A 272,457-nucleotide genomic window follows, 5' to 3' on the forward strand; every position below is an offset into this window, starting at 1 on the left:
AACCAGGACATGAACTGGCACCTACATGGGATGCTGGTGTTACAGGCACTGGCTGTAGCCACTATGCCACAGTGCCAGCTCCAGAATCTCCTTTTTAAAGGCTGAATAATATTCCCTTGTATATATTCTGTATATGCATCTTTATCAGATATGTTTTCTGTTTAGCTTTTTTTTTTTTTTTTGACAGGCAGAGTGGACAGTGAGAGAGACAGAGAAAAAGGTCTTCCTTTGCCATTGTTTCACCCTCCAATGGCCGCCGTGGCTGGATCACTGCGGCCGGCGCACCGCAGCCGGCGCACCGTGCTGATCCGATGGCAGGAGCCAGGTACTTATCCTGGTCTCCCATGGGGTGCAGGGCCCAAGCACTTGGGCCATCCTCCACTGCACTCTCTGGCCACAGCAGAGAGCTGGCCTGGAAGAGGGGCAACCAGGACAGAATTCGGCGCCCTGACCGGGACTAGAACCTGGTGTGCCGGCGCCACAAGGTGGAGGATTAGCCTAGTGAGCTGCGGCGCCGGCCTCTGTTTAGCTTTTTAAAGATTTATTTATTTGAAAGGTAGAGTTATATATAGAGAGAAGAGACAGAGAAGTTGTATCAACCGGTTCACTCCCCCAAATGGCCACAGCAGCCAGGGCTGGGCCAGACCAAAGCCAGGAACCCGGCATTTCATCCAGGTCCCCCATGTGGGTGCAGGGGCACTTGGACTGTCTTCCACTGCTTTTCTAGGCACGTTATCCAGGAGCTGGACTGAAGTGGAGCAGCTGGGTCTCAAACCGGTACCCATATAGGATGCTGATGCTTCAGGCCAGGGCGTTAACCCACTGCACCACAGTGCAGGCCCCTACAGTTGGAATCTTTAACTTCTGCAGCTGTTCTTCAAGTAACTATTTGGTGCTGAGTAAAAGAAACTTAACAGCTGGCAATCTCCGCCCTTTGGCCCCTTCGTGACCTTTGTTGACCTTGGTTTTATTTTCGCTTGCGTCATAAACCCTGCAGGAATTTGCTACTGTTTTTCCTTATTTTAAAGATTTAGTTATATATTTGAAAGCACCAGAGAGAGATGGACACGCACATGAACATGCGCACACACATACACATCTTCCATCCTCTGGTTCACTCTACATGTGACCGCATTAGCCAAGTCTGGGCCAGACTAGAATTAGAAGCCAGGGTCTCCATCCAGGTCTCCTACATGGGTGCAGGAGCCCAAGCCCTTGGGCCATCTTTCGCTGCTTTCCCAGGCGCTTTAATAGGAAGCTGGATCAGAAGCGGGGAGCCTGGACTTGAATTGTTGCTTATAGGGGAAGCCGGGGTCACAGGTAGTGGCTTAGCCTGCTGTGCCACAGTGACAGCCCTTGATTTTTCCTTTCAGCGGTCGCTGCTCTTTCAGGGAGATTTTATAAAAAGTATTGAAGAGGCTTAGGTTTTCCTTTGAGGCTCTCTTTGTTCTTTCGCGTGAGTCCAGTTTTGCGGGTGGTGTTGCCTCCGTGTGAAGGGAGCCCTTGCACACGTCTCACGTAGGGTCCAAGGCGCTCTCTCCTCCTCTGCTTTGGGAAGCACCTCTGCCGGGTGTGCAGCTCCAGGAGGACGGTTCCTTTGCTCCTGCATGACTCTGGCTGCTACCGCTGTAGTCCTTCTTAGGTTTCTTTGGCTGCAGGAGTAGGAAGCATGCATATGCGCTTTTATTGTTTTTATCAGATTCGGAAAATTCATGGCCATTATTTATTCAGATATATTATCTTTTACTCCTACCCCATTCCTGTCTTTTTTTCGGATCCCAGTTACACATATGTGAGCCTGTTTGGCGTCTCCTACCCATAGTTTGCTGAAGTTCTGCTTGTTTTTTTCTTGTCCATATTTCATTTTAGATTGTTTCTACTGCTAGGTCTTTACGTTCATGAATCTCTTGTTCTGCGGCGTCTGTTCTGCTCCGAATCCCATCTGATTTATTTTTACATTGCAGACATTGTATTTTTCATCCTCGAGTTTGATTTATAACTTTTTCCATCTTCGGTGTCTTAACATGCTATGTTTTCCATTTACTTTCTAGAGCGCACATAGTTATAATGCCACTGTGGTGTTTTTCTATATTAGTGCTGTCACCTATGATGTTTCTAGCACTGTTCCATTTGATTGATTTTTCTTTTTGTGATGGAGCATATTTTCCTACTTCCTTGCATCCCTGGTAACTTGTTTTTTTTTTTTTTTTTTTTTTAAAGATTTATTTTATTTGTAAGTGGAGATACAGAGCAGCAGAAATCTTGCACCCACTGGTTCACTCTCCAAATGGCTACAACAAGATTTATGTTTGAAAGGATGAGTGATAGGTAAAGCCACTGCCTGCAGTGCTGGCGTCCCATATGGGTGCCAGTTTTAGTCTAGGTTGCTCCACTTCCAATTCAGCTCTCTGCTATGGTCTGGGAAAGCAGTGGAAGATGGCCCAAGTCCTTGGGCCCCTGCACCCATGTGGGAGACCTGGAGGAAGCTCCAGGCTCCTGGCTTCAGATCAGTGAGCTCTGGCCATTGCAGCCAATTGGGGAGTGAACCAGCGGATGGAAGACCTCTTTCTCTGCCTCTTCTTCTCTCTCTGTGTAACTCTGACTTTCAAATAAATAAATAAATCTTTATAAAAAAAAAAAAAAAAGGATGAGTGAAAGAGAAAGAGTTCTTCTACATGCTGGTTTATTCTGCAAACGGCCCTGACAGCTAAGGCTGGGCCTGGTCGAAGCCAGGGGCCCAGAACTCCATCAAGGTCTCCTGCATGGGTGCAGGGGCCCAAGTGCTTGGTCCATCTTCCACTGCCTTCCCAGGTGCATTAGCAGGGAGCTGGATTGGAGGCGGAGTAGCCAGGACTTGAACTGGCGCTCTGATGTGGGATGCAGGCTTCACAAGCTGCGGGTTAATCCACTGCACCACCGCGCTGGCGCCCTCATCCCTGGTGACTTGAGACTGGGTGTCAAAGGTTGTGACTTCTAGGGCTGGCGCCGTGGCTCAATAGGCTAATCCTCCGCCTTGCAGCGCCGGCACACGGGGTTCTAGTCCTGGTCGGGGCGCCGGATTCTGTCCTGGTTGCCCCTCTTCCAGACCAGCTCTCTGCTATGGCCCGGGAGGGCAGTGGAGGATGGCCCAAGTGCTTGGGCCCTGCACCCCATGGGAGACCAGGAGAAGCACCTGGCTCCTGCCTTTGGATCAGCGCGGTGCGCTGGCCGCAGCAGCCATTGGAGGGTGAACCAACGGCAAAAGGAAGACCTTTCTCTCTGTCTCTCTCTCTCACTGTCCACTCTGCCTGTCAAAAAAAAAAAAAAAAAAAAAAAAAAAGGTTGTGACTTCTGTGTTATTTAGTGTTGGAGTTTTTGTGTTCTTGTGAGCATTATTGGACTTTGTTCTGGGGCACAATTATGGTCCTTGGATTTTCTCCATTTCCATGCACAGCTGGGGAGCCAGGCCCCCTTTCTTAGCAGCATAGGTTCTCCCTGTACCCCGGCTTTACCCTGGTTTACCCCTGGTTCTTGTCTAGAGGGACTCTGTGCAACCCTCTCCATCTGTGTGGGCCCCCTCCCATCATGGAGAAGCCACAGGTGTGCAGGTAGGCATGGCAAGGGAAAGTCCTCGGTGCCCAGCACCCATGCCCTGGCCTGTGTCACGAGGGTGAGCTTTCTGCTCAGTGTGGTTAGAGTGCAGCCTGACCCTTAGCCTGCGATCGGAGGCAGCAGTAGACATGCTGTGACCCACGGTTCTGCTGCCTGGATTGGGAAATCAAGCTGTGCTGGAGGCAGCCCGGCCTAGTGGGATGTGGATTGTCTGTGGCTGCTTTTGCCTTCTTTGGAAGAATCGTGTAGTCCCAGCAGTGGCTGAATGAGCCCACGCCTGAGCTAGTCGCCTGTTCTTCAGGAAGCCTGCCAGTGTCTGGCCATAGCTGATGTGGGCTCAGCCCCTAAGGAGTGCTGTTCTGCGCGAGGCAGGTGATCTTCTACTTGCTTGGCTGCAGGCTGACTGCTCTCGGTCCTGCGTGAGCTCTGGGGGTTGTTCCAGCCCCTAGCCCTTCCTGCACTGTGGCTCACCGGGTTTGTTTCAGCCCCGCTGTCTTGTGCTATGTCTGAAAACTGTTGTTTCATAAAATGGGCTGTTCTTCTCGGGTGAGGTAGGAGAGTAACCCAGTCTCCGTTACTCCCTGGGTGCTGTGAACTGGCGTTCCTTGGGTTTTCCTGTTAACTCACGTGTCGTCTTCTGCTTCGTGAGGTAGTGTGTGTTCCTGACCTACCGGCTCCTCTGCAGCCCGGGACCCAGTTGTCTACCTTTGTCTCTTGGCAATTCCTCCGTCTCCCCAATCCATTTCTCCTCCATCTGAGATTTCTGTTTCTTGTTTTCCTCCATGTTGGCTGTGCCTGTCTTGCCTGCCTGAAATACTGGGATGTCCGGTAGCAGTAATCCTGATACGGCTCTTTCCTCCAGTCCCCTGCAGCTTTACCCACCACACAGATGGGGAAGCGAGAAGAATTTATGGATTGAAAGCAAAGCTTGGGGATGGGCATTCGGAGCAGGGGTTGGGATGCTGCATGCCATATTGCAGTGCCTGGGGCTGGGTTCCAGCTCTGCTTGTGATTCCTGCTTCCCTTCAGTGCACATCCTGAGAGGCCACAGATGATGGGTCAGGTACCTGGTCTATGGCATCCACGTGGGAGACCTGGGCTGGGTTCTGGGCTTCTGGCTGTTCCAGGTCATTGAGGAGTGAACCAATGGATGGAAATCTTCTATCTTTGTCTCTTTCTGTCTTTCACATAAAAATGAAAATATAAATACGTGAAAATTATTGAAGCATAGCTTGGAGTTATTAAGTTCTCGATTGAAATCTCTTTGATAGCATTTATTATGATACGGGCATACACAGGTTTTCTGGGAGTTAATCTGTGTGATTCCTGACACATTTTGTGTTCCTAATTGATATTTGCCAACGTGCTTTGTACCTACCGCTGCTCTTCTACAGTAACCCCATGAGGGAGTCACTTTCGCTGTACCCATTTTATAAACCGAGAAACCAAGATTCACTCTCCACAGGTGGATAGGCTGGGATGCAGACCCAGCTGGGGCTGGTCTTGTTTTCCTGTGGTTTCCCAGGTTAGCCCTGCAGGTCCAGCCTCCTGGGAAACACCTGTCTGCCGGCCAGCCGGCCAGGCCAGCTGGACAGACGGGGCCACCTTCGTACGGTTTTCTCTCCCCGATCTCTTCTCCACACCCGCTTCCCGCTTTCTGTGTAATTTCATCCCAGCCAGTGCGAGTGCAGCATTTTGTGTGGTGCCTGATGTGTAGTAAGCGCTCACAAGTGGGGCTGTTACTGCTGGTCTGTCCCTAACCCTGCGGCACCAGACCTGCGCTGTGCTCTTTGGCGGCTGAACATCTGAGCGGCTCTGGAGAATCTCCCTTCTCGCGGGACAGAACCTACTCCCCACCCCGGAGACCCGCCCTCCCCGGCTGGAGCACAGGCACATGGCCTCTGACCAGGTGAGGGTGGCAGTGCGGGCCACATCCGGGCTCTGGGGCGGCAGCAGCAGCAGAGGCCCCAGCCAGGGCTGTGGATGGCAGAACCTAGGTCCAGAGGTGTGGGCAAGGGGCTCTTGGCTGGGGTGCGGCCTGAATGTATCGGGTGCTGGCTGCATGGGTGCTGTCCTTGGTTCCCTGACCATTCTGGAAATCTCATCGGTCCCCACATACCTTTTAGGGATGTCCTGGTCTGCTCGCAGTAGTCAGAGCTGCTTTCTTCTCTCTGTGAACACGGTGTGGGCCTTGTGAGTGCTTCCCAAATGGAACCCTCATCTTCCCGCAGAGACGCCACCTCTCGTGTCCTCATTTGGAACCCAGGGCCGGGGTGTTTGCTGGTTTTTATGAGATCAGTACCCTTCGTCCCCTTTTCCCCGAGCCCACATGCCCTTGGGCCTACACCACGGGAGAATCCGGCCCTCCTGGCTCTCCTCCCCATCTTCCCCGCCCCTGCCTTCTGCTGGGCCCTGCGACCTCTTGCCTAGGTCGTGGCCACAGGCTCCATGCTGGTCATTGGGCTGGCGTCCTCCTATGGAGAAACCGAGTGAGCAGCAGACGAGGCCCAGCTGGGCTTGCCAGGGACAAAGATGAGGACAGAGGGAAGTGGGTGAGGGTGCACTAAGACAGGAAAACCCCGACAGGGCTGGCTGAGACAGGAGAGAGGGTGGAAAGCAGCGCCTGGCCCCATTATTCCTAGAGGCCGTGTTTGTGTGTTCACGCCCACGCAGCGTTCTTTGTGATCCCCCGGCTCAGTGCCCCTGGTGCCCATGTGGTCACTTTTGCTTGGAGTAGCAAAAGTTGTGAGTGACACTGAGACGGAGCGAGGTTCGCTCTGCTCTCTCAGCTCTCACCCCGCCCGCCAGTGTCCTCGCAGCAGGGCCTGGCACCACATGGTTCAGGTTTGTGTGCATTTTCTTGGTGATTTTGCTGTTTGCAGTGGGCCCCAAGCATCGTGCTGTGTGCTGTACCAAAGCCAAGGAGGGCTCACGTGCCTCACCCAGAAAATGTGCATTGGATGCGCTCCATTCAGACGTGAGTCACACGCCGCTGGCCGTGAGTTCCATGCTAATGAGGCAGCGATATATGGTGAGGGAGGTGTGTCTGGACAGAAGCGCAGGCAAAGCCGAGTTGACGTGTTCCTCAGCTGGCACAAATGCTTTGAGCGGAGGCGCACGGCAGCCTAGTCTGGTATTTCCCCTAGAAGCGGTGGTTCAGCGTCTCCACTGGCATCTTGGAGCATCACTATAATGAGAATTGCGGGGACTCTGGTGCTCACAGCCCCAGACCTATATAACAGGCTTGATAAGGACAAGAGCTAGGGGCTTCATTATACACTCAGGTTAGCATTCATGGAAAATGATTCAACCAGAGAAGCACATGCAGCAGGAGAGAGAGATTTTTCAGAAATGTATCATAGTGGCTGGCATTGTGGGTTCAGCAGGTTCAGCGGCAGCCTGCAATGCTGGCCTTCTGTTTGAGCGCCAGTTCGAGTCCTAGCTGTTCCACTTCCAACCTGCCTCCCTGCTAATGTGCCTGGGAAAGCAGTTGGGAGATGGCCCCAAGTGCTTGGGTCCCTGCCACCTGTGTGGGAGACCCAGATGGAGTTCCAGGCTCCTGGCTTCCGCCTGGCACAGCCCCAGCTGTTGCAGCCATTTGAGGAGTGAACTAGTGGATGGAAGATCTTTGTCTCTGTCTCTCTGTAACTTTGCCTTTCAGATAAGTCAGGAAATCTTTTTACTGAATTGACTAATTAGGGCCTTTAATTAGATCTGTAAAACCTCTGCCCGACAGCACCTAGGTGAGTGAGTGAGTGACCTCGAAGAGGGGTGGGCGTGTCTGCTGAGCCAGGCCTGCTGCTGTGCTCCGCCTTCATCGGAAGCCAGCTGAACCTATCTAGAGGTGATCTCAGTGACCAGCAGATGTGGGCTGCGATGCAAGGTGTTCTGCCTCCAGGAGCTGGAATCCCGAGTTCTGTGTGCGTACCCTCTGGTTCACGTGGCTGTCTTCCCCTCCCCTGAGGTTCACTGGCCTCTCACCTCTTTCCTCGGACCAGGCACCCTCCTGAGTGCCTTCCGTGGAGTGCGCTTGGACCATGCTCACAGCACTGGGGAAAACGGAGCTCCAGCAAGGTCGGCACACTCTGTTCGGTGATGGAGCCGGGGTGGGAACCCCAGGCAGTTTCAGAGCCCGTGCTCTTCACAGTGTGCTGTGCTGAGGCTCGGCATTGACCTTGAAACCAGACGTTTCCGTCCCAGATGTTTCAGGAGGGCAGGCTGTCTATGAGGGCCACGCAGGAACTTGTGACGCTTGCTTATCTGGTAGCAGTGGGGCATATGGTCTTGTTGGGGGTCTCAGTGTCGCTTGTAAGGGCTGGGTTTCCAGAGTTCTGTTCCCCATGACCTTCGTCCTGGATCGTGTGCCACCCAGGGTCCCTTCTAAACCTCAGAGCCAGCCAGATCCTGCACGTGCCGCACCCAAGGGTGCCTTCCACAGTCATCTGGTCTTGGGTTCTGGGGTGTCAAGTGCATCTCCTGGCAAGGCCAGACCTTCCCAGCAAACTTTGCTGTTGAGCTCTGTCTGCTACCCCACAGTGATTCCTGCATTCGTGCATCCAAGCAACAAATGTTTGTGCATTTACTATGCTGTGTGACAGGTGCCGTGCCAGGTACTGGGGATGCAGCTGTTAACAGACAAGCTCTCAGCACCTGCCAAGTGCTTACATTTCCACATCCCACAGAAAAGCTGTGGTGTAGGATTGCCTGTCAACAGGAAGCGCAGCGCACTCTGCCCTGCACGCTGCCTTCCCCCTCGTTGAGCAGGTATTTCCAAGGGTCTGAGCTTTCTCTTTTAGGCGTGAATGCGTGAGAACAGTCATACTGCAGTAGAAGTCCCTCCCTACCAACCTCCTGGCCAATGCTCTCCCCTCCCCCCTCCCCTTTCTTCTGCAAGGGTGACCCTCATTATCCATTTAGTGTGTATCTTTCCAGATCGTTCTACCCTGAATTTGCAAGTGACTATGAATAATTGTGTTTGTATAGCATTCATAATTACCCGGAGCAGTTATTGTATCAGTATGTATTGGCAGACGGAGCTTGGTTTTCATGTGCGTTGCTGCCTACTTTCCTTGCTGGTAATTCTTGTGATCACGTGGACTGGGCGTGAGCGTAGAGCTTGCTGTGCTAGCTCGGGCTGCCGTCGCACAGTGGTGCAGCTTGGGTGAAAGACAGGAGCTAGGAGCTGAGTTGTCATAGTTCTAAACTCCGAGAATACGAGACGTGGTTGTGTTCCGGCGAGGATTCCCCTCCTGGCTCACAGACGGCCTCCTTCCCCCTCGTCCCTATGTGCTGGAGTGAGGGAAGCCGTTCCTTCCTCTCATAACTCCTGTTGACTTAGGGCCTTACCTCTGGTCTCATTTTGCCTCCGTTACCTCTTGAAGTCTCTAGCAGCAGATAGAGAGGGTCATGTTGAAGATTAAGGGTCAACCAGTGGTTTCTGGGGGAACGTATTGAGTCCATGGCATTGTCCATGGTGACTGGACATGCCAAAGGCCACCGCAGATGGAGCTGGGCTGCTCTGGTGCCACCGGTTCCGGGCTCCACCCCCAGGGGTGCTCCCTAGGTTGTTCCTTGCAGCATGTACTTGGAGTGGAGCTCCTCCTTGCCCTGCATCCTGGGGGAAGCCAAGGGCCTCTCAGTGGCCTCCATCCCTAGCATTCCATTTGAATTAGTGGAAATTTCAGCCACCACTTTGTGAATGGTTCCAGATGTGCAGGCTCGGAGAGAGCAAGATAGCTGGAAAGCTAAGCTTAAAATTAAAAGTGAAGTTCAGCTTGGGCTGAGGGACAGTCCCTGTCACCTAAGAATCTACGGCGGGGGGGACAGACAAGGTCTGTTCTTGATGCAAGAAGCGGCGTGCTAAAACCGATTCAGTGACCTGGCTAGCAAGGACAAAGACAGAAGCAAATCGGGCCCACACAGAGTTACTGAGGAGAGAGGGCTGAAAACCGGGCTGGTGGGAGGGTTTTCAGAGAAGCTTCATGGGCTGCCATGGAGATTGTGTTGTGGGGACTGAGATTCCTGGGGGAGATTCTGGGACCCGTGTCCGCAGTGGTTCAGATGCAGGACGAAACAGCACGAAGCAGCGCTTCAGGGTGTGCAGTTGCTGAGGTCTGTGGAGGAATTCCTGGGGGAGAGCTCGAGGCTCAGTGCGGCTGGAGTGCTGGTCAGGCCAGCCAAGCTCGAAGAGTCCATACGTTACCTGGAAACACGGGGCCTGCTGACATGGCGGATGGGAGGACTGCGTGGAGGTGGATGCCCTGGGCCCTGCTCGTGTGGGAGTTCACTGGACACCTTGTCACGGTCAACAGAGTGAGGCTGGTGGTGCGGTCAGAGTGCAAGTCAGTGATGGGGAGGTCACAGACCCAGCACCCAGGCCTGATTGGTCCAGCTGAAGGCCCATCTGTGTCTCTGACAGTGTTGAGTGCCTACATCTTGTACTGCACTGTTCTTGGTGCTCTCAGGACTTCGCGGCCTGAGCGCCCGTGTTAGTTCCCACTGTTGAAGGTGCGAGGGGAAGCCCCGTAGGAGGCCTTGCCGATACTGCGGGTGAAAGGACGTGAGCCCAAACAGTGGGATTGGAAAAGAGAGGGCAGATGTGGAAGCCAGAGGGAGTGCCTTGGTCAGCAGCAGCAGGACCCAGCACAAGTGAAAAGGACGGAGCGCCACATTGCTAGCCTGGGTGACCAGAAAGCCCTGCCAGTGAAGCTGGGAGCCCTGAAGCGCACTGCAGCTGGGAGATGGATGGGAAGTGGAGCAGCTGGGACTCGAACTGGCAGCTGTATGGGATGCTGGCATCACAGGCAGCAGCTCCACCCACTGTGCCACAGCGCTAGCCTCCAACAATGGACGTCTTAGCTCTGGTCCCCCGGAGAGCAGGGCGTGAGGCAAGGGCAAGGGGCTGATGCTTTTTTTTGGAAGGTGCAGTTCCAGGATGAGGATGAGCATGGCACAGGAAGATGTTATAGGGTGCCTCGGTCCTGCACGTCGGACGCATTTCCAAGGAAATCGCTTAGCGCATGGGGCTGCTTCGGACAACAAGCAGTGGGGATCGTACCTGGCATGGCTGGAAGGAGAAGGAGCCAGGACGATTTGGCGTTCTCCCTGCACTGCTCTGGCTCCTGTTGCCCACTGGTCGAATCCACCCACTGGGAGCTCACTTCCCTGGGGCACCTGCGCTCCTGGTGGCCTTTCGGGAGGCTGAAGCTGAGGCCCCAGGCAGTAGAGGGGCAACCTCTACTGGAGGCTGGCCTGGCGGGACGGAGCAGGGAGAGCAGGTGGCGGCACGGGGTTCACCCCGTAGAGTGAAGGGGTCAGTCTGGGAAAGGGAGATGTTCAGTTTCATGATGAAATCTACTTTAGAAGTTTGGTTTTAAAATCTATTTATTTTATTTATTTCAAAGGTAGAGAGACAGAGACACAGGCATGTGGGAGGGATCAGTCTCCCATATACTGGTTATTCCGTACATGCCTGCAAAAGGCAGGGCTGGGCCAGGCTGAAGCCAGGAGCCCAGAACCGAGTGTGGGTCTTTTTTTTTATTTTTTGACAGAGTTAGACAGTGAGGGAGACACACACAGAGTTATAGACACTGAGAGAGAGACAGAGAGAAATGCCTTCCTTCCGCTGGTTCACTCCCCTACGGCCAGCGCTGCGCTGATCCAAAGGCAGGAGCCGGGTGCTTCCTCCTGGTCTCCCATGTGAGTGCAGGGACCCAAGCACTTGGGCCATCCTCCACTGTCCTCCCCGGCCACAGCAGAGAGCTGGACTGGAAGAGGAGCAACTGGGACTAGAATCGGGTGCCAGTGCCGCAGGCGGAGGATTAGCCAAGTGAGCCACGGCGCCAGCCCTAGTGTGGGTCTTTAATGTGGTGGCAGGGTCTTAAGTACTTGAGCTGTCACCGTCTGTCTATCAGGGTCTGCATCAGTAGGATACTGGGAGGCGAATGGAGCCAGAACTCAAGCCCAGACATTCTAGTATAGGTGACTCAGCTGGCAGCTTAACTAATACGCTGAATGCCTATCTCTGGATCTTTTATTTATTTATTGTGGGAAGATTTATTATTCAAAAGGCATAGTGACAGAGAGGGAGAGACAGAGAAATCCATCTCCCACCTTCTTTGAGAAGCAGAAGAAGATGCACATGCATGCACATGTGCACACACGCGCGTGCACACACGTGCATGCACACAGGGAGAGAGTGAGAGAGAGAGCACCCCCATTCACTGTTAGGTTTTCCAAATGCTCACAAGTGCTGGGGCTGGGTCCAGGGCTTGACTAAAGAGCTGAGAACTGAATCCAGTTCTCCCATGTTGGAGGCATGAACCCAAGTATGTGAGCCGTCATGTGCTGTCTCCCAGGGTCTCCATTAGCAGGAAACTAGAATCAGGAGCTGGAGCTGGGATTTGAACCCAGGTACTCAAGTATGGGACACAGGTGTCTTAACCAGCATCTTAATTCCTAGGTCAAATGCCCACCCCCTGAAGCTGGATATTAGGAAGAAAAACCTTGAGGCACATTTCTGATTAAAGTTATGTTAATAATGGTAATAAGAAAGGCAATCTGGCAAGTGTCTTTAATTTTTTTCTTTCCTTTGTTTTTGTTTCTCCAGAACAACTCTTTGTTTTTTTTTTTGTTTTTTTTTTTTTTTTGTTTTTTGTTTTGTTTTGTTTTGACAGGCAGAGTGGACAGTGAGAGAGAGACAGAGAGAGAAAGGTCTTCCTTTGCCATTGGATCACCCTCCAATGGCCGCCGCTGCAGCCGGCGCACCGCGCTGATCCGATGGCAGGAGCCAGGAGCCAGGTGCTTCTCCTGGTCTCCCATGGGGTGCAGGGCCCAAGCACCTGGGCCATCCTCCACTGCCTTCCCAGGCCACAGCAGAGAGCTGGACTGGAAGAGGGGCAGCCAGGACAGAATCCGGCGCCCCGACCGGGACTAGAACCCGGTGTGCCGGCGCCGCAAGGTGGAGGATTAGCCTAGTGAGCCACGGTGCCGGCTCAGAACAACTCTTTGCAAAAGAAGACACTGGTTATGAGATGGTACCTGTGCTCAGGTGCAGGATCAGGGCGGCTGCGTCCACTCGAGGTATCACTTGTTCATTTTACATCCTGTGTTAACTTTTGCCTTCTCAGTCCAAAGTTCCTGGACGAGAGAGTCTGGAGTCATGAAAACCCTGCAGCTTTTTCTCCAGGGACCTGGAAGCTCCCAAGATACTCTGAAAGGGGTGTAAAAACAATACCTGTGGTCCTCAGGGCTGCCAGCTGCACTCTAGGTCCTGGAGAGCAATAATCCTGCTTGACAATACCACAGAGCTTTCCATCCGGCTGTTAGCAGGTCCTGGCCAACATCAGAGCCTGCCAGTGGCATCAGTCTGTCACAGAAATAGGGCATGTAGTCACAGGAAGCTTAAATAACTGATCATGTCATCAAAGGGAGCAGCAAGAAATAGACACTTGGACTTATTTTCCACTGCCTTCCTGAACCATTGAAAACTATTTCAGCTGGCTGTGAGATCTGCTAGGGAGAAATGCCCCTGGACTGTCATGAAGATGCTGATAACTCCAAGTGAGAAGTTCATGTAGTTGTATGTGCGAGCACCCGTGTGCGCGTGTGTACGTGTACCGCTTGGGCAGTGTGCGGTCCAGCTCCTTGTGAGAACAGGGAAAGGATGTGTAGGGACAGGGAGTCGACTGATGGCTTGAGGTAGAACAGGGTGGAACTGCAAGCGTGTGTAGGTTCTTAAGTTCTTTCCGCAGGCGGCTTGCAGTCCAGTTCAGAAGTCAGGGGAAGGTTTTGAGTGACTGAAAGGGCAGCATGGGGCAGAGGGAGAAATGCGAGGCTGGACTCCAGCAGGGAACCAGGAAAGGAAGGACCGGCCATTGTGAGAGGCGAAGGGCATCCCCTCAGGAGCTTGCTGGGAGCGAGACCTTCCACATGGAAAGAGGACATTGTTGTGGTAACTGTGTGGTTGAGAGACATTGGCTATGGGTGACTAAGTCTGTAAGGTTCAGTCGCAAGCACATCGAGATGCTGGGTTGACAGTGGGAAGGAGTGGGGCTCTCACTCGTGGCACCACGTTTTTCCTCCCTGGGCCCTTACCTGTCTGGAAAACAGAGTCAGCCAGGGTGATTGGACAGGAGCCTTTGTCCTCAGGGTCTCTCCAGCCCAGAACTCTGTGGTTCTGGGCCAGGCTCTCCAGGGCTCCACAGAGGAAGGGTGTTCTTTGTGGATTGGATCCCTCTAGGGTTGAATGGTGGTTTTAACTTCCTGCCTTCCAATCTTACTTCTATCAAGCAGGATGGTTTTAATTGCATATGGACAGGAACAGACCTGAAGCCAGCTTATGCATCAAAGAAATTCATTGTTTTATACTACTGCAAGATCTGCATGGGTTCATTCAGGTGTGGCTTGATCCAGGACTCCAAAGACCAGTGTCTTGGTTTCTCTTTCTCAGTCTCTGTTCTGACTCTCCCAGCTTGTCTCCATTTTCAGATCTTCTCTTCCCTGTAGCAATGAGGTGAGGGCCTTGGAGTCCGCTCTGAGCAGGGCAGAGGACTTCACCCCGAGTGTGAGCCCTCTACACACATCCTGGGAATCCTGCTGATTGTACCTGGTTTGGGTCACACACCCATCCTTAAACCAAACACTGTGGCTGGAGGGATTAAGTGGTGTCAGTTGGTCAGGGCTGGGCCCTGTGTTCCTCCTGGAGACCCTGAGGCATGGCCCTGCCCAACAAGCCTTGTGTGCTGGCGCCTGCGATGACATAACTAGGACATGGGGATGCATTCAGGCCAACCAGAATGCATGCAGGGCTGCTGCAGGCTCCGTGAGATCCAGGAACACTCAGGAGGCTCTGATACGAAAGAGCAAGAGGAACAGGCCCCCGGGAGCCATGAGAAAATCCAGTGACGACCCCAGGGTTGGGCGGTGTGGCTGGAGGAGCAGCAGGTCTGGGCGCTCAGGATGCGCTTTGTTCTGCCCACTTGGTCAGGGATTTTGGATGACCCTGGTGCCTGATGGCTTCCTGGGGACGATGGTGGTGGCGGGGTGGGGGTGGAGGGATGCTCCACTTCCTGTTTGGGATTACACTCTTCCTTTCCCCTCCCACACAGCCCACATGTTCATCCTAAGCCTCAGCATCCAGCCAGAAAAGCCCTTTGTGTGTTCTTGGCAAAACTAGGGCCCGGTAATTAAAGTCCATATGCAAAGCCGCTCCCTCCAGGCCACCCTGAGGTCTTGAAATTAGCACGGGGGTTGGTCAGAGAGGCACTCCCAGGCCAGCCATGCTGCTGGACTTGACAAGTCCCAGACTGGAGAGGGATCATAAATGCCTTAAGTCCCATCTGCTGGAATGATTTGTTTAGGGTATAAATTTCGATTCCGTTGCTATTTTTAACATTTCTGCTTATAACATTTCTTCAAACACGTAACAACTCCCAGAGTGTTCCCTGGAGACAAGGAGGAAAGGACCCGGAAGAAGGCTCCACAAATCCACAGTTTTCCCTTCAAAGAAATCCGTGTGGTGCAGTGGGGGTGGGGCGGGGAGGGCGTGCGTGGGCAGTGGCTTTGAGTGATGGGTCAGGAGCCTGGGGTTACATCCGTGGTGCGGTCACCATCAGAGCACGCAGGCTGCTGGTGGTGGGGGTTTTGCAGTGAACAGCACCTGGGTGTCCTTTAGCCTCGCCCAAAGGCTCTGTGTGTGAGGATGGACTCGGAATTCCCCAGGGTGGGCCAGGCCCAGCTGCTGGGGAGGAGCCAGGGGAGATGCAGCAAGTAGCCTCTGCCCGCCCCAGTGCAGGCTGGGAGCCTGGCAGGCAGCTTGGTCTTGCTAGACCAACTTAGCGTGGCAGGAGGCCCAAGGTTGGGCCCCGTTCTGGTTCTTTTTGTTCATTTTGGCCTTTTAACTTAAAACTGAAGGCTTAGAGAGAGAATTCAAGTGCAGAGAAGTAGAGAGTAGCAAGGTGGCTGTTAAGGGCCAGGGTGATGTTGGTCAAAGGGCGTAAACTTTCAGTTCTAAGAGGAGTCAGTGTTTAGTTAAAATCTTTTAAAATTATTTATTTTACCTATATGAAAGGCAGAGAGACGGAGAGATTCACTCTCCAAATGCATGCAGTAGCTGAGGCTGGGCCAGGCCGGGCTGGAGCCAGGGGCCTGGAGCTCCTTCCGGGTCTCCCATGTGGGTGGACGGACCCAAGTGCTTGAGCCGTTGTCTGCTGCCTCCCAGGGTGCCCATTACCAGGAAGCTGGAATCGGAAGAAGAGCTGGGACTCCATCGCAGGTGCTCTGATATGGGATGTGCATGTACCAAGCAGTGTCTTCACTGTGGCACTACCCTAAGAGGAATCAATTCTGAGTAATGTATCGTTAATAATACTATGCATTTTTTAAAAATATATTTATTTATTTGAAAGGCAGAGGTACAGAGAGGCAGAGGCAGAGAGAGAGGGAGAGAGAGGGAGAGAGAGAGAGAGAGTTCTTCCATCTGCTGGTTCACTCCCCAAATGGCTGCAATGGCCCAAAGTTGGGCTGATCTGAAGCCAGGGGCCAGGAACTTCTTCCAGGTCTCCCACATGGGTGCAGGGGACCAAGGACTTGGGCCATCTTCTACTGCTTTCCCAGGCCATAGCAGAGAGCTGGATCAGAAGTGGAGCAGCCAGGACTCGAACTGGTGCTTATACGGGATACTGGCACTGCAGGGAGGCAGCTGTTCCATCTACACCAGTGCACCGGCCCCAGTAATACTGTATTCTAAATAGGAAATTGCTCAGAGAGTAGACCTGAAGCAAGCAATGACACATGAGGTGATGAACGTGGTCATTGACTTGGTTGTCTTCATCGTTGCACAGTGTGTGTATGTGCAATCAGGTCATCGTGGTGTAATGTTAAATGTATACATTTTGCCAAGTGTATCCCCATAAAATGGGAAAGTGAAAAATAAACAGGGGTGGGTGTTGTGGTGGAGCAGGTGAAGCCACAGCTCAGGACACCCCCTCCCATGCCAGAGTGCCAGTTCGAGTTGCAGCTTCTCTACCCTTGATCCAGCTTCCCGCTAATGTGCCTGGGAGGCAGCGGATGATGGCCCACGTTCTTGGGTGGCTCCTGTAACCCTCGTGGGAGACCCGGATGGAGTTCGTGACTCCTAGCGTAAGCCTGTCCTAGCGCAGGCATTTGGGGAGTGACCCAACAGTGGGTGCTCTTTATCTCTGTCTCCCTCTATCTCTGTCACTCTGCCTTTCAGATACATAAATAAATCTTTAGGCAGAACAAAAAAGAAAAGAGAAACCAAGAAACCTTGAGGCTTAGAAATACAAGTCAGCTCCCTGCAGGTGCAGCAGCACGGGCAGGTGTGACTGCAGCTCCAGGAGGGGGACTGCATGTGCAGGTGTGCAGGGGCTGGGGGCGGGGCCGATGCCGGAGGGCCACACGGCGCAGATGGCCTTTCTCACGGTCCCTCCTGCAGCCAGGACCCCAAGGATCACGGCACTGTTCCCTCGGGTCCTTCTCTCTTTCCTACTCTCCTCTCTGCACTTCCAACTGGTGAGAGGCCACGCCCACTGTGTTCCTTCCTAGCCTGCACTCCTTCCCAGGAGGCTGGGCAGTCCCTGGGCCTGAGGTCTGTGCCCCCTGCGAAGGCTTGACTGAGGCTCCTTCCTTCAACTTCTTGTTCTTTTATCTCCCTGTTCCTGCCTCTCTCCCTCCCTCATTCTGTCCAGCATAGCCACTTGCTCTCCCCTGGCTGGGAAGGGTCAGGGAAGGTGGCCTTGGTTCATTGCAGCCTGGGCCTCCCGAGCCTCGCCCCATTTTTCTTGCTGGCTCATGTCCTGATGGTGGCTGGCTCTCCCTGGAGGCTCAGCTTTGCGCCTGGGAGTGGACATTCCAGGGGGCCCTGTGGGGCACTGCTGCTTCAGCTCATCCAGAAGCCGCCAGCCCGGCCACCTGGGGTTCTGCTTAGAGCCCAAGGCCAGCCCAGCAGAGCAGACCACGTGGCTTTGCCTTGCTTTGCTCTCTGCGTGTCCCTGGCCGAGAGGTGCAGCTGATTTGTGGCGACACTTGGGTTTTCCCATGTGCTGGGCCATCTCTTTACAGTGCCCTGTCACTGTCACTCTGTGAGGGTCTGTGGGCAATGGGCACACCTTGTTAGGTGGGTGGGCCTAGCCGGGCAGGGGTGGGAAGAGTGTGTGCTAGGTCAGCAGGGAAGAGTGACAGAGCCTGCTGCATCTGGTGGAGCCGCCTGGAAACCAGCAAAGGGAGGGGAGACGTGGGAATGGAATCCCCGAGAAAGGGAAGTCGGAAGGTCCGGCTTGTTGTGGAGTGCTGTTTGAAGAGAAAATGAAGGGTGGTTTGGAATACAGTGTTTGAAATTCTAACGGGATTAGGCTAGAATCTAAAGTGTCTGACACTTAAGTCCTGTCTTCTAAAATGCTGTCTTCTTACAAAATAGCAGTAGTCCAGCTCTCGGTTTAACACTTTTTCATGAGTAATAGTATCTTTCCTTTATGCAAAATTTAAAACAAAGATTTTTTTTTTTAAAGTCAGCATTCCTGATGATAGTGAGGGCCCTGCCGGCTGCTTCAGTGCCTGCTGTTCGGTTCATAATCTAAGGATGTTTCCGGTATGCCAGGATTCACTGTGGGGCTCTCTGGCTAACCTGCACCTGCCGGAGAGCTCATGCATCTGTTAGAGTTGCAGGGCAACTATTAGCCACCAACGGACAGCAAGATTATTGTTCAGCTCTGAATTGGTTTCAGCGGTGTCATGTGTCCACCGGGGCAGAGAGCAAGGTGGGGGCCTGTGTGTGGCAGATGGTAGGAAGTCGGTGCAGCCTGGCGAGGAATGTCTGCTTGTTCCCTGTGGTCACAGAGAGAGGCGAGGTTGGGAACGCCTTCCGTCTGAACTCAGGGAGACCTAAGTTCTGAGTCCTGAGTGTTGATAAGCCTCCATTTGTTGTCTTGAACTCAAGGATGATAATGCTTGATTTACAAAATGGAATTCAGTGAGTTTGAATTTGCACGATTTTTGCTGGCCCAGGTACAAACAGATTACACCGAGCTCCACTGGTAGAAAAGTAGCAGCAGCAGCAACGGAAGGAGAATGCTGTAGGAGTAGCCAGCCTGCTGAATGGGATGATTGATAGATGGGTCAAACACACAGCTCAGCCATCACACAGACTTGGATTCCAGTCCTGGCTCTGATCCCTGCATATGCCCAAGCTCTGTGCCATTGGCTACCTGCCTGAGCCACAGCGTCCCCACTGGGACAGTGGGCACAATGCCCACGCCTGCCCCAAGGACTAGATGACACCACAAAGCAGTGCTGGGCTCCTAGGCTTGGGAAGCGTTCCCGGATGTCACTCACCTTCTCTGTGTGGTCACCATGCTTCAGTAAGTGACTTTCCACTCCTGTGTCACCACTGCTTGCTCTAAACTGGAATAACTTTCTCTTCCTACAAGTAGCCTCAGCTGCTTCCCACAGGTGCATCCCAGAGTTTAACAGTTACAGGCTACCCACCCAGTTTCTGCCACCTCTATTATTTAATAATTTTTCAAGTCAACTGCTTAAATATTTTAATATATTTAAGGAAAACTTCAGAGGCAAGGGTTTGGTCTAGAGGTTAAGGTGCTGATTAAGACACATGCATCTTGGGTCTGGTGCTGTGGTGTAACAGGTAAAGCTACTGCCTGCAGTGCCAGCATGCCCCATGAGTGCCAGTTTCAGTCCTGGCTGCTCCACTTCTGATCCATCTCCCTACTGATGTGCCTGGGAAAGCAATAAAAGATGGTCCAAATGCTTGGGCCCCTGTACCCACAAGGGAGACCTGGAAGAAGCTCCTGGCTCCTGGCTTTGGATCAGCTCAGCTCCTGTCATTGCAGCCAACTGGGGAGTGAACCAGCAGATGGAAGACCTCTCTCTCTCTCTTTTTCTCCCTGTCACCCTGTCTTCCGAATGAATAAATCTTAAAAGAAAAAATAAAGACACATGCATCTCATATCAGAGTTCTAGGTGCCGTACCTGTGGCAGCTCCTTGCTTATGTGGACCCTAGGAGACAGCAGGTGATGGCTCAAGTGTTTCAGTTCCTGCCATCCACGCAGGAGGCCTGCACTGAGTCCCCAGCTCTTGGCTTTGACCTGGCCCTGCCCATGCTGTTGTAAACATGGGGAGTGAACTAGCAGGTGGGAGTTCTGTCTGTCTGTGTATCTGTATGTCTGTCTCTCTTCTCCTGAACAAAAGGGAGAGAAGCAGGGAGGCCCGTATCACTATTATTTTGAAATCTGTCTGGGCCTTAGAATGGAATCCTTAGGAATCAGCTGAGATCCGCTGTCAGCAGTAGACACATCGTACTGGGGGAGATACTGCTATGGTCGTTGGTCCTGCAGCATCAGCCTCCCAAGGGCTTGTTCCATGCACAATCCCAGCCCCACCCCGGGTTCCCCGAGGCAGCACCTGACCAGGGCCCCAGTGGTTGATGTACTTTTGGGGGATTTATTATTTTTTTGTTGAGGTGATTTTCATATGTACAAGTTTAAGAACTCACAATTGCCAGGGTTTTGTTTTAAATTTTGTTTTATTTATTTGAAAGCCAGAGTTAGAGATATCTTCGATCTGCTCGTTTACTTCCCAAATAGCCACAACAAACAGGGCTGCACCAGGATGAAGCTAGGACCCTGGAACCGCATCCGGGTTTCCCATGTGGGTGCAGGGGCCAAAGCACGTGGGCCATCTTCCACTGCTTTCCCAGGCGCATCAGCAGGGAGCTGGATTGGAAGTAGAGCAGCTGGGACTCAAACCAGTGCCCATTGGGATGCTGGCGCTGCAGGCAGTGGCTTAACCGGGTGTGCCACAGCGCCGGCTGCCACGTGTACATTTTAAGGGTTGAGAAACAGCAATTTAGGGGGTCTTTAAAATTCCTTCCAACTCTGACAGCACATGCCAGAGTCGGATATTTCTGTCTCTTGTTTGAGATCCAAGTCTATTTCCAGCCTGAACGTTGCGCTCACAGCCAAAGCCCTGCCTTTTCTCAGTGTCCTCCTCTTAGGCTCCGCCCCTCAGGGGCACCTGTCTCTGACTCCTTTTTCCGCTTCCTTGAGAGCAGCTTCTCCGAGGACCCCCGGCCCTGCCTCTGCCGCCCCTTCCTCTCCGTTCCCGTCGTTCCTGCTGCACACGCGACCCCCAGCTCCCAGTGTCCGGGCTGCTGTTCACTTCCTTCGTCACGTTTCCTCCGACTGAGCCTTGCCAGGCCCCTGTTCGGAAGGCACAGTGGGATCCTCTCCTCCTGCCACCCCATTGCATCCCCGACTCCCTGTCGCCTGCCAGCCTAGCCAGAGTCCCCACGCTCTCCACTAAGTGGTTGACTGTGAACTCCCACCTACATACAAGGATACTTCAAAAAGTTTGTGACCAAGTGGAGCTAAAAGTGTGTTTGTATGTAAAACTGTTTGGAAATCCATGCATAGTTTTTATAATGCATTTTCATGAATGTTCTGAACACCCCTTGTATACCTTGAGCTGTAGACAGATCAAAGCTTTCTTGCCTCTTATATTTTTTTTAAAGATTTATTTATTTATTTTAAATGCAGAGACATAGCAGAGAAAGATTGATCTTCCGTATGCTGGTTCACTGCCCAAATGGCTACAACAGCCAGGGCTGGGCCAGCTAAAAGCCAGGAGCCAGGAGCTCCCTCTGGGTCTCCCATATGAATAGGGAGGCCCAAATGCTTGGGCCATCCTGGGCTGCTTTCCCAGGCCCGTTAGCAGGGAGCTGGACTGGAAGTGGGGTAGCTGCGATTCGAACCAGCGCTGTGATTAGGGACACCGGCATTGCAGGTGGACTAACCCACCGCACCACTGAGCCAGCCCCTTGCCTCTGCCCTCTGCTCTCTCTGCTTTCTACTTCTGTAATGCGCTTTTCTCCACCCTCACTGCTTCCTGCCTGCATCTCTCAAAACTCTTTCCTACCCAAGACCCCTGGCCACATTTCAGCTCCTTTTTGAAGCTTTCTGTCTGATTCTGTTTCCTGCTGTTGTAACACAATACCACAGACTGGGTCATTTATCATTACGTAAACAGTTTTAATTGACTAGTTTTATTTGAGAGGCAAACACACACACACACACAAAGAGACAGACAGAGAGAGACAGAGAGAGAAAGCATCCACTGGTTCACTCACTAAATGCCTGCAACAGCTGGAAGTAGGTGAGGCCGCAGATAGAAGCTAGAAACCCAATCCAGGTCTCTTAAATGGGCAGCAGGAGCCTGACCACTTGTGCCATCATCTGCTGCCTCTCAGAGTGCATATTAGCAGGAAGCTGGTCTTGGGAGTGAAGCTGGGATTCAAACCCAGGCACTCTGATAAGGGCTGCAGATGTCCCAACTGCCTGGCCTCAGGCTGAGCAATCTGTAAAAAACTTTCCTGCAGGGCTGGGTGCCTTGCTGTGCAGGTGTGGGCGCCTGCTGAGGACCTTCCCTTTGCCTGTGACCCAGAGGGAGGCATCACATGGGAGAGCACAAGGGTTATGGTAGCTTAGGTCCAAGAAAACTGCTGCTGCCACCTGGGGTCCCGCCCCGCCCCGCCCCCTGCAGGACCGCATCTGACCCTAGCTGCTTCCCAAGCTCCGCCTCCACCTAGCATCAACACGGGGATCTGTCTACAGCTCAGAAGCTTCTGCGGCTCCCCGGTGGTCCTTGGCTGCCGTCTGGCACCGTTCCGATGGTGTTAGCCTGCGCTCCTCAGATCCGCAGGCCCCACCCTCTGTGCCACAAAGGCATCGCAGTTCTCTTCAGCTCGGTTTCTCCACTGAGCTCCTCACCTGCTTGCGGACATCCCATTCTCCCCCCACCCCGTCCCCTTCCTGCAGGGCAGCGCTGAATTCTGGACGACTGAGCTCAAGGCCCCTGTGGGCTGTGTGCCCAGTCCTGAGGTGTTTGCTGCCCACCTGGCTTTTGCTGGAATGTGCAGCCCTGTCCAGCGCTCTGTCACCAGGCCACTTGACGTCCTGCCGGTCACTGCTCCTTACTGCCTGGCTGCCTGCACGCAGCCCACAGGACCCGCCTTCTGTGCAGGCAAGGGCCTCTGCCCACTGCCTCCGTGCAGCCCCCCAAGGCTGAGGTCTTGCCGCTGCCCAGGGGGCGTGGGGAGGCCCTGCTCTCAGAGCTGGCAGACCTGTGTGGCGCTTGGGCTGCTTCCTCCACTCTTGGAGTGGGAGACTTGCAGCTCCTGTGGGGTCAGGAAGCCTGGCTCCATTCTGTCAGAATTTCCCCACATCCGTTCCACCTCCAAAGGGACTCTGAAGCTCACCAGAGATTTTTCTCCGTGCTTTGTGACCTTTCCCTGAGGTGAGGGACAGACCAGCCCTGGTGACTGGATATGCAGGGACCGTGGTACAGGAAACCTGGAGAGAGAAAGACACGGTCCATGGCACGGAACACTCTGCGGCCATGTGACGCGTAGCTGTCTGAGGACAGGGAGCTCCGTTTCTTTCATTCTGACGGCTTGCTCAGGAGGTGACCTGAGCCTGGCTGGGCAGGCACTGCACATGTGCTCGTCAGGTGGAAGGAGAGAGGAGGGAATGCTTTTCTGGATTCACTTCTTTATGTTTTACTTTGTCGTTTGAAAGATTTACTTATTTGCAAGGCAGAGTTATACAAGGAGAAGGAGAGACAGAGAGAGGTCTTGCATCTGCTGGGTCACTCCCCAGATGGCCGCAACAGCTGAGGCTGGGCCAGGCTGAAGTCAGGAGCCTGGAGTTTCTTCCGGGTCTCCCACATGGGTGCAGGGACCCAAGGACTTGGGCCATCCTCCGCTGTCCTCCCAGGCGCATTAGCAGGGAGCTGGATCAGAAGTGGAGCAGTCCGGACTTGAACCAGTGCCTGTATGGGATGCTGGTGCTGCAGGTGGTATCCTAACCCACTGTGCCACAGCACTGGCCCCCTCATCGTGGTTTTTCTTGTCACAGATATTAGCTGATACCCGTTTCCCTTTAGGTGATACTAAAATATGAATACATGAAAGGCAGCCTAGTGGTTGTGCCAACTAATTGAGAATGCTGACTTCTGACTTAGTTTGTTCAGTCTGTCTGTTGGTGACCTTTTGAGGGCCACTCACTGCTGCAGGGGCCATCGGGAGGCAGCTGGACGTTCAAGGCTCGGCAAGGCTGCAGGGGGATAATGGACACATGTGCCAAGAAGGACAACAGACCTGTGCTGTCTAGAAAACCCCATGTGCAATTGAAGAGCCACCTGGAAGCAAAACCACACAGTGCCCGGGGAGTATCCCAAGAGACCTGGGAGGGCTGCCTGTGCTGATGTCTAAGAGACGAATGGGGAGAACTGGGCGGAGAAGCTGTGAGAGCCAGGACAGGAGGCCCAGAGCCTCTGAGGCCGGGGAAACAGCAGGAGTGACGGCCCCATGGCAGGAAGCACAACGTGGCCCCCTGGAGCTCACAGCGTTAGGAGAGGCAGTGCTCTTCATGGCGCTGTGGCCAGCCCTGGCTGCTTGGATCCTGCCTGCCGTCTCTTTAGGAGCCCTTATCTTGCTTGGTGTCATTTATTCCTTGTTAGAAAATGACAGCAAGTCCTTGGCACATTGCTGCTTTATGGCACGAAGCACCGCTGGTGGGAATATCCTTGTCAGTGAGATAAATATGCAAGTAAGACGGGCAGGGCCAACATGGTTGTATTACGTGGTTACGATTAGTCCAGTGATTGGCTCAACTTAGGGCCTCGCATGTGGCTGTGGGGAGTCAGCGTCTGCACGTGTCAGAGTGAGGCTGTGTGGAGGAGGTGGCTGAGGTCCCAGCCGTGTACCAGCTAATGTAATGGATATAACTGGATATAATGGATAACCGTCCGCCTTTCAGTGGCCAGGGGCCTGGTGTTCCTGATCAGCAGGTGGCTGTCGTCCGCTCAGGGATTCGAGCTCCCTGGTCCCACCATCTTTTTTTTTTTTTTTTTTTTTTTTTTGACAGAGTGGACAGTGAGAGAGAGAGACAGAGAGAAAGGTCTTCCTTTTGCCGTTGGTTCACCCTCCAATGGCCGCCGCGGCCGACGCGCTGCGGCCAGCGCTGATCCGATGGCGGGTGCCAGGTACTTATCCTGGTCTCCCATGGGGTGCAGGGCCCAAGCACTTGGGCCATCCTCCACTGCACTCCCTGGCCACAGCAGAGGGCTGGCCTGGAAGATGGGCAACCGGGACAGAATCCGGTGCCCCGACCGGGACTAGAACCCGGTGTGCCGGTGCTGCAAGGTGGAGGATTAGCCTAGTGAGCCACGGCGCCGGCCCCCACCATCTTTAACATGCAGCTTCCTAGGCCATGCAGGAGAGTAAAGAACATGGCCGATTGTGTGTGAGGGATGTGGATGGGCCAGGCCTGGGAGGGACACACACACATAACTGCCCGTTTGCCTCTGGCAAGATCTTGGCCGTGGGGCCACAGCTAACTGTGGGGAAGGCTGTAATCCAGCTCTGGGCCCAGGAAGAGCTCAAGACCATCCTAATGCAGCATCGTTGTTCCTGCATCTTCTGTGCTGGCTTCACCTTCTGTTGTCTGTGTCTATTCTTGAAGGAAAAATAAAAGCTGACGTTGGAGAGTATGATTCTATAGGGCTTAAATAAAGGAGATCTCTAAAAATTGCTTGTTACTCAGTCTCCTTTCTGTTTTCCCTCCCTCCCTCCCTCCCTCCCTCCCTCCCTCCCTCCCTCTCCATTTATTTTAAAGTTTATTTGTTAATATTTATTTGAAAGGCAGAGAGAGAGAGGAAAAAGAGAGAGTGAGAGAGAGAGAGATTTTTCCATCCCCGGTTCATTCCCTAAATGCCCGAAATAGCCAGGACTGGGCCAAACCAGAGCCAGGAGTCGGGAACTTTGTTTGGATCTCCCAAATGAGTGGCAGGGACCCAAGCACTTCAGCCTTCACTTGCTCCCTCCCAGGGTGCATTACCAGGAAGCTGATGAGAAGCAGAGGTGGGGGGACTCCACACCAGGCACCTTGCTTTGGGGTACGGGTGCCTCACATGGTGGCTTAGCCTCTGTGCCACAAGCCCCCCTCCCCCGAGCTTTGTATTTATTTATTTTTATTTATCTGAAAGGCAGAGTGACAGAATCTATTTTTTCTTTTCTTTTTTTTTTTTTGATGTTGAGCATCAGAAATTTCTGTGAGTTTTGATTCCTATTTACAGATTTGAATATAGCCAACTCCCCTTTCATATATTTGTGAGTCTTAAAAATGTCCAGGGACATTTGTAATTTAGAAACCACTTATCGGCCTTTGGAGGGGAAAGAGGAGCCTGCTGTTAGCTTTGCAGAGCCCAGGTTCTTCTGGTTGAAGGGGCTGCCTTCTCCCGAACACATGAAAGGCAGGCGTGGAATTCAAGCCCTTCGTGACCCAAACCCTCTGTGTGTCTCTCCATCCCTAATAATGAATGGGGAAGGGGCGGCCACGGGGCTGTTTTGGGGGCTTCTCATTTTCTCCTTGATTATTCAGTGCTGTGAAGTGTGGACGACATGGGGGGCTCAAGCGTGGTCCCCCAGGATGCTCCGCTGCCCACAGGGAGCCGGCCCAAGGGGCGGGCTGGCTTCAGATGGCTGGACAGGTGGCTTGGTAATTCAAACCTTGCCTTCTAACTGCAGGCCTTGTTTGGCCGGGAATCTGAGGTGAAGAAAATGTTCTGGTTGTGTGGCTCTCCCAGCTGCTTTGAAAGCTTCCTCGCAGCTGTCCCCGAGCCACAGCAGACAGCCACATCTCTGCTTTCAGAATCTTGGGGGCTTAGCGTTACTGGAGAGGGGATAAGCAGGCCGAGGTGGCAGAAGATTTCTGTCTCATCTCAAACGGTCTGACCCTTTTTGGAGAATCCAGCGGCACCAGTGCAGGTCTTGGATGCGTGTATTTCCTCCTAACACGAGCTCTGGGAGATGGGGGGCATTATTCGTCCTCATTGATAGAGGACACTGTTGAGGCAAAGCGACTGGATATGGCTTGGTCAAGGTCACGTGTTCTGTGTCAGAAGCAGGATTCAAGTCCAGGTGGTCTTGACCCCAAGTTCAGGGTCTGCTAACCTCTACTCTCACGTGTGTGCGAAACTTAACTCCTGATCTTTTTCCAAAAACAGTCCTCACCCTTGATTTTCCTCTGTGTAAGTTCAGAGCCATTTCATCCTTCCAATGCTCAGGTCAGAAACTCTGGAGTCTTCCTAGATGGGTCTCTGGCCCATACGCTAGTAGAATGTATTAGGAAATGCAGTGAATTGTATCTTCAAAGTGTGCCCAGAATTTAAGCACATTTTACCATTTCCTGGGCTACCACCTTTGTTAAAGTCACTATTTCTTGCTTAGGTTATTTTTTTTAAGAAATACATTTGTATTCTTTTTAATTTGAAGTTTAATTTTACTTATTTAAAAGGCAGAGCCACAGGGAGAGAAAGAGAGAGAGAGGCTGGCATTGTGGCATAATGGGTTAAGGTGCCACCTGCAATGTTGGCATCCCATATGGGTGTAGGTTTGAGTCCTGGCTGTTCTACTTTAGATCTAGCTCCCTGCTGATGGCCTGGAAAAGCAGCGAAAGATGGCCCAAGTGCTTGGGTCCCTGCACGCACATGGGAGACTTAGATGATTCCTCTGGCTTCAGCCTGAACCCGCTCTGGCTGTTGAAGCCATCTGGGGGGTGAACCAATGAATGCTCTGTCTGTCTGTCTGTCTGTCTCTTGTGCATGTTCACACGCCCTCTCTCCTTTCTCTGTAACTCTGCCTTTCAAATAAATAAAAATAAATCTCTAAAAAGAAAGAAAAAAAAGAGACTGAGAGAGAGAATCTTTCACCTTTTATCCACTGGTTTGCTTCCCAAATGGCCAGCCAGGGCTGGGCCAGGAGCCAGGAGCTGCACGTGTGTGGCAGGGACCCAAGCACTTGAGCTATCACCTGCTGTCTTCCAGGGTGCAGGAAGAGGAGCAGTGACTTGATCCCAGGCACTCTGATATGGGATATGGGCATCCCAAGCAGCAGCTTAACCTGCTGTGCCACAACGTCCCAGTGCAATTAACTTCCTTTTAAACAAGTGATACGTGATCTGTACAGGTTATTTCTACTTAGAGTTCACAGGCAAGTGCGTGGTGACACAGCCTGCCTGGGTGCAGGGGAGGCTGGGAAATGTATGTCTGGTGCATCACCACCATGTCCGCTCCTGAGGCAGAGGAGACTGATCCAGGTAGAGAGAGCTGGTGTTAAGCCGCTGAGTCCCGGAGGGGCAGTGTTGACTGTAGCTCCTCCTAACAGGAGAACTGTCTCAACCTGAAACGGGCTAGATAGAGAGGGTGCTTCCCAGGCATTTCTATCTTATGAGGGGGATGACGTCATTTCCTGAGAGGCGGACGCCCTCATTGGAAACACCTGGCTGTGCAGCAGCCACCTGTTTGGAACAGTGTGTGCCGGTGCCTGGGGCCCACCGTGTCTCCTAGTGGAAGCCAATGTGGCAGCGACAGTCCAGATGGATCCAATATATTTTGCTTAAAATGCTTCAGAGGAAGCAGGGGGTCAGCCTGTCCCTGGGGCACTGAGGAGCCAAGGTGCTGGGGGTAGTGGGGCTTGGTTGATAGAGCCGGCAGCTCTGGGAGCCTAGGCTGCCTGTGACCGAAGCCCCTGTTAGCTCTCTAAAGCTGTTTTTGTTTGGAGGGAGGGAGGGGCGGGGTAGAGGGTTTCCAGCATGGCTGAGAAGGGGTCATGTTCCCAGCACCTTGCTGCCCTTGGCTTTGAGGGGTCCCAAGTGTTTCTGTTTCCTATTTGCCTGGGTTGGAGTCTGTCGTAGGGAACTGTGTCTGCAGTTAGAGCAGTGAGAGGCTAAGGGTCTGGAGGGGACCGATCACGTGGCTGGGCCCTATGGGAGCCGGCTTGGCTGTTCTGTGTGTGGTAAGGGAGGCTGCTGGCGAAGCCCAGGGCTTAGACACACTGTTGCGCCTCATCAACTCTGAAGGAAGCAACACAGCCACTGCATTGGCTGGCATTGTGGTACTACAATGGAATACCCGAGCTGGGCTAACTTTGTAGAGAAGAAGTTTATGTTGGTCCACGCACAGTTCTAGAGGTTCCCAGTCCCAGGCTGGGTAAGCACCGCTGGTCAGTCTTGGTGATGACACTCACTCATTCATTGGTTCGTCTCTCTATTTCCCTCCCTCCCTTCCTCCCTCCATTTATTTTTTTAGAGGCAGGGTGGCAAGGCGATTGAGAGAGCAAGCGATTGAGAATATTGAGAATGCTCTTCCACTGCTGGTTCACTCTCCGTATGGCTGCAGTGCCCGGGGCTGGGTCAGGCTGAAGTCAGGAGCCAGGAGCTGCATCCTGGTCTCCGGGTGAGTGGCTGAGACTTGAGTTCTTGGGCCATTGCGCTCTGCTTCTCTGCCACGTTAGCAGGAAGCTGGATCTGAAGTGCAGAGCAGCCAGGATTTGAACCAGTGCTCCGATAGGGGATGCGGATATGCCGAGCAGCCGCTTAATCCCCGTCCCGGCGATGACATCCTTGCTGGTAAAATCCTGACATAGGGCCGGCACCATGGTTCACTGGTTAATCCTCCGCCTGCAGCGCTGGAATCCCATATGGGTGCCGGGTTCTAGTCCCGGCTGCTCCTTTTCCAGTCCAGCTCTCTGCTGTGCCCGGGAGGGCAGTGGAGGATGGCCCAAGTGCTTGGGCTCCTGCACCCGCATGGGAGACCAGGAAGAAGCACCTGGCTTCCGGCTTCGGATCGGCACAGCACCTGCTGCAGCAGCCATTTGGTGAGTGAACCAGCGGAAGGAAGACCTTTCTCTCTGTCTCTCTCTCTCTCATTATCCATATATCTACCTGTCCAAAAAAAAAAAAAAAGAATCTTGACACAACACAGCATCATGTGGCAGGAGGCAGGGAGTGTGTGTAGCTGTCTGTCTGTTTGGCAGTGCCCTGTGGGTTCTGTCGTAGGAGTTCTCCCCGAACGACTGAACCTGATCTTACAAGTCACTTTCCCAAGGCCCTGCCTCTGAGCCTTGTCATTGGATGGGTCATCTGTGTTCTTAGTACTCTTCCTGTATGGCTTTGAGATTGTAACTCCTGCATGAGTTCCTGAGCCACATGACTCTCATAGCAGCCAACTCTTCACTTTGAAACTTTGCATATGGGGACAGGATCTGCAGCCGGGGCGGAGGCCAGGGGGTGCTGCCCGAGAGGATGTGCCCGGAGCATTGTCAGCTAAAAACTCTGCTTTTGGTGGCAATCCACCTCGCTCCCTGCTCATTGGGGACCGTGTAATTAGTTCCCACACATTTCTGTTTCCCAGCTGGGAGAGATGAGGTGAAGTCTTGAGTACAAAGCTCTGTGGTCAGTGTGGAGAGCCGGTGTTAGAGCCCTTGATCCTGAGAACTCTGGGGTTCGAGTCACACACTGGCTGTTCTGCTACCTAGGGGGGAAGTGTCCACAGAGCCACAAGGGCTCCCGGCCCCCATGGTTGTGCAGTTCATGGAGAGGACCCTAGGCTCGCAGTGTGCAGCCTGGGTTTGAGCCCAGCCCCCGCTGCGGGAGCCCCCTGGGTGCTGCTGCAGCCTCCTGGAGTTTGCTTCCTCTTCCTTGGGTTGGGGAGCATCCATTTCCCTGTCTGCCTTTGGGTGTCACAAGTGTGCTCCCCAGGATGGTCTTACCACCGTCTCAAAGAAGTCACCAGAAAGAACAAGGCCAGGGCACCCGAGTGCTTTCAGTGTTAGCCTGTGGGGACTGTGGGTAAGTAGGTAAAGGTGGTGCGATGTTGAGAAACCCAAGGTGTGTTTATGGCAGAAGAAAAGAAAAACCCTGATGGAATTCCTGGCTCCTGGCTTCAGCCTGGCCCAGCCCGGGCTGTTGTAGCCATCAGGAGAGTGAACCAGCAGATGGAAGATCTCTCTCTTTCTCCCTGTAATTTTGCCTTTCCAATAAATATATAAATCTTAAAAAAACAACAACAACAACAACAAAAATGATGGGCAGTGTGAGAAGGCTTCATTCTCCGACGACTGATGTTCTTTAGTGGTGGCTGCAACTCTAGGGTCAGTGAGTTTGCCCCTGATTGCCACCCTCCTGATTTCCCGTGTGATGGGGAGGTGGGGCGCTCATCGCTCTCCCCACTGTGAGGAAGAGGGGAAGGCAGAGCTGGTCTGTGGGTGCCGTGCCGGCTCCCAGCCCAGGGTCTCACTCTGCGCTCAGCAGCCAGGGAGGCTTGGTCGACCTACTCACAGCACACCCCAGTGCTGACCACGCTCGAGGACTCTGCTCGCAGCCCCCCGCACCTGAGCCACAACCTGAGTGCTCACATAGTGATAAGGCGGCGAGGACGGAGGAACCCCGGGGAGGGCCTGCCATGCTTGTTCTGGGAATCTCAGTTTCTGTGTCGAGGACTGAACCGGTCTTGGCGAGCGTGAACTCAAAGCACACGGCCGCACCCACGTTGGTGGCGTTTTACACGTAATCAAAGCCCTGTTGAGCTTCCTCTTGGTCGTTTCTGTGTCGGCTGAGCACAGCACCCTCCCCTGCCTGAGCCCCCAAACTGTGCCCTCCTGACCGTTGCTGGGGTGGGACCCCTCGGCCTTGGCCGTTAGCTGAATGGCAGTCCCTGTCTTCCCTGACAGCCAGGAGACCTCAGGACACACCCCCGTGACCTGGGCCACACAGCTCGCTTGTGATGTGGCTGAGTTTGGGGAGGACTGTGTGCATCCAGCTGACCGCATCTCCTTTCTGCTGGTCCTTTCTAGCCTCCACTCCACAACGAGGCGTCCTCCAACCTGGCCTCCAAATTCCAGCCTTACCCTCCCTGGGCGTGCCGCCGCCTCCGTGCTGAACATGTTTAATTGAACCCGATGACTGTTTCTAAGCCACTGTCAAGGCCACCATACGCTTAGCAAGGTTGGCATAATGTTTTTGCTTAAAGGGCATGTGATTTTGGATCAAACCTGGGTTTTCATTTCAGCCGCCTCTCTTTTTTTTTTTTTTTTTTTTTTTTTGACAGGCAGAGTGGACAGTGAGAGAGAGACAGAGAGAAAGAGAGAAAAAGGTCTTCCTTTTGCCGTTGGTTCACCCTCCAATGGCCGCCGCGGCCGGCGCACTGTGGCCGGCGCACCGCGCTGATCTGAAGCCAGGAGCCCCAGGTACTTATCCTGGTCTCCCATGGGGTGCAGGGTCCAAGTACTTGGGCCATCCTCCACTGCACTCCCTGGCCACAGCAGAGAGCTGGCCTGGAAGAGGGGCAACCGGGACAGAATCTGGCGCCCTGAGCGGGACTAGAACCCGGTGTGCTGGCGCCACAAGGTGGAGGATTAGCCTAGTGAGCCGCGTCAGCCGCCTCTCTTACTGGCTAACTCTCCTGAAGCAAGCTATGGAGCCTCAGTTTCACTCTCTGTAAAATGGGGGCAATGCTACCTACCTCCAGGGAGTAGTAATGTGAATAAAGCATTCAGCTCAGTGGCTGAACATGCTATAAGCTTAATTCAGATAAAACACAGAAAGACCACAAACAGATGTACATGGAGTTTCCGCCCTGTTGCAGGCCTGTTCTAGGTGCTGAGGATCAGCAGTGGTGGAAACACACAGTGAAGTTGCATCCTCATAGAACTCGAAAATGAGTTGGGGATGTAAACAGTGAGCAAATGAACTCACAAATACCGTGTCCAGTAGCGAAAAGGGCTTTGAAGCACAGGGAAGCGGTGGTAGTGCTGAGGGACTGGGGTGGGCTGGGCAGGGGTTTTGTTTCTCATCCTGGCCCCAGGGCCTTTGCATTGGCTGTGTCCTCCACGTGGGATGTCCCCCCTCCCCCATATTTAAGGATTGCACACACTGCTCACAGGTGCCTGCCTCAACATCCCGTCCTCAGAAAGGCAGGCTTAGCTAAAAACCTACGCCTACTTGCCTTCAGCACAAATCGGTAGCATTCAGTGGAGGGTTTAGGAAGGACGCAGTTGGAAGCATGGTACTTGAGACACTGCCGGGTATGGGAGAGTACAGACTTTGAACTCAGAGCTCAAATCCCAGCTCTGTCCCTCACGGTGCTGGCGAACTTGACCTTGGGGCTCACTCACCAACACGGGCATGAGAACACCTCCCTGCCAGAGCTCTGTGTCAGCCCCTGGGGTGCCCCTTGCACCAGTGCACACTTCTCATGGTCACCTGGGGTTTGGCTCCCAGCCACATCCAGCTCTGAACTGGGGTATGCCATGGCCTCTCTGATCATCTGCTTTTGCCAGGAGAGAACCAGGAGAAGACAAGCTCTGGAGGACTCGGATGGCCGTGTCCCCAGCCTGGGTGGCCGTGCCTGCCTTGTAGGGGGTGTGGGTCAAGGATAACGAGTACATGCATCCGGAGAGGCAGGCCCACGCTGCACAGGCAGGAGCCTCCAGGGAGGGTCTATTCCCTTCTCCGGCTCTACACCTCAGAACCCCAAAATTGCTTCTGACAGATGGGTGTTTAGCATGTTCTTGAAGCAAGAAGAGTCCACGCCCTCTCTAGGGAAAAGCATGCTGGGTTGAACCATGTAATTCAAAACAGGTGAAATGATGCCAGCATGCCTACGTCTTCTGCCTGGATTCAATGTTAATGCCCTAGTATTTAGAAGGAATTAAAGAATATTGATTTTTTTCCAGTGCAAGGACTGTATCTAGGTTTTTTTTTTTTTTTAAATTGGAGATAGTTTGTAGGACATGGAAATTTATATATCACTGAACTTTCCAGAGATTTACCCCAGGGGTATCTAGTGTCACGAAGGTAGCCTTTCCAGGCACGCTTCTCCTGCATGTTTGTATCTCAAAGCAATTCCTCCAGAAAATAAGACACAGAAGAGACAGTCCAGATGACTTTGCTTAGGAAATTCGATGAGAATATGAATCGTAGGAAAAGGCCTTTAGCCTGGTTGTTAGGACATTCTTGTCCCACGTCAGGTGACTGGGTTCCGTCTGGGGTCTCACTCCTCACTCCAGCAGTGCAGAATCTTGAGGGGATGGCTCGGCTGGTTGGGTCTCTGTCACCCATGTGGGAGACCTGGTTATGACCCTGGCTCAACCCCAGCTGTTGTGGCTCTCTGGGGAGTGAACCATTGGATGGGAGCTCTGTTTATCTGTCCCTCTGTCTCAAAAAGTGAAAATACTGAAACTACGGGTGGAGAAAGGGAGGAGGGAAGACGTTGCCTACTGAAACGCTTGGAGGTTGCTGGTTGATGTTGCCCTGTGTCACCCTACAGCAAGTGGTTTAGGGGGAGAGGTCATTGAATTTGGGGATCACATCTGCAGTTGCGTGGCAGGAGGCCTGAGGGGGTTGTTGTGGGGCAGGGTAGCTCGCTGCGCCCGAGGGCTTCCATCCTGGGTCACAGAACATGGACTGTGAGGCCCACCCAGCTCTGGGGCCTCCCGAAGGTGCTGCAGCCTTAGACTGTGAAGGTGATTTTTTTGTTTACTTGCTTGCTTCCTTGTTTTGGTCACAATCAAAATCTTAACCTATGATGGAACAGCTGGGAGAATCCACTGCCTTGGAGTCTATCTGACTCCTCTCACTTTCCTGGGGTGGGCGTTGTGCTGCATTGGGTTCAGATGCCTCTTGGGACACCCCCTTGCCATGTCCAACTGCCGGTTCACATCCTGGCTGCTCTGCTTCTGATCCAGCCCCCAGCTGTTGTGCCTGGGATGCAGTGGATGATGGCCCCAGTGCTTGGGCTCTTGCCACCCATGTGGGAGACCTGGATGGAGTTCCTGGCTTCTGATTCCAGCCTGGCCCAGCCCCAGCCATCACAGCCATTTGGGGAGTGAGCCAACAGATGGAAGATGTCTCTCTCCCCTCCTTCACGCTGCGTTTCAGACAAACAAGCAAACAAATCTGGCAGATAGAAGATCTCCCTGTCTGTGCCTTTCAAATAGATTAGTTGACTAATTAATCAGTCTATCTAACAGGTGGAAGACCTCTCTCTCCCTCCCATTCTTCTTCTGAAATCAATCTTTTTTTAAAAACAGAGAGCGAGCTGCCTCCCTTGCGGACACTTTCCCTGCAGCTCCCTCTCTCTCTGCTGAGAACCGTGTGCAACACCCAGAAGGCAGGGCCGTTCTCTTTCCTTCAGACACGCTGGTGTCACGGGATGTGTCACACTGCGGCTTTGGTGACACCCTTAGACCTGTGAGCTCACAGGCACCTGCAAGAGGGGACCTAGGTGGGTTGCTCTCATGGTTCTAGTGGATGCTTCTGGAGCAAGCGAAGCCTGGAGGAGGGACAAAACATTGCCTTCAGCCAACGTGGATACCTGTGTGTGGCACCCTGACCATGTCCCCACTGTGCTCTGTGCCGCTGCCCCCAGCGCGGAGGATGATGGCCGAATGGCCTGCGGTTCTTTGCCTCTGCTCTGGAACCTCGGCTTCCAAGGGGGTGAAGAGCAGCCCTCGCCTTGCCTCTGGCCTCCTCCACTGCGGCGTGGGGGTCAGGCCTTCCACCCAGTCTTTCTTCTCCTTTCTCGCCCAAGAGGTCTCTGTGCACTGTATCCACTGACCTCTCCCCCACCCATTGCCCTCTGGCGACTTCCCTGTCCCCCGGGGCTCCTAGTGTCCTGTGTGTGCAGCATCCTGCCCCCAGCACTGCCTCCAGCGTCAGACTCTCTTCTTAGGTCTCCAGGCTCTCTTGGTTCCCCTCCAGTTTCTCTTCATGAATTTATTCTCCACTTCCAAGAAATGCCTGGATCCTGGGAGACCTCTCTGCTCTGTTCCTCATTGCACTTCCTCTCTGGGTGATAGCTGTGGCTGCCTCCTATATCCCTTGGCTCCCAGGTGTGTCTCTGTGGCTCAGCTCTCTTCCCTCAAGGTTCTAGGCAGTGGTGTCTGATGCAAATACCCTCAGGGTCCAGGCAGGTAAAGCCAACCATTGAAACTGTGAGTGAGTGTGGCAGACCAGAGGGTATTGGGGAAGGCAGGGGGCGGGGAGAAGCTGCTACTGGTCTCCAGCCAATTGTTGATGTGTAGGAATTCAGGGCCGTGTTGCCAGATTGTCCAATTTTCCCAGAGAAGCCAGCAGTACATAATCCCATTTGGAATCCTGCAAAGATTAAGTGTTGGTTCACATTTTTACAAGTCTCTGTCTGGGTCAAAGCCAGTCTCAGACACATGTCTGGATAATGGATTGATTGGTGTATACTTTGGGGTGCCCAGCACCTCCATTTTGGTGTTCATGGGCATTTCACACCGAACTTGCCCCAGGCTGTCTTTCTCCCAAACCTTCCTCTCCCTTCTCTCTACTCTGACAATCCGATTCTGCCAACCCGACTTCCTAAATAAACTGAGTCTGCGTTCATCTCTGTCTCTGACCAGCATTGTGATTGTTCAGGCTTCCGGCGTCTTCGGCCTGGACCTGTAGCCTCTGCAGGGTTTTGCACATTGCTTTGTCATGATTGACTCTCCTTATGTGTGAATTACTGTTTGTAGCCAAGCCCATAGCCTTATTCCCTTGACAACGGCTGGATTTGGAGGTTTTGGGGTAAGCTTGTGACCCGAAAGGGCTCATGGGATGGGAGCGAAGTTTGCTGGAAAGCTTCTGGAAAAGCTTACCTGGCTAAGAAAGAGACACATACAAGCGATGGCTCCCTTCCGTGTGTGGTCATCACTGGTCTGGGTATGACTCTGGCCACCGCTGCAGCCTGCAGAGCCAGAGGTCAAGGGGACAGTAGAGGGGAAGGACCCTGGCCCTTGATGCCCTCGTCATCGAGCCACTGAGTCTCGGTGCCTTCCCTGCTGCCTCTCAGCCCGGAGCCTGGAGCTGCTCGGGCTGGTGCCTCCCTTGAGACATGGAGCCCATTTGAACCAGGCTTTGTGTTTAAGGAACCTGCAGGCATCTTGGCTGGCACCGTTGCTGGCTGCCTCCAGGCCTGTGCTCCCTCGATCCCCGCGACACCTGACTTCCACGGTGGTGCTCTTAGCCGCGAGCCTGCCCGCACCGCCTCTTGCCGCTCGTGACCCCCTGCGCCCATGGGGTCATTACGCTCACGTTAGTATGATCTGCTTGCAGTTCCCCAGTAAACGAGTGCCACTTCACTCTTTCATGCATTCGACAAATGCTCACAGGTGCTGACTCTGTGTCAGGCACAGTTCAACGTGTGGGGATGTGGAGGCGACGAGACAGGTGCAGTCCTGACTTCACGGGACACCCCCCCTCCTGCCCCTGAATTCTGGGCTCCAGCGTCCCTGCTCCCTAGAGACCCTTCCCCTCTCTCATTACCTGACTAATGCCTGGTTTTCTTCTTCCAGTCCAGTGTGTGGCCCCTGAAATACCTTTTTCTATGTGTTTTAAATTATTATCAAATATTTTGTTTTGAAATTTGTCAGACACAAAAAAATAGGAGAATGAATGGTCCTATACCTCCATTTAGATTCAGTGGCCAACATTGGGCCGTACTTTTTCTCTCCCTGTCCTCTGTATGTACACGCAAAAGTACAAGTATACACACACACTCACACATTCACACAGAGACACGTCTTTTTCTGAACTTTTTTCAAAATAAAAAGATTTAAAAAATATTTTAAAAAAAGATTTATTTATTTGAAAGAGTTATAGAGAGAGGTAGAACCAGAGAGAGAGAGAGAGAGAGAGAGAGAGAGAGAGAGGTCTTCCATCTGCTGGTTCACTCCCAAATGGCCATAACCGCCGGAGCTGAGCTGATTCAAAGCCAAGAGCCAGGAGCTTCTTCTGAGTCTCCCACGTGGGTGCAGGGGCCCAAGGACTTGGGCCATCTTCTACTGCTTTCCCAGGCCATAGCAGAGAGCTGGATCGGAAGTAGAGCAGCCAGAACTCTAAGCGGTGCCCATATGGGATGCTGGTGCTTCAGGCCAGGTCTTTAACCAGCTGTGCCACATTGCCAGACCCCTTTATCTGAACTTTAGAAGCAACTAAAAATATTATGACTCCTTACCTAGAAATAGTTCAGTAGGTACCTCCTATGGGTGGGGAATCTTTTATTTATGTTTCTCTTTTATTTTTTTGAAAGGCTGAGAGAGGAGGGAGGGTTGGAGTGTGAGAGTCAGACAGACAGACAGACAGTCACAGAGACATCTTCCACCTTCTGTTTCACTTTCCCAAAGTCAGCAACGGTAATGTCAGGGCCGGGCCAAGGCCAGGAGCCTGGAACTCAGTCTGGATCTGCCCTGTGGGTGGTGAGAACCCAAGTAGTTGAGCTGTCCCTCATTGCACCCTAGAATGCACTTTGCGGGAAGCTGAATCAAAAGCAGAGCTCAGACTCGAATCCAGGAACTCCAGTATGGGATGCGAGCATCCTAAGGGTCACCCTAGTGACCTCACCAAATACTTGCTCTGAGGATTTGCTTTGAGGTCACCACAGCGCCGTAATGAGCCCCAGCAAATTGAGCCTCAATACGATGATACCATCTGAGATGAAGTGCTATTCACATTTTCTCAATTGCTGCAAATACGTAAATGGATCTTATTTAGTTTTTATCCAGGGTCTTACTTCTAGGCTGGGTTCCCCTCTTCCACAGGAGGCCTTCTGAGCTCGTGCTGCGCACCTGCTCCGTGCTCCTGGAGTGCCTCGTGCAGGTTGCTGCCCTGCAGTCAACCCCTCCGGTCCTGTATCCTAGCCTGAGTCTCATGCCGTGTTCCTGCCCATATTCTTAGGATCGGGCATGGTGTGTGGTACATAGTGGTGCCTGATGGCTGAATGGGTGATGGAGTGAGTGACGGAACAGTGCACCGAGCCCTTAGCCTCACTGCTGTGTTCTTGCTTCCATGTTTCTCTGCATTTGCAGACAGGGCCGTTAATAATGTAAGAGCAGAAAGTCCCATCTGCCAAATGGTGAGAAGAGGCAGGGTGCTCTGGATAGATCGTTGTGAGCAACGGAAAGAACTGACAGCTAATGATGTCCAAGGCCACACTGGTAGAGAAGCCTGACCCAGATATCTAAGTGCATTAGTGGAGAGAGATACCAGCCTCTGAACAGTGGTTGCACAGTTTCCATTGTACTCGCGGGCCTGTCTTATAAATAGAAACCAGGACCCCTTCCAAGTGAAATGACCGCAAAACCCCACATCTCCCCGGAGCCATACTTTCTCCCCGAATGGATTTGTCAGCCATCCAGCAGGGGTCTCGTCGCACCAGGGGGCAGGGCCCCATAGCTGTGATGCAGCATTTCGGAGCGAGGGCACCGATCCAACTCGGGGAGGGCAAGGCAAGGAAGGGCTGGCTGGCAGCAGCAGGCGTCGCATGCAGACGAGTTAAGTAGGCAAATTTGGGGTGTTCCTGACCGACAGTGGGAACATCCAGCATCCCGTGAACCTGGGGACCCAGCGACCACTGACTGTGTGTTAAGGTGATGTGCAGAGAGCCCGCGCTTTGTAACAGCATCAAGCCAGCACCGGAAAGGTAGAGACTATCTGTGAGGCAGGCCTGGCGTGGCTGACCGTTTTAATGTTACTCCTAACCAAGGGTTAAAGGCAGGAGACCCCCTCCAGCGCAAGTCAGGGAAGCTAATTGTACCCCCATCTATTTAGCTGCTGAAGAATTTACCATTCAGGGCGATGGAGCCCGGCCTCGGCGGCGCGCAGAGCGGTCCAGCACTATCACATTACCCAGATTGTATAAAGAGCATGACTAGTTTCCGCTCACAGACCTCTGATGGAGGTATCTCTTTACAAAGCGCCTGGTTCAGGCCCGCTGAATGCCTCAGCAGTGCCTCCGAAATCCCGCAGTCCTAATCCCTTTAGCAACAAAGATCTGTTTCTTTGCTTAGCATGAAGTAGGCCTCAGAGGCCTGTGTGTGTCTTCGCCTGTAGGCCAGAAGCCTCCTGTTTACAATTTCCCGATTCCTGTTTTTAATGTTGTTCGGAGCGCAGCCACAAAGGGCTGGTTTTGTCCAGCAGGAACAAGGGAGCTATTAGAGAGAGACGGAGGAAGGAAGGAAGGGAGACCGCAGGCAGGACTCCTCCAGGGATTAGCAGACACAGCTGTTCCCGAAGGGAGAGGAGCTTAGGCTGTTGATAATTTCCGCCACATTTACATTTTTTAATATTTTATTTCCTTAACTTTTTTTTCCCCCCGATCGGTTTCCTACCCCTGTTTAAAGCGAGCGTCTCGCTGCCGTCCTAGCTTACTGAGGGTTGCCTCTTTTGAAATAAGTAGGTGGTGCTGAGCTGCTCCCCTCAGGGTCCCGTGGCTCTGCCTGGGTGGGCTTGGGCTTTCGGAGAGGTCACAGGGTTCCCGGCCACCGGGTGCCCGAGGAGACAGGTTGTCTCCTGATGCATGCACTCTTTGTCCCGTTTGACTGATTTCTTCCGATCCCGTAGACTGTCCTGAGCATTTCAGACCCACTTTTTTTTTTTTAAGATATATTTTTTTATTTGAAAGACAGAGTTACACAGAGAGAGAAGAGGCAGAGAGAGAGAGAGAGAGAAATAGAGAGAGAGAGAGAGGTCTGCCATCCACTGGTTCACTCTCCAGTTGGCTGCAACGGCTGGAGCTGTGCCAATCTGAAGCAAGAGCCAGGAGCTTCCTTTGGGTCTCCCATATGGGTGCAGGGGCCCAAGGGCTTGGGCCATCTTCTACTGCTTTTCCAGGCCATAGCAGAGAGCTGGATCAGAAGTGGAGCAGCCAGGACTCAAACCGGAGCCCTTATGGGATGCCAGCACTGCAGGTGGCAACTTTACCCGCTATGCCATGGCATCGGCCCCTCAAACCCACTTTTTTTTTTTTTTTTTTTTTTGACAGGCAGAGTGGACAGTGAGAGAGAGAGACAGAAAGGTCTTCCTTTTTTGCCGTTGGTTCACCCTCCAATGGCTGCCACGGCCGATGCGCTGCGGCCCGTGCACTGCGCTGATCCAATGGCAGGAGCCAGGTGCTTCTCCTGGTCTCCCATGGGGTGCAGGGCCCAAGCACTTGGGCCATCCTCCACTGCACTCCCTGGCCACAGCAGAGAGCTGGCCTGGAAGAGGGGCAACCGGGACAGAATCCGGCACCCCGACCGGGACTAGAACCCGGTGTGCTGGCGCCGCAAGGCGGAGGATTACCCTAGTGAGCCGCGGCGCCGGCCTCAAACCCACTTTTTTTTTTTTTTTTTTGACAGGCAGAGTGGACAGTGAGAGAGAGAGACAGAGAGAAAGGTCTTCCTTTTGCCATTGGTTCACCCTCCAATGGCCGCCGCGGCCGGCGTGCTGCGGCCGGCGCACCATGCTGATCCGATGGCAGGAGCCAGGAGCCAGGTGCTTTTCCTGGTCTCCCATGGGGTGCAGGGCCCAAGCACCTGGGCCATCCTCCACTGCACTTCTGGGCCACAGCAGAGAGCTGGCCTGGAAGAGGGGCCACCGGGACAGAATCCGGCGCCCCGACCGGGACTAGAACCCGGTGTGTTGGCGCCGCTAGGCGGAGGATTAGCCTAGTGAGCCGCAGCGCCGGCCTTCAAACCCACTTTTAAAATCATCTTGTTGGGGCCGGTGCCATTGCTTAGTGGGTGAAAGTGCCACCTACAGGGCCAGCATCACATGTGTGTGCTGGTTCAAGTCCCGGCTGCTCCTCTTCCAATCTAGCTCTCTTCTGTGGCCTGGGAAAGCACTAGAAGATGGCGTAAGTGTTTGGGCCCTTGCACCTACGTGGGAGACTGAAGAAGCTCCTGGCTTCAGATTGGCCCAGCTCTGGTCATTGCAGCCATTTGGGGAGTGAACCAGCGGATGGAAGACCTCTGTTTCTCTCTCACGGCGTCTACCTCTCTGTAATTCTGCCTTTCAGACAAATATATTAATCTTTAAAAAAATCATCTCATTTGTATCTTGCTGCGACACAACTAGTCTAACCAGTGTGTTATCAGAAGGTACCGACTGTTGGTCGATTCATCCATATTTATTTATAGGTCGATCATCCATATTTATAAAATGCATCACGGCCATAGCTTTAAGAAAATCATCCATAGTTTTGCTGAACACAGGTAAGTTTCTATGCGTGTCACCTTCCAGTTCAGGTTTGTGTACAGGCCATTTTTGTACATTTGTAATAAATCCATAGGTAGGATTTCTTTTTTTAAAAGATTTTTATTTATTTATTTTATTTATTTATTTGAGAGAGAGTTACAGACAGTGAGAGGAAGAGACAGAGACAAAGGTCTTCCGTCCGTTGGTTCACCCCCCAAATGACCACTAACAGCCGGAGCTGCATCGATCCAAAGCCAGGAACCAGGTGCCTCTTCCTGGTTTCCCATGTGGGTGCAGGGGCCCACGGACTTGTGCCATCTTCCACTGCTTTCCCAGGTCACAGCAGAGAGCTGGATTGGCAGAGGAGCAGCAGGGACTAGAACTGGCGGCCACATGGGATGCCGGCACCACAGGTGGAGTATTAACCTACTGTGCCACAGCGCCAGCCCCAATAGGATTTCAATCTTTATTTTCCATGTAATACATTTTTATGCTGTGTTTTTTTTTTTAATTTAACTACTGTTTCTCTCTTATTTTTTAAACTCCTTTTCCTCTTTTCTTCCCTTCTGCTATGAATATTAACAACCCGTAGTATATCCTTCTACACTTGGTTCTGCTGTCATAGGGAAGAACGTTGGATTGGGGGAATCCTTGCCTATTTATTTAGAATGGGATTTTGGAAGGTGCTTCAAAAAGGTCATGACAAAATAGAGTTAAAAGACACATTTATGGCTGGTGCCACGGCTCACTAGGCTAATCCTCCACCTTGCGGCGCCGGCACACCGGGTTCTAGTCCCGGTTGGGGCGCCGGATTCTGTCCCGGTTGCCCCTCTTCCAGGCCAGCTCTCTGCTGTGGCCCGGGAGTGCAGTGGAGGATGGCCCAAGTGCTTGGGCCCTGCACCCCATGGGAGACCAGGAGAAGCACCTGGCTCCTGCCTTAGGATCAGCTCTGTGCACCAGCCGCAGTGCACCGGCTGCGGCGGCCATTGGAGGGTGAACCAACAGCAAAAGGAAGACCTTTCTCTCTGTCTGTCTCTCTCACTGTCCACTCTGCCTGTCAAAAAAAAAAAATAATAATAATAATACACATTTGTTTTGATGCAAAAATTTGAAATCCGTACAGATAAGGAATCTTTAGGAAGTTAATGGAAAATGCAGATTGAAGAAAGTCTGTGCATGGATTTCAAAATGTTTTGCACCACAGTGAACTTACCTTTTACTTCCATTTTCTCTGAACAGCTTGTTTCCCTGTATCTCACTTTTCCCACTGGGCTCTACGGAGGAAGTTGCTCTGAGTGTGTTTTGACCTAACATGGTTGGCACAGGTTCCTTTGGCCTTAGCTGCAGCTGCCCATGGCAATGTCGATTTTGCCTTTTCTTGGGGCACTTCAGTTGAGAAGTAAACGACTTTCTCCAGGGTCCAGTCAGCTCATCGCTGACCCTGTGGGCGCTGCTTGCGTCGGGGTAAGTTTCCGGACTTGTAGACCCGCTGACACCCTGCTCCTGTTACAGACACAGCCCGCACCTCCTCGCGTAGTCTCGCAAGTTCAGCGTGTGCAGTTTGCTTTTGCAGGGGCTGGGGGTGTGAGCTCATCTTTAAGTCAAGGAGGAAGGGGCTCGCGATCAACCTTCTCCCAGCGCAGGGCCAGCTGTTCCAGACCCTTCCTTCCTGCTCGGGGGAGGAACTCGTTTTCAAGAGGGACTTTAGAAACAAGATTTTTAAAGATGAATATGGAGTTCTTCCAGGATTGCTCAATTTTTCTTCCTCTGAAATGAAATAGTTCCAACCACGTGCCAGTCTCAGTGCACTTGTGTTGCTCAGCTCCCCTGGAAATGTGTCTGGTGAGATAAGAGGCGGCGCGTCTGTCAGAGCTGGCCGGGAACAGGCCACCATTCCTGCTGCTTTGATGGCCCCCGGTTGTTTCAAGGGGAGCACTAAGGATATTTTAGGGAACCTGAGCTTCCGCAGACCCCTGATGTCGAAGACCCCCATCACGTGAGCTCCTCTGGCAGAATGACAGTTGTGAGGGGGCGATTACTGTTTTAATGATGATGTGCATTTTGGGGCTTGTTTTCAGGTGAAGGAACTTGTAAAAGACGTCTTCTCATTCCAAATGTAATGAAAGTCTCTGTGAATGTGATTAAATGCTTTCATTAGGAACCCAGAGTTACCCAATATCCAGGTAGACTATAGGTTGTGAGTGTTGTGGTTTTATTCGTCTGTGCCAAGGACATACCCTGGGTGGAGGAAGGGTCTTCCTGCTTCTGAAACGGGAATGCCCCAGTGCAAGGGGATGGGAGGTATGTTGAGGGCCACAAGGGAGGGCAGGGATCCCTGTGTAGCTGCCCATGGCCAGAGTCACCGCTGACCATCAGCGGTGACAGAACCATGGTGCAGCCATCTCACACTCATAAAGGCTACCTCAATGGAAACGCCGGTGGGCTGGTGCCTAGGTTGCTTTTCTAGCCTTGCAGTGTGTGTCGGTTTGATCAAACTACAGGAGAAGAAGGAAAGCAGAATTTCTCCCTTTTACTCTTTTCTATTTACCAATGTACAGGCATTCTAAAAGAACAGTGAATGAAAAAGGAAAGTTGATAAAATATTAATATTTTTCAAGATACATTTTTTAAGAAATAAAAACTACCTTTTGAGGTAAATAATACAGAACGAATACAAGTAATAAAAAAGTCAACACCCCCAGTTATACTCCCCAGTAACCATTTCTGTGCACTGTTAAAATTAGGGGAGGGGGCATTTTGCCTACTGATTAAGATGCCTACATCCCACTAGTCCGTTCTAACTCCTAATTCGAGATTCTTGCCTGTGCAGACCCTGGGAGGCAACAGTGACAGCTCAGGTAATTAGATTCATGCCACCCACATGGGAGACCTGAGTTGTATTTCCAGACCCTGCTTTGGCCTGGCCCTGTTCCAGCTGATGTAGGCATTTGGGCAGTGAACCAGCGATGGAAGCTCTCTGTCTCTCTGTCTCTCTCTCTGTATGTTTCTCCACCTTTCAAAAACAAATAAGCCAAAAAATCTGGGAGCAATATAGCTATATACTCTTGTGGCTTAAATAAAGACTCGCTGTAAATGCCAAGTCAATCCACTGAAAAATGAAAATAATTTGTTTTGAAACTTTTTCATGTGTTTATTAAGATAGTGGAAAACAAAGAAGAGTATTGAGGGGTCTTGTAGGGGAAGATGGAGCTGAGCTTCTGGGACCCCTGTTTTATACACTTGATATATTCATGTTCTGCCCCTAACTGTGCATGTGTATTGAGAGTAGGTGCAAGAAAAGCCTTCCGTTACTGCTAAAAACTATTTGAAAATAACAGCTTTATCTAAGGGGCAACACATCTTCTGTAGTTTTAATGCTACACTAGTTTGATTCTGCATTCACTAATAATATTTGAGCTTTCTGTGGATAGAATCATAGTTAGCACATGAATTTATTTTTAAAGATTTATCTTTTGGGCTGGCACTGTGGTATGATGGGTAAAGCTGCCAACTACATTGCTGGCACCCCATATGGGCGCTGGTTTGAGCCCTGGTTGCTCCACTTCTGATCCAGCTCCCTGATAATGCACCTGGAAAGCAGCAGAAGATGCCCAAGTGCTTGGGTCCCTGCTCTTACATGGGAGACCTAGAAGAAGTTCCTGGCTCCTAGCTTTGGTCTGGCCCAGCTCTGGCCATTGCGGCCATTTGGGGAGTGAACCAGAGGGTGGAAGACCTCTCTCTTTCTCTGTCTCATCCTCTCTCTCTCTCTCTTTCAGAGAGTTACAGTTAATCAGAGAGAGAGAGCTCTTCCATCTGTTGATTCGCTCCTTAAATGGCCACACAGTTGGAGCTGGGCCAATCTGAAACCAGGAGCCAGGAGCTTCTTCTGTGTCTCCCACGTGAGTGCAGGGGCCCAAGCACTTGGGCCTACTCTACTGCTTTCCCAAGTGCATTAGCAGGGAGCTGGATCTGAAATGAAGCAGCCATGACTCAGGCTGGCGCTGCACAGATGGGTTTTTGGAAGGGTATATGCCTCCAGTTCTCCAGATTTTGACTATTCCAGAGGTTGGAGGTGATTGGAAAATATTTTTCAAAGTTGAGCATTAATAGAAAAAACAAGCTCCAATTGCCCTACCACTTTGTCTGTGTTGCAGATTGCCCAGAGCTATGCGAACGGTTTTTGTAGGAAAAACCAAGGTGGCCTTCCATATAAAATGTTAACTTGGAGTTGTTGACAAACGCTACTAGACCACAGTTGTGGTCCAACAAATGGCATTTGTGGAGCGACAGGACCAGGGGTCTTCTTCTGTGATTGATTGATCCCTCTTCTCATTCTGATAAAGCATTCTTTCCTTGGGTTTTAACCAGTGACATGGTGCAGAATTAGATCCACATGTGCGGAATTCTCCATTCTGTTTATTTCCAGTTGTTTTTTTCTTAGCCTCTGCAGAGAAGGGAACTGAAAGTCAATCCTGGATTGCATACATCTGCCCTGTTGGAGAATCTTATATTAACAGATACTCAAGCCTTTGTGACGGCGAGTGCTGGAGTGCAGAGAAGTATCCTCTGTAATCCCCGTTTTCATTTGCTCCTGAGTTTCCAGCGAGGTCTCCTTTTGGGCTGAAACTTTCCATGCTTCTTCTGGGCTCAAAGGTGAATTTATTTTGGAAAGTTCACACTAATTTAATTCAGGGGCTTGGAAGGGATGTGAGAGTAAAAATATACCTTCTTCTGCTCTCCAAATAAATGTTAAGACTTTGGTCATAGATAACTCCAGAGCAGCCAAACAGCAGAACAATAAACAGGTCTCAGAAAATCGCTGTTAAAGCAAAGCAGGTTGAAGTGATTAACTACAAATTTCCTGCGTGCGCAGAGCGGATCGGAGTTCCTAGAGCCTCCGCGGGCCTTTCGGAAGGACGGGGCCAGAGCGGGGAGTTTGGGAGCCAGGATGGAGGAGATGGAAGATTGAATTTGGATTGGGGTTAGACTACTTTGTGGTCTACAAAGTTTTAAAACATATTGATGATTGGTGAGAACTTTGCTTTTGAGAGAGGGGGTTCATTGAAATGCCAGAGACGGAATCACACAAGCTTGCAATGTGATGCTTGTGAACGTAAGCCCGGAACCCCTAGGACACTGAGATGTAATGTTCTAGAATGTGGTTTCTCAGCCATGGCACTGTTGGTGTTTGGGGCCAGATAATTCTTTGTTGGTGGTGGTGGTGGTGGTGGTAGTGGTGATGGTGGTGGAGAGGTGGTGATGGTGGTGGTGCTGGTGGTAGTGGTGGTGGTGATGGTGATGGTGGTTGTGGTGGTGTGATGGTGGTGGTGGTGATGGTGGTGGTGTGGTGGTGGTGGTGATGATGGTGGTGGTGGTAGTGGTGATGATGGTGGTATAGTGGTGGTGGTGATGATGGTGGTGTGGTGGTGGTGTGGTGGTGGTGGTGATGATGGTGGTGTGGTGGTGGTGTGGTGGTGGTGGTGATGATGATGGTGGTGTGGTGGTGGTGGTGGTGGTGATGATGGTGACAATGCTGGTGCTGTCCTGGGCAGTGTTGAATGTCTAGCAGCATCCTTGGCCTCTACCCTCTGGAAGCCAGTAGAAACCCTCCCTCCCCATCCACTCTCCCAGCTCATAATAATAAAAAATGTCCCCAGACATTGCCAAGTATTGTTAGGGAGTGGGACTAACACCCAGCAGACTGAAAGGGGCCAGAGTGAGTTGGTTTTACAGAGGAGAGACCAGATAGCACAGAGGCTCGTGAGTGTGTTTGCTTCTGTTCTATTTTGACAAAAGGTGTTCTTCTTTTACAAGCAAACAATTAATTCTTAGTTAATGAACTAATTCTCAAGCAAGAGAAAACTCCAGCAGAAGTCCTCCCTCTGACAGGTAGTCCCGTGCCTCTCTCCTAGCTTCTGGGGTTTGCCTGCATTTCTTGGGATTCCTTGAATTGTAGACAATATCAGTGCGTTCTTTGCCTCCACTTCATATAACGCTCTCCTCTGTGTGTGTGTTTGTCTCTCTGTCTCTGCTCTTAAAGGGGCACTAACTGGGGCAGGAGTTATGGCACAGCAGGTGGCCACCTGTGATGCTGGCTTCCCATGCGGTGCCGGTGTATGTCCCAGCTGTTGTACTTCCGATCCAGCTCCCTGCTAACGGCCTGGGAGAAGCAGCGGAAGATGGCCCAAGGGTTTAGGCCCCTGCCACCAATGTGGGAGATTTAGATATAACTTGTAGCTTCAAAGGCCTGGCTGTTGTGGCTGTGTGGGGAGTGAACCAGCAGACGGAAGATCTCTCTGGCTCTCTCTGTAACTCTGACTTTCAAATAAATAAATAAATCTTGAAAAAAAAGGCGGGGGGGGGGGGAAGGGATGTTAGTCATTGAATCTAGGGCCCACCCAAAACATCTTAATTAATCATATCTGCAAAGACCCATTTCCAAATATGGTTATTTTCTGAGGTTCCTGGTAGACATAAAATCTGGGAGGCAGGTTTCAGCTCAGAATACAGATCATCCTGATAGTGTGTCTGGACGTTGTTTATGGACTCATTTCAACCAGAAAAGAACTGCAGAGAAGTCTGTTAGAGAAGCGCCTCCTGGAGCAGCCCGGCAGGCGCTCTGCGGCTTGCATCTAGCCTGCTCCGGTCCTTTAGGTGCCTCTCTGGCTCCCACATTGGAGTGTGTGACCCCAGATTCACAGCAAATGTGAGCGATATCATGGTTTCGAGGCTGCTGGGAAGCGTGTGTCTGGGGGACCCCGTTTGGTGAGGATGGCTCTATCAAAAGAACGCAGCAGGGCTCTTCCGGCAACTTTGTCTCTGCAAGATCACAGATGATGTCTATTATATCCCCATGCATCAGCCATTGCCTTGGAAACAGGCCATCCCGACAGCGTGTCGAGGAAGTTGTTAGAGGGAATTATTTCAGCCGGAGGAGCTCTCTGCAAAGCAGTCTGTTCCAGCCTGCTGTGTCAGGGAGTGGTCCCCGTGTCCCCGAGTTTTCTTTTTTTTTTCTGCTGGAAATGCAGCAGCAGCCAGCATGAAGCCTACACCTGTCATGAGCTAATGTTCGATTCCTGCCAAGGTTTGCACTTGGGTTCCATTAGCAGCATAGAGGAGACCGTCCAGGGAGGCCTGCGCACTTTTAACCCTTTACCCACAGGTTCTCTGTCTCGTGGAGAAACCTGCCACTTGCCAAACCACCATCAAGCTGTTTGGAATTTTGCTTTTGCTTTTTTTTTTTTTTTTAAAGATTTATCAGAGCCAGCATGTGTTTTTTTTTTTTTTTTCCTTTTCTTCTTATTTTTTTTTTTTAACCATTTTTTTGTGTTTGGAGGTAGACTGGAGAAAAGAAAGTTAATAGAAGCTGGGCTTCAAGTGCAAGGTCCATCAGCATTGTGGAAAAATCAGGCAAGAATGAAGCTGAGCGTTGGTCTGCACAGTGTCTACTGGCAGAAATGATAGAAAGCTGAGACAAGAACCAAACCTCATTAGCATCGAATGTCTCCTTTCTTTCCAACTGCAGCTGGAGCAGAACCCAAAGTCGTGTGGTCAGGGGGTCAGCAGACCTACGCCTCACCGGAACAACCCCGTTTCTGTGTCTAGCAAGTGGTGTGGAGCATTTTGCCATGGGGGGTGTGCATGCCACGGTGTGCTTTCCTACTGTGAGGCTTGGGGTGTGTCGAGGGGTGGACCTCTCCTGCTCCCTAGCCCTGCTAGACCTGAGCCCGTGCCCCTCGGAGCACAGCTGCAGTGAATGGGAGGAGGGAGGCTGTGCAGAAGCTGACGGTTACTCTGAGGATGATCTAGAAGAAGGAACCCCTGAGAGGGTGGAGCTCAGAGTGAGAATTTGGAGGAGTTTGGGGCTTGATGAATGAGCCTGCGGCACCAGCACACCAGGATCTAGTCCCGTCAGGGCGCCGGATTCTGTCCCAGTTGCTCCCCTTCCAGGCCAGCTCTCTGCTATGTCCCGGGAAGGCAGTGGAGGATGGCCCAAGTGCTTGGGCCCTGCACCTGCACGGGAGACCAGGAGGAAGCACCTGGCTTCTGGCTTCGGATCGGCGTAGCACCGGCCATGGCGGCCATTAGGGGAGTGAACCAACAGAAGGAAGACCTTTCTCTCTGTCTCTCTCTCTCTCACTGTCTAACTCTGCCTGTCAAAAACAAAACAAACAAACAAACAAACAAAACCAACAGATGGATGTCTCATACAAGGACTTAGGAGAGTGAGCTCAGCCCTGGCATTCCTTCCTCCATGTGAGCACACAGCAGCGAGGCAGACACGGAGCTTTGCTGGTGCCTCGGTCGTGGGCTACCCAGCCTCCAGAACTGTAAGAAATACATTGCCGCTGTCCACAAATCGCCCAATCTGTGCTCAGGTTTCACCCTGCACATCCAAATCTCCTGGCTACCTGTGTTATAAGGGTTGTTCTGGCTGAAGGCGTTTGGCTCCTTGTGATACGAGATTGGTTTTCCTTCCCACGCACAGAGGTTGGAACATCTGTCAACGGGATCCACTCCTATTCAACTGCATGACTGACACTGAGGTTCTGTGCTAGGTATGGAAGAATCCAGGTCTCTGGTAATCTCTTATGAACCCCAGGCATTCTGGTTCTTATGTGGTCCCCAGATTGTCCTAAAGTCTTTGATGACCTATGCTGTCCAACAGTGATTGTGCAGATTACTTGTAGACCAAGTTAATAGTTCTACCACTAATGTAATCTGCAGATGCTCTGTGGTATATATCATCCTCATTAGCCAGCAAACGGGGATGATGTCCTGTCAGATCATTCCTGTATCTGGCACACTTCATACCCTGATCTGGTGAATTTGGCACTGACAAGATAGGCCAAAAAGGTTATTAGCAATGGCATTATTCAAAATGTCAGATAAATGCAGATTTGGTGGTTTTGCTACTCTGATTGGTGAGAACTCTTCTACGGTCACTTTCAACTGTACCACATACACATTCTTGAAGATGACACCAAAACACGTGTTATTGTCACATTTCTCATCTTTAGTTCTCATTGGCAGACTCCTCGGAGGCAAGGCATCTCGCTGTCCTTCTATCTTAACCCGTTTTATGTTGCTGTAACAAAATACCTGAGGTTGGGCAGTTCATCAAGAGAAGAGGCTCACTTAGCTCGCAGTTCTGGAGGTCCAGGAGTGTGGTGCTGGCGTCCTGGTGAGGGCCCCCGGCTGTGTCACAGCACGGTGGGGGAGCAGATGGGGAACCAGCCACGATGAGTGGAAGTGGCCGAGCAAGTGTGTTGGGGGTGTGTGAGAACTAACCCACTCTGCAAGACCAGCGTTAATCTCTTCCAAGGACAGTGTCCCTGTGACCTCCTCCTGGGTCCCACCTCTTAACACTGCCACTGTGGGGACCTAACTCCCATAAACACTTAGGGGACACATCAGACCATATTAAAGTCACAGCACTCTCATGTTTTCATATGCTTTTCATTTCTCTCTCTAGAACCAGGAGTCTTCAAAGAGAGGCCTTCTCGGTTTTCTGGGACTAAAGAAATCTGTGCCCTTTCCTTTGGGATTCAGTGGATAATGTATGCACTGATGAACTTATTGCTTTGTAATCTAAAATCTCCTCACATTCTATACCATTACATTTGGTTTGGCCTAACCTTACATGGAGGCCAAGTTTCCTGACTTCTGTGTTTTTCTCTGTTGTATCTGAGGACGTCCCTGGCAAATGAAGCTAAGGCCTCTTTTCTCTCTGAGTTGGTTAAGTGTGCAGGCTCTGGAGTCAAAAGACATCAATTTGAGATGTGACTCTTTCCTTTCCCAGCTGTGACCAGGAGTTGTCATTTAAAATGTCTGAGTAGGAGGCAAGCCTTGTGGTGCAGCAGGTTAGGTTGCTACTCTGGTTACCTGCATCCCGTATCGGATTGCTGGTTCGAGTCCTAGCTACTCTGCACTTCTGATCCAGGTTCCTGCTGATGCACCTCCCACGTGGGAGACCCAGCTGGAGTTCTGGGCCTCTGGCTTCAGCCTGGGCACAAGTGGGCCAGGCATTTAGGGTATAAACTGGTAGATGGAAGATCTTGGTCTGTGTGTGGCTCTCTCTCTGTTAGTCTACATTTCAAATACTTACATACATTCATAAATGTTTCAAAAAATAAAAAATTTCTGCGATAGGCTTATCACATATAAAATGGTAGTGATAGTATCTACTTTGTAAGTATAGTATGAGGACTAATGAAGCAATGCATATAGAACTTGTTACCAACTGTATATAAAGAGCTCAACAATGAGGGAGAGGATGATGAAGATGACATTGTTGAGTATTCTGGAGAAATCCCCAGACAGGACCCTGGTAGAGGAGGTTGGGGCACGGGAGCAGGGGGCAGGATGGGTGGAAAGCAGGGGTTACTTTTTCCCTCTCCCAGTTTTGCACAGCTGTTCTCATGTGCTTGGAAGTGGTGGGAGCCCCGTCCTCATCCTTCTTCCCATGCCTCCAGGCTGTTCCATAGAAGACTTCGATGCCAAGACCTAGGACAGCCAAACTTTTCTAAAAAGCTCAGAATCGCCCTGTATGAATTGGGCAAAAATAGCAACCCTTGCCCATCCCTTCCTTTTGCTGAAAAGCCTCATGTCATAATTTTATGGGTGCTTCCTGGATTTGTTTCAGTAGACCCAGACTTCAAATTTAAGAGTCCACCCGCTGGCCGCTTCTGGAAGCCAAAAAGGTGGACGTTGATGGCAGCTTACGGAGATGACCAGCTAAGGCAGTTAAAAATGATCACAGAGCTCAGGACCTGTGAAGTCTCTGCTTTAGTCTGAGTCATCAAAAATGCAGTCTCAGCCTTTTAGGGTTTATTATTTGTATCAGCTGCTGAAGACTGTTCTGAGAAATCACTTACAAAAATTGAAAGAACAGAAAAGGGTGAAAATGCCTCCTTAAAAAAGGCATTTCTCCAGCTCACCCCACCCTGGCCCAAATATTTGAAGGCTCCCAGAGCCAATGTAATCTGTTAGTAGATTTCAAGCCAACCTGATGTGGTCTGCAGTGAGCAGCATTGAGGTTGAGAGATTTCCTCTCGATTTTTCCATTTTCGTCTTCTGCCTTGGCCCAAGCCCTTGAAAATTCATGGAAACTATTGTGCTGCGCTCGTGGTTTTCAGAATCTGCATTTTTTGTTTGGTTGGTTCTTTTCTTGATCCAGCCCTCCAAGGTCATGGGCAGCACCTGGAGGTGGCATAACATACATAGTGAACACAGCACAGAACCTAGTTTGAAAATGTGTCGTGGGTAGCTCTGCCCCAAACCCAAGTGGTCAGAAATATGATAGCATTTGACTGTAGGGCCACACTTTCCCAAGGCAGGCTTGCTCTGCAACTTGACCGATGGCACGTGCGTGCGTGCGTGTGTGTGTGTGTGTGTTTCCACACCACAGGGAATCAGTTGTTTCTTACCAAGGAGTGGGATCTGTAACAGTTATCAGACAGGATTTCCTTCTAGTCCATTCCCCTCCTGTGTCAGTTGGGCCAGCAGAGCGGAAACCGCACTGTTGCCGTGTCTTGAACCTTCCTTGGTGTGCGCTATGTGCTTGCCTTGTCTGTTCTCGGTGTGGGAGGAAACCAGTGTAGCTCACGAGCGTGTTCTGTGGTTGGTGTCGAATTCTTGGAGATTTCATCCCCTGTTTATTGTTAAGCTAAGGAATTTGTTTCTTTTCATCTGAAAGCTCCTGGTGTAGTGGGCGGATGACGGAGGTCAAGCGTGCGGTGGTGCAGAAGCAGAATGGAGGCTGCGCACCAGGAAACAGATGGGGAGGGAACCCGGAAGTCGCACAGAATTGGGGGAGAGCATGGGAAGGGGGGCTGGAGGCTTCCTGGGATGTCAAAAAAGGTGGAAATTAAACTGCCTCTCACCTCCCGGGGACGGTCACAGAGTTTACCAGCATCTATTCTAACTAGCAGAATTTCTCATCTGCATTGCCTGAAGCAATTTATCGGGATCAATATTTAAGCCAGAATGTAATTCAGAGCCATTGTACTTCCTTTGCATGGAACGTGCTGGTGCAGTGTGAATAAAGCCATCTCATGGCCATGTCCAAAGTCAGTTCCCTGCAGCTATTTCTCTTTCTCTCTCTCCCTCTCTCTCCCTTCCTCTCCCTCCCCCCTCTCTTTCCCCCCTCTCCCCCTCTCCTCTCCTCTCCCTCCTTCCCTCTCTGTCTCTCTCTCCCTATTGCTCCTTTCTAGTGACTCCTGGCAGGCTCAGGAGGAACCCCCATCTATGTGTGAGAACTCTCAGGCCCGCCTCGTTGTCCGTCTCTCCTGCCAGCATTTAACTTACTTATTCAGATGGTTACACCCCTGGCAAGGCTTCCAGCGGATGCATTTCGGATTCACATTGAGAGAAGATGGCTGTGCTCCGTTATATCACAAGCAAATAACTCGAGAAGGACAATATGCAGGGCAAGGAATTACTGGCAAATTGAATAAATGTGTTTATGTTTATCTATTTCTTCCCAAAAGAAATTGCCTGTGAGAGGGACTAGCTTTTGCTTGTGATCTCAGTGTGTGTTTTAATTTCCTCAAATATATTTATATTTTACAAGTTATCCATTTCATAAAAGGAAGCCAAACACATCATTTCATGGGCTGCTGTGAGCTTTTAGAGTAGAGTTACAGGAACACCTTTGTGTTTGGGAATGCATACAATGGATCTTCAAAAAGTTCTTGGAAAATGAGTATAATGAGAAGCCCATGCATGGATTTCAAAATGTCTTTACCAAAATAAGCTTATCTTTTAATTCCATTTGTCCACAAATGTTTGGAAGCCCCCTTCTATCTTAGCTTTGAGCACAATGCCTCATTTGAAGATTGGAGCCTGGGGAGGGGGTGGGGGCGGTGGATGGGAAGACCCCGAGCTCTCTAGGCAGCACATGACGAAGAGTAGTTTTGAAAGTCAGAGTTACACAGAGAGAGGAAAGGCAGAGAGAAAGAGAGAGAGACAGAGAGAGACAGAGAGAGACAGAGACAGGGCTCTTCTATCCTCTGGTTCACTCCCCAATTGGCCACAACGGCTGGAGCTGTGCCGATTCGAAGCCAGGAGCCAGGAGCTTCCTCCGGGTCTCCCACGCGGGTGCAGGAGCCCAAGGTCCTGGGCCATCTTCTTCTGCCTTCCCAGGCCACAGCAGAGAGCTGGATAAGAAGAAGACCAGCCAGGACTTGAATGGTCTCCCACATGTGATAGCAGCCCCGCAGGTGGAGGTGTAACCTACTACACCACAGCACCGGCCCCCGAAAATGGAGATTTCTGAGCCCTGCTCCCAGGACATTTCCACTCGGCCATCTCTTCACAGCCAGTTCTTCCTGGTGACTCTGATGGGGTAGCCCGCAGGCCTCCCACAGAGACAGGTTGTTATAGAAACCATGGCCATAGCTGATCAGTCTCCCCTCGGGGAGCAGGAAGGTGGGCGTATCAGTAGCTGAGCCTGTTTCCCTGAGCTCCAGTCACCGCGGTGGCAGAGTGAAGGCTGCCCAGGGACAGGCTCCCCGACCACGGTCGCCGGAGGGAGGGGGGCAGCAGGTTTCACCCCCCCGCCCCGGTGCAACCTCATCCTGCAAACCTGACCTCCTCTTTGGGCTTCCTTGCTTCCCTTCAGACTCAAACCAACCTCACCCCAGGACATTATTCAAGGAACGAGCAAACAGAATAGATCACACACTTGGGCTTCGCAGAGGTCTCAGCCGCTGGGGTTTGTGTAGCTGCTGGCTGGAGAGGAGACTTTCTATAACCAGGCTGCTGCTGTCTGCCCCGCCCCAGCTCCGCCTGGTTCATTCTTTCTGCTTGCAAAGTGGACTCTGCTCCTGACTCACAGAATTCTTTTCCAGAAAGTTCCTCTGTTTCTATAGAGAGAAAGAGAGAATGTGCCCTTGCTCTCCCACCTGCCGGTTTAATCTCCAAATGCCGGCAGTGACTGGGGCTAGGCTAGGGCCCACCCCAGGAACCTGGAACTGAATCCCGTCCTCGCACGTGGGAGGCAGGAACCTAGTTTTCCATCACTGCGGCTGCCGCCCTGGGTGTGCATTCTCAGGAAGCTGCCATCGGGAGCTGAGCTGGACCCAGGCGCTCCAGTTCGGGGTGCAGGCGTCCAGTGCCCTTGCCCCTCTCGCGTGGGCATCTCCTTCCTGGCTGACCTTTCTCTGCCCTCCTCTCCCTGCATTCAACTCTACGGGGTCGCTGTTGTCCAGCAGTGCACAGGAGCTGGTGTTTGCTTTCCTCTGTATCAACGTTGGGCAGAGTTTCGTGTGACAGTGCAGGATCCCTTGTGGGTGAAGAGGCCGTGTGCTACACGGCCTCCATGTCCCCGTTTTTGCAGTGGCACCGGCTCTTTCCCCCTGCACACTCCTCGGTGGCTTCACTGAAATGGTGTCTTGTTCTCGACCTCCTTGTGGTTTTTGCCCCTGGAGCCGTCGGCAGAAGGCTCCAAGTACACCCTGTCGTTATCCGAGCCGGAAATCCACGTGGTTCCTGGGCGCTGTGTCTTGGAGGCCTCCTCTGTGTCTGTGATCCTGTGACCGGGGGTGCCGTGGCTGATTTGGAAAGTTTCGTTCAGGATGCTGGCAATTGGATGTGGATGCGCCGGGGGAAGTCTATAGATTATCTTCTTGGCGAGACCAGCTGGCTGCAAAGTCTCCCATTCTCAGTCCCACTTTGCTCAAGGTGCCTGAGGAATAGCAGTCCCCTGACAGCTTGAAGTATGGTGCACCGGGTAATTGGCTTCCTCATTTAGTAATTTGTCTGCTTCCTTTCCTCTTCCTCTGCTTTGCTCTCTTCTTGTAAACTGATAGCGTCCTGCCTGGTCAATAGCCTGATAGCCAGTCCCCGGAGCCGCGGAGCCGGAGGAGCAGTGGCCGGAGCCCCAGGCAGAGCCATTTGGAAAGCTGATACGGACAGGAGCCACCTTTCTCTCTTGTTACCTCTGCTTACCTGTTGTGGTTTGGGTCTTTGCCTTTCCTTCTCCCCTTATCTGTGTCACTATCCCTTACTGATTTGTCCTATACTTTTCTTTCTTTTTTAGCAATGAATTCCTTTATTTTTTTCTTCTCTTTCTGCTTTCCCCTTAGTCTTCCCTTTTTCTTTCTTTTATTCTCCCATCTGTTCCCTTTGCCTTCTTTGCATTTGCAACTGACCCAGTTCAAATTCCATTCAAAAAAGGAAATCACACCACATTTATTAGATTAAAGTACCTTTTTCTTTTTTCTCCGAGAAAGAAAAAAAAAAAAAACTTTAAGACACATTTCCGGCTCCTTCTGGCACCTCCTCCCCTCGATGTGTTTGTCTTCAGGTGTCGGAAGTCCCGGCACCCAGCATCCCAGCTTTATCGCAAGTGCAGATGCACCACGCAGAGCGCTCACCCTTGGCCCTGGGGAATGCTATCTGGTTTCACTTAATAAGTCATTTTTGTTCTCCACGTGGAATTCAGATTATTCCAGGGCAAACTTGGAAACAGGTGTGCCCCTGGTGCTGGAAGAGTCGGGCCGAATGTCTTGGCCTGGCTGCCTCCTGGAGGGGAGAATTGGCGTCTACCAGCTCCTCATGGTGCTGCTCTGGGTGTTGGGCTACCCTGACAGCAGAGGTAGCATGGGGTCCCTGCTTCTAGCCCATGGCTGGCCGTTGGCTGCCCAGTCACGTGCTTTCCCTCTGTCGTCATAAAGCAGTCTGAGTGAACCCCACTGATGGGGAGCTTTGTTCAGAGGTAAAGGGGACAGTTGCTGCAAGCCACTGTACTCCTCCATTTTTCTTTTTCTTTCTTTTTTAATGACTGAGTTACTCATTTGAGTGGGAGGCTGTAGCCAAGAGCCCAGAATGCCGTCTGAGTCTCCCACACGGGTGACAGGGGCCCAAGTACTTGGGCCACCCTATGCTTTCTTTCCAGGTGCCCTAGCAGGGAGCTGGATCAGAAGCAGAGCTCCAGTGTGGGAGACAAGCATCGCGAGCGGCAGCTTACTGAGCTGCACTGCTGTGCCAGCCCCTCATTTCTGTCTTGCCTGCCATTTAGTTTTGGAGAGTAGCAGGCAGGCTCAGGAGTATGAGTTCCAATTCCAGCTCCACCACATGTATGGCCTTAGGCAAATGAGCCTCTCTCTGAACCTCTCTCCCTCCCCACCCCCAACAAGCTTTACGAATAGCCTTGTCTCTTGTTTATGGCTGTATCCCCAGCATCTAACAGATGACACCTCTAGGCTGAGTATCCCTCATCTGAAATGCTTGGAACCGGACATGATTGGGATTTCAGAGTTTTCCAATTTTAGAATATTTGTTGGAAGACTTTGTTGGTTGAGCATCCCTGGTTCAAAAGCCCAAAATCCCAAGCTTTTTGAGTGTTGTATTACTAAATCTTTTATTAGTACAGTGAAGGACTTTATGGCTTTATGAAGGGAAGAGGTGTAATCTGGTTTGTGGTTCCAGAAGTCCAAGTCCAAGGTTGGGTGCCCCATGGGTTTAGCATCTGATGAAGGTGGTAGATGGCAGTGGCGGAATGTGTGCAGGGAGGGAGGATCACATGGTGAGCCAGAAAGCACAGAGGGAGCTGTGCCCAACTCGGGCTCCCGAGAATCACCTTCCACGCCCCCTGCAGCCTCAGGACCTCCTCCTGGACTCCATTCCCTAAAGGTTCCGTCCTAGGGACCACGCCTTTAGCTATGAGGACTTTGGGAGCATATGAGCAAATACCCAGATCCCAGCAGGTGTCATGCCAGTGCTCAGAAAGCTTTGGAGTTTGAATTGGTGCTCAACACACATATTCCAGTGATGAACGGAAGCACAGGAGCTTCATGGTAGGTGGTCAGGGTTCAGATTCCTGTCTGCCACTTACTCTGTGGTCTTGGACACGTCACCCCTCCTCTTCTTCTTTTAAAAGAGTTTATTTATGTAGTTAAAAGGCAGAGCTAAAGAAAGAGAGAGAGAGAGAGAGGTCTCCCATCTGCTGATTCACTCCCCAAATGGCTGCAATGGCCGGAACTGAGCCAATCTGAAGCCAGAAACCAGGAACTTCCTCCTGGTCTCCCTCACGAGTGCAGAGGCCCAAGCACTTGGAACATCTTCCACTGCTTTCCCAGGTGTATTAGCAGGGTGCTGGATTGGAAGTGGAACAGCCGGGACTTGAACCTGTGCCCAAATGGGGTACTGGCGCTGCAGGCGGCCACTTAACCCAGCACACCACAATGCCTGTGCCATGTCACGCCTCTTCTGCACTCAGTTTCTTTATCTGGGAAAACAGGTTGTACATGAGCTGTCTAGAGCTCTGTTAGGATCTGGAAACAGCAGAAGTGTATTCTGTCATAGGTGTGGAGGCAGAAGTCCAAAGTGAAGGTGCTGAGAGCTGTGCCCGCTCTGACAGCTCCAAGGGAGAATCGCCCTTGGCTCTTGTGGTTGCTGGTGGTCCCAGGCAGTCCTTGGCTTGGGCTGCATCACTCTAGGATCTGCCCTGGGCTTCTGGGCTCTCCTCTTGTGTCCCCTGTGAGGATGCCTGGCACTGGGTTTAGGAACTTTCTGGATAATCCTAGATGATAAAGATCTTTGATGTCACTGCATCCGCTTTCCACGTAACTTCCCATCTGTAGGTCCCAGGACATGGACGTGTCTTGTCATGAGCAGAAGTTGAATCAGTAGATATGCAATGCTGAGGGTAGTACTTGGCATGTAAGATACATTGAGTGCAGTTTTGGATCTTAAACTCATCCTGTAATAGAAGCTGAGACGTGTATAAACTACTACAGTGTCTGGGGCGTGGTTAGAGCTCAGGGACTGTCAGTTACTTACTAATTCAGTGCATTTATGTTGGAGGCCTACTGGGTGCTAGGTGCCAGCAATGCAATAATAACAAACAGCTCAGAATAAGTAACGCCTCAGGGCCCAGAGTACAGCTCCCTGTGCTGTGTGAATGATCCCATGGCCACCACATCAGGGACACAAGGCTCCTGGGGTCCAGGCTCCTCACCAGCTGCGGACCATGGGTTTCCTGTGAGGAAGAGGTCAAGGAGAACAGCCACAGTCAAACCCAAATTTCTGCATGCGGTTTCAGAAGCATGAAAGATGAATTTTAGTTTTTAGCGAAACCGAGTTCAAAGGTTTGGGGTTTGGTTCTCTAGGGAACTTTTTTTTTTTTTGCTTCCTTAATTTCTTGGGGTCGGGGTGGGAAGCAACAGGGAGGCATCAGTCTTGTCTGGAACTTCTGTCAGCTCTGAGTCTTGCGGTGGTGCCCAGGCTGCCGGGCTGGGGCTGGGGTGGGCAGGGTGTGGGCAGTGTCCTGGCCCAGTGGTTGTGAGGCCCAGCGGCCTACGGGCAGGGGGCCCACTGAGTGCATTAAATTCAGAGAGCAGTGATGCAGGTCCCTGTTGCTGTGACAACAGCAGACTGTGCCAGGAGGCCCAGAGAATGAATTAAATGGAAGGAAACGCTGGTGCCCTCAGAAGCAAAAGGGAATGAAGGCAAGCGGCTTGGGAATCTGTCACCATCTCTTAGACCTCCATTCCGTGTGGAATCTGTGGACAGGAGTGCTCCTGGGGCTGGGGGCTGGGCCGTCTGTCCTGCTCACAGGGCATCCTGAGGAGGAGGAGGAGGAGGATTGATGGCACAGATCCCAGACGTGAACTTGGCCTGGCTGGCCCAGGAGCCTGAGTGGCAGCCCACCCTGGGCAGTGCCTCTGCCGTTTCATCTCCCAGCTCATCCCACATGTGTGCAGCTCGCCCTGATGGGACGCGGTGACCTGGAAACTTACACTGAGCCGTGTTTGGGAATCGACGGTATAGAAAATAAACATGTGGGATAAATAAAGCGTGGGGCAGGAAGTAATGGCTGTAAAAAGTTACCGGAAAACCACGGGTGAGGTCAGGTTCAGAGACGGCGCTGCTTGCGGAGGCCCCCGGCCCTGACATCAGTCGCTGGCCGCAGGGGAGACCTCGGAGTGGAGCGGCTGCTGTTGGAGTCTGCTCAGTGCTGCGTGCAATGCAGAGCAGAAGAACCATGCCCTACTTTTTTCTTTTCTTTTCTTTTTAAAAAATTTTATTTATTTCAAAGGCAGAATTACAGAGGGGCAAATGCAGAGCAAGAGAAAGGTCTTCTATCCACTGGTCCCCTCCCCAAACAGCTGCAATGGCCGGAGCTGAGCCAATCTGAAGCCAGGAGCCAGGAGCTTCTTCTGGGTCTCCCATGTCGGTGCAGGGGCCCAAGGACTTGGGTCATCTTCCACTTTCCCAGGCCACAGCAGAGAGCTGGATCGGAAGTGGAGCAGCTGGGACTTGAACAGGCGCCCATATGGGATGCCGGCACCACAGGTAGTGACTTTACCCACTACGCCACAGTACTGGCCCCCCACCTTTTTTTTTTTAAGAAGAATTTGCTCCCTGTTGTGAGGCCTCCTACAGGGCAGTGAACTTGAAGGAGTGCCTTCTGTTGTTGTTTTACTACTTAACATGTCGGATGCCGCCTCTCTCTCACAGGAGATGCGGCTCGGGTGGGCCGCACGGGACTGGCACCACGTGAGGGCCTGGGCAGTGAGTCGGCCTCCTTGCGTTCGCTCAGGCTGCATCGCGGGGCCCTGAGGTTCTGGGTTTTGGGTGCTGCCTGCTGAGAAAGAGATGGAATGGCCTCTTGAGAGATCAAACCAGATGGCAGACAGCAGGGCAGCCTCCTGGTGACCGGAGGGAGGGCGGTCACGCATGTCCTCGTGAACATGCGTTCCAAGGCTTGGCTCTGCACTCCGAATGCCATCTGAGCTGCAGGCCTCCAGGCCCTGTCTGGCCTGCCTGTGACTTCTCCCAGCACGCCCACGGGCACCCCGCCTCTCCGTGCCTCTGCAGCCACACACACGCCTTCTCTGTTCCTCCCCTTCCTCCCCAGGGTCTTGGCGCGTATGTGGTCTCTCCATGTAAATGCACCCCGTGTGCTGACTCCTACTCTGATTCTCACTCAGTTATTACTCCCTCAGGCACAGCTGTGCCACCACCATGTCCACGAAGGCCCCGGTTCCACCTGATCACACCTCCCTGCTCCTCTCCTGTACCTGTCGCAGTCGGAGGCATCTGATTGACAGGTGTAGCCACCCCTTCATCCTCGTGCCATCTTTCCCCGGAACGTTTGCTTGGTGAAAACAGTGAGTCTGTCCTGCTTGTTCACTGCTGTTCGCCCAGCCTTGAAAATAGTGCCTGAGGGAGGGCGCTTGGCCTGGTGGTCGAGATGCTAGGTAGCATGCCTGTGCCTCACAGGATAGCTGGGCTGGACGTCCGACTCTGCTCCTGACCCTGGCTTCCTGCTACTGCCACCCCTGGGAGGCAGCGGTGATGACCTGAGTAACTGCTTTCCTGCCAATCACGTGGGAAACCCAGATTGAGTTCCAGGCTCCCAGGTTCCGCTCAGCCCAGTCCCTGCCGCTGTGGGCATTTGAGGAATGACCCAGGAAGTGGGAACTCTTTCTCTGTCTCTGTCTTTCAAATAGACCGCCTGGCTTTTAGTTAGTACTCAATAAATACTCCTTGAGTAAATGACTGCCCAGCCAAAGAATGGGCTTTGTCAAATGCAGCCCAGGAAGACAGATCGCAAATCTTTAAGGAATGAGTTTCCCTTGACCCAGTGAACCTGAGTGTGGAACACGTAGGTGTGGACTCTGTCCCCGGAGACACTTTTGGCCATGGCTTCACTTAATGGAATCTGGAAATCACTAGTTAGAGCTGGAATGTACCTATCAGGACAGTTTCTGCTGAAACATAGACAAAACGCAATTTGAAAATAGCTTAACTATTTTTGGACATCTATTAGAGTTCTTAAGCAATCCTAGGATAGGGCTGTCTAGGGCGGCTTAATTCCACGGCTCAGCGGTCACGTCTGGGATCTTCTGACCTTTCCATTCTGCCGTCCTCTGTCTGCAGCTGTCCCCTCGTTTTGTGCTGTCCTGTCATAGGACTGCAGCCGGAGTCAGGGGCATCATCTCAGTAGACAGTTGGAAAGATGGGAAGAGAGAATCACCCGTCTCTTTCCCTTTTTAGGGGCAAAATGAGCTTCTCAGCAGACTCCCCTCCTGTCTGCTGGGCCAGAACTGTAACACGTGCGTGTCCCTAAAATAGTCCCTGGCAACAGGAACCCCTTGCATTTGGCTTTGGCCAATTCCAGTCCATCCCTGGGCCGGAAGGGGGCCTGGCTTCCTCTCATGTAGCTCTCCTGTAGACATGACAGCACTTGAGAAAGTGCATGGAAAATAAGTGGAATTTAAAGATACATCTGTTTGAGAGCAAAAAAAAAAAAAAAAAAAAAGTAAAATCCTTGTTTCTAAGGGTCTTCAAAAAGTTCGTGGGAAATGGGTATCATGAAAAAACTATGCATGGATTTCACCTATTTTTTGCACCAAAACAAACTTCCTATCTTTTAATTCTTTTTTTCTTTTTATAAGATGTGTTTATTTATTTGAAAGGCAGAGTTACAGAGACAGTAAGAGGAGGGGAGACAGAACTTTCATCCGCTTGTTCACTCCCAAGGTGGCCACAACGGCAGTTAACCTGACAGCCCTGGCTCTGTGAGTTCAAGGGTGTTTTTGCCCACGACGTAACCTGCAGAGGATGAGCCCTGTGGTGTCAGAATCTGGTTTGTTTGCACAGTGTGTGGCCTGTGTTTTTCAGGACACCACAAAGGAGACTTGAGTACCCGTATTTCACTGCAATTTGGACATCTTCATCTCTGCTTTCTTAGGTGCTGTTTTCATCGGAGATTGATTGCATAAGGACACATGTCACCACCTTATTTCCTGTCTGCTAAACACGCGTGGCATCAAGGTGGCTCTCCACCTGCCTGCTCACCTGTATCTCCACTGCTCCTGTTTTGCTTTAGCTAAGTCCTGTGGAAGTTAGTTCTTGCAGAAATCTTTTTGCTTCTGTTCCTCACTGTCTTTCTCTGTGGAGTCTGAGGACTTAGGCTGGCTCTCGTCCTCTTGCCACACATCGCGGTGTGGAGCAGCTTCACCGTGCACCGGAGCCCACTTGCTGGAGCCTAGTGATGTTGTGACTTACCGTGAGTCAGCAAGGGGCAGCGGAAGCCCAGGACCCTCGCAGGCTGGTCCCCCAGGGCTCAGGGAAGCTACCAGGGTAGCTACCAGGAATCTCCACGGTGTGACCTCACTTGCACTGTAGCCGAGGAACCCTAGAAGGCAGCCCACCTTTGGTTTTGTACAGGGAGGATGCACGAACCATTGGCTACAGCACGGAAGGACATCCTGTTTCTAACGAGGGTGGAACAGGCCGGTGTGTGCAGCCGGCTTGCTCTTCTCTCAAAATACTGCTTCCCCAGCACGTTCTACAGGTCTTCTGGAGAATCTGAGCAAGAAAGAGGGGAGAACGGAGCCGGTCCGAGGCCAGCAGCTCACTGTGCTCCACACAGCACTCCAGCAGACTGCACCAGTCCTACCTAACCTGATAACGTCTTGCGGTGCATTTTGTTTTTCTTTTTATCATGAAATAGTTCATTCAACACAAACTGCCACTAACTCACCACTCACATTAGCAAATGACTTAACATTTTGCATATGCGCTTCAGATCTTTCTTTCTTTAAAGGTTTGTTTATTGATTTGAAAGGCAGAGTTACAGAGAGGGAGAGAGAGATCCATCTTCCATCCGCTGGTCACTCCACAAATGGTTGCAACAGCTGGGGCTGGGCCATACTGGAGCCAGGAGCTTCTTCGAGGTCTCCCATGTGGGTGCATTTGGGCCATCCTATACTGTATTCCCAGGTGCAGTTAGCAGGGAGCTGGGTTGGAAGTGAAGCACCTGGGACTTGAACCGGTGCCCATTTGAGATGCAGTGGTTTAACCTGCTACGCCACAGCGCTGGTCCTGGATCTTTCTTTTATTTTTTTCCCTTTTCTTTCTTCCTTTCCCCTCCCCTCCCCTCCCCTCCCCTCCCCTCCCCTCCCTTTTCTTTTCTTTTCTTTTCTCTTTCCTTTCCTTTTCCTTTTCCTTTTCCTTTTCCTTTTCCTTTTCCTTTTCCTTTTCCTTTTCCTTTTCCTTTCCTTTCCTTTCTTTTCTTCCTTAGAGGAAAGGTTTATTGTTGGGTGGGGGAAGCCTGATGGGCCAGGGGAGAGGGCGAGACAGTAAGGGAGAGTAAGAGAGTATATGAGAGCTATTTTCTTCAAACATGAAACATTACTGTTAAAATCCCCCAGGCCCTTCCCCAAAGAAACTGTTAACTGTTGTGCACGATTCACATGTGTGCTTCATGTTGCTTATTGTATCTGATTGCTCACATAACAATGTAGAGTATAATCTGTGTTTAACAATCTATCTAATGACATTAACTCTGTGTACATGCTTTTTTTTTTTTAAAGATTTTTTTTTTATTTGAAAGAGTTACAGAGAGAGGTAGAGCCAGAGAGAGAAACAGGTCTTCCATCCGCTGGTTCACTGCCCAGATGACCACAATGGACAGAGCTGAACTGATCCGAAGCCAGGAGTCAAGAGCTTCTTCCAGGTCTCCCACGTGGGTGCAGGGGTCCAAGTGGGCCATCTTCTACTGCTTTCCCAGGCCATAGCAGGGGGTTGGATCAGAAGTGGAGCAGCCGGGACTTGAACCAGCACCCGTATGGGATGCTGGCACTATAGGCTGGGGCTTTTGAAACTTTTTTTTTTAATGGCTTATTTATTTATTTTAAAGAGTTACAGAGAGGAAGACAGTGAGAGAGATCTTCTGTTCACTGGTTTACTCCCCAGATGGATACAATGGCCAGGGCTGGGCCTGGTTGAAACCAGGAGCCAGGAGCTTCATCCAGAACTCCCACATGGGTAGTGAAAGCCCAAGCGCTTGGACCATCACCTGCTGTTTTTCCCAAGCCAATAACAGGGAGCTGGATGGGAAATGGAGCAGCAGGAATATGAACTGGCAACTGTGTGGGATGCTGATGTCACAGGCAGCGACTTAACCAGCTCTGCCAGCCACAACAACGGCTCCTAAATGTGCTGTTCTCTGACATGTGTTGCAGATTTATACCAGTTCACTCAATAGACATATTCCGTTATAAATGCGGCTAGTAATCTACATGAATACAGCAGTCTGCTTATTCACTACCATATTTGTGAATATTTTGGCCTTTTTCAATTTCTTATGATTATAAAGAATGGCAGAGTAAGTATTCTTAGAGACGTTTCCATGTGTACATATGTGAAACTTTCATCATTATGTCTCTAGACACAGAATTGATGTGTCATACTGTGCATTTTAAAATTAACTACAAAGTAAGAAATCACTCTCTAAGCTGATTGCATGAATTAATAGCACCATTAGTGATGTAGAAGAGCTATTAATATCTTCACATTCTCACAATGGTACCAGATTTAAACTACTTTTTTCTATTCTAAAGGTGAAACAGCGTCTGATGTTTTACCATTCGCCTCTGTCTGGTGGTACGTGAGACCGAGCTTCTTTCTGTTTGTTCGTCACACCTGCCGTTTTCCTGTTGGGGGATTTGCTGCGTATGTCCTTTGTCCCTCTCTGTACTGGGTTATCTGTTTCCTGTTTATTTGTAGGAGCTTTTTGGTAACGGTGGGTAGTCATCTTTTGTCAGATCCGTATATCCCAAGTCTCTTTGCCCAGCTGGTTACATCTCTTTCATCTTCTGAGACTTTTTTTCATTAAAAATTTTAAAATTTTCATGACACAAATTAAGAAATCATTTTTGAAGCTTTTCGGTTTTTTGTTGCTTGTTCAAAAATCTTTGCCTACTGGGGCTGGCACTGTGGTGCTGAGGGTTAGGCTGCCGCCTGTGACAACAGCACCCCATATGAGCGCTGCTTTGATTCAGGTTCCAGCTGTTCCACTTCGGATCCAGCTCCTTGCTAATGCACCTGGGAAAGCAGCGGAGAATGACCCTGCCCCTGCCACCCCCGTGGGAGACCCAGATGGAGGTCCAGGCTCTGGCTTTAGCCTCCCCCAGCCCTGGATGTTACAGTCATCTGGGGAGTGAACCAGCAGATGGAAGATCTCTCTGTCTCTGTCTCTCCCTCTCTCTTTAACTCTGCTTCTCAAATAAATAAATAAAAACTCCCTACTACAATATAAAAAATTATTTTTTTCTCTGCTGAAAGTTGCTCTTTTTTTACATTTGGATTTTTGATTCATCCAGATTTAATTTTGTGGGCGAGGTGAGAGTTGAATTTTATCTTTCCACGTGGTGATAAATCCTCGGTGGGTTCCGTGTGATACCCTTGGCCTATGTGAAAGTAGGGAGGAAGGATATGGATTTTTTCCATGGGATCCACACTGTAGTGTTCTTCCCATACTCTGCCAATGATTCGTAAATCTAGGCTACCTAAGAATCATCAGAGAAGTATGGCAAATGCAGAGTCCTAGGACCCACCTAGGCCACAACTCAGACTCTGACGTGGGGGCCCACGAACCAGTACTTGTAGCCTTGTAGCAAGCATCAGAGGTGAGTTTGAAGCAAGTGACCTGTAGACCATACTGAGAAAGCTTGTTCTTGGTAGCTGGAAGTATAATTTTCCCTTCTCTGTACTTTGCATCTTCCAGCTTAAAATATTTCTCACTCTCTCTCTCTCTTTTTTAAAAGATTTACTTATTTATTTGAAAGAGTTACACAGAGAGAGAGAAGGCGAGGCAGACAGAGAAACATCTTCCATCCACTGGTTCACTCCCTAGTTGGCTGCAGTGGCTCAAGCTGCATTGATCTGAAGCCAGGCGCCAGGAGCTTCTTCTGGGTCTCCCACATGGGTGCAGGGGCCCAACGTCCTGGGCCATCTTCTACTGCTTTCCCAGGCCATAGCAGAGAGCTAGACTGGAAGTAGAGCAGCTGGGACTTGAACTGGCGCCCATATGGGATGCTGGCACTGGAGGCAGTGGCTTAACCTGCTATGTCACAGCCCGGCCCCTCTTACTGTCTCTTATATATGCATATTCTTCGACTCCTGTCGTGAATACAGGGAGAATCCCAGCCCTCAGTCTTTAGCGATTGTAGTGGACACTTTGATTCTCCTAAGGGCACCAGATAACATTGGTTGTGCTGGCCAAAGTGAGCTGCATGGAACCCAGAGGGCCTTGAGATCCATACTCCGCATTGGTTGCCGGTTCAGTTTTGCTGTTACACCTATTCTGCTCTGCTACTTCCTCTCAGTGCGATTTTGCTGTTTCATGCAGAATCTGTGTTGTTCCTTCTGCTTGGGGACCTGGAAGGCATTTTACAATTTGCAAGACAATTTAGACATTAATAATTCACCCTTAGCACCCAGCCCGGGTGCCTCTTTCCGTGGCTGCTGTCGACAGGCACTTCCCAGGGGAGGCCTGGGTAGCCGAGGTCTGAGCCCTCTTACTGCTCGGGGTCCCCAAACTGCTCGGCACCGCAGGGCTGGGGCAGCTTTTCATGTTTCAGGAGCAGGAACATTGGGAGTCTCCAACTTGTGTGGAGGGTGCTGTGTAGACTGGTAGTGACAAAGGCTTGTCTGCTCATTCAGATGTTGAAGAGGCCAGAGAAGGACCAGGTCTTAATTCGAGAGCACATGGGCTCCGTTTCCTGGGACAGGGAGTAAGACTGGATGAAAACCTAGCAGCCTTCCTCGGGGTCTTTATTTGTGGGCTTTTTCGTCTGGAGTTTGCTGTTAGTTGGATGCTGTGACGGTTCTGAGAGGCAGGATAACAAGCCAAATAAGTGTGAATCGTCCCGAAGCACCTCTTGTGTGCGTTGCTTTATTTTCAGGCCAGTTCCAGACCCCAAAATGAGAGCAATGGGAAGCCCGGCCTTTGAGTAAGCTCCTCAGATAGGACTTCTAGAAACAAAACGTTACCACTGTTGGAGGATTTCCTTTAACTTGAGGAGGGAAACCTGACCCTTTCCACTGATGAGGAGGATTGCCTTGTCTTCTAACCGGTTTTAGGGGGAAATTAAGTTTCTAGTGTTTGTCTCTGCTTTGAGTATTACTAGTTCAGATAAGCAAGGCAGAGGGGCAAAGAGTGACTCCGGTGGACAAATATGACCAGTTGTTGGGAAACCAGTAGGAAATCCCAGGAAAAGGGTAATCTCTCTAACAGGTGCGTTGCTCTGACTTATCTCTCTGGATCTCTCTTGGGAAACGCTCTGCTCGGTGTTTGCCTGGTGTTGGCAACACCGAGTCCACCTCCCCAGCCACAGATAAGATGGAGCTGTTCATTATTAACCTCTTGGACTTTGCACAGACACCTGCTGATGCAATTTAGCGATCCCCGGGGTGGGGTGAGCTCTGGAGGAGTGGATTATCTTCACATCCGCGATGCGGAGCCCGAGTGCCTGGCTGGAGTCACCCGTGCAATCGCTCACAGTTTTCCAAAGCTAAGGTGGATTTTGAAGTGGTTACAGGATGCATTACCTACAGTTGTGTGAGCACAGCAGTCACTGAGTGCTGATAGATTAATGGTGTTAATGAAATCCAGAAAGCTTGGGCTGATCTGCATTTTAAAAACAGGCACAATATTAGAGATCGATGACTTGAACTTAGGTATTGTAGATAGCAAAGTCTGTATTGCTCCTCTTGGGATTGTATCAAAGTCCTGTATAATTCATCACTGCAAGGATGGACTGAGCGGCCTCAGCACCTGTTGAAAACACTCGTTGTTGTACGGGACTTTGGCCACATATATGGAGGGTTAGAATCTCGTGCAAGACCCTCATTATAGAATCCTGGAATCAGTGACCACAGGGTACCTGTCGATAATCAGTGTTTCTTCCTGTTGGGGACTCTGCAGTCATCCAGGCCTTCTCTGAAGCGAAGATAGTGAAGCGTGTGCCTCCTTCCTCTCTGGAACACGTGGAGCGAGACCGGGGAAGCCAAGCATAGGCAGGCCGCGTTTGGATCCGGCCGTGTTCTCAGAGGAAAGGCATAGATTTTCCCTATCAGTGTACAAACGTGTCCTCCTCACCCCAGTAGTAAGCACAGACGCTTTCTCTGCCCATGCCCGCCTTCAGCCCCTGTCCCCGCTCCTTTGCCCTTGAGGTGCAGCTTTAGATGTTGCCCAGGATCCCTTTTGGACTCCCTGCGGCCTGCGTTTTGCACCTTAGCCCACTCCGTGTCCACTCCGTGTTAGACTTGTTCTGGGGCAGGTATTGTGGTGCAGTGTGTTAAGCCGCTGCTTGGGACGCCGCCGCCCCACATTAGAGCCCTGGTTCAATCCTGGATGCTCCACTCCCAGCTCAGCTTCCTGCTAATGCATCCCGGGAGGCAGCAGATGATGGCCCAGAAAGTGGGCCCCTGCCACTCACATGGGAGACCTCAGTGGAATCCTAGGCACCCGGCCTTGGCCTGGCCCAGACATGGCTGTTGCAGGTGGTAGGAAGAATTTGGGCCAGGCCAAACAAAGCCAGAGACCTAGAACTCTCTTGGGCATCCTTTATGGGCGGCAGGAACTCAAGTACTTGAGTCATTACTACTACCTCTCAGGAGGCACATTAGCAGGACACTGGTATTGGAAGTGGAGCTGGGACTGAGAGGGAGGCACTCTGACGTGGGATGTGGGCTTGCCAAGTGCCCACCCAGGAGTGGCCTTTCTATGTGTAGTAGTGCAGAAGTACTTAAAAGTGTTCATGGAAAAAATGAATTAAAAGATATTTATTTTAGTGCATAAAAATCTGAAATTCCCACATATATGAGAGGTATTCAGAAAGCTCAAGAAAAATATATGTTATGAGAAAAACTATGTGTGGATTTAAAACATCTCCAGTACCAAAGTACATAAACTTAACTTGTAATTCTGTGTTTCCATGAATATTTTAAAGTACCCTCAAATGTTCTAGTTAAAAGTGAACTTGGATTCAGTGCCTTTTGGTAAACTGGTAAGCCAGTCCAGATGGTGCAGCATGAGATCTTGCCCTTTAAGTGGGTTCTTGCCACCATGTGGGAGACCCAGATGGAATTCCTGGCTCATGGCTGTGGCCTGGCCCACTTCTGGCTATTGTAGCCATTTCGAGAGTGAACCAGCACATAGATGGATCTCTCTCTCTCTCTCTCTCTGTCTCTCTCTCTCTGCCTCCCTCTCCCTCTGCCTTTCAAAATAATTTTTAAAAATTTTTTTAAAAATAATTTTTTTACAAAATCAATTTTTGTCCATTGTTGAACAATTAGAAATCAAGAAAAACCCTAAAGAATCTACCAAAAAAGAATAAAATAATTAGATAAGGAAAATTATTTATTTGATATAAATAATACCCATATTTCTTTCATTCAGAAAATACCTGTGCAAATACCTTGTGTATCTTTTCAAGACTTTTTCTCTGTATATCTGTTCACCTGCTTAATGACCCTCATTGATTTCTTTTTTTTTTTTAAGGTTTATTTATTTGAGAGGCAGAGTTACAGAGAAAGGGAGAAAGAGAAAGAGAAAGAAAGAGAGAGAGAGAGAGAGAGATCTTCCATCCACTGGTTTATTACCCAAACAGTGCAACGGCCAGAGCTGGGCCGATCTGAAGCCAGGAGCCAGCGGCTTCTTCCAGGTCTCCCACATGGGTGCAGGGGCCCAAGGACTTGGGCCATCTTCTACTGCTTTCCCAGGTCATAGCAGAGAGCTGGATCGGAAGTGGAGCAGCCGGGACATGAACCGGCGCCTGTATGGATTCCGGCACCACAGGTGGAGGCTTAGCCTCATATGTCACAGTGCCGGCCTCGCCCCTCATTGATTTCTGAGGCACCCAAGAAGACGGTGACCACTGTGCCAGATCACTGTGGCTACACTGCCTGTCTTGTCTCTCGAGCAGAGCCCAGCTCCCGGCCACATCCTGGCCAGCTGTAAACCTGGGAAAGAAAAGACTTCCCTCACTGCAGCTGTCTCCCTCTCTCACTTCCTGCCTTTCTGAATTATTCCTTTTTAAAAAACTCCTTATGGTAAACAAGCAAAACCCTGGAAACAGAAAATCTCATAAAACAAAGTATACAAGGGTACCTAGAAAAGTTTGTGGAGAAATAAAAGTTGTTTATTTTGGTGCCAAAATAAAAATTGAAATCCATGCATCATTTTTCATAATATGTCTTATTCATGAACTTTTTGAAGGCCCTTTGTAGTTTAATGTGTTTTTCCCAGGCAGACATCATTCAGGTCAGCAAGTACACCTGGGGCTGCTGCTGTGGTGTAGAAGGTTAGGCCTCCATCTTCAGTGCCGGCATCCCATTTGGGTGCTGGTTCTAGTCCTGGCTGCTCCACTTCCCATCCAGCTCCCTGCTAAGGTGCCTGGGAGAACAGCATGAGATGGCCCAGGTGCTTGGGTCCCTGCACCCACATGGGAGAACTACAAGAAGCTCCTGGCTCCTGGCTTTGGACTGGTCCAGCTCCGACTGTCACAGCTATTTGAGGAGTGAACCAGCGAATGGAAGATTCTGTTTCTCCTCCTCTCTCTGCAACTCTGACTTTCCAATAAATTTTAAAAATAATAAAAAATAAATAAGTCTTAAAAAAAAGTACACCTGACTGCCTGTCCTACCAGCCCCCACTGGGCCCTGTCTAGTCACAGTCCCTCTCCCCTTCGGCCTGACTCTGATCACTTTCTTGAATTTAAAAAAATAGTTTTAGCATTTAAGTGTGCCTTCCTAGATATCATAGTTTAGTCTTTCCCACTTAAAAAAATGGAAAAGCAAAAACAAAAAAACCCTTTTAAGACTCTTTATGGGTCGCTGCCTGCAGTGCCGGCATCCCATATGGGCGCCGGTTTGAGTCCTGGTTGCTCCACTTCCGATCTAGCTCTCTGCTATGGCCTGGGAAAGCAGTAGAAGATGACCCAAGTCCTAAGGCCCCTGCACCTGCCTGGGAAACCCAGAGGAATCTCCTGTCTCCTGGCTTTGGATCAGCGCAGCTCCAGCTTTCTCTCTCTCTTTCTCTGCCTCTCCTTTCTCTCTGTAGCTCTTACTTTCAAATAAATAAAATAAATCTTTAAAAAAAAAAGACAAAATTGCCCTCCATACTTTTCTTTTCCTTACAATTTATCTGTTGAAAATGTGAAGGTATTTGACCCGTAGTGGTTCCCAGCCTGGATTCGGTGATTGCGGTCCCTGGTGCGTGTCAGCCAGTTTGCCTGTCCTCTGTATTTTCTGCAAATTGAAAGCCATTTCAGATGCCCAGACTTGTACCTGATGACTGTGGCAAAACTTTAAGTAGTACTGAATTCTTTGAACAGGAGGCATACGGTGTCTAGCTCTCCCACTTTCTGTATTGGAAGTAGTAGCTGTTGCTGCACACTGCCTGGATTTTATTTCATGGGGATTATAGGTATGTGAATTCCTTCTGTAAACTTTGTTTTCTGGAGTCTTGCTATTATCAAGAGGTGCTTTACCCCATCTCCTTTGCTCACATAGTGGCCCAGTTCATATAAGAAAGGTGGGATAAATACCTTTCCATCATCAGATGTTTTAGAAAGAGAATTATTGATTGATTGATTTAAAAGACAGAGCAAAAGAGAGAAGGAGGCCGGCGCCGCGGCTCACTAGGCTAATCCTCCGCCTAGCGGCGCTGGCACACCGGGTTCTAGTCCCGGTTGGGGCGCCGGATTCTGTCCCGGTTGCCCCTCTTCCAGGCCAGCCCTCTGCTGTGGCCCGGGAGTGCAGTGGAGGATGGCCCAGGTGCTTGGGCCCTGCACCTCATGGGAGACCAGGAGAAGTACCTGGCTCCTGGCTCCTGCCATCAGATCAGCGCGGTGCGCTGGCTGCAGCGCACCGGCCGTGGTGGCCATTGGAGGGTGAACCAAAGGCAAAGGAAGACCTTTCTCTCTGTCTCTCTCTCTCTCTCTCTCACTGTCCACTCTGCCTGTCAAAAAAAAAAAAAAAAAAAAAAAAAAAAAAAAAAAAAAGAGAGAGAGAGAGAAGGAGAAAGAAATAGAAAGAAATCAGGGACCTGCTCTGTGGCGCAGTAGGTTAATCCTCTGCCTGTGGCACTGGCGTCCCACATGGGTGCTTGCTGGTTCATGTACCTGCTGCTCCTCTTCCCATCCAGCTCTGTACTGTGACCTGGGAAAGCAGTAGAAGATGAATTCCTTGGGCACCTGTACCCGCGTGGGAGACCTGGAAGAAGCTCCTAGCTCCTGGCTTCGAATTGGCGCAGCTCTGGCCATTGTGGCCATTTGGGGGAGTGCATCAGAGGAAGAAAGACCTTTCTCTCTGTCTCTCCCTCTCACTGTCTGTAACTACCTCTCAAGTAAATAAATAAATAAAATCTTTAAAAAAAAAAAAAAAAAGAGATCAATTCTCCATCTGCTGGTTCAGTCCCCAAATGACCACAATAGCTGGAGCTGGGCCAGGCCGAAGCCAGGAGACCAGAACTTCATCTGAATCTCTCATGGGTGGCAGGGGCCCAGGTACTTGGGCTGCCTTCTTTTTGCGTTCCCAGGCACATTAGCAGGGAGCTTGGTCCCTAGTGCCACCACACAGGGACTGGCTTCATTTAGTTTTTGAAATATTTAAACCATCCCCTGTCATTGGGAGGTACTGTTTTGGGATGGGCATTTTGTGCAGTAGCTAAGGTGCCACTTGGGACTCCTGAACCCATATAAGAGCGCCTGGTGCCAACAAGGGCTGTTCTGCTTCCCATGCAGCTTCCTGCTCATGTGCGCCCTGGGGAGCAGTAGGCGATATCTCAAGTACTTGGGTCCCTGTCACCTGTGTGGGAGAACCCAGGTTGAGGCCTGGGTTCCTGATTTTGGCCTGGCTCAGCCCCAGTTGTTGCATGCATTTGGTAAGTGATCTAGTTGATGGAAGATCTTTGTCTGTGTGCCTTTCAAATAAAACAGAAATACATAATTTAAGGTAACATTTTAACAGTATCTGATCTCCCGGAGGCATGTCCCTCTTAGGGTGGGGAGTCAGGTTGCACACCAAACCTCCAAGGTCCAGGCTGCAGAGTCATGCCACTGCACTTCTAGCGCATCCCATTGCTGGGAGCAGGCACAAGGCCAGCCCACGTACAAATCATGGAGGGGTGGATGCCAGCTCCTGAGGCGAAGAACTGCAAAGGATTTCCTGCCATGTTTCACACACAATGCCAAGTTTCACTGTCAGTGTCTTCCATGCCTTTTTTTTTTTTTTTTAAGATTTATTTATTTATTTGAAAGTCAGAGTTACACAGAGAGAGAAGGAGAGGCAGAGGGAGAGGTCTTCCATCCACTGGTTCATTCTCCAACTGGCCACAACGGCCAGAGCTGTGCTGATCCGAAGCCAGGAGCCAGGAGCTTCTTCCTGGCTCCCACATGGGTGCAGGGACCCAAGGACTTGGGTCATCTTCTACTGCTTTCCCAGGCCATAGCAGAGAGCTGGATAGGAAGTAGAGCAGCTGGGACTTGAACTGTTACCCATATGGGATGCTGGCACTGCAGGCAGTGGCTTTACTTGCTGCACCACAGTGCTGGCCCCTCATGCTTTTTTGAATTTGTTCTCTGTGTGTGGGGACTCAGGTTCAGAGACTGCCACTGCCGTTGTCACAGTGCTCCCTCTGCACTGCTTCTGAGTCCTGACTTCTCACTTATGGGATGAGTCTTAGGGAGACAAGGAGGCGTCGAGTAGGCGGGGTGGCGACCGCTTCTGCGGCTGCGTGCTCTGCCCTTGACCCTTCGGGGTGGCAGGCGGGGACTCCTCACTCCCGCCCTGTCCCTCCCGTCAGCATCTGTCCACTCCTTCCTCTGATCTGTTTGCAATAGGTGTACCCCTAGCCCACAGCCGTGTCCCCAGCCCCCCATTTACCAACCAGGGCCCACCTCTGCACATTCAAGTGCCGCTGAGACAACACTGGTGCACATGGGGGGGCACCCCATCCGAGACCGTGCCACTCTTTCCCTTTGTATCTGGGTGTGTGATTTCATGCCATCGATTTCAATCTTCAGCCCTCCTTGAAGTTGTTTCTGTGTATTGTAAGATGTAAGAATCCAAATTCTTTCCTAAATACTTCAACAGATATATTAGACCATTTGTTGAATAAGCTTTTTGTTCCCCACTGGTTTGAAACCACATCCTTATTTTGTTTACTAAATTCTTAGACATACGCACACAGTCTGTCTCAGGGCTTCATCTCTATTCTCTTTGTATGTTACTTCCTATGTGGCAGTTAATGAAAATGCCATATTTTTTTAAGATTTTATTTAAGGGCTGGCACCGTGGTGCACTAGGTTAATCCTCCTGCTGTGGCGCCAGCATCCCATGTGGGCACCGGTTCTAGTCCTGGTTGCTCCTCTTCTGGTCCAGCTCTCTGCTGTAGCCTGGGAAGGAAATGGAGGATGGCCCAAGTGCTTGGGCCCTGTACCCACATGGGAGACCAGGAAGAGGCTCCTGGCTCCTGGCTTCAGATTGGCACAGCTCAGGCCATTGTGGCCATTTGGGGGGTGAACCAACGGAAGGAAGACCTTTCTCTCTGTCTCTCTCTCTGTCTCACTTTCTGTAACTCTTCCTGTCTAATAAATAAATAAATAAATAATAAATAAATAAATAAAATCTTTATAAAAAAGATTTCATTTATTTCAGAGGCAGAGTTATATACAGTGGGAGAGGTCTTCCATCTGCTGGTTCTCTCCCCAAATGGCTACAATGGTTAGAGATGGGCCAACCTGAAGCCAGGAGCTTCTTCCAGGTCTCCCACATGGGTACAGAGGCCTAAGCATTTGGGCCATCTTCTGCTGCTTTCCCAGGACATTAGCAGAGAGGTGGATCGAAAGAGGAGCAGTCGAAACATAAACCAGCACCCATATAGGATGCCGGCACCACAGGCAGAGGCTTAGCCTGCTGTGCCACAGCACCCGCCTGAAAATGCTCTATCTTAATGAACTGCAGCTTTTTTACTAAATTTTAGCCTCAGATCCTAGTGCTCTGAGTTCTGCTCCTCCCATTCCCTCCTCCAAGTCTCTGGTCTCTCTTGTGATTTGGCCCCTACCTCTCTATTGGCTTCTCCCCTGCACCTATAAACATGCTTATGTTTCATATGTTTTTTAAAATTTATTTATTTGAGAGGCAGAGAGATTGAGAGAGAGAGAGAGTATATGAGAATGCGCCCTTTCACTGGTTCACCCCCTGGGTGCCCAGCATGGCCAGAAATGGGCTGGGCCAAGCTGAAGCTAGGATCTAGGAAACTGCAGGTCTCCCACAGGAGAGACAGGACCCCAGCCAGCTGAGCCCTCGCTGCTGTGTTAGTGGGAACCTAGAGTCAGGAGCCAGAACTGGGTGTCAGCCCCAGGCATTCCACCGGAGAACAAAGGCGTCTTAGCCAGTGTCTTCGGCCCTAGGTTGAATGCCCACTCTGTGCCCTGCATGTTAGACCAGCACAAGTCTTGTGAGTCCTTTCTGTTTCCTCTGGGTCACTCTGCCTCTGTCCCTCCCAGTGGTGAGCTGAGTGTTTCCCGAGTTCTCACCATGGTGACCTCCTAATCGCTGAATCCCAGGAACTCTTCATTCCTTTCCTTAACTGACTTCTTAGCTGAATTAGACACTGTTGACCAGTTGGCCCTCTCAGAACCCTTGCTTCCTGGTCTCCTGCCGTAACTTTCTCGGAGTTTCTCAGACTGTTACGTCTCTGACTCCTCATCTGGCTTCTCTCCCTCGGTTAGCAGCCCCTTACCAGTCAGTGTTCCCTGGAGTTCCAGGCCCAGCTCTCATCACACACATCTGACTTCATCTCTTCTCTGCTTTAGCCAGGAGGTTTCTTCTTTGTGCCCATTCCCGTTCCCTTTGTATTTACACTTAGCTGCTGGGTGGCACCAGCAAGATGTCCCGTCAAGAAAGCCAAGTTCAGCCGGCGCTGCGGCTCACTAGGCTAATGCTCCGCCTGCTGCGCTGGCACCCCAAGTTCTAGTCCTGGTCGGGGCGCTGGATTCTGTCCTGGTTGCTCCTCTTCCAGTCCAGCTCTCTGCTGTGGCCCGGGAAGGCAGTGGAGGATGGCCCAAGTGCTTGGGCCCTGCACCCGATGGGAGACCAGGAGAAGCACCTGGCTCCTGGCTTCGGATTGGCACAGCGCGCCGGCCACAGCGGCCATTTGGGTGGTGAACCAACGGAAGGAAGACCTTTCTCTCTGTCTCTCTCACTGTCTAGCTCTGCCTGTAAAAAAAAAAAAAAAAAAAAAAAAAACCCAAGCTCAGAGCGTCTCCTTCCCCGCCTGTCTGTCCTTGCGCATCTCGATTCGTGGCCCTATCAGTCATCCTGCCCCTTGAGCGAGACACCTGAGCCCCATGCTCGGCTGCTCGGGCCTTTCCCCTCTCCCTTTCTGTGCGTGTGTGTGGCAGAAGGAAAGGCGTTTCGCAGTGCGACAACCTTGGATTCCAGTCCTAGCTCTGCTTGTGTCATCCTGTGACTGGTGAGTTCCGTAACCTCTCAGAGCCTCTGTTTCCACTCCCTGAAGTTGGGATGACCATGGCAGTGACCCTCAAAGCACTGTTGGGAGGGCAAGTGAGCTTGCGGGTCTTCACGGGCGCTCAGCACGTTCTAGTCTCATCCCTAACCAGTGCCTTTAAAATGCGCCTCGCCTCTCTTTGGGACTCTAACAGCAGCCTCCCCACTGTCCCCCTTGCTCAGGTCGCCTGATTGCACGCCACACTTGGGCTGTCTGTCTTCCTCTTTCCCATTTCTTTTCCACTTCCAAACCCACTTCTGATTAAATAAAGCCCGCCTCTCTGAGCATGGCATTCAGGCCAGGTGGACCCCGGCCCTGGCTGAGTTTGCCCCTCTCCCGTGGGCTCTGAGCTCCGGCCGTATCCGCTGAGCTCGCCGCTGTGCTGATCCCCCGTGGTATTTCTCCTCCTCCTTGCCTTTTTGTGTGTTGGACTTGGGTTACCCAGGATCTCCTGCTCTTTCCCCTGTCCTTGCCTGGCCTCTGAAGGCCTGATGAGCTCCTCCTGGTTATTCAGCGCATGGCTGGGTCTCACCTCCCTGAGCTCACTGAGAGGCGGTCGGCAAAGAGTTCCAGTCTGGTTGTAGGCCGTGTTACAGGATTGCAGGGAGCTCTGCAAACAAGGGGAGCCAGCATGGTTTCCCCTGCTGCCAGGAACCTCCTAAAAGGAGCAGTGCATTGGCAGGTGCCTGGCACAACGGTTGAGATGCTGCTTGGGAAGCCCGCATCCCACATCAGAGTGCCTGGGTTCTGGTTCCAGCTCCGCTCCCAAAGTCCAGCTTCCTGCTCGGGCGCTCCCTGGGAGGCAGCAGGTTAGAACTCAAGGAGCTGGGTCCTTGACGCCTCTGTGGCAGCTCTTGCTCCTGGCCCCTGCCTGGCCCAGCCTTAGTGGTTCTGTTTACAGGTAACTGGACATATATCTTTGGTTTCTCTAAGATAGGGCTGCAATGTGGCACAGCAGGAAGCAGCTCCTCAATCTTACAAACACCCAGTGGGTGCTGGGCGACCTTACGTGAGGACGGCAGCCCTGCAATGTGGATTTGTTATCCCGACCCTAGGAGGTCGCGTCGGTGTGCGTGTTAAAGCCCAGAACCTCCTTTGAATCCTGGAGTGGCAGCTGCTGACTCAGCCTATGGCAGGCCTTAGGCTAAGTCGTCTACGTGCATCTCCCTCTTGGCCTCACATCGGTCTTCCAAAGCACCCGCTATTGTTCCGAGCGTGTGTCGGTATCCCTTGTTACAGCTGAGGACGCTGAGGCACGGAGAGGTGTTCCGTGTTCTGCGTCACTCGGCCCAGCCGGGACCAGAGCCCAGCGAGCCGCGGCCCCATCCTGCTTCTGACAGAGCCACACTGTACTGGGGGAAAGACCCCCTCCCGGCGCTGGGGCACCACCAGCCCTGGCCTTGTCAGTTCTGAATTTAGGGCAGTGCCAGAACCGAAGAGAATTTCAAAGGAAAACGCCTAGATTTGTAAGAATTGTGCATTTTTCTCAGATGAGCAGGCCACAGAGACCAGGATGTCTTTTCATCTAGTTCCTGTTGAAGAACTGAAAATTCCCCGAGTCTTTGTTCTCCCTGACCCTTGTGTGCCTGGGGAGGGACACTGCATGAACTTGGGTCGCAGGGCCCACACGTGCACTGAGCTCTCTGCTGTTGCCTGGACGCCTGTGTAGAAATGGTTCCTCACTCCTTCACATGGATTCTTTCAGTTTTTCCAGACAGAGTCAGCGACCAATTTGGAGAAACAAATATTTAAAACAAAACAATCCTGCCTCCCACCTTGCCATAAATACATGCGCATAAACTCTGGTTGTGAAATTCTATGCTCACTTGGCCTGAGGTTACACCGTAAAGGAGCTTGAAGGGCCCCACTCAGCATGGAGATAAATGCACAGATGAAAATGCATGTGACTTGGGGAACACATGCAAGTAAAGTTGGCCCAAGGGAAGCACCCCCTCCTCCCTGCCAGCGCGTCCCTGCCTGGTACTGCTGGTACAAAATTGGCAGGGGCAGGAAGGAGAGAACGCTGCAGCTTCAGTGTGAGATGACAGCCGAAGCCAGCCGGGGAGGAAGTGGGGGAGAGGCCGGAGCAGAGGGCCCTAATTTCATTATGAATTCCTGCCTATTCTGAGCAGATTGTCCCCAAATTTGCCATTAAAAGTGCAATTTCCTTTATGAAAACTATCTTTCCAAGGACCCCAGGAAGGATGATGGGAACAGGAAGTGGAGTATCCAATTATTCATGTTGGTAATGAGTTTTGGTCTGTATGCATTGTTGATGAATTCTGCATTCTGCTCAGTCTCTTTTTTTGGGTAATTTATTTATTTGAAAGGCAGAGAAAGAAGGAGAGTGAGACCGACTGAGACCTCTCATCTCCTGGCTCATATCCCGAATGCCTGCAGTCCCTGGGGGTAGGCCAGGGCAGAACTTGGGAGGCTGGAACTCAGTCCAGGTGACAAGGACCCAATCACTTGAGCCATTTCCGCCTCTTCTCCGGGTCTGCGTTAGCAGGAAGCTGGAGCCAGGAGGCAGGGCCTGGGTGCAGGCATCTTAACCAGCTAAATGCCTATCCCCAGTCTTTGTTTAGTAATATAGTATGGTTTTCCATTTCTAAATTAGTGAATTTGTTCAATAGACATTTACTGATTGTCCACCACGCAGCAGATCCTGTGCTGGGTGCTGGACTTGTGGAAAAGGCCGCCATGCCAACAAGGGAGGCAGGCACCAGGTGTGCAATTACCAAGGGACGTTACGTAATGGTCAGGTGCATGTGTGCTGCACAGAATCAGAGGTGGTGATGGGAGCAGCAGAGAGGGGTGGAGGTTGATGACAGTGGGAAGGTGTGTCGAGGGCAGGACGCCGGAGCTGAAGCTAGGAGAAATGTAGTGAGAGGATGAGGCAGAGACAGAGAAACAGCAGGCAGGTGCCAGGAGTGAATGTAAAAAGATGTGCACGTGGTTCCAAGCGTGGGATTGTAATCTCTTTTCTCATCATCTGACATCCTTTACGTGAGAGTGTTTCCAAGAGTGGTCTGTGAGCCACCTGCATCAGAACCACTTGGAAATATGTTAAAATGCACATCCTTGGAGCCCACCCCAGGCCACCACAGGGCCAAAAGAGTTTGATACCTTTCCTCACCCATCATAAGGGTTACGGCTGACAATTCTGTAGCTAATGGCAGATTAGCAAGAGGAAGGTATACCAAATTTATTTTTCTAAAAGATTTATTTATTTCTTTGGAGGGCAAAGTGACAGTATTACATGTATTACAGTGCTGGTTTGCTCCCCAAGGACACAACAGCCAGGTCTGGGCCAGGCTGAAGCCAGGAGCCAGGAACTCCATCCTGGTTTGTTTGTTTCTTTTTTAAAAGATGCATTTTTGGGGCCAATGCTGTGGCACAGCGGGCTAAAGCCCTGGCCTGAAGCGCTGGCATCCTATATGGGTACTGGTTCTAGTCCCAGCTGCTCCTCTTCCGATCCAGCTCTCTGCTATGGCCTGGGAAAGCAGTAAAAGATGTCCCAAGTCCATGGGCCCCTGCACCCATGTGGGAGACCCGGAAGAGGCTCCTGGTTCCTGGCTTCGGATTGGTGCAGCTCTGGCTGTTGCAGCCATCTGGGCAGTGAATCAGCGGATGGAAGACCTCTCTCTCTCTGTCTCTACCTCTCTCTGTAACTCTTTCAAATACATAAAATAACCCTTTAAAAAAATAAAATATGTATTTTATTTATTTGAAAGGCAAAGTTTCTGAGAAAGGTAGAGGCAGAGAGAGAGGTCTTCCATCCGCTGGTTTACTCCCCAAATGGCCACAACGACCAAGGCTGGGGCAGGCTGAAGTCAGGTGCCTCTTCTGGGTCTCCCATGTGGGTGAAGCCAAGGACTTGAGCCATACTTTGCTGCCTTCCCAGGCCATAGCAGAGAATTGGATTGGAAGTGGAGCAGCCAGGACTGGAACCAGTGCTCACATGGGATGCCTGCTCTGCAGGCCGGGGCTTTAACTGGCTGATCCACAGTGCTAACCCCTGCATCCTGCTTTCTCACATGGGTGACAGGGGCCAAGTGCATGGGCCATCATTTTCTGCCGTCCTAGATGCATTAGCAGGAAGCTGGATCAAAAAACAGAGCATCTGGGACTAAAACTGGCACTCACTGGGATGTTGGCATTGCAAGCATCAGCTTAAGCCACTGCACCGTGACACACCCCCAATAAATTTATGTGATCAAAGTTTCACACACAGAAACGTTCAGGAATGATGACCCAAAGACCCAGGGAAAGCTGTCTTGATGTTGCCTTCCTTGGAGAACGGACAGCCGTGTAGGAGCGTGGTGGGATGGTGTGTGTGTGATCTAATGGTGATGGGCTCAGGAGGAAAATGCAGCAGCCTGTCTGTCCACATTCTTGCTGGTCTCTCTACAGCATTCCTTCCTCCTGCGTGTGGGTCAGGACCCCTCTGAAATGAGTGTGGAGGAGAGAATGACATTTCTAGGTTGTGTGGCTTGCTGCAGGCAAGAGTGAGGGGCCGGAGACAGGACAGGAGAAGGTCAGAAAGACCTGGCTGCCGAGCCCTTTGCTGTTGCCTTCAGTGCAGAGGGTTCGGCCCGCCAGGGCGCTGTGCTCGGGATGTCGTGTTCTCAGCTCTGACCCTGCTGGGTCGCCGTGTCTCGGGCAGGGGCGTCTGCACCCCAGCTCCGGCACGCACGCTTCCCCTTGTGTTGGGACCTGCACTCAGTTGGATTTGAGAACCACTTCCTCCTGTTAGAAAGAGCTTTGCTGCTCATCAGAGGCCTCTGCTCCGTGCTACCACGTGACCTAACCCTGTAGTAGCTTTCTGTGCGGTACAGCCGTGCGTGCTCTGTCAGCGTGGACTTTGTCTCCTCTTACAGGTCAGGAAGGCGGAGGGATTTACCAGCTGTGTGTGTCTCGTGCCCCTTTCTGTCTGTCTGTTTCTCAAAGGTGGCTTACAGTGAGCATACCACTTCCCAGACAGGCTGTGATACACTCACTTCCCAGGTAGGCTGTGTTATACCCACTTCCCAGGTAGGCTGTGATGCACCCACTTCCCAGGTAGGCTGTGATGCACCCACTTCCCAGATATGCTGTGTTATACCCACTTCCCAGGTAGACTTTGAGACACCCACTTCCCAGGTAGGCTGTGAGACACCCACTTCCCAGGTAGGCTGTGTTATACCCACTTCCCAGGTAGACTGTGAGACACCCACTTCCCAGGTAGGCTGTGATACACCCACTCCAGGTAGGCTGTGATACACCCACTTCCCAGGTAGGCTGTGAGACACCCACTTCCCAGGTAGGCTGTGATGCACCCACTTCCCAGATATGCTGTGAAGCACCCACTACCCAGGTAGGCTGTGATACACCCACTTCCCAGGTAGACTGTGAGACACCCACTTCCCAGGCAGGCTGTAAGACACCCACTCCAGGTAGGCTGTGATACACCTACTTCCCAGGTAGACTGTGATACACTCACTTCCCAGGTAGGCTGTGATACACTCACTTCCCAGGTAGGCTGTGATGCACCCACTTCCCAGGTAGGCTGTGATTCACCCACTTCCCAGATATGCTGTGAAGCACCCACTTCCCAGGTAGGCTGTGTTATACCCACTTCCCAGGTAGGCTGTGATGCACCCACTTCCCAGGTAGGCTGTGATACACCCACTTCCCAGGTAGGCTGTGAGACACCCACTTCCCAGGTAGGCTGTGTTATACCCACTTCCCAGGTAGACTGTGAGACACCCACTTCCCAGGTAGACTGTGAGACACCCACTTCCCAGGTAGACTGTGAGACACCCACTTCCCAGGTAGGCTGTGATGCACCCACTTCCCAGGTAGGCTGTGATACACCCACTTCCCAGGTAGGCTGTGATACACTCACTTCCCAGGTAGGCTGTGATTCACCCACTTCCCAGATATGCTGTGAAGCACCCACTTCCCAGGTAGGCTGTGTTATACCCACTTCCCAGGTAGACTGTGAGGCACCCACTTCCCAGGTAGGCTGTGTTATACCCACTTCCCAGGTAGACTTTGAGACACCCACTTCCCAGGTAGGCTGTGTTATACCCACTTCCCAGGTAGACTGTGAGACACCCACTTCCCAGGTAGGCTGTGATGCACCCACTTCCCAGGTAGGCTGTGATACACTCACTTCCCAGGTAGGCTGTGATGCACCCACTTCCCAGGTAGGCTGTGATACACCCACTTCCCAGGTAGGCTGTGTTATACCTACTTCCCAGGTAGGCTGTGATATACCCACTTCCCAGGCAGGCTGTAAGACACCCACTCCCAGGTAGGCTGTGATACACCTACTTCCCAGGTAGGCTGTGATGCATCCACTTCCCAGGTAGGCTGTGATACACTCACTTCCCAGGTAGGCTGTGATGCACCCACTTCCCAGGTAGGCTGTGATACACTCACTTCCCAGGTAGGCTGTGATGCACCCACTTCCCAGATACGCTGTGAAGCACCCACTTCCCAGGTAGGCTGTGTTATACCCACTTCCCAGGTAGGCTGTGATGCACCCACTTCCCAGGCAGGCTGTGATACACTCACTTCCCATGTAGGCTGTGATACACTCACTTCCCAGGTAGGCTGTGTTATACCCACTTCCCAGGTCGACTGTGAGACACCCACTTCCCAGGTAGGCTGTGATGCACCCACTTCCCAGGTAGGCTGTGTTATACCCACTTCCCAGGTCGACTGTAATGCACCCACTTCCCAGGTAGGCTGTGATACACCCAGTTCCCAGGTAGGCTGTGCTACACCCACTTCCCAGGTAGGCTGTGTTATACCCACTTCCCAGGCAGGCTGTAAGACACCCACTCCAGGTAGGCTGTGATACACCCACTTCCCAAGTAGGCTGTGATACACCCACTTCCCAGGTAGGCTGTGATACACCCACTCCAGGTAGGCTGTGAGACGCCCAAGTGTGGGGGCAAGCTTGAAGGCGTGCTTACAGTTCCCTGTGGTTGCTTCTGGCCTAATGTCACCTAAGTATCATGCAGACCTGAAATTGTTACCCAGAGCTTGGTCCCTGCCCCTGGGGCCCAGTCACAATAATGAGGAAAGGTTTGAAGGTAAAGGAAGAGAAAATTTAATCTGGCGACAGATGAAGGGGTCTCAAGAACTGCTGCTGCCGCTCAGTGAGGGTGTTTTGGGATTTTTAAGGAGGTTGCGTGACGAGGGAACTGGTTTGGTGAAACCACGAAGGAGCCACAAACCTGTAGTGGAGGGCCCAGCCCTGAGGCCTGCACATTCCCTCTCTGCTTCGTCGTGGTGGTCCTCAAGGGCACAGGTGGTGAGACGAGACCTAGCCTGACCCGGCCCACTGGCTCTGCTTGTCTGCTGAAGAAGTTGAGTTAGGGAATAAGGCAATGTGCACTTCAGGACGTGGGTGAACGAAGCCAGCGTCCGGCCCCGATGCATCAGTGAGATGCCCTGGGTGAGGTGCCTGCACGGCATCACCTGGTTGGTTTGAGGGCCCAGTAGCTTTGGTCAGCCTGGAGGCTACAGCCAGTGGTGGCTGCTTTCTGCCCTGGACCTAGAATTCCTCTGCCTAGGTCTGGAATTCCCCCAAACACAGCTCCTCAGGACAGTACTGGCCACCTATGTGTTATCTAGTGGAGAAGCAAATGAGCTCCTGAGTGTTAGATTTGACTCTTGTAGGGCTGACTGTACCATTCCCTGCATGCAGTGAGTGACTCCTAGGCAGGGTGGCTCAGACTGGGGCCTCATGGTATCCAGCATCTACATCCCGGGCACTGTGGAGAGTAGGTTTTAGATTCAAGTCCCTTCTCTGCCACTATGACCTCTGAGAGGTCACTGAACTGTCTGACCTTATTTACCTCATTTGCTAAATAGGGATAAATACTAATGCCTAGGGCCAGCCCTGTGGCATAGCAGGTGAAGCTCCTGGCTCCTGGTTTCCTGTCAGCCCAGCTCTGGCCATTGAAGCTGTTTAGGGAGTGAACCAGTGGTTGGACTGGAGGCCCTTTCTCTCTCTCAATCTGCCTCTGCCTCTCTGTAACTCTACCTTTCAAATAAATAAATAAATCTTTAAAAATAGATAAATAAATGCTATAGGAAGAAAACAGTATATTCAAGACATTTAATATAAAATAATACTGCCTGTGTCATTGTTCTTGCAAGGATTAAGTCCTGCATTTAAACCACCTCATACAGAGGTTTTGAGTACTTTGTAAGTACAAAAAGAGAGTTCATTTTTAGACCTATGATATTTAGCACACATTGAATATGTTCTAAGTGTTACTGACTAACTGATCCTCAGGTAAACCTCACAGGAAGTGTTACTGTGCAAGGTTTAAATAAATGCTGAGTCATTCAGGCAGAGACTCTTGAGACAAGCCAGTACCAGTGAGCACATCTAGCCCCCAGATCATGGTCTCTAAGTACCATTTTCACTAAAAGAAACCAGACCTTGTTGAAAAACTGAATATTTCAGATTTGGAGTAGCTTAGGTACAAAAGGAGTCTGAACAATCTCATGTTGTCACAGTGATACTGTGGAAATTTAAGTATATATATGTATATATTTTTGGGGGACAGGCAGAGTTAGACAGTGAGAGAGAGACAGAAAGGTCTTCCTTTTTTCCACTGGTTCACCCCCCAATGGCCGCTGGCAGCCGGTGCGCTGTGCTGATCCGAAGGCAGGAGCCAGGTGCTTCTCCTGGTCTCCCATTCGGGTGCAGGGCCCAAGGACTTGGGCCATCCTCCACTGCACTCCTGGGCCACAGTAGAGAGCTGGACTGGAAGAGGGGCAACCGGGACAGAATCCGGTGCCCCGACCGGGAGTAGAACCCAGGTTGCTGGTGCCGCAGTTGGAGGATTAGCCTAGTGAGCCGTGGCGCCAGCCATATATTGGTTTTTATCCCCAGTTCCTTGCTTATAACTCCTAAAACCCTCGTCATTTCTGAAGTGACAAGAGGAAGAAGAGATCTTTTCTTAAAATATTTGATTTTTCGGGTCCAGCATTTTGGTTCAGCAGGTTAAACTGCTGCTTGCAATGCTGACATCCTGTGTGGTCATCGGTTTGAGTCCTGGCTGCTCCGCTTCCCATCCTGCTCCCTGCTAACGTGCCTGGAAAACACAGCACCAAATGGCCCGAGTCCATGGGCTCCTGGCTCCTGGCTTTGACCTGGTCCAGCCCTAGGTGCTTGCCGCCATTTGTGGAGTGAACCAGTGGGTGGAGGAGCTCTCTCCCTCTCTCTCTGTATGCTGCCTTTCAAATAAATAAATTTTTTTTCTGCTTTTTTTTTTTACTTTTATTTAATGAATATAAATTTCCAAAGTACGACTTATGGATTACAATGGCTTCCACCCCATACCGTCCCTCCCACCCACAACCCTCCCCTTTCCCACTCCCTCTCCCCTTCCATTCACATCAAGATTCATTTTTGATTATCTTAATATACAGAAGATCAGCTTAGTATACATTAAGTAAGGATTTCAACAGTTTGCTCCCACACAGAAACATAAAGTGAAAAATAATAGATGATTTTCTTTAAATGATGATGAAATCAGATCAGACCTATTGTCATGTTTAATCCCAGTGAGAGTCAAGTTAGGAATTGATAATTTCTTTTTTTTTTTTTTTTACAGAAGATCAGTTTAGTATGCATTAAGTAAGGATTTCAACAGTTTGCACCCCCATAGAAACACAAAGTGAAATATATTGTTTGAGTACTCGTTATAGCATTAAATCTCAATGCACAGCACATTAAGGACAGAGATCCTACATGAGGAGTAAGTGCACAGTGACTCTTGTTGTTGACTTTACCAATTGACACTCCTGTCTATGGCATCAGTCATGCTCCAGTCATGAGTTTCCAAGGCTATGGAAGCCCTCTGAGTTCTCCGACTCTTATCTTGTTTAGACAAGGTCATAGTCAAAGTGGAGGTTCTCTCCTCCCTTCAGAGAAAGGTACCTCCTTCTTTGAAGACCTGTTCTTTCCACTGGGATCTCACTCACAGAGATCTTTTGCCAGAGTGTCTTGGCTTTCCATGCCTGAAATACTCTCATGGGCTTTTCAGCCAGATCCGAATGCCTTTAGGGCTGATTCTGAGGCCAGAGTGCTATTTAGGACATCTGCCATTCTGTGAGTCTGCTGAGTATCTCACTTCCCATGTTGGATCACTCTCCCCTTTATTTATTCTATCGGTTAGTGTTAGCAGGTACTAGACTTGTTTATGTGCTCCCTTTGACTCTTAGTCCTTTCATTATGATCAATTGTGAACTGAAATTGATCACTTGGAATAGTGAGATGGCATTGGTACATGCCACCTTGATGGGATTGAATTGGAATCCCCTGGTATGTTTCTAACTCTACCATTTGGGGCAAGTCAGCTTGAGCATGTCCCAAATTATACATCTCTTCCCTCTATTATTCCCACTCTTATGTTTAACAGGGATCACATTTCAGTTAAATTTCAACACTTAAGAATAACTGTATTAATTACAGAATTAAACCAGTCATATTAAGTAGAACAGACAAAAAAACTACTAAGAGGGATAATGTATTAAGTTGTTCATTAACAGTCAGGGCTATGCTGATCAAGTCACCGTTTCCCATAGTGTCCATTTCACTTCAACAGGTTTCCTCAAATAAATAAATTTTTAAAAATGTCATTTGACCTTTCATTTTTGCTTTACCCCTTTGAGTTTATGTTAATGAGGTGGTTGTTGGAAAGTCCCCAGGTAACTGCAGGTTGGGGAGCTGATTGCCTGGGGAACCAACCACGCTGTTCGAGGGTTGGGACTTTCATTCCTACCCCCTCAACCTGAGCAAAGTGAGACAGGCTGAAGATCAGAGTCACCACCGCTGGCCAATGATGCAGTCAGCCAGGCCTGTGTGATGCAGCCTCCTTCAAAGTCCAACAAGACTGGGTTTGGGGAGCTTCCAGAGAACTCATCCATAAGCTGGGAGGGTCTGTGGGCTGCTTCCACGGGGGCAGAAGCTCCTGCACTCGGGGCCTTTCCACACCTGACCCTGTGCACCTCTTCTTTTGGCTGTTCATTTGTATCCTGTATTCTTTGTAATGAATGGGTAAGTGTAAGTAATGTGTTTCCCTTGAATTCTTTGTGCTGTTCCAGCAAATGATTCAACCCCAAGGGAAAGAAATATGGGCATCCTGATTTATTGTAGCCAGTGGGTCAGAAGCACAAATCTCAACCCGAGGCTTGTGATTGGCATCTCAGTGCGGCGGGGGTAGTGTGGAGCTGAACCCTTAACCTCTGGGGTCGACACTGTGCAGGTTAAGGGTATCAGAACTGAGTTGGAGGGGCCCAGCCTGTGTGCAGAAAGACAGCGAGCAGCTCACACGTCTGCTGTTGTAAGTGAAGTCTTGAGTGACTGTAAGACAGGAGAGAAAAAACACTTGGATTTTCTCCTGTCTCTAAGGTCACAAAGCGAAGGCCTGCTTAAGCCTGACTGGAACATGGAAAGAAGACAATGGGCGAGCCCAAAGTGAATCCCACTTCCCAAATATGGGATCCGGATCAGAAATATAATAGCGGTGATACTGTTTATAGTAATAATGATGGTGACAGTGGTGTTGTTTATAGCACACTGAATTTTGAAAACAATTTTTGAGTTCACAGTAGTGATTAAAAAGATGGTGTGGAGTAGGGAAACCTTGGTGTGTGTGGGAGGAGGACACAGAATGTCAGTGTGTGTATGTGGAAAAAATTGCAGAGTCAAAAAATCAGGTAGTTCCTGTTTAATAATGCCATTGTAATAAAGAATGGATTCCAGCAGTGATCTCCACTGGGTGCCAAAGCCATTGGTTAAAGACTGTTAGGGAACAAATTACTCAAGCAGTCTTAAACATGACTGATATTAGTGTTTCTTACTTTAATATTATACCAAGAAAAGATGAGATCTTTTTGGTGGGAGGAGCTGGTACCATGCCATGGAACTAAATAACTAAACTTAGACTCAGTGATTGATTGAGACAAACTGATATCCAGTGCCTCTTCATGTGATGCAATGAGAAGTGCACACACTCACCTGTGTGGTCTGATTGCCCAAACTGTCTAACCTAGAGCATGTCACAGTGCCACAAATATGGAAGAAGATTCTCCAGGACAACCAGTCTGGACGCTTAAAAATCATTACCGTTTTAAAAGATGAAAATAAATAAAAGATGGGGAAAATGTTCTAGGCTCTGGAGTGACATTCTAGAATTAATGTTGCAGAATCTAGATGAAAGGAAGCTAGAGACATGACAACCAACTGCGGTGTATAGGCCCAGATTGGACTTTTACTTTTTTAAAAAAGATATAAAACAATCTAGATGTCCATCAACTGACAAATGAATAGATGTAATGTATATCTATGTAATATAAGTCAGTCAGAAAAAGGAATGGAGTACAGATATGTGATAAAGCATGATGAACCAAATGCTTGTGATGGCCAGAGCTGGGCTAAGCTAACGCCAGGAGCCTGGAGCTCAATCTGGGTCTCCCAGGTGGAGGCCAAGACCCCAGTGCTTGAGCTAACGAATACTACTTCTCCTAGGTGCATTAGTAGGACGCTGGATTGGAATTGGAGCCAGAGCTTACTTGAACCTAAGCACTCCCATATGGGATGTAGGTGTCCCAAGTGGGTGTATGAACTGTTGCACCAAATGCCCACCCCAAGTGAATTGTTCTTGTATGTTTTTTTTTTTTAAAAAAAAGCTTGGACTGTTATAAAATAAAAAGATGCATGGTCAAGGCGAGAAGCCCAAAGCTTGGACATGGGGGTTGGATAACAAACGGAAGGGAGGCGAGCTGATGCTCCAACCTCTTCTTCAGTCTCTGACTGGAGGGAGCTTCTTTGTTGAGATCCCCGCTGCTGCCAGCCAATGGTTAGGAAAGGAACCAGGTGGTGTCTCCTGCTGCCCCACCCTCTCATTTCATCCCTTGTTTGGAAGGAGTCCTTATCTGCTCAGCCTTATGTTTGTCTTTGTTCAGGGATGCTAGGAGGACCCTTATAGAACAGAACTAGCTGGTGTTCTCTTTAAGACAGGGATTCGGGGTGTCAGTTTGGAGCAGGGGTTGGGGGGTACGGGAATGGCGGGGATGCAACAGCCACATCAGGAAGCTTTGGTGAGGCTCACTGGGAGGAAAGGTTGGGTTTCTGGTTCAGCCCTGACCACTGGTGCCTTCTGTTTTTAAAACAGACATGCTTCATCCTGCCCAGAGCAGGGGCCCAGGATGGGGACTCGCAAAGCCAAGTCCCAGCCGGGGAAATTAAGCTGCAAGCGCTCAACGCCTGAAAAATATTGACTGTTTCTTTTTTAAGCTAATATTCCAAATTTCTTATGAAAGTCAACGTAGACATCCAGGACACAGGAAACAAGGCGAGAGGCCGCAGCCAGCTGCCTCAGAGGACCCGGGACACTTTCTTAATAACATCCAGATGGTTCCACAGAAATTGTTAACATCTTGAAAAAAAAAGTCAGCTGCAGGAGAAATGAGATTCAAGTGGTTTAGGAAGGACGGCCCGGAGGAGAGTCCCTGTGGACTGGGGGGTGGGGGGGTGGAATGACTGCTTCCTAGGGCGGACGGCGGCTGGAACCCAGCAGGTCTTCTGTTGGACGTGGGGCGTGCTGAGGCTTCCTCCCCAGAACTGGCCGTTCACTAGACCCTGGTGTGCTGTAGCTGTGTGTCCGTGGTGCGGATTCTTTGTTAGTAGAGGGGACTGATGACCTTCCCATCTCCAGTCTCTGGTACACTCTATACAACAGGGTTCAGGACCATTGGGTTTTAATGGCCCATGGCAATATTTAACCCTAAAAAAAAACTATTACAGCTATAGTGTGTTTGTAACCATACATACATCTCTTATACTGCAATATATCTATTTTCCAACATAAGAAAATAAACTCACAAAATTTCAATTGGAAAATATCTCCTTCTGTGCCTGCAGCAGCTAACATGGTGTCAGCTCAATCAGTTCTTAACGTGAGTGTTCATTAAAAGCTTTGTTTCATTTGAAAGCCATCTGTATGTTAGATTTTCTCATTTCCCAAGAATTGTTTAGACATCAGTTCCGCAGAGCCAAATAAATTTTGAAAAGCAAAATTTTAAAATTTTTACATAATTTTGCTGGGGAAGGAAGGGTCTCTCTTGGCCGTGGGCTGGGAGAGCTGTGTCATTTTTTGCATCAGGTGGGGACCAGAGGGAGCCCTCCCGATGAGGAGGCCCAGGGCCTGGGGAGGCCTTGTTGCTGTTCATCTTTTCCCAAGGGCTTTGCTCCTCTCCTCTGGGTTGCCTTCCTCAAGGCAGAGGAGAGGACTTGCTTGTGGAGTGCAAGTGTTTGCGTGGGAATCACTCGCCTGGAACCAGAAATGGGATCGGGGTAGGGGAGGACCAGATTCCAGGCCTGCTGAGCCTTCGGCAAGCGTCAGTTGGTTGCTCCCAGCAACACGTCTCTTCCTGGGCCACCTCAGTGCTCGTGGGGGGCTTCTCCTGCCACCCCCACCGCCGTAGGATTCAGCTCTGTCTGCCTGGGACAGCAGGAGGTGGGGCTGGGGAGGGCAGGATGGTCGGCCTCTCCCTTGCAGTTCTTCCTCAACCAGGAAGCAGGCAGGAGGGAAGCCTGTGCAGCAGGAAGACACACAACCTGGATTTTTCAATTTGGAACGCCTGGGGCATTGAGTCTGAAAAATCTGTGTGTGATTGGAAAAAAAAAAAAAATCACAAACCCTAATGCAGGAACCAGAACATTCTGCAGAAAAGCAACGTTACCAAAGCAGGAGCAGGCCAGGGAGTCCCCCCCGAGCTGGCTGCAGAGCGTTGGCCAGGTAAACGCATTAGATGAGGCCACGGCTTTCCTTGGGGAGAACGTTGACATTTCAGCTTTGGCTTCTTGGGATTCCGCTGGAGGACACTTCGGTGGAATGTAGTGACTGCTGACTGCTTCCTTCCTCCCCACGCTGAAATCCAGGCTATTACAATTCCAAATGGACACAGAGTTCTGCCAAGTGTATAGGAAACTGAAATGACAGTGTGGGTTCCCACCACCAGGGAGAGCAGAAGCTGAGAACGCGTCACATTTCCCTTGTGAGTCCCAAGTGTGTCTATTTTTATTCTAAAGGGTTCTGTGTTTTCATTCAGTTTTGTGAATGGAGGGATCCATATGGGATTGTCACTAAAATTGTCTACTCAAATAAAAGCGTGTGGCGCTTCAGCAGTGCCTAGAAACGCCCACAGAGATTTGAGGCTCGGCCGGAAAGAACTGCACACCCTGCTGTGGGAGATCCGGAGGAAGCTGTCTGAGGATTTCTCCTGGTGGCCTCTGGATGCGCTGCAAGGGGACACTGTCAGTGACCCGCGTCTGAGGGACACTGGACAAAGCATAGCTCATTGTTTTGGCGAAGCCATAAAGTAGCTGCTCTGAGTGCTTTGTATTAGCTTAATATCTCTGATATATATGTAAAATATAGTATAGTATATAATATATATAACGTACAGTTTTTATTTAAAATGGGGGGGGGGGAGAATGAGACTTGGAAGTCCCCATGCATAAAGCAAGTCATTTTTCTAAAAAGTTTATTTTTTATTTATTTGAAAGGCAGAATGACAGAAAGAAAGGGACAGGGACAGGGACAGGGGGAGAGAGAGAGAGAGAGAGAGGAAGAGAGGAAGAGAGGAAGATACTGGTTTTCCATCTAGCGGTTTACTCCCCAAATGACCCAAGAGTCAGGTCTGGGCCAGGCTGAAGCCAGAAGCCAGGAACTTCATTCTGTTCTGTTATGTGGGTGTCATAGACAAGAGTACTAGGGCCAGCTTATGCCTGTCTGGGTGCACATTAGCAGGGAGCTGGCAGGAAGTCGAGGCAGGACTCGATCCCACCCATTGCAATGTAGGATACAGGCATCTCAGCCAGCAGCTTAACCCACTGTGCCATAACACCAGCCCCAAACAGGTGCCTTTTCTTACTGATCCTCTTCAAAGGTAAGCTTTCTTGAAATACAGTGTTAACAGCTCTTTGGCATTATCTTGTTCAGGTGCTGAGTAGCTTATGTCGGGTATTTTGTCTCCAACTTCTTCAGATTCCACCTCACGAGCCCTTTGGGCTGGTGTTTGGCACAGTGCTTGAGACTTGGCTTGGGGACACCCCCGTCCAATCTCAGGGTGTCTGGGTTTGAGTTTTGCCTTGTGTTCCGAACAAGCTTCCTGCTAATGCACACCTAGGAGGTAGCAAGAGACGGCACAAGTGCTTGGTTCCCTGCCACCCACACATGAGAGACCCAGATGTTCTGGGCTCCTGGCTTCAGCCTGGCTCAGCCCTGGCTGTTGTGGGCATTTGGAGAGTGAATCAGCAAGTGGAAGATCTCTGTCTTTGTCTCAGTCTCTCTCTGCCTTTCAGATAAAATGAAAACACAAAAGCCAGGGTGCTCCCTTACCTTATTCCCATACCTCCAGGACTCGAGTAGTGCCTGAGACACAGTAGGTGCTCCCCTAATTCATCCAAGCAATTAAAGATGCCTCTCTCTTTTAAAATAAGTTAGTTATAAAACAATTATGTGGCTGGCGCCGTGGCTCACTAGGCTAATCCTCTGCCTTGCAGCACCGGCACACCGGGTTCTAGTTCTGGTTGGGGCGCCAGATTCTGTCCCGGTTGCCCCTCTTCCAGGCCAGCTCTCTGCTGTGGCCAGGGAGTGCAGTGGAGGATGGCCCAAGTGCTTGGGCCCTGCACCCCATGGGAGACCAGGAGAAGCACCTGGCTCCTGCCATCGGATCAGCGCGGTGCGCCGGCCGCAGCGCGCCAGCTGCGGCAGCCATTGGAGGGTGAACCAAAGGCAAAGGAAGACCTTTCTCTCTGTCTCTCTCACAGTCCACTCTGCCTGTCAAAAAAAAATTTTAAAAAATTTATGTACGTTGGGACAGGTGACTGGGGGTTTTGTTACTGTTATTGCTGTTTGTTTAGCCCTGTGCTGCACACTAACTGGGCAATGTGCAGCATTATTTATTTTACAAACATTTGTTCTATCGCAGGTGCTGCTGTTCCTAGCGGGGAAAGTGCCGTGTCAGTGGACCTTCCGTTCCAGTGAGGAGACACAGACGGGGAAAGAAAAACAGATTCTGTCACATGGGGAGAAGTGGTAGGCAGTAAAGCCACGTAGAAAGCAGAGGTGGCCGGGGGATTCGGCCTTGGAGAAGTGAGGGAGCAGCCTGGGTGGTGGGGAATAGCCAGGCCCAGGAGCACTTGGCTCGTTTGTTTAGGGGCAGTGATGCCCGTGCAGGGGGAGCACGGGGGGCAGGTAGTAGGGACAGTGGGGCAGGTGGGGTGCCTCCTGGAGCTGGGTCCAGGGAGACCTGGGACACACTTTCACTATTCCTCCAGAGCCAAGGGCTGCTGCGAGTCTGCCTTCCTCTGGCTGCTGAGTGGAGAAAAGAGGGTGGAGTGGGTTGTGAGGAGGGGAGCAGTGGGATCAGATAGGGGACTGTGTCGCGATGTCGGCGAGAGGGCCCGTAATGCAGCCCAGCGGAAGTGGTGAGTAACGGTTTGCTTCTGGACCCCTTTGGGAGGCTGGACTGGTAGGATTGTCTGATGGCTGGGAAGTGGGGTATGAAGCGGGAATCAGAGGCGGCACCCGGGCTTTCCGACTGCGCACTGTGCGGAGTTGTATGCCGGCCGTGTAGGGAGACAGAGAAAGACTGTGGGAGACATAGGCCCGGTAAGAACATAAGGGCTGATATTGGGTTGCCTTTGAGAAGCTTTGCTGAACCTGCGGGGAGAGACCAGCCAGGCAGTTGTATCCGCGAGGGCAGAGTCTTGCTCGGCTTCTGTGGCAGGGCGACCGCTGAGCCCTGGCCAGGCCAAGGGTCCAAGGAGACAGGGCCACGTGGGATCGGTGTCACACTGCATGGGTGCTGAACCTGCATGGTCCCTGCCGCCCGTGTCTGGAGCCCTTCTCCTCTGGAGTTACCAGGGACATCTGCCAGTGCGCTCAGACTGCACCGCCCTGCGCAGCTGGCCGGGGCCTTGTTTAGTCTGCTCCCTTGGTGCTAGCTGTCTTCCCCTTGACCTGTGTACCCCAGGCTACTTAGTGATCAAAGAACCCTGAAGTGACTTGTCTCTAACAAGATAGAAGACTGCAACCAGGGGGTTTAGCTGGGGGCTTTCAGTGTGTGGCTATTGACTGCTGGCTGGTGGGCCCAAGGGTCCCGAGGAGGAGCTGGCCCGAATTGGTGCTGTGGCCTGGCCAGCAACATCTCCAGCGTCCTCTTCAGAGTCTTAGTGCCGCGCTGCGTGGTGGCTCCCAAGGCTGGTCGCGGGCTGGACCGCACGGAGGGCCCGCCTCTGTCTGCACCGGAATAGGATTTACTCCTTCCGAAACGGGAATCTTTGCAGCCCCGATTGCTTTATGGCTGCTTAGTATCCTCAGTCCCCAGGGAACCAGTGTAATCAGCCCGTGAATTCCTTTTTCCTTGAACCTAAATCTGAAGCCCCACGGGCCTTTCCCATGATATAAATAGCGTCCGATTCCCGTGCGTGTTGTCTCAGTCACAGGAAATAGCCTCGGAGTGACATCACGGGACAGTTCTGTATCCCGCTGACGTGGACGGTGGCACCACTGTGGGAATGACATGGTTCCTGGCCCCCATAGCTCACAGATCCCATCCATTATGTTCAAGATTCGGGGGCTGGGGGTGGGGTGTGCAGAGCTGGGGGAAGCACAGGTGAGGGCAGTGCCGGGACGTCCTGCCGTCTTTCCGTGTCGTGAACTATTTCCTGATGCTTGCGTCTGCGGCGAAGCGTGACACTTCTTACCCAGGCCATTTGCTGGAGTGGTAGTGGCGTTATCTGCGGTCAGTGTTGTAGAGAACTGTCGTGTCCCAGCATGTCCTCCCTCCTTCTAAGCAGGGGACCCCAGGTGTGAGCTGGGCATACAGCCACTTGGCGTCAAGACTGTGTGCTTCCAGCTCCCCTTGGAGCTCCGTAGGTCGAGTTCTGGCCAGTGCAAGTGGGTGACAGTACCCAGTGGCATCTCCTGGGAACCCCTACTTTGAGGCCTGATCTGCATGTACCTTGCCCCTTCTTCCTCATGCCTTCCCCTTCTGCTGTCTGAAATGCAGATGCTGCTACCTCCCGTGACGTCATGCGTGCTGGTGCAGCCAGAGAGGAGCAGTGCAGATCCTGGGGCCTGTCTTAGTCACTGCAGGTTTTTCATCCTCATGGCTGATCCTAATGCCAATGAATACAACTTGCTAAATTTCCCTCTAACCTCCAGTACCCGGTGATGCACACATGTGTCATTCTTGGTGGCTGAGACAGTGCGTTCCTGCTCACAAGTCAAGGAAGCTTTAGTTACTCCCAGATAACTCAACCCACTGTCCAAGTTGTTCTTCAACATCTAATGTCCTGAGCGTCATTTGTACCTGAATACCAAGAAGTGACCATAATGGTTTCCTATGTAACCTGGCTTGAGCACACGTGTCCCCTCTGCCACGGGGACTTGTCTCCACACGCACTATTGTCCTCACTTTCTGTGTCTGTCACTTGGACTCCAGATGTAGATACATAAGGCCAGCAACATTTCTAAAGGCAGTGAGAGAAGTGCCTACCCCTCCGTTAGTCTGGATCTTATTATTATAGATGTAACATGCATTAAAAAATCCAAACAGTACAAAACGGTGTGCAGTAAAATGTGTCCCATATCCCCAGTTCCACTACCTAAAATCCATGTCCAAAACTTTCAGGATATCCTGTAGGAAATTGCCATGTGTGTAGAATCTCTCTTAAAAAAACACATGTCCCATTCATATGATGTATGTGTATATGTATATAAAAGTGTATATTTATATGTATCATATATTTACTTGCATACCACTTTTATATAATATACATTGAAGATACTGTGCAAGCTGTAAGATACTTTGCTTTTTAAAATTTACTCATAATTCTTTTTTTTTTTTTTTTTTTTTTGACAGGCAGAGTGGACAGTGAGAGAGAGAGACAGAGAGAAAGGTCTTCCTTTGCCGTTGGTTCACCCTCCAATGGCCGCCGGCGCGCTGATCCAATGGCAGGAGCCAGAAGCCAGGTGCTTTTCCTGGTCTCCCATGGGGTGCAGGGCCCAAGCACCTGGGCCATCCTCCACTGCACTCCCGGGCCACAGCGGAGAGCTGGCCTGGAAGAGGGGCAACCGGGACAGAATCCAGCGCCCCAACCGGGACTAGAACCCGGTGTGCCGGCGCCGCTAGGCGGAGGATTAGCCTAGTGAGCCGTGGCGCCGGCCAATTTACTCATAATTCTAAACGCCTTTCCAGAATACACACACACATATGTAGACAGGTGTCTATGTGTCTCGACTTCTGTCTGGCTGCATGTTGTACTGTGGTTTGTTTACTCATTGTCCTGTTACCAGAGTCTTGCTCCCGTATGTTTTGCTGTAGGAGATCCCCGGGCACCCTGGTTGGTACCAGCACAGGTGTGCTACCACCACTGGCATCTCGAGGTGACGTGGTGCTTACATTGGTAGTGGTACCCTCTGCTCCTCGCTCCCAGCAGCAGTGTCGGGCCACTTTTAAAACTCAGATTCCCACTGGGAGCCACAGACCTCAGCTTTATTTTCTATTCACTTACTACTTTTGTTATTTGGTTTTTTTTCTATTTTTTTTTTGAATTATGTATTTATTTATTTGAAAGGCAGTTATGGAGAGAGAAAGGGAGGGAGGGGAGAGAGAGAGAGAGAATCATTCATCTTCTTGTTCACTTCCTAAATGACTGCAACAACTGGAGCTGGGCTGGTCCGAAGCCAGGAGCCAGGAGCTTCTTCTGGGTCTCGCACGTGGGTTGCAGGGGCCCAGACACTTAGGCCATCTTCAGCTGCTTTCCCAGGCTCATTAGCAGGGAGCTATATTGAAGTGGAGCAGCCAAGGCTCGAACCAGCACCCATGTGGGATGCTGGTGCCACAGGCAGTGGCTTTCCCCACTACTCCACAACACTGGCCCCTGTTTGGGATACTGATTGGAGGGAGCTGTATCTGACTTTCCAGAAGGCCAGTGAGGAGTGTGTGAGTATTCTGCTTCTGCATAGAGTTTATGCTGTCTGAAGTGTGGCAGGGGTGGGTGCTCCATCAGCAGCTATTCCGTTCAAGGTACAGGCATATTAGGCTCTCAAGAAATGAGAAGATTGGCTGGTGGTTTGTGGGGAAGAAAGAGGAGGGGTGCCACTGGGAATATAAAGTCCAGACTTCTAGATGCTGGATTATGGAGAGTTTAATCCATCACAAAGGCAAAAGGGTCTTTGGCTGTCATTGGAAACAGATGCCTTGTATTGGTGCTGCAGGAAGGATTGGATGGTTAGAAAGCACGTGGTACTGAAGCTAGGGCCCGTTCCGTACCGTGTGATCTGCAGCCACCCATGCCTGTCCTTCCCTTTCTTCCTGGATTCTTTTGCAAGCCCCTTAGCATATGCACCTGTGATGGTCAGGGTGGTGATCGTGGCCCAGCCGGCTGCTGAGTAAATGCTGAGCCCCAGATGAGAATCTTTGTCCAGTGTGTGGGTATCCCTGTGCCCTCTCTGTGTCTGCTTTGCTGTTTTCATGCCCACAGGCTCCTGCCTGCTGTCTAATTGAGAAGAGTTCTTCGTGTCACAGGAGGACCAGGGAGTAGCAGCACCTCCCCCCCCCCCGCCCCGCCCCCTCCACCAACACACACACTGCCAACATGGGGCACTGGCGAGAGGGCTGCTGCAGATCCCTACCCTGGCCTTATTATTTCAGGTGCCTGGGCTTTCTTGGAAACGCTATGGGGAAGCAGGTGGCACCCTCTCCTGGGCGAAGTCCAAATGTTTTCTGTTTGTCCTGATGTCATCCCGGAGAAGTAACTAGAATTTCCCTTTCTCTGGCAAGCTGTGCCCCATCGCTGCCCCCTCCTGGCCCCTTCTGTTTTTCGTTTGAATGCTGCACTGGACTGTTGGGAGGTTCCTAGTAAGATTTTCTTAGGGAGCAGGAGCTTATTTGAGGACTTGCTGAGTTTAGGACCCCAGTGCAGGGGTGACTGTATAAAAAAGAAAATAAAAGGTTTCTGTTGGCATGCATAGGAAATCGGAAGGTTCTGAAGAGTCACTAAGGGTTACATGGCATGCTATTTTTTTCCTTTTATTTTTTATTTGAAAATGTTTTTTATTTGAAATGTAGAGTTACAGAGTCAGAGGCAGAGAGAGAAGTCTTCGATCCACTGGTTCCCTCCCAAATGGCTGCAATGGCCAAAACTGCACTGTTCTGAAGCCAAGAGCCCGGAGCTTACTCCGGGTCTCCCATGTAGGTGCAGGGGCTCAAGGACTTGGGCCATCTTCCATTGCTTTCCCAGGCCATAGCAGAGAGCTGGATTGGAAGTGGAGCAGCGGGGACTTGAACCGGCGCCCAATATGGGATGCTGGCACTGCAGGCAGCAGCTTTCCCTGCTACACCACAGTGCCAGCCCCTGCATGCTATTTTCAATGATTACCAAACAGCACAGGTCCTGGGGGAGCTGCTCTGCCTACACAGAGATCCTAGAGCACTCAGGTGAAGTTTTGAGAAAACCATGGGAGTGAGAGACATTGGGCAAGGATGAGTGCGGATCCTCAGCGCTGAGAAGTCTCTGGAAAGGGATGTACTGGGAGGTCGTTCTGTTGCAGCAGTTACCATAAAGCTGCACGATCTAAGCCTTGAGGACATTCTCACCACCGTCCACCACCTCCCACATTCTGCTGTTCCTTCACCACTCGTTGGCTTCTCTATAACATTTGCAGAGCTTGAAGACATTTTCATGGCGCCTCTTGAATGTGCTCTGCAGCTCAGTGTCTCTTTCATGCAGACGTTTACTCTGATGGGCATGTACGTACCACTTTGCTTAACTCCACTGCTTATGAATGACCATGGACACTGCTCATGTGAGCTCATAAACAGAGGATGCATTATTTTTACTTGTTCAATTTTCATTGCAATAATAGTTAAAAAATGGTAACAGCTATCACTTACCGAGCCCTTACCTGAAGCCAGGAACCAAATAAGTTTCTGTATATACTTATTTTTCATCTGAAAGTCAGTCAGAGAAATAGAGAGAAATGGGCAAAATTCCCATCTGCTGCTTTACTCCCCAAATGCCCACAAGGGTCAGGGCTGAGGTTAGGAGCTGGGAACTCAGTTCAGGTCTCTCATGGGCAGCAGGAACCCAGCTGAGCCATAACCTGCTGAATCCCAGGGTGTGCATTAGCAGGAAGATGGAATCAGGAGTGGAGCCAGGACTTGAACCCAGGCACTCTGATACAGGAAGCAGGTGTTCCAATAGCTGTCGTGCTACTAGGCCAAATGCCCACCTGATGAAGTAATTTTACATCTCTCATCTGATAGTCACAATTACTCGATAGGATAAGTACTATATGTGTTATCCCTGTTGTGACAGATGAGGATGTTAATGCTTGGAAATGTTCAGTAACTTAAGTCTAAATAGCAGAGGAGGGATCTGAACTTGGAAGTGCAACTTTAGAGGTCTTGTTCTCATCCTCTGTGTATAAGGATACTTCAGAATGTTTGAGCAAAAATGAAATTCAAAAACAAGTTTATTTTGGGACAAAAATATTTGGGAATCCATGTAGTTTTTTTTTTTTTCTTTTAAGATTTATTTAGTTGAAAGAGTTACAGATGGGGGGGGTGTCTTGTATCTGGTTCAGTCCCCCAGTGGCTGCAGTGGACAGAGCTGGGCCTATGCCAAGCCAAGACCCAGGAGCTTCTTCTGGGTCTTGCACGTGGGTGCAGGGACCAAGGAGTTGGGCCATCTTCTGCTGCTTTCCCAGGCATGTTAGCAAGAAGCTAGATCAGAACTAGAGCAGCCGGGACTCAAACCAGTGCCCCTTTGGAATGCTGGGGCTGCAGGCAATGGCTTACCTGTTATACCACAGCACTGCCTCCCCCCATATAGTTTTCTCATAATACACATTTTCCATGAGCTTTTTTTGAAGACCCTGCATATGCATGGATTTCAAAACTCTGGTGCCAAACTAAAGCTCTTTTAATTCCTTTTCCTGTGAACCTTTTGAAATATCCTCCTGAGTGTCCCGTTTATCATTCACCAGTAATTAATACATGTGCTAGTAGAAATTAAAGAGAGGACTCATGTTACCAGGTGTGGTTCATTGCATAAAAGTGACTGTCATTTGAGGCATCAAAAAGTTGAGCCCAGAAGGTTTTGGGGCTGCTTTGTTAGTGGAAGATGCTGTGATGTTTACTCTGCCAAGGTACCATCAGTCTCCTGCAGGGTCACAGCCAAGACTCACTGCACGCCTGCTGTGTCCAGGCTGCGGGCTCAGACCTGGCACAGTGCTCCCCTTAGCCCTCATGACAGCTTCACCCTGCAGAGGAGGCTCAAAAAGGCGAGGCTGCTTGCCCCCGCCATTCAACCAGAAGATAGGTGGAGTCAGGGCGCTTGACTCCTTTGCTACAATCCTCTGCCTTGCCCCTGGGAGCTCCAGGTTTCTTCGAGTGCCCAGAGCAGATGTCTCAATACCTCCCGGGGATGCCCTCTGGGTGGGTGGGAGTGCAGGGCCTGCTGGGACTGTGGCCAGTGTGTGCCCTAGGAACCGCTGCTGGTCCCAGAGCTTGGGGGCGGCCTTGTGTTCTACAAACCTAAATGGGCCTAGGATGGGCATGAGGGCTGGGGAGCACTCCTGCAGGTGTCTGGAATCTCAGCCTGGAACCGTGGCTTGCACATTGCTGCAGGAGCAGGAGGAGGGCTTGTATTCTGCAGTTGCTCACGGTGCTGGCCACACCCTAGGTCCTTACTGGATGTGCAGATGCCTGAATGATGGACAAGGAGAAGGCAGCCGTCAGCTCAGACCCCTTTCCTGCAGACACACGTGCACAGTAATGGCTTGGGCCGTTCTTGGGAAAAGTCTCCATCAGACGAGTTTCCAAGCAGATTTGGAGTGTGGGGCCTTGGGGGCCAGACGCCTGGGTTCCAATTCTTGCTCTGCCACCCCAACCCCTCCTCTGTGACTAGGGTCTCCTGGTCTGTAGATCTAGCCGGAGGCAGTGTGGCCACCAGGGGACTGTCCCCACCCCAAGCTGGGAGCCTCAGAGTCACAGTCCCCCAGCTGAACTTAAAATGCAGAGGAGCAAACACCTGGCCCCAAGATAATTTCCTCTCCCGGAGGGCTGCAGGAATGGCTGTGGGGTTTTGCTGGGCCCCCTGCCTGGTTGACACCTACTTGTCAGGTTGTTTTATGAGCACGGCTTCCCGCCCCCTTCCTGCGCACTTCCCAAATGCGCCCATGCCCACCAGCACCGGCTGGGGTGATTTCCTCAATTGCTGGGCACTCACGTGAGGTGAGCTCCGAGGTGACCCCAAGGTCAGAGCGGGCCGTGGGGAGCCCCAGGGGCCACGAGTCCTGTCGCGCTCTCAGCAGCGAAGGCGCAGGCTTGGGCTGCAGGCCTGGGCCCCTGCGCGCTGCGTTCCGCCAGGGCCCCGAGGAGGAAGTGATGAGCACTACCGTTGTTTAACTTAATTTTCCCCATCTGAGGAATTTCCGAGGAAGCAGCAGGGACTTTTTAAATTGTAACTGTGTATTTTTATTACTGAGGAAATACAGCATCTCGGTAAAGATCTCGCACCCGATCGCTTCCAGATGGGGCTACGGTTCGCGTTCTGCGCATCCTTGCGGTAGCATTGGGCGTGCGTGCAGCCCTGAGGATGGGAGCCGCCGGATGTCTCCCACAGCTTGCTGCTTTTCAGTTAGCACATTTTGGATGTTTGCCATTTCAATAAATCTGGATTTAGCCATTGAAATAGTGCTACATAGCGTTGAGTTCTATGAATGTACCTAATGTATTTAACCAACCCCCTGTTAATGGTTACTTAGGCTGTTTCAGCTTTATTACAAACAGTGCCACAGTAGATATCCTAAGGCTATATCCACCTCCCATGTTTTTGGAACAACCAGTGTGTGTGTGTGTGTGTGTGTGTGTGTGTGTTTAAAGGGTCTGAGAAATGAACATTTTGAGAGGTGTTGTTAAGCTGTCCTTTACAAAGGTTATGTCTGCTTATTTATTTAACTTACTTGAAAAGAAAAGACAGAGATCTCTCATTTACCAGTTCACTCCCTAGATGACCCTAGAAGACTGGGCCAGGCCAAAGACAGGAGCTAGGCAGGCAGTCCCGGCCTACCACCTGGGTAGCAGGAACCCAACTGCCTGAGCCATCATCCGCTGCTCACCAGGTGCGTATCAGCAGGAAGCTGGAGTCAGGGTGCCCACAGAGGATGCAGGCATTCCTAGCTGGATCTTTACTGTCCCAAACACCCACCTGGGTTAGGCCAGCTTAAACTTGAGTAACGGTGTATGGTGGCAAATCCCATCACAAATACCAGGGTGCTTCACAAACTTTGTGGAAAAATGGAATTAAGTGATAAGTATATTATTTAATACTAAAATATTTTGGATAAGATTTATTTTATTTTATTTGAAAGATAGAGAGAGAGAGATCTTCCGTCTACTGGTTCATTACCCAAATTCCCACAGTAGCCAGGACTGGGCCAGGAGGGAGCCAGGAACCAGGAACTCCACCAGGGTCTCCACAGGAGTGGCAGGAACACAAGTACTTGAACCATCATGTGCTGCACCCCAGGCGCACTGGCAGGGAGACCGGCTGGAAGCAGAGTAGCCAGGGCTTGAACAGGTGCTCTGGAAGGCAGGCTTCTCCAAGCCTCGGCTGAACCTGCTGTGCCACGGTGCCCACCCCAATGCAGAAATGTCTTAAAATCCATCATAGTTTTTTCATGACATGTGCAATCTGATTTTTTAACTTTTGTCGCTTACAATATTTTTTATTATTTAAATTAATATTTCCTGGATTTTAGACTCTGACCTTATTCCCAAATAATAACTTTCTCCTGTGAGTTTTCTGCTCACATGAATTTGCTACCATTTTGTCTGTACTTACAGATTTTTAAAAGTCTCTTTATATATAAAGGAAAATAATTCTTTTCTAACCTAGGTGTTCTCAGTAGTTCCCAACTATATTGTTATCAGTTGATTTCGCTTATGTGTTTCCCTATATTATTTGAAGTTATTGTAATAGACAATTTATCAGTTCTTTGTTTTGATTTGTGGACATGCTTCAGACCCCTTCTCTAAACTAAGATTTTCAAGTCATCCTTATTTTCCCTTTTTCTCACATGTGAATCTGCAGTGCAGCCTGCACTGGGGAGGGAGAACCCGTCTTACAAGAGCAGTCACACTGTTGTAATCACACCTGCCGAATCCAGGGCTCTTACACCTTGCGGTAACTAAGGCATCTTGTCTTGGAACTTTAAAGAGTAAAACTTGCTTCTTTTTTAATTTTTTTAAAAAAGTTAAAAGACATTTATTATATATTTGAAAGGCAGAGTTGCGTAGCAGAGAGGCAGAGAGAGAGAGAGAGAGAGAGAGAGAGGTCTTCCATCTGCTGGTTCACTCCCCAGTTGGCAACAACAGCCAGAGCTGAGTTGATCTGAAGCCAGGAGCCAGGAGCTTCTTCCAGGTCTCCCACATGGGTGCAGGGCCCCAAGGACTTGGGCCATCTTCTACTGCTTTCCCAGGCTATGGCAGAGAGCTGGATGGGAAGTGGAGCATCCGGGACTTGAACTGGTACCCATATGGGATGCTGCCACTGCAGGTGGTAGCTTTTACATGGCGCCAGCCCCTAAAATGTAAAATTTCTTAAACAAGGAGAATGCTTAGCATTTTAGAATGATAGTTTTCCGGTATGGAGTGTTTTTTAGGGAAGAAAATAATTTGACCTTTGCTGACTTTTAAGATGCGGAGACCCGTCTTAGAAAGAAGGCCTTAAGTGCCCCTGTTGGCCTAGGCTTTGTGAAATGAGAGGGTCACAGCATGTGGCTGTGGCTTCCCTTCATCCCCCATGAGCACTCCCGGCTGCTATGCGCAGGTACCTGTGCAGGTGCAGAAAGTACTCCATGCACTCCATGTCCCCTGGAGGTGGGGGATGTGGTAGGGACAGGTCCGCTGTGGTTCTGTGGAGGGGTGTGTGCACGTTTGCAGTTCATTAGTGCACGGTGGCTTCCCAGGGCTTTGACTGTGTCAGGGAAGGATGCTCCCGTGTGCTCAGTTGCTGCTTTCAGGAAATCAGCTGTTGAACAGAGGGAAAGCTGGAATAGCATGCAAGGAAATAGTGTACGGTGCCTGCATTTGAGACTTGTCTTCTCCCTGTGTTTTCCCTTGTCTGAGAAACAAAGTCCTTTGTGCAGAGCGCCCCCTCTGGTTGAGACTTTCAGAGTCAGAAAGGCGCTTGGTTTGACTGAACCGAAGCTCAGATCTTAGCCGACAGCAGCGGAGGCAGCGCCGGGCCACCTCTTCCTCGCAGGAGTGGGGAACCCCGTCCGTGTTCAGCTACCCACTGAACCCTTTCCTGCATGGGAGAGAGCACCCAGCCTTCAGCCCGTGCCACCCCATCACCTTCCCCCCACCTCCCAGTTAGTTTGTTGGGGCTGCCATAGAAAACCCCAGGCCAGTGACTTAAATGATGGAAACTGAGGTTCTCAGAGGTGTGAGGTCTGAAAGTTGAAGATGAAGGCGATGGCTGCGTTCTCACCGTGTGTTCACATGGTCCCTTCTCCCTGTGTGCGCATCCCTGGTGTCTCTGTATGCCACTTTTCCCTTCTCGGTGGAGCGAAGACTGGAATGCTCTGTACTAGTTTTTTAACTCCCTGTGAATCTATAAATATTTCCCCCAATTTTTAATTATAAATTTGAAAGACAGAGACAGGGAGATAGACAGAGGAGGAGGAGGAAGACAGGTGACAGAGATATCGTCTGGGGCTGGTGTCGTGGCACAGCATCCTACATGGTTCCATTCTTGGCTGCTCCACTTCCCATCCAGCTCTCTGCTGATGGCCTGGGAAGGCAGTGGAGGATGGTCCAAGTGCTGAGGCCCCTGCACTCACGTTGGAGACCTGGCTTCTGCCTGACCCAGCCTCAGCAATTGCTGTCATTTAGAGAGTGAACTAGCAAAAGGAAGATCATGATCTCTCTCTCTCTCTCCCCACCGCTTTCAAATAAAATTAATAGCTCTTTTAAAAAAAAAAATAGAAATAAAAAAGAACTAGAGGTTACGTGTTCTGGAAGGGGTTTGATTTTTCTTTAGAGCCTTCTCTGCAGTTTTAACTTGTGTAGATCATGAACATAGAAATTAGGATGAAGTGGAATTGGGGGAGGTGTAGGGAAGAGACAAGCTAGAGCCTCAGTCTTCTTCCCCAGTGGGAGCCCTGGTGGTTTTCCTGCTTCCTTAGATGCTGTCTGACGTCTCTGAGTTGCCTTTTCCAGCTTGTGAAGGGGAGACAGTAAGAGGGGAGGTGCTGTGGCCAGCCAGGTAAGAGGTGGTCTTTGAAGCCATTCCGTCTCTGTCTGAATTCTGCCTCTGCTCTCAGCCCGCTGCGGCCTCTGAACAGAGACGTCACCTCTGTGCACTTCAGGCCCGCCCCTGAGACATGGGGACAAAATCAGTGTCCATGTCACAGAGCTGCTGAGAAGTCTCAGTGTCCAGGGGTGGCCGGCACCCTGCTCGGCGCCTAGCACGTCCCTAATGCTTGCCGAGTGGCTGCTGCTGCTGCTAGGTTTGTTTTGCTGTGCCCTTGGCATGCAGAGTTTTTGTATCTCCCTCACTCGGTGTCCCTGGTTGTTAACATCTCATGTCACCATGGTAACTTTGTCAAAACCAAGAAACCAGGAGACATCGGCGCATTCCTGCTCGTCACACTCTAGTGTCCCACCGAGGGCACCACATTGCATTTTGCAGTTGTGTCTCCCTGGGCGCCACTGCTCTGAGAGTCTCTCCATCTTGTCTTGTTTCTCTTGACCTTGCCAGTCTTGCGGAATGAGTCGTGACCCCTGGGTGGAAGTAGCAAGGCTATGCCCTTCCCCGCTGGTCCATGCAGCTCCCGTGGGGAAGAGCAGCGTCATGTTGATCCAAGGAACTGGACCTCCTCAGCAGTTCCGGGCGTGCATACCAGCGCCATCCCCAGCTCTTCGACGAGAGGACGAATGCTGAGCGAGGACGGGTGACTTCCTCCCTGGGGTGTGCGTCCGCCTGCGGAGGGATCCTTCGAGATGACTGTCGATGGAGGATAGAATGGGGCTTGCTGGCAGAGTGCAGTGTCCTGGGGGAAACCGGACGTGTTTGGGCCAAGCTCGGGAATCAGTGACCCTTGCGTCTCAGTTCTTTCAGGTCCTGGAGGCTGTCGGAACTGCTCTCTGTCGCTTCAGTCTCGGCACTCTCCTGGGCCCCTGGGGGACAGCCCTACAGTTTCCCCTTCAAGTCCCAGGTGTCCAAGAGAAAAGAATCCCTCTGTGAGAGAGGGGGGAGTCTCCGGCTAGGCAGATCCTCAGCCGTGCACTCCAGTGCCTTGTGAGCTTAGGACTTTTCCATTCATGGTCAAGTTCAGACAGCCCTGGAGGACATCTGAGGCCCATTAAGTCTAGATTTACATTCTTCTCCAGCAAATGGCAGTGTTTCAGAGAGTTTGTTTATTTAATATAAAGTGCAATTTACACAAGAGTTCGGAGCCATAAGGTACCGGAGTTTATGTGACTTCGTGCAACCCGTTCTGGGGCAGAATAAACAAAACAGGGAAGTGGCAGAGCCTACAGGTCGCTTCCTCTCTTCCTTGGATGGTTCCTCTTTGTTTATAATATTGCAGGATGAAACGCATATGTGGGAAGGAAAAGAAACGATGGTTTTCTCTTGAACAGAGCTGTTTCTGGAAGCTGATGAGTTTTTGAAAACCCACCTCCCTCCTTAACACCTTCAGTTAGCTTTATTCTTTCTACTTCAACTTCAGAAATTAATTTTGGGGCCGGCACTGTGGCACGGCAGGTTGGCATCCTGGATGGTTGCTGGTTCGTGTCTCAGCTGTTCCACTTTGGATCCAACTCTCTGCTAATGCACTTGGGAAAGCAGCAGAAGGTGGCCCAAGTCTTTGGGTCCCTGCCACCCACATGAGAGACCTGGATGAAGCTCCTGGCTCCTGGCTTCTGCCTGGCCCAGCCCTGGCTGTTGGCGGCCATCTGGGGAGTAAACCAGCGGGTGGAAAATCTCTCTCTCTCTCTCTCTCTCTTGTTCTCCTTTTCCCTCTCTAACTCTACCTTTCAAATAAATAAATATTTTTTTTAAAAAAGGAAATTTTATTCGCATATATGGAGTTTTCGGGAAAACACTGGACTTGGTAGAGCTGAGTCATCTAAGTATGTCAGATGGTGGTGGAGGGAGGAAGGGCCGTGCCTGAATCCTCCTCCTCCTCTCCTTTTGTGCTCCGTCACGGCCTGCGGGCTGGACTGAGCTGAGCTACTCCTTGCCAGTTGGTCCCGCTCAGTGGAGTAGGTATAAGGTGGGGGCGTGAGGTGGGGAGGGGTGGAAGATGAGAGGCAGGGGAGCAGAGAGGTGACCTGTAAATGGCAGTGTGGTCACAGTATTTAAGAGAAGCAGACCTCACATAAGACTTCTCCAAGTGCACTGCCGTTGTCAGTCATTGGAGTGGGGGGTAATTAGTAGAAGAAGTCAGCACCGTAAACTTCTTCTGTCAGCTGTGGTATGGAAAAATGCAAAAGGAGTTTAAACTCTTGGCTTGTACTAAATTTACATGATGTTGAATACTGCTAGAAAGTAGTGCACCCGGGTAGGAGTTCAGGCTTCTTTTGTTGTTTTGTTTTGCTGTTATATTCATTGTGATGGAATTTGACCAACCTGGCACCACAAGTCCCAGTTTACCCAGCTGGGACAGGCCTTTAGCTTCGTGTTTAAGACACCTGCATCACATATCAAAGTCCGTGGGTCTGGTAGAGCTTGAGTTCTTGGTTTCAGTTTCTTGCTAATGGACACCCTGGGAGGCAGCAGTGGATGCTTGAGTGGTTGGGTTCCTGCCACTTATGTGCGACGTCAGGTTTGGGTTCTTGGCTCCCAGCTTTGTGTCAGCTATTACTGGCATTTGGGGAATGAACCAGCTGAAGAGAGATTTCTATCTCTGTGTGTCTCTTCCTTCTCTCTTTCTGCCTTTCAAATAAATAAATATAATTAAAAACTCACACATCCGTTGAAGATCTTAGTTCCCACTTCAGCATTTTTCTCAGGAGCAACGCTAAGAGTTGTGTAGCTCTCATTTCATCAGCGAGGGACACAGATGGAGACTCCTGTCGGGAAATCGTGTAGCCGAGAGTGCTGGAGGAGAACCGTGAATCAACGGTCTCTGAGCAGGCAACGTGTGCAGAGGTGATGCCAAGTCCTAGAGTCAGCTTGGTCAGCCTGGACGGGGGCCTGGCCTTGACGGTGCCCCTGCAATGCCCACGTCCTCCGCCCCAAGGCACAGGCAGGCTTGGAGGAGGCCTTAACCTTTAACTTCCTTCCCTTTGAGACTTTCCTGCTTCCACTGAGTGTTCTCTGATGTCTTTCCTCGTGGATCTCACACCGTGGTGGCAACTGCTGTGTGTGGGAGTCACTGCAGAGCCCCCACCTCCGGAGGATGTGTCGACCGACCGAGAGCCAGGCCGGCTCCTCTTCCTTCAATGAGCCTGGTTAATGACTCAAGGATATTCCATGAACCAAATGCGCGCAGCTGCCAGCAGCAGTAGTCCAAAGAAAATAAATGAAAACTTGTCTACTTTGCAGTGTTGTTATGGGCAGCCTCTTTTTCAAATCATGGTGCTTGGCCCGTCTCCTCTCAGACTCCAGTATACTAGAACAAGACGCCTAGGAATGTTTTCTTGCAGTGGTAATTCACAGCATCTCTCCTCCATGCCTAAGGCAACCCCTAGTAAGAAGCTAAATTTTTTTTAACTTTTATTTAATGAATATAAATTTCCAAAGTAAGACTTATGGATTACAATGGCTTCCCCCCCATACCGTCCCTCCCACCCACAACCCTCCCCTTTCCCACTCCCTCTCCCCTTCCATTCACATCAAGATTCATTTTCGATTATCTTAATATACAGAAGATCAGCTTAGTATACATTAAGTAAGGATTTCAACAGTTTGCTCCCACACAGAAACATAAAGTGAAAAATAATAGATGATTTTTTAAATGATGATGAAATCAGATCAGACCTATTGTCATGTTTAATCCCAGTGAGAGTCAAGTTGGGAATTGCTAATTTCTTTCTTTTTTTTTTTTTTTACAGAAGATCAGTTTAGTATGCATTATGATGATGATTTTTTAAAAGATATGTGTATTTATTTGAAAGAGTTACACAGAGTGAAGAGAGGCAGAGAGAGAGAGAGAAAGAAAGAAAGAGAGAGAGGTCTTCCATCTGCTGGTTCACTCCCCAATTGGCTGTAACAGCCAGAGCTGCATTAATTGGAAGCCAGGAGTCTCTTCTGGGTCTCCCACGTGGGTGCAGGGGCCCAAGGACTTGGGCCATCTTCTACTGCTTTCCCAGGCCACAGCAGAGAGCTGGATCAGAAGTGGCGCAGTCGGGTCTTGAACTGGTGCCCATATGGGATGGTGGCGCTGCAGGCGGTGGCTTTACCCGCTACGCCACAGCACTGGCCCCTATTATTATTTTAAAATGTGATCTGTTGAGAAGACAAGTCTGCCAACTCCAAATGGCCAGTGTGTCAGTCTTTTTCTGTCCTTTAGGAAATATACTAGAGGCCATGGATTCCGCAGGTTAGAAAAGTGACCAACAGCGACGGCCGTGTTCTTGTCTCAGCAGAATCGAGGTGTTGACAGGGCTGAGTTCCTTTCTGGGTGAGGGGAGGCGAGGCATCCACTTGCAAGTTCCATCAGGTTGCTGGAAGAGTTTAGCTCCCTGAGGTTGCAGGACTGAGATCCTCCATTTCTTTGCAGGCTGTCTTCTGGGACCCACACCCAGAAGACACACCCTGGAGGCTTCTCCTGGGAAAGCCTTGCCAAGAGAAAAGAAGGCTGTTAGGACCTGAAGAAGCCCGCCGCCCTCCTTGTTAGCCCTGCTTCCTGGGCTTTCCGGCACCATCCTGGGACACACCAAGCTCCCGGAGCCTTGCTGCAGAGTCTCTGCTGGTGAGTTCCTGGCAGTCAGGGGTCTCCTGGTGTGAGTTAATTATTTTATGCTCTTTCCACTGATACCACCATTTTGAAACTCCCCTTTCACCAATTCCAGAGAATCCCTGCTGTTGGAAGTGAGCTCTCATCCAGGTGATTAGATGGCTTTAGGACAAGTTTATTGAATATTGTGGCCTTTTAAAGATTAAGGCCCTTGCAGGCGCCGCGGCTCAATAGGTTAATCCTCCACCTAGCGGCGCCGGCACACTGGGTTCTAGTCCCGGTCGGGGTGCCGGATTCTGTCCCGGTTGCCCCTCTTCCAGGCCAGCTCTCTGCTGTGGCCTGGGAAGGCAGTGGAGGATGGCCCAAGTGCTTGGGCCCTGCACCCCATGGGAGACCAGGAGAAGCACCTGGCTCCTGGCTTCGGATCAGTGCGGTGCGCCGGCCGCAGCACGGTGGCTGCGCTGCCCATTGGAGGGTGAACCAACGGCAAAAAGGAAGACCTTTCTCTCTGTCACTCTCTCACTATCCACTCTACCTGTCCAAAAAAAAAAAAAAAAAAAAGATTAAGGCCCTCATTAGACAAACTTGGTTTCATATTTTTAAGGAAATAATTGAGAGACTGGCATTGTGGCACAGTGGGTTTAGCTGCCGCCTGCAGTGCTATATCCCATATGAGCACTGGTTCAAGGCCCAACTGCTCCAGTTCTGATCCAGCTCCCTGCCAATGTGCCGGAGAAATCAGCAGAAGACAGTCCAAGTACTTGGGTCCCTGCACCCACGCGGGAGACTCAGCTTGAAGTTCCTGGCTTCTGATTTTGGTCTAGCCCAGTTATAGCTATTGTAGCCATTTGGGGAATGAACCAGCAGTGAAAGCGCTCTTGCTCGCTCGCTTGTGCTCGCTCGCTCGCTCTCTCTCTCTCTCTGTATTTGTCCCCTCTCCTGTAACTCTGCCTTTCAAATAAATAGTAATTTTTAAGAAAAGAGATTATTGAAGTATAGTTTACCTATGATAAATTCCAATTTGATACAGTTTGAAAAAGTTATGTATCTGTGTCACCACCACACCCAAGATATACAACATTCCCGTGGACGCAGTCTCCTCAGGCCCATTGCAGTCAGTCCTCACGCCTCGTTCCTCCCTGCTCCACCTTAGGCAACCAACCGCAAATACTGCCGGTGCTGTGCCTTTGACTTGTCTTTTTCAGAGCTTCCTCCAAGGAACCGCTTAGAAGGGGGCTTCAGCAGGTTTCTGGAAATGCACATTATCTTTCACTTCCGTTCTTCTCTGTGCTTTTTTGAAGCCCCCTTGCATTTCTCCATGTCGATATTTGTGAGCACACACACCTGTTTTTAGTCTGATTTCTTTGCCTCCATGATTACTTATTGAGTTTCTTCTGCATTAGCAGGACGTAGCAGTTTGTTCCTCTTTATTGCTGAGTATTTTTCTGTTATGTGCGTATACCACAATTATTCTTTTTCTGAATCACTAGAACACTTTTGCTAATATGTTGCAAGGATTTTTGGACCTGTGTTTATGAAGGATGTTGGTCCGTAGTTTCTTAGAATGTCTTTGCTTTTGCTATCAGAGTAATGCAGGCTGCGTACACTGAGTTGGGAAGTATTGTGGATGTCTACTGTTATGTCCAGGTGGCTGTTCTTGGCCATCTGTTGCGTGCTGCAGCCCCAGCGGGCCAGAGATGCCCTTCACAGGGCTTCTTTGCAGAACTGGCAAGAGTGTGAAGCCCCTGGTGCTGCTCCTCAGGTTTTATGGCTTAGCAGTGACCCTTCATTCCTACAGGGTGGAGGGTATTGCCCGCAGAGCACGTGTGTTCACACACCAGCCGCAGACACTCTGCAGCCCTGAGCTGCCGCAGGATTTCAGCCACCCTCTGGAGTCTGGGCGTTTCTGCAAAGCAGTGGCCTGATCCTTCCCTCTGGCTGCTACAGTCTGATCTCCGCACCCATATCTAAGAGCAGGGAGATGGGAGAAGAGGGAGGAGTGGGTGTTGAGAGGGGTCAAGGGCTTAGACCATTGCAAAGCAAATTCAGGCCTTGCTTGAGCATGGAATAGGGGAAAAGAGATTCATTAATGTTCACTGGTAAGTAAGTACCCAAAAATTACTTACCAAAAATTAAAAAAAATACGTGAGTTTTGCCTTTAAATGTGCTCTGTATAGCAAACCAGAGAAAATTTAAATCCATTTGCAAACTTCCAGAAAAGGACTCTGACACATTATATTATTGTCGCCTTCAACCATTTACCTTTTACAGATGGGGAGAGAGTCTCTTCTGTCCACCCTTAAGAGATAGCCAGGGATGCATGAGGACTATTTTATGAGGCTTTGGGGACCTCAGGCAAATAAAATTTCTGCTGACTGAGGCTGATTCCCCAGCTTTCCTGGGTTGGGTTCCAATCAGGCTCTCAAAGTTCTGGCTAGCAAAATTGGGACAAAGAACACATTATGATGACTCCAAGCCCAGGAGGGAGTCTGTTGCATGACACTGTGTAAACTCTCAGATCCTCAAATCCCTCTATTACTGGTATTTTTGTTCCCTATTTCAGCGGGAATAACTGCCACCGGTAGATATGCTCTCATTCGTATACAGGTGTGAGTTTGTTTGTGTATCTACATGCAGTTCCATATGCAGTTATTATAGTTTTCTGTGATTGAGGAATTAGTGTATTGGGAGGTAGCACACAATGCTTTGAGAGTCCCCTTCCCTGTGTTGTTGGGGAGACTCACTCCAGACCTCCAGAGGTGCTGAAACAAGTCACGTGAGCTGTGGCCATTCGTTCTTGGAGACCCAAGGCTGGCAGTCCCCACCACCAGATAGCTTCAGTGTAAATCCAGTACGTTGCTTGAGGGGGAAACCAAAGCTGGGTTGAAACTTTATAAGAATCAAGGGTCTGGTTTGTTAGAGAAGTCAGAATTTGCCCTTGAGGAAAGCAAGGTGTTTGGATAAAGCAAATCCTGGGTGCCAAGGAGCCAGGGTGGCCCTGGGTGGACGTTCCGTAGCAAGCCATGGGGGAGCGGCCCTTACGATAGAGGGAGATGGCCAGCACCAGGTTCCTGAAGAGCTGGAGAGCGTGAAAAGGACGGCACGTGGGCGGTGGAGTCACCAGGTTTGCTTCAGCCTCTGCCACAGAACAGTTTTGTGGCCCTGGGCCCTTCGTTTTCTCTCTGGACTTCAGTATCCTCCTTTATAAAAAGAAAGTTGAAGAGGTTGTTGATTTAATTATGTCTGGATTTACAGCCCCACAGCAGTAAATGAGGAAATAGGTGTTCTTTTTTTGTTTGCGTGTTTATTTTGTAATGGTCCCTATAGAATTGCCTGCTGGGCTGCAGCATCTAAGTAGAAACAGAAAAAGGGAATGTTGTCTGTGTTGCAGTGGGGAGGTGGAGGTCAGACACAGCTGAAGAACCTCAAAGCAGGAAGCAGGAAGTCAGGGCAAGAATCTGAGACCGGTGCACATTTGCTCCTTCTGAGAGATGGTTCTCTCATTCCTGAGAAGATTGAGTGTTACCTAACCATGGTGACTTTGTGAAGGAAGTCCTGGAAATCCTGATACCCTGAACACTCAACTGTACACTCTTCAGTATCCTTCTTTGTAAACAACAAGGTACGTCTTATAAACAGTTATAGGGAACATAAATATTGACAACTCTTGGAGTCTGTAGGGGCTTGTGTGAGCAGCCTTCCCAACTTTCAAACAACCATTTCCTGCCTTCTGGTAACTGCTGCCCATCACCCCTGCCACCAACACCCCTCCCCACACCTGTCCTTGGCGGGGAAAAGTCACAGTCATACAGCATCATCGCTGTCTGGTCCCCTTGCTGGAAATGTGTTCATGCTGAGGCATAGAAAGTATCTAGGAACCATGTTGGAGTAATTTTTGCTCCAGAGCTCAGCATTTTCATGAATGAATAGAGGAAGAAGAGATTTGAGGCTTTCAAGGCTCCTGCAGATTCTCCACAGATCACCGTGCAGTGGGCAGTGGAACCATACCCACAGGTCCCAAAAGCAGCTGCAGGACCAGACTGGGAGTCATTAGGGAGCTGACTCTCCTGGAAGGCAGAAGATCAGCTAGTGCCACCCAAGGAGAGTGGAAGAAGCCAAGAACAGGCTCTTCGGCAAAAGGAGAGCAGGGAAAGCCAATCTGAAGTGATCGCAGAAGAGACAGAGAGCTGTGGACCAGGCCTGTGTCACTCCTTTGCTCTCTAAGGAGACAGCCTCTGGTTCCTGCTCCTACATTTGCCCTCTGTGTGTAACACACATCGCTGATTCTCAGCCTTGCTTGCCCAGGATGTCAGCCTCTCCAGGGTGTATTAGTGCCCCTGCTTGACTGGTGATCTGACCACATGCACCATTAGTTCCTAACGAGGAAGGGAAAGTGTGTGGCCTTGCCGTGTCTGCCGCATTTGCATCCTTCCCGTTCTGTTCAGACTGCAAGGGTGCCTCCAAGAGCCTTAAGGAAGGAATCTACATGGCTGGGCAGCAATGTCACAGCCCCACTCACTTGTCCGAGGCAGCAGAAGACAGGTGAGACTTGGAATCCATTCTTGGCTCAGTGGTTTCTCATTTTGAAGGAAACAGTAGATTCTGAAACCTTCAACAAAGGAATGGATTCTGGTGCTTGCGGGCAAGTGAGAGTTCAGGTTAAACCTGGGGTTTGGTTCCTGTCCCTGGGCTTCATGAGATCCCATGGGACTATCTCCTCCTGTAAGGCTCGCCAAACTCTCACCAGGAGTGAGATGGCATTAGATTCCTTGCCCCAGGACAACTCAATTTCTTCCTCTGATTTCCTCGATACCAGAGACAGCCTAAAAAAAAAAAAAAACAAAAAAAAAAAAAAAAAAAACCTGGTTTGGTTGACTGAACATGTGTATGTTTCAGTTCACCAGTCGTAGAAAATAAATGGACACAATTTCAGTTTGTACTGCACCCCAAGGTTTATTTATGTATTTTAAACATAAGTTTAGTTTCACAGTTGAATTTTTTTTAAACAGGAACATTTGGGCTCAGTCCAAAATTCACAGAATGTGCAGTTCTTGGTTCGCAGTGTGGTTCAGATCCCTGGCTATTTATTCTTAGCTGTCTTATTCAGAGAAGTCAGGCAGGGACCATCCCCTTCTGTGAATGGGTTACTTGCCATTCCTCCTCCTCCTTCCTCTGGGTAAAGGTGAGTATTCCCCAGTGTGAACAAGTCCGAGCAGGGCTTCCTCTTCCTGTCCTGTCCTTTCTGTTTGGTGTGTGATCTGGCCCGGCTCCGTGGTCACTGGGGAGGTCGTGTTTTAGGCAAAGTGTAGGAGTTTCTTTTTGATTTGGAGCACTAAGGACGGCCTCTTTGTAAGCCCGCTGGGTGCCACAGGAGAGCAGTGATGAGGTTGATGAGGTGTTGGGAGATGGCTGGATCAGCTCCAGTGTGACACGTTCGACTGGCTCATTAGGAGTCCTGATGGATGGCTTTCTTGTGACATACGCTTCCACAGGGTAACACCGCCTCCAACAAGGAGAGGTGAGGAAGTGCATGGTGGGATAAAGACGCCCAGGCAACCTCTGCTTTCTCCCAGTTTGTCCAGCGCACATCCAGGGGCCGTGGCTGCGGTAAAGAATGTCCCAGGGGCTTCCGGAGGCTTCCGAAGTCCAGAGCTGCCAGTGGAGCGTGAATTGCCATGGAAACGTGAGATAGCCTTGCTGCAGATCCGGAGTCTCCCACACCTTGTGTGTGTGTGTATGCGTGGGTGGGTGTGGTTGTGGGTGTGTGTTAGATGGAGACTATTCAGGCTCTAGAAAGACTGGCTGCTTCCAGATACTCAGAGTCAAGAAACCAGAAGGTGGCCAGGCACAATTTTGATGAAACCACCTGGGAGACTTGTACTGCGGGAACACACGTTTTCCAAGGTTGTGTCTCAGAGGAAGGACCCCCCCACCCCCACTCACTGCGTCACGATCGACGTGTGCTCTGGCATTTTCCAGGACTCTGTGGACGTTATCGCTGGGACACAGCCACATTTCTTTTTCCCAGGTGAAAAGTTTTGGCCAGGAAAAGCATAAAGGCTAACAAGACCAAATGTGTGACTGTATGTGAATGGGTGGGGTGCAGCAAAAGGAATTCTTTGTAGGAAGAGAAACGTTGGCCTTTCATTGCAATTTTATAAGCCTCATTTTCATACTGGGCTCTTTGGAAACTTTAAGAGATGGAGAAATCCATGAGAAATGAGGGAACTTAAGAAGAAGCAGTTAGGAGTTTAAAGAGCACTGATATAGTTAATGCTATTTCTCTTTCTTCCCTACTGTTTTTTTATTTTTTTAACTTAAAAGAAAAGCATTGGTGAGTGATTCTATGGATTTTAACAGCAGGGTTCAGAATGCTGACATCACCCACCCCCAAACACTCCATTTCTTATCTTTCCAAACATGTACCTTCCCCCATCACACCCCTGATCTGTTCTCTGTCCCCGTGGTTGTGAATTTCGAGAATGTTGTAAAAATACAGTCATATAGTATGTCACCTTTTTGAAAAAATTTTTGAAAGATTTATTTATTTACTTGACATACATAGTTACTGACACAGAGAGAGAGGTCTTTCCATCTGCTGGTTCACTCTCCAGATAGCCACAATGGCCGGGGCTGAGCTGTCTGAAGCCAGGAGCTGCTTGTGGGTCTCTCACGCAGGATCAGGGCCCAAGCACTGGGCCCAAGCGCCATCCTCCGCTGCTTTCCCAGGCCATTAGCAGGGAGCTGGACTGGAAGTGGAGCAGCTGGGATTCGAACCAGCGCTCATATGGGATGCGGCAGGCAGGGGCTTAGCCTACTAACCCACAGCACTGGCTCCACCTTTTTGGAATTTTTTAATCTATTTTTTAAATTTATTTGAGAAGCAGGATTGAGAGAGGTCTTCCATCTATTGGTTCACTCCCCAAATGTCCTCCAACAGCCAGGCTGAAGTCAGGAACCTTAGAATTCAATCAGGGGCTCCCACATGGGTGGCTAAAACCCCAAGCAATCGAGCCAGCACCAGCTGCCTCCCAGGGTGTGCATTAGCAGGAACCTGGATTCCGAAGCAGAGTTGGAACTTGAACGCAGGAACTCCCACGTGGAATGTGGGCAGCCCAGGTGGTGTCTTACACTCTGCCAGTTGCCTCCCCTGGTGTCACCTTTTTGAGGCGGGCTTATTTTGTTCTGCATGCTGCCCGTGTGGTTAACTCCAGGAGCTCAGTGATTCATTAGTTTGCTCCATTTTATTCCAACATATACTGTGGTTTGCTTATTCATTCACTTGCTGATGGGCATGTGGGTTGTCCCCAATGATTTGAGTCCTTCATTTAAAAAATTGTTCATGTATGTATAACATATGTATGTATATATATAACATGTATGTATGTATGTATATAAAACATAGAAGGTGTCCCTTTCACTATTTTTTTTTTTTTTTTGACAGGCAGAGTTAGACAGTGAGAGAGAGAGAGACAGAGAGAAAGGTCTTCCTTCCATTGGTTCACCACCCAAATGGCCACTGTGGCCGGTGCGCTGCACTGATCTGAAGCCAGGAGCCAGCTGCTTCTCCTGGTCTCCCATGTGGGGGCAGGGCCCAAGGACTTGGGCCATCCTCCACTGCACTCCCCGGCCACAGCAGAGAGCTGGCCTGGAAGAGGAGCAACTGGGACAGAACCGGCACCCCAACAGGGCGTAGAACCCAGGGTGGCAGCGCCGCAGGTGGAGGATTAGCCTAGTGAGCCGCAGCACTGGGCCCCTTTAACTATTTTTGAATAGACACTTCAGTAATATGAATTATATTCACACTGTTTTGCAACCATCACTACTTTCTATTTCCAAAACTTTCTCATGGCTCTGAACAGAAACTCTGGACCCATTGAGCAATACTCCTCCAGCCTGTGGAGCTACTCATTTGTTTCCTGTCCCCCTGAGCTTGTCCAGTCTAGATACCTCTCAGAAATGGAATAATACCGGCCGGTGCCGCGGCTCACTAGGCTAATCCTCCGCCTTGCAGCGCCGGCACACCGGGTTCTAGTCCCGGTTGGGGCGCCGGATTCTGTCCCGGTTGCCCCTCTTCCAGGCCAGCTCTCTGCTGTGGCCAGGGAGTCCAGTGGAGGATGGCCCAAGTGCTTGGGCCCTGCACCCCATGGGAGACCAGGAGAAGCACCTGGCTCCTGGCTCCTGCCATCGGATCAGCGCGGTGCGCCGGCCGCAGCGCGCCGGCCGCGGCGGCCATTGGAGGGTGAACCAATGGCAAAGGAAGACCTTTCTCTCTGTCTCTCTCTCTCACTGTCCACTCTGCCTGTCAAAAAAAATAAATTAAAAAAAAAATGGAATAATACTGAATTTGATCTTTTGTGTCTGCCTCATGTCCCTTGATGTGTGTTCGGAGTTCATCTGTGTTGTAGCACATTTCAGCACTGCGTTCCTTTGTGTGACTGAGTAGCTTTACGTTGTAGGCCTGCACCACGATCTGTTTCTCCCTTTGCCTGCTGAGGGGCGTTTGGGTGGCCGCCACCTTTTGGCTGCTGTGCGTAGAGCTGCTGCACACTTGGTGTCCAAGTATTTGTGTGAGTCACTGGTTTGATTCTTTCTGCCACCTCTACTTTTAATCTGGGCTGGTGGGGGGAAGGGAGACTCCAGCTTCTCAGAATCTGGTGCTTTGTCTGAATCTACTCATTGTTCTTTGTATTCCTTTTTCTTAATTAAAATTTTCAATTATTTAAAGGCAGAGACAAAGACAGATGGACACGAAGAGATCTCCCGTCTGCTCACTCACTCCTCAAATGCACACAGTTGCTAGGTCTCCCACGTGGGTGGCAGAGACCCAAGTACTTGAGCCATCACCTGCTGCTCCCCGTGGTGTGCATTAGCAGGAAGCTGGATTAGAAGCAGAGGCAGGACTCAAACCCAGACGCTCTGATACGGGTGCACCTGAACTGCTGTGCAGCTCGCCTCCCTGTTCTTTAATTCTTGGTGGGTTTGAGGGAATCTACCAATGTTGTGTTCATGAGCTTCCTCAGGACCCTGAGAGGAGGAGCAAGGGAGTCACCATCTGGTTATGGGGAAAAGGGGCCCATCAGTGGAGCCAGCCTCCACGTGCCCTGTCCCAGGCCGCTGTCAGGGTTTTCTGGAGTCTGCACAGGGTCTTCATGAGTATCCCGCTTGATCTGTTTTAGCACCATAGTTTGCTGGGCGTTTGGGATCGGGTAAATGGTACCACGTGGGAAGCCACCTTCTTCGCCCTCCACGGGATCTGCTTTTATTTGTAGGATGTGTCTGAACGCACCCAGACTCAGTGAACTCCTCACCCTGTGACAGTTTGTGGCAGGAGGAGCAGTCTGAATGATGACACCTCTGGGGAACAGCTGTGATTGTCTCCTGGGTATGCCTTTGTGACGAGGAACTTAATACACTTTCCTTAATTAAAAGCACTCTCTAATTTGTTCTTAAGCAGCTGAAGTCATTAAAAAAATAGCTGTATTTTTAAGTAGTGAAAACTCTCCCCTCCACTGTTGCTGGTTGCCTATTAAATTTCCCTTGATAAACATTGTAAAGATAGATGTGTAGCCCAGCCTTTCTTTTTTTTTTTTTTTTTTTGAGATTTATTTTATTTTATTTAAAAGGCAGAGTTAGAGAAAAGGGACACACACACACACACACACACACACAGATCTTCCCTCTGCTTGTTCACTCCCAAAACAGCCAAAATGGCCAGGGCTAGGCCAGGCCAAAGCCAGGATCCAGAGCTTCCTCTGGGTCTCCCATGTGGGTACAGGGCCCTGAGTACTTGGGCCATCTTCCACTGCTGGGTAGGAAGTGGAGCAGCTGGGACTTGAACCTGTGCCCATATGGGATGTTGGCACTGCAGGTGGCAGCTTAAACCACTACACCACAGAACTGGCCCCAACAGCCCAGTCTTACTTATTAGTTACCATCCCATGGAGGCTAAAATTATACGGTTATTATTTTGTGCAGCTGGACTTGTCCTTTTTGTAGACTGAATGTGTAGTGAGTTAAAATTTTTTTAAGATTTATTTTCACTTACTGAAAGTCAGTGAGGCATAGACACACACACACACACACACACACTCACACTCACACTCACACAGACACACACGGCTCTTCCATCTGCAGGTTCACTCTCCAAATGCCTTCAACAGCCCAGGTTGGGCCAGGCCAAAGTCAAACTCAGCTCCATCTGGGTCTTCCACATGAGTGACAGGGACCCAGTTACCGAAGCCAGCAGCTGCTGCCTCCCAGGGTGCTCGTTACCAGGAAGCTGAGTCAGAAGCAAGGCCGGGACTCAAACCCAGGTGTCCGGACACAGGCTGCAGGTGTCCCACTCTGCGCTTACCTGCCGCGCCCGCCGCCCACTGCCGTGAGGTTCTTTGAATGCTTGTGAGCTTGCCTTTGCCCCTCACATGCGACAATGCCTCTTATTTTCTGACTCCCGGCCCTAGGCTTCCACCAGGCCTGTGATTCTCACCATGGGTGTGTTCTTTGGCTTAAAACGTTCTTTTCCAGGAAACTGTTCAGTGTGACAGTGGGGGAGTGTGTGTTTCTGTTTTCGGGAGTATCTTTGCAAGGGACCATCAGCCTGGTCTGGTTACCTGGGCAGTCACTGATGGCACAGTGGAGCTGCAGTCAGTCCCCAGGTTTGCGTGGAAGTTCATGTAACCTCCCACTGCAGGGGGACAGAAGAGAGGCCGTGGTGTGAGAACCAAGCCGTCAGCGCCTGCCCGACAGCATTCGGAACTCCAGCCCCCGGGGACCCGCTTCCCGGGGCAGGCACAGTGCTGCACGGAGCCACACTTTCAGGTCTTGGGTTCTCCAACAGTTGCTTCTGTAACCTGTCAGGTCCCACGTGTTCACTTCAGCATGTATTTCAGTGACAGGGCTTCTTTCAAAGTTGCCCTAAATGGTGTAATGATTGCTCAACTTAAGTTGAGTTGCCCTACTTAAGTTGTAGGGCAATAGGACATGACATAATGGGTTACATGGAAATTTTTTGGATCATTTTGATCTATTTATTTGACAGGTAGAGAGACAGAGGGGCAGGGAGAAGGCAACAGATCAAGAGAGAACTGCAGTCCATTGGTTCACTCACCGGTGCCTACCATGGCTGGGGCTGAGCTAGGGCTGAAGTTGGGAGTGGGGAATTCCATCCAGGTTGCCCATGTGGGTGGCAGGGGCCCAGTTGCTTGGGCCATCATTGCTACCTCCCAGGGCCTGCATTAGTAGGAAGCTGGCTTCAGGAGTGGAGATGGATGTCCAATCCAAGTGCTGTGATACTGGACGTGAGTATCTTCACTGCTAGGCCAAACACCCGCCCCAGTCTGTATTTTGTAGCACCTCATTGCATTGATTGGACTGGGGCCAGCTCTGTGGTGTAGCGACATCCTATCTGGGTGCTGGTTCAAGTCCCGGCTGCTCCAGTTCTGATCCAGCTCTGTGCTTATGGCCTGGGAAAGCAATGGAAGATGGGCCAAGTGCTTGGGCCCCTGCAGCCACGTAGGAGACCAAGAAGAAGCTCCTGGCTCCTGGCTTCAGATCGGCCCAACCCCAGCTGTTATAGTCATTTGGGGACTGACCCAGCAGATGGAACATATCTTTCTCTTTCTCTCTCTCTGTATCTCAAAGTTCCAAATAAATACGTAAATCTTTTTAAAAAATTGATTGGACTTTAGAGCAGAGGTTAGAATAGATTTGTCATTGAAAAGGAGAAACTTCAACGACAATGATAACTTAGAAATCCCTTTGTAAGTGTGGGCAGTAAGCTAAGCACTTGCCTTAATGTTTCTTTCATGTTCATAGCATCCCTGTGAGACCCCTGGGAGCAGGTACTCCTGGGATGCTTAGATCCAGAAGTGGTTTGGATTTTAATTTTTTCAGATTTTGGTGTATTTACGTATGCCTAAAAAGCTACCTTAGGGCTGAGAATCAAGTCCAAACATGAAATTCACTTATGTTTCATACATGCCATACATGAAGGTAATTCTTTTTTTTTTTTTTTTTTTTTTTTTTTGACAGGCAGAGTGGACAGTGAGAGAGAGAGACAGAGAGAAAGGTCTTCCTTTTGCCGTTGGTTCACCCTCCAATGGCTGCTGCAGCCGGTGCGCTGCGGCCAGCTCACCACGCTGATCCGATGGCAGGAGCCAGGTACTTATCCTGGTCTCCCATGGGGTACAGAGCCCAAGCACTTGGGCCATCCTCCACTGCACTCCCGGGCCACAGCAGAGAGCTGGCCTGGAAGAGGGGCAACCGGGACAGAATCCGGCACCCCGACCGGGACTAGAACCCGGTGTGCCGGCGCTGCAAGGCGGAGGATTAGCCTAGTGAGCCGCGGCACCGGCCATAAAGGTAATAATTCTGTGCGATAATTTTATTCACCGTGGCCTATCACATGCAGTCAGGTATGGAATTTTCCACTGGTGACATCATGTCTGCACTCGAACTGTTTCAGATTTTGTAGCGGTTTGAATTTTGGAGTTTCACGGTAGGGATGCTCAGCTTGTGTCTGTGTTTCACAGGAGAGCGGGTAGAGACTAAAGAGTTAGGACACCCGCCCGAACCACGTAGCGGAATCCCACCCCTGGCGTTCAGACGGCAGACCCAGCATCTGAGCCACGTGCGTCTCCTGTAGTTCAGCAGGGCGTGGGCAGGGCTGTGGTGTGATTCCAGCTTCTAGGAATCTGGTCTTTGTCGCTGGAAACCATCTAACTCCCCATCAGCAGATAGATGACCGTGCATTCCGTCGTGATCGTGTCAACGTTTTGCATTTTGCTGACAATGGAATTTGTTTTACATGTATAAGTAATCCCGTGTCTGTAGTTAGACATCTGCTTGAGTTTCACAGTTGCGACGCGACTATAGCATGAGAGGTTTATACCTGGTTTAATATGTTTGTGCATATTTTGGTAATATCATAATAAACATGGCTTAGGTCAACACTGGCAGTCCTCAATATTATGTCATTAACACCTTGAACACATTAACACTGTTTACTTTCAATAAAATCCCTTAACAACCTAAGAGACTGACTGGGAGCGAAGAGGTAGCAAGAAGGCTCAGAGTGGAAGCGGCCCTGCCTTGAGCCCCAGGTGCCAGCAGGAAGGAGGCTGATGGTTGTTTGCCCTCAGCTCTCTTGACAGCCAGAATCCTCTTGGTCCTGGCCGCAGTCGCTGCATTGAGAAGGCTGCTGGCCCCATGACTGCCCCTTGGCCGGCCGTCAGGAGAGTCCCCGTGCTCCCCCCGGGGTGCCGGCTGCAGGTGTGCTTTGACGGTTGCTGCGTGCATCTCCAGGTGCTTCCTGCGCAGGGTTCTCACGTTCACCCAAACCGGAAAGTGCTCGGTGAGAGTCTCTCCGGCTTTGCTCTCTGCGCTCACCCTGGAGCTCCTCCTGTCATCCCCTCCCTGGGCGGCTGCCGGTTCATCTCTTCAGCACTTCTTTTCTGTTCACCTGTAGTCTCTTCAGATATGTCAGCATAGTATGTAGCAACATATTAGGGTGGCTTTCTTTCATTTTAAAGGATTTTATTTATTTAATTGAGAGACTTACAGAGAGAGGGGGAGATTGAGAGAAATGTCTTTTTTGTTCACCGGTTCACTCCCCAAGTGGCCTCAATAGCTGGAACTGGGCAGATCCTGAGCCAGGAGCTTCTTCTAGGTCTCCCATATGGGTGAGGGGCCCAAGAACTGAGGCCGCCTTCCACTGCTTTCCCAGGCACGTTAGCAGGGAACTGGATTGGAAGTGAGCAGCCAGGCTCGAAATCGGTACACGTGTGGGTTGCCAGCACTGCAGCCAGCAGCTTTACCCTTTTCACTGTGATGCAACCCCTGAAAAAAAAACTTGATTGAGATATAAGTTGAGAATAATAACGCACACTTATGTACATTATACAATTAGAGACCGACTTTTGGCTTAGAGATGAAGACTGCTGTTAAGATGCCTATGTCCCTGTTCCCTCATACTCACTGCTAAGGGTAAAGCTAAACACTTGCCACGGGACTCCAGATCCCATTAAGTTGGCAGGTACCAATGCCATCTTACTAGTTAAGGTGATCAGTTTATGTTTATAACTGATCATAAAGATAGGATTAGGTGTCAAAGGGATCACATAAATAAGACCAAGTGTCTGCTAATAATAACTGCTAGAATTTAAAAAGAGAGAACAATCCAACATGGGAAGCAGGACATAGAATGACAAATGCCCTAAACAGCACCCTGGCCTCAGAATCAGCCATTGAGGAATTTGAATCTGGCTAAAAAGCTCATGAGAGAATTTCAGGAATGGAAAGCCAAGATACTGTGGCAACAAATGACCTACAGGAAGGATCTCTGTGAGTGAGATCCTGGTAGAAAGAAGGGGCCATCATAGAAGGAGGTACCTTTCTCTGAAGGGAGGAGAGAACTTCCACTTTGATTATGGCCCTGTCTACATAATGTCAGAGTTTGTGGATTCACGAGGCTTCCATATCCTTGGCAGCTCATGACAAGAGCCTCAGTTGATTACTGACGTCATAAATAAGAGCGTTAATTGTTAAATCAACACCAGGAGTCACTGTGCACTTGCTCCCCAGGTAGAACCTCTGTCCTTAATGAGTTGTACTGTGAGAATTAATGATAAAACTTGTCTTCAAATAGTAGTTTATACTTTGTGTATCTGTGTGGGTGCAAACTGTTGAAATCTTTACTTAGTTGAGTTGATCTTCTGTATATAAAGATAATTAAAAATGAATCTTGATGAAGAATGGGATGGAAGAGGGAGTTAGGAGGTGGGGTGGTTTGGGGATGGGAAGGTGGGTATGGGGGAAAGAACCACTATAATCCAAAAGTTGTACTTTTGAAATTTATATTTATTAAATAAAAGCTTTCTATTTTAAAAAAAGATGCCTGTGTCCCACATTGAGGTGTCTGCGTTGGGTCCGAGTCCCAGTCCTGGGCCCAGCTTCTTGCTAATGTGCTCAGTGGGATGCAGCAGGGGGTGGCTCAAGTGACTGTGTCTCTGCCACCTACATGAGAGACGTGGATTGAGCGCCTGGCTTACGGTTTCTGCCTGACCCAGCCCAAGCTGTTGCAGGCATTTGGAAAGTGAACCAATAAATGGGCATTCTCTCTCTTGGTTCCTTTGTCCCTCCTTCTGTATCTCTGCCTCTCAAATAAATAATTTTTTAAAAGTTGTACACTTAGAGAAGTTTTGAGATATTCATGTGTCTCAGAAACCACAACCACACTCACAGTACAGAATATTTCAGTCACCTGCAGAAGTTTCGCTGGCTTCCTTTGGGACGTTCCAGAAATTATTTCTTTGGAGACATTTTCTTCCCCGTCCTCTCTCTTTGGCGCCTCTGGAATAACAATTACAGCTATGTGGAACACTGAGGTATTAGTTCTCCAGGTGTCTGGGTTTCGGTTCATTCTTCAGTCTTTGTGCCTTCTGCTGTTTGCATTTGCTATTTCTTTTTTTTTTTTTTTTTTTTTTTTTTTGACAGGCAGAGTGGACAGTGAGAGAGACACAGAGAAAGGTCTTCCTTTGCCATTGGTTCACCCTCCAATGGCCGCCGCGGCCGGTGCACTGTGGCTGGTGCACCGCGCTGATCAGATGGCAGGAGCCAGGTACTTATCCTGGTCTCCCATGGGGTGCAGGGCCCAAGCACCTGGGCCATCCTCCAGTGCACTCCCTGGCCACAGCAGAGAGCTGGCCTGGAAGAGGGGCAACCGGGACAGAATCCGGCACCCCGACCGGGACTAGAACCCGGTGTGCTGGCGCCGCAAGGTGGAGGATTAGCCTAGTGAGCTGCGGCGCCGGCTCCTGCATTTGCTATTTCTAATGCTCTGTCTTCTCGTTTGCTGATTCTTTCTCTGCCAACCCCCGATATTCACTTGAGCCCATCTTCTGTACTTTTTTTTTTAAAGATTCATTTTATTTATTTGAAAGAGTTACAGAGAAAGGTAGAGCCAGAGAAAGAGGTCTTCTATCCACTGGTTCACTCCCCAGAGCTGAGTTGATCTGAAGCCAGGAGCCAGGAGCGTCTTCTGGGTCTCCCATGTGGATGCAGGGGCCCAAGCACTTGGGCCATCTTCTACTGCTTTTCCAAGCCATAGCAGAGAGCTGGATCAGAAGTGGATCAGCTGGGACTCAAACTGGTGCCCATATATGATGCTGGTGCTGTAGGCCAGGGCTTTAACCCACTGTACCACAACACTAGCTCCTTGTGCACTTTTTAAGTTCCAGTTTTTGTGCTTTCCAGATACAGATTTCCTTCTGTTTTTTGACTGTTTTATTCTTTAAGTTTCTCATTTCCTCCTTCGGAGTTGCTACCTGTTCGTTTGCTATGATATCTTTAATTCTTTGGCCATTTTAATAATAACAACTATTCTGACACCTGGAGCCAATCCAAGCCAGCTTCTGTTGACTGTCTCTCCCTCCGAGTATCAGGTGCAGGCTGCTGTCTGTGTGCATGTCTAATAACTTCTGGTGGAAAATTGGGTCTTAGGGCGGCTCTTGGTTCTGCTGTATTCTTCGGAGGATGGCTGCTGCTTTGTTCTCTAGGGAACCTTGGGGTCTCTGACCACAAAACGTGTCACCCCGTGACACACAGTGGCTGATATCTCTGTGCTTTGGACTTCCCGTGGCTGTGTTTTGGGCCTCGCCCTTTGGGAGTTTTGCCCGTTTCTGTGTAGCTTGGTGGTGAGCCAAGGATTTCGACAGAGGAGGAATTCACTCTGGCTGCCTGGAGTCCTGTCTCTGACGTTTCCAGCCGGTGAGATTTGGTTTGCTGCAACCTGACTTGGGCAAGGTTGAGAGACTGACTCAGACTTAAAAAGGGGCAGTGAATTCACGGGAACTCTGTGATTCAAGAGTACGTTTCTTTCTCTTTTTTCATCAGGTCCCTCTGGGTCTCCTACCACATGTGAGAATTCAGCCGGTGGCCAGAGCTTTGGTCAGCGTTTGCACTCAGAGTTTGCTTCTCCGTTTGTGGCTTTGCTGCTGCCAGTACTTTTCCTGTAGACTCCGAGCTTCGTTTTCAGCCCTGACCTCTCCTCTCTGGCACCTCCAGTGGGTATGGCTGTGCTTTTCCACTGCTGGTTTTCACAGCGATGGCCATGAGGGTTGGGCGTTTCAGGCCAGAAGGACATCAACTCGCAATTCTTACTGCTACAGCAGCAGTGCTTGAGAGCGAACTCCCCTCCTGCTTCTGTCTGCCTTTGGATTCCCTCCAGGCCTTTCCATAGCCCATTTAAAAATCATTATTATTTTTTATTTGAGAGGGGGAGAGAGAGCGAGAGTGCTTCTTGTTACTAGCTCATTCCCAAAATGCCTGTAAGAACTGGGTCTGGGCCAGAGCCAAGAGCACAATCCAGGTCTCCCATGTGGGTGGCAGAAGCCCCGTGACTTGAGCCACCGCCTCTGCCTCCTAGGGTCTGCACTGACAGGCAGCTGACATCAGGAGCCAGAGCCAGGAACCAACTCTCGCTCTCCGATGTGGGACGCAGACGTCCTCTGCACTGGGCTGAAGGCCTCCTGCTTGGCGCAATGTGGGAGGGTTTCCTTGCCGGCACCCCCACCCTGCCACCGCCATTTCTGCAAGTTTCACCCGTTAGGTTTTAATTTCCATCTCCATTTTTTCCCTTGGTTCCTTTCTGAATTGAAACCGCCTCATGTTTGTGATAAGCATTTTAATTCTCACATTCTAGGCCCCCTTGAAACATGACAGGGTCATTTCCAAGACGCTCACTGTTTTGTGACTGTGCTGATCCCTGGACCTGAGGTTCCGGGTCTCCGGCAGTGCCGTGGGTCGTGCCTGCTGACTTTCTCCTCATTCTGCGCTTTGCTGAGGAACTTCCGAGTTAGGAGCTAGCGAGGAAGGGTGCAGGCAGGGTGGAACAGCCGTGGTTCGGGAGGTTTGGGGGATTTGAATCTGCAGATGGGTTTTCATTCGCTTATCCCCAGTGTCCCAGGAATATCACGGATGGTGTTTGTTTATCTCTAAGCTTGTGGTTCTTAGACCATTGTAGATCATACAGATGTGTAGGGCTGGTTCATGATAGGACATTCTCAGAGGGAGATCTTCCTTTCTCCTGATGCAGAACCAACAACAGCATCTCCATAGGCCAATAAATGGCAAGTCTGCTTCCTTCCCCTTCTCCTCCTTCGAGGGTGGGGAGAGGTCTTCCATCTGCTGATTCGCTCCCCCGAATGCTAATACCCAGAGCAGCTGGGGATGCACCAGGATGAAGCCGGGACCGGGGAACTCCATCCAGGTCTCCCATGCAGGAGGCAGGGACCCAAGTCTTTGAGTCACCACCCATGGCCTCCCAAGGTGTGCATTAGCAGGAAACTGGAATTGGCAGTATAGCTGAGATTCCAGCCCAGGCTTTGTGGTATGGGGTGTGGGTGTCAAGCCGCGTCTCAACCAATACACCAAACACGGGCCCTGTGGCCATTTTTCTGATTATTCCCTTTACTGACTTCAGTGTAGCTCCTTGAAACTCTGTCACATGTCCTCCTGCTGGACGAAGCAAATGGCTCCAAGGGCATTTTTTTTTTTTTTTTTGACAGGCAGAGTTAGACAGAGACAGAGAGAGAGAGAGAGAGAGAGAAAAGGTCTTTCTTTTTCTGTTGGTTCACCCCCTAAATGGCCAGTACAGCCGGTGTGCTGCGGCCGGCGCACTGCGCTGATCTGAAGCCAGGAGCCAGGTGCTTCTCCTGGTCTCCCATGGGGTGCAGGGCCCAAGGACCTAGGCCATCCTCCACTGCACTGCTAGGCCACAGCAGAGAGCTGGACTGGAAGAGGAGCAACCGGGACAGAACTGGCACCCCGACCGGGACTAGAACCCGGGGTCCCGGCGCTGCAGGTGGAGGACTAGTCAAGTGAGCTGCAGCGCCGGCCTCAAGGGCATTTTTTAATAAGAGGGTTTATCCCAGTCACAAGGCCAGAGTCCTGGTGGCCCAGTCACCTCCCAACACTTCCACATAGGTGATCAGGGTCAACGTGTCCACTCTGTGGTCACACAGGCCCTGCAGCCCCAGCACCTGCGTGTTTCAGACACTGCTGCCCTGGGAAGCTTCCCCAGAGCCCCCAGGGAAGGAACACTTACCACCTGTGCACCTGCGGCTTCCTGGACATTTCTTATGGTGTTCTTCTGGGTTGCATCCTAAGGACTGGTTTATGGGTCACGTTCTCCAGCTACGTTGCGACTCCCTCCATGCCGTCTTTTCCCCTCTCCACAGTGGGGGCTCAGGAGCCGTCTCCTTTGTTCTGTTCTCAGGAAGGCAGACCTGCTTTTTAGAAGAAAGAATGGGATGGACACTCGGTGGTTATTACAAAGAACCTGTCGTGTTTCTTACAGACCTGGAGTACCATAAATGTTCTCTGTTCACTTGCTGTTTCTGATTTCCTTGTTCTTTCTCTGGGGTCCGCCATGTGATGCTAGGACCATGAGGAGCCAGTTCCGAAGGGTATTGTGGGTTGTACAGTCTCCTCCTTGCATCTGGTGAATGATTTGTGTTACTTATTTTTGAAAGCAGAGGAAGACACCTCCAGCCAAGCCAGTCGCCCCCAAATCCTGAAACCGGCCCCGCTGGAAGACATTCCAAGCTGCCCTTTTGGTTTTCAGTCTTGTGAAGGATGTGGTTTTCGGTTGTGTGATTCTTTTTTAAGCCACCTCATTTGGTTTGGGACGGATTAATAGCATAGCTGCCCAACCTTGGACAGAACGGCAAAGTCAGGATCTCTGGGAGCGCAGCACTGAGAAGCTAATTACTTCGTGTTTTCAATAGAAATGAGGTTCGCAGACGTAATCACTGCTTCCCTGTTCTCTTAACTGTGCTGGCGAACCTGGCTTTTCCTGGAGGGTCTTAGGGAATTTACAGGGAACTAAAAGCATTTTCCTGGACTCCCTCTGCTGGATGGAATGAATAAAAGCCTCTGCGAAAGATAAACATTAAGCAACAGAACCTCAGCCCCTGAAGTGTCCAGTCTGGAATACCTTCCACAGAGTCACGGATTGGAACTCAGGCCAGAAACTTTGCCTGCTGATTCTGATTCTTTGTGTCCTTTGGCACAGGGTCAGAAACCGTGTTACAGCTCAGCTGTGCGGGCAGAGAGAATGATGATGTGTGCTCAGCTTCCCCTTGATACCCGTATCTGTAGGTGCTGCAATGGAGCCCACCCAGCTTCTCTCTTCTGTCGCTGGCCTCTGTCTCCTTGGCCGGTCTCTGTTCACAGCATGACTCTCCCCACGTCACTGCTCTCCACACTTGACCCCACTGATACCATGCTCTTTTCTGCCACAGGACCCTGACACATGCTGCTGCCTCCATCTGGAATGTTCTTCAGAGGCCCCACCTCTGCACGTCGTCAGCTCCTCCCTCTTCTGTCAGATGTCAGCATACGTCCTCCAGAAACTCCTGAGTAAGTTAAATCTCCTTCTCACATGGTCTGAGGATACTGGAAACCTCTTTGTGAGCAGCTGGCACAGTTGCAAGGTTGCACTGTGCACCGGCCGCCTCCTGCAGCAGCTCTGTGAATGCTTCGGTGTGCTGTGAGCCACAGCTACATCTTCTGCAAAAAAGTCCCACTCGCATCCTCAAGTGGGCACCTGTTCCAAATTTGCCCCTTCCTGGAATACTGTCCTCAGCCCGGGAGATAGTCCCCGCCTCTCTGTCTGCTGGTAGTTAGCTCTGCTACTAATCGTTAATCATTCTTTGCATGATAATTTGCCTGCTCAGGGGCTGGCACTGAGGGGCAGGGGGTTTAACCTATTTCCTGTGATGCTCATGTCCTGCGTCAGAGCCCTGGTTGGAGTCCCTGCTACTCCGCTTCCCATCTGGCATCCTGTTAACAAGCTTGGGAAGGCAGAGGAAGTACTTAGCTTCCTGCCACCCCTGTGGGAGACAGGATGGAGTTGCTGACTCCTGGCTTCAGCCCAGCCCGTCAGCTGTTGTGACCATTTGGGGAGTGAACCAGGATGGAAGGTCACTCTCTCTCCTCACTCTATTGCTTCCTCCCTGTTGTTCTGCCTTACAAATAAGTAAATAAGCCTTCATTCAAAAAATTCCCTACTCAAATTATTGGTGTGGTTTCCCTGTCTTGCCTGGACCCTGACTGATATAATGGTTGACAGTAAACGGCCGAGGAGGGAGGGAGCTCAGGAGAGAGGCTTCATTTTCAACTGGTGCAGCGGTTTGTTCCCGAGGACTGCCGTGGACTGGTTAGCCCCCTGCCCTGTCTGACTCGGCCCAGATGTTCAAGATGCTTAGGGGCTGTACATTTCTGAGTTCTCTTGAAATCCCATCACCCTTCTTGACCTGCCTCCAATGTGCTCTCACACATGCCTGGAAACCAGGATCCAGAACCGTTGTCCTCTCATTTACCTTCTCTGCACGGTCAGCCCCGGCTTGCACATTTGCCCCGTGTTATCAGAAATGACCTGGCCAGGTCCACGCCCCGTGCCACTTCCCAGGTCGGCAGCACTGTTCCTAGCGCAAGTGTTCCATTCTGAGCATGCCGAAGACTTGACTGTGCACTTCCCCAGGAAGTTCCTGCGCTCCTGACACGGTTGGTATTCCCAAGCTGCGCACCGTCCTGTTTATCCAATCCACACAAAACAAGTCAGTGTACAGCAATGTTCCGGTAACTTATTTTGGAGAATGATGTGTTTTGGCTCAGACACATCAGCAGGATAATCTAGCGTCTCGTTCTTAAGTGTCTCTGGGTCAGACGAGAAGAAATTGTTTCCTAAGACAGGAAACCATGACGTGTGACAGTCGCAGTGAAGTGTTTCTGTGACGCTTTGCACATACTGCCTCTCTACACGCAGGTCCCTAAACGTTCTGGCCAGGTAACCCGGAACCTCCAGGCCAGCACAGTTCTGAACAGGGAGTGCTCAGCTCCTCATGCGGCATCTCAAGGCCATGGTGAGGGTCTGCTTGTCTCTGTGCTAAAATCGCCACTGACGTTTCGCTGTTGAACGTGTAACTTCAGTCCGTGTGACAACGGGGAGGCAAAAAGGAAGGAGGCACCTTGGGAAATACCTCCTCTCTACGGCACAAACATTCTTAGTCCCATCAGAAGACCCCACAGCTGGGTCCTCCAGTTCATGCGTTTTTATAAAGCAAACCCTCTCTCTGGCTTTCGGCTGTGCCTGACCTGGTTTCTCTTTTCAATTTTGTAACTGGGGTGGAAAGCTAACAGTATAGCGTGTCATGGCCGATCTGTCAACCCTAAGTGGGCCCCGTGTTGCAGAAGGAGTCCAGTCATCGTTTAGTGTGTTTCCCTCGTAACCTGAGAGAACGTTCTGGAATCACAGAAGCCTGGCGCACCTGACATCAGATCCCCAAGCGTCAGTTCTCTGGTGGGTTTTAGAGTGAAATCTGTGTACTCTGGCAGAAGTTTCTCTGGGTCGGGGGGAGGATCTGTTGTGGGAATGGAGCTGGAAGGAGAGGGTGCCATTATTTCTGTTTTAACAATCATCGCACGGATCAGTCCCCATGACTTTGAAATGAGGAGCGTGCTTGGTTAAGTCCCACTGCTCTGTTGGGCACAACTACTCCTCCGCTGTCACTACTGCTGCTTAAAAATAGTTGGTGCTGATTTGTGAAAGGGTGGTTTTTTGTCTGGTGTCCCGCTGTTCCCCTGCTGGCTAATAAAAACAACCCTCGGGAGCTGAGAAGTTGGGATTTCCCTCCCGTGCCCACCCGTGACAGACTGACATCACTCAGATAGATATGAAAAGGGACCAAGTCCTCCAGAGTTTCCTCTTCTTGGTCAAGTTCACCCGCGAAAGGCCCACTGTCAGCTGCTCCACCCCCTCTGACACGTGGCATGCAGTTAGTTGTTTGCGTTGGTTCAGCAGAGACGGGAAATTTAACTCCCTGTATGAGCTGAGGCCCTGGTGGTCCGCTGTTCTCAAAGGGAGATAGGAGGTGAGACAGCTGCTTCCAGAGAGTGAGGGAGGCTGAGGAGGACGCTCAGAGGCATCTTCCTGGCGCACCCAACTTGTGTGTCTTTCTTAGAGGTGACTGTGAAATAGGAATCCGGGGAGGTGGGCAGAGACTGGCTGAAGGGAACACCGTGGGAGTTGCGGAGGGAATGACCTAAGACCTAGAGACAAGGGAATTTCAAAGGAAGGGGGAGGCGTCCGAGCTTCCCTGGCTTCCGAGAGCGGAAATCTGCTGAGGCCGGCATTGGAGGCAGAGGTGGGCGCTGTGGAATCCGCAGCGGTTCGTGTGTTTTGCACAATCAGTGGCAAATCCGGCTGAGAGAATTCACGGAGCCTTCAGAACAGATGGTTCCCGGGCTCCAGGATGTCCCGTGGTCTCGGTGACTCAGGAGCAAACTGCGTCCCTAAAGACGCTGCAGGCGGAACACGGGGTCCTGACCGGGTCTCGCTATCCTTGGGAAGGAGAACGGTTGCTTTAAGGCACTGGTTTTCAAACTGTGGCTGTGACCCCCTCCCCCCAGTGCTGTGACCAGTTCCAATGTATGTTTTAGTAGAGTGTAACAGAAACATCCAAGGGTATCTCACAGAGTGTTGTGAAATACTCTTGGCCTCAGTTGTGTGCACATGTAAGGGTGTGTATGTGCTGGGTTGTAATGGAAACTGTAGTTCTCAATGTGGACCAGGCTCCAAAACATTGAAAAACACTGCCTGAGGCAACTTAAGAAACATTAAGGGGCCAGCACTGTGGCACAGAGGGTTAACGCCCTGGCCTGAAGCACCGGCATCCCATATAGGTGCTGGTTCTAGTCCCGACTGCTCCTCTTCTGATCCAGCTCTCTGCTGTGGCCTGGGAAAACAGTAGAAAATGGTCCAAGTCGTTGGGCCCTTGCACCCACGTGGGAGACCTGGAAGAAGCTCCTGGCTCCTGGCTTTGGATTGGTGCAGCTCTGGCTGTTGTGGCCATCTTGGGAGTGAACCAGCAGATGGAAGACCTTTCTCTGTCTCTACCTCTCTCTGTAACTCTGTCTTTCAAATAAAATAAATAAATAAATAAATAAGTATTGATTGTGTAATATAATTAGCAGAGTGCCCACACACTGTCCAGCATTTTTATAGGTGGTGCATGTATGTGTGTGTGTACCTGTGACAGTGTGTGTGTGTAAGGGGGGGGGCAGGCATCTAATTCTGCTATGATGTGCTAGGCATCAGTGTATTTCCTCCTACCGAGGGGGAGGAGGGGGTCATAAGATTCCAAGGTTCCTTTAACGCAACACTGCTCAGTGTGATTGTTCAGGAAGTCAGATGGGGAAATCTTCAGCCCCCACTAGCCCTGGTGAGCCGGAGAGACGTGCTTCTTCCATATTCACCTAAAATTGTGAACAAGCGCTTCAGTATTGTTTGTGGGCACACTATCTTTGCTGGAGCACAGGTTGGCCCGCCCATGATCGCAGTGTCGTCTCCTGTGCTTTAGACCGGGAGGGACAGCAGACACTGCCTGTCTGGGGCACCTTTCCCGGATTGCATTTCCCTAAGAAAAACCCAGCCAAGCACCCGCAGTACTGACTTTGGTTTCTAAACAAAATGAGAACCCTCTCCCTTAGATGTCCCCACCGGCCTGGCTCAACTGGCCATAGTGGACAGGTAGGAAGCCACACAGTGAGTGCTCCGGGATGCCGGGGAGACCTGGGGGAGAAAGAGGAGGCACCGTGGTGCCCCCCAATGCAGAGACCATGCCACGATTCAGGGAACATTTATTAGTGCTTGTAAGGTGCAGGCTGTGACACAGACAGTGGGGTGGGAGGAAGGGCAGCATCTTCCTCAGGGGTCTGCTTTGCAGCCCGGGAGCTCGGTTGCTTGTGGTACTGCGCTCTGCACAGCTGAGGACGTCGGCTCAGCCCCGCAGCACGGAGTGACATCCAGTCAGTTCTCAGGTGTCCACACTATTGGCCATCAGAGGCTTTTGTGTCTGTCCTTTCCATGGAAACACACAACCACCTCCACTGCCACTGCATCGCAAACTATCCAAGCCTGCCCTGGCGCTGTGTGACAGGGGCCTTGAACACGCATTCTCCTGCGAGCCACGTGGCTGGCCGCTGGCTGCGAGACTTGGAAGCTGAGGAAGGGGGCTTAACGTCCTGTGCTGAACCGAGCAGGGGCCTACCCACCGCTCCAGGTAGTGAATTCTGCTGGGTTCTTCTCCTGATCCCCAAGCAGCGCCCCTGAACTTGACACAGCTCTGAAGGTGAAAATGTGATTCACCTCATCGTGTCCTCTAATACTCACACAGGGCTTTATCTAACACTGGGGGTGGCCCGTTCTTGCAAATGCTGGGCCTCTAGGACTTGCAGCTTACTCAGCAAGAACCTACAAAGTCTGTGATTTTCCTTGTTTTAAAGAAATGAATCCACTTTATACCCCGGAAGAGGGTGCCAGAGCAAACTAGGAAGACAAAGTCCTCGGGCACCCTGGGACCCAGTGCAACGCTCAGCACGCAGTAGGCATTGACAGCCACTGAGCAAACACACAAACCATGACTCGGCTCAGACCCTCCGGGTCACGACAGAATGTCTACCGCAGTGCTTCGGGTCTGTGCAGTCCCAGACTGCTGTGTCATAGGTTAGCGAAGGTATGTGACTCTTCTTGGCCAACGTTACCCTTGAATTTGATTCCTACAATAAAAACTATGGACCAATGTAAATGCCTTAGATCTCCTCCCCACACACCATTTACTGGCCAAATCTTCATCCTAAGAGAGGTTAAGCCCCACTGCATGATCCGTAACCTGCCTGCAAAGATGTACTAAAACAAGATTGAATCCTCTCTTCCAAGTTCCAGAAACAAAAGGTTCTGAGAGCATTTTGCTGTCTATGCAGATCGCTGCCTTTGAGCACGTTGTCCCCTTACTCGGTGGTACTCACAGAGTGTCACTTTTTCCTTCCATTTGCAAAAGGACAGTTTAGTCACTAAGGAATTCTTTTCCAATTCATGATGCTTCAGGTCCTTGTGAAACATGAGCTAGCGTTCTCATCAGTTTTCGTTCACCGCTATCATATCATTGCTGAAGAGAACCCATTTCCAAAGGAAACCTTGTGATAGCACTGTGCAAAGCAGAAAAATCTCATTTTATAGGTAAATGGAGTCTAAGCATTAGGTAATTGAGTAGCTTATGCTTCATATCCTATTATTATCATTCTCAGTGGCTGAATGCTCATCAGTGTAACTGCCTTCAAGCTATATATTTAAAAATGTGATTAAAACAGAGCCTCACAGTAAATGTAAATGGCTTATTAAAGGCCTTTCCGTGGCCTCAGTATCGTATGTCAGAGATGAATGGTGTTTCTAATTTGCTAGCCACTTGGGTCAAGTTTACTTTAAGCAGGAAGCGTATTTATACAAGTAATGGTAACACAAATGGGCTCTTGGGGAAAGCTGTTTGTGAGGGTTTAACATTTTTGAAGCATGCTTTTGTATGTCTCCTGAATGGGCATTTCACAGGCCCTGGGCCAAAGCGCCTTAAAACTGAACCTAGCACATCTGCGTCTTCCGTCCGTGCCTCCTGCCTGCCCAGGGAGACTCGTGGTGGGGAGGGTGATTTTAAGGGCGAGGAGAGGATCAGGGGTTTGAGCCATCTCGGAATACCATGCTTTCAACCCCTGCTCCTTGACGTGTGTTGGGGGAGGTGGCTGCAGCCCCAGCACAGGAGCCCAGTGGAAACGTAGCAACCCTACCCAGCCCCACTGAGTCAGCATCTGCATGCCGCCAGGGCTCCCAAGGAGGAGACAGCTCCTGGGTGCTGGAGCAGCCGTGCACCAGGACCCCAGAGCCTCTGCTTCCTGCTGGCTGAGCACAACCCATGGCCTCTCTGTCCTATTCCTCCCTTACAAAGCCGTCCTCTTTAGAGGCTAGCGAACCCTCAGCCGGCATTTCCCTTCTTTCTCATCACTCCCACGTGCGCTCCCAGACTGGCTGAGTTTCCCAACATCTGATGTCCTTGCTTTTATCCAGAACAATCTGTCCTGCTCCCACCTGACATCACCTCGGGGCTTCCCGCTGCTGAATGACCTTGGGAAGATCAAGGCCAGGGATTTGTCCTGGCTGCCGGTGGCCAAGCCTCCCCTCTGTCATTTACTCCACATCCCATCTTTCTCAGTTGCCCACCAAGGTGCACTGTCCCCCTTCCAGTGCCAGTCCCCCTGTTCTTGTGTGTACTCGTGGAACACTGCTTCTCTCTGACCTGGCTTCAGTTCCTCTGCTCATATTATTGGGGTACTACAAGATGAAAGGGAGTCATGCCAGATATTGGGGGTCATGCCAGATGTTTGGGAGCCTCACAGGGCTGGCTTATCAGAGGGAAATGGTAGGTGTTAGTAATAACCCAGTTGGCGGGCACCTTAACCCCCTTCACTTGGCCCCACCTCTGCCCACAGCAGGTGCCCAGGGCACCCAGCTGCCCATCCCAACTCAACCCCAGACTGGCCAGCCACTTGGCCCCCTAGAAGCTATTCGATCCCTCTGTTCCAAACCGTGCTGGGGGAAAGGGCTCTGCCGAGAAGGGGACCAGGCACGTAGAAGCGCGTTGCTTACAAACTTGGGCTCTGTGGGCTGGGGTCAGTGCAGCCAAAGGTCAAGGGAACATTTTGGGGTCAACCAGGTGAGGACCCCGCGAGGCTCCTCTGGAGTGGGCAGCACCCGGGACAGAGGTCTTTAGTCGGAGGAGACCGGCAGGGGGAGGAACAAGATGGCTTTCTGGCCGTAGTGAGTCCGAGGACCGCGCTTGCAGCTCCCGTTTTTCTTCAGCCCCACGAACCAGTTCTTCTCGGCGTGCTTCTTGGACGTGTAGGTGTTGTAGTGGTTCTCCTCCAGCCGTTCCAGGAACAAACACTCCTCACTGGGCGTTTGCTGCAGAGATAAAACCGAAAGACGGTTGAAGTCTAAGTGAGGGATCTAGAGCAGGCTCTGTCCATCTCCCTGCAGTGTGACCTCGGGACGGCACCTGTCTCAGGGCATGGCACAGCCCAGCGCAGCAGGAGCCTGCAGCACCTGTTTGCTCCCTCTGTAAGCTCCCCTTCCGTCGCTGTTCCAGGGACTCCAGAATCTCCCACTGGGGAGACCCTCGTTGGCTATGAGCACGGTGAGGGCAAGGCTGGACTCCTTGTCTCCACAGCGCCCTGGCACATAGGCACGAAGAAGGAAAAAGACACCTGAATGGGTAAAGTCAGACTGTGGTGTGGTGGGGTGGGGTTTCTCAAGTTTAGGTCTGAGGAACAAATGAAATCCCACCAGTACTCCTTTTCATTGATGTCACCAACAATGTCAGGATTTGATCTCGTTATTTTGAGCGTCAATGCTTGTGCAAAAATTGTGCTAGGCACAAAACATATCCTGCCACTTAAATAAGTTCTTAAAAACAGGAAGTAACTTTATCTTTTGCTATTTATAAAATGATGCTATTTGGGGCTGGTGTTGTGGCTTGGCGGGTAAAGCCACTGTCTGGGATGCTGGCATGCTATAAGGGCCCTGGTTCACATCCCAGCTGCTCTGTTTCCAATCCGGTTCGCAGCTGAAAACCTGGGGAAAGCAGTAGAAGACAGCCCAAGTGCTTGGGCCCCTGCCAACCATGCAGGAGACCCGGATGGAGCTCCTGGATCCTCCTGGTTTTGGTCTGGCCTAGCCCTGACCGTTGCAGCCATCTGAGGAGTGAACCAGCAGATGGAAGATTGCTGTGTGTCTCTCCCTCTCTCTGTAACTCTGAATTTCAAATAAATAAGTAGATATTTTTTAAAAAGATTCTGCTTATAAAAAGAATTGGTGCTTTCTAAAAATAAAATCAGGACTTTACATAAAAAAGAATGAAGGCATCTCATAACCTACCACCAGATAGGCAACCGTTAACAGCTGGTGAGTGTCCTGGCCTGCCTTTCTTTTTGTCCATACCCAGTGGATAAGGCCATATGGATATAGACTGACTTCAAAACGGTGTATCTCATCTCCTGTTGTAAAAATGGCCAGTCAACCTATGAAAACGTATTCAATACCAATGGCAATAAAAATGCAAGTTAATATATATATTTGGTATAATATACGCAGAGCTCAAAATATTTACAAATCTCAGTGTTGGTGAGCGTATGGGAAGTGTTTTGTGTACTGTTGATGAGATGAATTGGTGGAAATTTTCTGAGGGTAGTTTGGTGATACATATAAACATTTAAAGTATACATTGCCTCTTACCCAAAAACTTCATTTCTAGCAGTTTACCCTTATGATATAAAGCCATATTTTTTGAGGATGGTTTTTAAACATTGTATATAATGCCTACAAATCAGAAGCAACCTGTATGTCTATGGAAAGGTGATTGGTTAAGTGGATAAAGGTACATCCATACAATGGAATCCTGAACAGCTCTAAATGTATTAAGATGGATAGACGGGGGGCTCATGCTGTGGTATAAAAAGGCTAAGCCTCAACCTGCAGTGTCAGCTTCCCATATGGGCACCAGTTCAAGTCCCAGCTGTTCCACTTCTGATCCAGCTCCCTGTTAATGCACCTGGGGAATGAGCAGAAGATGACCCAAGTTCTTGGGTCCCTGAGCCCATGTGGGAAACCTGGAAGAATCTCCTGGCTCCTGGCTTCAACCTGGCTCAGCACCCAGCCATTTGGGCAGTGAATCAGCAGGTGGAAGATCTCTCTCTAATCTCCCTTTTCTCTCTCCATCTCTGTCTTTCAAATATTTAAATAAATCTTTTTAAAAAAGATGGCAAGTTAGCCACTGCCTATTAATCAAACAGCATAGTGATTTGAAAACTATCTTCCACCACTATTTGGTTTGTTTGTAATTCATCTGTTGGAAAGCCCAGTCTTTGAACCATGTTCTTGCCCAAATTGAAACAGAAATGTTGAAACCCGATGTCGTATGTTGTCCTGCCAGAGGAACTGTCACATCTGACTTTGCCACCTTCCAAGTTTTATGTCCTCTGTGGTCTCTGCACCACTGCGGTTCCCATCTGTGTCGGATACCTTCGTCTCTTGATAGCCGTGCTGTGCCACTGACCATCAGGCCTGCTGGGAGAGGCGGGCAATCTGTTAGCCTTGGTCTGCCTGGCGGGCACATAGCCTTGCAAATAACAGGTCTTGCTAGCTAGTTAGTGAATGAGCAGGTGCTTGGCTGCTAGTTAGTGTGTGTAATTGGAGTCTGGAGGTGTTGTCATGTAATCTGTGAAGTTAGCTTTCCGTCATAAAGAACCAGGTAACAGGAAGTATCCTGCTTCTTAGTCACTTGCCGTCCGGTGAAATGACAACTGGGTGAGACGTTTTGGATCATTCTGGGACAAGACAGGATATAAATATAATATTTAATTGGATGGCTTTGCTGTCCCTGGAGGAACTTGGTCCAGACATCAGTGTTTGGCATGCGGTGCTGGGGTAGAGGGAGGGAGGCAGTTTTGGAGCTGTGTGGGTTGCCTACTCCCCTGTCGGGGCCGGGGAGGGGGGCTCACCTCGTGACACCCCTCCGTGGGCGTCAGGCCTTCGTGCTGTGACGAAGGTGGAGACGGCCACATTCTCCACCTGATGTCTCTATTACACTGGAGCTGTTGACACGCACGAAATGGCTGAGTCACAGGTTGAGTCAGCAGGACAGATCAGAGGCGCTCCTGCCCTCCACCAGGCTTCGTCAGCCCGTGCTATGCACTTGGTACAGTGCTGAGGGCTGTGAATTAACTGTTAATTCATGCCTGTTGCTTCTAGTTGTTTTCTCTTTTATATTTAGCCTGATTTCTTCTCCCCCAGTTACATGGATGAGATATATGCATCAGAAAATTTGGAAAATGCAGGAAGGCATTCACATAGAATAAAATGATGCATTTAAATACAGTAAAATTGTGGTATGTAGCCTTTTGGTTTTTTTAAATAAATGTGTCTACCCCCGCCTCGACACAAATTTGAATCAGGATGGACTGATGCTTTAAGTTTGTTAAGAGCATTGAGGTATTTTGAAATTCTCTTCATCAGGGAGGAAAATTTAAAACTTCTTAGGCATGGTATGGTAAGACCATATTTCAGGTAAGGTTTGCTGCCAGCCAGGGCCAGGGTGGCAGAGGGAGGTCCTGGAGCCCAGAGGATATTGGATTCAGGCATTCTCCCTCAGTATTTTCATTTAGGTAAACAAAGGTTGTAATAAACATCACAATTTAGAAGAAGCCATGGCCTGTAACCAGTAGCCTAAGACAAAGTGAGGGTGAGGTGGTGGGAAGCCGACTGTCTATCCTAGAGTTGCCGTGGGTGGAGCACCTGGGGGTGCCGGCCAGTCTTGGGGTCTCTGCATGTTGATGGTGAAGTTGCCATCCATCACCATGCTTGATGAAAACAAGGCTACGGATGCACAGTCACTGGCAGAGGTGGCAGAGGCATGGGGTTCAATTTCAAGTCTGAGATTGAATGACTGATTGATTTTGACACCAGTTAGAACAACAGCCTATGAAAATGTGCGCCGTGAGCAGCAGGCGGTGCCTCTACTCCAGCCCCTTCTTCTTGCTCAGGCCGCGTGCTACTCTGATGACATCATCTCCCGACCCCTAGTGGGCATTGTGAGAAGAGTGAAGTGAGCTCCCATCCAAGGGAAGCTTTGCCAGGCCTGCGATACCTGGCGATTTGTTAGAAGTCAAAGGAAGCCCCAGACAAATGTCCCCGACTGGCCACCTTTTTGTAGATATCTTCATACAAGGGAAGAAGGAGGTTTGAGTTGGGTTGTGAATTATAGTCAGAGCTTTAATTATCAGCTACTGGGCTAGACAACAGAAAGCGCTGACAGGTGGGCCTGGGCATTGGACCTAGTGATCAATGCCTGCGTCCATATCCCAGTGCCTGGGTCTGAGTCCTGACTCAGCTCCCTAGTCCAGCTTCCTGCCCATGTGCACCCTGGGGGGCAGCAGGTGACTGCTCAGGTACCTGGGGCTCCCCACCCACACTGGCTACTGCAGACACCTGGGGAGTGAGCCAGCAGATGAAGACTCCCTGCCTCCCTCCCCCTCTTCTCTCTGCTTCTCAGATATATAAAATGAAAAACAAAACAATTCCTTCTTAAATCCAGACATAATTTCCAAACCTGTAGGCATTGGTCTCAGCGTTCTCGCTCGCTCGCTCTCTCTCTCTCTCTCTCTCTGTCTCTTTCTGTCTCCAGTTAATCTTGGAGCAAAGACACCAACAGGGGCAAACTCACTGCCTCTGAGTGTGTGCTTTTCTCAGAAAGACCACGGGCTCAGACCTCGGTGAAGCATCAAATATGAGAGGGAAGAAGCGGGAGGTGTGGAGGATTTAGCTACTGAATAAGCAATTAGACCACACTTCTCAGCTCGGCAAATTCTTCTTTTAGGACCTACCCCAGTTCCTAGACACGCAAGAAGTTTGATAGATGTTCTATTAAATTGTTGGGGCTTTTTCATCCTTTGAGGTGATCCTTCCAGAAGAAAAGTGTTGTTTTTTTTTTTTTTAAGTTTTATGCATGGCACGTAAACTGTTAGGTTCTGGGCTCTGCATTTTTTTGGTAAAAATTACTGAGATACTCTGATAGCATGTAGTAAGTGCTCAGCAAACATTTTTGGAGTGAATGAATGCAGTGGGATTTGGGATTCTGAACGGAGCAACTGACGAGTTACCCAAACATCAATCAATGTTTTCTCAGTGCCTATGTGATAATACAGCCGAGTATTTTCAGAGAACACCACAAGAAACCCTTCTATGTTTGTATCTAAAATAAGGCAGGGTAGAGGGTGGGAATCCTACTGGAAAAAACAACAAACAGAGACTAATTGATGCTTCACAGTCTGCATCACTCAATGTAACAAGATTTCTGGAAACCGCAAACCTTGGCCGCGTCTGGAAGCGTGTCAGCCTCATACTTACCGAGCCGTATAAAAGGCCGTCGGTGTCCATGGCCAAGTACTGGCCGGTCTCCGTACTCTTTATATACACCTCCCCCACGCTTTCCGCACTCAGCTGCAGCTGAACTGGAAGAGAAACAAGACGAGCGAGAGTAAATCAGCACTCAGTGTACGCACGCCGATGGGGCTGGCAGCGGGGCCGTTGGCCGTGGAAAATTCTGCTCATTCACTTCCAGCGGCCTCAAGGATGAGCCTCTAATTAATCAAAACACAGAAATACAGTTCCTTTTTCTTTGCCCTCCAAAGCAAGCTCCCTGGGAGGAAACACATTCTAGAAGTAAGGAGGAGAGACACGGCATGGCGCCTGTTCGCCTCCCCGTCCACCCCGCTTGCCACTGAATGACCCCCCGTCAGTGCCACGGTGCCTGGCTTCTCTCTCCTCTCCGTCCCCGGGAGGGAAACAGTCACAGGAAGCAATGGCCTCTGTTTCTCGGGGTGCCACCGCTCCAGCACGTTGGCGCATTGTCGGGTAGGCAGCTGGTAGTTAGCAACCCGCCATGGAGGCCAGTTTGCCTGGCTACGGCCAGGTCTTCCAGGCATGGGAGCGACTCTTGTCCACCGATTGTTGTTTGGGTTTTTTATCTAAGATAATTCTTTTCCCAGGATGTCAGGATTGGTTGCCAAGTATGAAGCCCAAGGGTGTCCCCCACAGTTAAGTTCAGTCAACCTGCAACCTCCGTGGCGACCTAGCGAGGGTACAGGCAGAGGGGAGAATGAAGCCATGAGCCGGAAATGCAGTGATGAGAACCACAGTTCTCAGCTGGGCACAGGGTGTTGCCACGGGGGACATTTAGCAGTACCGGGGTTGTCACAGCTTTGGGGGTCGTGGGCTACTGGCATCTGGCAGGTGGAAGTCAGGGAGGCAAGCATTGTAGGACACACAGGGAGGCCCCTCTCCCCTCAACAGAGCACAGTTCAGCCCCGAATCTGCAGTGCCCGGATGGAGGAAGCCCCGGCAGAGTCCGTGATGCCCTGAGTCGCTCTCTGCCCATGTGCAGTGATGGATCCCTCAAGGTGACCCGGCTGGTGCTGGAGACATAACGGGAGTCCAGTATCCTTGTGATAATTATGCATCTGTTCACCTGTCCAGGGTGGGAGGAGCTTTGATGGCCCAAATTTGGGAACGGGAATGACTTCTGGAGTCTTCTGGGAAACCGGTGATTGCCCAGCGGGTTTCTAGAGGCACACAGGGGCTTCTCCAGAAGCCCAGGGGCGGGCAAGGCTGGAATGTCAGGCTTTGGTGGTCAGATGCAGACCCCTTCGTGGCCTTTTTTTTTTTTTTTTTGATCTTCATTTTTTATTCAATTTCTTTGAGTAGGAAATACACTTACGTGTGTCAAATATGGAAGCGGTATGTCAGGAGACAGTGAAAAGCCCCCTCCCACGTCGCCCATCTTCTGGCTGTGCGACTGATGGAACTGACAAGCAGCCCAGACAAGACCCTGGCCCCTGGCGTAGTCCTGCTCCCTGGGAGAGGCAGAAACAGGCGACCCCTGCTGAGACATGCCTACGTGGCCAAGCACATGTCCGCCTCTCACCGTCGCTTGCCCTGACACAAGCTGATGTACTGCCTCATGGTCCTGCAGTTCCACCTTGACGACTGAGCACAGCTCTTCGTGCGTCCGTGCTGAAGAGCGCACTGCCTTCCCTCGCCGGGTGAGGCGTGTTCTGTTCTTTGGCTGCACCACATCCCTGTTCGTACACCTGTGTTTCCTCCCTTCCCTGTTCTCTGATCCATCCCTACGGAGACCCAGAGCTAGAGCCTCATTACTGAAGACGCAGTTCTCTTGTCCTTGGAAGTCTCTGCTATGCAAGCTCAGGGCTTCCTCACTGAATTTGCAGGAAGGGAACTGGAAGCCGCTTGTCTGCTTTCCCCTGGGTCCTCCTCTCTTTGGTTAGCTCTGTGGGTGAGGTCATGACACAGCGGGCCTAAGCACCTCTGCTGGGATCTGAGCCCAGTTCCTTCCAGCCTCACATCCCAGCATCTGCGCACTTGGTCGCTCTCATCCACCAGTTCCACACTGTCAGTACCGTAACTGTGTTCCCACCCCAGCATCCTTGCACATGCTGTGCCTTCTGTCTGGCACCTGATTCGTCTAGACTGTTACCAGGTTGCTTCCTCTTCTCCCCCTCAGAGAGGCCTTCCCCAAGTTCTCCGTGCAGTGGGTCCTTTCGCCCCCACACCACCACCCCTGTCCGTGCCACCCCAGTCCCTACATCATTCTCTTTCCCAGCCCCTTGTTTGTTCCTTTCCTGGCACTGAGTGTGAGATTGTCTTACTGAGTAAAAAGATTTTCCTGTTTATTTCTGCCTCCCCAGTAGAATGCACAGTCGGAGAGGAAAGGCAGGACCTTGCTTGTGCTGCGCCTGCTGGGTCCCGGCCCCTTGCACCGGGGACTGTCACTACGTGTTTGTCAGATGGAAGCACACAGGGCATGGCCAGTGTAATATGTGGACCGAATGATGTTAGGCTAACTTTGGTAGAGATGATTCTGCTGATTTGTCTTGAGTCGTGCATTTTGAATGTGTTTCTGATGATGCTTTGTGGTCTGAGGAAGGGGCCAAGTTGGGGTCTGTGCTATGCCCCCAACTAGCTGGGTGACCTTGGGAAGACTACTCAACCTCTCTCCACCATCCTCTCCTCATTAGTCAAATGAGGTGTTTGGGTTCAGTCTCTCCAAAGATTTTTCCAGACCTAACTCTGCATGAAGAACCCAGGAAAGTTTACTAGCAATGCGACTCACAGTTGGATAATATTTGGCCATAAACAGGAACAAAGAATGTTACAACACGCGTGAGTCCTGAAGACACAGTGCTAAGTGGGAAAGAGCCAGTCACGGCCGGTGCTGCGGCTCACTAGGCTAATCCTCCGCCTGTGATGCCGGCACCCCGGGTTCTAGTCCCGGTCAGGGCGCCGGATTCTGTCCTGGTTGCCCCTCTTCCAGGCCAGCTCTCTGCTGTGGCCCGGCAGTGCAGTGTAGGATGGCCCAAGTGCTTGGGCCCTGCACCCGCATGGGAGACTAGGAGAAGCACCTGGCTCCTGGCTTCGGATCAGTGCAGTGCGCCGGCCACAGCGCGCCGGCCGTGGCGGCCATTGGAGGGTGAACCAACGGCAAAGGAAGACCTTTCTCTCTGTCTCTCTCTCTCACTGTCCACTCTGCCTGTCCAAAAAAAAAAAAAAAAAAAAAAGCCAGTCACCAAGGGACATGCGTGTTGTGATCTGTGATCCCACACAAATGGAATGTCCAAGTAGGAATAGGCCAACCCACGGTTGGGTGGCAGCCAGGACCTGCGTGGGGTGGGGGTCGCAGAGAGGGACATTCTGGTTCAACTAGGAAGTGCTTCTTTTTGAAAATGTTGTAAAATGAATTGTTGGGGTTTTTGTACAACTCTATATAGGAAAAACCACAGCAGTCTACATGTAGTGAGTGCATTGTACGTGAGTTATGTCTCAATAAAGGTGGGTTTTTTTTCATGACTTGTGTTTTCCCTGGACTTCGTGGTTTCAGAGAACTGTCACATGTGTTTTTGCTATCCATAATCCTGTGCTCAGAGAACCCCAAGGAAAAGGATAACCATTTGTTGACCACCCCCAGTGAGCCGGGTACTGTGCTCGGTCTCAGTAGTGGGACACTGCAGCTGAGGGCTCCTGGGTGGGTCTGCCTGGGCCCACGTTCTGCCTTGGCTGCTGCCGGCTGAGTGGTCGCTGGGCAAATGCTGCACCTCTGCTTCCTTATCTGTCACGAGAGCTGCTGTGCGGATCCGATGGCCAGAACGCAGTCTCACTTCCTATGCGCTGCTCCTCACCGCATCCCCCGGAGGGAGGTGGCGTTTGCTGCCTCCTGCAGGTGAGGGACTAACTCGGGGGAGAGCACACTGTACTCAAGGTTGCACTTAAAAGAAGGGGAAAATCCTGACCAGCACGCACCCTTGAGTGTTCCAAGTATTCTGCCTTTTCCTCTCTTTCACACAACCTTTTGTGGGGATGCATTGCTGCGGTCCAGCCACACTGCCCTGCTGGGACCAGACAAGTACAAGGTGGTAGCTGGCTGCCTGGGATCCTGCCATTAGCCATGGAACGCTGTGAGGCAGTCACCCAGGACTTCCTCCCACCTGCCCTTCCCATAGAAATTCATAGAAATTCCAAAGATTCTTTCAGGTACCGAGAGAAGGGTTTTCAGTTCCTGGTTCGTATCTGTTCTGCCTCTGCCTTGCCTTGGGGCTGAGTTGGGTTGGCCAGGCCCTCGGGAGGGCTCATGGAGGCTGTGGACAGGCCTCACCGAGGCACACCAGAGCTGGAGGCCTGCCCCACACGTGACCTCAGCCCACAGCCAGGGTTGCTGCTCTGCTGAGAGTTCGTCTCAGGAGTTTCCTCTGTAAATATTATTTCTCCAGGATGTCCAAGTTTCAGAGCTCATTTTCACTGGATTTCTTTCTGGCTAAGTTTCCTGAACATATATCCTTGTGCAGCAAACAGGGCTGGCCGGAAGCAGCGACACCCAGCCTGAGCTGCCTGCTGGTGTGGCCAGCTCTCCAGGGGGCCCTCCCGCCAGCAGACGAAGAACACAGTGCATGCAGGCCCGAGGAAGGGGCCACAGGGAGGGGGCGGGGCACGCAGAGCCCAGGTGCACACACGCCTGTCTGATGCATGCCGGGAGGTGTGCTGCTGCCGACTGCTCCCTGCACTCAGGGCCTCCACACTGCACGCGAGACACACGGATAAAGCTCGGAATGGGAAAATCAAAGAGTGACGGGAACTCCACCTGCTTCTGAGCTAATAAGGAAAACTCCATTTGTTTGGAGCTAAAAACAAGGTGCAAAAACCTCAGGAAAAACTACACACACACACACACACACACACACACGGCACGCACCCACGCATGCACAATCCTTTTCCCCTTTTTAAAGAAAAGCAGAAAATAACATTGAAAAAGAAAAACATGAGACAATATAGTATATCCTTGTTTCCTTGTGAAAAAAAATTTTTTTTTTTGACAGGCAGAGTTAGTGAGAGAGAGAGACAGAGAGAAAGGCCTTCCTTCCATTGGTTCACCCCTCAAATGGCCACTATGGCTGGAGCTGCGCTGATCCGAAACCAAGAGCCAGGTTCCTTCTCCTGGTCTCCCATGCAGGTGCAGGGCCCAAGCCCTTGGGCCATCCTCCACTGCGCTCCTGGGCCACAGCAGAGAGCTGGACAGGAAGAGGAGCAACCGGGACAGAATCAGTGCCCTGACTGGAACTAGAACCCGGGGGGCTGGCGCAGCAGGCGGAGGATTAGCCTAGTGAGCCACGGCACCAGCCCTGAAAATTTTTTAAAAAACACAAACATAGCTCGCGAAGGTATATGTATAGATGCTGCTTGATATACCATGGGTTATGGCCCAAGAAACCCAGTATAAATTGAAAATATCGTGGGTTGAAAAAGGATTTAACACACATGCCCTGCAGCACGCCCTGCCCACACCCGGCCCCCTGTGTGGTGTCAGCAGCTCCCGTGTGACTGCAGGGCAACCTGGGAGCCATGCTCACTGCCCCACCCAGCGTCGCCGGCATCACAGGCAGGATCCAACCATGCAGTGCTGTTGCTTTCTGCTTTTCTTTCAGAGGGATAAAAAGGGTATGTGTGTGTGTGTGTGAGAGAGAGAGAGAGAGAGAGAGAGAGAGAGAGAGAAAGAGAGAGAGAGAGAGAGCAAGCAAGCGAGAGCGCACAGATGGGAACTCTCTGCCTCTCCAATAAATAATTTTTTTTTAAAAACGAGCTAAGTTCCCAGGTCCTGCTTTTCCTCCAGTTTTGAGATGAGGATGGCAATTTCTGGTCGAAAGCAACTTTCTAAAGAGTGGCCTAGGGGCCGGCGCTGCGGTGTAGCGGGTAAAGCCACCACCTGTGACAACCGCATCCCATATGGGCACCTGTTGGAGTCCCAGCTGCTCCACTGCGATCCAACTCCCTGCTAATGGCCTGGGAAAGCGGCAGAAGATGGCCCAGGTGCATGGGGCGCTACACCTGTGTGGGAGACCTGGATGAAGCTCCTGGCTCCTTGCTTTAGACTCACCTAACTCCAGCTGTTGTGGCCATCTGGGGAGTAAACCAGCAGATAGAAGATCTCTGTCTCTCTCTGTCTCTGTCTCTCTCTCTAGCTCTGCCTTTCAAATAAATAAATAAATCTTTTCTTAAAAAATGGTCTAGAAATAGATACACATTTCTTAGAGAATCCAAATTAATAAATCCAAATTAATGTAAAAATGTACTACGAGAGGGCTGGCAGTGTGTGCTTGGTGGACTTGTGACCAGAAATGTCTGTGTCAGGATGCAGAGTCCTGCTTCTTTCTTAGGTGCCCATGAGGGGGCACTGGCTGGAATGCTCTGTGGAACCAAATAGACATCAAGTGACGTGAGTTGTCCGTGTGCCCTTTGTGGACCACGCTTCCACTTTGTCTCTCGGGCATTACTTAGATCTCTTCACAGGGAGCAGGCATTGTGGTGCAGCAGGTTAAGCTGCTGGTTGGGAGTCCGGCATCCCCGTATCAGAGTGCCCGTGAGTCCCAACTGCTCATCATTTCTGCTCATGTGCCTGCCATCCACACAGGAGACTTGGATGGAGTCCCAGGCTTCGGCCTCACTCATCCCTGTGGGCATTTGGGGAGTGAACCAGCGGATGAGAGATGGATGTCTCTCTGTCCCCCTCTCTCATTTTGCCTTTGAAATAAATACATCTTTTTAAAAAATAAATCCCTTCAAGGGTTTCTGTGTATTTAGGGACCCCATAGAGGAGGGTGGAGTCTGTCTCCTGGTGGACATGCCAGTCCCCATGCAGGTGTTCCCACCTGTCTGAGGGCCTGCAAGTCAGTCGGTATGTCTTGTTTTCTCCTCTGTACCCCAAAGATTCTTTAGATCTTAGCTTGTTCCTGGTAGGGCAGATGGTCCCTTATTTTCAAGGATAGAAAGAAGGAAAGGGGGTTATAAGGCTACACTGCCAAGGAAGGTAAGCTTTGGGGCACCGTAGCCTGTTTTTGAGCCCCAAGCCATCCCTGCACCTTCCTGTCCAGGAAGTTTTTTTGCTTTTGGAAAGGCGCATGTGCACACACACACATACACACACACAGATCGTCTATCCACTGGCTCACTCCCAAGTGCCCACGGTAGCCGGGGCTGGGCCAGGCCAAAGCCAGGAGCCTGGAACTCCAGCCGGTACTCCCACTTGGATGGCAGGGACCCAAGTAGTTGAGCCATCATCCGTCGCCTCCCAGGGTACACATTCACAGGAAGCTTGGAGCCGGGGCTTGCCGAGGCACTCTGCTCCCCGACGCAGGGCTCCCGAGCAAGGTCTTCCCTGTGTGGCCAGCGCCCACCCTGCCCAAGGGACTCTGGACGCTGAGATTCCAGCTGGTGCCTCGGGCACGGAAAGTACCAGGCCTGGCGTCTGCACCAGTCGTGGCCTCGAATCCTGCTTCCCACCTCTGCTCTCCAAAGAGAGGCCAAAAGAGATTACGTGCCTGGTTTATTCTGGGCTGGAGACTTCCCGTCCTTTGCTGTGTTTATCCAAAGTGAGGTCAGCCTCGTTCAGAACTCACTGAGGTTGTTTTATGTCACTGGCATTTATAATTAAAATGGAGCCACAGCCGAGCTCCGTGAAATGTTAGAGAAAGACAGAGATGGTGGGGCAGGGGATGAAATTTGAGGGGAAAAATTCTAGTGCTTTAGAACACATCCAAGGGGCCTTCAGGAGGTTCATGGAAAGTGTGCATTAGGAAAAGCTGTGCCTGGATTTCAAAACTACATTGTGTGAAAATCAGCGTATCTGTTCATTCCATTTCCCTCACACTTATGGGGTGTGCACATGTGCATGTGTGTGTGTGCACACCTGTGTGTGCGTGTGTGTGTGTGTACACATGCATGTATGACAAAGATTCTTCATAGGAGGTGTAAAGGCTTCTGTTCCTTATGGGTGCCTGGGAAATATGAAGTAGTCCAGAGACTGATGTGGATACCAGGGACCTAAATTAATCTAGAAACTTCCCCGGGCGAGATCAGAGAAGAGAAGGCGGGTGGGCAGCAGGAGCGGGGAGTGCTTCACGTCACACCCTGTGGGGAGCCCAGCCCTTCGCCTCCCGCCGACTCCCTGCCCACCGTGGGCCTTTGAAAAGCCGTGAGCTCGGGCTGATGGTGAGCAGAGGCCTGACCCTCTGGGGCTGCCCCGCCCAAGTCTGGCCTCCCCAAAGCCAGCAGGGCGATTCCTGGGAAGGGCCGTGGGCCCTGGAGAGGGGGCTGTGGAGCTGGAATCTTCCGACCGGCAAATTCTGCGGTGCCTGTAGGATGTGGCTGTGTCCATAAATATTTGATTGGCGCTTGCTCTGCCCCAGAACATTTCCATCTGCATGCTGAGCGGTGCCGGGAATCCTGTGTACTGAGACTACGGGTCTGGGAGGCTCATGAGTGTGTGTTCTTCAGTTACTATTCTGGTTGCCAGTCCCATGGAGGAATACGGCCCACCTCCTGTTGCAGAGAGGAATCTCCCGCAGACTGAGCAGACAAGCAGGGAGTTAGCTGGGGCAGGGCTTGCGCGGCTGCTGCCTGGGCCGCTGGGCGCATGTGCCTGTGTCCCAGGCCTCTGGTGCTCCAGTCCACACAGTCGCAGGGAAGCCAGGGTGAGGCTCGCCTTTGGTTCTCTGAGCAAGCGTGGTGTTCATTTAATGTAACGGATGCAAGACCAGATAGTTAGACGAGGGAGGCAGATTTGCTGTAGGGCTGGGGAGCTGATGGTGACAGATGCCACGTGCCGGGCAGTGTGCGGAACACCTTGTCAGACATTGTCACATCTCGTGTTCCTGTTGTTCCTACAACATGGGTGCCATTGTCACTCTTATTCCTAACACGAGGAGATGAGTGCGGGCTTCAGGCACCGTGATTAAGTTGCCAGTTGCATCTCATATTGGAGGGTCTGGGTTCGAGTGCTGGCTTGGCTTCCCATTCCACATTCCTTCTGTCGTGCACCCTGGGAGGCAGCAGGTGATGGTCCCGGCCGGCCACGTGGGAGAGCTGGATGGAGTACTCAGCTCCTAGATTCCACCTGACCCATCCCTGGCTGTTGCCTGCATTTGGAGAGTGAGCCAGTGGATGGAAAGCTCTCTCTTTTTGTCTCTCTCTTTGCGTTTCAAACAAACAACAGCGCAAATGAATATGTTTTAATGAGGAGACTGAGGCAGGTCCCAGAGAAGGAAGTGCGCAGTGTCCGGTTTGGGAGCGCTCATGCCCTGGTTGACGTCACTGTTCTCATCTCAGAGCTTCAGAAGCTCACGGTGTTGTGGTCAGGCTGAGATGAAAGCATCTAGCACCGCGCCTGGCACCTGCCAGTGATCGGCCACTTACTGAATATATTGTTGGGTTTGAATGCAGCTGCCACCAGTGCCATTGGCCACTTGCCGGATCAGTGTCTACTTACACCCAGGTGCAGGTAGTGCACTAGGCACAGGAGACAGCAGCGCTGGGCAAGGAGACGAGGTCCTTCCCCTGAGGGGATGTCCTGGGAGAGAACCCCATTATGTCATCACATGGATGCCCACAGCAGGAGACTCCAGGCAGAGCTGCATGGTTGTCCAGGCACTGTCCATGCTCTCTGTGTCTGAAATGGAGACGGCTGTCATCCCCTGCACCTGTGCCGCCTCCAGGACCCTGCTTCTCAGGGTGACACCGTGCAGCCATCTCTCAGAGCCTCAGCCCAAGGAGGGAACGTGAACCTTCTCACGGGCGGCACCCTACTGGTACCAGAATCTACAGCTCTGCCCCTGTGGCAGTGTCCGGGCGTCCACAGCCTGTACTGATCACCATCTGCCACTGTGATTTGAGGCCTGGTAGAGGGATCAGCTCAGACCATCTCTGTCCAGGCGGAAAGACCGGCCAGCGGGGACCCTGCGCTCAGCTCTGGATCTGCATGGGCCACACACGAGCATCCTAACCAGGATTCTCCTAGGGGTAGGAAGAAGACACATTTTGAAAACTTCCCAGCTCTGCCCAGAGAAGATCATGTAGCTGGAGACAAAGAGAAGCTGGCACTGTTGTTCCTTGTGCCTTGCTCAGCTCCCAGGCGTGCAGTGCTGTGTGCAGGATGCGTGTAGATCTTTTACAGTATGTGATTGGCTTCTAGGTGTGACTCTCCATATGCCGCCAGTCCCCAGACATGCTCCGACTGATCATCAAGGAATAGGACCACCCACTTGTCACACTGAGTGTGTCACAGTTACCCAGGGAGTATCCAGTTCATCCGTGTCCGGGGCTCAGCCAGTAATCATTGAATTTCCTGAATCCTGCAGCAGTACTGCCACTGGACAGAAGAGGGCGACAGAGCCCCATCTAGGGCCGGGCCCAGGAGGCCCCTCAATTCAGATCCTGCTGTCTTTGAGCTTCCTGAGCACACAGGGCAGTGATATTATTCCCACCCCACAGAAGAGGAAACAGGCCCAGTGAGATGAAAAGATTCCCCCAGGCTTAGATGGCTGGGACCCGGCAGAAGTGGACACTTCTGGACAGGAGGGGATGCTGGGAGGAGCTTCCGGGTTCGGGCACTTGACACCGCTTCTGCAGAGCCCCTTATGCAGAGAGGGGAGGAAGCAGCAGGCACACTGTGAGCCCCAGCTTCGGACTCCACACACCCCGACTCTAGAGTGTGGGAATGCCAGCTTCTGGCGTTGGCAGGCCCGGAGTTCCGCCGTCTGCGCCCGCTTGCTCTGATTTCAGCCCTCCACGGCCCCAGTCCTTGGTGCCCAGGTCAGCACATCAATCAGTGACACTGCTCTTGACCTTCCCTGAAGGAGCATTCTAGAAGAAGATCCTCAATGGCATCCTGTGTGTCCATGTGCTGGGCTGAGCATGTGGCATCTCGGTGCTGACAGCAGGGACGTCAACCAGGTGGGCTGAGCTGTTCCTCTGGGCCACGCCCTTGGCCAGAAATCCCCGCAGTAGCATCTCATTTAATCCTCTCTAGAAAGCCGTGAGCCCAGTGATACTGCTGCTCTGTGAGTGAGAAAATCCAGGCCGGGAAGCTTCCAGCGTTTGCTCACGCTCACTCAGCCAAGCAGCGAGCCTGAGCAGGATGCAGCCGCCCGCACACCTTCCCCCCGCCCCCCCATGGCAATGCTGCACTGCATTCCCGGGGCTCCTGGAGTGTCAGGGTTACTCGGTCTGACCCCCAGCAGGCCTCGGGATTGTCCCAGTGTTAAATACCCAGAGCCCGGTCCCGAGTGCTGATGGCGGAATGGCAGCTGTGAAATCCTGCACTGTGTGTGCAGAACTCCAGCCTTGCAGCCTGCCGTGACCTCAGAATTCAGTTTCCCAAAAGAGCCAGCTGAACCCCGAAGAGCACATCACGAAGCTTTTCTTTCCTCCAGGGCTCTGAGGACCAGAGAGCCTGAGGACCAGAGGCTTCCTGGAAACACTTAAAATCCAGAGACTTGACAGCATGCCCCCCTTCTGTTGCTGGGGCGGCTGCAGGTCACACGACTTCTGCACCCCACCTAACACGGCGCACCGCAATGCAAACCTCCCTTTTGTGTGTGTTTAGCAGGAACCTCTTTCCAGAACCTGTGTTTTGCTGAGTCTCAGGCATTCAGCAGGCCCGTTGGAAGATGGGACATTCAGACAAAGCCCCAAACCCAGACCCCTGTAGCTGCCAGCCCGGCCACAGCCTCTCCTGCACCTCACCGCGGTGCCAAGGAGGGGCTGGTGCTCCCTGGTGTCCATCACTGTTGCCTGTGCTTGTAGGGGTACAGTGGGCAGCGCTGGAGTGGTCTTTTGTGTTGAAAGCCTGCAGCCGTTGGTGCACGGTGCATGTATAATTAAGAGCCTCTGGTCTATACACCTTCCGCCTAAGGCAGCACTTAGCGTTCCACGTGAAGCCAGTCCCGCGGGAGCTGCCTGCTGCCTCTGCTCTGCCGGAGCCCACCCACACTTTCCTTCTCCTGATTTGCAGCGCGGTTGACTCTTGAGGTGCTGAGTCTCTAGGCAGCCAGCAGCTCTGGCTTTTGGCTTCTCTACAACATCCAGTGCCCCCGTGGTACCCAGGGACCAGACACCTGATTTTCGGCATCCGCACCCACCCCGGAAGTCCCCAGGTGCAAGGAAGAGAGCTGTGTCATTCAATGTCAAGAGGATACTTCCCTCCCAAGCCTGACCTTCCCTCACTGGTATCGCCTGGGAGCTGGCCGCCAGTGCAGCCTGGGCGAGGCGCTCTGCCTCCAGCTCCTGTTGCTGCTGCTGTCCTGTTTCCACGAGGTCTGGAGAATGACCTACCCCTCCCCCCTCCCGGGGACCACAGCTACATCTGCTGCATGGAGGCAGAGAAAGGGCTGCCTGGCTTACGACGTGCAAGGCTACATGTACGCTGGGTGCAATCCCAGCCTGGAGGGTTAGTGAACTGGACATCAAGCCCGTGGCTTGGTGTGGGATTTTACTGCCCCCTGCCTGTCAGGAAGCAGCTGGAGGGGGCAGCTACAGCAACCTGGGGAAACGCACAGCGGCTGGGCGCAGGCAGCCAGCTGCGTTAGGTCAGCAGAGTCCTTTTCCAAATTTGAAATTGGATGCCCTTAGGTGAGCGGTAGCTTCGCAAACCCAGCCTCGACACATTTATGTCACCGCCACCTCTGTGTGTGTCCTGCCCGAACAGGACCTAGAGGTCCTCCGGTCCCTGACCAAGGAAGACCCCAGCCAGGGGAGCAGGTGCAACCGAGCCGGGCACTTACTGTGCTGGTCGCTCCTGTCCCTTGTGCCGTCCACAGTGCCGTCCGGCAGGATCCTCAGGAAGTGGCCCCCGTTGCTGCAGTAGAGGAGTTTGGGCAACTTGTAGTTCCCTGCAGGCAGGTTGAACTTCTCGGTCAGGGCTGTGAAGGTGGTGACCTCCCCCTCAGCCATGGCGGCGGGGTGCTCGGCACTGTAAGAAAGGAGAAGATCTGTGCGCTGATCCTCCAGCACAGGCACGCGGTGCGCGGGCAGGGCGGGCAGCGGCTGCTGGGCTGGGGGTGAGCAGACTGCCCAGGTGTTGCCAGGGAGGTGGCAGCCGGCGGCGGGGCTATGATGGGCCCTGGCGAGGGAGGGGTTTTCAGGGGCGCTTCTCTCTTCCCAATTGGATGCCGCTTTGGACCCAGCTGTGCGTTTTTTAGAACTTCAAATTTAATCATTTGGCTGAAAGGGGGGGAAAAATCATGTTTTGGTCCCTCCTTCTGGTCCACACACATCCTCAAATTAAACACTGCAGTTGCACTAAAATAACACCCCAGGTCTGGCTGAAACCCACAAGAGCGGAGGGGCCGGACCGAGGCTCTGCCATCCACCCTCACACTGCCGGGGCTGGGTGTGCACGGCCCGGGTGCAGCGGGCAGCGCGGGCGGCCTGGCCACCTGGGGGCCTGTGAGCAAAGGCAGAGGAGGCCCCACAGGGACACGAGAGGGCCGGCAAAATGTTTGTACGCAAAGGAAACTCTCTGGGTTTGCTGGAAGGAAGAGGGCGTGAGGGTGGATTCAGTGGGACTTTTAAAGGACGGACGCTGTGCCAAGGGAATGCTCTGAGGGCCTGCAGGCTGAGCCTGGTGGCTGCGTGCTCCTCAGCTTTCCCACGTCCTCCTGCAGGTCTGTCCCTGCACACGGGCCTTCGTCATCGCAATTACTTACCCGTAGTAGACATACTTCAAACATAGAAACCACCGAATTCCCTATTATAAGCCTCTAACCTTGTATGCACCCACTATATACAAATTTACAGTATTTATATAAAATGTATCAGTTACATCCCTGCGGATTAAAAAACAAAGCTAATGAGTGACAGAATTTGAAAGCATATCCTTGCCCGCTAGTGGTTACAAAGAATGTCAAACAGAGAGACCAAAGAGAGACCGGGAGAGCGACGTGGCAGCGTCACCTTGGAAATGCAGGTGCTGATTGTGCGTAATTCCCTAGCGGTCTTGTGACTGCAGCCGTGTCATCAGGCAACGTATTCTGGGCACCAAGTCAACTCACGCTCACTTCCCCGTAACACTATGAGGCGGGCACTAATGCTCATTTCTCAGGAAAGGAAAACACAGCTCAGGCATGCCGAGTGGCTTGTTCCAGGTCAGCAGCTGGAAGGTGGCGGAACTGAGCCTCAGCGGGGCTCTGTGAACACAAGGCCCCCACTTGCCGTTCATCACGTGGAAGAGTTAAGTGCCTTCACATGCCCTGCAATGTTTTTACCAGGAGTGGGGTTTTGACCCATTGCTTGGCACGGACATCTGCCCCCATAAACTTGCCATTGATTCAGTTATTCAGGTCCACTGGCAACCTCTCCTTTGGCCCCATGCCAGTCTCCCAGCAGGAGAAGCTCACCCAGAGAAACCTACCCAGCCAGCACTGGGAGCCTGGTGGCAGACAACCCGGTCTCCCCACCTTCTTTCATCCCTTAACAGCCTTGGGGAGCTGCTCTTGCTGAAAGCAATTCCATCCTGAATCAAGGCACCACTTAAGATCACTCATCCTGATGGTTGGGAATTAGGGTCTGTGTTGGAAGCCTCCATCGTTCTCCCTGTCCTGGCATTTTAATGTTTCGGGTGCATTTTTCCCCATCTGCAGCCACCAGGGACCCCGTCAGTGGCCCTAGTTTCAAGTACTGATTGAGGTTCCTCCAAGGAACCCCCCCAGAGAGAATTTTGCAGACACCTTCCCAAATATTCTCTCCACGTTCTCATCCAGTGAAACTCGGTCCACTTCTTTTCACAGAACACAGTAACAGACAGAAAATGACTCGTTTGTGTCAGTTTCACTGTAGGGACAAGATTCGACCGGGCACAGCACATTGCATCTCCCTCCCGGTCCTCGCCGCCTCTCCCAAACCCTTGTCTTTCCTCATTGGGCTTTCACAGCTCTCTGCCCACCACTGTCCCTCTTGTTGTCTCTCCCTGTGTCTCTCCCCAGCCACCGGATCTCGCTCTCACTCCTTTCAGGACCCCTTTCTGATTTAGAGCAAACCAGCCCTCCCATCACCTTTCCACGGGCACATAACCACTCTCAGCTACGAGATGATGCTCTATTCCTTCCGGTTGTCTTTTTCTTGTGTACTTCCTAAGTTACATACTTACATCAGTACAGGAGCCAGTAATGCTAGTGGTTGCCATTGAACTGTACAGCTAGTCATTTGCACTGTCAGTCTTTGATGGGCAAAATTTTGTCTCTTGTGGTCTCCAGGACTTCTCCCATGGAGGTCCCCGTTCTCCCCGATCCCCGATTGTGGGAGGATAGCCCTCCTGCTAGATCCAGCCCTCACCAGGAGTCTCCCTTGAGTTGTTCTGAAACTCCCTTGAGTTGGGCATGGATCTGGCTCCATCCACTTGCATTCTTGCTTCCCTTCTACTGAGATGAAGAGGAACAGATGCACGCAAGCCCACCTGAGGCTGCAGGTGCCAGGTCTGGCTGAGGATCCTACAGGTGCTCACACCCACACGTGTGTGCTAGTCCCACAGCTTCGACTTCACCCCTGCAGAGCTCTCACAGACAGAATGACCTCAGCCAGGGCCTAGCAGGTCCTCCGAGGTCCCCCGCTCCTGACCGCAATGCAACCCGTGGTGACACAAGGCGGCAACCTTGCAGTCTCTCTGTTCCCGTGAGTGAGATGGGCAGTCCTGGAGTGGCTGCTCTGACTCTGGGTGGCTCTCTAAGCTGTCCAGCTCGCATCGTACCTGAAGGGCACATGTCGACTCCGACAAGCAGTCTGGACTCAGCATGGAGTCAGGAGACCATGACAGCTGGATTTATGAATCAGCTGAAACATCCAAAAAATGAAATTGCTTTTTGTTGCTGAAGGAAACCCTGGGAGCCTCCAAAGCCTTGTTGTTAACGTTATTTACAGTTTGCCTATAGCTTGAGCAGCGGTTGGTCGCTGAGCACTGACTGCATGGCTCCCTGACAACCCATTCGTTGTTCAAGGAGAAGAATCAAGGAAGTATATGACATAGAAAAGCTATGAGGCAGCCACCTCAGGAGGCCCTTGGGGATTTACAGATTGCTGTAATAAATGAATCCATTAACTCAGGGAAATCAGGCATTAAGCATAATGGAAATTTATGAGCTCTGCTCCTCGTTCCTGTTTTCTTTTTATTGGCCGTCAGGGGAGGGGATTATCTGTGTGTGTTCAGAGATGAAGAGCGAGCCTCGTGGACTCCATGTCACCACTGTGCACCAAGCACAGCCCCTGGAGGTGTGGTGCACTGGAGAGATGTTAGGAAAGCCAGATGACTTCCTTGGTTTATCACTGACACTGCAGTGAGAGGCACACCACACCTGCGGGAACATCCTTGTTGAGGCTGACATGCTTTGTTGCTGTGGTTCTGCTGCAGGAACAGAATGCCGAGCGTGTAGCCTCTCCCAGAGACACAGCAGTCACCACTCAGTGTGGGGTGGTGAGCCGGCCCAGCACAGCTCCAGCAGCTGTCACCGACTGGCTCTGGAACCCAAGCGTGTCATCTACTCCATCCAAGGGTTTTCTCCAGCACTCCCCACCCTGCCACTGCTCAGGGCTGTCCGAAGGGTTCAGTGGGGACAGTATTCACAGTAGCACTTGGAAAGTGTAAAAATGGAACCTAACCTGCAGGAGGTCTGAGGGGCTTATTATGTTCACTAGTTGAAGTCTGGTGTAGTCCAGGTCAGCTGTGATTAAGGGCTTAAGCTAAAATAATTTTTTAATTGCTGTGAAAAATAGTTTTTATCATTCCCTCCTCTATTAAGCAGAGATGAGCCAAGGCTCTCCCCATTATTTAAGCCACAAACATATCAGAGGAGATGGAGGAGGCCAGGTAAGGCATTATTTTTGTACGAGTGGATCCTGGTCAGCATTTCAGACCCAGTTCCCAGCTATCAAGAGTTACTGAAGTTTTGTTTGTGAAGCCTGCTATTTCCAGGAGACATTGTGCTCTGTTTGGCCCTGGTGACTAAGTTGGGGGTGGAGGGGGAGGGGACATGGTTCTAACACCTAGGGAAGGCAAACACTGACATTGATTATTTTGGTTTTGCTTGTGACTTCTGTCACTGTTTAAGCAATGCAGAATACTCACAAAGAAGTTCTCTTTGCAAAGTGTATAAAGCCATCAAAGTAGATAGATGTGTAAGTATCTGTTCAAGTCATAATTGGATGTGCCCTCCATTCCAGCAAGCACAAAACAGAACTCGGCTTTGGTTCCAAATAGGTCATAGTCCTTATTGTCTGTCTCTATGAACAGCATCATCCAAAAGCCTTAACTCCTTCTCAGAGATACTCATTAAGTTTATATTTTGTTAAGTCAAATAATGTGTATTAAATGTTAAGGGTAGTTACAGAGTAGTTAAGGGTAGTTAAGAGATGTAGAATGTACTAATTCCAACAAAAAACTACTGGGGACAAAGGAACGAAATGAAATAAGTGAAACTGTACCTACTCCAAAGAACATAGAAAAAGAGAAAAGAATAAAAATTTAAAAATTGATTAAAAGAGGATTAGGAGGCAGAAGTAAATCCAAATATATTTATAAAATATAATCACACAATAAATATAAATGGGCTAAATTTATTAGCAATTGGATTTTTAAAAATCTACCTATGCTGTGATTAAAAGAGACATTAAAGGGATATGGAAGGATTAAACATAAAATTGGAGATTTAGCACAATGCTTGGCTGCTGCTTAGGATGCTCACATTCTATGCCAGAGTGCCTGGGTTTTGAGTCCCAGCTCCACTTCTGATTCCAGCTTCTACTGGTCACACACTGGCCAGCAGGAGGTGATAGCTTAAGTAGTTGGATACCTGCCTCCCACACAACCCAATTTGGTTTTCAGGCCCCTGATTTCAGGGTGGTCCAGCCCCGGCTATTGCAGGCATTTGAGGAGTAAAACAGTGGATAGAAAAATCTCTCTGTCTCTTTTTTTCTCTCTTTCTCTGCCTTTCAAGTGGATTGAAGTAAAGAAATAAATAAAAAATAAAGTAAAATATTGAAAACTAGATACCAAGGAACTGTTAGTAAAAAATTAGAAGTTGATGGGGCTATATTTTTTAAAAAGATTTGTGTATGCATGTATGTATGTATATGAAAGGTAGAACAAAAAACAGAGAGGGAGAGATGAAAAGAGGAGAGAGAGAGATCTTCCATCTGGTGCTACACTACCCAAATGGCTGCAACAGCCAGGACTGGGCCAGGAGCCAGAACTTCCATCCTGGTCTCCCACATGAGTAGCAGGGACCCAAGTACTTGGACCATCTTCTGCCGCCTTCCAAGACGCATTAGCAGGAAGATGAATCGGAAGTGGGGCAGCCATGACTTCAAACAGCACCCCAATATGGGATGCTGGCATCATAAGCTGTGGCTTAATCCCCTGTGTCACAACACTGGCCCCAAGGTAGCTATATTAATATCAGGAAAAAATTAGGTCTAAGGCAGAAAAAACGATTAAGGAAAAAAATGGATCAAAGGATAATGATAAGTGAAATAATTTAAAATTCAAACCTGTGTATACCTAATGACATGGCCTCATATATATATGGTAAAATTGACAGATATACAAAGGAAGTTGAGAAATCCACAAGGATGATGGGAGATTTTCATACATTTTTGAAACATGATAGAGCAACCATCCACAATATTAATAAGGATGGAGAAGGTCCAAATGCACTGGTCACCTGCTTAAGAGAATCGTTGTACTCAGGTAAGAGAACTGTGCATACAACAGGTGAACACCATTCTTCTCACAGACACATAGGATATGTCTAAGCATGGCCGTGTACCAGATCATAAGGCAGGACTCAGTCCAAATAGAAGAGCTAGTCTCACTCAGACTATCCACTGGACAGAAGTGTCATTGCTGCCCATCCAGCCGGTAAGAACAGCCTGTGCAGTTTCCCCATTTCATGTCTCCCTGACATCTCTTATCCATCCTCACTGCTGCTGCCCTCCTGCTGACCCGAGACCTCCGCTCACCTGGGCAGTTGTGGGAGGGAGCAGTGGGCTCTCGTCTCCAGCACTGCTCACTTTCCATCCACTTCCATTCTTGCTGCTAGTGACCTTCCTAACTCCCAGATCTGATGATGGCTGCCTGCTAAAGATCTTTGACTGGGTCCAGTAGCTCCCAGACTCCTACCTAACCTGAGAGCCTCTCACCACCTGGTCCCTGCCTAACCCCGTTGCTTTTTCTCTTATGTAGTTACCCCACCACCACCACCCCACATCACTCCCTCACGCTTCTAGCCCTTACCCCAAACATCACCCAGCTGCTCGGTCCTTCCTCCCCCCTTCCACCATGGCCTGGCTAAATCATGCTCACCCTTCAGAAATTCAGCTCAGATAGTTCCTCCTCCAGAGAGTCTTGTTCGGACTCATGCCCAACCCTAAGCTCCCTGCTCTTCCTCTGCACCACACAGTGGCTTCAATGTGCTGATTTCCGTGTGCTTCCTCAACAGCACACTGGTTACTCCTGTAGCACTGGGGGAGCTGCAGTCTGTGTGCTTCAACCCCCCGGTGATTTCCATTGCTCCGCCTGAAGGATCAAAGCCTTGGTATGGCCTGCAGGGCTCTGGGACATGATCCAGTCCTTGCTTCCTCCCCTGCCTCCTCTTGGACCTCTCTCTGTGTGAACCAGCCTTCCAGTTCCTGGACACCATTGTGTACCCCTAGCCTAGGACCTTTGCCCATGCTGTTCCCTCCGTCTGGAGCACACTTCCTCTTCGCTCTCTACTCCACTCATCTAGGTAACTGCTAGTTTTTTTTGTTTTTTTGTTTTTTTTTTTTTTTTTTTCCAAATCTTAGCTCAATTGTCAGTTCCATAAGACAGTCTTCCTGACTCCCCTGAATGGTGTCAAGTTGCGCGCAGTTCTCATAGGACCAATTAAAATTGCTTCCGGGCTTTGACTTCAGTTTTTAATGATGCATTCATTCTCGTGACTGTGTAGTTAACGTCTCTCCGGAACATCAGCTCCATCCAGAGTACAAGCCAGTCTGCCCTGCCCACCGTGGTGCCCCAGTGCCTGGCACAAAGCCCGGCACCTAATGGGCACTCGATAAATACTTGTTGAATGAGTGAATGGATATAATTTAACCAAGCTTCTTGATGGTCTCTGAGGCCCTGGGATAGGAACTGGTTGGTGTTTTGTTCTGTATCCAACACTTGGCATGTACCTACACCTGGTCTTGTGCGTGCTTGTGATTGGCTACCAGGCCAGCCCTTTCTTAGGAACCTCCAGTGGAAGTACGCTGTCAGGAGACCTGCGGTATAGACAGAGAAGCTTAACCAAAGGCCTACGTGTATGTAAATTGGGCTCGTATTAGCATGGAATGCCCTCCCCTGTGTTAAAGCAATCCTGAACCCTGTTCCCATTTACAGAAAATGTTCCCTTACTTCTTCAAGGGAAATACTAGGCCTGTGAAGGAGCTCAGAAGGGAAGGGATCAACCCTTCCATCTTAAGCCTGACCTCCTTACCCCACCACGCCTTCTGATGGAGGAAGGTTTGCCTGGAGAAAGGAGGACAATGTGTCCCTGGTCTCTGTTTCTCTACTCCAGCCTCAGTGGCCTGTAGCAGGTCTGGGGCAGCAGAGTGGCCATGGCTGACTGCCCTGGGCGAGCCGATGAGCATGCTGCACCCACGCCAGTTGTGTGCCACGAGCTCAAGTTCATTTTCCAGAGTTGACAAGAACCTCAGGACTCGGGTGTGGGATGCACTTGACAGTGGTGTTCAGGAGATGCCTTTTACAAGTTCATTAAAGCCTTAATTAAACACCTAAGAGTAACTGTGTATTTTTTTTTTAATTTTCCCTCCCACTCACACCCCTCCCATCTCCCGCACCCTCTCCCATTCCATTCTCATCAAGATTCATTTTCAATTATCTTTATATACAGAAGATCGATTTAGTAGGTATTAAATAAAGATTTCATCAGTTTGCACTCACACAGAAACACAAAGTGTAAAATACTGTTTCAGTACTAGTTATAGCATTACTTCACTTTGAACAACACACTAAGGACAGATCCCACATGAGGAGTAAGTACACAGTGACTCCTGTTGTTGACTTAACAATTTGACACTCTTGTTTATGGCGTCAGTAATCTCCCTAGGCTCTAGTCATGAGTTGTCAAGGTTATGGAAGCCTTTTGTGTTCGCCGACTTCGATCTTATTCCTTTATTTTACACTTTGTGTTTCTATGTGGGTGCAAACTGGAAATCTTTACTTAATATATGCTAAATTGATCTTCTGTATATAAAAATAATTGAAAATTAATCTTGATGTGAATGGAAGGTGAGAGGGAGTGGGAGAGGGGAGGGTTGTGGGTGGGAGGGAAGTTATGGGGGGGAAGCTATTGTAATCCATAAGCTGTACTTTGGAAATTTATGTTCATTAAATAAAATAAAATTAAAAAAAAATTCATGAAAGCCAAGTAATGAATATTTAGGGATTTGGCTGGGAGTTTGAAATCAACCCTGGTGAGAGTATTTATTCTAGAGAATTCAGCAAATGTTATAAATTAGGGTTATTTCCCTCCCTCGCTCCCTGCTTCCCCCCCCCCATACACATACATGTGCTTGTGCATGCATGTGCACACACACACACACACACACTCATTCTCTCTAGCTGGTTTACAAGCACATTGCCAGACTTGGATTTGAATACTGGTTGGGTCCTCACTGGCATATTACTCATTCTCCCATGTCATCAGTTTCCCTGTCTGTGACATGGCGCTCACTGACAGTCACTACAGCATGGTCTCTAGGTTTTGCATGCTGACCCTCGGAACCCACTGAACCTGCCTCTGAAGACTTACAGGAGTTCGGTACGCACTAGCTTGGTTATCGCCATGCGTTTTCCCTGTTGTTAGTTTTGCCAGTCAGTTGTGCGGCTGGTTTAAAACGAACAGACACGGTTTCTAACATATGGTAGTATTTTAGCAGCACTTGAAAAATGCCATTTCTCGGGACAGGTTGATTTTTTTCCATCATCACTCATTGCAAGGATGCTCTCTTATTTGCTTAGGTACTGACCCCAAGTCACTGAGAATAACCTGTCCCCAGGCTTCAACAACCTCTGCTCAGTGCCTGCCCCTCGTGGAATGCTGCAGATGACCTGGAAATCTTGAAAATAAAAGGAAATGGAAAGCAAGGTCTGGAATCCCTATCCCAGGATTCTAAAGTGCAAACAGGTCTGACACTGGAAGTTCTTTCCTAACTCAGATGGTGGCAAAATTGACCCAGAGTCCTGAGATGATTCCAAGTCCTCATCCCACTTCGTGCTGGTGTTTATAAAACCTAGCAGGAGCAGACTTGCCTTCATGTTTGAGTCTGGACTGGTGTCCCAGACTCCAATGGAAACCTTTCTAAACATCTCCAGGATTCCTGATTCTGAAACATAGCTCGCCTAAGGCCTTTGGGTAAGAGACTGTGGACTGGGGTTAGGACTCAGTTTCTGCCCGTCTGGAGGTTACATCGGGCCACACCAGACTCCATGCACCCTGCTTCAGGTGAGAAGGGCAGAGGTGCTTGAACCATGTGCGGCTGGTGGGGCGTGGAGGCTGCTGATGGCCACCAGACAGCTTAGTTCCAGTCTTCACTCTCACACTCCTCACTGAAGAGGAGGCAGACACACACACCCGTCCCCAGGGGTCCAGCCAGCATCCTTAATTTCTTCCCTTGATTCCGAGTCTTTCATTCTCTGTCATCTGGCTTGTGCAGCCCCAACACGCTTCCCTCCCCAGAGCATCATCTGATTAGAGCTAAGGAATTCGTTTCTGAGCTTGGACAAAACAGCATCCTTGCAGAGAGGAAAGCCAGAGTGCTGTCTGGCACAGCAGCCTACTCTGCTGGCCTCGGCTCTGTCTGAACTTGAATGGGGTGCCCTGGTCCAGAGCTTCCCGCAAGCTCTGAGCCATCCTGAAGATCTGCACACGTCTTCAACGGAAACATCCGTCCTGCAGACCGATGCATGAAAGCGCCAGGGCTTCGAGCCAAATGCAAAGCGATTCTGCAGGGACGCCTGCAGCCCTCGCAGCCCTCCCTGGAACCCTGTTGTAGTGGTGTGTCTCCAGCAGTCCTTTAAATCTGTCGCACATGTTACAATCTCCAGAACAGGCACCGCTAGGACCTTCCTTTCTCAGAGTCAGCCAGCCTTCCAGCTCACAAGAACATGGTTTCTTTGCTGGGTCTTTATTTTTCTTCCCTCTTAAATGAGAACATTTACGTTCTCCAAAGTCAGTCTTTTGCAATATGTGTTTCTTATTTCATTTCAAAATGCCAAGGGCTTGCTTTACCCTATGTCCAGAGCAGACTACAGGAGGACAACATCCCGAGGAGGACAGTGTCTCACGGCAGGGGAACCGTTGCGAGTTCTTCCGCAGAGCAGCTGTGCGTTTCCGCTGGCTTCATTGTCACACAAGGTGACCCAGCATCGGATGAGCCCGGCTTGGCCCTCGTCATAGCGGTCACTGGCCAGTGCTGATGAAGGTTCTGGTGAGGCCAGAGACCTCTCGGGGATGTGTGGAGCATCCTACTTGAGCCAGAGTTAGAAACGCCATGGGAAATGGGGGAGGGTCCCCACAGCCCGTGAGTCAGGCCTGGACTGTGGTTTCCACTGGGTCCTTAAGGCCTCATGTGACCAGGAAAGTCACGTAGGCGATCCCCGGTCACCTCGTTTGTGACGTGCGGCTGTGAAGAGTCCAGACCTCGTGGTCACAGGGCCACGAGGAAGGAACAGAGTGAGGCCTGGGAGCACCCTGCATGGCCTGAGAGCCGGGCTTTGCTACAGTGCTTCATCAGGGCTTGGTGCTGGCAGGCCGATTGTGTCCCTTGTTGCAGAACTGAGGGTTTCACAGTAGTAACCAAGCGTGTGTCGGGGGCGGCTGCGTAGACCCCACGCTAGGTGCCGTGTGGTTTTGCCTCTGCTATTCCTCAGTCCCTTGGGCTGCATGGACTCCCCTTTCTATCCGAGAGAGCTGTGACAGAGACAGGCCGAACAGCTTAGCAAAGCAAACGCACAGCTGAGCCCAGAATAACAGCGGCGGTTCCAAGACAGCCGTCTCTTGTGTCGCCCCTCTGGTCAGAGGCTTCATTGCCAAGGGGCCCTGGCTCACTCAAAGGATTAAGAAGCAAAAGAGAGAGAGAGAGAGAAACTCACATTTTTGCCAGACAGATGATATCCAGGCGTCTCTGGAAGAATAGTCCGCATTCCCCGAACAGGGTTTTGTGTTTTAAGGCGCCTGGATACTGCAGAGGAATGTAAACCCCATGGAGCTCACTCCACGTCTCAGAATCTGGTCTGGATCTGGACAGAAGGCCGTAGGGGCCCTGGCCGTGTAGAGAGCGCTACATCCTGCAGAGGCATCCAGTATCCTGCAGCGGGTAGGCGACAGGGCAGGGCCAGGGTTTGCCAAGGGCCCCAGTGGGTGTCACAGTCGAGGGGCAGGCAGAAAGCAGTCGCTTGTCCCAGCGTCAGCCTTCTGGGGCCCAATTTTTGCATGGCCTGCATTGGGACTGTTTAAAACTTTTTTTTTTTTTTTTAACATTCTTTCTTTTTAAGGGCTTTGGCTATTTTTAGAGGTTTTTTTGGCACTTGCTGCCTCTCTTTGATCCCTGGTGAACCAGTCCAAAAGGCACCATTCTCCCTCTGCACTCTGCTGAGGGTGCTCAGGGTGCAGGGGCCACGTGGTTGCCTTCCACACACAGGTCCACACACAGTCCAGCTGTTGGTTGGGGGAGGGGGTTGGTGGGTTTCATGTGCAGAAAATGGAGCAAGAAAACATCACCAAAGGCCCTGGGAAGTGACTGGCGTTTGATAAGGGAGGAAAGAGCTGGGGAGTGAGTGGAAAGCTTGTATCCCAGGGGCCAAGCTAAGAGATAGGTCTGTAGTGCCGGCAGAGGGTACGCACTGCAGTCAAGGCAACACTGACCAGGAAACAAACGGGCCAGGCAGGCAGTGATAGGCAGGCGGCACGCTCGCTTGCCAGTGAGGGGCGGTGGAGTCTGCACTGGCCTTGGCAGGTGGCTGCGGGCGTGGCCAGCTTTCATGGCTCCCTCCTTCCTTCCTTTCCTCACTGACCTTTCAAAGCCATTCGTATCCTTCAGCATCCACCGCTCCCCTTCATGCTTTAGAGATCAAAGAGCCATTAGGCTGGACAAGGTTCAAAGACCGGGGTGAGGGGGGATTTTAAGCGACTGGCCCTGGGAAGCAGGTTAAGCAACAAGCAGGCGGGGCGCCGGCAGGCTGACCTCTCTTTCCTTCTTGGTGCTGCCATCTTTCTGCACATAACCCCTCTTGACAGTCGGGCATCCTGCGTTCCCGGCTCCCTCCGGGCTTTGTCAGGCGCAAGGGGCTCTTCAGGAATTCCATAAATCTGGACCTTCGGACACGCCCGCGGCGCGGGCCACACGTTCCCCGGGTGCTCTCACGGAACCGTGTTCTCGAGCCCGTCCTGGCGTGGGAAGCTGGTCTCAAGATCTTTCAGAAAAGGAACAGGCGGGCGTTGCTTTTCGGAACTGTCCAAGGAGTCGGTTGTTGGGCTGTGAAACTCCGTGCCCTGGAGGGATTCAATCTGCAGGAGGTGGTCGGGACACGCAGGAGACCCCCCCTGCTCCCCTGTCCTCCATCTCTGACCTCAGTGGGCTCTGTCCTAATGTGCGTGCCTGCTGACGGCGTGTCTTCACTCCGCACCCACAGCCGTCTCGGGGCCCTTGGTGGTCTTGTTTTGCTCACGTTGTAGGGTCAGCAGTGTTCCTCGTGCCATCTTTTTGCTATCAGTGGATATTGTGTCCATCGTGGGCATTTTTCTTGTCCATTTTCAATTGGGTTTTTGAGCAATATTGCATTAAAGTCATATTTCTCTTGACGGCTTGGTCGAGTTTTTCCTCTGGCCCTGGTCCCGGCGCTCTGATTTGGCTGACTTCTCTGAGGCCTGCTGTTCCAGTCCTGCCTCCAGTGAAGGTTATCTAATGGCGTGCTTATCATCAGTCAGCCCGCAGCCAACACCAGTCCAGTCCCCTGCCAGCTCCTGTCTCGCCTTCTGCGGTAGCCCCCTCTCTTGTTCTTGGCTCCTTCCCATCACAGAACCAGAGGAATCTTTTAAAAACCTGTATCAGATCGGTCACTTAAAGCCTTCCATGCTTCCTGCTTCCACAAAATAACTAAAATCCAGACCTTCAGCTGTGCCCGTAGGACCCTGCATGTTGCTGCCTCGCCTCCCCCCACTCCCTCCCTCTGCCAGTGCCCTGCAGCCCACCCCATCTTCCCTTGAATCCTACGTCTGCTGTGGCCTCCTCCACGCGGCTGCCTGCCTACACAGTGTTCCCTTCCCTGGCAGTGCCCACAGGCTGCCTCCTACTCACATTTAGTGGCAGCTGACGTGCACCTGCCCAGAGGTCCTGCTGGCTCCTCATCTGCGTTCAGTGGCCACTGCACCCGCACTGTGCTCTTTCCCTCCCCACCATGCATAGTTAATTGCGTGCGTGCGCATCCACCTGCATCCTTGCTCCCTGTAAGCTCCTGGACGACAGAGCCGGGTTTCTTCACCCCCTCTCCCTGACTCTCCAGCAATGGCAGTACAGAGGGTCGCCCACACACTTGTTGAGTGAATGAAGGAGGGAGAGAACGAGTGAACAACTGGATTTTCAGTTGCAAAATCTTGACCTGAAGACTCTGACCCACAGGGGGGGACTTCCAGTCTGCCCTCTGTTGTAACGAACTTTGCTCTTCTAAAGCAAGTGTTTTTCCCTTAGATTGTTTTTATAGAAAAAAGCAAAGCAAATATAGAGATAATTATTGATTCTCACTCATCAACTCCCTGTCCCCTATCACCGCCATCCTCCTGAAAGCCTGCTGCAGAATTCCTGGGAACCACAGGAAATAAATCCACTAACCACTTGAAATACTCTTGTAAAAATAGACCGGACTTGACCTTCTTCCTGTCGAAGGGCCTCTCTCCTCGGGCCAGACACTGCTGGGAAATCGTATCTGCTCTCAGGAGCCTTCGCCTTCAATCTCTCTCCCAGCAGGATTTAGCTGGACTCTCTCCCAATCCTGTTCTCAGATCGTCCCCCTACTGGGTGGGTCATCATTGAGCAACCTGCCCATTTATTACTTCCATGCCGTTGTTTTTATATTAAAGTGATACGATGGCCAGACAGAAATGAAGGCTGGGGCCCAGGTGGGGGTGGGGTGGGGCTGCTGGGATGTCCCAGAAGGGGCAGCTTTCTCCTACCCAGGAGTGACATCGTTTTCAGACCTCAGTTCGGGTGCGCCGACCATCATCTTCCTACCAGACTCCTTGCTTTTCATTTTGTTTAAATGAATGACAAGCAGCTTTCCTGAAATGTGACTGCCTTATTTCAAGGAAGCTGTGTCTCTCTGGCATAACTGCAAAAGTTTCCCGTAAATAGGAGGCAGTCCTGAAGGCAAACACAGACATAATGACAATTATCAAGGCAATGGCCTTGACTTCTGCTTGGCTGCTGCTTCCTGCCTGCTGAGCCCTTTGGTTCAAAGAGGGGAGAGCAGTTCCCCTGAAAACACCACGGGCCCAAGCCACAGCGTTCTTGAGTAACCAAAATGACCCAAAGGGACGTAAGTCTCCTGGGCAGTGCTTTGGAAAGCTGTACCTTAGCCTCTCTGGGAAATCCTCTTCTCTCAGCAGGGGCGCATGCTCCACACTTTAGCAAACAAAGGTGAATATTTAGGATCTATAGTTTTCCATGGGAACTTCAAAAAGTTCATGGAACAGTGGGAAGAGGTAATTGTATTGTGGTGCAAAAAAAAAAAAATTTGAAATCCACACATAATTTTTTCGCAATACTCATTTTCCATGAAATTTTTGAAGCTCCTTCCTCCTATTATATCAGTTCAACAAATGAGTGAGAGATGCCCATCCACCTAGAAACTCTTAGATGTGAGAGAATGGGAGAAAAATTAGAAAGTATGGCTATGACACATCCACTTGCAGTGGCTGTATAGTATTCCACATGGACGTGCAAAGCTGTGCCAACGAATTCTTCACTGTTGGGCATTTAGGCGCTTATTGTTTGTTGCTATTGTAAGCAAAACTGCTGTAGACATCTCTGTACACTATCCCGTTACTTCATCAGAAGGAATTTTTGGAAATGCATGACCGGGGGAAGTCGCATGCATGTTGTTGAAGTTTTTACTGAACTTTTTCAGAAAGGTTGTGTGGGCTTAAGTTCCATTTTGTGCTCCTTAAGTTATCTGTGCTTCTTTCCTGGTGGACACATCTGCTTTTCAAGGAAGAGGAGAAATTAACAGCTGCGGGCTTTGGGTTCAGAGTCCTCTTGTGAACTGGTCTGACCTTCCTGTCTATCCCGTGCCGCGGTGTTCGTGTTTGTAGAACCTGTTTGTAGAATCCCCTCTAAGTGTATGTGTGCCCCTTTTATGTACTCTTCTTGAAAGTTCTTGAAAAGGAGACCACGTGGACGTTTGGTTCAGTGGTTAAAATACAGATGCCCACATCTCGTATTGCAGCGCCTGGGTTTAAGTCCCTGCTGCACTTCCGATCCAGCTTCCTGCTAATGTGACCCCGTGGAGGCAGCAGGTGATGGCTCAAGTACTTGGGTTCCTGCCACCCACCCAGGAGACCTGGATTGAGTTCTGGGCTCCTGACTTCAAACTGTTTCGGCTGTTGCAGGCATTTGAGGGGTGAACCAGCAGATAGAAGATAGCTCTTTCTGGGTCACTGTACCTTTCAAATGAATGAAAACAAATAAATAACTCCCACTCATTCACTGGAGGACTCTCGAGCCTGGCACGGAACATAATGTATTGAAAAGAGTGAACACTTGCTGAAACAAGAATCCAGTTAGTCTCCCAGATGGGCCCAGTGAGCCTTGGCCCAGCAGTGGAAAACAGGGCAGACAGTCAAGAATTCTTGCTCTCTTAGCTCTGCAAATTGTATCTTGCCTTGTGTTTAATACACAAGGTAGGGGCTGGTGCTGCGCCTAGGGGCTGGGGCCACCGCCTGCAGTGCTGGCATCCCAAATGGATGCCGGTTCGAGTCCCGGCTGCTCCACTTCCGATCCAGCTCTCTGCTATGGCCTGGGAAAGCAGTAAAAGATGGCCCAAGTGCTTGGGCCCTGCACCCATGTGGGAGACCCAGAAGAAGTTCCTGGCTCCTGGCTTCAGATGTTGTGGCCATCTGGGGAGTGAACCAGTGGATGGAAGACTTCTCTCTCTGCCTCTGCCTCTCTGAACTCTGCTTTTCAAATAAAAAAAAAAAATAAATCTTTTTTTTTTTTTAAATCAAGTTGAGGGGAACAGATAGTTCCGAGAGTTATATTTTAAAATTAAATTAAATCAAATCAAACACAAGGCAGCCAGGATCCTGCGCATGAACTCTGCTGTGGCTCAGACCCTGTGCCGCTGAGTAGAAACGGGACTGTAGACGAGTTGCTTAGCCTGCTGTGTCTCCTCCCTCATCTGCTTGGTATCTACTTGGAGAGGGGCTGTGAAGGTCCAGTTTAACAGCGTCACGTAAGGCGGGAGCCGTGTGGCACCCAGCACGTGACCAGCTCCCCACACAGTGCTTTGGAAGTTCACGGGATCATCCAGCCCCCCTCCTGCCTCTGGGCTCTGGAGCTGCCAGCTCCCGCGTCCTGCGCCGTGCTGAGGACTGGGCCTGCTCGGCTCTCTCTAGAAACCTGCTGACTCCACCTTTCCACCAAGGAGGGGAAAACAGTCATTTTGGTTACAGCCCTTCCTTTCATGTTTCTTTGTAACAAAGAGTTTGCCGAGTAATTAACCAGACGGGGTAAGGCTCACCAGGTGCTCCCCGGGTTGATGGCGCATTGCTGCATGGAGCTATATAATTTGCACTTTTCCTTTTGATTTTCTTATGTCTTTCTCATTCAATTATACCCAGCGCAATGTAAGAGCTGAGTATCCTCAGAGAGCCTTCGTGGCTCAGACCAGAGACTCTGGACTGAGGGAGTCTCACTGTAGCTCTGTGCTTAGTTGCTTTGTGACTTCTCACTACCTTGGTGTTCCCATCCATGGAATGGGAATAATAACAATCGCTCCTAGGGTGGCTGGCAGGATTAAGTGAAGGAACTCATGTCAAGCACCAGGCACACACTAGGGTCTCAGCCACTGTCGCTTCTGTCATCATCTTTCTCAGTCCCCCTGCTGTCAGTTGCACTCAGCGCAGGCCTGAGCCCTCCGGGGTCAGTTCAGCCACTGTCACCCTACATGAATACAGTGATTGCAGTGGGTCCCCTGCTACTTGCACCAGAGGTTGGAATCAACCATCTTCACTTTTCTGCACAAGAAAGTGGACTGGATGGTTTTACTGCACCTGACGTGGGCGTTCCCGGGAGCAGACCTGAGCCTGCCCTCCCAGCCCCTCCCCCTGCACTGCATCTCGTATCCCCAGGCAAGGACGTTATATGGGATCCTCGGATTTCTTCCTCAGAGAGGTGCCCACCTGCATGGCAATCAGGGGAGGCGCCTCCCAGCATGGGCACTGATTCCAGGGGCCTGCCTCGGGGCTGGCACCTGTGTGTCCTACAGCTCCAAGGGAGAGGGAGAAGCCCAGCTTGTGGCCCCCTTTTCCCTACGTCAAGACAGAGGCGTGGCTCGGCCTGCAAGGGAAGAGTGAGCCTGGTTATTTTTCAGAGTCCCTGAAATGTCTCCAAGTCTGCCTTCCTTGTTTGCTTTCAAAGCAGCGGCCCAGAGGACACTGCCCATTTTGCTGTGTTTGTTTTTTCTCTTTCTTTCCATTACTCATATTTCCTTTACTGAATTATTGTTTGCTGCTCTGCCGGGGCGGGGGGGAGGGGAGAAGAAAATAAAACAGAGGGTGCGGGGCCAGGAGTGCAGGCTGCGGGTCCTTCCCAGCAGTGCCGAGCCAGGTGCTCAGCCGGCCTGACTCCTCCTCGCTCCAGCGCTCTGCTGTGCTGAGCTGGAGGCAGCGCAGGGAGAGGCCCGGATGTCTCAGAGCTGAGGTGGAAGGTGGTTCTGAAGCGTGAACAAGGGCCTGATTCCAGCAACACGGCCATGCTGGGAGGAAGCCAGGCCTCCAGGGAGAGGATGGCGCGACTCGGAGCTGCGACACGACCCTGGTGCGTTCCAGTCGTACTCTCACGTGTTCCTCAGCGCATCTGTCCCCACCCGTTCTGCAATCTGAGCGCGCATTCATTCACCAGACAGGTATTTAAGGAGACCCTTCTGTGTGACAGACACGACGCCCTTAGTGGAGAACAAAACAGACACAGCGAGGCCTCCTGAAGTCAGATTCTCATGCGGAAAAGCCCCCCATCTGTGGGGTTCCACTGAAATGAGTATTGTAACAGCAAAGTCCACAGCACCATTGGAGCCCGATAACAAGTGATCTACAGATCCTAGGAGGTGGGAAGACTTCCTGGAGGAGGGGGCATTTGTATTTATATTTATATTTATATTTATATTTATATTTATATTTATATTTATATTAGTGAATAGAGAGGAAGGTTGCAGGTAAAAGCATGTGGCATGTGCAAAGGCCCTGAGTCCAGAGAGTGAGTGCATTTCACTTGGGGAACTGAGAATGAGGAGGCAAGGCCATGGCTGCTCCCTGGAGGCTTTTGTCTAAAGGACTTTGGAAACCACTACAGGCTGGGGCTGATGTCATCAGGTGAGTGTCAGTGATGTCACTCTGGCTGCAAGTGGGGTATTGAGAGAGGTGGAGGCAGGAACACTGATCAAGAGCTCAGGTAAGAGGCACAGACTGCCCATGGAATGGTAGGTGTGGGCTTAGGCCACAGGTCCTGTCCACTCTCCGCAGCTGCCTGGCCACAGTGCACCATGGCCCAGTACCTTCTCCAAGAGAGACGGTGGCGTCTATTCAGTGAAGAGTGCCAGGAGGTGAGCTGCTCTTGGCTTTTAAAATCCCACCTGCAAATCTGCCAGGACTTACAGCGTCCACCTGAGATGGGGCCACCTTGGGAATGCGGGGCTCTGAGCCACCATGGCATTGGCACAGATCCCGCACCATGCTGGGGAGCCCGAGCTGCTGGGCTGTGTGCCATGTGGGCCCAGCATCCAAGCCACGTCCTGCTCGTCTCCAGCCCTTGGCTCACCCAGGACCGAGCGTGGTCCCTCCCTCGGCAGCTTGGTTATGACCTCAAGAGCTGAGCTTTCAAGTCATGCTGCTGTCATTCACAAACTCGACGAGACACTGGCATTTCTGGGAGCCCAAAGGGCCATGCGGACAGCTGGCGGGGTGGGAGGGAACCAGCCAGCCCTCATGATGCCTCCTGTCTTAGAGTGCTGTGAGGCTTGGTGATGCCGGAGGGGAAGGCCGAGCCCACCTGTAGGGGTTCCACTATTTGCTCAGCAACTGTTCATTAAGGGTCTACCACGTTCTGGCCCATTCTCAGGCCGGGAACAAAGCCAGCAGAGTCAGGTCCTGAGCATAACTCGTGACCTCCTCTGCCTCCAGGCTCTCCTGTGTTGACCACAACCAGAAGGCCAGCGTTGGCTGGCATGGAGTCCACCAGTGACCTTGAACAAGTAGGAACGTGCCATTCTCAGATGTGCGAAGGTCGTCCTCACCGCAGGGCCTTTGGACTTGCTGTGCCCTTGGCCTGCACCTCTCTTTGCCAACGCTGCCCTGCCCACCTGCCTGAACTCCCGGACATTCCTGTTCTCCCTCAGACCTCACTGCACAGAGGGCCTCATGCTGTTACTTGGCCTTACTCCATCACAGCAGAGGCCCTGTTTTGCTCAGCTTTTTGTCTTTCTTTCAAAAAGATTTATTTATTTATTTATTTATTTATTTATTTGAAAGGGAGAGGTAGAGACAGAGATCTTCCATCTGCTGATTGACTCACTAAACAGCTACAACACCTGGGGCTGAGCCCATCTAATGCCAGGAGCCAGGAACTCCTCCAGGTCACCCACATGGGTGCCAGGGGCCCAAGCACCCAGGCCATCTTCCATCTGTTCCCAGGCATGTTAGCAGGGAGCTGGATCAGAATTGGAGCAGCCAGGGCTCAACGTGGGACTCATATGGGATGCCAGCATTGCAGGCAGCAGCTTAACTCACTGTGTCACAGCGTCAGCCACTGCCTCACTCAGCTTTTTGTCCCCATTGTCATAGCTCAGGGCTGGCAAATAGTGTGCGCTTGATAAATACGTGATTCACCCCTATACAAAGATGAACTCCAAATGAATCAGTCTTGCTTGTAAGACCTAAAACTGTCAACCAGCCAGAAGAAAAGATAGCGAAAAGCTCAGGGCAATGATTTCTTGGATATGACCCCAAAAGCACAGCAGCAATAGCAAAACTAGACACATGGGATTCTATCAAACCAAGAAGCTTCCGCACAGCAAAGAAAACAATCCAGAGTAGAGAGACAACTTGTGGAATGGGAGAAAACATTTGCAAACCATACATCTGATAATTGGTTAATAACCAAAATATGTAAGGAAGTCAAAACTCAATAGCAAGGAAACAAATAACCTGAGTAAAAATGGGCAAATGACCTGAATAGGCAATCTCAAAAGAGATACAAGTGGCCCACAGATACATGATGAAAAATTGATCAGCATTGCGAATCATCAAGGAAATGCAAGTGAAAAGCACAGTGAGCTGTCACCTCACACCTGTTAGCACAGCTGTTATTAAAAAGGGGAAAAAAAGTTGGTAACAAGTGTTGGTAAGCCTATCGAGGAAAAAGAACCCTGTATAATGTTAATGGGAAAGTTAGTACAGCCTTGTGGAAAATGGCATGGCAGTTCTTCAAAAGAATCATAACTATCATATGATCCAGCAGTTCTTCTACCGAGTATCTATCCAAGGGGAGTCAAGTCAGTATGTTGAATAAGAACCTGCACTCCCACATTCTTTGCAGCCTCATTCATAATAGCTAAGTGTTGACTGGAGGATGAAGGATAAAGAAAATGAGACGTGTATTCACTATAGGATACTTTTCAGCCTTTTAGAACGAAGGACATCTTGTCATTTGTGACAACATGGGTGAGCCTGGTGGCGCCAGGCTATGTGACATAAGCTAGGCACAGAAAGACAAGTATTGCTGGTCCCATTCATAGGTGGAATCCACAGAAGTTGGACGTACAGAAACAGCAGAGCAGTGGTTACCTGGGCCTGGGGCGGCGGATGGTGGGAATGGGGAGGGGCCAGCCACAGCATACAGAGTTACACTGACCCAGCATGCCCCGGTTCTGGAGATCCGTGGTCCAGCCCAGCGACTGCAGTTATAATAATGAGTGACTCGGCAGTTGGAAATGGCCAAGGAGGTAGATCTTAAATGCTCTCACCTCGCACAGTGATAACTAGGCCGTAATGGAGGTGCTAATTAGCTTGGTCACAGTAATCTTTCCATAGTACAATACATATATATAGTTTTACTTATCAATGATACCACAATCAGAGTCGGGGGTAAAAGATCTATATGGAAAGTAAGGAGAGTGGGAGTGAAGAATGGGGGCTCAGCTCATCTTCTGTAGCCCAGTGGTTTTGCTGGAAGACACGTGCTGCCTCAGGTCTCCCCACGAACCACGCCCACGAACTACACGAACTACACTCGTTTGCCAATTGCCATACAGAACCCAAGCGTGAATATTTTTTGATGAATCAAATCAGTACAGAATTAATCCGATGTATTTCCTAAAACCACTGATTCTTCCCCACAAAAACAAATTAACCAATCAGAGAGATCAAGAATTGAGAAGAGATGAGATTAAATTAGATGTTATTATTCATTACCTCCTTCAAGAAGGATTTATGAAATACTCAGATTTATCAGGCACTGGGAACACAGTTGTTGCTTTTTTTTTTTCCTATTCCTATTCCTATAGGGAAGACACTACAACGTTTAAGAAGCAAATGACTGAGTAAGAAAATCTGAAATGGATCTCCCTGTTGAAATCAGACAGTGGGTGGCGGGGCGGGGAGACAGCGCCAGAAACGGAGCGTGCTCAGGGGGTCTCTCTGACGAAGTGACATTTGGGCTGAGACCTTTGAAGATGAGCAAGAATTTTCCAGGTGGGGCCAGGATGTGTTCAGAGCCGCATGCGGCTAAGTCTGTCTCGTCGAGTCGGGGAGACTTCATGATTCTCATGAGCGAGGAGTTGGCATGTTACAGGGGAGAAACGACAGGATGCTGAATCTTCCTCCAGTGCTTAACCCAGAAAGGGCAAGTGTTTCAAAATAATATGCCGCTTGAAGTAGGAGGGAGTGCAAGAGTAGGTATAACCTGCTTTTTTTTTTTTTTAAGATTTTATTTATTTATTTGAGAGTTACAGACAGTGAAAGGGAGAGATAGAGAGAGGGGTCTTCCATCTGCTAGTTCACTCCCTAAATGGCCACAATGGTTGGAGCTGCACTGACCTGAAACCAGAAGCCAGGAGCTTCTTCCTGGTCTCCCATGTGGGTGCAGGGGCCCAAGTGTCTGGGCCATGGTCTACTGCTTTCCCAGGCCATAGCAGAGAGCTGGATCAGAAGAGGAGCAGCCGGGACTTGGACCAGCGCCCATATGGGATGCCTGCACCGCAGGTGGAGGATTAACCTTCTGAGCCACAGCACCAGCCCCTAGATAAAACCTTTTTAAAGGACAGGTGCTTCTCAGGGGGCCAGTGCTTCCTCCATCATGAACCTGCCCTGAACCCTTCCAAGCCAGAATTCCTCGTTGCCTCCCCTGGCATCCTGTGCATGTTGGCTGTAGCTGTTTGTGGCAGTGACTGCCTTAGACCCTGCAATTATAGCTATTTGCATCCTCTGCTTGGCATCCCTAGTGAATCCTCAACTCCTAGAGAGCAGGGATTGGATCTGGTGCACTCTGCTCCCCCAGACGTCGGCCCTCGCCATGTGTGCAGCAGCTCCTCCGTGAGTACTTGTTGGTGTTCATGGCATTGAATAGCTAGGGGCTCTGGCTAATACTTGGCAGGCATGCCTGTTAGGTAAAGGAGAGAGACAGGAAAGATCATTTTGGAGCACAGAGACTCCACACCTCCACCATTCATTTTGGGGTTAGGATTAGGGTTAGCGGTTCATCTAATGGGGAATGTTGAATGCACCCAGACTTTCCAGTGGGGAGTGACCAGGATGAAAACAAAGGAGCACTCAGCCTAGCAGTGGACATTCTCCTGTCTGACGTCAGAGTGTTTGATTTCTGGCTCCTGCTCCTGCACCTGACTTCAGCTTCGTGACAGTGTGGACCCTGGGGAGGCAACAGTAGGGGCTCCAGGAATTGGTTCCCACATGGGAGAACTCAGTTGCATTCCTAGCTCTGGCCTCGGCCCATTTCTGGCTGGTGTGAGCATTTGGAGAGTGAACCAACAGATGGAAGGTGTCTCTCTCTCTCTCTCTCTCTCTCTCTCTCTCTTCCCCCCTTCCTCCCTCCTGCCTTCTCAAATAAATAAAAGAGAAAAAAAAAAGAAAAGGAAGTCGTGGGGAGCACACGAAGGAGAGAGGCATTGCGGACTAGCTGCTTATTTTGCTTTGTGTCTTGGTAGCGGTAGGAAAAAAAAACATTGAAAATTATCTTGTACACCCCCTCCAACTCTGTGCCATAAATAACTAACCAAGTTTGCTCCGAGATTTCTGCAGTCTAGTTGGTTAGCTGGTTGATTTAGGGTTTGTCTGGTGTTCCTTGTCCCTCTTGCCGTTTCTTTTTTGAGAGAGTTTATTTTCTGTGTATACACAGGATGTCGCAGAATCTGGGTATATACATTCAGAATGTGGTTTTTTTTTTTTTTTTTGGTTGGTATTTAATTAGCATTTTGAAGTTGAATCATTATTGTAGCTGAAATTCATTTTAAATTGAAACCTGTGTTCACTACTGAAAAGGTGAAGCCAGTGTTATTTGCCACAGACAATCACCATGAGGTGATTGATCTAAAAGTGAAATATGGGGGTGAGCATTTGACCCGCCAGTTAAGACTCCTCTTGGGGCATCCACATCTCGTGTCAGAGTGCCTGGAGTTGAGCTTTGGCTCCCCTCCCAATTCCAGCTTTTCAATAATGCTCACCCTGGGAGATAGCAAGTTATGGTTCAAGCATTATGTCTCTGCCACCCTTGTGCTATTCTTGGATTGAGTCCCAGGCTCCTGGCTTAGGCCTGGCCCAGCCTCGGCTATTGCATGCATTTGGGCAGTGTTGGGTAGATCTTTTCTCTCTCTCTGCCTCTAAAATAAGTACATAAAAATTTAAGAAAAATAAAATGAAGGATATATGGCTATACTATTAAGTACTTTAAATATGATTTATCATAAGCACCACAAGGTAAGTAATAATATCCCAATATTTATTCAGGTTTTTTTTTTCTCAGATGAAATGTGTATTGAGAATCTCTTGAATCTCATGGAGCCAAAAAGTAGACTAGAAGGTGTAAATAATTGGCTTTTCAAATAGGGGCATTCACTGTTTCATTTTGTAAATAAAGAGAAAGCCGAATGAAGCATGAGGAAACAAAACACAGAAGCAAGTGCGTTAAAGAGCTCTTACCTGAAGAGCAAGTTAGGGGTCTGCTGTTGTCAGAGGAGCTCACTGACCCTGGCTTCAGGGTCACCCAGCACCCAGAGTTGGTAGTGACAGCCCCTCCCTCAGGACAGGGACTGGCTGGTGGGTAAGGGTTCCATGGAGATGGAGCGGGGACGGTGGTGGAAGAAAAGAACCAGGTGCTTTGGTTCCCTCTTGGCTGTTCAAGGACAGTGTCTTTGTTCCCTTGACTGGAGGTAAGTCTAGCATAAGGTGTGAGGGACAGATCTGCAGGACTTTTGTTTCTCTCTCTCTCTCTCTCTTTTTTTTTTTTTTTTTTTTTTTTTTTTTGACAGGCAGAGTGGACAGTGAGAGAGAGAGAGACAGAGAGAAAGGTCTTCCTTTACCGTTGGTTCACCCTCCAATGGCCGCCACGGCCGGCGCACCACACTGATCTGAAGGCAGGAGCCAGGTGCTTCTCCTGGTCTCCCATGGGGTGCAGGGCCCAAGCACTTGGGCCATCCTCCACTGCACTCCCGGGCCACAGCAGAGAGCTGGCCTGGAAGAGGGGCAACTGGGACAGAATCCGGAGCCCCGACCGGGACTAGAACCCGGTGTGCCGGCGCCGCTAGGTGGAGGATTAGCCTATTGAGCTGCGGCGCCAGCCTACAGGACTTTTGAAGGGACAGAAAGCGCAGAGACAAGCCTCTTTGCATCAGCAGATGGAGCTGCCACGACTCCCCACACCACATATCTGGGGTACAGAGGGAGCACACGGGCTCTTGAACTGGGAAGACTTTGTCTTGATGGTGCAGGACAAAGGGCAGGAGGTGGGTGGCACATGGCATGCCGAGAACCTACAGCAGCAGTGACTGGACACAGTGGCTTTGTGCTGCCTGCACCACGTGGGCCTAGAGGGGTGATGCTGGGGAATGCTGAGGGCACCAGTGAGCTGTGTATGTTGGACTGCGGGGGTTTTGACCTCGCTTGGCCGAGGATGTGGGTGGAGATGGGGTGCCCTGGGCTAATGAAGGGCGCAAGGAATCAGAACAAAGATGACACTCAGAGCTCAGCCTAGCGGCTGCTCCTCTGCTCTTTATCTATGTAACATGCTCTGGGCAGTACGGCCCATCTCCCCTGATTAGGTCACTCATTTTGCTAAACGTTCTCAGGTAAGGGGGTCCACCTGGAAATACCGATAAATGACAAAAGGTGAAGTCCTCCTCCCCTGAGGACTGGCACCGCCCCCTTTACCGAGTCTGTGCACTCCAGAAAGCCCCCGTGGCTTCCGCCCGAGCGCTCGGACACACACCTTGTGTCCCATGCCACGCTCCCCTCTTTAGTATGCTTGCAGAATTGGAAAAGGACTAAACCAAGGCAGTTACAGCTATTTCAGTTACTAGAACTGTGATTCAAAAAAGAGAAATACCAAGTCTTATACATTGTAAAAGAAACTATAAATCACACATACACACACACATATAACCCCAAAATGTAAGCACACACCCCAGAATATGAAGCAGCTGTCATTGGATGGTAAGGTTATCAGTGATTTTCCCTAAAATTTTAAAGAAGCATCATGCATTACTTGTACGGCCTGAGAAATTTTTATTTAAAAGTTGAATATGTATACTTCTTGCTACCCTCTGGGGTCAATACCCTGAGTTAACTGCTGGAAGTCCTTCACAGAAGGGTCCCTCTAGGAACTGGGACTTCTCCCCTCTGCTGAAATTAGGGAAGGTCTCAGTAGGGAGCAATAGCCAGCCATAAGCCTCACAGCGGTAGCCACGAGAGAGCGCAGAGCAAAGAGGTTAGGCTTCCAACCTCTTCTCACGCACTCAACAAAGGAAAAAAACCTTCTCCCTCTGAGCTGACCCTCATCCTTCATCTGGCCCCCCCGCTCTGGGCCTTCTGTCGGCAGATTCTTAGTTATGGCCGGCAAGATCCTCACACGCGCCCTTGCTCCACAGTGTCCCAGCACTGGGATCTTAGCCAGGTGAGTTAAAGTCCATGTGCCCCAGTCTGCTTGTCTATAAAGCACTAGGTTTATGTATTGCTTGTAGGCTCCCGTGAGCCCAGGCAGCAGAGGTGGACGATTCTCATCCTCCTGTTGACTTAGCCCAGTCACCTTTCCCAGCTCTCACGTCGAGAATGCTATTCTGGTGTAGCTGGGCTGTAAAATCTCAAGGCCTGTCATGAGCCCTGTGGACGTCCAGAGAAGGGAAAGGCTTACAATGCGGTTCCTACTGACCTGCTGGCCCGGGCTGGCTCCGTCGCAGAGGTGGCGAAGCCTCCTGCTGAGCCGTGAGTGCCGTCCCTCTGCTCCCGCAGCCTGACAGCCTGGCCGCTGGGCCCCGGGGCCTGCTCGCCTCCGTGGAGTCGGGGCTGTCTTTAAGCCCTTCCTTCTGGGTGTTCTGACTCAGACTTTCTTAGGTCATGCTGAGACAGCCTTCTCCTCCCCACCTTCCCTCCTTCCACCTGCTCTCCTAGATGCTTGTCACCCTTTTGGCTGCCCCGCATCTGAAGCCCCACCCCGTATATTTGAGAGTTGCTCCCCCCACCACACCCCACAGGTCTTGGGTCTGGCTGGACCACTCCTGCTACGTGATTCTGGGGCTGCCCTGCATCGCTTGTGACTCTGTGAGCAACCACGGTTGCTCTAAGTTTGCTTTCTGGAGTCAGTTTTGGTTGCTTGGAGTAGGAGACACAGCCAGCTCCTCCTTGTCTTTATACTGCTTCAGCTGTTGGCTCCCCAAGCTTCCCGATGGCCCATGCCGTGTCCTCCACCACTGCCTCAGGGCTCTGACCTTTCATTGTCATCGCCTGCTTGTCCCCCAGACTCATGGCTCCCCGCGGAGCAGGACCATCGATGTTTAGCTCTTGGCTAACATTGTCATAGACTGCCCCGCACATAGGAGGCCCTTACGAATGCCGTGCAGATGAACAAGCACCAGAAACAAGAGTAGCACCAGGAGAACCAGTTACCTCGGCAGCTTTCTGACAGCCTGGCCCTATTCCTGGTCTGATTCCAGGGAAAACCAGATTTCCTTTAGGCTTTGGCAAGGAAGGAGGTCTTCCCACAGCTTCCTGAGTGGGAGGGCGCACTGTTGGCCGCATCTCGAAGTGGGTGAGTAATCCCCAAGGCAGCTCTTAGCTTGAAACTCTGTCTTAGAACACGGTCATCTCCCGAAGCTTCCAGCTTAAAATGGAAAGTGACATTACTCACGGTGAAGGGCAGACAATAAAACAACGGGCGGGTGGGGCCCGACACAATGAGTTGAGTGTTCCCTGATGACAGACGAGTGCATCCTTGCTCCCGGGGCTCACAATCCTGCAGACGGCTCACTCACAGAAGGGCCTTGAGCTACGCCTTCCAATTAGCTCATCTCCAGCACCTCACGCTTAGGGGGACTGGAGTTGCTGGGTTTCTCAGCCTGCAGCCCTGCCCTGGGTAGTTCTGTGCGAGTGCCCCGTGGCACAGCAGCCATCAGTCACTCCAGGGATAAGAATATCTCCCACCTCTGACCGCCGATGACTGGGTTAACCTCAGACGATCATCTCGGGACACATCCCGGTCATTCATTTACTCAGCGCTGTGCGTGAGTAGCCTTCTAGGTGCGGAGCACATATCTGGATGCTGCGGAAGATATTGTTTAGAAAAGAATAGGACACAAGCTCTGCTCTCCTAGAACTCCTTGCCCAGCACAGGAATGAAATACATATAAGTGGCTTGAATAAAATATGTGACAAATGTCACAAGGCGTCTTGTTTGAAAGGGAATGGTCCCTGAGGCCCAAGCCTAAAACCATGTTTGATTTTTTTCTCCCTCACCTACCCCCGTCCCATCAGCCTGCGAGTTCTGTAGTTCTGTCTCCAACATACGTGATCAGTCTGGCCAGTTCCGCCTGCTCCTTTGCTACCACTGTGTTCCAAGCCACAGTCGTTTTCGTTTCCTGTCTCCTGGCTTCAGTGCTGGCTTTCCTACAGCAGCTTGCTGAAGTCAGGCCATGTTTTCTTGCTGGGTTAAAATCCTCAGTGGCTTCTCACTGCTCTTGAAAGGAAACCTGCAGTCCTGACTTTGCCCCATGGACTCTTCTCGGTCAAGCTCCAGCTTCTCCTTGGCTCATCACTGTCCTCTCCCCGCTTCCTACTGTGCTCAGCCTACTCTGTGGGGCTGCTTCTGTTCCTTGATCTTTGCCAAGCATGCACCTGCCACATTACCTCTGTGGAAACACGGTTCCCTTGGCCGGAGATGTTCCCCTTCCCTTGGATGCTTGCTTATCCATCTCCTGACGATGGCACATCGGCTAAAAGGTCTTCCTTGGATGTTCACCAAGATTCCTCTCATGGCCGGTATGCACTCATCTAACGGAGGCGCAGAGTCCCTGTCTGCATGCTTTGAACTTGGCAGGTGGAGTGTGTTCCATCCTCATGAGACAGGGCTGAGCATGTCCCTCAGGTGGGGAAACATGGCTGTGAGCCAAGGAGAAGGCCAGAAGAGGATGTGAGCACCTCCACCATGATGCTCGGGGGGTGGAGGAGGTCGTCGATGGAGCAGGGAAGAGAAGACGGAGCTTGTGAGCCATTGGGTGGCCCTGAGAGAGAGGGAGAGAGGCTGGCCATATATAAAGAAAGATTACAAAAGCCAGAGCAGGAGAGAACAGGGTGACCAGAAGTGCCAGCTTCTGCAGAAAAGTCAAGGGACACAAAGACCAGGAAATGACCTTGAGATGAGAAGGTGGTGATGCGGGGAGAGGAGAGGGGAGGAAAGGCGTAAGATGATGGGAAGAGTTGGAGGTGGAGGATACTGGAATTTGCCACCCCTAATGTGCCCCCTTGGTGTACTGATTATTTTGAGCCAAAGACAAGAAGCAGCTAGAGCCCTCTGTCCTCTCCCAGCTGGCCTCCAAGCAGGGCATACATTGGCCAGGGTGCCCTGGACGGAAGTCAATCCCCAGAACTGACTACCTAAACCTCATCCCCGTTAGTTCCTCCTCTGTGTTCGCCTCCCCACACTTCGCTGCCCCAGAGACTCAGAGCCCTCCTCCTCTGCCTGTCGCTTCTCTGGGAGGCTCTTGTCTTTGGGTTAAGCTGCTGCCGCATGCGCCCGGGTTCTGGCCACTCTTTGAGGTGCTCATCTCCAGGTGCTCCCACGTGCATGCACGAGCGTGTGTTAGTAAACTTCTGTGTCCTGTCATTCCTTTGTCTTTGCTAGAATCACGTAGAGGGTCCCCCCCCCCCCCGTGGACAGGGAACAAAGCCCGTATCTCTGCCCTACAGAGGGACAGAGTGTACCCAGCTTCCCAGGAAGTGCTGGGGTCCCAGCAGACCGTAGCCCCATATCCAGCGTCCAAGCTCCTCTCCACTCTCACTCCTCACGCGAGACCTTCGAGGATGTTTGTCGACAGCTAAGAAACCTCCAGGAAAGGGGCTGCACAGAGTGAAGAGGGGAGGGGACCGACGGATCTGACGGATCTGGAGGAGGAGGGAGACAACAGGCGAAGAACCAGGGCGAGATCTGTCTGCTTGTGAAGGCATCGAGGGATCTGGGCCACTAACCAATATAGTGGCAGCGTGACCTGGGGGCAAGGGCCCGTTTTGCTTTGTTTTAATTTAAGAAAAGCAAAAATGACAAGAAAAGCACACCTGCGTTGAGTCTGCTTGGATTTAACGAGCATCAATGCTTTTTCTCCTAGCTAACAGGAGATCTTTATATGACATGAAGCGTGAGGGCAGGTGGAAATCCCCCCAGTTCCCTTTTTCCAAGCATTCCCCCCTCTTCCTCTGAAGCAGCCAGCACTAGGAATTGTGGGTGCTGCGTGTATTAGCAGTGCACTCTCTCTGTGCGGCTCAGCTATTTCTTGATTCAGTCTACATTATTATTATATTTTTTTTTTTTGACAGGCAGAGTGGACAGTGAGAGAGAGAGACAGAGAGAAAGGTCTTCCTTTTTTGCAGTTGGTTCACCCTCCAATGGCTGCCACGGCCGGCGCGCTACGGCCGGCGCACTGCGCTGATCCGAAGCCAGGAGCCAGGTACTTCTCCTGGTCTCCCATGGGGTGCAGGGCCCAAGCACTCGGGCCATCCTCCACCGCACTCCCTGGCCACAGCAGAGAGCTGGCCTGGAAGAGGGGCAACCGGGACAGAATCTGGAGCCCTGACCAGGACTAGAACCCGGTGTGCCAGTGCCGCGAGGCGGAGGATTAGCCTAGTGAGCCGCGGCGCTGACCTACATTATTTCTGAGGTCTACCCATGTCCACACATCATCTGGGGTCATTGTGATAACTACTATCAGTAAATTCTAATGTTACAAATAGCTTGCATATATTTAGAATGATCTCTGGGGAGGACTATTTATTTTACTTCTAATTCTGGTTGTTGAAGTTTTATTTGTCTGCCTTTCTTTGAAAGGCAGCAAGACAGACAGACAGAGGGACAGAAAGACAGAGATCTTCTTTCTGCTGGTTCACTCCCTAAATGGCCACAACAGCCAAGGCCAAAGCCAGGAGCCAGGAGCTCCATCTGGGTTTCCCATGTGGGTGGCAGGGGCTGAAGTACTTCAGCCAACGCTGCTGTCTCACAGGGTGCACGTAGCAGGAAACTGGATTAGAAGCGGAGCAAGGAATGGAACCAGATGTGGAACCACATCACAGGTGGCGTCCTGCGTGGCGTTGCAGCTGCTGTGCGCAGCCCTTGCCCTTGCTTCTTCACGGTTCCCGTATCTTGTGCCATAAACATGCTTATGTGTGATGAGATGTGCTCTTCATTATCTCGCGTGTTGAGCTTCCAGAGTGTCTGCCATCTGCGTTTTCACAGGCATTTTATAAGACAGATTTTAGTGTTTCTCAAAGTATGATTCAAGGAGCACTAAAAATCATAGTTACATGGGATATTGTTTCCAAATACAGACCCCTGTGCCAACGTCAGACTTCCCGACTAGCGCTGAGCAGTCCCTGGTGATTCCGAGGCATTCTCCAGTTTGTGAGGCCCTGCGAAGACAGCCGGTTTCCCTTGCGGAGGGGCTGGGGGAGGAGGAGCAGGGGGATGGCAGGGGAAGGGGCCTGCGGGAGGGGGGAGGGGGGCTGGTGAGTCACGTTGAGTGGCAGCTCCCGTGTGCCGGGCACTGTGCTGGGGCATGGCGTCTGCATTCTGTCATCTATAGAAGAGACAGACGGTGAGAGCTTGAAAGGACAGCAGAGGAACGTGGCAGTTTAAAGATGGTTTAAAGATGGATTTCTGCAGCCCTGGCCTCAGAGAGCGCCCCCCACCCCCCGCCCCGCGCTCACTGAGGGACTGTGTGCTCTTGGGAACCCGTGGAACCTCTCTGAGCTCTCCTTTGCTCACTCACCACGTGTGGACAGTGTCGTGCTGGAGGCAGCCAGGCTGCGCAGCCCGGCATCTGTGGCTTGCTATGTGACTGGTCGCGATGACAATGGCAGGCATTGTGTGTCACCCTTCCAAGCAATGTGTGTGCACTCTGCAGGGTTTGGCGCAGAGCCTCCGTGTTTGTACGGTAATGGCATCTTGCTTGCACACTGTTTTGTTGATAGAAATCTCAAGCACGCGGTCCTTGGCCCCTCCATTTTTCTCATGTATGACAATCAGCTCTGAGATGCAAAGTCGAGAAATGCCTGCAAGTGGAAGGTGTGGGGGGGGGCTGAGTCGGGGGTGGACATCGAACTGTAAGTGCATGTCCGGTTGAACACAGACACGCTCGCTGCTGGCGTGCTCTGCCGAGGAGCTCGGCGAGTGTCCGTGGGAGGCAACACAGAGGCGGCTCCCACGCCTCCCTCTCACCAGCACCTTTGCTCAGAGAAGGCTGGAGCTGGTGGCTTCAGGAAAGGCAGCCGGGCTGGGCAAGCCAGCCTGGGGCCCAGGGGACCGACAGTGACATCCCAGAGGCACCATGGCTTTTCTCTCTGATTCTTAACCACCCCCACTCCTTGGATGCGTCTTCAGCCACAGCACCTGAGTCCACTACAGCAGCTGAGGGCAGGGAGCAAGACCCTCAGTTCGGTGACTTCGCTTTAGCTGGGTCACTTAATCTTTATTTTTTTGTAAAATGAATGGACTGTCTATTCTAGAGCAGCTTTAGGTCCACAGCAGAATTGAGCTGAAAGTACAGAGTTTACTCTCCCTCCTCCCATTCCCCTCCTCGAAGCCTCCTCCACTGTCACCCTCCCCCGTCAGACTGGCACACGTGTTGCAGTCCCTGAGCCTGGAAGGACCCATGATTATGATGCAAGTCCGTGCTTCTGTTAGGGGTCTCTCTCTCTGGGGTTGGACAAATGCAAGTGATCGCTGACTAACCACGCTGAGTAGGCCATTGCCCAAAGAATCCTGCATGCTGGCTGTCCATCGCTCCCTTCCTCCTCCGCCCTGGAGGCCTCTGGGGCTTTCCCTGTTTCCGGGGATTTGTCAGCTCACATAGACCAGACACCCATAGCCTTTCAGGTGCACTTCCTTCACCTAGCAGTGAGCATTTCAGACTCCTCTGTGTCTGTCCGTGGGTTGCTCCCTCGTCTCTTTTTTAGTGCTGAGTATTATTCCATTACGGGGACAGGCAACCCCTTTCTCGACACAGTTTTCAGGGCTGTGCTAGCGTGGGGAGGCAGCTGGGTAGCACGAGCAGAGTGCCAGCAACAACAGCGTGCGTGAACATTCAGAGGGTGCCCAGCCCGGGCAGTCCGTCCGGCGCCGCTTTCGGCACCCAGGCCTTCCTGAAGCCTGCAATTCGGGTATTCCGGACTCCCGCATTGCACAGCTGAGGAAGCGACAGCCCTGCAGGGGGAGCAGTGGCTGAAGGCCACCCGGCTCGGAAGGGGTGGATCTGGGATTGGAACCCAGGCGTTCTGACCTGGGGCCTCGGGACAGTCGTGCTTAACGACAGGGTGTATTCTGAGGAACGCGTCACTGGGTGATTTCATGATAGCGGGGACATCGTAGTGCAAACTTGCGCAAACCAAAACCGGCACCATGTGATCCTACAGGACCCCTGTCGCATGTGCAGCCCGGTGCTGAGTGAAATGTTAGGTATTTGGGTTATGACCTCCCAGGAAAGTGCTTAGCTGTGTTTGCACATAGTAGAAACATGTCACCAGATGGCGCCTATTTCTTATTGCTAACATTTTGAATGGCAAGACCATAGTTCTTCTCTGGCGAGCAATACTCGGCCCCAAGCTGTTGCGAAACTGCCCGGTGCAGATGGGTCGTGGAACCAGGAGTAACAGCCTGGGGCCCTGCCACTCTGGGACGCTGTGCAGAGCCCTGACGACCACTGAGCAAACAGCTAGCAGGTGGGTTGTTCCACTCAGTGTCACCAGGACCCTTCTGCGTACCGTCCTAGGTGACAGAGGGCCCCAGGAGCCGCAGCAGTCTCTGCTCCAACGCCTCTCCCCATGCTGCCTGTGCCCATCTCAGCCCAGAGGCCCACACTGGAAGGCTGGCACCCTGCGCCGCACAGAAGCAGCCCTGGGAGCATCTGGCCAGAGGTGTGGGCGCTGCGGCGGCCGCCGCGTCAGCGTGCACACACGTGTCCTGGCCGGTCCCCGGCGGGCAGACTCAGCCTGGGCGCAGCTGCTCACTCCCTGTCCCCTCCACTTCCTTCTGCCCTGGATTTCCAGACAGAGTCAAAAATGGGTTGACATCAAATAGGATTTGTTTTCTCTCGGTGTAATTTTCCATTTATAGGCAGCCTTCTCTCGGGAGGCTCTGTCCTCCTTCCTCCGTCTCGTGTTTTTTCTGGGTATTTGGGGAGAAGCTCTTGGTGGTTGTTTGTGAGCCCTGTGGTCAGCAGCCCAGCCAGTCATTCATTCAGAATGTCTCCAGAAAGCCCGTGGTTACCTTTACAGCAGCTCACGCTAATTTCTGTGGCTTCGGAGACCTCTCTGAAAACGGTGCCCACATAGCCAGGGCAGATTATTCAAAGGCAACATCAGCCCTGGCCCGGCTGCACCTGGTGGGAATGGCGGGGGTCATGACTGCAATTGTCCAAGCAGGTGAGGGGACAGCACCCACCTCTAGTGCTGTGCCCAAATGGACTCGCCTATCCCACGAGGTAGGTGCTGTGCTGACCCCTTGGAGGGTCAGACGAGGAAGTGAGCACTCAGAAGTGAAGGTCAGGGTCAAGCAGACTCCGGGTGGGGCCCAGCCCTGCCCACCTCTCCAGGCAGCTGCCCACTTTCTCTTCCAGCCCTGTGCTCTGGCCACCCCGGCCGTAGACTGGTGGCGTGGGCACACATCACGTGCCCTCCTGCCACAGGCCTTTTGCACACTCTGTGCCCGAACTCTCTGGCTGAGTCCCCCTGACCCGTCTGTCCTGTCTCCACTGTGACTTCTTCAAGGCTACCCTCTTGGACCCCAGCCACCTTGGCCAGATGTCCCGTTAAAGCTCTTGTGGTGCCCCTTGCCTCTGCTCCACGGCGCTGCTCTGAGGTTAAATCCTGGTTTTATTGCTCAATCTGCCAGTTAACACCTGGCTGTGTCTCAGACCGTGACTCCCCGAGGGCAGAGGCTTGGAAGTGCAGCCTTGGGCGCTGCTCTCAGCTCTCTGCACACTTACCGTGCTGGACTTCAGTAATCTCTTCCTGCATCTCGCTCATCCCCTGGCCTCTGCGTTTCCTGAGGGCCGTGTCTCGATCTTTCTCTTAACACAGTGCTCAGCTCGGTAACAGCTTGGTGCATTGAACTGAATGAACTAGATTTAACCGAACCGTGTAACTTGACAGAAGGCACCACGACATGTGGGTGCTTTCGATGGAGCAAGCCCACCAAAAACAATCCTTCTGGACCAGCCTCTTGGAAATTGGGAGTGATGTTAGAGAGAATGTTAACTTTCTGAAAAGTGCAGTGTATTTACAATGAACTAATGGATACTCCATTGAACTTTGCATTGTAGAATCGACTGTGACTTTCCCCAGGAGGTGCATACAAGGGTTTGTCAAAAGTTCATGGAGAATAGAATTAACAGGTCATTTGGGCACCTCAAAATATATTGAAATCCATGCATAAGAGGGGTCTTCAAAATATTCATGGAAAATGCATATTTTTTTTTTATTTTTATTTTATTTTTTTGACAGGCAGAGTGGACAGTGAGAGAGAGAGAGACAGAGAGAGAAAGGTCTTCCTTTGCCGTTGGTTCACCCTCCAATGGCCGCCGCTGCAGCCGGCGCACCGCACTGATCCGATGGCAGGAGCCAGGAGCCAGGTGCTTTTTCCTGGTCTCCCATGGGGTGCAGGGCCCAAGCACTTGGGCCATCCTCCACTGCACTCCCTGGCCATAGCAGAGAGCTGGCCTGGAAGAGGGGCAACCAGGACAGAATCCGGCGCCCCAACCGGGACTAGAACCCGGTGTGCCGGCGCCGCAAGGTGGAGGATTAGCCTATTGAGCCACGGTGCCGGCCGGAAAATGCATATTTTGAAAAAACCTTTTGCATGGATTTCAAAACCTTTTGCTCCAAGATAATGTTATCTGTTAATTCCATTTAGACATGAACTTTCTGAAGTGCCATCGCATATGGTTGTAAATCTAAGAGAAGTGAGGAAGAAAGGTCTGCCCCTGCAAGGTTCATCTCAAGTTTAGTAAAAGTCAGGGCATAAATAACTCATGGAATCTCATCGGATGTTGCATTGGAATTTGGTTTCTTACAGCCCTTGGCCTTGGATGCTTTCCTTATCTCTCTGGGATGACACCGGCTGGCTCATCTGCCAGCGCTATCAGCCACCGGCTCCAGTCGTGGCCTGATTACAAGGGGGCACTCCCTCTCTGGAGCCACCCCTTCCAGGACCTGTGCATCTCCTCTGTCTGGCCGCTGGGCCTCAGGGCTTCCAGATCCAATGGAGGGGGAGAGAGGGAGAGGGAGAGGTCAGCTTCTCTTCCACCCATAGCAGGAGAGGGGCAGAAAGCAAGCGGGGGGCTCCAAGCCTGGGCCCAGCCAGCAGGGGTGATGCGATGCTGCCAGGTAACCACAGGCTCCCACAGGGGCCACCCAGCTCCAAGGAGAACAGGCAGTTATTTGGAAAAACGGTTTTCTTTCAAGCTTCTTCCTCCTTCCCATCACAACAGGTCATGAGCGTGTTCCCTGGAGGGTTGAATAGCCCTTTGAGGGTCTCAGAAAGTGCCAGTTTCTCAGTTGAGAGATGAACCTACAAGATGGATTAACAGGTCATTTGAAGGAACTCTCTGGGGTGCCTTAGCTCTGTGTCTGCAACGATTAAGGTAGTGCCGTCCTGGTCTTGCTCACCACGGAGACCTGCTCCTGGCACACTCGCTGGTGCCCAACAAGTACCCAGAAAAATGTTAAGTGAATGCAGGAAATAGGAGGCTGGCTTACGGTCCTGACAACTTCCCAAGGTGGACAAAAAAACCTCTATCTCAGCCACACCTGGCTCCAATGCATTGGATAATGTTTGCTGCTCCACTTTGACTTTAGAACTAGTTACCACATATCCAGAATCATGCAGTTTATCCCAGAAAGTTAAAAAATATACATGTTGTCCCCCTAACTCAGATCCAAGAAGAATTGAAGAAAAGAAAGTAATGAAGCCACCACCTGTGATACTGGCATTCCATGTAAGCACGGGTTTGAGTCCCAGCGCTCCATTTCCAATCCAGCTCCCTGCTAATGTGCCTGGGGAAGCAGTGGAAGATGGCCTAAGTCCTTGCACCTCTGAACCCACATGAGAGACTGTAATGGAGTTTCAGACTCCTGACTCTGGCCTGGCCCAGCTCTGGCCATTGCCATTTGGGGAGTGAACCAGCAGATGGAAGATCTCTCTGTCTGTCCTTCTCTGTGTAACTCTGCCTTTCAAATAAATCTAGGAAGGGAGAGAGAGAAAAGAAAGAAAACCAGCACAGTCATTCTACACGAAGTGGCAGAACCCCATGTGTCCTGAAAATATAGCACAAATATTGAGAGAGAACATCCTGGGGTTTCAGTGGTTACAGAAGAAGAAACTCAAAAGATCTGTTGATGTGGGAATTGGAGACTTGTCTGCGGGCTGGGCTGGCCTCGGGCGCGTGCAATGGAACCTGGAGCCAGGAGAGGGCGCACTGAGCCAAGTGTGCCTGCGGTGATGGCGCACTCAGCAGAGCTGTAGAATCATCTGTTTTTCCCATGCAGGTTTTTGTGCTCTCTGCAGGATGAGAGAGAATTTTCCCTGCTCTGTACCCAAGAACGAGCTTCTAAAAATATAATCAAGCTGATGACCTCGCAGATTAAAGAGGGCTTTGAAAGTTCAAGGAAAAGTGGAATTAAAAGAGAATGCTCATTTTCCATGAATTTTCTGAAGCCTCCTGGTATAATCATATTTTTAAAAAGTTTTTTTTAATGGACTTCAGCCTTTGGTCTCCCAAAAATCTGTGAACAAACTTCCCACCCCGTGATCCTTGTAACAGGTCTTGTTGTGCCCTGGGATTGCTAAACTCTTCAAATATTGACTTATACATATTATATCATACAAATAAAAGTGGAGGAGCTAGATGGTGAAGCTGGGGAGGGTAAACTGTTCTTTTATCTCTTTGAGTGTGGTTGATCCAGCTTTATTCGGTTAATAAGGGTTCCTTGTGCTCAGATACTGACGCCCTACAGCATCTTGTTGAGAAAGAAAACTGTGGATTCCTCGGGCCGGGGCGCTTGACAGCCTTGTGTTCTGTGGACAAAGCTTGCTGGGAAAAGGGTTGTCTTCCCTGCATTCTGGTTCTCAGAGTATGAAGGAAGAGCAGCCAAGCAGACTCCCAGCGGCCGTGGAAGAGAGAGCGAGCCGGCGGTGTGCAGGTGTGCCTGGAAGGCGGGGTGTATCCCAGCACTGATTGCTGCAGTCCTGGGTGGAGACACCGATGGAAACCTGGGGGAAAAAATGGGATGGTCTCTGGGGGAGTGGCTGGGGTGGGGGAGGGCCAATTCGCACTGGATCTGGTCACTGCAGGGCTTTGTCTAGTTAAAAGGGAAAGGAGATAACTCGTGGAAATGTTGCTGGAGAGAGCGCAGCGGCTGTTGGCTGGACCTCTGCTTCTAGTCCCAAGTTTCTGCGCAGGGCGCCTCCTCGCCGCCGGGGGCGCTCTTGCTCCAGCCTCGCTCAGCGGCTCTGCACGGCCCCGCCTCCAGCCCAGCCCAGCCGTGGAAGTGCTGCAGGCTCCTCCCACACCCGGGGTGCCGTGGCCTGTAGCTGCCCTTGGTCAGGCGTGCATTCTGTTCTTAACTGATTTGGCTTTTACTGGGAGGGGGCTCTTGCGTCCAGTTCCGCTGTCCAGCTGCCGTGTAACCACCAGAAGACCTGCCTGCAGCACTGCTCATCCGGGCTGGGTGCAGCCTGAGACCGGGTCTCTCTACTCTCAGTGGATCCCAAGCCCCAGCGAGCAGAGCAGCTCAACCGCAGGCTACACAGCCCTCACTCTGGTGTCAGCACGTGCCCTGGCCCTGGGGTGGGGTGGGGTGGGGGGAGGTCTCCTTTCTCATCTGCTTAGCGTCCTGCCCTGGCTCCTTTTCCTTCAGTCACCCTTTGAAGTGGCCCCAGGGCCTGTCCTCAGCCACCTCTCTTAAAGTACAAGGGGACTTCAAAAAGTTCATGGAATATGTGTGTGATGAAAAAATTATGCATAGATTGCAGAACTTTTTTGCATTAATATAAACTTATTTTTTAATGGCAATATTTTGGGGGGGTGCAAAGATTTATCTATTTGAAAGTCAGAGTTACAGAGAGAGGGGGATCTTCCTCTGATTCATTCCCTGGGTGGCCACAATGGCCAGCACTGGGCTAGGTGGAAAGCAGAAGTCAGAATTTTCATACAGGGTGCAGGGGCCCAAGCACTTGGGCTGTCTTCCTCTGCTTTTCCAGGTGCATTAGAAAGGAGCTGGATGGGTATCTAAATATTGACGGAGTCTGTGGACTCAAAAGGCTTCCTTAGCCTTGGCAGCTCATGACAAGAGCCTCGGGTGATTACTGACGTCATAAGAGTGTCACTTATTAAATCAACACAGGAGTCACTGTGCGCTTGCTCCCCATGTAGGACCTCTGTCCTTAATGTGTTGTACTATGAGAATTAACAGTAAAACTAGTCTTCAAACAGTACTTCATACTTTGTGTGTCTGTGTGGGTGCAAACTGTTGAAATCTTTACTTACTATAGAGTTGGTCTTCTGTATATAAAGATAATTAAAAATGAATCTTGATGAAGAATGGGATGGGAGAGGGAGTAGGAGGTGGGATGGGAGTGGGGGTGGGAGGGCGGGTATGGGGGGGAGAGCTGCTATTTTCCTAAAGCTGTGCCTATGAAATTTATATTTATTAAATAAAAGCTTTCAAAAAAAAAAAAAAAAAAAAAGGAGCTGGATGGAAAGAGAAGCAGCCAGGACTCAACACAGCGCCCATATGGGTGACGTGCTAGTGCCCCAGGCGGTGGCTTTACCCACTACACCACAACGCCGCCCCTAAACTTCTCTTTTAATTCCATTTCTCCGGCCACCTTTTTTTTTTTTTTTTTTTTGACAGGCAGAGTGGACAGTGAGAGAGAGAGAGACAGAGAGAAAGGTCTTCCTTTGCCGTTGGTTCACCCTCCAATGGCCGCCGCGTCCAGCGCGCTGCTGCCGGTGCACCGCGCTGATCCAATGGCAGGAGCCAGGTACTTCTCCTGGTCTCCCATGGGGTGCAGGGCCCAAGCACTTAGGCCATCCTCCACTGCACTCCCTGGCCACAGCAGAGAGCTGGCCTGGAAGAGGGGCAACCGGGACAGAATCTGGCGCCCCGACCGGGACTAGAACCTGGTGTGCCAGCACCGCAAGGCGGAGGATTAGCCTAGTGAGCCACTGCGCCGGCCGGCCGGCCACCTTTTGAAGTGTCCTGGTGTTTGCTGTCTCTGGCTGTCCTTGTCTGCCTCTGGGTTCACCGTGTCTCCCAGCCCCTCCTCACGGTCACAGCTCCTGTCCTCCAAGAAACCTTCCTGAATACATCTGTCTGCGGCAGATGTCCCTGTCCCCGTCCCTGTCCCCTCTGTCCACTCTCACTGCTTCATTAATGACGGCGCAGAGAGGGTGATGTGGCCCGAGCCCCCGCTGTCCGTCACGCTCCCTACCCCTCACTGCCCCCAGCACCTCCCCGTGATTCGGCCCCTCCCCTTCTCTGCAATGCCCTCCCCTTCCCCTTCGCATTCCCTCCCCTTACCCCCCAGTCCTAGTTCAGGCCAGCAGATTCTCAGCCCTCAGCCAGCGCAGTTCTCAGTTTGCTCTCTGCAGCTTACTTTTCTCACCTCGTCCTGTCTCCAGCCTTGTCCTCCAGAATCAGAACAGTGCCTCGCCCTTGGTCAGATTTCTTTGTTCCTCACTGCCTTCAGGGAAAAGGCCAAACCCCTTAGCTTAGCAGTCAAGGCTCTTTATGATCTGGTTGCAGCCTAATTCACTCAGGCAGCAAAGGAAGCACCCACTGGGTGCCAGGCCTTGCAGATACTTTTATGAATGAGTTAGTTGTAGTCCCTGCCATTGTGGGCCCTTGTCACAATGGAACTTTACAAACACACACACACACACACAGACACACACACAGAGACTCACACACACGTATTAAAGACAGTGAAAGAAAAACTGCAGGATATCCTTTGAAGGTTATTCCTTTAGTATCAAGGAGCCAAGGCAGAGAACAAAGGGTCAGGCCGACAGGTATCTCCTTGGGAAGGTGACATTTAAGCTGAGACCTGAAAGCGGGTGATACAGTGTCAGTCTCCCAGCACGTGGGTGCACTGTGCTGGGGGAGAGGGGCGCTTCTGCTCTGATTGTGAACCCCTCAGCAGGAGCCACTGCCTGTTCGTTTGAGTCTCTGGTGCCTGGCACGTAGTAGGCTCAGTAATTATGAAATGACAAAGCTGAATGGATGGGTGGATGAATGAACATGGATGGGTGAATATATGGCTGTGTGGCTGGAGGGGTGGAAGAATGGATAGAGGGATGGAAACATACGCTGTTTGAGTTTAGCTGGATGCAGTTTTGGGGGGGAACAGTTGTATAACCAACAATGCTCAAGCTTTGAGTTTACTGGCATTGGCTTGAGTTGGGGAAGAAAGGCTGGAACAAGTCCTCACTCAGGTTTCCACCACTTTGCTTACGTGGCAAACCTTCCTTAGGATTGTGACATGGGCACTTTTAGAGTTGTGTTTAATGCTTAGATCTTTACAGGATCTTGTTTCCATTCTAAAGGGAAACTACGCAGAGTAATGACAGGTGGTGTACAGTTAGGTGCCCGGTCTTCGCAGTTAAATCACTGGATTCAAATACTGGTCCAGCCACTTAGTAGATCCAGGAGGCATCACCAAGCCCTTAGTTTCATTACTTGTAAAATGGGAGCAACAACAGTACCCACTTTCAGAGGCTGGCTGGGCACATGTGAGCAGCCAGCACAGTGCCTGGAACAAAGTAAGGGCCCAGAAGCAGTAGGCGCCAGAGTTGGAGGCAGCATCTCTTTGGCCTGGTGCATCCAAATGCTTCCGAGAGAACCACAGCCAGAGGTGGCCCTGGACATGCACCTTGCACTCTCTGGTGGAAGGAGAGGAAGTCTCTCCCCTGGGAGCTCCTTGGCTCCAGGGCAGCTCCCGAGAGGCACAGCCATGCCTGTGGGACCATGTCCAGCCCCAGCCCGGTGTGGGCGTGTTCACTGCTGAGTAGCCATCCACAGTGGTGCCTTGTTCTGCCCCACCCTGCCTGGACGGCACTTCATCCCAGTTTGTGAGGTGGGCGTCCTCACAGCAGCTGCCCCGTTAAATAGCCAAAACCACGCGAGTGTGTGAATGTCAGTGTTGCCTGTGCTGTGAGGTGGTGCTCCGCCCTCCCTGTTCCTCTCGAGTGGACACATGGATGAGTGGGTGGCTGTAGGAGAGGTGGTGCTCACTCAGGCTCTCCCTGGAAGGGGGCAGTTCAGATCCCTTGTGCAAGGTCCTCGAGTCTCCAGTATCTCCAGCACGGATCCCTTTGCCTGCCCCGTTGCCGCTCACCCTTGGCCTTTATGACTCAACTTATGGCTGCTGGCCTCTGTGGGCTGGGCCAGAGCCCAGGGCGTCTCCTTGGCTGACCAGGCCTTGCTGGCCATGGATCTGGGCCTCCTCGCACAGGAGGTCTGCCCCTGGCCTCTCGGCAGGGTCACCCCACAGTGGCCTCTAGCTGTCTTCTCAGCAGTGAACACCCACGCACCATCTGGCCACACCCGCACAGGCTCTCTGCTCTCTGGGCCTCCCCAGGTTGCAAGGCCGCCTGCCTCCAGCGTTGCCCTAACTCAGCAGGATGTTTCTAAAGCCAGAGCTACCTCCTGTCCCTCCCCCGACACGAATCACACTCCCTTTTCCAACATGGTCTTCAGGACTCACCCCCAGAACAGTCTGGCCTCCCCTGTACAGGGTAGAAGCCCCCCGTCCATCTGCAGGCCCAGTCCTGGCTGTGTTGAATGGGAATGCAAGCCATTTTGCAAATCCTCTCTCGCCAGATCTGAGCAGCTGACCCAAGTGTCTCTTTCATTCCCTTTCCCTTTCCTTCTCTGAGTCCAGGTGACAGGCCTCCTGGCCTAGTCTCTGAGGAGGGAGCACCTTCAACACACAGGCGCTGTGCTGGGTACCAAGTCCGAAGTTGCCTCACAAGCATAAGACAGGCATTGCTGTCTCCACATGAAAAGATAGTCAGCATCATTAACCATCAGGGAAAAGCAAATCAAAAGCACAGTCTCACGTCATACCCACCAAGGTGACTTGAGTACAAAAGGCAGGTTATAGCAAGTGTTGATGAGGATAGGAGGAAATCAGAACCCTCATACATCACTGGTGGGAATGCAAAATGATGCATGCTTTTTGCAAAAATTGTTTAGGGGTCCGGCAAATGATTAAGAGTTACCATACATCCTGGCAATCCCATACCTATGTGTATACCTAAGAGAAAGGAAAGCATATGTTGCCACAAAAGTGAGTACATAAATCTCAGAGCAGAATTACTCATAAAACCAAAACCTGGAAGCAAACCCCAATGTCCACCACATGATGGATAAACAATGGAGTATGGTTCCGCCATACAGAATGCAATTGCGTAGAACAAGGGGGATGCACCTTGAGAACATCATGCTAAGCGAGAGAAGCTGGTGACAAAGGGACATGCGTTGTGTGATCCATTTCTGCAAAATGTCCAGAATAGGCCAAGCTGTGGAGTCAGAAAGTAGACGAGCAGTGCTGGGGGCTGGGAGAGACAGACTAGGGCATGACTGCTGATGCATATGGGGATTTTTCTAGGGTGTTGAAAATGCCCTGAAGTTAGCTAGTGGCAACAGTTGTACAACTCTGTAAATGTACCAAAAGCCGGTGAACTGTACACTTTAAATGGGTGAATTTTATGTGTATTATATTTCAATGAAGTCTTTTCCAAATGTCCCCACCTTAAGTGTCTCCCTCTTTCCCAGTTGCGTGGTTCTCCCAGAACAAATACGAATACAACATTCTGTGATTTCAAGAGTCCCCAGCACACGTATTAGAGCCCAGCAGTAGGCGGATGCTAACAGAGTGGCTTTTCTATGGCCTTTTTTTTTTTTTTTTTTTTTTGACAGGCAGAGTGGACAGTGAGAGAGAGAGACAGAGAGAAAGGTCTTCCCTTTTTTCGTTGGTTCACCCTCCAATGGCCGCTGTAGCTGGCATGCTGCGGCCGGCGCACCGCGCTGATCTGAAGCCAGGAGCCAGGTGCTTCCTCCTGGTCTCCCATGTGGGTGCAGGGCCCAAGCACTTGGGCCATCCTCCACTGCCCTCCCTGGCCACAGCAGAGAACTTTACTGGAAGAGGGGCAACCGGGACAGAATCCGGTGCTCCGTCCGGGACTAGAACCCGGTGTGCCGGTGCCGCAGGCGGAGGATTAGCCTATTGAGCCGCGGCGCTGGCCTCAATGGTCTTTTGCCATTAGTGGGCAAGCTCCAAGAGGGCGAGGGTTTGTTTGTTTTATTCACCGTTATGGCCACCATGCTTAACCCAAGGCCTGGCAGCAGTCGGCTGTCCATCAGTATGTGTTGAGTGAATGGACGCCTTCACGGAGCTCACATCCTGGGCGGGCACACATGCCCAGTCATGACTGCCAGTCATTCATTCCTGCAGCACCTGTTTCCTGTGTTCTCCTCCATGAATGGAGGGCATGGACGAAGCAGACATCTCTGCCCCAGGGGACCTGGGGACACAGGGATCCATACAGAGCAGCTCTCCCACTTTCCTCAAGCACTGAAAACACATCGCGTCTAACGTGCAGTCAGCGTTTACATGGATCGAAATTGCAAGATGTTCTACAATTCCTCTAGTGGGGCTTTGTGGGAAAGTTGGGCCGAGTTGAGATAATCGTACAGGCCATCAGAGAAGCGCTGCAGGACACAAGATGCGTGAGAAGAAGGTTGACCAGAAAAAGGAAAATGAGCATTTCCAACAGAATGATTTCCCAAGATGTGATTTTAATCTGGTGCTGAAGTAGGCGTCAAATCAGAAGAGGGGGAAGTGCCAAGTGCTAGCCTTCATCCCAGTGTTGGGGAAGGCTTCGAGAAGAGATGAGATGGGAAGGGATGACTCAGAGGCTGGGAGGGGAGGGGACAGGGGTGTTTAAAAGAACTGGGGGAGATTTAATGAAAGTCCATCCGTCTTCATCACCATGGAAAATTATGGGAAGGATTGTCATGAGGTCAAGACAGAGGGCGAGAAGATACACGATGATGACATAAGTTGGGAAACCAAGAAGCTGGCTTGTACATTCACAGCCCAGTGGGTGATAGAGGAACGAGGTAGAAAATTAAAGCAAAGAAACTCATCCAGTTGGCTTTTCTCCACACACACAAACTCTTTATTCCACCTCTCTCTTGCCCAATATCTCATCTTAATGTTCAGGATTCTAGGAAAGTCTTAATGAGAAGGGGGTGGGAACAGGACTAGGTGGTGATTAAGTTGCGAATAAGGTTCTTAAAGAAGACAGGATGAGGTCAAAGCATTGAGACACTCGAGATGGGAGGAGGCAGGAAGATGTGGGAAGAATGAAGTTCAAGGTCAAGGATGATGTTGAAAACTCTGGCACAGATCACAAGTGGAGTTTGGGAAATGGGGGAGATGAGCAGAGGGAGAGAGACCCTGGACTGGGGAGGGTTATGAATGGGGAAGCAGAAGACCAGAACTGCGAGGATCTTCTTGAATGGCACCTCCTGATTTCACTGCCAGAGGGTGCATCCCCAGAATCCAAAAGGGGAGCTTGACATCCCCAAGTGAGCCAGTTGCAGATGAGCCCACGAGCAGAAAGAGGCCAAGTCTCCCTCTATCCTGCAGTTAGCACCTCTGTTGTGTTTGTTGGCCAAGGCCATGAGAAGGAATAAATGACAAAGCCGGCCCCTCTCCCTCCTCGCCTGTGTGCCCTGATGGTCAAGGGCAGGGGTTTGGGCCCAGGAAGTCACTGAGGATGAGTCCAGACTCTGCAGCTGCCATGGTCGCAGACTCCCTGCTGCAGTCCCAGTGTCCCCCTCTGCAAAGCTTGGCGATGCTACAAAAGCACCATCGTAGGGGTGAACTGAACTCCTGCCATGGTTGCATCATGCCTCAGAGGCACAGTCTGCAGCATTTCAACATCTCCGCAGTCAGGCTGGGCAGCATCTTATGTCTTGGTGATGCATAAGACGACGGTGTAGGAGATCTTATGAATTTGATGGAATATGTGAGGGGATATGGGTAAGTGGCAGTTGGGTGCTTTGTGGTGGTTGTACCTGTGTTGGGTTCATGGCGCTGCCCCTTCCTCTCATTGTGCCTGTGAATGCTTTTCCCTGGTGGGTAGAAGCTAGGGCCCTGAGTCAGCCAAGGGCTAAGTCAGGGTGCTGCTCGCCCTGAGACTTGGGCCAGCTGAACCTCAGTCTGTGCCTCTCTGGAATGGGGATGACAATGCTACCTAAACCCCTAGGGTTGTTGGGAGAGTAAAATGAGATAAAGTTATACAAAGTGTTGAGTGCAGTGCTACACTGTGTGAATGTTAGATGACGATGTGGATGAGACACATTATAACATAATAGCATTGCCTTATTATACCTCATAGGAAGAGCTAGCATTCCTGAGATATAATATCTTGGGAAGCCCACCACCAAACGCTCCTCTCAGGCTCTCCGGGGAAGTGTCCCAGTGCCCAGGTGAGCCCTCTTGCCTGGGATGGAATTGGGGCCACCTCCCCTTGGTTTCTGCCCATCTCACCTTGCACCCTCCGTCCCCCTGCCCTCCCTGCTGCGCTGGTGTCCTCCGTCTGAGCCAGGCTCCCCACCCCCTTGGCGCGCTCTCTGTCAGGACTTCTGTAGCTGTTTACCTTGGGGAGGGCTGGCGTGCTCCTGCTTGGAAAAGGCCACCGCAAGGCCTGGCTGGGGTTTTCCCTGTCAATTAATGACCCAAGACCTCCCCCCAACACAGCTCCTCTCTGTCTCTCTGCCTTCCTGTCTCCTCTTGTGCCCCAGCTAGCTGTTGCCTGTCCTTACTGGATCCCTGAACACTCGGCGACCTAAATATAGTGATGTTCTCTGCACAGGGCCTCTCAGCCCTGCAGTTAGCACTGTCGGTCAAGGCCAGCAGGCGTTGCACCTTCGACATGGACAGTGCCCACCCCAGGAGCCTCCCGGTGTGTTCAGATACAGTGGGATTCTCCCAGCCCCAGCTCTCCAGGTGCAGGGCCTCCCGGGTACACGGGCATTGCCTCTTCTTTGCTTGGGCCCTGATGTTTCTCATCATTTCCTGAGCACTGAAGCTGGAGCCAGTGGCTTTTTCCCTAGACCCTACTTCCTGCAGTCTGCCCTTCTAAGGCTGTGCCTCACTGCATCAGAGCCAGTGCGAGGAAGGCCCAGACTTCTGCCTGCCCCTTGGATGGCGGTGCGATTCCACTGTAGCACCAGCCATCCCTGGATGCCATCTGATGGAAGTCTCAGACTTGATTGAATGAATCTTGGCCACAGGCTCCACCCTAAGGTCCTGTTCATAAGAGGCTGAATGTGGAGCAGCACCATGGGCCAGACAGGTGCTACTGGGGGAACTGTGGAATAGGACTTTTCATTGCATTTATAAAACAACCCAATGACTTTTGCGGTCTGAGGAATCTGTCCCCAGTGTCCCAGCTTCTCAAAATGTGTTTCTACTCCTTTAAAAATCTTAAAGGCAGAGTGCAGCGAACTGGCTGGATGGGGGTGTAGGATTTCATGCAATCCAACAGCAGTGTGGCATGGTTGAATCAGAGTCTAGAAAGCACAGGGGGTCAGCCCAGATTCCCGACACTGACTTATTCATCAGTCTGTCCACGTCTGCATGTTCTCCGACATGGTCCCACAAAACATGTAGTGTTTAAGCCAGGGTCCAGAGGACAGTGTTGTCTATGAAGATGTCTACAGTAGAGCAGGGCAAACTGAAGCTACGCAAAGAAATAAGCCAAGGAAATGCCACCAATCCCTTAGTCCTTTCCAGGCTGCAGGAAGAGGGAGAAGGGAGATGGGAACGCTGTCCTCTCATTTCCAAATGCACCGTGCTGTAGATGCGGCAGGCTTTGGGGGCCCAGAAAGGTCAAAACTCTGGCCCTTGTCCTCCAGGCTCTCTGGGGCCAGCCCTTCCCTGTTCACACTCTCTGTTCCTGACGTGGGGAGGAATGGAGGAAGCACCCTGGCTGGCCTGGAGGTTGCTGTCTGTGTACAGCTCCCTGGGAGGCCAACCTTTTCCCCTTCCTAATCAACTGGTCCTAATTGTCCCCGCTGGCCCCACTGCCATTGACCTGGACAGTGCCCACCCAGGAGCACTGTCCTGAGAAGACCAGGAGGCTGCCTTCCTGCCCGTGTTCACAAAGGCAGGTCAGTGTGGGGTCGACAGGGCAGGTCCACAGGAGAGGGCCTGGGGGCCTAACTACTCCCCCTTCCCCTTCCTTAAAGAAATGGACATGCCTGGGGCTGGTGCTGTTGCATAGTGGGTAAAGCCACTGCCTGCAGTTCCAGCATCCCATGTGGGTGCCGGTTCCAGTCCTGGCTGCTCTTTGTCTGATCCAGTTCTCTGCTATGGCCTGGGAAATCAATAGAAGATGGTCTCCCATGTGGGAGACTGAAGAAACTCCTGGCTCCAGGCTTCAGCCTGGCCTGCTCCACTGTTGCGGCCATTTGGAGAGTAAACTGACAAATGGAAGAGCTCACTTGCTCGCTAGCTCACTCGCTCCCTCCATCCCTCCCTCCCTCCCTCTTGTCTGTAACTCTTCCTTTCAAATAAATAAAATTAATCTTAAAAACAAAACAAACAAACCAGGCTTGGAGAGGGTGTTGTGGTATAGCAGATTAAGCCACCATTTGGGAGGCCACATCCAATATCAGAGTGCGACTTAGTCCTGGCTACTCGGCTTCTGATCCAGCTCCCTGCTGATGCATCCCAGCAGGCAGCAGATGATGGCTCAAGTGCTTGGGCCCTGCCACCCATGTGAGAGAGATGGTGTCTTGGGCTCCTGGTTTCAGTTTGACCCAGCTCTGGCTCTTGCAACCATTTAGGGAGTGAACTAGTGAGTGAAAGATCTCTCTCTTTATCTCTCTCACTCTGCCTTTCAAATAGATGAAAATAAAAACATTAAAAAAAAGTAAGCAGGTGTGGTCTAGTGACAGAGGGAGAGGTATTCCCTTGTCAGCGATCTTGCAGGCTGGGCAGACACACTGGTATCCATCAAAGGAAGGTTCTTGGCTTTGGCTCCTGTATGCAGGTCATCACCCAAATCCAACTAGACTCAGCTGATTTGGATCCAACACACTGCCCCCCAACCTCTTGCCATTAAGTTGGTCAAAAATGTGGGTTTCCTTTGAAAGTGGTTGTCCCCTTTCTTCTTGTTAGTAAGTGAGGAGAAGACATGGCTGCTAACAGCCCAGCTCTCACCATGTCTCAGTGGCCATGACCTTGGGCAGCCTGCTCTTGGCTGTTCTCTTAACTGAGCTACCCCTATTAAGGACCTCCCATGTACAGGCAGTTTGGCTGGACCCAGTATGGGCGTGAAATTGGCGTCATGGTTAAAGGCAGGAGTTTTGGAGTGCGGCTTCCTGAATTTAAATCTGAAAGGCCAGTTCTAGTTCCTTCCTTTAACTGGGCCAGGGTCAGGGATCCTGCCCACCTGTGTGCTTGTTACAAGGATGCACCGAAATAACACATGTGAGGCCCTTAGCACATGCCTGGCGTATAAAGAAAATGCGTGCTGCAGCATCTCATAATTCTAGCTGCTGCTTTTGCTGTCCTGACTACTCAGGCTGAGGAAGACAAGCTCCCTGCCCTTGACAGGGGCAGAGAAGCTCAAGGGGAAATGGCATGACAGCCTTGATAAGTGCCACGGGTGAGGGTGGCAGGTGTGGGCTGAAGTGGAAGAGGGCTGAGGGGATTCTGTGGGAGGCTCAGCCAGAGCGCAAACGGGCTCTCCCCAGTGAGTGTGGGAGTGAGGCATCGCTTGAGCTAAGACTGGAGTGGGCCGTGGAGGGTGTTTTCTCCCAGTGCCAGTGGCCCAGGCCGCTGAGGGGTGGGGGCTGCAGGGGCGCCCAGGGTGGGGGCGAGCTGATTTGGAGTCAGATCAGGGATGACCTTGAGTAATGCCATTCCCCAGAATTGAGACTTTTCTCTCCAGGCAGTAATAGCGGAGCCAGTGGGCATTTTGGAGAAGGGAGATCAGAAAATGCTTCTGGAAACATCTTATAGGAGGATGTTTGGTTCTTGGTAGGAGGCAGGGACAGAGAGCCAAGGCCAAGGGCACGCATGCTGGTCATGACTTCAGGGGTTGCCTTGCGCTGTTGCCAGGGTGCCTCACAATTAAGTGTGTTATCTGTGATCTCCAGGGCCATTTTGATATTGAAGATGCGCTGTGACCCACAAAGACTTTTCTGAGCATTTCCCACAGGTAGAAACGTAAACGCACGGCCAGGCCCCTAGAGTGCCCTGTCCCCTGCACTGCTGGTGACTGGGGTTCAGAGGAATCGCAGGACTTTCATGTGTGTCACAAGCCACGAGTTAGGAGCAGAAGGGTCTCCACACTCAGCTTCCTCTGCTGCCCCTCCAGTCGGGCTCTGGCAGTATTTAGCTCAGATGAATGTACTGTCGTCTTCCCCCTCCCCTGTGTATAAGGAAAACTTAGGTGCGAAAAATGTGTTCAGCGCGGCTCAATGAGCACTGCCGTATGGTGGCAGGGCATCTGTGTTAACAGCTGATACACAGTGTATGGGTCAAGTTGGTCCTGTCTGTGGTCTGTGTGTGAGAGGTTGGGCATTGTCTGTTGTCGTGGAACACAGGGCAGTTTGGGACTGTAGGCTGTGTGTGTGTGTGTGTGTGTGCGCGCCTTGCCTGTGCACGCGTAGGCTGCTGTGTTTCTATTTTAGCATAGACACTTAGAAAACACAGCTGGCCAAACGGAGAGGACAGTGGCATTGCTGTGCACGGCAGCGTTTCTTCTAGCCCAACAAGCCTGGGTCTTTTTTTTTTTTTTTTGATAGGCAGAGTGGACAGTGAGAAAGGGAGAGACCGAGAGAAAGGTCTTCCTTTGCCATTGGTTCACCACCACCACCCCCACCACCAATGGCTGCTGCGGCCGGTGCACTGCGGCTGGCGCACCACGCGGATCCGAAGGCAGGAGCCAGGTGCTTCTCCTGGTCTCCCATGGGGTGCAGGGCCCTAGCACTTGGGCCATCCTCCACTGCACTCCCTGGCCACAGCAGAGAGCTGGCCTGGAAGAGGGGCAACTGGGACAGAATCCAGTGCCCCGACCTGGACTAGAACCCGGTGTGCCGGTGCCACAGGTGGAGGATTAGCCTATTGAGCCGCGCCGCTGGCCAAGCCTGGTTCTTGGTAGGGAAGGAAAGGAGAGCTCATTGCCTTGAATGCTTCAAATTCTGACATCCTCAAGGTAGTGTGCAAAAGAGACGCAGCGGAAAAAACAAAAACAGAGTAATGTAGCCATACAGCATTTTGAGTGATTTTTAGCAATTTGTTTTCCTCAGATCCTGCAGGGAGGACAGGATGGTGTTTTCTGAAGCCCTGCCTTCCTCACAGCTGTGCGAAACATTTTCTGAGTGTTTGTCCCATGCTGGGCAGAATGCTCACTACGTCCTCTGGGGTATGCGCCACTAATTCCTGGGGAAACTGAGGCTTGACATGAACTCGCGGGGGGTCACATAGGCTGCTAAGGGGGTAGGGCTGGATTTTAAACCCAGTCGTCTAACTTTGGGACCACATTTTAGTCACAGACGGGATTTTTCCTAACCTACCCCCGTTGTGGCAGAATTGCACCAAAAACATATTGGAGAGAATGACTAATGGCCCGCGCTGGGAAAATGGGGAGTTTGGTGCATGGCGTGTGCTCAGCTTTAAGTGGTTCTGTGGGGCAGGGGCAAGACAGCCGCCAGCTGACCCAGTCCAGAGGCCCTGCTGGGTCTCTCCTCCTTTGGTGTTGAAAATGCAGAGCTCGACCCCTTGTCACTCTAATGGAATAGCTGTTGTCTGAATGTCTGCATCCTCTCAAGTCCCTTGCTGAAACTTGAACCCCAGCCCGGCATTGGGAGGTGATTAGGTCACGAGGGCAGAGTCCTCATGAATGGGATAAGTAGCGTGCAGAAGAGACCCCAGAGAGAGCCCGTGCCCTTTCCGCCACGTGAGGTTACGGCAAAACAACACCGTCTATGGACCAGGCAGCAGCGCGCAGCAGATACCCAATATGCGGGAGCCCTGACCCGGCCTCCCCAGCCTGCAGAACTGGGAGAAACACCCTTCTGTTGTCTGGAAGCCCCCCAGGCTATGTCCAGACACAGGACGACGGCACCACTCAGGCACGTCCCATCGAAGTTGTTTGGTCCAACGTTATTCATCGTGGTGGCCGCGGATGAAGATGTGGTGGTGCAGAGCTCATTTAGTAAATTACAGGGGACTGCCCTGGACCACGCCGGCTCCCTGTGCCCCGCACTGGACCCCACAGGGTGCACCGTTACTACGTGGCAATTCAAAATAGATCACATCTTCAAAATTCTACTTTAGAATATTAAATGGAAGGAGGAGTGCTCGTGATACACTGCTAAGTGAGAAAACCAAGTTAAAAGCTTAAAAATACAGTATGATGCCCTTTTTGTTACATACACATTTGTGTGCAGAAATACATAGGGAGATAAACAGACATAGAGACATGGACATAAACACAGGAGAAGACTGGAAAGTATAAATCAACATTATCGGCAGTTCAATAGTGCCTCTCTCTGGATGATGGGTAGGATTTTATTTTCCTAAAATATCCTAAATTTTAATTTACACTTCCCATAATGAAATCTTTTCCTTAATCCACAATTAATTTTAAAATAACATTCACTTACGAACTCAACAATTTCATTCAACAAATAGATTTCGAGTGCAGACTATGTACCAGGCACAGTGTATTCAAAGAAATACAAAAAACCCAGAATGCAAAGGACGACAGATTCTCTCATCTCCTTGCCTGACTAACATTTCCCATGATCTCCTTCAGCTCTCTCTACGCAGTCTTTAGGACACGGTAGCCACTGAAGCAGACAGCAGCAGGCCCTGGGGTGGGGCCCTGGTGTGGGTTAGGAGGTCGAGCAGCCTCCCGGGCCTGACTCTGCCTCCTCACACATGACGTCACCCCCTTCTCTGGAAGCCTCGACTCCTTCCTTGTAACAAGGATTGAGGGTGGCACCGGCCGCTCAGTCTTGGGGGAATTCAGTGAGTTAATACATACACAGTGCCCAGAGTGGGTTGTGGGACCCACTGTTCAGGCCGCTCAGGCTTAAAAAGTCACCTTTGAGTGTTGTAGGCGAGTGGGATCACCCGGTGGAAGCAAGCTCCATCAAAGTTGAGAATTCTGACCTTTTCCCCCCACGTTTTATTTCTTACTGATCTAAAAATTCCACAAAAATGGAGGATTTGGCCTCAGATCCCACCCAAAGATTTAAAGAACAGAGAAAGCTACTGGCGTCGAGAGAGAGGAGTGTTTATACACCTTTCAGGAAAATCAAAGAGGGCAAATTTTGGGGAAAGATCTCTTTTCCTGATAAAAAAAAATGCGGTTTATAGAGAGCAAGCACTCACTCCCACACACTGGTTCACTCCTCTAATGCCCACAATGGCCAGATCTGTACCAAGCCTGGACCAGAGCCAGCTGGGGCCAAAGCTGGGAGTGGGAAACAGTGGGCGGCAGGAGCTCAATTGCTTGAGCCACCACCACTATCTTCCAGGGTGTGCAGTAGCAGGAAGCTGGAGCCAGGAACCAGAGCCAGGACTTGAACCAGGTACGCCGATGTGGGATGTGGATGCCATAATTGATGCCTTAACTGCTAGACCAAAATGCCTGCCTCTGGACATAGACCCTAATTGTGCTTAGACACCTAATAAATGCAGCTGGTCCTAGGCACTGGGTGCTGAGCCCTGTCGCTCGTCTGGCCAGCTCTGACTTGGCCTTGGTGCTCCGGGCATACAGTTGAAGGGCACGTTTCTGCACCCTTTGGGAAGAAAGCGTTCAGTGGGAGCCGCATGAGGCCGCCTGCTCCCAGGTGTGGCGCTGCCCTACTCGAGCCTCGACCCCGTCACCCCTTTCCTGCAGGAGCCCCTGGCCTCCTAACTCGTAGCCCCGGCTTCCCGCCTGCTCGGGAGCCAGCTGAGGTCTGGGGATGTCTGTCAGTCATCACTCGTCACCTCCGCCTGCCAGCCCATCTGAAGGCTTTCTCCAGCACTCAGAATAAAGCCCAAACTCTGCGTGACTCCGGAGCTGCTGGGCCTGGACTCTGCCTGCTTCTGGCCGCTTTCCCTTTGTCCACTGGCCTTCTGTCATGTTCTAGAACACACCAAGCTTTTGCCCAGCCCCCGTGCCCTCCCCTCCCAGAGAAATGGTCTCCCTATTCCTTGTGTGCTCGGTGGTCTCTTAGCTTAGTGGCCCTGCTACTGTGTCACCTTCTAAGAGCAGTTTGCTCCCCCTGCCCAGTTGGGAACAGCCTCCCTGTCCCAGGCCTTGTCTGTCCTCTGTATGGGACCAACCTCTTCGCAGTGTCTCTGTGCCATTCATTGCTTTGTCGGCTCCCTTGGCTTGTGTGTGTGTGTGTGGGGGGGGGGTGCTCCCTGCCCCATCAGCCCGGGGCCGAGGCCACAGCTGCCCTTCCTTGCTGGATCGTGGGGCGGGGGCCCTCGTGGAGGAGCTGCTCGGTGCGTAGGAAAGGCAGCGTGGCTGGGAGCGGGGAGAATGCGTCCCGACAAGGCAGCCCAGCGCCCTGGGGATGGAGGCAGTGCAGCATGTGCGGCCCTAGCATTACTGTGCAAGTTAAAAATAAGCCTCTGGGTGCAGCGAGAAGCCTCTCAGGAGGGTGGGGAGAGATAATGAGAAACACGAGCGGCCAGCGCGGGGCCGGCAGGATGTGGGGTCGTCGGCCAGGAAGAGTGAGCTCTGGGCTCCCGGAAATCCTGGCTTTGGGGCTGCCATCCTCTAGGGGCTGTCCTGCTCCTTGTTCATCACCCGCGGCTCCTCTCTTGCTGTGCGGTGCATAGACTTGTGAGCAGCCAGCTCAGGGAGTGCTTGTCTTACAGTGGCATGGGTAGAGTTTTTGAAAGAGACCCTTTTTGTGTTTAATTTGAGAAAAAGAGAGAGAGATCCCATCTGCTGGTTCACTCCCCTGGGCCCAGAACATCTGGGGCTGGGTGGGGCTGAAGCCAGGAGCCGGAAACTCCATCCGGGTGTCCCACATGGGTGGCAGGGACCCGTCACTTGCGCCATCACCGCTGCCCCCCAGGGTCTGTATTAGCAGGAAGCTGCAGTCGGGAGCTAGAGCCAGAACTCCAATCCAGGCGCACTGGTGCGGCACAGCCATGTTCTAAGTACTAGGCCACTAATGGGGAGGGTGGGGGCCTCCACACCCCTCGGCCGACTGCCGAGCCGGCAGGAGGGGGAGGCCTGGAGGTGACACAGAGGCGATGAGGCCTTCTTTGGCTCACCCTCCCCCGACCTCCCCCGGGGTCCATCCAGCGTGGGAGCCAGACCTCCCCCCTTGGTGGGGCTCCAGCCAGCTAGCCCAAGGTGAGGCCGCCCTCCAGGGTCTTGGCTCCGTCCGGGGCTAGCACGAGGCAGGAAGGGTCAGGTCACTGGGTCACGAGAAACAGTGCACAATGGCCTTGGGAACGGTTCCCCCACCCCCACTCACACTGCTGTGTGGGACCCGCCCTGCGGCAGCTGTGTGTGAAAGCCCTGGGCCTCCGTGGGAGGGAGGGATGCATTAGGGAGGTCAGCGTGGGACAGGAGGGCGTCCAGCTTCCCTGTGGGAGCGTCTCACGCCCCAGGCCATGGAGAAAGCTCTGAGGACGTAGGAGAGCAACAGGCCTGCAGACCCTACTCTAGGCCTGGACACTGGTCAATGGGTGGGCTGAGCAGAGGGCGGGGGCAGCCAGGACCCCGGCCTAGAGTGCGTCTCTGGGCTGCTGCGGAAGCCACAAGATGTGCTGACGGTCACCTGGGACGAGGGAACATCTACAGACCTCCAAGACAGCTGTCCCCACTGGGCTCGTCTGCACGCACAGCTGCGAGCCCGTCCGGAGGGCCGCAGAGGAAGGGAATTGGCGAGAGAGAGAGAGAGAGAGAGAGAGCGAGCCCGCATGCTGTGCCACGCATTGTCCACACCATGTCTCCGTTCCCCGCCATAGCCATCCTCAGTGAGGGCAGCTGCTCCCACGAATGGACCATTCCCTACCCAAGGCCACTCAGCAAGGGAGGGCGGGGCATCAGGCAGCCCATGTGCCAGGTGGCTGTGGGATCCCCCTACGCCAGCCCCCTAGCCCTTACCCTGCAGTCCGCTGTCAGGTGATTTGAGCTCAAAGCCCAGCGCCAGGGAATAGGAGTGGGATTTTCAAGGAGCCCATGTACTGAGGAACCACGGAACCCTGGCTGCAGGGGATCCAGCCAGGATTTGTGTGTGTGCATGCACACATGTGTGCATCAAACACAAAGAATTCACAGACATCACTCTCACGATGCGTTTGGAACACCTGCACTAAGAACTGCTCAGAGGTAGCCTGTGTCTGCTCCAGGACTAACAGTCCCTGACATGCAGATACTAAGTGCTGAAAAAGCACCAACTGACGATCCTCCCCCGAACAAAGAAGGCAAAAGGGCAACAGCAGAGCTGCAGGTGACTGTCTACCCCAGGGCCATTTTTGGAGTTCAAATACATTCTTATGAAGGGATCCAGGAACTGTTAGCTGGCAAAAATCTACTCTAGTAGTGCTGTTCATGCCGAGGGGTGAATGACTTCTGGCTGCTGGGCATCAGAGGCAAACGAGTGAGGTCAGGTGCCCGGAAGGGAGACCATGATCCCGCATGCTCAGGCCCTCACACCCACGGAGGCAGACGCAGCCCCTGGCTTCCCCTCCCCCACCAGTCTGATGGGAATTGTGGAAAAGGCTTGTGTTGATTTTGATTGGTGGGGGCAAAGTTCTGCACCAACACCTTGGGGGGGAGAGCTTCTGAGAAGAGGGCCTGAGTGTCCTTGCATCCTTTCTAACTGACTACAGAGTTTGTCAGTAATAATTAGTATTTATTGAGCAAATACTGCATGCCATGTGTTGTGTGCTAAAATATTCTGTGCATGTATATGTACCACTAACGACCCCATGAACTCTGATGTCGTATGGACACATTCTATAGGCTCTACGTGTGGATTCACATATCCCTGTCAACAACCTAGCATCTAGGGGCTGCTGTCGCCTGCGTTGTGCAGACTGAGAGGGGTTATGGAACTGGACCAGGATCACACAGCTGTGCAGTGTCAGAGCCACAAGTCAAAGCCAGACAAGTGTCCCCATGTTCCCTGCTCAGGACCACCATGCTCCGCTACCAGAGTATCAGGGCTGTTGCTCTGAAGGCATGAGAGGCTCTAAGCGACACGGGTCAGGTTTGGAACTGTCAGACGCATTTCCCGTATCCCACGTAGCTCCCTTTCTGGGAACCCTAGGGCTCCGCTTCCCCAGTGCCCAGCAGGATATCCCAGGAGAATGGCAGGCAGCTGCTGTGGCCAACTTCCATTAGGAGACACCCCTGTTGTCAAGCAAGAAAAACCAATTGAGATTTTCCTTTAATTAAATTCGGGAGGAATATTTTCTCCTGTAACTTAAAACTGCCTTTCATCAAAGTACATGCAGCCAGCTGACTCCAGGAAGCCAGGCTGGGCCCACCTGCGACTTGGAACTCACTCTGGGTGGCTCCAGGAGCGAGTCTGGAGCCTTGTTCTCAGCTTCCCTCTGTTGCATTTCTAAATTCTCGTAGATTCTTAGAAAAGGACAAGAGGACGCTCAGGCCCCAGAAGCTCTTTCTGTCCCCCAAGGTGTTGGTGCAGCACGTTGCCCTCACCAGTCAATCAGTGCAGATCTTTCCCATGATTTCCAAGATTGTTGGGGGAGGGGGAAGCCAGGGGAAGCCTCCGTGGGCACGAGCGTGGGGGATCATGGTCTCCGTTCCAGCTACCTGACCTCACTTGTTTGCCTGGAGTGCTAGGTAGCCAGAAGAAGTCATTCACTCCTCGGCATGAACAGCACTGCTAGGGTGGATTGTTCCTGGCTCCCAACTCAAGTTTTCTGCAGAAATGAGACTAAATTGACCCCCCTAGAGCAGCCGAACCATAGCATGGGAACCTGGGCACCGTCAAGTGCTTACTCCCTCCCCCCAAGACCCGCCCTGAGTTAGGGTCAGAGGTTCTGATGGAAACTTCGCTTTGCTCTCAGCAGCGTCTGGCCCGTCTCCGGCTCTGTAAGGAGGATCCACTGCTGTCCTGGTCTTGGTTTTCCCACTCAGCGTTCAGTGGCCTGATACTTACTGAGCACCTACTGCGTGGCTACCCTGTGTTCTAGGCACTGGGGATGAAGCAGGAAACAAGGCAGAGGCTTGCTCCTGCCTCCCTGAGGCTTACATTCTGGGGGGGAGAATAGGCGATGGCAGGTTTCTGCAAGATTGGCAAGATAGGGGCTGGCGCCGTGGCATAGAGGATAAAGCCTCCGTCCGTAGTGTTGCCATCCTATATGGGCACCGGTTCATGTCCTGGCTGCTCCACTTCCAATCCAGCTCCTTGCTAATACACCTGGGGAAGCAGTAGAAAATGGCCTGGCCTAGCACTGGCTGTTGGGGGAGTGAACCAGGAGATGGAAGATCTCTTTGTAACTCCTTCAAATAAATAAATAAAATAAAATAAAATAAAATAAAATAAAATAAATTGGTAAAATAACTAGATCAGGGTAAGTGCCATGAAGCAAAGAGAGGTAAGAGAGAGAGGAACAGGAAGGCGCGTTTGATGGGGTGAGGAGAGAGGTGAGGGCTGTGGACGAGAAGAGTTTTGCTACATGATGAACTGGGGGAAGCGTCCAGAAAGCTGGAAGAGCAACTGCAAAATCTGAGAGGTGGGCCAGAGCAGGGAAGCAGAGGAACTGACAGGAGTTCGGGGCAACACTGAGCGGATGTGAAAATGAGAGGGGGTGAGGGGCAGAATGCTGCCCCCAGGTGGCCGCCCAGCTGTGTTCTTGCCTCCCCTAAACACCTCTTTGCTCCACAGTTGCTCCAAGAGCTCACCCTTGCTGAACTAAATGCAGTCCCGTGCCGTAGTGGAAAGTAAAGGGAACTGTGGGTGGCAGGCAGGTGCGTGGCCACAGCACGCTGTCAGCCATGTCAGGACTTTTTGACTATGGGCTGTGCCATAATGGTTGGCACTAACGAGGCTCCCACTGGCGAGAACGAAGTGTGTATTGGGCGCCTGGAGACTGCAGACACCAAGCTGGAGTCACCCCAGGCCCATCTCACAGCTTCTTACGTGGACTCACCAGTAAGGCTTCAGGTCCTAGGCGTCCAGCACGCTCTGCCCTCTTCCAGACCCGTCACCACCTAATTTCTCCCCTCCTTCCCCTGACAACGGGCATCTCTGTCATTCTCCGAGCCCCCTGCTGAATGATGCACCTGCCGGCTCTTGCAGGCCCTGCAGGGGACAAGCAGGCCAAGGAGCAGTGACAGTCGTGGGAGCTTCCTGTGCCCCGCCAAGGAAGCCCAGGAGGGGCTGCCTTGTCACTCACAGCAGGAGCCTGGCTTGGCTGCCGGGGAGAAGCGGCCCCCTCTAGTCCCTTCTCAGTGGTGCCATGGCAGACCCCCAGAACACACTCTGTTGAGGGACACGGTGGCCAGGGCACCACCTGGGAAGGGGCCGGGAACTCTGGCTGCGCCTCCGAGCCCGAGTTTATGACCTCAGGGGCCTCAGAGCTGACTCATGCTGAGCCATGCTATCAGCATCTCCATTCCCAACATGCCTGTGTGAAATGAGAATTGCCCCTCTGTAGGATCACTTGCTCCCCTGGCTCACGGCTTAAGGACTTAAATCCCCAAGACAGCTGCATGGCCCCATGCTTCCTGCCCCTTGGGCTTCACTTGCCCCTCTTCCTGGCACTCCAGCCCCAGCGTCCCTCCTCCCACTCCTTGGCAACACCATGCCACCTTTGCATGTGTTCATTCCCCACCTGACATACCCTGCCCTCACCACGTGGCACCTGCAAACCCTTCAGTTGGCAACCCAAGCATCAGCTCCTCATAGAGGCTTTCCCAGAGCCCTGCCCAGCTCAGCACCTCTGCCATATGCCTTGCAGGACCACCCAGTGGGGGTCATTGCCTGCTGGGAGTCTGTACCCATCTAGTGTCGGTCCCTGCTCTGTTGCACCTGTCACAGAGCAGGGGGTGCCCAAGAATGGGCTGTGTGCAGCTGGTTCTTGGGGCTTGAAGTAGCCCCTGTGCCATCCTTATCCCCACTCCTCTTTCTCCCTCTTCCTCCTGTCTCCTTGTCCCTTCACTTATCTTCTCTCCTCCCTCTCTCCTCTTTCTCTTCAGTCCTTCTCTCCTGGGCCGAAGGTCTGCTCGCGGCTACCAAGAACCTGGGGTTAGTCCACAGGAAGGCACTCAGGGTCCAAACAGAGCCAGCTGCCACAACGTGGCATAATGTGTTGGTCTGCAGTGAGGTTGCCCCCAAGTCAGAGCCTGAGTGGGAAGCCCAAATGTGACGTCCTACTACACGGCTCTGCTGGGACCCCAGGTGGGGCAGTCGAAGTAAGCCCTGCGTGGTCTGCCAGCTCTGGAGGCCTCAGGTCCCAAGTCAAGGGCTCAGCAGGGTGGGTTCCTTCTGATGCAGCCCAGGCCTTTCTCCTCCATCTGTAGGTGGCCGGCTTCCCTCCACGCCCCTTGACATGGTCTTCTCACAGTGGACGGCTCTGGGTGCAAGCTTCCCCTTCCCCTAGGAGCCACCCTATTGGCCTCACTTTCACTTGATTGTGTCCATCAGGACCCTGTTTCCAAATATGGTCACACTCTGTGGTCCTGAAGGTTAGGGGATGAATTTCAACACATGAATTTAGGGATGAACACGGTTCAAGCCGTGCACCTGTCTCAGCATCCCCGTCATCCCGATGTCTCTAACTCATTGAAAGAGAGAACAGATAGGGAAACACAGGCTTCTGAAGAAATTCTATGGAAGTCTGAGGGTGAGGTGGACCAGGCAGGATGGTGAGCTGGAGAAAGACAGCCCGCCAAGAGTGGGAAAGCAGGAGCTGAGACCACTCCCACAGGACAGCTTATAGGTTGCATGGCTGGGCTCTTGTCATCTGCCAGCCCCAAGTTCAAATCCCGGCTCAGTCACATACCCGCAGTGGGGCCCTTTCCATCAGCTGTGAGATGTGGAAATAATAGTGCCTAACCTACAGGATTCTTAGGAAAGCTAATGAGAGGAGAGTTTAAGTGGCAGGCTTGGTGCTGTGCCTGGCCATGATGATGCAACAGGCAGGAAGTGTGTGGTTATTGTTAGATGGTGGTGGAGGTCTCGTGAGGTCATTCAGGAAGTAGGCAATGACAGAGACGCTCCAGCTGGAGAAGCTATGTCCCCACCACCCAGACGAACACACCCGAGCTTCTTAAATTGGGGTCTGTGGACCCCCTGTACCAGAATGTCCTGGGCCAAAACCACGCAGAATCCTGGCTTCCTAACAAATGCCACTTCTGCAGATGGGACCCTGGGACCTGATTTTTTAGCAAGCTCCCCTGTGGTTCTCACACACATTCTGTGGGAAACTCCCTGGGGAACGGCGGACGGGTCCTGGAGGAGCAGAGAAGCACTGTGTCCATGAGCAGTGCCCTGCAGGGACACAGCCCTGCTGCAGGGTAGGCAGTGCCCCACACCTGTGCTGTCCCTGGCAGTGCTTGGCTCCGCCCTACCACACCTCTGTCCCTGCATCTATAATAACCCCATGTTAGAGTTTTCTAGAAGCATAGAACCAACAGAGTATGCATGAGGGGAGTCTTCGGAAAGATGATGGAAAATGGATACTATAGAAAAGCTGCATGGATTTCCAAATGTTTTATACCCAAAATAAACTTCCTTTTAAATTCGTTTTTCCCACTAACTTTTTGGGTGCCTTCATACATAAACATACGAGGGGGGATTGGTTAGGGGAATTGGCCGATGTGCTTGTTCAAGCTCAGAGGTCCCACAACAGGTCATCTGCAGACTGGGATGCCAAGTGGGCTGGTTCCGTGCAGGTGCAAGGGTGTTAACACCAGGGAAGCTCTCAACTCAAAGCCAAAAGCCTCAGTCCCCAAGAAGGAGGCCGCTGGTGTAGATCTAGAGTCTGAAGGCCTGCACGCCTGGAGTCCTGACATCCAAGGCCTGACGCGTGTGTCTCAGCTCTTAGGTGGAGACACTGATTTGTGTTGTGTCCAGCCAGTTGCCTGGTGCCTGCCCTCCTTGAAGGTTTCATGAGTTAACCTCTTTGGAAACACCTAAAACAGTGCTTTTCCAGGGTTCTAAGGATTCCTTCATCTAGTCAAGCTAACAACTGAAGTCAGCCATGACAAGCCCCTACTCACAAGGCTGACTTCAAGGCAGGCGTAGCGCCTGGGCTCAGTCAGGGCATAAGAAATGATGGTGACCAGGACAGGTTCTCTTCCGTCTCTCCTGTGCTCAGAGGCAGACAAACCTCCAAGGTGGCACCGGTGAGCACTCATCAAGTGTCACTTTGCACTTGGGCATCCAGGGACTGCGAGCAGCCCTCTCCAGATGCACCTTCCGCAGTAACAGCAGGGCGCATATCACACTCACAGGAAGCCAGGCATCACCCACTCGACCCTTTCAATAGCAACGCTGGACTCGGGACAGATGAGGACACGGAGGCACAGGGTCACAGGAGCAGTAAGCAGCACCGTCCGCGTTTGGACCCCAGGCGGTCTGACTGCAGGGCGAATGTGCTGAGCCACGCTGTTGCCCGGCCTCTCAGGTCCAGTTGCCATTCCCTCCTCCCTTTCTCTGCCTGTAGGCAACCGGCTCAGATGCTGGTTCCTCGGCCTCGAGTTCCTCTACTTAGCTGCCCGCTGAGCTGGACGTCCCTGAAGCCCAGGCTCCTTCTCTGCTACCCGCCCCTCCTCCAGACTCCCCTGCCTTCTCTCTCTGTGCTTGACTGGACTGGATCCTGTTAGGTCAGAGATGGGCCTTATTTTGTACTTGATGAACATCTGTTGACAAATGATCCTTTCTTAGGGGAAAAAAATACTCATTCACCCTCACTTTATGGGGCATGCATGGGTGTTCGATTTACCTAGCACAGGGCATGCCTGAGGCACAAATGACTATAGATTGTTTTTCCAGCGCTCTCATTCAAGGTGTACTGCATTGGCCAAGCAATACCTACTTAATGAGGTGGAAGTGGGTGTGCCTTCCTCTCTGCACAGGAGCCTGGCTCCTGGCAGCTCTGGGAGCTCTAATGGTTTATTCAGGGTCCACAGCATGCATTTCAACAAAGTGATGGTTCTTGCTGTCCCTCCTGGGGTCAGACGTGGACATCCGTCTCCCATGTAGGCAGGAAACACCATCATCATGGTTGGTGCTGCTTGCCTGTAACGTCAGACCACTTAAGCAGATACTGCTGTCCCAAGTCCTTTTTGGACCTAGGCAAGCCACATGTGAACTGGAGGAGCGTTTTCCCGACATTGTTTTCTCTCTTAACTTTTTGCATATCGACTGATTTTGATTAGGTCCTTCATTTACAAGTCCTTTTATTCATACTAACAGAAGCAAGGGCCAGTGGCAAAAGCCTCCCCCCGTGCCCGCCAGCTGCCCTCCCCAGCAGGTTAGGGGTCTCACCCTCAGAGAGACCAGCTCAGGAAGGGGTTTTCCTGGGAAGCCCTCAAGTGACCAGCAAAGAAAACACAGGCGACGGGAATTCTGTGACTATGAATCAGAGTCTCCACCAAATTCTGCCCCTTCTCAAGGCCACGCTGCCCTGGCCAGCCCTCCCCAGACACCGCCGTCCAAGGCAAGGCCGGTTTCTTTGCAGTCCTCTGCCACTGTTGCACCCTCGCACCCAGCCATCAGAGGATCCTCCCACCAGCGCTTGGGCAGCTCAGTTGGAAACAGTCACATCCCTTCGAGAATGAAAGGGAAAGTGCTTCTTTCCAAAGCAGAGAGGAGGGCTTTGGAAAAGGGGGGGCTGTGTGCACAACAGTCAGAGAGGGACAGGGTGGGCTCTTGGGCCTGAGACAGGAGATTAAGGTCTCAGGGAATATGAGTGTTTGATGAAATGCCTGAAGTTCCCACTCCAGCCGCTGGCGGTCTGAATTTCTCAAGCTGCCTCTGGGAGCCTCGCATACTTTGGGCATGCAGTAGAGCTGTGGGTATGCATGGCATGTGTGCCAAAGAATGCCCAGGGGAAGCCATTCCAGCTCCTGCGTACTGGTGCCTGCCACGGGGGTCCTGAGACCAATGTGCCGTTTGCAGCCAGAAGGGAAGGCTGGGAGTAACCCAGGTACCCAGTGGATGCCACCCTATCCAAGCCTTCCATTGCCACCCACTCTAACCCTGCCTTTCAGCCCGAGTGTTACATCAGAAGGTAACTAAAACTAAAGCTGCCCACATATGGACAGGTGCTCCAGGGCTGCTGAGTTTCCGGGCTACCCCAAAGGGGTGGAGTGTGACACAGCAAGATGATGCCAGCCCGATCCTCCCGGGCTGCAGCTGTGGGCACCTGCAGAACCACAGGGTCTTCCTCCGGCACTGCAGTTGGGGGGTTGAGGAGCGCGTTCCCTCCCCCTCCAGACCCCGGTAGCTGGTGGCTAGCGGGGGAGGAGTGGAGAGAATGGGGAGTCCTGGTGCATTCTCCCTGCAGGCTCTGAAGTGTAGGTACTGCTCTTTCTTGCCTGCGCCAGCAGCTAGAACTTGCCCACCTAAACCGAGCCAGAGGGGAGCTTCCTGGGATTCACCTGCAGGGGGCTGCGTCCAGTGCTACCAACTTAAAACATCTCCCTGCCTTTACCTGGCTCCTTTTCCTTCCTCTCCAAGTCGCCTTGAACAGACACGCAAACACACACACACACTGCCCCAGAACAGAGACCCCGAGTCTTACCGGAAGCCGGTGTTGGCTAGAGGCTGTGGCTCTCCACACACTCTCTTGGGTCACCCCAGGAGAAACAGATGCCACGCAGTGTCCTGTGCTCTGAGACTGGCTGTCGCTGTCCCTGTTGTGCTGCTGCGCTGCGGCTGCTTCCCCTGCAGGCCGGCCACTCCCTGATCCTCTGGGTACTGCGGCTCTGTGTGGGGAGAGGGACGGGCCACGGCATGCACATCAGGTGCTGGCCCGCCTCCAGCCAGCGCGCCACCCAGCAGCTACCAGTCCCCGCGCAGCGCTGTGCCGCGGCAGGTGGGCAGCCTCTCGCTGGGCCTCCGTCCCAGCAGGGGGGGCACCTGCATCCAGCCCACCCCCAGGGACGCACAGCAGAGGGCCGGGAATGCAAAGCTGTTCACAAGCCAGCGGGGAGGGAGGCAGAGGCAGCAGACGGGCCGTGGCTTCCCCGCGTGTTATTTTAACGTGGTTTGTCTTGGGGCAAATGCCTGAGCGGACTCCCTGGGCGCTCGGGGGAGCAGGGCCCTGTTTGGTTGGAGGCCTCCGTTGCCAGGGAGCAGCAGGTCATGTGGCAGAGACTTCTGGGAGTTGCAGGGCTACGGATGAAAGGAGCCCTTTTCTCTCCTGCCATCCGGCCTCCCGGCCCGGGGTGTTGGTGTCTGTGTGGGGCAGAGTGTGTGTGTGTGTCTGTCTGTGCCCTTCCCGAGCCAAGCCCTGCCAGAGGCATTTGGCAGAGCCCAGTCCTGGCGACAATGGCCGTGCAGGGGAGCTGGAGGGGAGGACTGCAGAGAGCGTTTGCTGCCATTCCCTGCTCTGTCCCACCAAGGGCACCCTCCGCTGAGCCAGGCTGCACGGTTAGGGGTTTGTTCACAGGGTCCAAGGACATGGGCAGGCCAGCTAAGCAAAGGAGGAAGCCACCTGTGCGAATAACTCCCGGGCTAGAAGGTGGAAGGAAGGGGCCTGCATAGATCGAGAGGTATTTAAGGAGATCAGATAAAGCACGAGTGATCGTTTCCTATAATCAGTGAGCCCGGGAGGCATGAGTGAGTGTGCACACATGTGTGTGAGTGTGTGTGCAAGCCTGCCCACCCAGTGATTCAGAGAGGAAGAGCGGGACCTGTCGGAACTGGAGCTTGGCTCTCCGCTTCTCCCTCCTCTGGGCAGTTGCTCGGGTCCAGGGGAGGCAGGGGCAGGAGCCTGGTCCCCACGCTGCTTTCAGAGCACCAGAGGAGCCATTCGTGAGCCTCTGGAAGGATGAACCTGCAGACGCTCATGTACCAGACCCGGGGCACGGGACACTTCTGTTGAGGCACATGGAACGATGGATTTGAAAGTTTTGAAAACCCGAAAACTCCCGAGCACAGAGGTGCAGACTCAGTGACTCACCCAGAAGGCGCCCCTAGCTGGAGTCCCGCAGTCTCACGGCTGCAGGTGCACACCCTTAAACCTGTGCACCTGCGTTGTGGGTCGGTCAGGGCTCCAGATTCCCTCCCCACTAAAGGAGAGCAGGAGGACTTTGCCACCCACATCCCAACTTCCCTGCAGACAGGATTGTGCGAGAGCCTGGGACACTGGGCATGCAGCTGCAAGTCCTTACTTAGTTCCCTGTTAGATCCCATTCTGAAACAGTGTTGCACACACACACACACACACACACACACTGAGCTTTTAGGCAAATACAGGTATAATCCCTAGCTACTGGCATGCACTCACGTCGCTACCAGCTATGGACTGGCAGTGTGACTGCCCCAATACTGGGAAATAATGCATCTTCAGTTCTGTAAGAGACTTATGGTAAAATAATCCTCCCCCTCCCCATGTTGGCATTTACAAAATCTCATGTCAGCATCTATCAGTTTCTATACTTATTCCAACTTCTGCACCATTTATCTTTTATATAGTACACATGGGGATTTTTTGAATCTCAGGACATGGTGACGTAGGTGTTGTCTGACCCCACTGTTATCCCGAGTGGGAGGACTTCGGGTTTGCCTCGTGGAGAAGTCTGGCTATGGAACAGCCCTCCAGCTCCATGCCAGGAAATGATCAGAGGGAGGACGAGCTGGGGAGGCGCCCCACGAACACCCACAGCGTGCGCGCTCCTACACAGGGCAGGTAGCAGAAACCAGGCCTTCCCGTGGAGCTTTCAAAGCCATTCCTGCCACGATGAGGGCCACGGCAGCTCTGCAGAGGAGAGCCGAGAAAGGCAGAAAGCGACAGACGTGGAGGACCGACCGAATCCTAGCAGGATTAGCCACAGAGACAGGGGCTTGCGCGGGGTCAGGCCCGAACGCTATGCCTGGTGCAGGCTAAGGGATGGGCTGGAGATGGAGCACTACGCAGTCACTGTTACAGAGAGTGACTGCGGCCCTTTATCAAGAGCCCTGGAAGGACGGTGCAGGTAGAGTGTGGCATAGCCACGGTTTCCGTATTCTGTACTCAGTGCCTCCAGAAATCGGACTTAATAACCACACCGACAGAAACAAGCAGCAGAGCATCATGGGAGCAGCAGGGTTCCAACTGGCCCAAAAAATAACGCCCCCTCTCTCCGGGCACACCGCCTCGGCTCGAATCTGGAGACCAACGCTTGCTTTCCCCTGTCCTGTTTACGTGAATGGTGCACTTCCGTGACACGCACCCCGGCAGCACTGCATTTTCTTTCTAATCTCATTTGACCTCGATCAGGCACAGCAAATCCTAATCAGCTGCTGGCGGAAATTAGATGCTGCGTGCCAGTCCTCCTGTCTGTGCCCAATCAGGCTGGGAAATCAAGGGCATCCTGGCCTCATGGTGAACCTGCTGCCAAGATGATGGAGAGCTCCGGGAAGTTCTGCCCAGGGACACCTGGTGGCACCTCCATCTGCAGAGCTTGGGGCAGAAGCTGGGTCCCAGGGATCTCCAGGAGGGAGGTGCCGAGCCCCAGAACAGCCCCCACCTATCAGCCTTGCGCTCCAGCAGCTCCAGGAGAGGAGGCTGGGAGAGGGCTTCTTCATCTTCCATACCCATCACCTATTCTATTGTGTGCTTTCCTCCATCCATGTAATAATAATCCATTTTATTTTAAAATGTATTTTTGAAAATTTATTTATTTATTTTGAAAGAGGAGCCAGTGCTGTGGTGTAGCGTTTAAAGCCACACCCTACAGTAGTGCCAGCATTCCATATGGGCGTTGGTTTGAGTCTGAGCTGCTCCACTCCCTATCCAGCTCTCTGCTATGGCCTGGGAAAGCAGTAGAAGATGGCCCAAACCCTGGGCCCCTGCACCCACTTGGGAGTCTCGGGAGAAGCTCCTGGCTCCTGGCTTCTGATCAACACAGCACCAGCCATTGCAGCCAACTGGGGAGTGAACTAGCAGATGGAAGACCTCTCTCTCTCTCTCTCTCTCTCTCTTTCTCTCTCTCTCTCTCTCTGCCTCTCCTTCTCTCTCTGTATAACTCTGACTTTCAAGTAAAATAAATAAATCTTTAAAAAAAGAGAGAAAGAAATACAGAGAGAAAGAGAAAGAGACCTTCCATCTGTTGGTTTGCTCCTAAAGGTGGCTGAATTGGCCAGAGCTGGGCCAGGCTGAAGCTGGGAGCCAGGAGCATCTTCCAGGTCTCCCAGTGGCTGCAGGGGCCCAAGCACTTGGGCCATCTGCTGCTGCTTTCCAAGGCCATTAGCAGGGAGCTGGATCAGTAGCAGAGCAGCCGGGATGCAAACCGGCACCCCATGGGATGTTGGCATTGCAGGCGGTGGCTTTACCCTCCACACCGCGACACTGACCCCGATTTTAAAGTATTTAAAAGAAAAAGGAGTACTCAATGTAGAAGGGAGATTCCAAAAGTTCATGGGAAGTCTGCAGCATCTTCAATTTCCTTTTCGCATGAACCTTTTGAAGCTTCCTCCTGCATAATCAAAGTGCACAAAGTACAGAACCAAATGACCCTCATTGAACCTCTGCTCTCCAAAGATAACCACTGTTGACCTGTGTGTGTGTGTGTGTGTGGGGGTGTCTACAGCCTCTCATGTGTGTATGCTCAAGAACCATCTTCTATGCACACCGCCCTGCACCATTGTCTGTTGTTCACGTAATAAGTCTTTGCTCATGGATTTGGTCCGTCCAAGCCCCAGTGTTTCCAGCCTGGTTTATTGTATAGCCTGCTAGCTGGCCTCTTTCCTTCTCCTCTTACCCTGCAGTTCGTTCCAGAAGGATCCAGCTAAAAGGTCAATCTGACTGTGCCCCTCTCTCCCTCTTTGTTCAAAACTGCCCAGTGCCTCTCCCCCTGCATGAGAACGAAAGCCACCTGCCTCTCCCTGTGCACTCCCCCGGCTCACTGTGCTCGAGGCACACTGCTCCTCATGTGGACCAAACTCAGTCCTGCCTCCTCAGGGCCTTTGCGCTTGCTCTCCCTTCTGCCCGGAATGGGTGTGTTCAGTCTCCGCCCCTACGTTCTTTGCATGGCTGGCGCCTTCTTACCATTCTGGTCTCGGCTCAGACGACCTCCACCTTGACCACCTGTCCTCAGCAGCATCTTTCACGAGGCCCTGCTTTCCTGAGCTTCGCGGGACTTAGGATTTGGGAATCATCATATCCATCACATGGTTACTTATGTGTCCCGTCTTCTCCTGCTGCACACTTGGTCTTTTTGTCATTGTATTCCCGGGACCTAGACCAGTGGCTTCCAAACTTGAGTGAGCACAGGGTCACCTGGAGGGTTGTTAAAATGCAGAGCACAAGGCCCCTCCTCCCCCTCAGTTTCCAAGTCAGTAGGGGTGGAGTGGCCCCCTGCTGCAGAAGGTGCACTGACGCCGGTGCAGCTGGTGCTGGGACCTTGGTTTGAGAACGTCCGGTGTAGACAAGGCCTGGCTCCCGCAGCAGGTGACAGGTGCACTGATTGCCCCAGTGCACGAATGTGCACCCCAGGGGTTGCGCCTGCTCTGTGATAGCAGCTTTACTTTGGGTTTCCCATGAGCTTATGTTTACTCAACTGAGAGCCTCCTCCACGTCTTTGTGACAAGAAGGCCTCACGTTTTCCCAGCTAAAGTGATGTTTCAGCTCCATGATCCAAACTCGGGAGCTTTTGAGGCGCAAGGGAGCCGGGGAGCGTGGCTCCTCTTGTTCTGTCTCAGCCAGCAGAACGTGGAGCAGCAAGGGGTTGTGACTCTCAGGAGGCACTGACTGAGAGCCTGCCCAGGAGTCCCCACTCGGGCCTCCCCTGTAATGGCGTGACAGCTGTCGTGTGGATTCAAACACACCTCCCCAGTCTGCCTGGAGCCCTGGCACGTTATGAAATGTAGAAAGCCTGCTAGTTTTTCTGAGGCACAGACCCGTTTCAAAATCTGACAAAATCTATACCCAATCGCCCTCTAAATAAACACACACACACACACACACACACACACACACCTTCTTCACGTATTTCACACTTAATTCAGGAAGTTACAGGATGTCCCTAAGTCCACTTGAACCCAGGTTAATGACTTGTGGTCTAATAATTGGCTATTTGGGAAAAAAAAAACAAAACCAGTCTGGATTCCTGGTTTGTTCTTTAAGTTCCTGATAAACCAGAGGTCTGGATGCTAGAAGACAAATCTGAAGGGAGAACACCAGAGTGAGCGTGAGTTAACGAGATCTGGAGTCAGCGTGGGGGCAGCTTCTAAAGCAGGGCTGGAGCCCCTGAACGCCGCGTGCTGTGTACTCAAGAGGAGGAGAAGCTTCCTGGCTTGGGCTCTGTGGGACACATCTGGGTCCTGACTGTTTGCATCTGCGTCCTCTGCACTGGGGTCGTGTGCATGGTCCCGTGAGTGGGACAGGCACGCGCTCGGCCCAGCAGACAGGCGAGACCAGGGCCTGCAGGAAAGCCTGGCCTGGGTCTTTCCACGCGGCATCCAGTTCACCTACTAACTGTGTGCCCTTAGGGGAGTTTGGTGTTTTCAAAAAGTTGTATCACTACCACCACCATCTACAACAACACTATAATTTTAGGGCATTTTTGTCACCCCCAAGAGAACCCCCAGACACTCTGGGAGTCACTCCCCAGCCTTTCTTCTTACCAGACCTAGACAAACCACGAATGGCAAACTACTCTGCCTCCTTCACACGGCGTCTCCACGGGGCACCCATAGTGTCGCACAGAGCAAGGTCTCTTCTCTTGAGCACTGAATGGTTTCCCATCATAGGGACATGCCCCATTTTGGCAGTCTGGTCATCAGCTCGTGGACGTGTGGGTTGTTTTCTGTGATGGGATCATAGGAATAACGCTGCTCGGAATCCTTGCTTTTCTCTGGAGTCTGCTGGTGGCTTTTCTCTGGAAGATTCACCCGGAGACTCCTAGCAAGCATAGAGCCTAGCGACCTCCGTGCTCCCCCTGGCCTGATAAGACCTTCCGTGTAATGTGGGGGCAAGCCTCCATCTCATGGTGCCTCAGCTGCGCCATCAGGACAAGGTAGAACCCCAGCTCTCTGGCCATCTCATAGATCAGTGAGGATCCATGTGAGGATCAAGTGAGGATCAATGAAGCAACATCAACAGGACGTACTCTTTAGGGGGACACTAACCAGGGAGCCTCAAAGAAAGGGGATGCCCTCGGCTCAAGTGTCCCGCCAGCACCCAGGAGACTGCGTCAGCTAAGAGCTAAGTGGTTGATGTAGGGGCACAGGTGGCGTCAAAAATACCATTGTCCCAAACTTCTGATTTCCTCTGAGATGGGAATTTGGTTGTCTTCCAAATCTTGCCTGCCGCCCTCCTAGGGAGCAGCACCCCCGTCACCCTGGTGAGGGCAGGGCCGTGTCTGGTGACTGAAGGCCAGAGGGGCAAAGCTGAAATCCTGAAGCCATCCCTCCAGCTATTGTTTCCCCAAGGACCACCCACGCCCACTTAGTTAGAAAGCATCTCTTGCCCTACAGAGCCCTGGAGGCACCTCCTTTTGTGAAATCCCTGACCCCTTGACCTTTCTGATTCTCTGGGACAGGAGTGTGACCCCTTACCCCTGGGTAGAATCTCATAAGGATGCTGACACACACATCGCCCCTCCCCATCGAGGCCCTGGCAGTGCAGGTGGTAGAAGAGGGCTTCTTCCTGCCCCCTGACCAATCCCAGGCCCTCACTCTCTACAGTCAGGCGGCAGGAAATTGCAGAATAAGCACGTAGAGGACAAGTGGGATGGGAAGTGGGATGGCTGATACACAGAGGTTCTAACTGTTATAATTTCAACATCGCAGGTCCAGTGCTGTGGCGTAGTGGGTAAAGCTGCCACCTGCGGTACTGGGATCCAATATGGGCACTGGTTTGCTCCACTTCCAATCCAGTTCTCTGCTAATGCACTTGGGAAAGCAATGGAAGATGGCCCAAGTCCTTGAGCCCCTGCACCCGTGTAGGAGACCCAGAAAAAGCTCCTGGCTCCTGGCTTCAGCTTAGCCCAGCTCCAGCCATTGTGGCCATTTAGACAGTGAACCAGCAAATGAGAAGATCTCTCTCTCTCTCTGTCTCGCTCCCTCTCTCTGTAACTCTGTCTTTCAAATAAACAAATCATTAAAAAAATAATCCAAACATCAGCACCTACCAGTTGTGTGACCTAGGACTAGTAAGTGAATTCTTTGAGCTTCAGTGTCCCCATCTGTTAAAGGGATAACAGTAGTGCTTGCCTCACAGGGTCACATGATATGAGGCCTGTAGGGGTTCTAGCACACGTTCCGGGCTCACTCAGTGTTTGCTGTAATGATTAAACTACCTTTCAAGTCAGAATTAAGTAATCGAGCCATCTTCCCTAAGCTGGTTAGGGAGGCGGGTTTTCTACTGCTCTGTTACTTCCTACGATGTGTTAGATACCAGAGAGGTCTGGGGGTGAAACTTAATTCTTCCCCAGGAAAATAAAATTCAAGTTGGGAGAGAAACAAAGATCCACGAAGTTCTATTGCTCAGCTGCAGTCCTGATAGTGTCCACCAGGTTCAGAGCAGAAGAGTCTAGAAGGACCAGAGGGAACGCAGCGCCAAGGCTGGCACTTGTAAGGTAAGGTGGATCATTTCAGTAGGGGCGAGGGGAGCAGAACCGGGGAAACGTGGGTGAGGGAGAGGGAGACCCTGGCAGGCCCGGGCATGGTGGCTGGGATGGCCCTCAGGTGTCGTCCCCACTCTCAGGGGTCTCTGGGAATGATGGACGTGGAGTCTGTGGGTCATCTGTTACACTGATGATCACCTTGCTAAGAGACCTGCGTCTGAGGCATGTAAGACAGAGGAAGGAGTTATGTTGGACGAGCCTTACCTCCTCACCTGGACCACTGGGAAAAAGAGCAGCCCAGTGGCAACTGTAGCCCCTGGCCATCCTGCACCTAGCCCTTCTCCTCCAGGAGCGCTTTCTCTATCTCTGGGGAACCACCCTTTCGTTGCTTTCAGCCCGTGTGGTTTGAGATGGGGCTGACTACACTGCCACAGCAGGGATAGGCACAGTAACCACACAGGCCCTCAGTGTGACCCTGAGACTCAAGCTACAACTCCTGGGAGCAGGAAGTGCCTGCTCTTGTCTGGCGGCTATGCGGGGGGACTGTGAGCCTGAGTGCCGGCAGCCATCCTGCCCCCACAGTCAGGGAAGGGCTTCCTGGAAGCAGACTGACACAGGGGATGTGGCACCGAGAAATGAAGAGAGGCAGATTCGGGACCTGTGCACCAGATCCCACCAGACCCACTCGGCTTTTTCAGTTCCATCAACAAAAGTTCCCTTCTCTTTGTCAGTCTCTTCCAGCTGGCTTCCAGGGTCTGTTCACTGAAACAATCCTGGTGTAGCCAGGAATTACCTTGCTCTCATCAAATTTTTTCTGGGCACTTCTCAGCAGGGCAGGGTATTGCGGGGGGCGGGGGGGGGGGCAGGGGAGGTCCAGAGCCTGGGAGCAGGCTGTGTCCAGACTCACAATGCACGTGTGCAGGTGAAGGTGGCACCCATGCTTATCCCTGCAGAGCCACTACAAGGGCGGAGCAGGACTGCGAAATTCCTCCTCTTTGACCCTTGGCCCTTGTTAAAGAGCAATTCTTCCCAACCCCTTGACTTTATTCCTGTTGTCAACCAAAGCAAGGAGTTCTTGGAGGTGTGTGGAGTATTTTGCAGGGCTCTAAGTCAGGAAGGGACGAGGATGGGAGGGATGGAGAGGACGAAGGCCCTGGGATCCCATTTTCCTTGTTCCCTCTTTTGCTCGGTAACAAGGAATCCTTTTACTTCCTATCTCATCTTGCGCCTTTTAAAACAAAGCATTAACTCTGTTGTAATGGGATTTTTCTAATGATTTCCTGGTAAACATCTTCTTGGATTCAGCAAAGATAATTCACTTGGTAGGAGTCACTTCCCACTTCCCCACTAAGAAGTAGACCTACCCAGCTCCCCCAGGGAGCACTGGCCTCTGGGCTGAGGGAGGACAGCAGTGTTTTGCTGCAGCATCTGTCACATAGACTCAAGCCTGCTGCAGACCCAGAGCAGGGCGGGGACGGCAGGCGGGGTGGGGGCGAGCGTTCCTGCTGAGAGCAAGCATGAAGCCAAGCGGGCCGTGGACTGCAGGGTCCCAGTGCCTTGCAGTAAAAGATGACTCACCTCTTTGCCTTGGATGCGGGGGGCTCTCTTTCTGGGGTGGTGGCGCCGCAGCTGCACTCACAGTAACCTAGAGCTGCAGGAGAAGGGGTTCCCGTGCGCCGTCAGCAGGGATCTTGCTTCAGGAAAAGGAGGCGATGCTGTGATCCGCCTGGAGAGAAGCTGCTGGATCCACTTGCGCTCTCTCCCCTGCTCCCATTCTGGTGTGAATGGAGCTCAGGGGCGCTCCCGGGAAGGGCTGAGCAAAACCACCCTGCACACTCAGCCCGATGGCAGGCTGACCCGGCCTCAGGGAGCGTGGGCAAGGAGGCAGCCAGGTGGGTCGTGAGGCCTCCCTCTTAGGCTGCTGCGCATGTGGCCGGCGCTGGTGTGCCACCGGACACCTAAGGACAAGCCCTTGCGTATTTATTTCTCTCCCTCTCATGTGATCTTATTTTTGGACTGGACACAGAATCTATTTGGGGGCTGGACGGCTGCCAGGTGAAGGGAGCAGTATCTCTCCCTGGCTCTCTCCATGCCCCTCTCTGAACCAGTCCCCGTGACCTTCCCCACTTGAGGCAGGAGCGGGGGATGGGGTCTTGCTCCAAGCACACCCAAGCAATTTCTCCAACTTAGCAAATTTTTTCCAACTAGTTCATCGGCACCCTTTGAGGTTTCACAGAGAATAAATGAAGAAGTCCTTTGTTTTATGTGTGAGGTGGGGGAGAGTTTCTGAGCCAGTGGCCGTGTCCTTACAGTCACCACCCACCCAATCCGAGACACAGATCAGCCCCGCGAGGGGCCCCCCAGTCCTGCACGGCTGGGTAAGCCATGTCAGAGAGCCTGCTCTCCTGCTGAACCTGCTGATTCTGCCCTCCACTCCCAGCCGTCTCTGCGTCTAACTCTCAGGCTGCTGAAACTAACAAAGCTTGGTTTTTCACTCTCCTTGGACATGAATGGAAAGTCTGGAAGCATTTGTGCCTAACAAAATGCCAGTTCAGCATCATCATCTTCACTGGCATCACTATTGGTTATCGAGCTCTTATGAAATACTGTTGATACGCTCAGCACTTTTTCTGCATTGTCTCATTTAATCCTCACAGCATCCCTACCAGCATGCAACACTGCTCCAGTTTGACAGGCAGAGAAGCTGGGGTTTGGAAAGGCTGTTGAGCGGTGTGAGGTCCGAGCTCTGGGCCGCTTGGCTCTACTGCCACCTGAAGCTATAAATTATTTAGATTTCATTGTTGTTATCCTTTCCTAGGAGGTGAAACAAAACCTTTGCATGTGGCAAAGCAGTTATGATGCCGCTCAGCACACTTGCATCCCATATCCCATCCCTGGGTTCAAATCCCGCCTCCTCTCCTGATTCCGGCTCCCTGCTGATACACACCCTGGGGGGTACCACATGAAGGAGCAAGTACTCAGGTCACTGCCACCCACCTGGAAGGCCCAGAAAGAGTTCCAGCTCCAGGCTTCAGCCTGGCCCTGTCTTGACTGTTGTAGGCATTTGGGAAGAGGACCAGTAGATGGAGACTTCTATCTCTCTCTCTCTCTCTCTCTCATGAAGGGCAGAGAAAATGAAGTTTTCATCTTTTTGAAGTCCTAGTCCCTGATTCCAGGTATAGGAAGGAGCGTCTCTGGCCTCCGTTCTTGCTAGAGTCATTTTAGCATGAATAATTCACTGTGTAGACACACACACCAGGGAGCCCTGGGCTGGGCCACCAAGGCTGAGCTCCCCTCTGAGGCCAAGCTGAATGGTAGATCCAATCTGCTACCGAGAGGGAGGGCCAGAGAGATGGAACCCAACAGCTGGTCCAACACTGCCCTCTGCAGGCTGCTAGGCCAACTTTCTCTCTTCTATCCCTTGATTTTTGGCGGACAGAACTGTGGAAGCAAATCAAAGGGAATATTAGCAATAATAAAAACAGGGGCCGGTGCTGTGGCATTGTGGGTGAAGCCACCACCTGCAGTGCTGGCTTCACATGTGGGAGCCGGTTCGAGTCCTGGCTGCTCCACTTCCAATCCAGCTCTCTACTGTGACCTGGGAAGGCAGTGGAAGATGGCCCAGGAGCTTGGGCCCCTGCATCCATGTGGGAGACCTGGAGGAGACTCCTGGCTCCTGACTAGATCGGTGGAGCTCTGGCCAATGCGGCCATTTGGGGAGTGAATCAGCGATGGAAGACTTTCTCTCTCTCTGTCTCTCTCTCTCTCTGCCTCTGCCTATTACTCTGCCTTTCAAATAAATAAATAAATCTTTCCAAAAAAGATTTATTAGAAATACTAATAACAGATTCATGGGTACATTTAAAGAAGGATGTCATTGTTTATTTTTTAAATGCCAACTTTTTCTTTAAAGATTTTATGTATTTATTTGAGAGGTAGAGTTACAGACAGTGAGAGGGAGAGACAGAGAGAGAGGTCTTCCATCCACTGGTTCACTCCCCAGATGGCCCCAATGGCCAGAGCTGCCTCAATCCAAAGCCAGCAGCCAGGAGCTTCATCCTGGTCTCCCATGTGGGTACAGGGGCCCAAGGACTTGGGCCATCTTGTACTGCTTTCCCAGGCCGTAGCAGAGAGCTGGAATGAAAGAGGAGCAGCTGGGACTAGAACCAGCACCCACATGGGATGCTGGTGCTGCAGGTGGAGGATTAACCTACTGTGCCATGGCGCCAGCCCCCCAACTTTTTCAATATACTTGAAGTTATAGTATTGAAACTGTATGAACTTAATGATAACAGTTAACAATTTTTACATGTGGGGATAGGTAATGCTGCTTTACAGAATTATTTTAGATGCCACAAGAACAAAATTTATGAAGACTGATGTACTGTAAGGTGGCTACTGCTGCCTAGTATCAGGTTGTCATCTGTCCACCCATCCATGCATCCACCCAACACCCGTGAACAGCTGCTGTGTGTCAAGCCTGTCTTAGGCACTAGAGTCATAGGTGAAAAGCTAACAGTGGTGTGTTATATGGCAGATTCTTAGTCATGGCTACCTGGACGGAGCAGAGGGAAGGAAGCAGATTAATTTGATAATCACTCAAATAAGCATGGTTCAGCTGCGATATATGCACTTCAAAGGAAGGACATTTGGTGAACAATGTGCATAATGGGGACTGACTGTCATGGGAGCTGACCTAATTCACAGGCGAGACATCAGGAAAGGGAGCCCTAGAGAAATGAAATCTAGACCAAGATTAAGGTATCTGAGAATTCCTATGCAAGCATGTGGAAGCCATGGGGAAGGGGGCCTTTTTTTTTTTTTTTTTCTTTTACAGGCAGAGTGGATAGTGAGAGAGAGAGAGAGAGACAGAGAGAAAGGTCTTCCTTTGCCGTTGGTTCACCCTCCAATGGCCGCCACGGGCGCATCGCGCTGATCGGAAGCCAGGAGCCAGGTGCTTCTCCTGGTCTCCCATGCTGGTGCAGGGCCCAAGCACTTGGGCCATCCTCCACTGCTCTTCCGGGCCATAGCAGAGAGCTGGCCTGGAAGAGGGGCAACCGGGACAGAATCCAGCACCCCGACCAGGACTAGAACCCGGTGTGCCGGCGCCACAAAGTGGAAGATTAGCCTATTGAGCCGCGGTGCCGGCCATTTATCTTAAGGTCTGTGTCTGAGAGCTCTCATAACCACAGGTCTGGCTCGCTTCAGTCCTAGTTGCTTCTGCTGTGTCTCTTTTCTGTTGTCTTATTTCCCTGGGTGCCTGGTTATCTTCATGTGCACTGAAATCGCACACGGACAGTTGCTGGTAGGAGTCATGTGGGACTTACGGAGTTATGTTCCTCCACAGGGCATTCACATTTGTGCTGCTGCAAGGCGTCTGGGGATGCTGGCGAATGGAATCACCCTAATCCAGTTTGAAGCATTAAGCTTATTGGATCTTGGTGGAAGCCCTGCAAAGTCTCATCTGTTTTCCATTCAATTCATCCGGTCTTGAGGTACAGTCTTTGGGGGTTCTAGCCTAAAACAGACAGTTTCCATGCCCCCTTTTGGTGGGCACTGGATTCCAGCTTTTATTCTCATCGATATCTAAAGCTGCCTACATGCTGTTTAGCCTCCACATTTCTTCTTTGGCTTTTGCACAGGCAACAAATGTCCCAAGCAGAAAGGGGGTTCAGCGGCTGGGCTTGCCTCGCACTGTACCCATCTTTTCCCCAGAACCTGATTTGATAATTCATAGCACTTTAACTCTGATCCTTTCCAGAAGATTTCATTTCTATTTTTCCCCTATTTTCTGATTGTCCTCAGCAGGAAAGTCAGTCTGAATTTCCCAGTCTGTCAATTGCCAGATGGTGGGAAGTAGCTTAGGGAAACTTGCATAGGCACACCCAGGGTGAGCGGTGGGTGCAGTGATGAACCGGAGAACACGAGCCCACTTCTGCCTTGTGGGAACGAGGGCATCGTAGCGCCAGATCTTCCAATTTTTTTTTCCAAGAGAAGAAAGGAGATGCAGATGATTACATTGTGAAAACCCAATTTTCAATGGTGGTTCAAAAAAATGAATCCTCAGCTAGCCAAGCAAAATACATCCAGAGTCTGCACCCGGACCAAGGTACTAGTTCAAAATATCTGGACTAGAGGTAAGCATTTGGCCTAGCAGTTAAGATACTGCTTGGGATGCCTCTACCCTAGATTGGAGTGCCTGGCTTTGGGGTCCAGCTATGCTCTTGATTCTGGCTTCCTGCTAATGCGCACCCTGCGGGGCAGCAGGTGATGGCTGTGGTAGTTGGATCCCTGCCACTCTTACAGGAGACCTTGGTTGAGTTCCTGCCTTCCAGCTTCTGCCTGGCCAAGCCCCAGACATTGTGGGCGTTTGAATTGGGAACCAGCAGATGGGGTGGGGTGCATCAGTCTGTCTGCCTTTCAAATAAAGAAATAATTTTAATAAACTCTGTGGAACAGAGACTCTGTTGAGGAGAGAAGGGGTAGAGGGTGGCCTGCCCTTGCCATTATACTGAAGCCTCCTGGTAGTCCCAGCTGGGTGGAAAAAAAAATTTTTTTTTAAACCAGTGTGTGCCTCAACTGAAATCTCTTTAGAATGCCGAAGGGTAGGGGGTAGATTCCACTCCCAACAGCAGCAGCATTTCTGAAAGAAGCTCCTCCCTCTTTTCTGTCCCCAAGAGACAATAGCAGTGGCTCCAGCCCCCTTAAGTTTGCTCTTGAATGCCCCCTGTTTCAGCCCATTCCTGCCTCTTCTCTCTCATCCTCCCTCTCCGCTCTGATGTTTTCTCCAGGAGATAACTCCCTGGCTTTTTCTGGGCGGACCCGGCCAGCCGTCCCACCCACGGGACCGCACCACTCGGAGTCCCTTCCCACATCTTCCCGTGCTCCACACAACAACTTTGTTGGCCGAAACCAAATCCTCCTTCACAGGAAATGGGGGTGGGGGAAATGACGCTGTAAATATTCCAATATAGTGTTTTCCTGTCCCGTCAGCTGTGCCATCTGGGACGAGGGCAAGCCAGGACTACATGTCACGTGAGAGGAGGCGGAGCCCGTGTCCGAGCCGCTCTGGCACTAAGGTGGGTTCTCGGATGCCACCATTTCCCTGTCACTTACCTTCTGTGGACAAGACAGGGTCTCCCCCACCAAACCACCACCACCCCCCTCCCCTGCAAAATTCAGAGGGAGAAGCCAGGAGAGAGAGAAGGCAAACTCAGACAGCCCCTGATTTCTCTAATAATAGCAAGTTGGCAAAGCATGTCACAGAACAGAAAGCATTTGGTAAAAATAGCATGTGTTCAGCCTGGGCCTCAAGCTGGAGCAGCGTGGAAGCTGAATGAATTCCTCTACCGAGAGCTCGGAGGCCAGCAGCACTGCGCTGCCTCCCTCGTTAAGGACAGAAGCTTGGACTACTGCTCTCTGGGCCCCCGAGGTCTGACGGTGGAGGTGGTGCCAGCCGAGTTAAGGGCAGGAGGCTGAGAGGCAGCCTTGGCCAGTCGCAGGGTGCGGCACCTTGATCCAGTCTGGGGGAAGGGGACTCGGGAGGTGTTCCCACCAGCCTGTGGTCGCGTCGCTGACTCACAGGGGACTGATAGTAACCACGAAGCACACGATTACTCCCCAGGCACCTCCGTGAAAGGCAGAGTGGACTCCAGGGTGCTCTCCTCTCTCAGGCAGCGGGAGGCGGTGTCTCCTCTGCTGCTCCGGACTGGGCAGGGCGCCCCCTTCTGGTCAGGGCAGGAATCCAAGATCTGTCCTTGCTGGAACCCATCCTAGGGCTCAATTACTGTCCTCACGGCGGTCATCTGTGTCCAGCTGTTCCCAGTCCCAGGCCCTGCAAGCCCTGCTCTCAGAGGTGCATCCTGCATTGAAAAACAAAGTTGGATCAAGCTAATCATGAGTGAGACTGAGTAGTCGAGAGGCCCCTTTCGATTATCCAATTTCGGTATGTTTGCTTGCTTAATTATAAAATACACGAACCGTGGAAGCTGGTATTTGAACGACTGTCAGATGTACAGTTCCGTGGCAGTAAGCACATTCACGCCAGGCAACCATGCCCCACATCCACGACTCTTCATCTTCCCAGACTGATACCCTGTGTGTCCGTCATCCTTACAGACTCAGAAACAAGAGCAACCTGTGTGACCCGACTGCCTTACAGTGGAGTGCACAAGGTAGGAGGTCCACGTCATCAGCAGGCAGCCCTCGATACAACCCCAGCTCTGCGTGTTGCTAGCTGGGTGACCTCGGACAAGTTGCTTAAACTCTCCGGGCCTCCTTACCTGGCTTTTAACGTGGTGATCGCCCTCATACCTGCACATCATAACACATGTCAGGTGCCGAGCACAGCTCCTGGCTCGTAACGATCACTCCCTACTTTTTATTGGCAGAAATTGACCTTAGCTTTTAAGTCTATCTTGCTTGTCTTGCTAAAAAATCTGAATGAAAAATTGTGAGACAGAAGGCCTTATTGCAAAATTTTCTAGGGAGTAACTGGTTTCCTAATTGGTGAGAAATATTTACTGAGGACAAAGTGAGAAACCATAGGGAGAAATACCAGACAGGGACCAATGAAAAGGCGGAATTCCTGAATGGGGATAAACACTCCAAGATGTTGTGATTAAACCGAAAAGCACAAGAGTGTGACAGAGTTTGTGCATGAGTGATTACCATTGATGAGATGAAAGATCTCAGTGTTGCACATACAAACACAGGCTGTGTTGGAAAACAGCCACTGGAAACGCTATCAGAACCAAAATATCATAGCAGTCAACACAGTCTGGCCACCAGATGAGGTCTTGTACTATTTGATAAAATTTATGTAGGCTTTGTTTTAGACTAGGTAGAAATAGTCCAATGACAGATTGCCGAGAATGTGACGAGGTATGTGCATCTGATAAAACAGCTGAAACAGGGCCAGAAATGGAAGGACACGGGAGTACAATTGGCACCTGTTGCTCCACATTTGAGGACACTTTTTAAATAAAGCCTTTATTTAATAAATATACATTTCATAGATACAGCTTTAGAAATATAGCAGTTCTTTATCCCTTACCTGCCCTCCTCCACTACTCCCATCCTTCCTCCTACTCTTGAGGGTCCCTTTAAAAGTCCATGGAAAGGCCGGTGCCGTGGCTCAATAGGCTAATCCTCCGCCTTGCAGCGCCGGCACCCCGGGGTTCTAGTCCCAGTCGGGGCACTGGATTCTGTCCCGGTTCCCTCTCTTCCAGTCCAGCTCTCTGCTGTGGCCCAAGTCCTTGGGCCCTGCACCTGCATGGGAGACCAGGAGAAGCACCTGGCTCCCGGCTTCAGATCAGCGCAGTGCGCCGGCTGCAGCGGCCATTGGAGGGTGAACCAATGGTAAAGGAAGACCTTTCTCTCTGTCTCTCTCTCACTGTCCACTCTGCCTGTCAAAAATTTTAAAAAAGTCCATGAAAAATAGAATTAAAAGATGTCTATTTTTGTGTAAAAAAATTGAAATTCATACAAATTAGTTTTGTATAGTATGCCTCTTGATGCACTTTTTATAAATTTATTTACTTGAAAGGGAGAAAGAGAGAGAGAAAGAGGGCTAGAGAGGAAGACATAGGCAGAGAAAGATAGATTTCCTTCACTGGTTCATTCCCCAAATGGTTACAACAGCCAGAGATAGGGCCAGGATGAAGCCAGGAGCAAGGAACTGCATCGTGGTCCCCACATGGATAGCAGAGGACCAAGTCCTTGGGCCATCTGTAGCTACCTTCCCAGCAGGAAGTTGGATCCAAATAGAGTCTCAGGTCTACAACCTGCAGTTTGAAATGGCATGCTGTGTTGCAGAGAAGTGGTCAAACCCACTGTGGCACAATGCCAGCCCTTTGCATGAACTTGTCAAAATCCCTATAGAAAAGCCAGCAGGCAGTGGGGCAGAGGCAGAGTCTGGCCCAGAGTCGGGGCTGTGCTATCCAGTGCAGCAGCTGGCAGCCTCTGTGGCTCGAGAGTCCCTGAAACGGGGCTAGTGCAGATGAAGAGCTGCTGCGAGGGGAAAATGCATCTCGGCTATGACGACGAGCGTGTGAAGCATGTCAACAATTTTAAAAAGACCCAGTCAACAGTGAAGCGCATTAGCAGAGTCCTGTGCAAATAGTAGGCACTTGAGAAACTTTTTTTCATCTACAGAGCCAAAAATATATTGTATGTATGTCACTGTCAGTGAGGCAATACGTGAGGGTGCTGTCACTTTCCAAACAGAGAGGAACAGTGGTGCTCAACTGGGGGCAATTTTGCCTCCCGGGGCCTTCTGGTGAGGTCAGATATTTATTGCATCATCACACCCTAGGGGAGGAGGTTGCTACTGGCAACTGTGAGGTAGAGGGCAGAGGCGCTGCTAAACTGCCTGCCACTACAGGGCAGCCCACCGCCAGCAAAGACTCTCCAAAGCAGCAGCATTGCCTCCTCGATTGGCATACCCGGAATGAAAGGCTCTTGATGTCTTAGACTATGGCTCAGTGATAATCCAACCATGACCGACCAACCGGGAGAATGACAAATGCCACCCGAAGAGGTAGTCCCCAACCAGCAGCGTCAGCACCACCCAGGAGGCTGTTAGAGAGCAAACTCCCAGGCCCCAGCCCAGGGCTGCTGAATCGGAATCTCTGCGAGTGGAGTCCAGAGACGGATGTGGTTCCAGCACACTCTCATGCCTGAGCAGCTGCTTGGCTGACCGTCTTTCCTAGAGGTTCGTTCCTGGCCGCAGCGGTAGGCAGCAGCAAACCCTCTAACGGCGGCGTACTGACTGCACAAAGCTCAGAGGTAGCCTTGACGTGAACTGGGCACAGCGCTGGTGACCATCGCTCCCGAGAGTGTTTGCGTCTGACCACAGTAGATGCTGACTCTCCACTTCGAGAGAGCCGGGGGGCTGTGTGTGTGTGTGTGGGGGGGGAACAAAGCATGGTTCACAGCCCTGGTAGGGTCCTTTCTGACTTACGTGGTGTTTTGAGGACTCTGAACTTGTTTTGCTTCTTCCTTATGTTACAAAGGCATCTTCTCCAGCAGAGAATTTAGTGAGCGTGTGATCCAGACCAAGCTCCTAGGCACCAAAATCCATCCCAAAGCCACGTGAAGAAGCCATTCTTGTCTGGCTTTCTACACGTGGAGCAGATCTGATGAACGATGAAGGTCTCGGGTTTCCCGTGGTCTGCAGATAAAATGCAATCTGGCTATGCTTTCCAGGGAGGAGAGAGTGCACCACAGCTTGGGAGCACAAGGGGGCACCCTCCACTCAGCCATGGTTATCCACCGTCCGTGTGCAGACGCTGGAGGGGAGGGTGGAGGGACCTGCCAGGTAATGAGCGTGTGGGAGGGAACTGTCACTTTTCACCTGCAGAGTGGCAGAACTGGAGCGCTGGAATTAGACCTCTGGAGTCTGGGTCCTCAAAGGGTGGTCCCCAGACTGGCAGCGTCCGCATCACAGAAGTTGTTAGAAAAGCACTTTTCTGGAGGCCGGCGCCGTGGCTCACTTGGTTAATCCTCCACCTGTGGCGCAGACATCCCATATGGGTGCCAGGTTTAATCCCGGTTGCTCCTCTTCCTGTCCAGCTCTCTGCTGTGGCCCAGGAGGGCAGTGGAGGATGGCCCAGGTGCTTGGGCCCCTGCACCTGCATGGGAGACCAGGAGGAAGCGCCTGGCTCCTGGCTTCAGATCGGCGCAGTGAAAGCCGTGGCGGCCATTTGGGGAGTGAACCAATGGAAGGAAGACCTTTCTCCTTCTCTCCCTCTCTAACTCTACCTGTCTCAAATTAAAAAAAAAAAAAAAAAAAAAAAAAAAAAAAAGGCACCTTCTCAGGCCGTGGCCAGAGCTGCTGAATCCGGGAGGGGGCCCTCGCAGCCTCTGTTTTAAAAGCCCCTCCCCGCCCAGGTGACTGTTCTGCGGCTCGTGGTGGAGAACCACCTGGTCTCCTCTCGTGTATCTTTCTGGGGCTGTGCAGGGATGGTGTTGGCACCTGACCTCAGCATGCTTCTGCCAGGCAGGAGATGAAAGAGCCCGCCTCCTTCCTGCCCAGCATCTTCTTCAGACCTGAGAACACCTGAAGACACAGGTCGGTCATTGTGCATGACCCTGGGCAGTCCCCAGGCCCAGCCCTGGTTGAGCAGCTCTGAGCCAGGAGCCGACAAGTCCCTCTGCCGTCCTCACACGCAGCTGCACCTGCAGGGCCTGCCCGAGCCGTGCCCTAGTTTCCTTTTCCTTTTTCCTTACCTCCCTCCTCTCTTGTTCTTCTGCTCCCCCCATCCCATTTTGATTTTGTTTTTTTTTTATTTTTTTAATTTAATTTTTTTTTTATTTTTGACAGGCAGAGTGGACAGTGAGAGAGAGACAGAGAGAAATGTCTTCCTTTTGCTGTTGGTTCACCCTCCAATGGCCGCCGCGGCCAGCGCATTGCGCTGATCCAAAGCCAGGAGCCAGGTGCTTCTCCTGGTCTCCCATGGGGTGCAGGGCCCAAGCACTTGGGCCATCTTCCACTGCACTCCCTGGCCACAGCAGAGAGCTGGCCTGGAAGAGGGGCAACCGGAACAGAATCCGGCGCCCCGACCGGGACTAGAACATGGTGTGCTGGCGCCGCAAGGCGGAGGATTAGCCTAGTGAGCCACGGCGCCAGCCTTGATTTTGTTTTAAATCATGAAGTTCCTGGAATACCCAGTGAGAACAGGGACCCCAGATGTCTGGGGAAAAGGGAGAGAAATGGAGTGGATACGGACAGACGTGTTTCAGGGTGTAGACTGAGAACACCCAACTGTGTCTTAATGGGTTGCCGCGACCCTTGTGCACTGCAGTTCTGGGGTAGGGAGCTCACCCTGTGTGCTAGAGAGTGCGGAGAAGCTGCCCTGGGCAATCGGAGTTGGGAGAGAGGTCAAAAGCTGAGCAAAAGCCCGGCCTGTGATTTCCTCTTGTTTTTTGAGGATGGGGAAAGAAGGGTTATGTTAGTTTGAGTGAAGCTGCAGCTGTAACAAATTCAGAATGGAGCCATCTGTTCCCTCTGAGAAGCAGCTGCCCCCAGGTACCAGTCTGACCACGGAAACTGAGTTGAATCAGCTGGAATCCCGTGCTGAGGCTGCTGACTTGCCCCAGTGCGCTTGTCTGCACCCTGGAGAAACCAGCGTGCGCGCAGGTGACATCGCTGCGTGCAGGTGCACACAGCTCTGCCAGGGGAACACTCCCTCCCAGGCAGCTGCTCTAACCTGGCACCTGGCACTGAGGAACCCATCTGGAGGCAATATGCAGCCATTCAGCATGAGTGCCAGCCACGGTGGCTCCCAGGTGATTGGCAGGTACAGCTGGCGCTCTTTCCCTCCTCTTCCTGAGTAACACCGGGCAGGGCGGTCTCCCAGCCAGGCTGCGGCTCCAGGTGCCACTTTTACCTTGGGGCATTCTACCTGGCCCAGGGAGAGAGAGAAAAGCCCTGTCAAGTGATTGCAATCGCGCTTTCGTTTCTCTAGTCCTTTTTTATTTAAGGATCGCAGCTGCCGCGGCACGTGGAAGCCTTTCTTCAGATTCTTTGCCAGGAACCGTGCGTGCTGGTTTCCAGGACGTGATGAGAGCCTGGCGTGGGGGACCTCAGAAGCGGAAGTCTGGCTTATTTTTCCTGAATGAAACCATGCCTTCGGTAGTGCACCCCAAGCTTAGCTGTGTGCCAGATACCTCTAGGGAATGAGACACGTGCCCAGCTGCAAATTCTGACTCCGCAGGGGTGTGGCAGAACCAGACACCTGCACCTGCTACTTGGCTCGCAGTGAACACGTAGCCCAGTGTTTGCACATCACAGGGGTGAGTTGTAAGGTAAAAGCGCCATCATTAGGAAATTTAATTTTATTACACAGCATTTAACAGTTAATACCCCTAGACTTCTGGACATCTTAGCTTGGCGATAAAGCAGCCAAGATTAACCCATTCTTTCCCCCTCGTGACAGTGGGGTTGACTGAGGGTTCCTGCTCTCTGCTGCCACCAGGAGCATCCAGGAAGAGTATTTTACAGTATACCACCAGCTCCGGAGGAAAAAAATCAACACTGAAAACTTGAATTCAGTTTCTACCTGATGCTTATTGCTTTTGCATCATGGTGATGTCAAAAATTGGAAGACAAACCATTGTAAACCGAGACTGCCTGTCTGGTTACCCTGCTCCTTCCGCCATTTTTCTCAGCAGGGATGTCAAGCCTCCTGCATCTGGTAACCTGCAGTTCTTGCTAACAATGTAAGTTCTGGGGCAGGCAGTTAGCCTGGCAGTTAAGATCCCAGTTGAGATATTCACGTCACATGTCAGAGTACCTGGGTTCAATACCTGCTCCTGGTTCCTGAATGCAGGCCCTGGAAGGCAATGGTGATGGCTCATTGGACTTGGGTCCTTGCACCCACATGGGAGACCTGGATTATGTTCCCGCCTCCTGCCTTTAGCCTTGCCCAGTCCCTGCTTTGTGGGCACTTGGGGAGTGGACCAGCAGATGGGAGTACTTGGTCTTTTTTTTTTTTTTTTAAATGTAGGTTCCTCGGCCCTACCCAGACCTACTCAGCAGACAGCTCGAGGGCGTGGCTCACTTCATCTTTGCTAGGTGACAGTGACCACAGGTCCCCTGGCAACTCTTGAGTACGTTCACATTTGAGAATTTCTGCAGAGAGGAGTCTGACGCACCGCAACACGTGGAAAGCCACTGACCGCGCTGGAACAATTGAGCTTGAATTTCTGCTTTGTAGACCCGAGAATTTTTTCCTGACTCCACTTGACTTCCCTGAGCCACCGAGGGAAGTGCTGGCCAACGTAACACAAAGAAGCAAAGAAAGTAGAAAAGTGATGTAATCTGAGGCCGCAGTGAATTGGAGGCCAAGAAATAGTGATGGAAAAACACCAGGCTTCTCACCTGGGCCGTGCCCCAGCTCAGGGGTTGGAATGGTGGAGAGACAGAAGCGGGCCTCTGTGAAGGGGCAGGTGGTCGTTAGCAGCTCCTCCTGGACAGGGCCATCCGCTGCTGCTCCAGGGCTCCCTGGCTTCCAGACTCCTCCAGGCAGTCCTTGGCCAGGGACCGTGTGAGCACAGAGACTGGAAGCTGGTCAGGCACTCACTCGGGCCCTGGCCTCAGCCCGGGGGATGGGACTCTGAGGGAGCAGAGGGGTGCAGTCTGCAGGTCTGTGGAGAATTCCAAAGCCAGATTTGCGGCCAGCCCCTCTCCTGGGAGAGCCAGACTGGAGCCATTCTTGAGGAACCCAGCGGGCCAGACAGTGGCCGCTCTGTTCCTGTTTGCTGGCACCCGGGCTGTTAACCCAGAAACTGCCCTTGTGCCCTTTATGGCAGGCAAGTTTTAAAGCTCTCCTTTCAACTTTGGCCCTGTGTCTTACAGGCTGAGAAGAGGCACTTGCCTCCACCCCAAATGCCATTTTTCCATACTCTTTGACCGGGAGGTCTACAAAAGGGTGTCTTTTCTTCCTCTGCAGCTAATGATCCCTGGGAAAATTTGCAAATCTTCAGAAGAATTTCCCGAGGAACTCCTGAGACAAGAGAAACCTAAGAGCACTCGGCAGTATAAGCTGGGAGTGAGCCAAGTGTCTTTCTCCCGCCCCTGGGGCGGCCACAGGTCAAACACCCATCCCTGAAGGCTGGAAACTTAAGACGTTTTTTTGAAAAGATTATATTTTTTGAAAGGCAGAGAGAGAGACAGATCTTGCATCTACTGGGTCATTCCCCAAAAGCCCCCAACAGCCTGGGGTGGACCTGGTTGAAGCAAGGAACCTGTAACTCTGTCTGAATCTTGCGCCTAAGCAGCAAGGACCCAAGTCATTGACCATCTCCTTCTGTCTCCTAACACATGCCCGAACTGGAAGCAGAACTGGGCTTCAAAGCCAGGCGCTCTGACGTGGGATATAAACATCCAGTGACATCTTATCCCCTGTGCCAAAAATCCACCCCAAAGACATTTTTAAAATGTTTTAAAGTTTATTTTGTTTTACTCCAAGTTTCCAGAATTACCAATTACAAATAACAACAGCAACAATAAAAAACCCTACAGTACAGTCATCACCAGATATGCAAGGGAGGTTGTTCTAGGACCTGCCTGGGATACCAGCATCAAGGGCTGGCCAAGTTCTTGCTGAAAAATGGCACATTTACACACAATCTACTCACATCCACTCATATGCTTCGAATCATTCCTGGATTATTATAATACTTAGCAGAGTGTAATGCTATGTAAATAGTTGTTAACACTGAACTGTTTGGAAAATAATGGCAAGGAAGAAGTCTGATAGTTTTTTTCCAAGTATTTTCTATCTGCAGTTGGTTGAACCCATGCATGCAGAATCCTCAAAAACAGATGGCCAACTGTGTTTCTCCATCAAAGGAAGAGGGGAAACCAATGAAACCCCATCGAGGTTTGTGCATAATTTCCCTCGGATAGTTACTGGAGTCAGCACACACGAATTTGGTTCCAAGATTTTTAGCAGAGAAAGTGACCAGTCTTAAATGTAGTCAAAATATTATCAATTCCTTTACCCTTCCCTTTTTATTTAAAAAAAAAAATCATTTATTGAACTGTGTGCCAGGCAGAGCCTGAGGCCATGAGGATACAGCGAAGAACACAGTAAAGTCCCTGTCTTCATGGAGCTGACTTTGCAGTCAGGGAGATCCATGACAAAGTCAGCAGTGAAATATGTTAGTAAGAGGTCAGATGATGAATGGCAAAAGAAGAGTGACGTCAAGGTCCCTGGGGTGGAAAGTGGCAGAGGGCGGGGGTGGGTGTATTGGGGCTGGCATTATGCTTTAGTGGGTAAAACTGCTGCCTGCGACACTGGCATCCCATATGGACACAGTTTGAGTCCCAGCTTCTCCACTTCTGATCCAGCTCTCTGCTGATGGCCTGGGAAAGCAGCAGAAGATGGCCCAAGAGCTTGGGCCCCTGTCACCCGTTTGGAAGATCCAGATGAAGCTCCTAGCTCTGCCTTGGCCTGGCCCTGGTTGTTACTCCATTTGGGGAGTGAATCAGCAGATGAGAGATTCTCATTTTCTCTCTCTCTCTCTCTCTCTCTCTCTCCCCCATTCAAATAAATAAAATAAACCTTTAAGAAGCAAGAAAGAAAGTGACCAGGGTGAGGTGAGGTCATTATGGACAGGGCAGTTAGGGAAGACGCCTTGGGGGCAACCTTTGAGCACTAGCTGAAGAACAAGGCAGTGAGCCACAGGGTGTGTGGGCGAGTATCTTTAGCACGGAGCATGTGCAAAGGCCATAATACAAGAGGGTGGTTGGTGTCTGTGGAGCTTCCCAAAGGTCAGCGTGGCTCCAGCACAGACAGGAGCGGTGTAAGGGAGAGGTGGGAGGTTCGTGGTGCCTTGGGAGTTGTGCAGTGGCAGTGTGCTGGTCAGGAGATCAGGTCAGAAAGCGAATGAAACTTACAGGCCAGGGTGGTTGGCAAAGAAGCAGTGATCTCAAGAGATCACTCTGGCTGCTGTGTGAAAAATAGGCTATAGCAGGTTGTTGTTTTGCTTGGCTGCCGGAATAAAATGCCACACACTGGTGGCTCACACACCAGAAATCTGTTTTCTCACAGTTCTGGAGGCCGGAGTTCCAAGATCAAGAGGACGGCAGGTTTATTTTGTCCTGAAGCCTTTGTCCCTGCCTCATAGAAGACTGCCCTCTTCCTGTGTTCTCGCGTGGTCTCTGGTGTCCTGTTGTTTGTCCAAATCTCCTCCTCCTATAAAGACACCAGTCAGATTGGATTAGGGCCACCTCCGTGGGCTCATTTTTTAATTTCATCATCTCTCCAAAGTGCCTGTCTCCAAATCCAATCACATTCTTGGGTACTGCAGATTGCAGTTTCATTTATTCATTCATTCGTTCATTCATTCATCCATCCATCCATTCATTCATTTATTATTTGAAGGGCAGAATTACAGAGAAGCAGAGAGAGGGAGAGAGAGGTCTTCCATCCACTGGTTCTTTCCCCAAATGGCCAACAGCTGGAGCTGAGCCGATCTGAATCCAGGAGCCAGGAGCTTCTTCTGGGTCTCCCACACAGGTGCAGGTGTCCAAAGACTCGAGCCGTCTTCTACTGCTTTCCCAGGCCATAAGGAGAGCTGAATCGGAAGTGGAGCAACCTGAACTCGAACCAGCACCCACATGGGATGCCGGCACTGCAGGTAAAGCAGCGGCCCCTACAGATTGCAGTCTCTACACAGGCATTTGAAGGAGCACAGTCTGAGCCTTGACAGGGCAGTGGTAGAGGTGGGAGATCAGTTCCGAGGCTAATGGCATAATCCAGGCAAGAGATGATGGGGCTTGGGCCAGAGTGATGCATGTGACCATGTGAGAAGTGACTCGGTTCTGCAAACATCTTGCAGTTAGGATAAGACTGACTGATGGACTGGATGCAGGGTGTGAAGGAAGCAGCCAAGAGTGGCTCCAGTTTTTTCATTGATCTGAGCAACTGGAAACATAGAGGTAGCATTCACTGAGATGGAGAAAACTGAGAGGAGTAATGGGGGGGGGTGCTGCAGAGATCCAGGAGTTCGGTGTGGGACACGTTAAGTGTTAGATGCCTGTGAGGCATCCCAGTGGAAATTTCTAGCAGCCAGTAAGACATACCAATTTGGAGTTTAGCGGGGAAAGCTGGATTTATGGACTTACCATTATTGTTTTGGATTCCTGTGGTTTGTTTCTTTTGTGTAGAAGTTTTATTGAGACATAATTTACGTGCCATAAATTTACCCTTCTGAAGGATAACCTACAACTTAGTATGGTTGAGTACATTCACAAGATTGTTCAATAATCACCACTCTCTAATTTTAGAGCATTTTCGTTTCCCGCTAAAGGAATCACATACCCATTAGCAGTCAAAGCCTAGTTCGGCTCTCCCTGGAGCCCCTTTGATCATTAATCTACTCCTCTTTCTTTTTCCTTGTCTAATAGGGACATTTCATGAAAACAGAATCCTCTATTTGGCTTCTTTCTCTGAGCATCATGTTTCCGAGGGGCTGAGTGTGTGCTGCTTTTTAGGGCAGACTAGTATTCCGTTGTGTGGATATGCCCTACTGTGTTGACTCGTGCATCAGCTGATGGACGCTTGAGTTGTTTCCACTCTGTAATGTCACGATTAGTTCTTCTGTAAATGTTTACATACAAGTTTTTATGTGAACATGTGTTGTCAATTCTCGTGGGCATACTTGGATCTGGAATGCTGGGTAACCTTTTCAGGAACTGAAACTTGTTCTCTAACACAGCTGGACCATGTTGTATTTCCACCAGCATTGCCCCAAAGTTCCAGTGTTTCCAGATACTCAACAACCCTTGCTTTATTACAGCCGTATAATATAGTCATGTTGTAATTTTGATTTGTGTTTCACTAACAACTAATGATGTTGAAATATTTTCTCCCAGTCTGCGGGTTGTCTTTTCCCTTGATGCTATCCTCTGAAGCACAAGGGTTGTTTGTTTACTTATTTGAGAGGCAGAGAGAGAGAGAGAAAGAAACTCCCATCTAGTAATTCACTCCACAGATGCTCACTATGGCTAGGGCTGGACCAGGCTAAATGTTGGAGCCAGAAATTCAATTCAGGTCTCTTCTGTCAGTAGCAGAAACCCAACTACTTGAGCCATCATCTGCTGCCTCTCAGGGTCGCATTAGTAGGAAGCTGGAGCCAGGGCCAGGAATTGAACCCAGGTTTTCTAATATGGCATGAGCTTAACTATGTTTTTTTTTTTTTTTTTTTGAACAGGCAGAGTTAGACAGTGAGAGAGACAGAGAGAAAGGTCTTCCTTCCGTTGATTCACCCCCTCAAATGGCCACTATAGCTGGCGCTGCGCCAATCTGAAGCCAGGAGCCAGGTACTTCCTCCTGGTCTCCCATGTGGGTGCAGGGCCCAAGCACTTGGGCCATCCTCCACTGCCATCCCGGGGCACAGCAGAGAGCTGGCCTGGAAGAGGGGCAACCGGGACAGAATCCGGCGCCCCGACCGGGACTAGAACCTGGGGTGCCGGCGCCGCAGGTGAAGGATTAGCCAGTGAGCCGCGGCGCCAGCCTTTAACTATGTTCTTAACCAAGAGTTTTTAACTTTGATGACCTGAAATATAACTGTGAAAGTCATCTACACATAGATGTTATTTTAAGCCAGTTTCTATGAGATCCACTGGGAAATCATTTTGCTAATGAATGGAAGTGTCCATGAACTGAAGCCAAGCTTGTCCATCACTCGGAGGTCCAATAGGCAAAAGGAAACCAGCAAAGGAGACGGAGAAGGGCTCCGCTTTCTCTTCCCCTTTGCTGTCAATTTGCAGAGCTCATCCTGTTCCAGGATAGCCACAGAAGATTGAAAGCTGTCTTGTTAAATTTGTAGGTGGTGCAGTTCTGAAGTTCTGTCTCACTTTCTTCCTTCAAGGCTGTGCAGATTCCAGGGGTCTTGCCAATCCAGTGAGGAGTGCTAGCATGTCAACTCAGACCCTCAGGAAGAGGTACCAAGATGGCATTAGAAGCAGCAGAGAGTTTCCTGAATGTAACGTGGGGCAGGGTCGTTAGGGAGAACCCTCAGACTGCACGGAAGCTATGGCAAAGAGAGGATCGGGTAGGAAGAGCTGTAGACAGTGAGGTTCTGAGGATGTCCCAGAAAGCCCAGCGCAGAGCTTGCCCCAAAGAGAGGCGTGATCCAGTCAGAAGCAGCCTGTCTCGCCTGGCTGAGATATTTTACCTGCTTGGTCACTGAGTACTTACGCTGTGGTAGATGCTTCCTGGGAGGTATTAGCCTAGTGAGCCGTGGCACCGGCCATCCTGGAAGTATTAAAATCTGATACAGTCCTGTCACTTTGTACCCTTTCCCTTCTGTTCATCCCGATGGCTCTGACCCAGACCTGGTCTCTGATCTCCTGGGCCTCTAATCAGACATGCACGGACCTCAGCCCATAAATCTCTTAATTTTCTCATGTCAGACTGCTTTTCCTTTCCTGCACCTGGCCGACCACACACACCATGTTCAGCTCCATCCACTGGGAAGACTGTCCATCTCCATCCACGTTGTTTCAAGGCCACTCCTGAATGTAGCTGTAGTACAGCTGCTGGGTTTGCTACGCTCCATTGCCTTGCAACCAGCCACCAAACCAACCTACTCTGAACCAAGCTAGGGCTTCTTTCTCCACATCAGCTGTGTGACACACTTACAAGCCAGGAGAGGGGTGCTGGTGCCACTGTGACAGGTGACCCAGTAGTCTGGACTATCTGTTCATAAAACTTGGTCTCCTATGTTTCACTTACAACTTAAAATGTCATGCTGCTGGGTACAATCAACTTTGTGATTTGCTGGATCCAACAAGACTAAGCTCCCAACAGGCGTTTTCAGATGAGGTCAGTTTGTGCCCAGTGGTCAGGCTTCTGTTTCTGCCAGAGCCCAGCAGTTTCCCGGGAGTTGTTCTCGAATGGCAGGTACTTGTCTCTGGTGGATGACGTGGCCTTGCCCCAGAATCCCAGGGCTGCATCAAGACTCTTGCAAGGGAGGTTGTGGCAATTTGTCTCTTATTTATTTTAAAGATTAATTTATCTATTGGAAAGGTATAGTGACAGAGAAAGAGAGGGAAAGACAGAGACAGAGACAGAAAGAGGGAGATCTTCCATCCACTGGTTCACTCCCCAAATGGCCAAAATGGCTGGGGTTGGGCCAGGCTGAACCAGAAGCCTGAAACTCCATCCTGGTTCTCATATGGGTGGCAGGGGACCAAACACTTGGGCCATCTTCTGCTGCTTTCCCAGGTGCATCAGCCGGGAGCCGGGTCAGAAGCGGAACAGCCAGGACTCAAACTGATGCTCTGACGTGGGATTCCATTGTTGCCAGCAGAGGCTACTGATTGACAGCTACAGCCCCATCTCCTATTTTAGAGGGGCATTCTGTCACCTCCCTGACCTTTGGACCCCTAGGAACTTCTCCAAAGTGGCAGGTCCCTGATTCTTCCCTGCATCTGCAAGGCTGTTCCCTCCCACCAGGGTGCTTCCCCAGGCCACCACACGTGATGCTTCAGCAGTTCAGCTGCCGCTTTGTGCCCGTGACCTTCTGTGCCCTACAGCCCGCTCAGGAGAGTGCCTCTTGGTCTCCCCAGTGGTAAATGAGGCAGTCCCCAAACCCCATCTGTGCCAGCAGTTTGGATCCTCTGAAAAGCAGGAGCCAAGGTGTGATGAGCTGCAGGTGATTTATTGCCAGAAAAGGAAAAGTGCAGGACGAGACCCGGAGCGCCTTCAGCCTGCTCTGCAGAGGGGATACCTGCTTAAGGAGCTAGAGGAGCAGGCTGGATAGGAAGACACGGAGACTGCAGTGCAGTTCTGAGAAGGCTTCGGCCAGGCCCACAGGGTCCTGCGTTAGAGGGGCCCTGCCTTGGAACCCATCATGCACAGTTGTTGGCTGTGAGCAGTTCTAGAAAGCAAGGCCTGGGTGCAAACATCGCAAATAGTGTCAAGGGACTGTCCATCAGCTCCAACCCCACCTTGCCCACCTCTTCCTCCAATGTGAGCTGAGCACCTTTCCATGGTCCCTTAGCCTGCAGGCACCCAGATTACCAGCAACTCCTGCCAGGTGAGAGTATGCAGATATCCTGGGTCACCAAGTGTTTGAGTTTGACAAAGCTCAGCCAAATACCCTTCTTGAGCTGAGTCCCTTCCAGTCCCCACAGCAGCGCTGGTGGGGACCTGTCTCAGAATGCAGACTGCTGGGTCATCGACCAGAAGAGAGGCAGGCAGAGAGGGAGTGGGGCATCATTGGAGAGTCCGGGGTTTACCTGGACACTCAGGCTCCCTCAGCAGCCAGATGGGCTCCTCGGGGTTCAGTCCCCAGCTAGAGACGTGATGTTATGATCTCAGGGGATCCCAGCTGTGGTTCCTGCCTTTTGTGACCCAAGTTTCCACTGTTGGAGTCATTCCTCTGTCTAGAACACGATCTCCTCTAAGCTATTCTTTGTATCTATCTATCTATTTATTTATTTAAAATTGATTTATTTATTTGAAAGCCACAGCTTTCACAGAAATAACCCTGGCTAGTAGGAATACCTGAGAAGTCCCTGCAGGCCAATAACCCATTGCTGCTCTCCCGGGGAGGGAGCAATGGATGACATGGCTGTTCTGCGTGGCATTTGACACTTCACCTGCCTGTGGGTATCCCAGGATGAGTTAGTTATCTTTCCGGCAAGAAAACAGCACTGACTGTCACACAGTGAGACAAGAAAGGGATACAGTCCAGCAGTGTCCTGGGCTCTCTCTGCCTAAGTGCTTGCTTTCTGGCTGTGCCCTCTGCAGGTGAAAGCTATCCCAGCGCGGAGCCCTGCAGACAGTGGTAGCCCACGCCTCACCCTGCGGCTCTCCGGCCCAGGACACCGCATTCCTACTGGAGAGCAGGATGCTGTGACTGGTCTCCCCACGACGGGCCCTCAGCTCTTGCTCGCTTCCAGCTGCAGGAGGAAGCTGACGCAGAAAGAACTGGTGCTGGGTGCTTGGCTTTTGACCGGAGAGTTCTTCCTGCCCCTCCAGGCAGAGAGGCTCAGGGTAGAAATGTGGGTCTCTGGGGAATTGACCTCCAAAGTGGGACCACCTTTGGGTGGTTCTGCCACTTGTCCTGGATGAACCTGGAGCTAGCTGCCAAACAATAGATTGACAGGCAGGCAGAAAGAAAGGAGGGGGTGGGGGAAGGGAGAGGAGCACCTCCCTCGTAGATGCCAGGGAAGGCAGGTGCAGGAGTGCCCAGCCAGCCCTGGCACTCTGGAGTCTTTGCAGTGAAAGCTGTTCCAGGGGTGGTGTTTCCGCGGTGGGTGCTGGAGTGTCGCTTGTCTGTATCCCTTGCCCACCTCAGCTGTGGGTCTGAGATGTCCCAGTTTAAAATGAAGCCCACTCTCAGCCCTCAGCCCTCAGCCCTCAGTCTTTCTAGAAACTCAGTCTCAGCTATTACCACGCCTGGGGTCTGCCTCCCCGAGCCCACCAGGAAGCTGTCTTCCCCTCCTCTGTCTGGGATCTCTAAGGAGGCAGCTTGAAGGCTTGTCCATCACCAGCCTGCAGATCTCCCCTGCTGGTGGAAACTCTGCTCCACTTCTCGCCTCTACTTCCTGCCCCTGGCACCCCAGCATCTCTGTAACTCAGTAAGGACTTCAGGAAGGAGAAGACAAGCTGGGTTCAGACACTTCTGCTTTTACCTCTGAATCATACAGTCCCACAAAGCAGGAAGGCGGTGGAAGCCCCAGGGGAGTAACAGAGTGAACTATGGATTACATACGGATACATGGCATATTATTCAGGAGGTAATATTTAGGGGACCGGCACTGTGGCATGGAGCGCTGAGCCACCGCCTGCGATGCCAGCATCAGTTTGGGTCCTGGCTGGTCTGCTTTTGATCCAGCTCCCAGTGGAAGGTGGCCTAACTCCTTGGGCCCCTGACACCCACATGGGAGACCCAGATAAGACTCCTGGCTTCAGCCTGGCCCAATCCTGGCCATTGCAGCCTTTTAGGGAGTGAACCAGCAGGTATCTCTCTGTCTTCCCACCTCTCTTCTGTAACTCTGCCTTTCAAATAAATAAGTCCTTTTTAAAAAGACAATATATAAATAAAATATACTCTATAAAATGTCAACATATTATATATAGCATACTATAATAATATATGCCTATCTAAGAGATCTCTTCTGTGTACCAGTGCCACTCTAGTTCCTGAGCTGTCTTAATGAACCATTCCCTCTGCCCAGTGCTGACCTCTACCAGGGCGTCAGATGGGCTCACAGAGGAATCTATAAGGTGATTTGGCCTAGGGTTAAGAATCCAAGTCACAGACTAGAGGTTGGAGCGTGAGAGTTATCGTTTGGTCAGGAGGTTGAGGAAGGCCCCTTCCAGGAGGCGCTCGCTGTCTGACACTGGATGCAGACACCTGGCAGGAGAGGCCTGGGCGGCAGGAGCAGCCCTGCAGTGGCCTGGCTGGAGTCGTGAGCAAGGTGGTGGTGCGAGAGGAACGTGGAAAGGTAGTCAGAGGCCAGATCGTGTCCTCTCGGGCCGTGGCGCTGGGTTTGGGTTCTGTATGAGATGTACTGGGAAGCCCTTAGGGGAAGTTTGAAGCCAAGTGGTGACATAATGGCGCTCATGTGTTTAAAAGACTCATTTGGCTGCTGGATAGAGAGTGAGTTGTGTAGGGGCAAAGGAAGAAGCTGGCACTGTAGCAGAGGGGAGACCCTGGAGCCTGTGTCACAGTGGGGACAGTACGCTGCCGCTAGAGGTGTTGTTTTGAAACTCCTGCTGATAGATGGCTGTCGCTCCCCCTCTTCATGGAGGAACGACACTAAACCCTGCCTAGGCTTCATATCCGAGTCACGGCACCATTATGTCGCTCCCCCTCTTCGTGGAGGAACGACACTAAACCCTGCCTAGGCTTCATATCCGAGTCACGGCACCATTATGTCGCTCCCCGTCTTCGTGGGGGAACGACACAGGACCCTGCGCTGTTCTTTCGTCTGCTCGGCCTTCCCCGGGTTTGCTGCTGGTTCTTCCCGGGTTGGCTACTATCCCTTCCACCTCCGTGGAAGGGCAGTTCCCCCTGGCCACATTCCCCACTTCCGCAGGGGAGCGGCACACCGCCGGCTGGTTCTCTCGGGGGCTGCACGGGTTCCCTTAGATGTTCCCCATAGATGTTCCCGGTGCATGCCGTCTCTCTCCTCCTTTATAGTCCTCCTCCGCCAATCCTAACTCGGCTGCCCACACGCCGAGTACGTTGCTCTCCTCCAATCAGGAGCAAGTCCTACAGTTCCTTGGTTGAACTGGAGGCAGCTGTGTAGAAGCCTCTTTCTTCTCTCCCAGCACCATATTGTGGGAGAGCAGATGCATAGAATAAGTCTTAATTCCAGTAACAATATAGTCCGAGTTGCTCCCCACAGTGGGAGAGCAGATGCATAGAATAAGTCTTAATTCCAGTAACAGTATAGTCCGAGTTGCTCCCCACAGATCCCCCTTTCTTTTTATTTTATTTTATTTTATTTTTTTTTTGGCGTTGATACGCGCCTGTCTTCGGTGTCCCGCGGCACACACTCTGCTCTGCTTGCTAGAGTTGCCACAGGTTCTTACAAGTCCTATCAATCAGGCAAACCGAATCCGGGTCCTCTCTTCGCCATGTTGTAAGGAGGTTTTTAGGCGCTGATGCGTGCCTGTGTTCGGTGCCCTGCAGCGCATGCTCTGCTCTGCTAGAACTGCCTGCAGGTGCTTACAAAACCTATCAGGCAAACCGAATCCAAGCCTTCTCAGCGCCATATTGTGGGGAGGCTTATTGGTGTTGATTCGTGCCTATCTTCGGTGACCTGCAGCTCATACTCTGGTCGAGCTGCCTGCTGGTGCTTATCGCCTAATCAGGCAGACCGAATCCAAGCCTCCTAATTGTATTGTGGGGAGGCCTTACTGATGTTAATTCGTGCCTGTCTTCGGTGACCTGCGGCGCATAAGCTGCTAGCCGCCGCAGGTGCTCATCGCCTCACTTATCGGGCAGACCGAATCCAAGCTTTCTAATTGCCATGTTGTGGGGAGGCCTTTCTATTTCTCTATTTCTCTATGTCCGGGCATTCCTATTTCTCCCATTCCACTTCTATCTTCCAGCATTCCTATTTCTCTCACTTTACTTCTAAAACTTCTGTTTCTCTTATCCCTGCGGCTTCCCGCTCTCATTCTTATCCCCGCGGCTTCCCGGCTGCGCCCGCCCCGAGGCTGCTTCTCGGCACCTTTCCGGCTGAGCCACTTCAGCCCGCGCTTCTCTGATCTGCGCGGCTTCCCGGCTTTGCGCGGCTTCCCGGCGCCTCGCCCCGCGGCAGCTTCACGGCTCTGCGCGGCTTCCCGGCGCCTCGCCCCGCCGGCGGGTTCCCGGCTCTGCGCGCACGCTCCGCGGTCTCCACGCACTTCGCGCCCGCACCACGGCCTTGCGCCAACGCCCCGTGCTCTCTCTGCACGCGGCGGCTTCCGCGAATGTTTCCGCCACCACCGGCATTCAGTCCAAGTTCCCCGGACTAACCTGGCGAATCCTGGTGGCCCACGTCTCTGCCTCTGGTTCCAGATCTTCGCCTCTTGCTCCCCGGGCTGACTTGAAGAATTCCAAGATGGCTTGGCCTGCACTCGCGGCTTCATCCTCCCTAACATTTTTCTCTACCCGGTATGTTTCCCTAAGTTTTCTTCCAACAATATTCCTCCCTCATTTCTCCTGGCCTCTCCCCACAGTCCGTATCCAAGTCTAAGTTTCTTATAGGTTTCACTTTCACTTTCAACCTGCAGTCCGTATCTGAGTCTAAGTTTCTTCTTGCTTTCACTTTAAATCCTAACTTCTTTCCCACAGTCCGTATCCGAGTCCAAGCCTCCTCCAGGTTTCACTTTCGCTTTCAATCTCCTAGCTTCCCCGCCATAGTCCGCATCCGAGTCTATGAAAGCTTTCACTTTCGCTTTCAATCCTAACTTCTTTCCCACAGTCCATATCCGAGTCTATGCCTAGGCTTTCAATAGCTTCTTCCGGCACCTAGGCTCTTTGCTAGTCTCTCTCTCCGGTATTTTCCTGCTTCTTCCCGTTTCTTCCCTCCTAAGTTTCCTATCCGTCCTAGGTTTCCTATCCGAGTTAGGTTTCCTATCCGAGTCACGGCACCATTATGTCGCTCCCCGTCTTCGTGGAGGAACGACATAGAACCCTGCCTAGGCTTCATATCCGAGTCACGGCACCATTATGTCGCTCCCCGTCTTCGTGGAGGAACGACACAGGACCCTGCGCTGTTCTTTCGTCTGCTCGGCCCTCCCCGGGTTTGCTGCTGGTTCTTCCCGGGTTGGCTACTATCCCTTCCACCTCCGTGGAAGGGCAGTTCCCCCTGGCCGCATTCCCCACTTCCGCAGGGGAGCGGCACACCGCCGGCCGGCTTTCTCGGGGGCTGCACGGGTTCCCTTAGATGTTCCCCATAGATGTTCCTGGTGCATGCCGTCTCTCTCCTCCTTTATAGTCCTCTTCCACCAATCCCAACTCGGCTGCCCACACGCCGAGTACGCTGCTCTCCTCCAACCAGGAGCAAGTCCTACAGTTCATTGGCTGAACTGGAGGCAGCTGTGTAGAAGCTGTTTTCTTCTCTCCCAGCGCCATATTGTGGGAGAGCAGATGCATAGAATAAGTCTTAATTCCAGTAACTCAGTCTAGTCCGGGTTGCTCCCCACAGGAGAGCAGATGCATAGAATAAGTCTTAATTCCAGTAACTTAGTCCAGTCCGGGCTGCTCCCCACAGATGGCCAGCAAAAGCAGTACGGTCCCTTTTCTCCCTTGTAGGAGGCGTTTCAGTTGTACTCTTTCTTATTTTTATTTATTTCTTATTCCTATTTTATTTGGGAATCAGCATATGTAGTTTCCTACTAATTATTTTAAATGTTCTGCTTTGCCGCTGTCCCATCCATTTGTGCTTACGAGCAGCAATGGATTCTCATAATGGGTTCTTTATCTTTGCCCACCTTCCATTCCTAGTCGGGGTTCAGAAGCTTACCGCTACCTGGTTCATCGTCCCTCCTTCTAGTAATGTCATGGGTCCCTTTGATGGGGCCGGGGTGCCCTGAGGACTCAGAGGGATGACATCAGCACTTGAGCCAGGCTGCTCCCTATTGTCAGTGGCATCACGCAGTCTGCTGAGGGCTCAGAGAGAACAAAGAGGCAGAGGAAGGGTGGATTTTCTGTCTGTCTGCTTTTAAAAAGTGTAATTGTTTTTAAAAGCAGAGTTATGGAGAGAGGGAGAGAGACGAGAGAGGAAGCGTCCATCCGCTGGCTTACTCCCCAAACTGGACCAGGCTGAAGCAAATTAGCCAGGAGCTTCATCTGGGTTTGTCATGCAAGTGGCAGGGGTCTGAGTACTTGGCCATCTTCCACTGCTTTCCTGGACCATTAGCAAAGAGCCAGAGCAGAAGTGGAGCAGCTGGGACTCAAAACTCGTGCCTTTACGGGATGCCGGTGTTGCAAACAGCAGCTTTACCCACTACACCACAGTGCTGGGCCCTCTTTCCCCCTTCTTAGGCTGGGACAGCCATCATCTCCTACCCTCAGGCATCAGAGCTGCTGCACCTTAGGCCTTTTCAATCTATAACAGCAGGATCACTCCTTTATTTACTTCCCACTCCCAGCCCCCATCAGGCTTCCTTTCGCTCCGGTCCCACCACTGGCTCCCTGGTTCTCGGGCCTCGGAGCTCAGCCTGGTGCACATCACTGGCTTTCCCAGGTCTCCAATTTGCAGACTGCAGGTCATGGGATTTCTCCCCCTCCGTAACTGCGTGAGCCAGAGCTCACGAGACATCTCCTCTTCTGTATCTCTCTGCGTCCTGTCGGTCCCTGCAGAACTCTGACTAATACATCCCTCCTCTCCTTTTATCTTCTTAAACGGATTGCATGTGATCAAATCCTGTCTCCATTTCTGTGCCAATTCCTCTTCATATCCTTTTGTGTTCAGCATCGAAGAAGGGTGTCAAAGGGTAAATAAAGATTGCTACCATAAAAACCGGTCCTATTTAGTCAGAAGCATGCATTTCTCACGCACTACCCATGGGTAAGGCTCCAAGCTGCGAGTTTACCTCGTTGAATTCTCTTGAGACTCCTATGAAACGGCACCTCTCTTGCCCCATTTTACAGAAGAAGAAAACCTCTCAGGAACTAAGCCGGTTTAGCCAGGTCTCATGCTACAGGGTGTGGCCGAGCCACCCAGGCTACTGATTCCAAGGTGCATTCCTGGAGTAACCACCTTACCCCTTACTGCCCCTGGTATTGATTTTTTTTTCCCCAGAGTTGGCTAACCCAGTTTGAAAATAAGAGGATGTAAGCGTGGCAAGCACAGATTATAGTTGCATTTTCTGGAGCTAAGGGAAGCAACCAACATGCAAATTCAAGCTCTAATGCAAATAAGCACCGATTTGCTCTCAGAGTCAACCATTTGGGCCTCTTCCCTCCCAGGTCTGTGGCCCTGCTGCTAAGACCGGGCCTTGATCGGATGTGATGTTGCTGTCAGTCCACATTTGTGCTTCCACTTGTGACGGCCCCTGGAGGCCGCACGGCACTGGAGGCAGACCAGCAGCAGCTCCTGCCCACGGCTCCTCCACCCCAAGGACACAGGGCCCGTGCAGCTGGCTCAGCCTAATGACTTTATTTTCTTGCCTGGCCATTGTTAATGACATACAGCCATCTCTCAGACGCACTAAATAGAATTAGGCTATACCGGAAAATGTGATTTCTGTAGAGGAAGTTGAAAATCTAAAAATTGCCATCTGGGTTTTCTGTCTTCTTCCACAATGTGACAGCACATTTTGGGGACAGCTTGGCGGCATTCATCAGCAGTGGGCTTCCTCTTCCTCCTTCCTGCTCCCAGATGTGGACTCCAGCTCTGAATGGAGTGGTGTAGGAGGTGGGTCAGTGGGCGGAGGGTCTCCGCCTGCCCTCTCTGCCTGTGACCGCTCCACGCCTGCTCGCTCCGCCCTCTCTTTGCTGCCCTGAAGACGTCTTTCCTCTCCTTTGAAACCATCGTCTAATAAGCTCTGACCCTCGCTCTGTGCGTGCACAGCCCTGTCGTTTTTTTCTTTTTCTTTTTTTTTTAAGTTTTTAAGGATTTTATTCTGTGAGAGAAATGCGCAGGAAAGTGAGGGCTTTATTTAGGGGAGAAAGAGAGATCTAGAACTGTCATTGTTTTTGTGTTTTGTGAAGACTGGCAGAGCTTCCTAAGGAAGCTAAAGTGAGGTGAAATAAGTTCTCAGTGCTAGGTGGTAAAAATCCTTTATGCACGGTTCTTGCCTTGTTTCTCTCTCTCAAAGATTAATTAATTAATTTGAAGCACACACGGAGAGGGAGAGAGAGAGAGGGAGGGAGAGTGAGAGGGGGTGCTTCTATCTGCTGGTTCATAACCCAAATGGCTACAGTGACTGGGACTGGGTCAGGACCAAGCCAGGAGCCAAGAGCTTCTTCCCAGTCTGCCATGCGGTGGCAGGGGCTCACACACTGGGCCATCCCCTGGTGCTTTTCAGATGCGTTATCAGGAAGCTGGGTCACATGCGGAATAGCTCGGACTGGAAACAGTGCTCACATGGGGGGCTGCCGTGACAGGCAGCAACTTGATGTGTGCACCCCAACACCGGCCCCTTCTCCGTTATGTCTCCTGGTGCCTGGAGGAACAGGCACTAGTATTACATCCTGGCTTTATGCTACCTGTGAAATATGGGTAACTTGTAAACTTCAGTCATTTCCTCATTACCTTTGTGTATTGGTGTAGCATTTGTATAATTTTTCCCACTTTTTTTTTACTTTCAATAAATTGATCATTTTTTAAGAAGTTAATTTCTTTTACCATCTTATATACATCACTTCCAGAAGTTAGAAATCAGGATCTAATGCATTAAGTAGAAGGAAACTTAAAAGTTGATTTTTAACTCTCAGAGAAAAAATGTGTCCGTTTACGATCTCGACACTTCTCTGTGTCACCTCTGGAATAGGACATTGATGCCTTTACTTTACTTGGAGGGGGCTGTCGTGGGGGCTGTCAGTGCCCTTCAGGTGTTCCCAGTTCATTGTGCTGTGGCCACGTGGAACTGGCAACGCCTGCCGTTCTGTTCTGAGGGCCCTTCCCAGAACCGGAGGAGCCGGCCCCGCCCTTTCCCGCAGATAGCTGTGGAGTCAGTATGGATGACTGATGGGAACAGACGTGTGAGTACCCCAGCCCCTCAGCCCTCTGGTGGGTTGAGCTCTGGTCGCTTCACCACCGTACCTGACTTAGGAACACACACTTCGGGGCTGGCGTCATGGTGCAGCAGTTACGTTGCTACTTGAGATGCCTGCACCCCACTTAGAGTGAGTCGTTCGAATCCTGGCTGCCCACTTCCAACCCAGCTTCCTGCTGATGCACGCCTGGAAGGCAACAGATGATGACTCAAATTCTTGTGTCCCTATCACCCATGTAGGAAACCCAGATGGAGTTCCCAGCTCCTGATTTCAGCCTGGCCCAGCTCTGGCTGTTGTGGGCATTTGGGGGAATGGACCAGCAGCCTGAAAATCTCTCTCTGTATTTCTTCCTTTGAAATAAAATGAAAATAAATACATACTAGTTTGTTTTTAAAAGAACACATACTTTGTTGACTGCCTTCTTTTTTTTTAAGATTTATTTTATTTGAAAGACAGAGTTGCAGAGAGGCAGAGGACGAGGCAGAGAGGGAGAGAGAGAGAGAGAGGTCTTCCATCTGCTGGCTCACTCCCTAAATGGCCACAATGGCCAGAGCTGGACAAATCTGAAGACAGGAGCCAGGAGCTTCTTCTGGGTCTCCCATATAGGTGCAGGGGCCCGAGCACTTGGGCCATCTTCTGCTGCTTTCCCAGGCCATTGCAGAGAGCTGGATGGGAATGGAGCGGCCAGGACTTGAACCGGTGCCCACGTGGGATGCTAGCACTGCAGGTGGTGGCTTTATCTGCTGCACCACAGTGCCAACCCCTGACCGCCTTCATTTCTTCCACCACTTCCCCAGCCCATTCCCGGCGTCCCCCACACCTCCCAGATGAGCTGCTTGCCCTCACATCCTGTGGCCAGGCTGCTTCTGGGAGTCCTAACTAAGTTGGGGCTTCGTTTGCAGGTTTCGGGGCAGTGGTTATTTTTATACTCAGCAACCGAGGTTTGCATGAGGACTGCTTTGTGCAGCTGTGCCTTGTCTTTACAAATGGATGAGATGATAGGTGAGAGCAGTACACTTTGACAAATATCCAGGTAACATTGTCCTGCAAAAGTAACATTTTGAAAATACTTCTGTAAGAAGAAACATTTGAACTAATTCTAAATACTTGCCAACAGTAATGATTTTTTCTCAACATACATAAATAAAGACAAAAATTTTATTTGGATATTATCCTTCAGTGAGCCAGTCAATATGTTTATAGCCTGCAGTAATTAAGTAGAGGAATTGATTATAAATGCAAATAAGTATTTTGAGAATATATTTAAAGGAGTTGTTGACAAAGTAATATGGTCGTAACAATGGTGATCATAGTTAATAATTCTAGAATCCTCACAATTTTGTCATTGTGTACTCATTTAGTCAAATCCTCTGCGTAAGGGCTGTGCCATTGTATCCTGTAAAAACTCAGCCCAGGGAACGAGATAACAACTAAAGTAGCTTGAGAGGTGGCTGTTTGGCTTAGCGGAGGAGATGCCAGTGAACACGATGCTCGAACCCTGTTGGTGTGCGTGGGTTCTAGTCCTGGCTTTGCTCCTGATTCCAGCGTCCTGCTAATATGCACCCTGGGAGGCAGCGGGAATGCCTGAGATAATTGAGTCCCTGTCACCCACATGCAAGACCTTGATTGAGTTCCCAGCTCTCAGTTTTAGTTCCCTGGGGCATTCCCTGGTTTTGGTTCCTTGGGGGGCATTTAGGGAGTGACCCAGCAGATGGGAGCTCAGTGTCTCTCTTCATCTCTGAAATAAATAAAATCATATATATATATATATGTATACACACACACACACACACACACACACATATATATGAAAAGCAAACCTATAAAAATTCTGTTTAAAACAACAGTTTGGGGGCTAGTGCTGTGGCATAGTGGGCTAAGCCTCTGCCTGTGGTGCCAGAATCCCACATGGGTGCCGGCTGAGGTCCCGCTGCTCCTCTTCCAATCCAACTCTCCTTTATGGCCTGGGGAAACAGTGGAGGGTGGTCCAAGTGCTTGGGCCCCTGAACCCACATGGGAGACCCGGAAGAAGCTCCTGGTTCCTGGCTTCAGGTTGGCTCAGCACCAGCCGTTGTGGCCATCTGGGGAGTGAACCAGCGGATGGAAGACCTTTCTGTCTCTTTCCCTCTCTCTCTCTCTGTAGCTCTACCTCTCAAATAAATAAATAAAATCTTCAAAAAAGAAAAAAAAAATGAAGCAACAGCCTGCACTGAAAGGGCAGTTTTCTGCTCTGCTTTGCTGATCTGGATGCTCTGGTTAGTTTCTCCCGTGAGTCTTCAGAGATTCCAGTATTAGTTACTTCCTTTTAAGAACTCCTGCTTGCATGGTTGATGTTCAGCTGCTGGTGGACTGATCACCAATGGAATTCACTGGTTGCCACAAACATCTAATTCTTCCGCTTTCCCGGTGCTGAGAATGTAGCTGTGAGGACAGGAGATCAAGGCCCATATTTGTCCACACTTGTAGATGAGTGAGAAGGTTAAGCTGCTAATCCAGCAAACCATGAAATAAAGGTGCTACGAAGCAAGAGGACATTGCATTTTATTTTTATTATTTTTAAGATTTATTTATTTTATTTTGAAAGGCAGAGTGAGAGAGTGAGAGCGAGAGAAAAGTAGGTCGATTTTCTAACCACTGGTTCATTTCCCAAATGGCTGCAATGGGCAGGGATGGCCAGGCCAAATCCAGGATCCTGAAGCTCTAGCTGGGTCTCCCACAAGGGTAGCATAGGCCCAGGTACTTGGGCCATCTTCCACTGCTTTCCCAGGTGCATTAGCGGGAAGCTGGATCAGAAGCAGAGCAGCCAGGACTCAAACTGGTTCTCTGATGTGGAATGTGGCATAGCAAGGGGTGGCTTAACCTGCACCAGAATGCCAGCCTCAAGGACATTATGTTTTGAGAGAGAAATCAAAGAACTTACTTGAGTAGGGATTATCAAATGGAGAGTGTGTACAGCTGGAAGTAACAGAAGCCTAATGTGCAGTAGCTTAAAGACTTGGAGTTTGCTGGGGCAGGTGCTGTGGTGCAGCGGGTTAACACCCTGGCCTGAAGTGCTGGCATCCCATATGGACGCCGGTTGGAGACCTGGCTGTTCCACTTCTGATCCAGCTCTCTGCTATGACCTAGGAAAGCAGTAGACGATGGCCCAAGTCCTTGGGCCCCTGCACCCATGTGGGAGACCTGGAGAAAGCTCCTGGCTCCTGGCTTCAGATTGGTTCAGCTCCGACCTTTGTGGCCAACTGGGGAGTGAACCAATGGATGAAAGACCTCTCTCTCTCTGCCTCTCCTCTCTCTGTTTAACTCTGACTTTCAAATAAATAAATAGATCTTAAAAAAAAAAAAAAGACTTGGAGTTTACTGCTACTTCTTGTGGTGATGAGAAGTCTGGAGGTGAGCAGAGCAGGGTTGTTGTGGGAGCTCCTCAATGCTGCCAGGGCCCTGTGTTCCTTTGTACTTCCTGATTTGCCATTGTTAGAATATGGCCCTTGGGCGGGTGTTGTGACATAGCAGGTAATGCTGCCTGTGCTGCCAGCATCCTATAAGGGCATTAGTTGGAGACCCAGCTGTTCCACTTCTGATCCAGCTCCCTGCTAATGCTCCTGGGAAAGCAGTGGAAGATGGTCCAAATGCTTGGGCCCCTGCACTCCCGTGAGAGACCTGGAAGAAGCTGCTGGCCCAGCCCTGGCCATTGCAGCCATTTGGAGGGTAAACAAGTACGTGGAAGATTCTCTTATGTCTCTGTCTCTGTAACTCTGCCTTTCAAATAAATAAGCAAATCTTAGAAAGAAAGAAAGAAAGAAAGAAAGAAAGAAAGAAAGAAAGAAAGAAAGAAAGAAAGAGAGGCCTTTGACTTCATGCCTACAAGAAAGCTGCTGGAGCACCGTCCGTCCATCCACATGGAGCCAAGGAAGAAGACGTGAGGTTAAACAGAGCTGTTCCCTGTTGAATCGCCTTCACTTCTAGGAAATTTTCCAAAACTGCATCCAACTGCTTCTGTTTGTTTGCCGGAGCTGTGTTACGTGACTGACCACTTCCAGCTTCAAATGGAACACGAGAAATGAAGTGTTTTCTGGGAACTTCTCTACCACCACCAAAATCAGAATAATGTTTGTGAGAAGAGGCAGGAAAATGGATATAGGGTCAGCAACTGGCAGCTGTGGGACAGAGCCGAGGAAAGCATCCTGTGAGGAGCTGTCATCTTGTCCTCTAAGCTAAGACCTAAAAATAATGACCTGTGCAGAGAGCAGTGGGAGCAGCACTCTGGGATGAGGGAACAGGGGGTGGAGCCTCCCAGGCTCACATCCCATAATGAGCAGCACGAGACTATCCCAGCCCCTTCTGGCTTCCCACGGAGAGGCATGAGCACCACAGTCAGATAATAAAAGAGCACTGAGCTCAGAGTATTCCCTATCACCACTGCTCCGTGACTCACCCCTTCCCACACATCTTCACTCTTGAACACTTAGTACTAAGAAATGGTGGCCCCTCTTCCTGCCAAGCTCCTCGTCAGCTTTGTTCTGGACACTGGAAAAAAGAAATCCTGTTTCCTGCGCTTTGTTTCCTGGCTGTAGCCTCTGGTCCCAGCCCCTTCTTGATCTCAGCGACTATTTCCGCCTCGGGCCCCAGAGTCTCTAAGGAGCCCCGGGACTGCGTTTCTCTTCCACGGTTACGAGTTAGTCGCTGAGAATGACCCAAGAGAAGACAACTTATCTCGCTCCTTTGGGTTTTCTTCTCCTTGGACCGTTTTGCTTTTTTTTTTTCCTCCTGGGTTCAGCTCCCAGGTTCTTCTCTGCGAAGGCAGAAGGGGATGCGCAGGTGCTGGGGGCCTGGTTCTCCTGGGGAGCCCACTGGAGCAGCGCTGGAGTTAGACCTGGCATGATGCAGTGAGGTTGTGGCCAAAATGCAAAGACAGGGGAAACTGCAGGGTTTCTCTCTTGGGTGTGGGGTTTGAGATGCTGTCCTTTGGCCAGGAGGAGTCAGGTGCACCTCCTCTAAGAGAACAGCTTCTGTGTCAGTGTAATTCTCCTCCTTCCAGGGTGGCGTAAGCCAGTCACTTGGCCACTTTAAGCTTTGTCTCTTTATCCATAGGAAAGGAGATGATAGTTCTGACTTGTAAAGTATAAGTCGATGTGTCAACTTGATGGGGCTACGGGATACCCAGATGGTAAAATGTGATTTCTGGTGTGTCTCCGAGGATGTTTCCAGAAGGGATCGGGATCAGCAGGCTGAGAGAGGAGATTGGCCTCGCCAATGTGGGCAGGCATCGTCCAAGCCCTTGAGGGTCTGAAGAGAACAGGAAGGCAGACGAAGGGGGGTTTGCTCCCTGTACGCATCCTCTCTCCTTCAACACTGGCCCTCCTGGTCCTGGTGCCCAGGGTCCATGGGGTGTCCGCCAGCAGGCCTTCTTATTCCCGCCAGCCTTGGCCTGGGAGTCACACAGTCAGCGCCTCCCTTTCGTAGGCCTTCCTACTGAGGCTGAATTTCACCACCAGCTTTCTGGGTTCTCCAGCTCGTAGGCGTCCTCTTGTGAATCTTCTTGTCCGACCTAAGTGCCAGAGCTAATTCCACAGTCAATGTCCTCTTACATGTCTGTGTGCATCCTGTTTGTTCCGTTTCTCTGGAGAACCATAACTAACAGACAACCTGCGTGGCTATGTGTATAAAGTGCTGGTCTCACTGCCCAAGAGTGAGCTCAGAATAAGTGACCTTTAGTAGTAGTACTACTGAGAGATTTAGTAGTGTGGTTTTAGTAAAATAACAAGACGTTCCATTCCAGCTGTGCAGACAGTCTTTGGGAGATCACTGATTCCTTCACCGGGAGTCTAGCTTGGGGAAAGATGACCTGCAGGAGATGGGCATCTGTCCTGAGCCTCTCCTCTGTGGGGAGAGAGGGACAGAGGCACAGAGAAGTACGCCCCAGAGGAAGGGGCACTTGGGGTGCTACACCACAGGGTGTCCTCAGCTTGACGTGAGCCCCAGCTAAACAATTCATGGAACAAGGTGGGGGTCAGGGACAGACAGCCTGCTCTGAATTTTCACCAGGAGTCAATGAATTAGCCTGTTGACAGAGGAGGAGAATTCCAGCTGGGAATACCAATTTAGGAATCATATTTCTTGCTTTCATAAGGCATAGAGGAGATAGATGCCTCCGAATTTTCCTACCAGTCTATTAAAGCTATTCTGATACTGATTATAGTTCATTATCTCTTTGTCTTTCTGTCCCATTAAACCACTAAATTCTGAACATTAACTGTAGACTAAGGTGAGAGGACTTGGCCGTAGCACCATAGTGTGCTGTTCTGCATGCCAAATGTGCTTATAACTTTGCCCCATCAGTCAGGATAGGCGAGGCTCTGCTGCACCAACCAATAGGCCTAAAATCTCAGAGGCTTGGGATGAGCAGTAGTTAAGGCACCTGCTAAGACAACTATGTTCCATAGCTGAGTGCCTGCATTTGATACGTGACTCTAGCTCCTGATTTCAGCTTCCAGCTAGTACAGAACCTGGCAGGCAGAAGTAATGGATCAAGTAATTGGATTCCTGCCACCCATGTGAGAGACCTGGGTTGAACTCCTTGTCTCCAGCCTAGCGCAGCCCTGGCTGTTGTGGACATTTGGGGAGTGAATCAGCAGATGAGAGCTTTCTCTGCTTGTGTCTGTCTCTCTGCCTCTCAAATAAAATTTTAAGCATCTCAGTAGTTTAAAGCAATAAAAAAGTTACTTTGCACACATTGCTTATGTAGATCAATGTCAACTGTCCCTGACAGGGAGACAGCACATAGAAAATTGTATTCAATTTTTATGGAGACCGTTGCCCACATTCCAATAGCTCCGACAGGTCTGGTAGCCTCACCTACCATTAGGAAACACTCTGTGGCCAGTGTTAGAATTTTTCCATTTCAAGTGGACCTGCTGAGATCTGTGTGATACACTGGGTATCTTGAGGCTTTGAAATTACTTGAGTAGAGGTTAATCAGTGATCCAGTGAAAATGAGACAGATGGGATTTTTAACTGCCTACTAAGAGTTGCTTTTAATAAATGAATAGTGTTTGAGCTGTTCACCACCTTTAACATCAAAGGGTTCTACACTTTGTGTTTGAGTTTTCAAATAGATACCGAAAGTTTGGGTAGCAAAACAGGAAAGGTAGATGCAATAGCAGTTCTATTTTTCCTTGATAAATGGTCAAAATAATCTTTCTGAGAATAACAGATTCAGAGTGTCCTGAACCTTTTGAGAAAGAGAGAGAGGAGAGAGAGAGAGAAAGGGAGAGAGAAAATCAGGAGAGAAATGTCTTTAGTATGACTATATAACTTCATTGCTTTATTCCAAGTTAATTCTCCTTACAGTTTGCCTGATTTCATATCACATCTACCAATTAAAACACCAAGAACACACTTGACTTTTTGATTGCTTTGAATGATACTGCTATAACCCAGCCACCATTTACTTCCTGCCTCACCTATGACTGGTGCTGGGCGAAGTACACTGCACACATTATCACCCTCCCCACAACAGGCAGGGCTGCTAAGACTTGGAGAGCTTTGGCGTCCTGCCCAAGGTCATATGGTTAGCGCATGGAAAACCCAAAGCCTAATCTAGGTTTACCTAATCTAAAGGCCAAACCCTGAATTGCACAGCACTGCATGGAGGAGACTGACTCCACTGAGAGAACTGCATAGGTTTGGCGGGTGGTACATGTGTGTATTTGCCTGTTCTCCATTTGAGGAATTGAGTCACAAAAAGAATTCACCCCAGGATGTGTAGTGGGTGAGGCAGCCCTTAGCTCCGGTTCTGGAAGTGATGGTGGAACGTGATGCCCTCCTCATTGGAAACTGTGATGTGTGCACCTGCGCTCTCAGAGAGCTGACCGGCCCAGGAAAAGCATGGCTGGCACTTCACCCACTTCCTTTTTACTCCTATCAGGTTTTTTTGTAACTCCTTGTAAATCGAAGCCAAATCACTGACCATGCCTAGAAGATGGAACAGCTCTGCAGGAAGGAAAACCGCCCAGGATCTCAAGTTCAGAATCAACCCATGCTTCTTCTTTTTTTAAGATTTATTTCTTTAATTTGAAAGTCAGATTTATAAAGAGGGAGAGGGGTCTTCCATCTGCTGGTTCACTCCCCAAATGGCCAGAGCTGGGCCAGGCCAAAGCCAGGAGCCAGGAGCTTCATCTGGGTCTCTGGCGTGGTTGCAGGGATGCAAGGACTTGGGCCATCTTCTGTTGCTTTCCCGGCACATTAGCAGGCAGCTGGATTGGAAGTGGAGCAGTCAGGTCTTGAACCAGTGCCCATATGGGATACTCATGCTGCTAGCAGTGGCTTTACTCAGTTTGCCACAGTGCTGGCCCCTCATTCAATACTTTTTAAAAAGTGTTCATGTATTTTTCATCTGTGTGAAAGAGAGAGATGGACTTTCCATCCACTGGTTCACTCTCCAAAAGCTAGCAATAGCCATGGCTGTCAGGCCTAATGTAGGAACTTGGAACTCTGGGTCTCCCACATGGGTCACAGGGCCATCATCTGCTGGTTCCCAGACTAAATTAGCAGGAAGCTGAGTTAGAAGCAGAAGAGCTGGGGCTTGAACCAGGCACCCTGATGTAGGATACAATCAACCCAAGTGGCAGTTTAACCTGCTGCACTGCCATGCCCACCCTCATCCAGTGCTTGCTTTTATTTTTTTTAAAGATGTATTTATTTATTTGAAGTTTTGAATTATACAGAGAGAGAAGGAGAAGCAGAGAAGGAGAGGTTTTCCATCTGCTGGTTCACTTCCCAGTTGGCCGCTATGGCCAGAGCTGCGCCAATCCAAAGCCAGGAGCCAGGAGCTTCTTCCCAGTCTCCCACATGGGTGCAGGGGCCCAAGGACTTGGGCCATCTTCTACTGCTTTCCCAAGCCATAGCAGAGAGCTGGATCGAAAGTGGAGCAGCCACGACTCGAACCGGCGCCCATATGGGATGCTGGCACTGTGGGTGGCGGTTTTACCTGCTACACCACAGTGCTAGCCCTATCATCCAGTGCTTTCTAAAGGCTTGACCAAACTGCAAAATTGGCTGTGTCCACTAAGGGTAACCTGCAGTTTCTACTTCCCAAGAAGAAACTTCTTGACACTTTCTCCTCACTCTCTAATGGTCCCTCAGTCTGAGGACCCTACAAGATACTCTCGATTCTGCAGCATTTTTAAGTGCTTCCTCTATGCCAGACATATGCTGGTGTGGTATTGTGGTGGACAAAGCATAGTTCCTGCCCTCAGGAAGCTTGCAGTCTGGTTGGGGAAACACAGCATAGTATTGACAGTGAGGTCAGCACCAGTGGAGTTGAAGTGTGATGCCACACTTACTATGCCCTCCAGTGGTTTCTTGGGCCAAGCAGGCACTTTTAATTGAAGGCATAGAGTAAGGAAGACTTGGACACAGTTGAGGATACACAGATTACAAGTGATTTTGTTTTTCATTGGCCTCATTACTTAATCTTGCATGGCAATTGTAGGCATTAAAGGAGGTAATGAATGTGAAATACGCAGCATCATGCCTGCTTTGTAGCAAGTGCTCAATTCCTTTTAGCTGGAGTCACAATAAACAGGTGTCAGTAAGAATAAGGAATGGTCATATCTGTCACAATGAGATAAAGGTAGAAATGAAATAGCAGAGGCTGAGAGAGAGTGCTGCAATGACTAACGCTGTCTCCTCTGCCATAGCCTCCCCTTGGAAAGCGTATTTGTATGCACTGTCCAGCCCTTTTAAGAAATAAAGGGTTGACATGGTCTTAAATCTGTGTGTAGAGAGCAGATGTGGCTGAAGGTGAGCTGGTTAATTTTTTAAAAAATTTATTTATTTATTTATTTATTTATTAATTATTTGACAGATAGAGTTATAGACAGAGAGACAGAGAGAAAGGTCTTCTTTTTGCTGGTTCACTCCCCAAATGGCTGCTGTGGCCAGCACACTGTGCCGATCTGAAGCCAGGAGCCAGGTGCCTCTTCTTGGTCTCCTATGCGTGTGCAGGGCCCAAGCACTTGGGCCATCCTCCACTGCCCTCCCAGGCCACAGCAGAGAGCTAGCAACCAGGAATAGAACCCAGCGCCCATATGGGATGCTGGCGCCGCAGGCAGAGGATTAACCAAGTGAGCCATGGTGCCAGCCCCGTGAGCTGGTTTAAACAGAGCCCAGTCTCTTTTCCTTCTGTCCTTTCCTTCCCTAAAGTCTAGAACAATATGTGTTATTTGGAGAAAGAGTATTT

The 272,457-nt window shown here is 51.3% G+C and overlaps 1 protein-coding gene and 2 long non-coding RNA genes across 7 annotated transcripts in view; 1 reads left to right on the plus strand and 2 right to left on the minus strand.

Annotated features, from left to right (window-relative positions):
* Positions 1-6,049, minus strand: part of LOC138850052 (uncharacterized) — a 7,471-nt gene extending 1,422 nt beyond the window's left edge. The window contains exon 1 of the long non-coding RNA XR_011389422.1: positions 5,711-6,049. This is a non-coding gene — a long non-coding RNA (uncharacterized lncRNA). The remainder of the gene's footprint in view (positions 1-5,710) is intronic.
* Positions 6,050-43,313: 37,264 nt separating this feature from the next.
* LOC138850171 (uncharacterized) lies at positions 43,314-238,773 on the plus strand. Its single transcript, XR_011389780.1, has 6 exons — positions 43,314-43,480; positions 111,643-111,834; positions 132,123-132,240; positions 235,873-236,020; positions 237,519-237,604; positions 238,644-238,773. It is a non-coding gene; the product is annotated as an uncharacterized lncRNA (long non-coding RNA).
* On the minus strand, positions 136,505-232,708 carry FGF1 (fibroblast growth factor 1). Of its 5 annotated transcripts, XM_008254888.4 has the most exons (5): positions 232,104-232,708; positions 222,554-222,737; positions 157,438-157,625; positions 144,668-144,771; positions 136,505-139,669 (listed from the first exon to the last, which is right to left on the minus strand). In XM_008254888.4, exons 3-5 carry the CDS (start codon positions 157,604-157,606, stop codon positions 139,475-139,477), a joined length of 468 nt encoding a protein of 155 aa, XP_008253110.1. In that variant the 5' UTR covers positions 157,607-157,625; positions 222,554-222,737; positions 232,104-232,708; the 3' UTR covers positions 136,505-139,474. The 5 variants fall into 5 exon arrangements, with proteins under 5 accessions (XP_008253110.1, XP_008253111.1, XP_051699275.1 ...); XM_008254889.4 differs by lacking the exon at positions 222,554-222,737 and having other exon boundaries at positions 232,104-232,484; XM_051843315.2 differs by lacking the exons at positions 222,554-222,737; positions 232,104-232,708 and adding an exon at positions 184,385-184,495.
* Positions 238,774-272,457: the final 33,684 nt, after the last annotated feature.

Source organism: Oryctolagus cuniculus, chromosome 6 (assembly GCF_964237555.1).
Source record: "Oryctolagus cuniculus chromosome 6, mOryCun1.1, whole genome shotgun sequence".
Classification (NCBI taxonomy): Eukaryota; Metazoa; Chordata; class Mammalia; order Lagomorpha; family Leporidae; genus Oryctolagus; species Oryctolagus cuniculus.

Coding starts and splice junctions, on each gene's coding strand:
- FGF1 (XM_008254888.4), bottom strand. CDS start 157,606: ATGGCTGAGGGGGAGGTCACCACCTTCACAGCCCTGACCGAGAAGTTC. Junction 144,772..157,437: donor GGACAGGAGCGACCAGCACA/GTAAGTGCCCGG, acceptor TTTCTCTTCCAG/TTCAGCTGCAGCTGAGTGCG. Junction 139,670..144,667: donor ACGGCCTTTTATACGGCTCG/GTAAGTATGAGG, acceptor TTATCTCTGCAG/CAAACGCCCAGTGAGGAGTG.